Here is a 288,358-nt window from a genome sequence, read left to right on the forward strand (position 1 = left end):
AGTCATATCAAGCATCTTTTATTTTTACCACAATGGCATAAAACTAGACATCAATTATAAGAGTAAAACTGAAAAAATCACAAATGCATGGAGATTAAACAGCATGCTACTGAACAACCAATAGGTCAACAAAGGAATCAAAGGGAAAATTAAAAAAACAAAAATCTCAAGGCAAATGAAAATGGAAATACGATATTCCAAAATGGGATGCAGTGAAAGCAGTTCTATGAGGGAAGTTCATAGTGATACAAGACTACCTCAAGAAACAAGAAAAATCTCAAATGAACAATCTAACTTTACACTTAAGGGAACTGAAAAAAAGAATAAAAAACAAAGCCTAAAGTTAGAACAAAGGAAATAATAAAGAACAGAAATAATAAAGATTAGTGTGGAAATAAGAGAAATAGATAATTTTAAAAAACAGTGGAAAAGATAAATGAAACTAAGAGCTGGTTCTTTAAAAAGATAAACAAAATGGGCAAACCTTTAGCTACATTCATCAAGAAAAAAAGAGAAGACTCAAATAAAAAATGTTAGAAATGAAAAAGAAGTTACAGCTGTTACCACAGAAATACAAAGGATTATAAGAAACTACTATAAACAATTATAAGCCAACAAATCGGACAACTTAGAAGAAATGTATAAAACACTAGAAATATACAATCTTCCAAGACTGAATCATAAAGAAATACAAAATCTGAATAGACTAATTACTAATAAGGAGATGAAACAAGTAATCAAAAAAAAACCTCCCAACAAACAGAAGTCCAGGGTTAGATGGCTTCACTGGTGAATTATACCAAACATTCAAAGAAGATTTAAAATCTACACTTTTCAAACTCTTCCAAAAAATTGAAGACGATAAAGCACTTCTGAACTCATTTTGTGAGGCCAGCATTACCCTGATACCAAAACCAGACAAGGACACGAGACACACACACAAAAAAATTACAGGTCAATATTCTTGATGAACGTAGATGCAAACATCCTCAACAAAATATTAGCAAACCAAATTCAACAATGCATTGAAAGGATCATACAACATAATCAAGTGGGATTTATTCCAGGGATGCAAGCTTGGTTCAATATCTGTAAATCAATCAACATTATACACCACATTAGCAACATAAAGGATAAAAATCATGTGATCATCTCAACAGATGCAGAGTAAAAATTTGACAAAATTCAACTTCGATTTATTATAAAGTCTCTCAACAAAGTGGTTATAGGAAGAAAGTACTTCAACATAATAAAGGCCATATGTGACAAATCCGTAGCCAACATCATACTCAACAGTGAAGAGCTGAAACTTTCTCTCTAAGATCAAGAACAAGACAAGGATGTCCATTCTCACCACTTTCATTCAGCATAGTACTGAAAGTCCTACCCAGAGCAATTAGGCAAGAAAAATAAATAAAATGTATCCAAATTGGAAAGAAAGAAGTAAAATTTCATTTTCAGATGACATAATACTATATAGAGAAAACCCTAAATATTCTACCATAAAATTGCTATATATAATACATAAATTCAGTAAAGTTGCAGGATACAAAATTAATATACAGAAATCTGTTGCATTTCTACACAATGGTAACAAAATATCAGAAAGAGAAATTAAGAAAACAGTGTCATTTACAATTGCATCAAAGATAATAAAATACTTAGATATAAATTTAACCGAGGAGGTGAAAACTATAAGATGTTGATGAAAGAAACTAAAGAAGACACAGAGAAATGGAAAGACATTCCATGCTTATGGATTGGAATAATTAATATCATTAAAATGTCCATACTACCCAAAGTAATCTATAGATTTAATGCAATCCTCATCAAAATTCTAATTGCATTTTTCACAAAACTAGAACAAATAATTCTAAAACTTGTATGAAACCACAAAAAAGAAAAAACACAATTATCCAAACCCATCTTGAAAAAGAACAAAGCTGGAGGTATTGCTCTGATTTTAAACTATACTGCAAATCTATAGTGATAAAAACAGTATGGAACTGGTATAAAAACAGACACATAGATCAATGGAACAGAATAGAGATCCCAGAAATTAACCCACACATATATAGTAAATTAATTTACTATGAAGGAACTAAAAATATACAATGGGGAAAGGATGATCTCTTCAATAAATGGTACTGGGAAAACTGGACCGATGCAAGAAAAGGATTGAAGTTAGGCCATTATCTTATACCATACACAAAAATTAACTCAAAATGTGTTAAAGACTAGTCCTGAAATCATAAAACTCCTAGAAGAAAAGTTAGAAGATATCCTTGACATCAGTCTTGACATGAAATTTTTGGATCTGACACCAAAAGCAAAGGTAACAAAAGAAAAAATAAACCAGTGAGATTAAAGCAAACTAAAAAGCTTCTTCACAGAAAGGGAATTCATCAGCAAAATAAAAATGGAACCTACTAAATGGGACAAAATATTGCAAATCATGTATCTGATAAGAGATTAATATCAATATATATAAAGAACTCAACAGCAAAAAAAAAAAAAACTTGATTGAAAAATGGGCAGAGGATCTAAATAGACACTTTTTCAAAGACATACAGATGGGCAGCAGGCACATGAAAAGATGTCCAACATCACTAATTACTAAGGAAATGCAAATCAAAACCACAATGAGATATCATCGCACAACTGTTAGAATGGCTATTATCAAAAAGACAAGAACTAGTAAGTACTGTAAAGGATGTGGAGAAAAGGGAACTCTTGTACACTGTTGGTGCGAATGTAAATTCGTGCAGCCACTATGGAAAATAGTATGGATTCTCCTCAAGAAATTGAAAGTAGAACTACCATATGATCTAGCTATTCCACTTCTGGCTATTTATCTGAAGAATATGAAAACACTAATTTTAAAAGATATATGCAACCCCATGTTTATTACAGCATTATTTACAATAGCCAAAATATGTAAACAACCTAAATGTACATTGACGGATGAATGGATAAAGAAGATATGGTATATATATTCAATGGAATACTACTCAGCCATAAAAAGAAGAATATCTTGTCATTTGTGACAACATGGATAGACTTCAGGCACATTGTTCTAAGTGAAATAAGTCAGACAGAGAACGACAAATACCATGTGATTTCACTTATATGCCAAATATTAAAAACAAAACAATGAATAAACAAAAGAAAACTCAGAGAGAGAACAGATTGGTGGTTATCAGAGGGGAAGGGGATTGGGGTGAGGAAATAGATTAAGAGGGTCATTTACGTAATGATGAATGGTAACTAGACTTATTGTGGTTATCCCTTTGTAGTGTCTACAAAGATCAGATTGTTCCCCACCAAAACTAATATAAAGTTATATACCAATTTTCCCTCAATTTTAAAAAAGAGCATTCTGTTGGTTATATGGTACAAGGACTGTTGGAGAGTGGTAGTAGGGAGATTGATTACCAGGATCCTGCAGTTGGTTGGGAGAGAGAGAAGGGTGGCTTACTCTGGAGCTGAAGTTTCAGAGATACTAAGATGTGATCAAATTCAAAATATGTTTTAGAGCTACTACATGCTACCTAATTGAATGTAAAATATAAGAAAAATAGAAAAAAAATTACAGCTACTTTTTTCAGCTGAATTGATTGAAAACATGTAGGCTTTATTTATGAAGACGGAGAAGACTGAAGGATGGATTAGTTGGGAAGAGGAGTCTCTTTTGCTCATGTTGAGTTGCCCACTAGTCAATGAAGTATAGATACCAAGTAGACAGTCTGGTATCCAGAGGAAAGTCTAAAGCCCATGGAGAAGCATGGGTTTCCTTTATGAGAATTTCCATGATGCCTTCACCCCAAAATCTGATTTTTAAGTGATCCTCTTTGGGGTCTTTTAGAACTTTAAGCAGAGCTCTTATCCAACTCTGCCATGTTTCTCTTTATCTGCCTTTCTCACCTGTCTATAAACTTGTTGAGTTCAGAGACTACATTTTATTTATCTTTGCATTCCCATCACATGATCCAGCTTAGGAGAAGGGTGTCACATATATTTTTTGGTGGTAAAAGTATTTTGTTTAAAAATAAATGATCATCCCTTCTAAGTAGGAAAAGCATAGATGACTATAATCATCATCCTCATCATCTATATTTTACAGATTTGTATGTGAAATGTTAGGGACTCACAGCCCATCTTCTAATTTTAAATATCTTATTCTCGCCACTATATCTTGCAGAATCAAGTCCATAATAAATACAAAATTGACTAAATTTACTTGTTTCCATGGTGTCTAAAAAGAAATATCTCAATTATTTAATAGATTTTCAGATATAGCAATGAAATGCTCATCCTTTATTGCCAAAGCCAGCTGGTTACAGATATTATTAGGTAAGTTTTATTAATATTGTATTTAGTTAGATTGGACTATTGAAGAAAAATATGTCAGTACTGGAGAATATTACCAATGATAGTCCATATGTATTTCCATTTCAATTACCATTTTTATTTTCTTAATGTTTTAGAATAAAAGGGCCAATCTCTTGGACTAAGTCTTTGTGCATCATTTAAAAATGAAACTGGACTTTGGGCCACAACATTTGATATACATTTCCCCATAACTTTTCTGAAATAGAATATAAAAATCTCTGTTGAAAATCTTATGAGAGGGACTTCCCTGGTGGTCCAGTGGTAAAGATCCGCCTTCCAATGCACGGGACGGGGGTTCGATCCCTGATCAGGGAATTAAGATCCCACATGCTGCTGGGCAACTAAACCCACACGCCACAACTACTGAGCTCATGCACCTCAACGAGTGAGCCCGTGTGCCACAAACTACAGAGACCATGCGCTCTGTACCCCACACATCACAACTGCAGAGCCCACGCACCCTGGAGCCCACGCGCCACAACTAGAGAGAGAAAACCCACACGCCACAACTAGAGAGGAGCCCACGCTTCACAATGAAGAGCCCTCCCTGCAACGAATGATCCTGCACGCCTCAACGAAGATCCCACGTACCACAACTAAGACCTGACTCAGCCAAAAAGTAAATAAATAAATAAAAATTTTAAAAACTAAAAAAGAAAAAAAGAAAAAGAAAATCTTATATTATTTAATTTAGCAAACTTTATACAACATGGAGTCATGTGTTCAGATAACAAAGATTTTCAACATATAAATTGTTTATTTTGCTTTACTTTTTTCATATCATATGTTCTCTTAAAGATTTACTAATTATGAATGGATTATGATTATGACCACTAAATTATGTTATTTGCTTGGGATTTTCAAAGTTGTAACTTTACAGTCAACATCAGTCTGTAGGCTGTTCCAGTTACACTCATTTGCAGTGATTAATTAACCTTGTAGAAAAGTTGACACCACTGGGAATAATTTTTTTGTTATTTTTTACAATGCTTTCTTTTGTATTCAATTACTTATGTTTATATCTCCTGAGGCCATATAATTTAATACTCAGTGATTTCAGATAGATTTAATTGGTGTAAAACCTTATATATTATTGCTAATGTAAGAAGAAGGCTTAGGGAAAGCTAAAATAGTTTAGAAATTATCATACCATGGTGTTTAACAATACCTACTATAATAGTCCGAATTTTTTCAGATTATTTTTCCTGAAAATAAACTAAGTGAACTCCTTGAAAGAAAAGTGCTCTTGTACCCCATACCTAGAACAATGCCTGACACATAACACATGTGCAATACATTCATTTTTGAATGAATGACTGGCTTATTTAGTTAAAAGCTATCTTTACATTTGGGGTGATATTCTTTCTCTTGAAAGTAGCATCAGTTGATCTTTGTAATGAGATAATAAAAAAATTTTATAGCACTTTAAAATTAGCAATGTAATTTTCAATTCTCAAAGTGCTTTCGTTCATTTGAGATTCAGCAACCTCATGTAGCAAAGAGTATTCATGTCTTAATTGTAAGGTGATGCAAACCAAGACTCCAACAGAATGAGGACTCAGCACGTGTCAGAATTCAAATCCATGTTCTTTTGATTGCACCATATTTAGGGGCTAGAGGACATCATGACATTAGCTTCCAGAAGGAGTCTATGATCTCCTACATGGTATTAATAAAACCCCTTTTGTGTTTGGGTGGTGTCTTGTGGAGGGGAGTGTATTCACTACCTGAAAAAGGTAAAGCTCTCACAGAATGTTGAAGAATTAACAAAGCTGGGGAGTGTGGGTAGGGAGGAAGGGATTTCCAGACACAGTTCCAGGAACTATAACTCGTACTCCCTCTTTTCTGTTCTTCATCCCCCCACCCTGCTTTTTTCTCTTAGTAGCTCTTATCACTTACCCAATATTACAGTATATACTCATGTGCTTCTTGACCACCTCACCCACTAGAATGCAAAAAGGCAAGGAGTCCATTTGACTTGTTCACCACTGCCTCCCCAAGTCTTAGATTCTGACATGTTCTAGACACTTAATTCATATCTATTTGTGGGGTGAATGAATGCTGAAGGAACCACCTGTGCAGATGCAGGATACATGATTCAGCAATAGTCCACTTGGAAAACTGCAAGTTATTCTATCTCCTTAACGGATTGAACTGTATGAGACTGGACTGCTTTTGATGGATTTTCATGGAGATTTTGTGCAGTGCATCTGATAGAGTGTGGAAAGGAAATCAGGAAGGCAAGAGCACTTAAGGTTGAAAACAAAGGAATTGACCAAGTTTGGGATGGACTTACTTAGCATGTTAAGGTATTTGGATAAGTCCGATGAAAAATTAGTAGTCATTGATGGGTTTTAAGTAGGAGATTGACATGATCAGATAAATCCCTCTGATGATCTGTAGCAAGTGGATTCAAAAGGAGAAGAATGGAAGCCGGAGGACAACATAGAAGTCATTGTGTCATCAGGCAAGAAATAGTAAGAGCCAGAACCCGCTAGTTGGTAGAGGCCCTGACTCAGCCCCACTCAGGCGTGGTTTTCTCTGCAGCCTCTTTCTGAATTCCTTCTGCATGACTGGATCGATCTGGTCTCCTGGGTAGATACCAGTGTTTCTTTTTTAACTTTCTTCCCAAGCATGGAAGGACTCAAAATTTATTCCTTTTCTCATAGCTGAGACAGGTTGGATTTACATGAAAATTGAAGAGACATGAAATGGAAAGGAATAGACAAAACCACCTGAGTACTGATTTCTGATCTGACTGAAGCCACTTCACTCATTCAAGCTCTTCAAGCCACTTCACTTCCACAAGCTCTCTGAGATCCCACCTCCCTACCCTTTTGTATTCTTAGGCCACTCCCCATCCTCTTTCTTTATTAATCTGCTTTGCCTAAATTGTTTTTTTAATCAGACTTTTTTTCATGCAAAATTGATATAAACAAGTGTCTTTTTGTTTTGAACTTGATGTTACTTCAGTAGAAAAATGATTGCTGATATCTAATTATTATGAGAAACAATGGGTAAAAAAAACCCCTTCTGTTACTAGTAACATAATTTTCTGCAACATCTGTCATCTGGCTAGATGACCATATAATTTTTACTACAAATTAAGGCATTTTTTAAGAGGAGAAAGATGCACTATTTATTTATTTATTTTTATATTTTTATATTTTTTATTTTATTTATTTTTGGTTGCATTGTGTCTTCATTGCTGCATGCAGGCTTTCTCTAGTTGTGGCGAGCAGGGGCTACTCTTTGTTGTGGTGCACGGGCTTCTCATCGCAATGGCTTCTCTTGTTGTGGAGCATGGGCTTTAGGTGCACGGGCTTCAGTAGTTGTGGCGCACGGGCTTAGTTGCTCCGCGGCATGTGGGATTTTCCCGGACCAGGGATCGAACCCATGTTCCCTGCATTGGCAGGCAGATTCTTAACCACTGTGCCACCAGAGAAGTCCAAGATGCACTATTTATAGTTAGCTGGGCTGACAGCCATAGTCCAGGACGTCACCAGACGAACCAGACATAGGTCACCAGAGGTATAACTAAAAACTCAAAATACAGGCAGTTATTGTATTTCTTTCCCTTAGGAGTGTATTTTGCAACTAGTTTTTTTGGGCTACTTCACCAGGACAGTGTAATGTGCAAAGTCTAAGTGTTCTTTAGTAAGATTAGTTATGCTTACTTTAAACTTTTTCATGCTAAAATTGTTAGTGTTTTTTTCCTTACAGCTTTCAAATTTCTACTTTGGGTCTTCTGAAATTTGTAAGAATCCTATGAGGTAGACAGGGGCAAGGGTCAATATGTGCATTTAGTAGATAAGGAAATTGGAGCTCAGAGATATTAGATCAAAAAAGCAATGATGTAAAGTAGAAGGACCACTAATCCTAGTGCCACAAAACACATCTTTGAGCACTGGTCCACTGTCGCTTTGTTTATAGCAGTGCTACCCAAAGTGTGAGCCACAAATGCTTTAACTCACATGCAATGGAAGTAGACTTATGGAAACTTTTATAATAATTCAGTGGAATTTTTTTTGTCTATTGAAGCTAATTTTAAAAATCAAGCTTGCATTTTATAAGCCTTTCTTATTTTTTTAATTTTGTTTTTCTAGTAATTCATGTTTTTTTTAGTTTACAAACATTGGTCCATGACAAATTAAAAACTTTAAATATAAATCCTTTACTACAGCTCATTTGAGAAATACTGGGCTCCAGATGATTAGGCAATTAATTAAGTACTTAAAAACTGAAAACATCTCACTCTGTGCATCCATTCTTTTCCTGAGTTTTTGGATCATCTTTATGATCATTACTCTGAACTCTATCTCCAACAGCCAAGACATGGAAACAACCTAAATATCCATCGACAGATGGATAAAGAAGATGTGGTACATATATACAATGGAATATCACTCAGCCAGAAAAAAGAAGGAAATAATGCCATTTGCAGCAACATGGATGGACTTAGAGATTATCATCCTAAGTGAAGTAAGTCAGACAGAGAAAGACAAATATTATATGATATTGCTTCTATGTGGAATCTAAAAAAAAATGATACAAATGAACTTATATACAAAACAGAAATAGACCCACAGACATAGAAAACAAACTTATGGTTACCAAAGGGGAAAGGGAGGGGGTGGGAGGGATAAATTATGAGTTTGGTGTTAACATAACACACTACTATATATAAAATAGATAACCAACAAGGACCTACTGTATAGCACAGGGAACTATACTCAACATTTTGTAATAACCTATAAGGGAAAAGAATCTGAAAAAAAATAGATGTGTATGTATGTATAACTGAATCTCTTTGCTGTCCATCTGAAACTAACACAACATTGTAAAACAACTATACTTCAGTTAAAAAAACTGAAAACAATATGATATTCCACCTCACAGTGCTGCTGAAACAATTAAAAAAAATAACTAACATTTGTATATATTCTAAGAGTAGTGATTTTAAAATATGCTCACTAGTAGCCCCGTGAATTGGCAGAAGATAGGGCTTGGCAAGTGATTTCAGCACCACAGTCAAGCCTTAATTCCTCACTCCCGCTTCAAGCCAAGCAGATTTGCTTTCACCTTTTTAAAGTATTGGTTTGTGCTTTAAGATTGCTATTAAGGTAAGGTATCCATTAAAAAAAAATTCCAACTTTTCTCTAGAGTATACAAAGTGGTTTAGAATCCATTATCTCACTTAACACCCACAACAACCACGTGATGTTGGGATTACTATTTTATAGATGAGAGAAAAAGCTAGCATGGTGGTCAGGATCTCAGCTGGTAAGTGATGGATCCTGAAATCAGCCCAGCCCTTAGATTCCCCATACCGGTCTCTTCCTGGCAGCCTGGCAAGTATAAAAATGGCCTACAGTTGCTGGTATATTTTCTATTTCTTTCCACTTCTACTTTCCTTGCGAAGTCTTGGTTCATGAAAAGAACCCTCAAAAAATAAGTTCATAGATCACCAAAACTACATATTGTGCTCAGGAAAATCAAATTTATATTTCCTAAGCAATAAGCACAGAAATATCTCCCTATTGAGTTTTAACTGCGTGTGTTTGTGTGTGCGTGTGTGTGTATGTGTATGTGTATGTGTATGTGTATGTGTGTGATGGGGTAAATTGTGTCCTCTAAAAATTTATATGGTCGTATCTTAATACCCAGGGCCCCAGAATGTAACCATATTTGAAGAGAGGGTCTTCAATGAGATAATTAAGTTAAAATGAGGTCATTAGGGTAGGCCCTAATCCAATATGACTGAGTATCCTTACAAGAAGAGGAAATATAGGTACACACACCAAAAGAGGGAAAATTATGTAAAAACAGAGAGAAGACAACGATCTAAAGCCAAGGAGAAGGGCCTAGAACAGATTCCTCCCGCAGAGCCCACAGAAGGAACCAACACTGCCAACACCTTGATCTTGGACTTTTAGCCTCCAGAACTATGAGAATATAAATTTTTGTTGCTAAACCCCCTAGTCTGTGATACCTTGTTATGGCAGCCCTATCAGACTATTATAAGTGAGTGTATGATATTTGTAATAGCAGTGTATGGAATCACTTAAGTTAGTTTTTGTGTGTCAGGTAACAAAAACACATCATATTATCTTCTGTCGCATATTTTCAAGAAATACTCTGTTCACATTCCAAGGCAAGTGAGTTGCAATTTTGAGCCATTTCTTCTTTTTTCTTCTGTTCAAATTCTGCCTTTCCAGAGGAGTGCTGAAGCCCATAAACAAGTATTTTGTTAACAGAGACTGAACCTTTTTTTGAGGCTAGCCAGCCAAATGTCTCTGGAGGCAGTGTGCCTGCCACATGTGAGGCCATTAGAAAGACATTTTCTTCCCTGGATCTTCATATTTTATCTATAAAGTGGAGGATGCTCTCTAAGACAATGTGTTATGGTTATGAGAACACTGAGCTTGGAGGAGAAATTTTTGAATCCAAGTCCTGACTCTGTCACTGTCTAGCTATGTGATATCAGGCCAGTGCCTTAGCTTCCCTGAGCTTTTATTTACTACTGAAATCACAGTGTGGCTATGAGGACATGGTAGGATAATATGTGTGAAAATACCAGGCACATTTAAGAATCCAAATAAAAGTTGGTTTTATTTTCATTTTAGCTCAGAAATGATAGTCCTGTAACCATTTTGATTAGATCAGATAGTATCTCAAAACATAATTTGAACTAACTTCTAAAGGACAAGCAAGATTTCACATACATAGACAAATCACTTCAGTCACCCTGCATGTTTATTTCTTACCAAGATATTTTAAAAGGCAAGAATGATATCTTCTGGACATCACCATGACCTGCCAGAACATGATGTCCGTTGGTGTTAAAATTGTTTGTCGTCTCCTCTAATATCCCTTTGGTGGCTGGGATGTCTTGGATATGTCAGAAGTGATTTTACTAGTAACAAGCATCTCCTAATTCTTGGCCAATAACAATTCACTCTTAAGAAGGAGTTTAAAATGCTGCTTTGGTTGATTATAATATAAACTCAAAAACTCTCCCCAAATTTTCTGCTACTAGAGGAAAAGGCAGATGCCTTTAACTTCAGATGAGCCAGATTGAAGGCATTACAGATTCTCCAAGAAATGGTTAGATCCAAATGGATTCTTAATACTCACAGCCAAGCCATTTGGACTGTCTGATAGATGCTAAAGAGTGTACCTGCAGAGACCAGAGTTCTCCAGAATAGACTGGTTCCTGGAGCAGAGATGAAGGTAGATTTGGCAACTCAGAAAAAGTAAAAAGTTATGGAATAATCCAGCTATTTACTCATCAGATACTTTAAAGCATCTGTTAGATGCCCATCACTTTGCTCCTAAGGAGAGGGGGAGTTACTTAGCTCTTCTGCCCTTCATCAAATTCAACAAACATGTTGATGACCCAGTGTGTAATCTGCTAGAAATAAAGATGAATATAACAAGGGTTCTTTCTTTCAGGAATGGAAAAGTCACTTATTACAAACATAAGGGTCAATAGGAAAATAAATGTCAAGTTACTACTTTATTTTTTTTTTTTTCCATAACCTCCTGTGCCTCATATTTTTATTGCACATAAAAAGCACCTGGAAATCTTTTTTTTTTTTAAACATCTTTATTGAAGTATAATTGCTTTACAATGGTGTGTTAGCTTCTGCTTTATAACAAAGTGAATCAGTTATACATATACATATGTTCCCATATCTCTTCCCTCTTGCATCTCCCTCCCTCCCACCCTCCCTATCCCACCCCTCTAGGTGGTCACAAAGCACCGAGCTGATCTCCCTGTGCTATGCGGCTGCTTCCCACTAGCTATCTATTTTACATTTGGTAGTGTATATATGTCCATGACACTCTCTCACCCTGTCACATCTCACCCCTCCCCCTCCCCATATCCTCAAGTCCATTCTCTAGTAGGTCTGTGTCTTTATTCCCATCTTGCCACTAGGTTCTTCATGACCTTTTTTTTTTTTTTCCTTAGATTCCATATATATGTGTTAGCATACTGTATTTCTTTTTCTCTTTCTGACTTACTTCACTCTGTATGACAGACTCTAACTCCATCCACCTCATTACAAACACCTCCATTTCATTTCTTTTTATGGCTGAGTAATATCCCATTGTATATATGTGCCACATCTTCTTTATCCATTCATCCCATGATGGACACCTAGGTTGCTTCCATGTCCTGGCTATTGTAAACAGAGCTGCAATGAATATTTTGGTACATGACTCTTTTTGAACTATGGTTTTCTCAGGGTATATGCCCAGTAGTGGGATTGCTGGGTCGTATGGTAGTTCTATTTTTAGTTTTTTAAGGAACCTCCATACTGTTCTCCATAGCGGCTGTATCAATTTACATTCCCACCAACAGTGCAAGAGTGTTCCCTTTTCTCCACACCCTCTCCAGCATTTATTGTTTCTAGATTTTTTGATGATGGCCATTCTGACCGGTGTGAGATGATACCTCATTGTAGTTTTGATTTGCATTTCTCTAATGATTAATGATGTTGAGCATCCTTTCATGTGTCTGTTGGCAATCTGTATATCTTCTTTGGAGAAATGTCTATTTAGGTCTTCTGCCCATTTTTGGATTGGGTTGTTTGTTTTTTTGTTATTGAGCTGCATGAGCTGCTTGTAAATCTTGGAGATTAATCCTTTGTCAGTTGCTTCATTTGCAAATATTTTCTCCCATTCTGAGGGTTGTCTTTTGGTCTTGTTTATGGTTTCCTTTGCTGTGCAAAAGCTTTTAAGTTTCATTAGGTCCCATTTGTTTATTTGTGTTTTTGTTTCCATTTCTCTAGGACCTGGGTCAAAAAGGATCTTGCTGTGATTTATGTCATAGAGTGTTCTGCCTATGTTTTCCTCTAAGAGTTTGATAGTGTCTGGCCTTACACTTAGGTCTTTAATCCATTTTGAGTTTATTTTTGTGTATGGTGTCAGGGAGTGTTCTAATTTCATACTTTTACATGTACCTGTCCAATTCTCCCAGCACCACTTATTGAAGAGGCTGTCTTTTCTCCACTGTATATGCTTGCCTCCTTTATCAAAGATAAGGTGACCATATGTGCGTGGGCTTATCTCTGGGCTTTCTATCCTGTTCCATTGATCTATATTTCTGTTTTTGTGCCAGTACCAAACTGTCTTGATTACTGTAGCTTTGTAATATAGTCTGAAGTCAGGGAGCCTGATTCCTCCGGCTCCATTTTTCGTTCTCAAGATTGCTTTGGCTATTCGGGGTCTTTTGTGTTTCCATACAAATTGTGAAATTTTTTGTTCTAGTTCTGTGAAAAATGCCAGTGGTAGTTTGATAGGGATTGCATTGAATCTGTAGATTGCTTTGGGTAGCAGAGTCATTTTCACAATGTTGATTCTTCCAATCCAAGAACATGGTATATCTCTCCATCTATTTGTATCATCTTTAATTTCTTTCATCAGTGTCCTATAATTTTCTGCATACAGGTCTTTTGTCTCCTTAGGTAGGTTTATTCCTAGGTATTTTATTCTTTTTGTTGCAATGGTAAACGGGAGTGTTTTCTTAATTTCACTTTCAGATTTTTCATCATTAGTATACAGGAATGCAAGAGATTTCTGTGCATTAATTTTGTATCCTGCTACTTTACCAAATTCATTGATTAGCTCTAGTAGTTTTCTGGTAGCATCTTTTGGATTCTCTATGTATAGTATCATGTCATCTGCAAACAGTGACAGCTTTACTTCTTCTTTTCCGATTTGGATTCCTTTTATTTCTTTTTCTTCTCTGATTGCTGTGGCTAACACTTCCAAAACTATGTTGAATAATAGTGGTGAGAGTGGGCAACCTTGTCTTGTTCCTGATCTTAGTGGAAATGGTTTCAGTTTTTCACCATTGAGGACAATGTTGGCTGTGGGTTTGTCATATACGGCCTTTATTATGTTGAGGAAAGTTCCCTCTATGCCTACTTTCTGCAGGACTTTTATCATAAATGGGTGTTGAATTTTGTCGAAAGCTTTCTCTGCATCTATTGAGATGATCATATGGTTTTTCTCCTTCAATTTGTTAATATGATGTATCACGTTGATTGATTTGCGTATATTGAAGAATCCTTGCATTCCTGGAATAAACCCCACTTGATCATGGTGTATAATCCTTTTAATGTGCTGTTGGATTCTGTTTGCTAGTATTTTGTTGAGGATTTTTGCATCTATGTTCATCAGTGATATTGGCCTGTAGTTTTCTTTCTTTGTGACATCTTTGTCTGGTTTTGGTATCAGGGTGATGGTGGCCTCGTAGAATGAGTTGGGGAGTGTTCCTCCCTCTGCAATATTTTGGAAGAGTTTGAGAAGGATAGGTGTTAGCTCTTCTCTAAATGTTTGATAGAATTCGCCTGTGAAGCCATCTGGTCCTGGGCTTTTGTGTGTTGGAAGATTTTTAATCACAGTTTCAATTTCAGTGCTTGTGATTGGTCTGTTCATATTTTCTATTTCTTCCTGGTTCAGTCTTGGCAGGTTGTGCATTTCTAAGAATCTGTCCATTTCTTCCAGGTTGTCCATTTTATTGGCATAGAGTTGCTTGTAGTAATCTCTCATGATCGTTTGTATTTCTGCAGTGTCAGTGGTTACTTCTCCTTTTTCATTTCTAATTCTATTGATTTGAGTCTTCTCCCTTTTTCTCTTGATGAGTCTGGCTAATGGTTTATCAATTTTATCTTCTCAAAGAACCAGCTTTTAGTTTCATTGATTTTTGCTACTGTTTCCTTCATTTCTTTTTCATTTATTTCTGATCTGATCTTTATGATTTCTTTCCTTCTGCTAGCTTTGGGGTTTTTTTGTTCTTCTTTCTCTAATTGCTTTAGGTGCAGGGTTAGGTTGTTTATTCGAGATGTTTCCTGTTTCTTGATGTAGGCTTGTATTACTATAAACTTCCCTCTTAGAACTGCTTTTGCTGCATCCCATAGGTTTTGGATCGTCGTGTCTCCATTGTCATTTGTTTCTAGGTATTTTTTGATTTCCCCTTTGATTTCTTCAGTGATCACTTCGTTATTAAGTAGTGTATTGTGTAGCCTCCATGTGTTTGTATTTTTTACAGATCTTTTCCTGTAATTGATATCTAGTCTCATAGCGTTGTGGTCAGAAAAGATACTTGATACGATTTCAATTTTTTAAAATTTACCAAGGCTTGATTTGTGACCCAAGATATGATCTATCCTGGAGAGTGTTCCATGAGCACTTGAGAAAAATGTATATTCTGTTGTTTTTGGGTGGAATGTCCTATAAATATCAATTAAGTCCATCTTGTTTAATGTATCATTTAAAGCTTGTGTTTCCTTATTTATTTTCATTTTGGATGATCTGTCCATTGGTGAAAGTGGGGTGTTAAAGTCCCCTACTGTGATTGTGTTACTGTCGATTTCCCCTTTTATGGCTGTTAGTATTTGCCTTATGTATTGAGGTGCTCCTATGTTGGGTGCATAAATATTTACAATGGTTATACCTTCCTCTTGGATCGATCCCTTGATCATTATATAGTGTCCTTCTTTGTCTCTTGTAATAGTCTTTATTTTAAAGTCTATTTTGTCTGATACGAGAATTGCTACTCCAGCTTTCTTTTGATTTCCATTTGCATGGAATATCTTTTTCCATCCCCTCACTTTCAGTCTGTATGTGTCTCTAGGTCTGAAGTGGGTCTCTTGTAGACAGCATATATATGGGTCTTGTTTTTGTATCCATTCAGCCAGTCTGTGTCTTTTGGTGGGAGCATTTAATCCATTTACATTTAAGGTAATTATCGATATGTATGTTCCTATTCCCATTTTCTTAAATGTTTTGGGTTTGTTATTGTAGGTCTTTTCCTTCTCTTGTGTTTCTTGCCTAGAGAAGTTCCTTTAGCATTTGTTGTAAAGCTGGTTTGGTGGTGCTGAACTCTCTCAGCTTTTGCTTGTCTGTAAAGGTTTTAATTTCTCCATCAAATCTGAATGAGATCCTTGCTGGGTAGAGTAATCTTGGTTGTAGGTTTTTCTCCTTCATCACTTTAAGTATATCCTGCCACTCCCTTCTGGCTTGCAGAGTTTCTGCTGAAAGATCAGCTGTTAACCTTATGGGGATGCCCTTGTGTGTTATTTGTTGTTTTTCCCTTGCTGCTTTTAATATGTTTTCTTTATATTTAATTTTTGATAGTTTGATTAATATGTGTCTTGGTGTGTTTCTCCTTGGATTTATCCTGTATGGGACTCTCTGTGCTTCCAGGACTTGATTAACTATTTCCTTTCCCATATTAGGGAAGTTTTCAACTATAATCTCTTCAAATATTTTCTCAGTCCCTTTCTTTTTCTCTTCTTCTTCTGGGACCCCTATAATTCAAATGTTGGTGCGTTTAATGTTGTCCCAGAGGTCTCTGAGACTGTCCTCAGTTCTTTTCATTCTTTTTTCTTTATTCTGCTCTGCAGTAGTTATTTCCACCATTTTATCTTCCAGGTCACTTATCCGTTCTTCTGCCTCAGTTATTCTGCTATTGATCCCATCTAGAGTATTTTTAATTTCATTTATTGTGCTTTTCATCGTTGCTTGGTTCCTCTTTAGTTCTTCTACGTCCTTGTTAAATGTTTCTTGCATTTTGTCTATTCTAGTTCCAAGATTTTGGATCATCCTTACTATCATTATTCTGAATTCTTTTTCAGGTAGACTACCTATTTCCTCTTCATTTGTTAGGTCTGGTGTGTTTTGACCCTGCTCCTTCATCTGCTGTGTGTTTTTCTGTCTTCTCATTTTGCTTATCTTACTGTGTTTGGGGTCTCCTTTTCACAGGCTGCAGGTTCGTAGTTCCCGTTGTTTTTGGTATCTGTCCCCAGTGGCTAAGGTTGGTTCAGTGGGTTGTGTAGGTTTCCTGGTGGGGGGAACTAGTGCCTGTGTTCTGGTGGATGAGGCTGGATGTTGTCTTTCTGGTGGGCTCGTCCACGTCTGGTGGTGTGTTTTGGGGTGTCTGTGGCCTTATTATGATTTTAGGCAGCCTCTCTGTTAATGGATGGGGCTGTGTTCCTGTCTTGCTAGTTGTTTGGCATAGGGTGTCCAGCACTGTAGCTTGCTGGTCATTGAGTGAAGCTGGGTCTTGATGTTGAGATGGAGATCTCTGAGAGATTTTTGCCGTTTGGTATTACGTGGAGCTGGGAGGTCTCTTGTGGACCAGTGTCCTGAAGTTGGCTCTCCCACCTCAGAGACACAGCCCTGATGCCTGGCTGGAGCACCAAGAGCCTTTCATCCACACAGCTCAGAATAAAAGGGAGAAAAAAATGGAAAGAAAGAAAGAAAGAGGATAAAATAAAATAAAGTAAAGCAATTATAATAAAAAAAAGAAAAAAAATTATTAAGATTAAATTTATTAAGAAAAAATTTTTTTTTAATTTTTAAAAATAGATTTATTAATTTTTTATACTAAAAATAAGAAAAAAAGTATTAAGAAAAAATTTATTAAGAAAAAAATTTTTTAATTTTTTAAAATAAAAAATATGAAAAAACTTATTAAAAAATTTTTTTTTAATTTTTTAAAAATAGAAAATAAGGAAAATATTATTAAGAAAACATTTATTAGGGAAAAAAAATCTTTTAAGTAAAAAAAAAAAAAAATGGACGGACCTAACCCTAGGACTAACGGTGAGAGCAAAGCTATACAGACAAAATCTCACCCAGAAGCATACACATATACACTCACAAAAAAAGGAAAAAGGGAAAAGTTAATATATCCTGCTCCCAAAGTCCACCTCCTAAATTTGGGATGATTCGTTGTCTATTCAGGTATTCAACAGATGCAGGCACATCAAGTTGTTTGTGGAGCTTTAATCCGCTGCTTCTGAGGCTGCTGGGAGAGATTTCCCTTTCTCTTCTTTGTTCGTACAGCTCCCGGGGTTCAGCTTTGGATTTGGACCCGCCTCTGCATGTAGGTCGCCTGAGGGCGTCTGTTCCCCGCCCAGACAGAACGGGGTTAAAGGAGCAGCTGCTTCGGGGGCTCTGGCTCAGTCAGGCCGGGGGGAGGGAGCGGTACGGAGGAGGCGGGGCGAGCCTGCGGCGGCAGAAGCCGGCGTGACGTTGCAGCAGCCTGAGGCGCGCCGTGCGCTCTCCCGCGGAAGTTGTCCCCAGATTACAGGAGCCTGGCCGTGGCGGGCTGCACAGGCTCCCGGGAGGGGCGGTGTGGAGAGTGACCTGTGCTCGCACACAGGCTTTTTGGTGGCGGCAGCAGCAGCCTTAGCGTCTCATGCCCGTCTCTGGGGTCCGCGCCGATAGCCACGGCTCGCGCCCGTCTCTGGAGTTCGTTTAAGTGGCGCTCTGAATCCCCTCTCCTTGCACGCCGCGAAACAAAGAGGCAAGAAAAAGTCTCTTGCCTCTTCGGCAGCTGCAGACTTTTTCTCGGGCACCCTTCCGGCTAGTTGTGGTGCGCTAGCCCCTTCAGGCTGTGTTCACGCAGCCAACCCCAGTCCTCTCCCTGGGATCCAACCGAAGCCCGAGCCTCAGCTCCCAGCCCCCGCCCGCCCCGGCGGCTGAGCAGACAAGCCTCTCGGGCTGGTGAGTGCTGGTCGGCACCGGTCCTCTGTGCGGGAATCTCTCCGCTTTGCCCTCCGCACCACTGTGGCTGCGCTCTCCTCCGTGGCTCTGAAGCTTCCCCCCTCTGCCACCCGCAGTCTCTGCCCAAGAAGGGGCTTCCTAGTGTGTGGAAACCTTTCCTCCTTCACAGCTCCCTCCCACTGGTGCAGGTCCCGTCCCTATTCTTTTGTCTCTGTTATTTCTTTTTTCTTTTGCCCTACCCAAGTACGTGGGGATTTTCTTGCCTTTTGGGAGGTCTGACGTCTTCTGCCAGCGTTCAGTGGGTGTTCTGTAGGAGCAGTTCCACGTGTAGATGTATTTCTCATGTATCTGTGGGGAGGAAGGTGATCTCCGCGTCTTACTCTTCCGCCATCTTGCCCCTCCCCTTCTACTACTTTATTAATAGCAAAGTCAGCAACTGATAATTCATGACAGATCCCATTTGGAGCCTGCAGCTGAAGTGCAGCTCTCAGCCCCCATGAGATCTAAACCTTGGGATGTTACCACCTTTGGCCTACAGCAAGGGGAGAAGCATTTGTGGAAGTGCCAGAGTCCATTTACTCAGTTTCAGAAAAGCAGAGAGAGAGAGAGTGTGAAATTGAGACAGACAGAGAAACATAGTAAAAGAGAATGGCAGAGAAATTTGAGAGGTAATTGAGGAAGCCTAAAAGAGTATTTGCTAATTTGACCAATCAGATTAAGGACTTCTCCTCCTTTATCTGAGAACTGAAGGAGAGAAACAGTGATAGAAAGGAAAATTGAGACCATTCCTTTCCTTAGGTGTTAGAGGAAAGAGAATAGGAGACAGAAAAATGAATTAGAAAGCTATTGTTATTGGTCAGGCATGAGAGCCTCCAAGAAATGCTAATACTGTTAATGATGAGGGTATATCTTGGAGAGATAGCATGAGAAAAAAACATAAATATGGAGCTTCTGAACAACAGCAGCAAAGCCTCAAAAAGATGTCACATTTTTACAGCCTAATCAACTGAAGCAATGACTATTAATATATTCAACATTTTTAAGCATCTACTATGCAAATTCACTACACCAAGACATTGATTTATAGATACAGACACAATCCCTAAGTGCAAAAAATGTACACTTTCAGGCCAGGCTACATCCATAAAGACACAACTGAAATACAACATTGTAATTACCATAAGGGATGCTCAGGCCAGGAACCAGGCAAATGCAGAAGGAACATCTTGCTGTACCCCAGAATGTGAAGGAAAGCTTCACAAAGAGACAATGTGTGAGCTGAGTCTTTGAAGCAGGAGAAAGGGCTGACTGAGCAAGCTGATTAAGCAAAGCAAGAGACACTGACTTGGCCAAAGGAAAGGAAGCATGGCAGAACATACCATGTCCTGAGAACCATTTATTTATATCTACTGATCTCCTACCATAGTTGGGGACACAAGAGTGCATAATAGAGAAAAGTCACCACTGTTAGGAAGATTTCATTGTGGTTATGGAGGAGGGAGAGCACAGACAACAAACACATAAGTAAATGACCAAGATATTTTTATTTCCTTAAACAATAAAATGGGCTAGTGAGATAGTTCCAGGAGAACTATTGTATTTGAGGAAGGGGTCAGGAAAGTGTCTTTTTTAACTTATTTTTTTTTACAGTAGGTCCTTGTTGGTAATCTGTTTTAAATATAGCAGTGTGTACATGTTAATCCCAAGCTCCCAATCTATCCCTCCCCACTACCCTTCCCTCCTGCTAACCATAAATTCATTCTCTAAGTCTGTGAATCTGTTTCTGTTTTGTAAATTAGTTCACTTGTATAGCAATCCCATTCCTGGGCATATATCCAGAGAAAAACATGGTTCAAAAGGATACATGCACCCCAATGTTCATTGCAGTGCTGTTTACAATAGGAAAGAGTCTTTTGGTCATGACAGTTAAGAAAGATTCAGGCATGTGGAGGTTAGGGAAAGAACACTCCAGATGAAGGCAGTAAAAAGAGCAAATGAACAGAGATGAAATCAACTTGAAAGATTCAAGAAATAGGTGGAAGCCCCACAGGGCTGAAGCTTGTGAGTAGAAGGAAGCTTGGAAGGAGAGATGATGAAAGAAACAGGAGTGGCGAGACAATGTAAGACCTACAGATGTTTGACATGGTGGGAGCCTAGAGAAGGTGGGAGACGCTGAAGCAGTAGTCAGCAGGGCAGAACATCAAGGACCAAAATTGCCCCACTGTGGAATTAGGGCTTTCAGTTATTGTCCTAATCCAAGTGGGCTGTTATGACAGAATACAATAGACTGGGTGGTGTATAAGCAACAGAAGTGTGTTTTCACAGTTCTGGAGGCTGAGAAGTCTAAGGTCAAGGTGTCAGAGGGTTCAGTGTTTGGTGAGGAGCTGCTTCCTCACTGACGGCCGTCTTCTCACTGTGACTTCACACAGAGGAAGAGGTGAGGGATCTTTCTGGGGTCTCTTTTGTAAATATACTAATCTCATACACGAAGGCTCTGTTCTCATGACATGGGCCCCCACCTCCTAACACCATCACCTTGGGTTTTAGAACTTCAACATATGAATTTAAGGAGGACATAAACATTCAGTCCATTGTACTCACTTTAACTAGAAACTAGTGAAAAGGAACAAGACTGGGAAAAATTCTAACTTCAGTTTTGTTAACCAGTACTCTCACCCAGATACTATCTAGCCTTTCAATATCTTAACAATGGTCTATAAGGGATGTTCACAACAGACAAGATTTGGGGTTAAGTATCAATAAATTGTACATGTGAGCCTGGAATCCAGGCTCAACAATCATGCAGAAAGAGGCAAATTCACAGTTTTGTTTTGTTTTGTTTTTCTCTTTTCACAAGCCCCTGGACACAGAATGTCCTCTGTGAACTAGCCAGGAGAAAGAAATCTGGCTTTACATTGCATGTAATCTGGAAAGCAAGAAAAGAAACATTTAAGCTGTTATTCAAACAAGTTTCATTCCAATTACTACTTTCCTCTATGTCAAAATCAATTATTCTCACTTTTGATGCAGCCAATGCTTGTCAAGGCTATTGGGGAATCTGCCTCCATATTTTTCTCCTGATGTTTTCTTTTTGGGTTGCTTTTGGTTGTGGGTTGTTCTATAGTGTTGTTATTGATTTTCCCACTCCAGCCAGTGCCACAGAGTTGCTTTTACACGTCCATAAAATAAAATGAATGTACACTGGAAAGAGAGCCTTGCTCCAAGTCAAGTACTGGACAGCTTAGCTTAATATGCACTCAGTTTCACAAGTAGAGACCTGTTTATCCTTGTTGCTTAAAAATGCAATGACTGTTTGCTTTGTGACATCCCCCATGCCAGCACTGGGCCCCAGCCAAGCAAGGAATGACAGTTCAGGTCATTTTTGCCTTGTGACCCTAGAAGAAACGCTAGTCCCCAGACAACTTTAATGGGCTAATTGCAGCAGCACACGGAGTTAATCACACCACAGTGGGGCGCCTGTCAGCACCTCCATGACGCTATCAGCTGGGCTGTTGAGTCTTCATGACATGGAGAAAAGGGAAGTGAAAAGAGAGGGCTTAAGTATTTCCTAATCTGTGGGCTATTAGGCTGAATTTGATCAATGTCCTTGCAGTCAGGTCGGATCCCTTTTTGTTCTGTCGTCTTCAATTGCCTTCTGTTATTTTCTTGCCCCATCTTCTAAAAGTCAGGCATGAATTTCAAAATGATGGTCAACATGCATGTTTTCAATAATTAAAATTTTAAAAAATTCATTCAGCTGCAGTTTCAAAACCATTCTTAAATTATATGTTCTTTTGTATCCATACTCTGATGAACCCCAAGAAACTGAATTTAAAATTCTGTAGGGTGGTAGTTGGGAAGATGTGGGAAGGGTCAAGGGAACTTCTACTTTGTTTTTAGGCAACAACCAAATTGAATTAAACTCTGTCCTCTGTTTATTTCTTGCTTTTTATCATATCAAGCCTTTGTTCATAGTGTTTTCACACACTTCTCTTAGTCAGTTCTAGCTACTATAACAAATTATCAAAGACTGAGCGTCTTAAGCAACAAACATTTATTTCTCACAGTCCTGGAGGTTGGGAAGTTTAAGATCAAGGTACCAGCAAATTCACCATCTGATGAGATCCCACTTCCTGCCTTGTAGTTGGCCATCTCCAATTAGGTCCGTACTCATGACCTAATTAACTCCCAAGGCCCCACCTCCAAATACCTTCACATTGAGAGTTAGGACTTTAACATATGAATTTTGGAGGGACACAAACATTCAGTTGATAGCATTCTGTTCTTGGCCTCTCAAAATTTGTGTCCTTCTCATATGCAAAATGCACTCATTTCATCCCTAAATCCCAAAAGTCTTAACTCATTCTAGCACCAACTCTAAAGTCTAAAGTCCAAAGTCTCATCTAAATTCTAAATATGTAAATCAGATATGGGTGAGACACAAGGTGTGATTTATCCTGAGGCAAAATTCCTCTCCAGCTGTGGACCTGTGAAACTATACAGGTACTTTCAAAATACAATGATGAGACAGGCATAGGTTAGACATTCCCATTCCAAAAAGAGAGAAATTGGATAAAAGGAAAGTGTGTTGGGTCCCAAGTAAGTCCAAAACCTAGCAAGGAAAACTCTACGAGATATTAAGTCTTAAGAATAATCTTCTTTGGCTCAACACTATTCCTTCCAGACACACTGGGCTGGAGGTCCTACACCTGCAGCTCTGCCAGATGTAGGTGTCACCCTCATGGCTCCAGGTGGCCCTGTTCCGAAGCTTTGGGTAGAGGTGGTCTAGCCTGTTGAAACCAAGATGATGCCCCCACTTTTGAAAATGAGGAGGTAGCCCTGCTGGTCTCTGAATTGCCTTCAGGGCCATTCTTCCCTTGTCCTGAAGAATAGCTGTGTGGTCTTTCCTGTAAAATCCAGGAAGTTCAGCAGCTTTCCTTCATTCCATTCTGCCTCCATCCCCTTCAGTTTAAACTGTTCCTGCTGTGGTAGCTGATTAGATCTCTAGTTCATACCCACACTAGTCTCTTTATCAAATGGTCAGTCCACCATATCCTTAGTGTTCTCTTCCAAACATGCTTTCTTATTTTTTGTAATATGAACAGGCTGATAATTTCCTAACTCTTGAAGTTCTGGTTCCTTTTTGCTGGATGATTTCATTTTTAATTAATTTCTCTCTTCTCAAATTTTGCTATTAGAAGTCATTAGAAACCAAGACACTCCTTCAATGTTTTGTTTAGAAAGCTCCTCAGTTAAATATCCAATTTCATCACTTGCAGGTTTTATCTTACACTAAACACTAGAACACAAACACAATTCAGCCAAGATATTTGCCAATTTATAACAAGGATTACCTTTTCTCCATTGCCCAATAACATGATTATCATTTGCATCTGAGACTTCACCAGAATGGCCTTTACCAGCCATATGTCTACCAACATTCTGTTCATGATAATTTATTCATTCTCTAAGAAGATGTATGCTTTCTCTACAGCTCTCCTCTTTTTTTTTCTGAATCTTCATCAGAATCACCTTCATGACAATCTTGGCTTTCTCTAGCATGCATCTCAAAACTCTTCCAGCTTTTACCTATTACTCAGTTCCAAAGCCATTTCCACACTTTCAGATATTTGTTACAGCAGCAGCCCATTCTCCATATCCAATTATTGTCTTAGCTCAGGTTGCTATAAAAGATACCATAGACTAGGTAACTTAAACAATAGACATTTATTTCTCACAGTTCTGAAGACTAGAAAGTCCAAGATCAGGGTGCCAGCAGATTCAATGTCTGATGAGAGCTCTCTTCCTGATTTGCAGATGGTCACTTTCTTTCTATATTCTCACATGGCTGAGACAGAGATCATCTCTCTTGTGTCTCTTCTTATAAGGGCACTGACGCATTCATGAGGGCTCCACACTTATGACCTAATTAACTCTTAACACCATCACATTAGGGATTAGGTCTTGAATATATGAATTTGGGGGGAACATATTCAGTCCCTAACAGAGAACTTAAAAGCGTTGCCTGATGTCCACAGTTTAGTTAAGATTTTTTGTTCGCCACAGAGTTTTCTTCACACACACACAAACACTCACACTTACATATATGTTTATATATATATATATATAAACATATATACATATATATTTTTCTTTTTATTTATTGATTGATTTTAATTAAATGTCATCATTGACATTATAAGTTATGGTGGTTTTGACAAACTTGGAGATTTATGGAAAATTGAGTATTTATCCCACATCAACATCAAGATTTTACTGTATTAAATAAGCTATTTTCTGAAACTCTTCACTTTCCAGATTTGTTTGTACACCCATGAGTTGACTGTATTTGAAACAGACACTAGAAATGTCATTGCTGTACCCCACATTTAATATTTTTTAATTCTTCCAAAAGAATATCTGAGACTCACGGTAAGTCAAGGAGGGAAGAAATGGAGATCTTTTCTTATCTGTTTTATACACAAAGAAAGAAAATCGTTTAGAGACAGAATGACTTGGGGTCTTTTGAAGCAGAGATGTTGACAGTCTTGTTCACCTCTCATCCCTCCATCTACAACTTAGTATATAATAACTGCTTAATCATTGCTTAATGAGTTATTATATTTCAATCAACCAGTTAATTAATTGTAGAAAATATACCATCCCTTACTGTCAACACTGCTCCTATATTTTCAGTCTCCAAACTTACAAGCGTGTGCTAAGTGCACATAGGCATATAAGTACATAGGTACATCCAATAATGTGTTGCTTCAGGCACAAGCTAACACTGTATAAATATCATCATTTAAAGATTTTGAAAATTTTTTTTAAAAATCAGAATCATTATCGTTAGGAAAATGAGACTTTTCTTTGATGTTCTTAAAATTATAGTACGGCTTTAAGTTGTTCATAAGATACATATGGGAGAAAGGGAAAGGGGGCCCATAATGTTTTGGTAATTGTGGCCCCAGAAGTTCTTATTCTGGCTCCTTCTCCATGTTCTTTCTTCACTAGCTCGTGCTTCCTTTTCCTTTGAATTGGAGTGTTTGGGCTCTTTTTTGCTGTCAAGGCACCTAATCTAGACTCTTGTGATGCCTACTAAGAGCAGCTTTCATGTCCCGCGAAAATTTCTGTGCAAGCAGCACCACTAGCTACCTCTAAGATACCAACTGAGAAACCCAGAAGCTAGATGTAGTCTGGTCTCAAGTAAGAGGCAGACTTCTACCCCAGAGGTGTTTATTTTTCTTTAATCAATTAGTGAAGCAACACAGACATACAGAAATGCCGAGGGCCCTCTCCCAAAGCACCAGCGGAGTGAGTTTAGAGAAGCCAGGAGGATCCCCTGGTGAGTCCTGGCAAAGCCCTGGGCTTTCTCAGCTCTGAGCTCAACACTCAACAGCTCACCCAAAGGCCTTCCCAGTGAACTCTGTCCCGTTGATATTGGACATTACAGGAAATGATAATAATCAGTCTTCCCGGACCCTGTGGCCTGTAAAACATGGATAAGCATATGAGCTGCTGTCTAGCCAATATTGCAAGGATATAGAGGCCTTGCAATAAATGGACTCAGAATTAGACTCACAGAAGCAAAGGTAGAATGGAATGAGCCATCTCTATATTCCCATTCACTGATGGTTTTCTATCCACTGTTGAATGACTCCTGTAATGGGATCTTACCCCTTTATAAGGCTGCCACTTCACTTCTTCAATAATTTCAATTGCTTGCCATATCTACTAAAATATAATCCAAATTTCTTTTTCATTTATTTCTGATCTGATCTTTGTGATTTCTTTCCTTCTGCTAACTTTGGGGTTTTTTTGTTCTTCTTTCTCTAACTGCTTTAGGTGTAAGGTTAGGTTGTTTGTTTTCTATTCTTCTGTTTCTTGAGGTAGAATTGTATTGCTATAAACTTCCTAAAGATGCTACCAGAAAACTACTAGGACTAATCAATGAATTTGGTAAGGTAGCATGATACAAAATTAATGCACAGAACTCTCTTGCATTCCTATACACTAATGATGAAAAATCTGAAAGAGAAATTAAGATAACACTCCCATTTACCACTGCAACAAAAAGAATAAAATACCTAGAAATGAACCCACCTAAGGAGACAAAAGACTTGTATGCAGAAAACTATAAGACACTGATGAAAGAAATTAAAGATGATACAAACAGATGGAGAGATATACCATGTTCTTGGGTTGGAAGAATCAACATTGTGAAAATGACTATACTGCCCAAATCAATCTACAGATTCAATGCAATCCTTATCAAACTACCAAAGGCATTTTTCACAGAACTAGAACAAAAATTTTCACAATTTGTATGGAAACACAAAAGACCCCGAATAGCCAAAGCAATCTTGAGAAAGAAAAACGGAGCTGGAGGAATCAGGCTCCCTGACTTCAGACTATACTACAAAGCTACAGTAATCAAGGCAGTATGGTACTGGCACAAAAACAGATATATAGATCAATGGAACAGGATAGAAAGCCCAGAGATAAACCAATGCACACATGGTCACCTTATCTTTGATAAAGGAGGCAAAAATATACACTGGAGAAAAGACAGCCTCTTCAATAAGTGGTGCTGGGAAAACTGGACAGCTACATGTAAAAGAATGAAATTAGAACACTCCCTAACACCATACACAAAAATAAACTCAAAATGGATTAAAGACCTAAATGTAAGTCCAGACACTATAAAACTCTTAGAGGAAAACATAGGTAGAACACTCTATGACATAAATCACAGCAAGATCCTTTTCGACCCACCTCCTAGAGAAATGGAAATAAAAACACAAATAAAAAAATGGGACCTAATGAAACTTAAAAGCTTTTGCACAGCAAAGGAAACCATAAACAAGACCAAAAGACAACCCTCAGAATGGGAGAAAATATTTGCAAACAAAGCAACTGACAAAGGATTAATCTCCAAAATATACAAGCAGCTCATGAGGCTCAATATCAAAAAAACAAACAACCCAATCCAAAAATGTGCAGAAGACCTAAATAGACATTTCTCCAAAGAAGATATGATTGCCAACAAACACATGAAAGGATGCTCAGCATCACTAATCATTAGAGAAATGCAAATCAAAACTACAATGTGGTGTCACCTCACACCAGTCAGAATGGCCATCATCAAAAATTCTACAGACAATAAATGCTGGAGAGGGTGTGGAGAAAAGGGAACCCTCTGGCACTGTTGGTGGGAATGTAAATTGATACAGCCACTATGGAGAACTGTATGGAAGTTCCTTAAAAAACTAAAAATAGAACTACCATATGACCCAGGAATTCCACTACTGGGCATATACCCTGAGAAAACCATAATTCAAAAACAGTCATGTACACAATGTTCATTGTAGCTCTATTTACAATAGCCAGGACATGGAAGCAACTGAAGTGTCCATCAACAGATGAATGGATAAAGAAGATGTGGCACATATATACAATGGAATATTACTCAGCCATAAAAAGAAATGAAATTGAGTTATTTATGGTGAGGTGGATGGACCTAGGGTCTGTCATACAGAGTGAAGTAAGTCAGAAAGAGAAAAACCAATACCATATGCTAACACATATATATGGAATCTAAAAAAAAAAAAAAAAAAATGGTTCTGGAGAACCTAGGGGCAGGACAGGAATAAAGACGCAGATGTAGAGAATGGACTTGAGGACATGGGGAGGGGGAAGGGTAAGCTGGGACGAAGTGAGAGAGTGTCATGGACATATATACACTACCAAATGTAAAATAGATAGCTAGTGGGAAGCAGCTGCATAGCACAGGGAGATCAGCTTGGTGCTTTGTGACCACCTAGAGGTGTGGGATAGGCAGGGTGGGAGGGTGACACAACAGGGAGGAGATATGGGGTATATGTATACATATAGCTGATCCACTTTGTTATTCAGCAGCAACTGACACAGCAATGTAAAGCAATTATACTCCAATAAAGATGTTTAAAAAAAAAAACTTAAAAAAAAGAATAACCCAAAGTGACCTCACATTGTCCATTCTTTTGCCCCGTGAAGGCAAAACATATGGGAATTCATCTTTAGTTTTCATAATATCTCTTCAAATATTTGAAGATAGGAGTCCCACAGCTGTAATCCTTCTTCTCTCTGGGCTAAATAACTTTATTCCTCACCCTGATCCAGCGTGGTTTTCACCCTCCCTGCAACTGCTCCATGTGGCCACTAATGAACTTCCAAATAATGGACAGATTTTAGTTCTTGTTATACTGACCCCCCTGGATGCATCTGAAAGGCATAATTACTCTCTCCTTGGAATATATCTCTTGACACAAATTTTTCCCAGTTTTCAACTCACCATGGCAGATCACCCTCCTGCACTGGTCTTCCCTGCTTTAATCACCCAGTAACCGTTGACATTCCTCTGGGTTCTAATCTTAACTCTCTTTTCTTCTCACCTTCTGAACCTGCCCTCAATAAATGCATCTATGCTTATACCTCAACATTTTTTAAAATTTTTATTTTATATTAGAATATAGTTCATTAACAATGTTGTGTTAGTTTCAGGTGTACAGCAAAGTGATTCAGTTATACATTTATACATATACATGTATCTATTCTTTTTCAAATTATTTTCCCATTTAGGTTGTTATGTAATATCGAGCAGAGTTCCCTGTGCTATATAATAGGTCCTTGTTGGTTATCCATTTTAAATATAGCAGTGTGTACATGTCAATCCCAAACTTCCCAACAATCTTCCACCCCCCACCCTTCCCCCCTGGTAACCATAAGTTCGTTCTCTCAGTCTGTAAGTCTGTTTCTTATTTCTCTTTTACAAATAAGTTCATTTGTATCATTTTTTTTCAGCTTTCATCTAAACATGGATGGTACCCAAACTTCATTTCCTCTTTGAGCATCACATGACCATATTCAGCATCACATAGAAATACCTCACAGGAGTCTCAAACTCAATAAGTGCAAAGCTGAAATAATTGCCTTCCTCACAAAAATGACTTCCTCCTCTTCTGTGTTCTTGCTCTGCTCCTCCTGTGTTTCCCAACTTAATAAATGGCTCTACCGTCTATCTCCTCATTTACACAGTGAAAAAAAAAACCTAGACGTTATCCTGACCTAAGTCATTTATCCAAAATTTTCCAGCAAATAAGGAAGGAAAAGGAGAGTTTAGATCCAAGACTCCTGTTTCCGAACCAAATGGCTTTTCTTTGTATATTTACTCAGGTAAATATATGCTAATATAACTTTTCAAGGACTTTCAGAGACTGCTTACTATCGTATGTTGAGATTAACTTCAGTGACAGATACAATGTATATTTTCATTCCATTCCATGTCATATCTTCTTCATATAAATATAGAGCTTTGATCCATACCACAATTGGTTGCGAAGTCTATTTCTGTCAAGGAAAGGTGAGGCAACAAGGCAAAGTTCACAGCTGAGGCCAGGCACACTTTGCCAACAGTTAGCTTAAACAAGGAGAACTTTGACACTTGCAATAAAGGGAAACCTTTTCATGAATCGCTGCTTTATTGAAACCTTGCCCAGCAGATGCAGTTTAAGTAGAAAGGGAATTTCTGCTGCTTTTTATAGGATTGTAGGGTTCAGATGTCAACCAGGGTCTTCTTAAAATGGCCTGGAAGAGCTTGCCTCTTCGATGTCAGTCTCCATATTTTCACTTATGACAACTATTTAGGAATTAAGTAACTCTGCTAAGGAAGGCATGATGCCTTTACAGCCTGCAAGCCTGAAGGGTTGCCATGGATTTGAACTTCAGGGTTCCTACAACATTTCTAAATATTTGCAGAGAACCATTTCCTGCTTTGAGAATGACAAAAGTCTAACTTGGAGAGTGAACATTTTAGTGCTGGTCAATTATTTCAGAAGAGTTGTACTTTGTTGAAATCCACACTCAAATATGCTACAACAACATTTTGGGCTTGGCAAGCTTGCCCAATCTAGGAAGTTCAAAATAAAGGCTAAATATTCCAACCTTAGAGCTCTCGGCAATGTCGGACAGCACAGTGGGCCCATTACATAGGATGCCATTCTCTGGAAGCAAGTGGTGAAAATTGGGCATGAAATCCTCTATTCAGGAGAATACAACCTGGTATTATCCTAAAATGCACATGATTAGATGAATGCATTCAGATAGAATAACATTTCCTCCCCACTCCGGCCTCTTAACCTTCAGCTGCCTCGCAAATGATTTCATTATTCAGATTTATGAAATGTAACTTATTTGCCTCCTTTTGCTGCCAAAAGTTTGCAAACCATTGCTAGGATCTGCTAGATATTCCGAGAACGAATTGTCCACTGTCTCACTTTTGCATGAAATATCAAATACATTCAGTCCGCAGAAAGGAAATAGTAGCCATCATTTATTAAATGCTTTTACGGTATCACATTTCATACAAAGTTCTTTGCAGACCTTATCTCTTTTAATTTTCATGAGTATTCCTTGAGGCAGGAATTTTTTTAAATAAATGTTATACTCTGCTGTAGTCCAAAAAAGACTCAAGATAAAGATGTCCTTAAATTTATTCTCTGAAGGAGTAATTTAAAACTCAGAGTATATAGATAACTCTCTCAAGGGCATCCAACTAAGGAGTAGCAGAACTGGGGATTTTACTCCAATAGACCCAACTCCAAAGGTCATGCTATTTCCACCACACCATCAATAAGGACTGTAATCATCAGCAAAGTGACCAGTGGCCAATAATAGAACTGAGGGTAGAGGGGCAGAGCCTGAGTAGGGGAGAAGCAAGAAGCAGCTACCAGATGGAAAATGCAGAACAGAAGTGAGAAAAACCTGTTTCATATACACCACAGTGGGAGTACTACTGGCATTTTGGATGGGATAGTTCTTCATCGGGCAGGAGTGCCTCCATATTGCAGGATGTTGCCAATCACTCTCCTCATACACTTAATGCCAGTAACATCCTCTATCACTGATACAAAGAAAGACACCATATACATTTCCAAAGGTGCCCTAAGGGGGCAGCACTTCCCGCAGTTGAGAACACAGCTTAGAGGAAGGGGAAATATAATCCTAATAATTACAGATATAATTATCCTCATTTTACAGATGAGAAAACTTTAAGTTCAAGTTCATACTTTTGGAATGGAACCTATGAATGAATGACACTAACTGTTTTTCTCTTAACCCAATGACGCCATTGTTCGAATCAGTTTGATGTTTCTCTTCTTGCCAAGACCACCATTTCTTTTACCTAAAGAGTTATTTTGTGGACACACACGTAAATCATTTGCTTTCTAGAGTAGGATGTAAGTCTTCTGCATAGTGCAGAGCATTCTTCTCATGATAGGTACTCAAATAATCTGCCTAAGTTAATTTTCTATTTACTTGACTACAGACAAGATTCTAATTAAAGCAAAACAACCCTTGGTCAATTTCTCTTTGGGAGTCTGAATAGGAAAGACTTCATGAAGTAGGTGGTGATCTGGTGAATATTAATTTTATATTCAATATTAAATTAAGATTAAATTTAAAAAAAAAAAAAAAGATTAAATTTAAGATTTTATTTGAGAGGGGGTTGATAGTTTGGAAAGGGTATTGTGATGGAGAACAAAGCAAAGTCTTTGACATTGGAAAGCTCTCGAAGTGAACGCACTTAGCTGGACCAAAGGGTTATTTCGAAGTACCTTAAGAGAGTACCTTAAGATTTCTGTAGAGCCCTTGGGTTACACTAAAGAATTGCGGACATCTGTGGCCAATGGCTTTGCTCCACTTTTATCCATTTTGCCCTTGTACATGAGTGGCACAAAATGACCATGTTGCAGCTCCAAAACCTCCACTATAGTACATGTTTCTAGTGAGCACCCAAGAAAGCATGAGCTCCCAGTAAACATATTACAAAGACAGTAACTCAAAATTCAGAGTCCAAAATGTGAGCCAGATTTCACTAAGGCAAGGAAGGGAATATTCATGCCTTCTCTAGAACATTAGTATAAACTACAAACCATATTACCCGTCATCCAACTTTTAACTCAGTCCTAAATTATCAACCAGACTCTGATCCCAGACTCCTCCATCTGTCCCTTCTCTGACAAAGTCCTTGTTTTTTATTTCCTCTTTACTGGCTGGCCTATATTCGCCCACCCCCACCACCCTAAATGCGTGCCTTGCTCTTCTCTGCCCTACTTTTGCCCTGGAATGAAGCTGCTATGTATGACAGCTCCCAGGCTCCACTGCCCTCTGACTTTCTGTTCAGTATAGCCATTAGGAGGACCAAGCAGAAAATCAGAGGATATGTGGAGAGAGCAGTGGGAGCATTTATTCTCTCCTGCTGCCTCCCTGACTTGCTGATGTAGGTCTGGCAGTAGCTGCATCCCTCCTGGAGCACAGTTAACATAGGCATTTCTTCCTCTACGATCTGGCTTTGACTGGCTCTTTAATATTGCTTCTTTCCCTGGCTCCTTCAGACCGAGGGGTAATAATGGTCGCCCACTATTCCTAGTCTCTGGGTGCCTTAACGTCACTTGCTGGTTCCCTTAACCTTGCTTACACCTGGATAAATTGCCCCCCTTTGTTAAAGTCTCAAAAGTTGAACCATCTGAGAAGAATTCATTTTTTCTGTAAGGACTCTAACAAATATGTCCTCCCTCCTTTACTATCGATCATGCCCATCTAAACTCAGCAAGCTCCTCTTGATGCCTGGCATTTTCACAAAATATTCATACCATCTTGCCTAGAAACCTGGTTGACTCTTTCCAAATTCACTTTTCCAAAACCTTTTCAAGTGGAGGATGTTTTATCTCATGCCTCATGTGGCTTAGAAGCAGGACTAACTGTCATTATATCCTTCAAGCCATTATCCATCTGCATACACAACAAAAGCAAAGGAGCCTTTATAGCTTAAAAGAGTAATGCCATCCTGTTTTAACTCCATCTTTACCAATTTGTTGCTGTCATCTACTGACCTCCAAGTTACTTCTTCTCATTCATTTAAGCCTTTAGCTGTTAATTCAATCTTCTTCCACAGCTTTACTCTCGTCCTCGTTTTAAGTGACATTAGTATTTTATTCACTCATTCAGCAAACATTTATTGATCACCTACTGACACCCATGTTCCAGCTGCTAGGAATACAGTGTTGAGTAAGACAGGAAAAACTCCTATTCTTATATACTAGTGTGAATATGGATGAGGGAGTCTATGTGGATTAATTATTCAAACTTTAGCTTAACCATTGTCACAGATGACTATGTGAATGGGGCCCCTAAAATTGTGTAATACAGCAACCCTATAAACCTCTTCATCCCTCACTTTTCTAACCTCCAGTGACTTTTTTTCCACTTGACTTTACCTCCTACATTTTCATCACCAGAACCTGCACTGCCTTCAAAATCTCAAATTTAAATACAGAATTCTCTGATCTCCATCTTCCATTTTGGGGGTCACTTACTCTAATGACCCTCCTATACATCACTGTTCAGGTTCACTAGACCTCCAATCTATTGATCTTACTGTTTCTCACTATCCCTTAGCTTTTTCCTTTCTTCAGTACAAGTGGGAGAGCTGAATATGAGACTCCACATTAAACCAGAGATTATCAAGGGGACTAAAGTTGTCTCACGTCACTGGGACAATAACATGACTTCTTCCCTTTGTCCACCAGTGCAGGGGTAATAGTGCTTTGAGATATTGATAGTCTCTGTGTAACTCCTGTTTAGCGCTTGGCAACTCCATCACCTGTGTAACCAAAGCCTTGCAATATTCTTTCTCTGTTTAAATCCTTGAAGTTGTTTTTGTATTCTTCTCTAGACCCTTAGTAAAACACAAAAAGCCAATAAGACTGAAAAGATGTTCAACTTCAATAGTGTCAGGAAAAAATGAAAATTAAAACAACATGCCAACCAAATTAACGATAAATAAAAAGTAGTTGACATGATGATAGAATTAAACCCTCATATAATTCTGCTGAGAATTTAAATTGAAATAACAAGTTGAAACTTAAAAAAAATTAGCATTATCTTATATTTGTGGATGTTTGCATAACCAACACTCTACCTCCTAATTAAAGAAACTCTTGCCCCCATTGAGCAACAAATGATTGTACAAGAATTGGCATATTTAAAAGAAAGAGTAACAGAAAGAAAGAGAGAAGAAAAGGAAAGAAAATAAAGGAGATAATCTCAAATGACCATTAACAATAGTATAGATGATAAATTATTATATATATTATTTTGTCTCTAAGTGGATTATTATAGCAGATAAAATGACTGAGATACAACTTCCCATGGAAAACATGGATTAACCTTGGAAATATAATCTTGAGTTAAAAAGTCATGGAAGAATATATAGAATATATATAATTTATATAAAGCTTAAAAAACAAGCAAAATTAAACAACATATTTTTTATGGTAAACATATGTGTCATAATATTATTTATAAAAAAAGAAGGATAAATATAGTAAATAACATAGTACTGGGTTAGGACAGATACCCATAGGTGAAAGCAATGGTATTTCTAATGCCCTAGATCTTGAGCTGGATGGCGGATTAATGGGTATTCATTTAATTATTATGCTTCATAATTATACAAACATATACATATATACATATTTCATATAATTCTCATATATATCAGATCATTTGCCTTATTTTTATACTGCCAGTTCTCAGACTGGAATTCAGGAAACATTGACTCTCTAAAAGTAGGTCTTTTCTATCCCAGATAGCTTATCATCCTATAAAACAGGGGTCCCCAACCCCCAGGCCACAGACCGGTACCGGTCCATGGCCTGTTAGGAACTGGGCAGCACAGAATGAGGTGAGTGGTGGGCGAGCCAGAGAAGCTTCATCTGTATTTACAGCCGCTCCCCATCACTCGCATTAAAGCCTGACCTCTGCCTCCTGTCAGATCAGTGGCAGCATTAGATTCTCATAGGAGTGCAAACCCTGCGCGTGCGAGGGATCTAGGTTGCGCGGTCCTTATGAGAATCTAATGCCTGATGATCTGAGGTGGAGCTGAGGCAGTGATGCTAACACAGGGGAGCGGTTGCAAATACAGATTATCATTAGCAGAGAGGTTTGACTGCACAGAGACTGTAATAAATCAATTGCTTGCAGACTCATATCAAAACCCTATCTGTAAGTGGCAAGTGAAAAGAAGCTCAGGGCTCCCACTGATTCTGCCATATGGTGAGTTGTATAATTATTTCATTATATATTAAAACGTAATAATAATAGAAATAAAGAGCACAATAAATGTAATGCACTTGAATCATCCCAAAACCATACCCCCCCGGGTCTGTGGAAAAATTATCCTCCACAAAACCAGCCCTTGGGGCCAAAAAGGTTGGGGACTGCTGCTATAAAACTTGAATATTCTAAAGATGCATTATTTTTTATCATCTTTTATCCTTGGTTCATTTCAAATTCCATGCCACTGAATGTGAGAGACTGTTATCTCTCAGTGGTTAGTACTTACCTGCTCTATGCCTCAGTTTCCTCATCTAAAAACTGAGGAGCTGACATCATATACCTCAGGGCAGGGAGGGGTTTTGTGAAGATTAAATCAGGTGATTTAAGGAAAGCATTTAGCCATGTCTGGCATAGAGAAACATTCAAAATATAGTAGCTCTTCTTTATTATCTGATCAAATATAAATAATGATATTCTTATACAAAAATTAATTCAGAGAAAGCACAGCATGGAGATTGTTATGTACAGTGTGGATATGGCAGAGTTTTTTTCTGAGAGGGTCCCTTATATGAGCAGGAGCACTGGTTTACATGGTCGTGGGGTCAACATCTCTGGTAAGCTACCCAAAAGGCATTAGCAAGACTATTTATTGCATGACCATGAACTCTGACAAAGAACATCCAAAATGCAAGCAGAGAAGCCAGAAGAAATAATTTTGTGGTCATAATTACAGTTTAAACAAATAAATTATATGCCATTAATGAGGTTCCATCTCTACCTCCAAAAACATGGGCATTAGCTTTGCCTCACTGTATCTTCACTTCCCAGTCTATATAACAGCTTAAAAGACTGGGCTCTGCAAGCAAACTGCCAGAGATTGTGTCTGGGATCCACTGCCAACCAACTGTATGACTTAGTAAACTCTCTAAGTCTCAGTTTTCTTTTTTATAATATAGCAACACATAGAGTGGTTGAAAAGATTACATGGCATGATGTTTATAAAAGTCTTTGCCCAATAGCAGACATTCAAGTGTTCAACAAATGTTTTGGCTGTCACCATTTTTTATGTTCATCATGGCAGCTACTTGAAACCTGGGGGCCACTTCTCATTTGTCTTTATAACCCTAGGTCCCAGCACATCCAATACATAGTGCATTTGTTGACTTTCATTCTTGTTGATCACAGAGAACCTGGCTAAGTCTTTAGTGGTCATGTGAAGCTTATTAAGAAAACCCTTTGGAGTTCATTGGTGCTGTGCTCTTAGTAAAACATGGCTTCCTTGGTAGTAAAAGGGGAAAAGTCTAAATTTTTAAAGGTTTCATGGACTCCCAAGAACTGTTATAAAACAATATTTTGATGAGTTATACAGTAAATGAATCAGAAATATATGAGCTTAATTTCCCTGAAAATACATGTGGGTTTAAAAATGAAAGGAAAAGGATCTTGACACACTTTGCTATGCCAAACCCAAAATGTTAGAAAAATATTTTTTTTTTCCACTCATTTTGCGTTTTTTTTTTTTTTAATTATTTATTTATTTATTTTTTGGCTGTGTTGGGTCTTCATTTCTATGCAAGGGCTTTCTCTAGTTGCGGCAAGCGGGGGCTTCTCTTCATCGCGGTGCGCGGGCCTCTCACTATCGCGACCTCTCTTGTTGCGGAGCACAGGCTCCAGACGCGCAGGCTCAGTAGTTGTGGCTCACGGGCCCAGTCGCTCCGCGGCATGTGGGATCCTCCCAGGCCAGGGCTCGAACCCGTGTCCCCTGCATTAGCAGGCAGATTCTCAACCACTGCGCCACCAGGGAAGCCCCTAGAAAAATATTTTAAGATATTAAGAAGCACAAATCCTAAATGCAGCTTAATTGGCTCATCCTTCAATAACCTGCTCCCAATGTAACTGTTGAGTCTGATTTGCCATAGTAATATTGAGGAAAACCTATAAAAGAATAAAAGCATATTAGCATAGGACAGAGAGGCAGAAGTTCCAAGTCTAGGCCTGGCTCTGTCACTAGCTAGCTGTGGGACTCTGAATTAATCACTTAGTTCTTCCTGGACCTTGGCTCAGGAAAACGGTCCATGATTTACAGACCTCACAGAGTTGTTGGGAGCTGTTAAAATGGGAGTTCAGGAAACAGTGTTAAATCCAGGATGATAGGGACCAGACCAAAAAGTGATACAGTGCCCTCAGGATGGGACAAGTGTCCAGATGAGCCCAGATCCATGTGTCCGAGTAAAACAGGCATGCACAAGATGAACACATGGCCAGTTGCAGAGAAATCTTTAGCAATATTTAAGCAAGGATTCCATGGTGCATTATCTGAACTACCTTTGCTCACCAGTACCATCAGTTCCCTTAAATCTCCTGCCGTCTACAACACCTGGAGAGTAATACCCACCATCCAGGTGGCTGGACACCTCAGATGGATAGATTCCAACCTCAGCTGGACCCTAAGGGATCTTTTCAACTCTTCTGTTTCCCTGTTCTTTTCCATTACGCTAACTCAAAACTCATCAATGAATTCATACCCTTCTACTAAAACCACCATCCTCTTATTTGCAGTAAATTGGGGGCCAACAGGCATTAGCTAACAAGCATTATTCTCATCCCTATGCTTATTTTTGTCTATACTTACCTGTATTGGTTAACCATTGCTGTGTGACAAATTACCCCCAAACTTAGTAACTTAAAACAACATGTATTATATCACAGAATTTTAGAGAGTCAGGAATCCACAAATGTCTTAACTGAGTGGTACTAGTTCAGTGTCTATCATAATGTTGCAGCCAAGCTGTCAACTGAGACTGTAGTCAGGTTCATTTTGTGGGGATGTAGGGGGATCCACTTCCAGGCTGTATCACAGGGTGGTTGACAAGTCTCAGTTCTTGGCCAAAAGCCTCTGTTTTTTATTGCACAGGTCTCTCCATAGGTTTCTCAAGTGTTCTCAGGACATGGCATCTGGCTTTCCCCAAAACAAGTAATCAGAGAGAGAACACACTTAGGAGAGAAAAGACAGAAGCCACTGTCTTTTACAAACTAATCATGGAAGTGACATCCTATTAGTTCTGCCTCATGCCACACAGCTCAACCTTGGTGTCACATGGACAGAGACAACACTAGGGTGACATATCAGGAGGTGGAGATCATTGGATGTGGCATCCACACCATCTGCACTCTCATTAGATGTGTGCTCCAGCCACCCTGCTCATTGAGATCTTGGCTCCATCATTTCATGCCTCCCCTGGGCTGCTGTTCTCTCAGTCATCCCCCCTCTTTTGAAAGTATTCTCTCCCTCCATTGACTCTCCAACCTCAGCCTGAGAACATATGTGTACTTGACCAGCCACAGGAGGATCCTAGAGGGTCTCAGGAGACTACCATGCCCAAGGCTCCCATTTTTTTAAGAGAAAGCTTAACTAACGCTACTGCAAGTATTACGGCTTATGTCACTTGTTGAGGAAAACAACTCTGCCACTCTGTTCACAGGTGATTAAAGCAGTAAGAGAACTAAACATAACCAAGTAAGGACTAGACAAATATTCCATGCAGAAGAATTCCAAATAATTTACGTATATAACTGTCCTTAAACAGGTGAAAGATAACTTCTTACTCCTTAAGTGTAGGCTATGCATAGTGACTTCCTTTGAATGAGTATAGTATGGGAAGGGAGAACAAAAGAGTAAATTTATAGTAGAGGAATCTGATAAGCCCTACTTCAATCAGGTAATCGAGATCAACATCAGCATTTATAAGTCATGTTGATAACATGTACCTTGGATATAAGTGATAAAAATGGCACTTTCCTCTGTTATCTTCCACATAACCCTAGTATAATGATGAAAGAAACATCGGGCAAATCTCAATAAAGGCATATTCTACAAAAACCTGAGTAGGACCCTTCAAAACTGTCAAGGTCATCAAAAACAGAAAATATGAGAAATTGTCATAGCCAAGAGGAGGCTGTGGAGACATCACTGCTAAATGTAATGTGGTATGCTTGATAGGATCTTGGAAAGAAAAAAGCCATTAGGTAAAAACTAAGAAAGCCTAAATAAAGCATGGACTTCAGTAATATTAATGTATCGATAGTATTCACTAATCTTAACAAATGTACCATACTAATGCCATATGTTAATAATAGGGAAAAGGGGTGTATGGGAACCCTCCACTATCTTTGCAAACTTTCTGTAAATTTAAAACTGTTCTAAAATTTTAAAAGTATGTTTTATTTTTTAAAAAGTGTTCATTCTTATTGTAAGAAATGAATAATTTTTAAAAGGTATCCTTTTTTACATATTATACTGGCAAAGGTTTTTTTAAAATAGAGAAATTCAGTATTGATTAGAAAATGGGTATTTACATACTGGAAGTATAAATTCTGCAACTTTTCTAGAGAGCATTTTGTGTTATATAACAGTTAATAGAGGAAGGCACTTTGATTCAGCAATCTCATTTCTAGAATTTATTCTTATGATGCTTATCATATAAGTGAGAAAATGTACAAGGATGCTTCTTGTAGTTAAATGCTTATCAATACAGTATGGGATTAGTTAAATAAATAGTGCTGTACCCATACATCTAATATTATGCAGTCAGTAAAATTATGCTCTTGGAAATATTATGTCCATCTCACAGTTTTCATATAAAAATTTTAATATAGCCCTCCTTGGGTAAATGTAGTATGAGCCTATGTGCGTAAACACATACACACACACACACACATCTATATACATATATAGATGTTAAATAAAATATTAGCCGTAGTTAGTGGAGAATGGCGGGATAAAGGATTATTATTATTGTCTTTATAATTTCTTTTTAATTGATTATTTTAAAGTAAAATGAATCTATTTGATATGTTAAAGCCACATGGTTTTGGGGGTTTTGTTTTTAACTTTCAGACTCCTAAGGATTATCTCACCTTGGTAAATGAGTAGTATTTATGAGCCTGTTTTAGCCCGAAGTTCAATGCCCAGGGAGAGAGGCTCCCAAAGATCCAATCTTTGGATCTTAACCAGCTGGTGGGGGAAAAAATGCTTACAATGTAAACAGAAGGAAACTGAAGTCTTAAATTGATTAAACGACTTGATCAAGGTCACACTATTAGTAAGAAATCGCATCAGTATTCATATCCCGATCTGTTTGCTTCCTCAACTAGCTTTAAAATGACCCAATATTGTTCTGGAAACATATAGAAATTGCTCAAATCTTGACTCTGTCACATCTTTTGTGGCTATAGAGCAACATAAGTAATCTCTCAGAACTTCACTTCTATCATCTGTAAAACTGAGAGAACTACACCCAGTTTGCAACACCATGTGAGGAAAAGACAATAGTACCCAAGAGCATGACCCAGAATATGTGATTTATACATATTTCTTGGATGAATAGATGCATGTATATACAAATAATAAATGTTAGCTAAACAGAGTATTATGAGAAGTTTTACCAATATGCTACTGGAGTGAGAGTTTCCTCATTTTGAAACATCCTTTACAGGAATTATTCATCATAAGATATATACTGTATGCACTTTACTCATCACTAAGTGGTCCTTTTCTCTGTCAGTTTGATCTCTCTTGACAATGTTCATTCCTTCTCAAATGCATATTGTAAACTCTTTAAAAAGTTATTTTTTTTCTTGCAAAAAATAATACTACTTTCTCTACTTGCCAAAATAATGAATATATTATATAGGTAGTTAAAACTAACTTTTAAAATTGTATTAAAGGTATTCTAATGATTTAATAACTGAAATATAATACATTAACCATAAGGATGCTTTGACATTAAGAGTCTGTAAGTATAATACCTAGACAGAGACCTAAACCTAATCTAACATACCTGGAAAATCTAGAAAAGAAAATGAAAGCAAAACTACAGCCCAAATACCGATGCTTCTCATCAGCTGATTGAAATTGACACATATTAAGAAAATAACTAAGAATCAGAATTATTTTCCCATTTTTATGCCAGTATCTGTCAACTACATGAATACAGCAAAAATAAATGTATAAAAGTTGATCACCAATTTTTAAAAAATATGAAAAAATGTGATTTTTAATTCAATAATTGCCTCTAAAGATTTATTTGTTAAAAATAAATAAAATATTCTTTTGACAAGGAACACAAAGCTGAGAAACAAGAAAATGAATTAAAATTCCTTAGCATTTAAACTTTTCTACGTGAAAAATTTCCACAGGCCTGATAGGGATGAGCTGGAACTCAGTGGGAACAAATGCTGTGGGTTTATCTGCAACGACGATGGTTAAAATCCAGGACCTTTATGACCTGTTCAGTGGTAGGTTTACATTAAAACTGTTATAAATTATTGCAGAGGTGAAGCCAAGCCAAACAGTCCAACATAAATATATCTGCAGACACACTGGCTACTATATATTCTAAACACTGTCGGTAAATGAATAAACAGAACTTTCTAAATCATTTAAGAAAATATATTTATTCATAAAATCAATAATTTTTATTTTTTAGTTTGAGCCCCTCCATAAAGAAAAAAAAAAAAGACCGATTGTATCTAATTTTTGGAATTTGTAAATCCTAGGCAGCACCTTTCCTGCGATAATAGCCAGAATTTCACACTTTCCCTGAGTAGTGTGTGAATGTTTTTCAGTTTGGATACTTGACTAATCTCTACCTGTTGAAATTGTTGCACTGCATTACACAAATTAAATATTTGAGCCCCACAGTTTCTACAGACTGGCTCTGCATCTGTATAAAGGGACCAAAAAGTATAATATGACAGTCTGATTTTCCTAGGGTTTTGGGGAAAGCAGCAAGACTGCTGGCTTGCCCATATGGGTGAATCATAGCCAACCAGCGTAGACCAAATTTTGCGGTCTGGTTTTATTTGCCTAGTCATATAACTCGGGGCTTTAAGTCTGCACATTGTTGACCAAAACATTAATTGTGGCAAAATAGTTTGTGTCTGTCCCGAAGAGTAAAACCAGACTAACCCACATGTAGTGACCATGAATTAGTTAAACAAGGGAAAAAAAAGCCCCAAACATCTGAAGCTAAAGTCATTGGGAGGTCTGGTGTTGAAGACAGCTTCAACAGAAATGAGGCTTTGGGGGGAGCGGGGGTGGTCTGTAAAAGCAGTAGGAATGGGAAGTCAAAGCTTTCTGGTTAATATTTCTTTTTCCTTGTGCTCCAGTATTAATCAATATAATTGTCTTTCTCTGTCATCTGAATTTTCTTATCTATTAAACAGAGCCAATTTGTGATAATCTGCAGTCCACTTTTCCTAAGAGGAATTTGCCTTCACTTTTCCCTTTAGTGATAGGGAGTATCTATGAAATTTTGATGTAATCAATGGATGTTGGACAAAGGGGAAAAACCCCAAATGTCACTAGATATCACAGGATATGAAAGATTCCTAAAGAGAATAAGAAGGGAGATCTTTTAAGACAAACACATCTGAGTGCAGGATGAAGGACGCAATGTAAGGATGAAGATTAATATTAATTTTTCCTCTTTCTATTTTAAGCATTATTCAGAATGTCCACTTTGAAGCTAAGCTGGAGACTGAACATGCCCTAGTTTCACTGTCTTAATCACATATTATCCAGGCAGGCATGAGGACATCAATGCACTAGTTTAAGTTTCTGTGAGCAAGAGAAAGTTTTGTCTTTTTTAAACAGTCCTAGCACCCCAAAGGATGAAAATATTTACTGGAGCCCTAGCAATGGTGACATCTGATAGTGGTAGATTATGAAGAGCTCCTAATTGATGGGAATAAACTTTCAGATTTCTAAATGCCATCCATGCCAAAGAGGTTTTGAGTTTTTTTGGTTTTTGTTTTTTGTTTTAGCAGAAAGTTTTAAGTTATAGGAAAACTATTTTTCCTGGGTTTACAATAGAAATTAATGTTTATATCACAATGGCTCTTTAGAACAAGCTAGTTTCATTAATTTTCTAGGGCTGCTGTAACAAAGTACCACAAACTGGGTGGCTTAAAACAACAAAGTCTGTTGCAAGACTCTCTTTTAGCTTCTGGTGATGACAAGCAATCCTTGGCATTAGCTGGCTTACAGCTGAAGCACTCCAGTCTCTGCCTCCATTGTCACATGGCCAACTTCTCCCTGCGTGGCTCTCTCCTCTTTTTATAAGAATGCCAATCATACTGAATTCAGGGCGTACCCCACTCCAAAATTATCTCCTCTTAACTAATTCTATCTGCAATGACTACTTCCTAGTAAGATTACATTCTGTGGAACTAGGGGTGAGCACTTCAATGTATCTTTTTTTTTTTTTTTTGAGGGAGAAGGATACAGTTCAACTTATAGCACTAACCTATTCATGTATCATGCTTCCTTCAGTCTATAAAAAATACTTCAACCTTCAATGCTATAACCAGCAATTCTCATAGTGTGGCCCCACTTTCTATAAGACCCTTTCAAGGGACCCATAAATAAAAGCTATTTTCATAATAATATCAATAGTTATTTGCCTACTTTACTCTTATTTTTTCATGACTGTACAGTGGACATTTCCAGGTTCTTTCTGACACGTGATGATATCATACATTATTATTCTGATGGCTGGTAGAATGTTTGTTTGTGTATTATCATGTTTTTTCCAGAATTTTCTAATGTGTAGTTTTAGAGAATGAAAGTGCTCATTTTTAGAGATTAACACAGGTTTATTCTTAATACTTCTACTATACTCTTACCCGTTTTCTTTGGACACACCTGCTACAATATCCATAATTCATTTTCGACCAAAAATCATTTGCTTGAAATTCATAAATTTCCCTTGTATTTACATAAAAACACAGCAAGATATAAATACACTTTATTGTACTTACTTACACCTGTTCTTTAGGATAGACCCTTGACTTATAAAGAGAGATTAGAAGACTTGTTCTCTCAACCCACATCTGCACCATCCACATTTCCATATGCTGAAAAAAAATGAAGACATCTCAGAGAGTTTTCTGACTCATGCAAGAGAAGAATCTACAACAAAGAATCTGGGAAAAAAATGTAACATGAGAATATGTAGAAAACTCTAAATAAAAAATAAGACTGTGACAGAAAGTATTTTACTTGATTATGTCTTATGCAACACAGCATTCATTCTTTAATAGTATTATAGTGTCTTTTAAATTGAGATGCCATTCTGAAATTAAACACCCAGAGTTTGAGAAAATGAAATTGAATATTTTAAATAAAAGCACAATGAGCCCTTCAGGCCAACAATTTTTTACTACAGCTTTTCAAACTAAAATGAAAAAGTCACTGAGGCATCTTATCGGGTAAGTTATGCATTGCATTGGCTAAAGAGGGGCACTCAGTAGCTCAGAGCTTAATAAAACCTTGTGGAGTTGACATTGCTGAATGACGGCTGAATGAACTGTCAGCAAAAGAAATCACAGCATTGCCACTCTCCAATAACACAGTAACTTGACAAGTCAAAGATGTAGCTGCAAATATGAAGACTGAATTAATATCTCAACTGCAGAATTGAACTCAAGCTATTTTTCACCATTGTACACTTAAAAAAGGAACTTTTTAAAGTGGAGGGGTAAAAACCAGTTTTATTTAAGAATGACCTTCTTAAAGTATTAAAAGTTATTAATTTTAATAAATCTCAACACTTGATTACAAACCATGTTTTAATATTTAGTGCAGTGAAATGAAAAGTATCCATAAATTACTTCTGATGGGTGTGTCTAGGACAAACACTAGTGCAATTTTTTGAATTGCAAAAACTGAACTATTGCTTTTTTTTTCTTAAAATGCTATGTTTATTCAAACTTGGTTATTTGACAAACATTTTCTTGAAAGTTAATGAAATGAGGCTGTCTAGTCAAGTAAAACATATTGCAGTATTTGTAGCCAAAGATAAAATTCAAGCTTAAAAGTGAAAATTAGAATTTTGGAAACCTTGTATCCTCCACCATGAGATTGGCAGCTTCTCAATCCTTAGACTTTTCTGATAAGATTGGTGGTGATACTAACAAATGTAAATCTTAGTATTAATTTAGGTCTGAATAATTCAATGACCTAATGTTTTTTCAAAGAACAATTATGCAATGTTTCAAAATCATACATGGGTATAATATATATTCAAAGGTCAATGGATTTTAGTGTAATAGAAAACCAAATTTTATCAATATGATTTCAGATTACACATTTCAACTGACCTTTTAAAAACTACCACTTGGCAGTTTTATTGTGTGACAAAGAAGAATATCCACAATTATTTGAAAAGCTGAATACAATGCTCTTTCATTTTTCAACTATATACCTGTGTGAGACTGAATTTTCTTCATATATTTCAACCAAAATAATGTATTACAATGAATGAAAGAAGAAGCAGAGAGAAGGAAGCTGCCTTCTATTAAACCAAACATTAACATGGTCTGCAAAAATGTAAAACAATGACAGTCAACTTACTGAATAGATTTTGTTTTCAAATATAGTGATTTTTTCATAAAAGTATGCATGTTAGCATTTCATAATTTATTATTAAGTATGCATGTTAGCATTTCACAGTTTACTATTGTTATTTTTAAATGAATTAATAAATTTTTACTTTTTTAGTTTATATATATGGTAAATAAATGTAAATAGCATAAATAAATAATATCTCTTTGAGGTCCTCAATATTTGTGGTACTTAAAGAGATCCTGAGATCAAAAAGTTTGAGAACTGTTGATCTAAGCAATCATTGATAATTTTCTTTGCTATTAGAATCCAACTTGCTTTAATTGTTTCTTATCTTTTATTTCTAAAGCATAACTCTAAACCAATGCTAGTATAGTCCATGTGTGGGAGAATCACTCTCTCACTTTCCAGAATGCTTAATTAGAAGGAAAGGGGAGAGAAGGGAGAAGAGGAGAGGGGAGAAATGGGAAGGGATATGACTGGAGAAGTAAGCACCCTGTCCTTCCCCTTAGTTCTTCCCCACAATTCAGAAGCAAAAAATTTAATACTTAGGGAGGCAAGGCGCTTCCAGGACCCAGACCCAGCACTGAAGCAATATCTGTTCTCACCTACTGATGTTGTGCTCTACTTGCTGTTAAGTATTTTTAATCGTTCTGGCACATATGATTTTGGGAAGGATTAAGTAATATAGCATATGTAAAGGGCTACTACAGTGCCTGGTACATAAATATGCTCAATGAACGTCAGATATTATTATAATTATGATTTCCTCACACTACTCCTCACAGTCACTGTATTGCTTGACTTGCCTCTTGAGCAATGACTATATTTTGTCTTATCTTTTCAAAATAGAGTATCGTCAATCTTGAATTATGCAATGAGGGCAGAAAAAACCCACAGAATATTACAAAACAATGTTTGCTTTGGGATGCAACACAACACCTTTCAAAGGAGCCTGAGCAAAGTGTTCAGGGCACAAGCATACCTTCCAAGCATTGGCTTTGGGTGCCCTTTGCCAGTTGCAAAAGGAAAAAGAGCAAACTTGCAAAAATATCCCCGAGAGACTTCTTGGTATTTGAGCCCGGCTCAAGGCAGAAAATATGAAAAGCCCTGTGTGAAATCCTGTCTCTGGTTAGAGACCTCTGGCCAGCAAAGACTGACCCCAGTACTCTTCATAAAGCAAACAAGCCTCTGAAAACCTGGCCACTCACTCCCAAAGCAACTCAAATTCTAACACTGGGAATTTGCTTATTACTAATACAATTTCCTTCATGAGGAGATGTTGGACGTAGAGAATATCCCAACTAGGGCATTTTAGATTCCCAATCCTTCCTATTTTACTTAAGCTGTAGGTGTATTTACACAAAAGTTTGGGCAGCATTAAACCACAGCTAGTCAGAGAGGTCCTGGAAGCTCAGAACTAACACATCCTTCCCCACTTGAAAGACAGCTTTTGGCCCAAGACTCAGCCAAAGGAGTTTCCGGTTCATTTGGAATCCAGGTCTCTGGTACAACATCGCTTTTTGCTTTTTGGTTTTTTCCCCTACCTGTTCAACTAACAAGCAGACTAAGACATTAAGTATTTTTCCATGGCTCTCCACAAACGCAAAATGCTGCTTCTGCTCACATGTAAATAAGGCCTTACAGTTTACAAAGTACTCTCTTACCGGTTTCCTCATTCATCTTCTGAGAAGCCCTGAAAGTGAGGTAGATGGAGATATCAGTTGTTGTGAGGTAAAATAAAAACAAGTGTATTTGAAGTTAAAAGAACTGAGTGGTAGTAACTAGCAGTGTGATTTTATATCACTTAAGATTTATGTCAACTCTGAGAGACAAAAAGTCTAAAATAATAGACTCAGACAAAGCAGAAGTCTACTTATCTCTCATATAAGACAATCCAGAAGCAAGCAGTCCAAGGTTGGTAAGGTTGTGCCTTATGATTTATTGATGCACCATTCTCAACCTGTGGCTTCCACCTCATGGCTTCAGATAGCTGCTTGGACTTCATCCATCCTGTCCACATTCCAACCATCAGAAAGAGAGAGACAATGAAGAAGAAAGGGAGCAGGGGGTTTAGAACAGCTGTCCTCCATGCTGCCATGTCAGCATTCCACTTACAACCCATTGGCTAGAACTTGATCACGTGGCCACAAATAACTACAAGGTAAGCTGGGAAATGTAGTCTTATTTTAGGCCACGTGACCAGCTAAAAGTCACAAGTTCTATTGCTAAATAAAAATAGAAAAATGGATTTTGAGAGACAACGAGTAGGCTCTGCTACAACGTCAAGCAAGATACATGGACTCTCTGTGTCTGTTTTTTCATCTAAGAAATACATAAACCCTTATTCACAGACTGGTCCTTGAGCAGAGCTGAAGCATCTGACTGGTAATGGATCACTAGCTTTGAGGCAGATGATGCCTGGACCAGGGACTATTATTGTCATATATGAGCCTCCAAGACATAAAGGATGGATTAAACAAGAACCCAGGCAGGAGAGTGGAGGTCTCAATGCCAAGTACCAAGTCAGGAGAAGAGGCATTTTTGGATGGAATCGAGATGGAAATAGAATAGAGCACTAAGTAGGTGAAATAAAACCAAAGATAATGTGATGAACTGGGAGGGAGAAGGGAGGACCTATGTGACTGCCTGGAACTACAGCTTTTTAAGAATTGGATATTTGTTTATCTTGGATGTTTATTTATAGGGATATGTTTCTGGAAGAATCAACCTGGTTTAAAAGTCTAAGGTCACACTTCAGACCTAGGGACACATACAGATAGAAAGTGAGGGGATGGAAAAAGATATCCTATGCAAATGGAAATCAAAAGAAAGCTGGAGTAGCAATTCTCATACCAGGCAAAATGGATTTTAAAATAAAACTATTACAAGAGACAAAGGAGGACACTACATAATGATCAAGGGATCAATCCAAGAAGAAGATATAACAATTGTAAATATTTATGCACCCAACATAGGAGCATCTCAATATATAAGGCAAATGTTAACATCCATAAAGAGGGAAAACAACAATAACACAATAATAATAGGGGACTTTAACACCCCACTCTCACCAATGGACAGAAAATCCAAAATGAAAATAAGTAAGGAAACACAAGCTTTAAATGTGATATTAGGCCAGATGGACTTAATTGATATTTATAGGACATTCCTTCCAAAACAGCAGATTACACTTTCTTCTCAAGTGCTCATGGAACATTCTCCAGGATACATCATATCTTGGGTCACAAATCAAGCTTTGGTAAATGCAAGAAAATTGAAATCATACCAAGTATATTTTCTGACCACAACACTATGAGACTATATATCAATTACAGGAGAAAAACCTGTAAAAAACACAAACACATGGAGGCTAAACAACACACTACTAAATAACCAAAAGATCACTGAAGAAATCAAAGAAAAAATAAAAAAATACCTAGAAACAAATGACAATGAAAACACTGCAACCGCAAAACCTATGGGATGCAGCAAAAGCAGTACTAAGAGGGAAGTTTATAGCAATACAATCCTACCTCAAGAAACAAAAAACATCTCAAATAAACACCCTAACATTACACCAAAAGCAGTTAGAGAAAGAAGGGCAAAACACCCCCAAAGTTATCAGAAGGAAAGAAATCATAAAGATCAGATCAGAAATAAATGTAAAAGAAATGAAGGAAATAATAGCAAAGATCAATAAAACTAAAAGCTGGTTCTTTGAGAAGATAAACAAAATTGATAAACCATTAGCCAGACTCATTAAGAAAAAAAGGGAGAAGACTCAAATCAATAGAATTAGAAATGAAAAAGGAGAAGTAACAACTGACACTGCAGAAATACAAACGATCATGAGAGATTACTACAAGCAACTCTATGCCAATAAAATGGACAACCCGGAAGAAATGGACAAATTCTTAGAAATGCACAACCTGCCGAGACTGAACCAGGAAGAAATAGAAAACATAAATATACCAATCACAAGCACTGAAATTGAAACTGTGATTAAAAATCTTCCAACAAACAAAAGCCCAGGACCAGATGGCTTCACAGGCGAATTCTATCAAACATTTAGAGAAGAGCTAACACCTATCCTTCTCAAAGTCTTCCAAAATATGGCAGAGGGAGGAACACTCCCAAACTCATTCTACAAGGTCACCATCACCCTGATACCAAAACCAGACAAAGATGTCACAAAAAAGAAAACTATAGGCCAATAACTCTGATGAACATAGGTGCAAAAATACTGAAAAAAATGCTACCAAACAGAATCCAACAGCACATTAAAAGGATCATACACCATGATCAAGTGGGGTTTATTTCAGGAATGCAAGGATTCTTCAATTTACACAAATCAATCAGTGTGATAAACCATATTAACAAATTGAAGGAGAACAACCATATGATCATCTCAATAAATGCAGAAAAAGCTTTTGACAAAATTCCACACCCATTTATGATAAAAACCCTCCAGAAAGTAGGCATATAGGAAACTTACCTCAACATAATAAAGGCCATATATGACAAACCCACAGACAACATCGTTCTCAATGGTGAAAAACTGAAACCATTTCCACTAATTTCAGGAACAAGACAAGGTTGCCCACACTCACGACTCTTTTTCACGACTAGTTTTGGAAGTTTTAGCCACAGCAACCAGATAAGAAAAAGAAATAAAAGGAATGCAAATCGGAAAAGAAGTAAAACTGTCAGTGTTGGCAGATGACATGATACTATACATAGAAAATCCTAAAGATGCTACCAGAAAACTACTAGAGCTAATCAATGAATTTGGTAAAGTAGTAGGATACAAAATTAATGCACAGAAATCACTTGCATTGCTATACACAAATGATGAAAAACCCAAAAGGGAAATTGAGGAAAACTCCCATTTACCATTGCAACAAAAAGAATAAAATACCTAGGAATAAACCTACCTAAGGAGACAAAAGACTTGTATGCAGAAAACTATAAGACACTGATGAAAGAAATTAAAGATGATAACAATAGATGGAGAGATATACCATGTTCTTGGGTTGGAAGAATCAACATTGTGAAAATGACTATACTGCCAAAAGCAATCTACAGATTCAGTGCAATCCCTATCAAACAACCAATGGCATTTTTCACAGAAGTAGACCAAAAAATTTCACAATTTGTATGGAAACAGAAAAAAACCCAAATAGTAACAGCAATCTTGAGAAAGAAAAACAGCAGGAGGAATCAGGCTCCCTGACTTCAGACTATATGACAAAGCTACATTAATCAAAACAGTATGGTACTGGGACAAAAACAGATATATAGATCAATGGAACAGGATAGAAAGCACAGAGATAAACCCACACACATATGGTCACCTTATCTTTGGTAAAGGAGGCAAAAATATACAATGGAGAAAATACAGCCCCTTCAATAAGTGATGCTGGGAAAACTGGACAGCTACATGTAAAAGAATGAAATTAGAACACTCCCTAACACCATGCACAAAAATAAACTCAAAATGGATTAAAGACCTATATGTAAGTCCAGACCCTATAAAACTCTTAGAGGAAAACATAGGCAGAACACTCTTTGACATAAATCACAGCAAGATCCTCTTTGACCCACTTCCTAGAGAAATGGAAATAAAAACAAAAATAAACAAATGGGACCTAATGAAACGTAAAAGCTTTTGCACAACAAAGGAAACCATAAACAAGACCAAAAGACAACCCTCAGAATGGGAGAAAATATTTGCAAACAAAGAAACTGACAAAGGATTAATCTCCAAAATATACAAGCAGCTCATGAGGCTCAATATCAAAAAAACAAACAACCCAATACAAAAATGGGCAGAAGACCTAAATAGACATTTTTCCAAAGAAGATATACAGATTGCCAACAAACACATGAAAGGATGCTCAACATCACTAATCATTAGAGAAATGCAAATCAAAACTACAATGAAGTATCACCTCACACCAATCAGAATGGCCATCATCAAAAAATCTACAGACAATAGATGCTGGAGAGGGATTGGAGAAAAGGGAACCCTTTTGCACTGTTGGTGGGAATGTAAATTGATACAGCCACTGTGGAGAACTGTATGTAAGTTCTTTAAAAAACTAAAAATAGAACTACCATATGACCCAGCAATCCCACTACTGGGCATGTAACCTGAGAAAATCATAATTCAAAAAAAGTCATGTACCACAAAGTTCATTGCAGCTCTATTTATAATAGCCAGGACATGGAAGCAGCCGAAATGTCCATCAACAGATGAATGGATAAAGAAGATGTGGCACATATATACAATGGAATATTACTCAGCCATAAAAAGAAACAAAATTGAGTTATTTGTTGTGAGGTGGATGGACCTAGAGTCTGTCATACAGAGTGAAGTAAGTCAGAAAGAGAAAAACCAATACTGTATGCTAACACAAATATATGGACTCTAAAAAAAAAAAAAAAAAAAAAAAGGTTCTGAAGAACCTAGGGACAGGGCAGGAATAAAGACACAGACATAGAGAATGGACTTGAGGACGTGAGGAGGGGGAAGGGTAAGCTGGGATGAAGTGCGAGAGTGGCATGGACATATATACACTACCAAATGTAAAATAGATAGCTAGTGGGAAGCAGCTGCATAGCACAGGGAGATCAGCTCCGTGCTTTGTGTCCACCTAGATGGGTGGCATAGGGAGGATGGGAGGGAGACACAAAATGGAGGAGATATGGGGATATATGTATATGTATAGCTGATTCAGTTTGTTATACAGCAAAAACTAACACACCATTGTAAAACAATTATACTCCATTAAAGACGTTATAAAAAAAAAAAAAAGAAACCTCTAAGGTCAGTGTAGGCAATTACGATCATAGAATGTTTGCAAAATATTTTTGTGAACTATATAGGGCCACTCAGATGTAATAAATAATAGTAGCTATATGAGTAACTAATGCTATCTTATTACTTTTTTGTGTTTCTAAGTGGAGACGGTACTTAAAAATCTCAAGTGTTTAAAATAAATATTCCTGATGGTGAGAATTAGAAGCCACTACTGTCCAGTGACCAAAGACGCTTGCCCGCTTCATGGAGAACACAGTTCTCAGCTGCCCTTCCAGCTCTGGTTTGGAGTTAAAGAGACCTGGTCTCCTGAGCTGCCTCCACTATTTACAAACTTTGTGACCTTTGGAAGTCAGTTAGCCAAAATGGCCTCCGTGTGCTTGACTGTAAAATAAAGTGATAGGTGCTTATCCAAGAGATGAAGTTCAGTTTAGATCCTGGATCCACGTAAATAAAAATTAACAGAAAAATTTCTACTTGTCACATGGTTTGCTAGAAGCTGATCAGCTATAATGTTATGACCCAAATATAAAGCGGTGTAAGGCTGTGATTAGGAGTGTAAGTATGGATACAGACTGCCTAGAATCCTGGCTTTGCTACTTGCTGAGTACATGATTCTGGCCTAGTCACTTACCCTCTCTGTGCTGCTGTTCTTTCATCTGCAAAAAGAAGATGATAGGATTGTTTATGCATGTAAAGGGCTTCTGGAATAGTTTCTGCACATACCAAGTGTTCAGTATGTATTAGCTACTATTATTCTTTACGTTGTTGTGGTTGTCCCAGCAAAACAATTGCCCAATCTGCCCACATGTAGTTCTTACCCTTGGCTTCGCCATCCAGATCCTTCAATGGGTGCCATTTTGGGCAACTACTGCATGACAAGCAATAGACAAGGACTTGGGAATCCACTGCCTATTTTTTACAAACAACCCTGGAATTGCTATTGTTGTTTTTCTCAGAAGAAACTGATGCTTAGTCCAAGGTCACACTGTTGACAAGTAGTAGTCCTGAGATCTGAATGAGGCCTCTCTGGCTCTAACACCGTGTTTTTTCAATCTCAACCTATTTTATTTTTATACCCATACTTGATCTTTGCTGATTAGTTGTTTATCCCACCTCTCTGGTTAGAAGGAAAACTCCATGGAAAGGAAGGCTGCCTAGTTCACCACTAGTAGATGGTACCTGCAAGGTAGAGTCCAGGCTCTTTAGAATAACTTGCAAGGCCCCCAGGGTCTGATCTTTGCCCACCTCTCCAATCTTATCTCTTCTCACTCTCCTCCACTGCTCTGTCTTTGCTATACTCCCTTTCCCTTATTGAATTCTTCACTGTTCTTCAAAGGAGTAATCCCCTCCTACAACTACATATCTCTGACCTTGCCACCACTTCTGCTTTCCGTGCTCCTCTCTCCTCTGCTCATGCTATGTGAGAGCTCAGGCTTTTTCTTTAAGACTCACCTCTGAAAGGAATACCATGACTTATAGAGGGAAGGTACAGTAAGTGAAGGCTTCATTGAAACCCATTCCAACTGGATTTTTATTTATAGCATCTCTCTACTTTTATAGAATGCAGATAAGGTATGTATTTACTTCCTTTCTTACAAGGTATAAGCCTTCCCCCAAATTTCCAACTGAAGTCTCATTTTCCCAACATTTACTGACTTCAGACTCTCTGCCAAACTTACTTAGAGAGAGCTGACCCTCTGAAGATAGCTGACCACATCCCTAAATATGTACAATTATTCCTGCTCCCCAAATGCAGCCTGGGTATTTATCAAGATAATTTGAATTTGGAACCAGAGCCATAGATATGCTTGAATATAGCAATTTGAAGCATACTGAATAAATGCAGCCAAAGACCTTTTGTACATCCTAACTCCTAGTTTGAGCTCGGTTTTCTCCAACTGCTCTTGAAAGCATAAGTTCAGCTGCGTTGAGTCTCTTGGGGCTGAGCTGTATACGTGTGCACATAATTATTATGTTCTAGTTTATGACCCATTCACTCCAAATAACCACACATACCTGACCTCATGCCTGCTTTGGGAAACTGGGACAATCAACCTCAGCATACTTGCATTACGTGTCCTGGAAATGAAATAGACAAGAGAAGGCAGTTTTGTAAGTCCTTTGACAAAGGATGACTCTTTGAACTCTTAAAGAAAAATTTTAAAGAGTCCACATTAGAGTAATATTCTTATCAGAGCTGTGGAAATGATTTTGCAAAGGAGGGTTTGTATTTTAGTTTAAGGAATATTTGCACAGCTAGACATATTAACCAGCTCTCGGTAAAATATAAGCTTTGTTGGTGTTGCAGAAAGAACACACGGATAAAGATGGACCTAAGATAAATTCCAGTTCTGATACATGCTGTGTAACTTTGAGCAAGTATCTTAAACTTCATGAAACCTCAGTTATTTCAGCTGTAAGATGAGAATAGTAATAATTTTGAATGCCTGGAGGAGCTGTAATCATTAAAAGACATTATCTATGCTACTTGCCTTGGAAACTAGAGCCTTAGCGATGACAGAAGAAGTGAATATAAGGAATTATAACAGAGAGAAGAAAGTCTGTCCTGTGACTGGAAGACAGTCCAGCTAAAGTTGGGTAGGACCTCAACTCCTGGGTCTAGGTCCCTGCTCTGAAAGCCCAGTGGCCTAGTCATGACAATCCCAGAGGTGATCAATTTCAGAGAAACTAACCAAAATGAATGTGATGGTAGATAACAGAAAGTTACTGTAATTGGAAAGTTGAACTTGAACCCTATCTTGAAACTCGGTTGGGAAATTGCATAGCAATTTATCTAAGAATGTGAAGAGGTCCTTATTGGTAGTTACTTCAGAACTTCAACTGAATTGTGGGTAGGTAGTAGAGAAAGCTGAGAGCTCTTCAAAAGAAAATGGATTCTGTTTGCTAGTATTTTGTTGAGGATTTTTGCATCTATATTCATCAGTGATATTGGCCTGTAGTTTTCTTTCTTTGTGACATCTTTGTCTGGTTTTGGTATCAGGGTGATGGTGGCCTCATAGAATGAGTTTGGGAGTGTTCCTCCCTCTGCAATATTTTGGAAGAGTTTGAGAAGGATAGGTGTTAGCTCTTCTCTTAATGTTTGATATAATTCGCCTGTGAAGCCATCTGGTCCTGGGTTTTTGTTTGTTGGAAGATTTTTAATCACAGTTTCAATTTCAGTGCTTGTGATTGGTCTGTTCATATTTTCTATTTCTTCCTGGTTCAGTCTCGGCAGGTTGTGCATTTCTAAGAATTTGTCCATTTCTTCCGGGTTGTCCATTTTATTGGCATAGAGTTGCTTGTAGTAATCTCTCATGATCGTTTGTATTTCTGCAGTGTCAGTTGTTACTTCTCCTTTTTCATTTCTAATTCTATTGATTTGAGTCTTCTCCCTTTTTTTCTTAATGAGTCTGGCTAATGGTTTATCAATTTTGTTTATCTTCTCAAAGAAGTAGCTTTTAGTTTTATTGATCTTTGCTATTGTTTCCTTCATTTCTTTTTCATTTATTTCTGATCTGATTTTTATGATTTCTTTCCTTCTGCTAGCTTTGGGGTTTTTTTGTTCTTCTTTCTCTAATTGCTTTAGGTGCAAGGTTAGGTTGTTTATTTGAGAAGATATACAGATTGCCAACAAACACATGAAAGAATGCTCAACATCACTAATCATTAGAGAAATGCAAATCAAAACTACATTGAGGTATCACCTCACACTGGTCAGAATGGCCATCATCAGAAAATCTGCAAACAATAAATGCTGGAGAGGGTGTGGAGAAAAGGGAACACTCTTGCACTGTTGGTGGGAATGTAAATTGATACAGCCACTATGGAGAACAGTATGAAGGTTCCTTAAAAAACTAAAAATAGAACTACTATACGACCCAGCAATCCCACTACTGGGCATATACTCTGAGAAAACCATAATTCAAAAGGAGTCATTTACCAAAATGTTCATTGCAGCTCTATTTACAATAGCCAGGACATGGAAGCAACCGAAGTGTCCATCAACAGATGAATGGATAAAGAAGATGTGGCACATATGTACAATGGAATATTACTCAGCCATAAAAAGAAATGAAATTGAGTTATTTGTAGTGAGGTGGATGGAGTTAGAGTCTGTCATACAGGGTGAAATAAGTCAGAAAGAAAAACAAATACAGTATGCTAACACATATATATGGAATCTAAGGAAAAAAAAAAAAGTCAGAAGAACCTAGTGGTAAGATGGGAATAAAGACACAGACCTACTAGAGAATGGACTTGAGGATATGGGGAGGGGGAAGGGTAAGCCGTGAGAAAGTGAGAGAGTGGCATGGACATATATACACTAACAAACGTAAAATAGATAGCTACTGGGAAGCAACAACATAGCACAGGGAGATCAGCTCAGTGCTTTGTGACCACCTAGAGGGATGGGATAGGGAGGGCGGGAGGGAGGGAGATGCAAGAGGGAAGAGATATGGGAACATATGTATATGTATAACTGATTCACTTTGTTATAAAGCAGAAACTAACACACCATTGTAAAGAAATTATACTCCAATAAAGATGTCCAGAAGAAAAAAAAAAGAAAATGGAAAAGTGTGTGTGAGTGTTCATGCGTGTGTGTGTGTGTGTGTGTCCAGGTAGGTAGACAGGTAGTTCTGAAAGGGAAAGAGTATAGAATAAGGGAGAGAGATGGTAGAGAGAGAAATGACTATAATAGTGTAAGAAGATAAGGATATCTAAGGTTCAACTTAAAGTTACTTGCACTGAGCTAAAGTGCCATAATCTCAAAACTGCAGGGAAAGTCTCCATGCCTACTCTGGCCTTATGCATATTGTACATTTCTTGTGGTTATGAAGGAAAGAGATTGAGTTTCCTGAATCAATGGAAGACAAAGGTAAATGGAAGATAAAGGAACAGCCACAGGCACAAAATGAGGAAAGAGAGCAAAATGTGGGCCCAAGAATGTAAGTGCAGTGACTTTTCCCCACCATGAAGACTTCTCAGATATATTAGGAAGAGTATTAAACTTTCCATAAGGCATAGAATAGGGGATTGAGACAATCTTGTCTACAACTTTAGGGGTAGATAAAGATGTAATGTTTTTAATGATTTAAAAAATGTACTCCAGGAATGAGGTTACTTGAAATCATCATGATGAGTGGATGCTTTCTCTGTCATCACTCTCCTAAGAAACCTAAGTCTTAATCAGAAGTTTACTTAGATGAGCAAAAAGTCAAACTATAGGAATGTAATGATCTTGAGGAAAGTTCTCTAAGATAACTTCTGGATGTTCATAAAATAGGGATGACTTTGGCAAATAAAGAATGACCTAGCCAACATGTATTGACCAAGATACCCTGTCCTCCAGGCAGTGCTGGAATATATTGGCCTCATCTTTATCTGTTTCGTTCTCTTGGATGTACAATTCTGATTAACTTCAGTTTGCACTTTTCCCTCTCCTACTTTTATTAATACCACTGTCTATGACTCAACCTTATCATGCTGGTGTAGCCCAGACTTTGCTAAAGCACTCAGCTTAAAGCACCCCTTTCAATCCTTACCACCAGATTGCAATAACCTCTTGAGTCATTTCAACTCTGTTGCTTTAGGGCTGCTTCTTTTAAGGCTGGCTAATTTCCTTCACCATGTGCTGCTTTTTAGTTTAGCCTTCAGAGGGTAATCTTATTTTTTCTTGTTCCCAAATCTTGTTGTAGCTCTGAATATGGAACACTAGTGTAATGAACTTGGCACCTTGTTGATATTCAACAAATATGAATCCTTTCTTTTTTCTTTGGGGGATAAAAAAACATTGCAATCTATTAATGAACAAAGATTTAATAAGTGCTGGAAGAGAGTAGTGAGTTAATAACAGAACTGCCTTATAAAATATACTGGAAAAATAAGTTATGAACAGTTACATGTTTTATGTAGAAGACTAATAATATAGATTGCAACTTGGTTCCAGTGATATTGTTGAGACTGAATGAGAAGATTATGGACCACAATTGTAATATATCTAGGGAAATTTTTTTTATTCTAAAGTTGTCTGGAAGTTAACCTGAGTTAGTATGAACCCAAGGAAATAAAGAATTGTTAAAACTGCTCATACCGTTAATATAATACGTTCCTACCATATGTTTATTTTTGTACATCCGTCTCCTCTACTACTCTGTGAAATCCTTGAAGGCAGGATCTACTTCTAATTAATCTTCTATCCCTAATATGTACCAGTGTTTACTTCACAATGGTACCCAATAGATGCTTGTGGAATGTATGTTGAATACACAAATGAAATTTCCTTTTAAGAAATTAGCTTGTCAATGGAATAACTATATTCATTTTGTTCTATTACTATGTAAACATTCAGCCCTCTTGCTGCATTTCTCTCCAGGGACTAATATTTCTCTTCTTTGAGTTTAGACATTTTGTAAGGCATGAGGAAATAAGGTTTGGAAATTTGGGGTGGGGAAATAAAATTTTTTCTTCTAGGTTTGATTTTTTTTTTTTTTTAGTTTGTTTTATTTTGAGAGGATTACTCAGGATTTAAATACTGAAGTATTTACTACTTATCAAAAAGACCCCTCCAAAATGCGAGGAAACAACAAAATAAGCAAAGATCTTTGGCTGATACAGAATTCTAACAGACTCAGAGAATCTCCACTTCATTTATCACATATGCTGATGCTGCCCAAACCTCCATGTCCACGGGAAGAAAATAACATGGCCTTCCCGTGGGTTATGGGATGGCTCTAAGCAACCAGCAAAGGATTGGGTTCCTGGATGGGGAAGAATGGGTGGGAAATGAATGTGTATTGTGTGTCTACTTTGAGCCAGGTGTTATGGTCAGATGGTTTTCTATGTCTTGGTTCAATCCTATAAGAAAGACATTATTCTGATTCCCATTCTGGAAATATGGAAACTGATGTACTCACAGTCATTCAGCTAGTAAGTAAGCTTATGTATTTTCTATGGAGCACTTGATTAGACTATACATTTCCAGACCTCCACCTGGAACTCTTGACTAAGTGTGGGATAGGGATTAAGCATTTAAAGAATCACACCAGATGGTTTTTATGACCAAACAAGGTTTGAATCTCATGCTGCACCAATCTACCTTCCCAGAGATATCCAACACGTCAAAATATCCCGAGTGTCAAAATAGCTCAACAGATATGGGGCAAAAAGACTTTAAATACCTCCATCACAATCTCTATCATCTCCTTTCCCTTCCATTCTTTTATTCATCCACTTCATTTTATGAACAATAAAAATATGTTCATGTCATGTCAATTCAGCTTAAAGCACCCCTTTCTACAGATTAGCCCCGGCAAGACTCCCCTCTCCAAAAATTCTGAAGTACACCCTGGAGAGCATTTAGGTTGGTCAATCTCATTCTAGAAACTTTAGGCATAAAAAGACTGAATCAAATGACTATCCACATTAATGTGGCTTGAAGGGACCTGAAAGTTCTTTCTTAACTCTTCCTCTTCATCTCTGGCTTTTTGTGTCTCTGGATCAATTTTCACACCTCTATTTCTCTGAGATGTGTGTGGGTAATCTACGAATCCATCTCTTGCCACTAAGGTTTGGAGTGCTTATGAGTTCTCATTTATTAAGATGAGTCTTCTAAGACCCTCTCTATAGATAGATTACTCTGGAGGAGTCAACTCTTAAGCCAGTGTTTGTGAAACATTTCTCTTGAAGTTCCCCTAATGACAGGAAATTTCCTTGTGCCTCTGGTTGTTGTGCAAACAAAACTGTAAGATTCTACAAAAAGCATAGAATTCATTTAAAGTTTTCTATTTCATCTTAATATTTCATGTGGATTTGACTTTCTAATTAAAAATATATCCACATTTGCTTTAATACAAAAATTCTATTTTCTGGATATCTTTAAATACAATTGTATCTCCGTTTATTATATAATTATATACATACATGTATTTTTTTCTTATCTGAAGGTTTTGCCATCCCTGTGTACAGATGAAGATACATGGCATTCATATACCACCATGCATTAACCCCACAGCCTAAATACATTTTCTAGATCAGTTAACTTTCCAAGAAAATGTGACCCAAGATAGGAATTCTTTAAATAGGAAATGGGAAAGTCCTAAGCAAAAAAAGTTCCAGAGTTTGTGCGTACCCTGATGCTGAACATTAAATGAAAAGTACCCAATCTGTTGACCAGTCAATTGGAGTAGAGGTATCACTTAGGGTCAGACTCTGCTTCCCAAGTCTCTCTCTCTCTTTCTTTCTCTCTCTCTCTCAACTTCAGACTGAGAGACTGAGTCAAGCCTAAATTATTTTCCAGATTACATGTTGCTTCCAAAAACACTGTCACATCTGATCTTCATAATAGAAGTAACAAAACAAATTCTTACCCACACTGAACAGAGAAAAAATGAGGAACAGCAAGATTACAAAACTTTCCCAGAAACATAGATCTTTCTAGTCTCTCTCCACCCTCCCACATTTCTTCTGTACCCAGCAATACCTTAGATATTTTCAGAAGTATAAGTCATATTTAGTAAATTATGGCTGAACTGATTTTATTATTCCAATTTAACAAGATTGTGAGTGCAGTGCTTAGAACTGCTGCTCAATTCTTCTACCCTTCTGAGTCTGGTATTACAAAAACTCACGCTGTATTGCAAAAATGTTAATGATAATTTGACTAATAATATTTGTGTACCTCCCCACAAAGCAGTTTTCAGAGTATAAATATAGAACCGTGCACTGCCCAAATGAAACAGCTTCTCCTGAGTTATCGCTGAAAAATCAAGAGACTATATTTTTAAGTTCCAAAGGGCTAGACTGAAGTCAATATTTGTAAATATTAACTACCATATTTTTTCTTCTGAGTAGTCCAATCTGATAACGAGGAAACCAAATTGGATTGGGATCTGTGTTAAATAAAACTCTCCATTTACATGAAATGTGCTTTTTAGCCAGAATGGATGAGGGTATAAAAATGAGGCACAATCCAGCTCAAAGAAGCCTTGACTCTTTATCGTCCATCAGTCAAGGTGAAAAGCTCACTGAAACTCCAGTGAGATTGGATTTAACATAAACTTCCTGAGCTGAATTCCATTATTGCTAAAGTAACTAGAAGGAAACCATTTAAATATTTTCCAGAATGCCAATATTGGGGTTTATTCAGCTTTTAACTAATAGAATTTTGAGAAGTGTTCATCCTCAAAGTGTCAAGAATTGCTTAAGTTTTATATCTAGAAAGAACATTAAAGAGTGTTATTCAAACTTCCTCCTAATGAAAGACATCTTAATAGAACTGAACAAAATTCTTCTTCAGATGTCCAGTAATGGACATTATTACTTTCCAAGAAACTTCATTCCATTGTTGCTCATAAAGTTATGTTGGTAGATAAAAACCAAAGTGAAGTGAAGTAACTGTGAGGGGATACTGTAGCCCCCAGCCAGAGAAAGTCCAGATTGATGCATTTCTCACATACCTCTTACAGTATAGGTTTGATATGGTCATGGTGAGAGCAGTTAATAATTCAAACATCTGCTAGAAATCTCATTCAGTTAAAAGAAAAACATGTAATAAGTTCTTAACTCACCCACTGATAATTTCCACTTTCAGAATACAGAGGAAAAGAAATACTGTGGGGACATTATTCTTAAGAAGTAATTACTGGCTGTGTAATTTAAACTTGAAAGGATTTAAACTTGAAAAAAAGATTATTACATTGTATTAAATTTCATATAATTGAGAAAATCAACATGTTACAGAATTGGACATGAGGCAACTATCAAAAAGCCAAAAAAAAAATTTGAGTAATCTCAAGATATTCATTCACTTATCCAATTATCTTTTCACTCTTTGATATTTACTGAGCACCTACTGTGTGCCAAGCTCTGTGAAGTGCCAGAGAATAAAGATGATAATATAGTCTCTAACCAAAGGAGTTTGCAATCTATCTGACAAGACAAACAAATCAAGGATTCAGGCCTGTGATGATAACTTTAATAAAGAAAGTTGTGCCTTCTTGATTTTACTCTTCTCCTGTATACATTATAGGATTTGGGCAAGGAGTTATTTGAATCTCCTTATGGTTCCAAGTCAATGATTCCTAAGTACTTATGGGCAACTATATCATTAGTTTGAGGATTTATCTCAATCTTCATTTGAATTCAGCACAAACAGTTTTAAAACACCTCTCAGGGAGATTCAAGGTGGCAGAGGAGTAAGCGGACGTGGAGTTCATCTCTCTCCATGGATACCTCAGGAACATATCTATAGATGCAACAATTCTCACAGAACACTGGCTGAAAACTAGCAGAAGACCTGGGACACAAGAAGGGACTGTAAAGATCCCTGCCTAACTGAGTAGGATGTAAATAAAGAAGGGAGAAGAAGGAGGAGAGGAAGCAGGATGGGACCTGCACCCTGGGGCAGGGGAGCTGAAGCAGAAGAGAAATTCCCAAATTGGGGAAACCCCCTCTCCAATGGAGAAATCGATTGGGATAGAAGGGAAGCATTTGAGGCTGTCAGAAGAGGATGAAGCGGCCAATCTGTGGCAGATGGGACAGAGTAAGAATACACAGATGGTCCATACCATGGCCCTACGTGCCCCAGACTGGGACGTGTGTTCACAGCTGTGCGAGGGGTTTGGGAGCTGGTGCGTGGGGATTGGAGAATAGGCCCAGAGTAAGAACTGCTGTTAGCTGTGGGGAGAGAAACTGAGGGGACTTGAGGGAGGAAATCTGCAGCAGGGAATGCCGATGGAGAAGACCGGACTGCCATGGAAGCGGAGCGCTATTGCTGAGTCACAGGCAGGGGAAGGTACCCCTATTGTAGCCTCTCACTCCCCACACACGGGCGCCTGCCAACGACAATAAAAGAAGCCTGCTCGGGGCTGACTCTTGTGCGCGGCTGCTGAGGAATAAAAAAAGCCCACTCAGAGCTGGCCCTCACGCATGGCTGTAGGGCAATAAAAAAAAAAGCCCTCTAAGGGCTGGCTCTCACACACCTGCTGCCAGGTGCCAGAAAATCCCCAGCCAGGGCTGACCCTCACATGCCTTATGCCAGGTGCCAGAAAAGGCCCTCACTAGGGCCATATCCCTTGTTCCCGTGGCCGCTGGCTTCCCTGTACATTTGGCACCACCAGGGCTCCTGTGATCCAAGCAGTCATACCACCACTGCACCCGGTCCTCACAGGGCCAGACCCAAGAGCTCCAAGGCAGCCTCAGGACCATACTCCTGTGGGTGGACCACATGCAGAGGTGGGGATAAAACTAAAGGTGAACCCCAGTGATGGGGTGACTAAGGAAGAAGATCGAAAATCTTTCCATCAGCTGTACAAGCTGCAGATTAAATCCTCGCAATCAGCTAGGTAGACCCTGCATCTATGGAATATTTGAGTATACAATGAGTGTTCCCACAAATGAAAACAGTCTAGCTCTGGCAGCTGTGGACTTTGGGGGCAAGCACATGCAAGAATTGGGCCAGATCAGAGTCTGAGTGGTCCCCACAGGGCCCTCAGTAAGTCCAGACACCAGCCCAGAGGAAGAGGAGAGACTCTTGGGGAGGTGGAGGTGGGCTGTGGCTCACAGCATGTGCAAGGACAGTTACATCAGAGACCCCAAGGAAACATAATTATTACTATTAATTTTATTATGTTTGGATTCATTCTGTTGTTGGTTCTAGCTTTTTTGGGGGGGAATTCTTTTTCTTTCTCTTTTTGTTTGTTTGTTGTTGTTTTAGGTTTTTTTTTTTTTTCTCTTTTGGGAATCTCTGTGATTTATGACATATTTTTATTTTTTATTCTTATTTTTTACACATTTCTATTTTTACTTTGCTTTCTGTTGTTCTGTGTTCTTTCCCCTTTTTTTTTCTTCCTCTTTTTATTTAATGTATTTTTCTTTCTTTTTTTATACTTCCATTTATACTTTGCTTTTCTGTTGTCTTGTGTTTTTCCCTTTTTATTTTATTATTATTATTATTTTAATCATTTTTATCAGTTTGTTCTGTTTCCTTGCTTTATTCTTCAGCTGGCACACTGCTTTGGTTTTGTTTTTAGGTTATGTGTTTTTGTTAGTTTTAATCCTAATTGTCTGATTTCATTTTTGAGTTCTTCTATTTGTTTCATTGTTCTCTTGCTTTTGTTTTCTTTGGCTCTGTTTTTGTTTCTTTTACATGTGTGTGTTTCCTGATTTCTGTTTTTGCTTGTTTGATTTTGTTTTTACCATTTCCCAGGGGTTTTGTTTGTCTTTTTTTTTTTTTTCTCAATATATTTTCTCTTTTGTTTCTTTTATATTTCTGTTTCTACATTGCTTTTCTGTTGTTCTGTCTTCTTTCCCCTTTCTCTTTCTCTCTTTTTTTTATATCATTTTTGTCAGTTTCTTTTGTTTCTTTCCTTCATTCTTCAGTTGGCACTCTGCTTTGATTTTGTTTTTTGCTTTTGGGTTTTTGTCAGCTTTCTTCTTAATTGTTCAATTTCATTCTTAGGTTCTTTTGTTTGTCTGGTTGTTCTCTTGCTTTGATTTATTTGGTTCTGTTTTGTTTCTTTTGTGTGTGTGTGTTTCCTTGTTTCTGTTTCTCTTTGTTTGATTTAACTTTTTACCATTTGTCTGGGGTTTTGTTAGTCTTTTTTTTTTTTTTTAAATCTCATTTATTGCCAGGATGAGTGACTTGCAGGGTCTTGGTCCCTCAACCACAAGTCAGGCCTGAGGCTCTGGAGTGGGAGCACCAAATCCAGGATGCTGGACCACTAGAGAATTCCCAGCCCCAGGAAAGATTAATCACCAAGGGCTCTCATGGAGGCCTCTATCTGAATCCAAGACCCGGCTACACCCAACTGCCAGCAACTGCCCGTGCTGGACACCTCACACCAAACAACAAACAAGACAGGAAAACAAAACCAACCATCAGCACACAGACTACCTAAAGTCATATTAAGCTCACAGAGACCCCAAAACACACCACCAGACATGGCCCTACTCATCAGAGGGAAAAGTCTCAGCTCCACCAAACAGAATGCAGACACCAGTCCCTCACATCAGGAAGCCTACACAAGACACTGGACCAACCCCACCACGGGGGCAGAGGATAGAAACAAGAGGAACTACGACCCTGCAGCCTAAGGAAAGGAGACCTCAAATACTGTAAATTAGACAAAATGAGAAGACAGAGAAATATCTTAGAGGCAAAGGAGCAAGATAAAAGCCCACAAGACCAAATAAATGAAGAGAAAATAAACAAACAACCTGAGAAAGAATTCAGAGTAATGATAGTAAAGATGATCCAAAATCTTGGAAATAGAATAGAGAAAATAAAAGAAACTTTTAACAAGGACCTAGAAGAACTAAAGAGCAAACAAACAGTAATGAACAACATAATAACTGAAATAAAAAATACTCTAGAAGGAATCATTAGCAGAATAACTGAGTCAGAAGAATGGATAAGTGAGCTGGAGAATGGTAGAAATAACAACCACAGAACAGAATAAAGAAAAAAGAATGAAAAGAAGGGAGGACAGTCTCAGAGACCTCTGGGACAACATTAATCAAACCAACATTCGAATTATAGGCGTCCCAGAAGAAGAAGAAAAAAAGAAAGGGTCTGAGAAAATATTTGAAGAGATTATAGTTGAAAACTTCCCCAACATGGGAAAGGAAATAGTCCATAAAGTCCAGGAAGCGTAGAGAGTCCCATACAGGATAAAGCCAAGGAAAAACATGGTGAGACACATATTAATCAAACTAACAAAAATTAAACACAAAGAAAAAAATATTAAAAGCAACAAGGGAAAAACAACAAATAACATACAAGGGTCCCCCATAACGTTAACAGGAGCTCTACAGGCCAGAAGGGAGTGGCAAGATATATTTGAAGTGATAAAAGGGAAAAAACTACAACCAAAATTACTCTACCCAGCAAGGATCCCTTTCAGATTTGATGGGGAAATCAGAAGCTTTACAGACAAGAAAAATTAAGAGAATTCAGCACCACCAAAACCAGCTTTACAACAAATGCTAAAGGAACTTCTCTAGTCAGAAAACACAAGAGAAGGAAAAGACTTACAAAAACAAACCCAAAACAATTAAGAAAATGGTAATAGGAACATATATATCAATAATTACCTTAAAAGTAAATGGATTAAATGCCCCAACCAAAAGACACAGACTGGCTGAATGGATACAAAAACAAGACCCATATATATGCAGTCTACTATAGACCTACTTCAGACCTAGGGACACATAAAGACTGAAAGTGAGGGGATGGAAAAAGATATTCCATTCAGACAGAAATCAAAAGAAAGCTGTAGTAACAATACTCAGACAAAATAGATTTTAGAATAAAGACTATTATAAGAGACAAGGAAGGACACTATATAATGATCAAGTGATCAATCCAAGAAGAAGATATAACAATTGTGAATATCTACGCACTCAACATAGGAGCACCTCAATACATAGGCAAATGCTAACAGACATAAAAGGGGAAATCAACAGTAACACAATAATAGGTGACTTTAACACCCCACTTTTACCAATGGACAGATCATCCAAAATGAAAAATAAGGAAACACAAGCATTAAATGACATATTAGACCAGAGAGATTTAATTGATCTTTATAGGACATTCCATCCAAAAACAGCAGAATGTACTTTCTTCTCAAGTACAAATGGAACATTCTCCAGGATAGATCACATCTTGGGTCACAAATCAAGCCTTGATAAATTTAAGAAAATTGAAATCATATCAAGCATCTTTACCAACCACAACACTGTGAGACTAGATATCAATTACAGGACAAAAACTGTAATAAATACAAATGCCTGGAGGCTAAACAATACACTATGAAATAACCAAGAGGTCACTGAAGAAATCAAAGGAAAATCAAAAAATACCTAGGAAAATGTTCAGGAGGAACTTCAAAATGGTGGAAGAGTAAGACACGGAGATCACCTTCCTCCCCACCAATGCATCAGATATACATCTAAATGTGGAACAACTCCTACAGAACACCTACTGAATGCTGGCAGAAGACCTCAGACCTCCCAAAAGGCAAGAAACTCCCCCACGTACCTGGGTAGGGTAAAAGAAAAAAGAAAAAACAGAGACAAAGAATAGGGACAGGACCTGCACCAGTGGGAGGCAGCTGTGAAGGAGGAAAGGTTTCCACAAACTAGGAAGGCCCTTCATGGGTGGAGACTGCTGGTGGTGGAGGACAGGAGCTTCGAAGCCACAGAGGAGAGCACAGGAACAGGAGTGCGGAGGGCAAAGCGGAGAGATTCCTGCACAGAAGATTGGTGCGGGCCAGCACTCACCAGCCTGAGAGGCTTGTCTGCTCACCCTCCAGGGAGGGCGGGGGCTGGTAGCTGAGGCTCGGGCTTCGGTCGGATGCCAGGGAGAGGGCTGGGGTTGGCCGTGTGAACACAGCCTGAAAGGGGCTAGTGCACCACAGCTAGCTGGGAAGGAGTCCAGGAAAAGTCTGGAGCTGCTGAAGAGACAAGAGACTTTTTCTTGCCTCTTTGTTTCCTGGTGTGCGAGGATAGGGGATTAAGAGCACCGCTTAAAGGAGCTCCAGAGATGGGCGTGAGCCGAGGCTATCAGTGCAGACCCCAGAGACGGGCATGAGACGCTAAGGCTGTCGCTGCAGCCACCAAGAAGCCTGTGTGCAAGCACAGGTCACTATCCACACCTCCCCTCCCAGGAGCCTGTGCAGCCCGCCACTGCCAGCGTCCCGTGATCCAGGGAAAACTTCCCTGGGAGAATGCATGGCGCGCCTCAGGCTGGTGCAACGTCACACTGGCCTCTGCCACCTCAGGCTCACCCCGCATCCGTACCCCTCCCTCCCCCCCGGCCTGAGTGAGCCAGAGCCCCCGAAGCAGCTGCTCCTTTAACCCCGTCCGGTCTGAGCAAAGAAGAGATGCCCTCAGGCGACCTACATGCAGAGGCGGGTCCAAATCCAAAGCTGAACCCCGAGAGCTGTGGGAACAAAGAAGAGAAAGGGAAATCTCTCCCAGCAGCCTCAGGAGCAGCGGATTAAATCTCCACAATCAACTTGATGTACCCTGCATCTGTGGAATACCTGAATATACAATGAATCATCCCAAATGGAGGAGGCGGACTTTGGGACCAACGATATATATATTTTTTCCCCTTTATCTCTTTTTGTAAGTGTGTATGTGTATGCTTCTGTGTGTGATTTTGTCTGTATAGCTTTGCTTTTACCACTTGTCCTAGGGTTCTCTCTGCCCATTTTTTTTTTATTACTTAAAAATTTTTTTTCTTAATAATTATTTTTTACTTTTTATTTTAATGACTTTATTTTATTTTATTTTATTTTATTTTATTTTATTTTATTTTATTTTATTTTATTTTATCTTCTTCTTTCTTTTTTTTTTCTTCCTTTTATTCTGAGCCATCTGGAGGACAGGCTCTTGGTGCTCCAGCCAGGCATCAGGTCTGTGGCATTGAGGTGGGAGAGCCAAGTTCAGGAAACTGGTCCACAAGAGACCTCCCAGCTCCCTGTAATATCAAACGGCAAAAATCTCCCAGAGATCTCCATCTGAACACCAAGACCCAGCTCCATTCAAGGACCAGCAAGCTACAGTGCAGGATACCCTATGCCAAACAACTAGCAAGACAGGAACACAGCCCCATCCTTTAGCAGAGAGGCTGCCTAAAATCATAATAAGGCCACAGACACCCCAAAACACACCACCACACGTGGACCTGCCCACCAGAAACACAAGATCCAGCCTCATCCACCAGAACACAGGCACTAGTCCCCTCCACCAAGAAGCCTACACAATCCACTGAACCAAACTTAGCCACTGGGGACAGACACCAAAAACAACAGAAACTACGAACCAGCAGCCTGTGAAAAGGAGACCCCAAACACAGTAAGTTAAGCAAAATGAGAAAACAGAGAAACACACAGCAGATGAAGGAGCAAGGCAAAAACCCACCAGACCTAACAAATGAAGAGGAAATAAGCAGTCTACCTGAAAAAGAATTCAGAATAATGAGAGTAAAGATGATACAAAATCTTGGAAATAGAATGGAGAAAATACAAGAAACGTTTAACAAGGACCTAGAAGAACTAAAGAGCAAAGAAATAGACATGAACAACACAATAAATGAAATTAAAAATTCTCTAGAAGGGATCAATAGCAGAATAACTGAGGAAGAAGAATGGATAAGTGACCTGGAAGATAAAATAGTGGAAATTACTGCAGAGCAAAATAAAGAAAAAAAAATGAAAAGAATTGAGGACAGTCTCAGAGACCTCTGGAACAACATTAAATGCACCAACATTCGAATTATAGGGGTCCCAGAAGAAGAAGAGAAAAAGAAATGGACTGAGAAAGTATTTGAAGAGATCATACTTGAAAACTTCCCTAATATGGGAAAGGAAATAGTTAATCAAGTCCAGGAAGCACAGAGAGTCCAATACAGGATAAATCCAAGGAGAAACACGCCAAGACACATATTAATCAAACTATAAAAAATTAAATACAGAGAACAAATATTAAAAGCAGCAAGGGAAAAACAATAAGTAACACATAAGGGAATACCTATAAGGTAAACAACTGATCTTTCAGCAGAAACTCTGCAAGCCAGAAGGGAGTGGCAAGACATATTTAAAGTGATGAAAGAGAAAAACCTGCAACCAAGATGACTCTACCAAGCAAGGATCTCATTCAGATTTGAGGGAGAAATTAAAAGCTTTACAGACAAGAAAAGCTAACAGAATTCAACACCACCAAACCAGCTTTACACAAATGCTAAAGGAACTTCTCTAGGCAGGAAACACAAGAAAAGGAAAAGACCTACAATAAAAAACCCAAAACAATTAAGAAAATGGTAATAGAAACATATATATCAATAATTACCTTAAATGTAAATGGATTAAATGCGCCAACCAAATGACATAGACTGGCTAAATAGATACAAAAACAAGGCCCATATATACGCTGTCTACAGGAGACCCACTTCAGACCTAAGGGCACATACAGACTGAAAGTGAGGGGATGGAAAAAGATACACTATGCAAATGGATATCAAAAGAAAGCTGGAGTAGCAATTCTCATATCAGACAAAATAGTCTTTAAAACAAAGACTATTACAAGAGACAAAGAAGGACACTACATAATGATCAAGGGATCAATCCAAGAAGAAGGTAAAACAATTGTAAATATTTATGCACCCAACATAGGAGCATGTCAATACATAAGACAAATACTAACAGCCATAAACGGGGAAATTGACAGTAACACAATCATAGTAGGGGACTTTAACACCCCACTTTCACCAATGGGCAGATCATCCAAAATGAAAATAAATAAGGAAACACAAGCTTTAAATGATACATTAAACAAGATGGACTTAATTGATATTTATAGGACATTCCACCTAAAAACAACAGAATACACATTCTTCTCAAGTGCTCATGGAACATTCTCCAGGATAGATCATATCTTGGGCCACAAATTGAGCCTTGTAAATTTAAGAAAATTGAAATCGTATCAAGTATCATTTCCAACCACAACGCTATAAGGCTAGATATCAATTACAGGAAAAAATCTGTAAGAAATACAAACACATGGAGGCTAAATAACACACTACTTAATAACCAAGACATCACTGAAGAAATCAAAGAGGAAATCAAAAAATACTTAGAAACAAATGACAATTAAAACACAATGACCCAAAACATATGGGATGCAGCAAAAGCAGTTCTAAGAGGGAAGTTTACAGCAATATAAGCATACCTGAAGAAACAAGAAACGTCTCAAACAAACAACCTAAACTTCCACCTAAAGCAATTAGGGAAAGAAGAACAAAAAAAACCCAAGGTTAGCATAAGGAAGGAAATCATAAAGATCAGAACAGAAATAACTGAAAAAGAAATGAAGGAAACACTAGCAAAGGTCAATAAAACTAAAACCTGGTTCTTTGAGAAGATAAAAAAAATTGATGAACCATTAGCCAGACTTATAAAGAAAAAAAGGGAGAAGACTCAAATCAATAGAATTAGAAATGAAAAAGGAGAACTAACAACTGACACTGCAGAAATACAAAGGATCATGAGAGATTACTACAAGCAACTATATGCCAGTAAAATGGACAACCTGGAAGAAATGGACAAATTCTTAGAAATGCACAACCATCCGAGACTGAACCAGGAAGAAATAGAAAATATGAACAGACCAATCACAAGCACTGAATTTCAAACTGTGATTATAAATCTTCCAACACACAAAGGCTCAGGACCAGATGGCTTCACAGGTGAATTCTATCCAACATTTAGAGAAGAGCTAACACCTATCCTTCTCAAACTCTTCCAAAATATAGCAGAGGGAGGAACACTCCCAAACTCATTCTATGAGTCCACCATCACCCTGATACCAAAACCAGACAAACATGTCACAAAGAAAGAAAACTACAGGCCAATATCACTGATGAACATAGATGCAAAAATCCTTAATAAAATACAAGCAAACAGAATCCTACAGCACATTAAAAGCATCATACATTATGATCAAGTGGGGTTTCTCCCAAGAATGCAAGTATTCTTCAATATACGCAAATCAATCAATGTGATACACCATATTAACAAATTGAAGGAGAAAAACCATATGATCATCTCAATAGATGCAGAGAAAGCTTTCAACAAAGTTCAACACCCATTTATGATAAAAACCCTCCAGAAAGTAGGCATAGAGGAAACTTTCCTCAACATAATAAAGGCCATATATGACAAACCCACAGCCAGCATCATCCTCAATGGTGAAAAACTGAAACCATTTCCACTAAGATCAGAAACAAGACAAGGTTACCCACTCTCACCACTATTATTCAACACAGTTTTGGAAGTTTTACCACAGCAATCAGAGAAGAAAAAGAAATAAAAGGAATCCAAATTTGAAAGAAGAAGTGAAGCTGTCACTGTTTGCAGATGACATGATACTATACATAGAGAATCCTAAAGATGCTACCAGAAATCTATGAGAGCTAATCAATGAATTTGGTAAAGTAGCAGGATACAAAATTAATGCATAGAAATCTCTTGCATTCCTATACACTAATGATGAAAAATCTGAAAGTGAAATTAAGAAAATACTCCCATTTACCATTGCAACAAAAAGAATAAAATATCTAGGAATAAACCTACCTAGGGAGACAAAAGACCTGTATGCAGAAAAGTATAAGACACTGATGAAAGAAATTACAGATGATACAAATAGATGAAGAGATATACCATGTTCTTGGATTGGAAGAATCAACATTGTGAAAATGACTCTACTACCCAAAGTAATCTACCGATTCAATGCAATCCGTGTCAAACTACCATTGGCGTTTTTCACAGAACAAGAAGAAAATATTTCACAATTTGTATGGAAACACAAAAGACCCCGAATAGCCAAAGCAATCTTGAGAACGAAAAACGGAGCTGGAGGAATCAGGCTCCTGGACTTCAGATTATACTACAAAGCTACAGTAATCAAGACAGTATGGTACTGGCACCAGAGCAGATATATAGATCAATGGAAGAGGATAGAAAGCCCAGAGATAAACCCACGCACATATGGTCACCTTATCTTGGATAAAGGAAGCAAGAATATACAGTGGAGAAAAGACACCCTCTTTAATAAGTGGTGCTGGGAAAACTGGACAGCTACATGTAAAAGAATGAAATTAGAACACTCCCTAAAACCATACACAAAAATTAACTCAAAATACATTAAAGATCTAAATGTAAGGCCAGACACCATCAAACTCTTAGAGGAAAACATAGGCAGAACACTCTTTGACATAAATTACAGCAAGACCCTTTTTGACCCACCTCCTAGAGAAATGGAAATAAAAACAAAATAAACAAATGGGACCTAATGAAACTTAAAAGCTTTTGTACAACCAAGGAAACCAGAAACAAGACCAAAAGACAACCCTCAGAATGGGAGAAAATATTTGCAAATGAAGCAGCTGACAAAGGATTAATCTCCAAAACATACAAGCAACTTGTGAAGATCAATATCAAAAAAACAAACAAACCAATCCACAAATGGGCAGAAGACCTAAACAGACCTTTCTCCAAATAAGATATACAGATTGCCAACAAACACATGAAAGAATGCTCAACATCATTAATCATTAGAGAAATGCAATTCAAGACTACAATGAGATGTCGTCTCACACCGGTCAGAATGGCCATCATCAAAATCTACAAACAATAAATGCTGGAGAGGGTTTGGAGAAAGGGAACCCTCTTGCACTGTTGGGGGGAATGTAAATTGATACAACCACTATGGAGAACAGTGTGGAGGGTCCTTAAAAAACTAAAAATAGAACTACCATACAACCCAGCAATCCCACTACTGGGCATATACCCTGAGAAAACCATAATTCAAAAATAGTCATGTATCAAAATGTTCATTGCAGCTCTATTTACAATAGCCAGGACATGGAAGCAACCTAAGTGTCCATCAACAGATGAATGGATAAAGAAGATCTGGCACATATATACAATGGAATATTACTCAGCCATAAAAAGGAATGAAACTCAGTTATTTGTAGTGAGATGGATGGACCGAGAGACTGTCATACAGAGGAAGTAATTCAGAAAGAGAAAAACAAATACCACATACTAACACATATATATGGAATCTAAAAAAAAAAAAAAAGAAAATGGTCAGAAGAACCTAGGGGCAAGATGGGAATAAAGATGCAGCCCTACTAGAGAATGGACTTGCGGTTACGGGGAAGTGGAAGAGGAAGCTGGGACAAAGTGAGATAGTGGCATGGACATATACACACTACCAAACGTAAAATAGATAGCTAGTGGGAAGCAGCTGCATAGCATAGGGAGTTCAGCTTGGTGCTTTGTCACCACCTAGAGGGGTGGGATAAGGCGGGTGGGAGGGAGGAAGATGCAAGAGGGAAGAGATATGGGGATTTATGTATATGTATAACTGATTCACTTTGTTATAAAGCAGAAACTGACACACCATCGTAAAGCAATTATACTCTAATAAAGATGTTTAAAAAAAAAAACCTAGAAACAAATGACAATGAAAACACGACAAGGCAAAACCTATGAGTTGCAGCAAAAGCAGTAATAAAACGGAAGTTTATAGAAATACAATCCTACCTCAAGAAACAAGGAAATCTCAAATAAACCACCTAACCTTACACCTAAAGCAATTAGAGAAAGAAGAACAACAACAACCAAAAAAAACCCAGAGTTAGCAGAAGGAAAGAAATCATAAAGATCAGATCAGAAATAAATGAAAAAGAAATGAAGGAAACAATAGCAAAGGTCAATAAAACTAAAACCTGGTTCTTAAAAAAGATAAACAAAATTGAAAAACCATTAGACAGATTCATCAGGGAAAAAAGGGAGAAGACTCAAATCAACAGAATTATAAATGAAAAAGGAGAAGTAACAACTGACACCACAGAAATACAAAGGATCATGAGAGATTACTACAAGCAAGTACATACCAATAAAATGGACAACCTGGAAGAAATGGACAGATTCTTAGAAAAGTACACCTTCCAAGACTGAACCAGGAAGAAATAGAAAATATAAACAGACCAAGCACAAGCCCTGAAATTGAGACTGTGATTAAAAATTTTCCAACAAACAAAGCCTAGGACCAGATGGCTTCACAGGCAAATTCTGTCAAACAAGTAGAGAAGAGCTAACACCTATCCTTCTCAAACTCTTCCAAAATATAGCAGAGGGAGGAACACTCCCAAACTCATTATATGAGGCCATTGTCACCCTGAAACAAAAACCAGACAAAGATGTCACAAAGAAAGAAAACTACAGGCCAATATCACTGATGAACATAGATGCAGAAATCCTGAACACAATACCAGCAAACAGAATCCAACAGCACATTAAAAGGATCATATACCATGATCAAGTGGGGTTTATCCCAGGAATGCAAGGATTCTTCAATATACGCAAATCAATCAATGTGATACACCATATTAACAAATTGAAGATAAAAACCATATGATAATCTCAATAGACGCAGAAAAAGCTTTTGACAAAATTCAACACTCATTTATGAAAAAACTCTCCAGAAAGTGGGCATAGATGGAACCTACTTCAACATAATAAAAGCCATATATGACAAACCCACAGCCAACATCATTCTCAATGGTGCAAAACTGAAAGCATTTCAGCTAAGATCAGGAACAAGACAAGGGTGCCCACTCTCACCACTATTATTCAACATAGTTTTGGAAGTTTTAGCCATGGCAATCAGAGAAGAAAAAGAAATAAAAGGAATCCAAACTGGAAAAGAACTAAAATTGTCAGTGTTTGCAGATGACATGATACTATAAAGAGAAAATCCTGAAGGTGCCACCAGAAAAATTCTAGAGCTAATCAATGAATTTGGTAAAGTAGCAGGATACAAAATTAATGCACAGAAATCTCTTGCATTCTAATACACTAACAATCGAAAATCAAAAAGAGAAATCAAGGAAACACTCCCATTAATTACTGCAACAAAAAGAGTAAAATACCTAGGAATAAACCTACCTAAGGAGTCAAAAGACCTGTATGCAGAAAACTATAAGACACTGATGAAAGAAATCAAAAACAATACAAACAGATGGAAAGATATACATTTTCTTGGATTGGAAGAATCAACACTGTGAAAATGACTATACTACCCAAAGCAATCTACCGATTCAATGCAATCCCTATCAAATTACCAAAGGCATTTTTCACAGAACTAGAACAAAAAATTTTACTATTTGTATGGAAACACAAAAGGTCCCAAATAGCCAAAGCAATCTTGAGAAAGAAAAACAGAGCTGGAGGAATCAGGCTCCCTAACTTCAGACTATACTACAAAGCTACAGTAATCAAGACCATATGGTACTGGCACAAAAACTGAAATATAGATAATTGGGACAGGATAAAAAGCCCAGAGATAAACCCACACACATATGGTCACCTTATCTTTGAGAAAGGAAGCAAGAATATGCAATGGAGAAAAGACAGCCTCTTCAATAATTGGGGCTGGGAAAACTGGACAGCTACATGTAAAAGAATGAAATTAGAACACTTCCTAACACTGTACACAAAAATAAGCTAAATGTAAGGCCAGAAATTATAATATTCTTAGAGGAAAACATAGGCAAAACACTCTTTGACATAAATCACAGCAAGATCTTTTTTGACCCACCTCCTAGAGTAATAGAAATAAAATAAAAAAGAAACAAATGGGACCTAATGAAACTTAAAAGCTTTTGCACAACCAAGGAAACCACAAACAAGACAAAAAGACAACCCTCAGAATGGGAGAAAATATTTGCCAATGAAGCTACTGACAAAGGATTAATCTCCAAAATATACAAGCAGCTCATGCAGCTCAATATCAAAAAAAAAAAAAAAAACAACCCAATCCAAAAATGGGCAGAAGACCTGAATAGACATTTCTCCAAAGAAGATACACAGTTTGCTGACAAACACATGAAAGAATGCTCAACATCACTAATCATTAGAGAAATGCAAATCAAAACCACAATGATGTATCACCTCACACCAGTCAGAATGGCCATCATCAAAATCTACAAACAGTAAATGCTGGAGAGGGTGTGGAGAAACGGAACCCTCTTGTACTGTTGGTGGGAATGTAAATTGATACAGCCACTATGGATAACAGTATGGAGGTTCTTTAAAAAACTAAAAATAGAACTACCATATGACACAGCAATCCCACTACTCAGCTTATACCCTGAGAAAACCATAATTCAAAAAGAGTCATGTACCACAATGTTCATTACAGCACTATTTACAATTGTCAGGACATGGAAGCAATCTAAATATCCATGGACAGGTGAATGGTAAAGAAGATGTGGCACATATATATAATGGAATATTACTCAGCCATAAGAAGGACTGAAATTGAGTTATTTGTAGTGAGGTGGATGGACCTAGATTCTGTCATACAGAGTGAAGTAATTCAGAAAGTGAAAAACAAATACCATATGTTAATGCACATATATGGAATCTAAAAAAATGTACTGATGAACCTAGTAGCAGGGCAGGAGTAAAGACGCACAGGTAGAGAACAGACTTGAGGACACAGAGGAGGAAGGGGAACCTGGGACAAAGTGAGAGAGTAGCATTGACATATATACACTACCAAATGTAAAATAGATAGGTAGTGGGAAGCAGCTGCATAGCCCAGGGAGATCAGCTCGGTGCTTTATGACCACATAGAGTGGTGGGATAGGGAGGGTGAAGGGGGATGCAAGAGGGAGGAAATATGGGGATATATATATATGTATAGCTGATTCACTTTTTATAAAGCAGAAACTAACACACTGTTGTAAAGCAATTATACTCCAATAAAGATGTTAAAAAAAAAAAAACTATTGAGTTTTCTGTCTTTCCTGCTTGATTAAACTAGCTCTGTGAGGGCAGGAACAACCTTAATATCCAGGATTTAGGAGATGCATGACAAATGTTTTGAATAGATGGTAATGGCACTTAGCTTGTGTTTTGAAGGATGAATAGGAGTTCCCTAAAAGCAGGTAAGTTGAGTGGGAAACCTAGACAAATGGAAGAGTAGGCTAAAAACTTTGAAATGTGCTGGAAACCGTTAGTTTGGGAATGACAAATACTTTTAGGTTTTTTAAGCTAGCATTCAGGAAGAAATAGCAAGGCATAATGAGACTAGAAAAGATAACTTGAGGTTTGATTAAGAAAAACTTGACATGTTAGACAAAGGAATTTGGATTTTATCTTACATTCAATGGGGAGTCATTAGGCCCCAGAGCAAGAATATGGCCAGACTAGTAAGCACCGTGGGTTGCTTCTCAGTATGGGGGAAAAATAGGAAAGATCATTTGTGTCCTACCATAAGAGATGTCCAATGCTCAGCTGACACATTTCTTAGTATAAATGTCGTTATCTTTATAGCCAGCCTCCACATTAAGTTCATGGCAGTGTCCATGATGAGACACAGCACCATGTGTTGATGAACCCAAAAATGAGCTACAAAGAAATCCCTCAGCTCTTATACCAGTAGACTCCATCTTTTCCCAGTGTAGCATGTGTAGATGAAAAAGAAACCTACAGAAATATCAACTGTACATTTTTCTAAGTATATGTAATTCCTAATATATAATTGCTAAAGTCATAAAATATCTGGTCTCTACGCAAGTTATATTTATCTAATGACTATCAAACTATCTTTACATTACTGTTTAATAACTATCCTGTTCTCTTATTAAGGAAAAACCATACATGGTGTGATACTGTACTATGGTTTATTATTTTTCTTCAGACACAGACATGACACCATAACATTAAGAAGTCATGTCTTTGGCCATATTCAAATAAATAAAATACACTAAAAGCCATAATCTGTGAAGGATCACAGGGTTTCTGCAAGGAAATGAAAATGTAGATGCAGACATCTGATTTGCTCAGTTCCTTCAGGAACCCTTAGCAGCCTGCTCCGTGTGAGACACAAAAGGCTTTTGTGACGCACATTCTGTACATCACAAACGGAGAGCCCTGGCCAAAGAAAATATACAGTTACCAGAAGAATAAACCCAGGATGAAAAGCACAGAGGTAGCATCAATAGACGTCTAATATGCCATTGGCCCATCTGGTTAGAATCACATCATCAAAATTAGAGCTGGAGTAGACCTTCCAGGTCATCCCATCCATCCCCTTGCCAACACAACAATCATCTTTCTGAGGACCTGGTCCAGTTCAATTTCATATGTCTCAAGAGACAAGAATTCCACAGATTCTGTGGGCAAGATATTTACCATATTTAAAAAGGCAAATGTAGTCATGGTTGAGATTTCAGTCAGTAAAATAATTGCATTCAGCCTTAGAAACATAAGGGATTGGCTTTTTTTAAGTAGAAATTCTCCTAGTGGAAGACAAACAGCTTGGTGCCTGGAGAATCACAATTGAGCTGGACATAAGAATTGCTATGAGCCAGACAAAGATTTAAGGGAGCCTCAGAACTGTGTCAAGGGACTTTCTAGAATCAGTCCAAAGGAATTCTAAGCAGTGTTCAAACCCTTCTTCTGCGGTACAAATGGGACTGGAACAGTTGTGATCAGGAACAAGCTAAGGTGTTGGAAAAAGAGGTGGGATGGAAATCAGAGTTCTAGGTTCTCATCAGTGACAGAGAACACCTTTTCTATTGGGAGATGGTGGGGGAAAGGAGGACAATTGCATATTAAGAGAAATCCTATGTGAAGAACAAAGAGGTAGAGTCAGAATGCATGTGAAATGTACAAGTGTCTGAAGGTAGGATCAAAAATATAGCCAATGGAGTCAAGAGTTTGGAAGTAAGGAGATAAGATCTAGTATAAAAGTTTGACCTGGAGATTATCATATTAAGTGAAGTAAGTCAGACAGAGAAAGACAAATATCATACGATATCACTTATATGCAGAATCTAAAAAAAAAAAAAAAAAATACAAATGAACGTATTTACAAAACAGAAACAGATTCACAGACTTAAAGAATGAACTTATGGTTACCAGAGGGGAAGGGTTGGGGGGAAGGATAGACTGGGAGTTTGAGATTGACATGTACACACTGCTGTATTTAAAATAAATAACCAGCAAGGACCTACTGTAAAAAAATAAAAAATAAAAATAATAAAAATAATTTTAAAAAAATAAAAATAAATATTTTTTTAAAGTTTGAGGTCAAAAGAATGAGGAGGAGCTCTTCATTGCTTTTAAATCATTTTTAAATAGTGAGAAATTTTGCCCAAAAAAAGTGTTATATATTATTATGATACATATATAATAGATAGAAACACCAGCATTTCTGAGTGAAACATGAGATGGGATTAGGTGAGTAGGGAATTCTGGAACCCTCATGCCCAAACACACCTATTTCTGTGGAGGAACTTGCCTCACTTCTGTGGAAGCCCTGGCATTGATTTAAAATACCAATTTTTGAATGTAGAATTAACAGTTATGTTGAGTATTCTGTGGTGGAGTTGTCAAAAAGGAGATACAGTTCTTGAATTCTACCCATGGAACTCAGAACTTATTTTATTTAAGTTAATATCCTGTTACTTTGCACAAAAAATGTAGCTCAGGGGTCTTCACAAATCCCACAATCATATCTATCTCAGAAGAGCATGTGATGTGTTGCCTGTGGACATGGTCTGTGGCTTGCCTTTATGTATCTGCAAAGCAGGCCAGCCCAGCCTAAAAGGTTCAAGATGGGGAGTATAGCCAGAAGATAGAATAGTACATAGAGTTGAGAAAAGAGAAGAGAAAATAGCCAAACTAGAAAACAGGAAAGGAGTTAGAAAAATAAAAACAGTCAATAATAGGACCACCTGGGATGAAACCTGGGTACTGATTGTGTAGCCAACACTATTGTCTTCCTAAAAGAAATGCACACACCATCCTTCTTCCTTGCTAACAAAAATATGACTTTGTTTGGATAATACACCCTCCTCCACCCAGCCTTGCACTTAACTAGACAAGTCACAGTAATTCCATTTTCCTTGCCAATAATTGATTTAGGAAACGACATATGATGCTGTTGTGGGCAAAGGGGAGGTTTAATAGGGAGCTTCTGTTTCTGCTCCTACAATGGTGTAACTGGAGTAAGATGGTCCCTCTTCTTTTCCTAGATATGTCTTTTCTTAGATGGCTGAACAACTGGAACTACAGAAGTCATCTTATGACTGTGAAGGGACATACTGAGTAATAATGTTGACACAGACAGCTTGAGGTCTTGATGTCATGGCTGAATCACTAAATTACCAAATCTTGGAACTGCACTACCTTGGGGTTTCGGTTTAGAGCAAATAAATACCTACTTTTTTCTTACTGCTTAGGTTAGTTGAGGCAGGGGATTCTGTTAGTGGCAAGCTAAGCACCCCAACTGATAGGAGAGAAAGCAGGTTTTGTTTTGAATTATCATAATTGTTACCCCCTTAGGTGTTTCTTGTACACATTATTTGGTATCTATCACTGAACTGAAACTTTTCTTAAAGCAGCAAATATTCATTCCATAGAGAAAGACCAAGAATATGATGAAAGAGAAACATGAGCTGATTTTGTGAGATGAAGTCAAACTTTCATTACAGAGTTTAAGAAGCAGTTTAAATATTTATACATATTGGACTAACATAGACCAAGTAGGAGAAAGAAAAATCTTTAGAGAAACTGAGGAAAATAAATCAATACTGTGTGAGCTCCTTGAGGGAAGGCACTATGTTTTGTCTATTGTTAGGTATATCCAATATTCAGCAACATGAGTGGCACATGGCAGGTGCTCTATAAATGCAGAATTAAGTAACAGAAGGAAATTAGAGGTCTAGTAATTGATGTTTATTCTCAGTTTCATCCAAGCATTTCCCAGTTGCTTATGGCATATTTGAGTAGATGAGGCTGTGCTGGTACCTGGGCTGGTAACAGGAACTAAGTCCAAACACTAGAACTAGTGAAGCATTAGCTGTAAATGTGCCATAACCATGAGAATTTTGTGGCAGAGGCTATTGACTATTCATTAAAATTAAAATCCATGTTCAACTTCCCAGAATGGCAGTAAGAATCACAATGAATAAGTCTAAAACCCATGGGCATGAGCATCACATCTCACAATGATTTGACATGTCCTGCCTCTGATGATCTTTACAATAGTCCTAGGCCAACAATAACCAGACTGTCTTGCATGATTTGGTCATGTGACTGAGTTCTAGCCAACAGAGTGTGACGGGTGTCATGTCTGGGCATAACTTTTAAGAAGCAAGTCTGTTGTCTCCATATTCTCCTTTCAGTGTCCTACCAGCTAGTAAGGATGGCAATGAAACCCTAGGGAGGGCCAGAGCCATAAGCTGGAAGATGCCTGAGTCCATGAATTACTGCTGTTGATGAATAATCAACACCAACCAGAAATAATCTGCTATTGAGATTGACCTCTTATATATTCTGCCATTTTTTGTAACCATTGTTTAGCCTACTTTAAATAATGCAGCTTGTCCACACCTATTTGGCTTGTGAGCACAACACCAGTCTTGTCAAGATCTCAGAATGATAGGGAGAATCATGTTAAAAAAAAAAATCTGCAATGAAAATGAATATGCTTTGCAGTTTATAATGCTTTGACATACACTAGCTGGTATGGTCTTCACGACAACCCCATAAAATAACCAGGGTAGATATTATTATCCTCATTTCAGAGGCGAGAAATCAATGATCAAGGGATTAAACAAATTGTCTAAATCTACTGAGTGCTAGACTTAGAACTAAAGCATCAATCCTTTGATTTTAAATTCTTTGTTTTCCAATCGTAAATATGCTAAATATCTACCTCTGTCTGAAATATTTTCTTGATGGATAGCTTTACTGCAGAAATTCTTCCAAGGGATTAAGGATTATTTTAGAAGATTCAACTCACTTGAATTCTAAATATGGAATCTAAATATGGAAGGATTTATCATTCCAGAGGATTTAGCAATGAAGTTGACTCTATCACAGATCATTTTTCTTTGTAGAGTCTCTCAGTGTCTCAGACTAGGATGACTTCCACAGAGGTTATTGAGCTTATTCTCCTTCCCCAAAACAAAAGCTTCTCTGACACATCTCAGATTTTGTTGATCAGCCACTACTTGATCACCTCTAATGATGGAGCACTCACTACTTCAAAAGTTTTCTCAGTCTGTTGGTAGGGTGACCAACTCGTTCTGGTTTCCACAGAACTTTTTTCAATTTTATAACTGAAAGTCCCCTGGACTTGGAACCCCCTCAGTCCTGACCAAATCAGGAGGGTCAATGACCCTAAGATTGTTGAACAATGGAAATTATTAAAACACTCTTTTAAATGAAATGAAACTTGTCTTGCCATAACTTCTACCAGGTTTTCTTGTTTTTCCCTCTTCTTTGTCTATTATTCAACATAAATTTGTTTCTTGCTGATCCCTGGAGAGTCTCTGGTTCTCTATAGCTGCCAAAGCTTGCATAAAACTGCACTTTCAAGCATTGCTCTACCATAAACCACGGGATCAATAGATCATAGATCTAAACTTTTAATCTTTGGGTTTGATAGACAGGGCCTGATGACACACTAACAACAATTCATATCCCCTAAGTCAATTATTCTCCCTATAAGCCTATAATGTAAGCCTTTGAAATTGTTTCCCTGGTTCCCCAAGGTGAGTTTTGTGATAGAATTATTGACAATAAAAATAAATGTACTCCTATTATAATTTATCATGTGTAAACATAATTAATTAATTAAAAATAATTGATTCTTAAGCAGAAAATAGTTATTTTCTCACTGAAGGCTCTTGAGAAAAAAAGTAATTATCTTTTAAGGTTTCACCATTGAGCTTAATGTGCCTCTGAGAGTTGAATCCTTTTTTCTTTCTTTTCTTTCTTCTCTTTTCTTTTTTTTAATGTGAGTGCAGCACTTAACCTATGGGGAAAGGAACAGTCTCTACATTATTGGGTACTGAGGGACCACCAAAACCAGGAACTTTGTGTTTTATGAGTTTTCCCCAAATCAAAGCAACAGGGTTATGGTCAACATCATCCTTTCACTCCCACTGGGTTCTTTCAGAGAGTTGCTTTGGGGGCAAAAGAAATGTTTTGCACTGAAAAGCACATCTACTTCATTGCTTTCTTTCCTGCTGAAAGTCGACTGGGATCTGAACAGACCATCAGGCTCCTAATCTAAACCAGGTTTCTTTATGTTGTTTTGACTTTCTTGCCACTTATGATATCTGTTACCTGGTAGAATACTTCATAAACCTAGTTCTTGGATGTATATTTTCTGTACGCAACCAAAAATTTTTTTAAAAGGTGAGTAAAATCATGATGACCATCATGAATCTGAGTTTTTTGAGAAGCAAAAGTTTTAGGTTGACAGTACTTTTGGAAGCTTAACAATATTATCTTGTAAATGGAATAAGATTTTTAAGGCTAATTTTTTTAATTATAGGAGGTTAGAATGAAATGGAGCTTTCGAGATCAGTTAGGTTAATCATGCCCATTTTACAGATGGGAAATTTGAAGTCCAGAAGCACAGATCATCACTCTAATGATCAGTGGCAGAGTTTTGAAGACAGCCAGACTGACCTCTCTCTTCAACTCAACAAGTTAAACAGTGATTGTTTACCTTTAAGGAGTATGAAGCCTTTTGAGAACTGGATGAATATTATGGAACTTGGCAAAAATGCACATACACTCAATATTTCTCATGTAATTTCAGGAGAATTAAATTCCTTAAGAAGTTTATCTTTGAATCCAATTGGGCCATGCTCTTAGGCTGTGGGATGGCTTTCCAAGGGAACAACTTGGGTAATTCCTGAATGGGCTCTATATTTAATGGAGAAATCAAATTAGAATTTAATTATTTGAAATTTAATATGTTAAGAAATCAATTTACTGTTGTTGTTTTACATTCATATTACAGTTTTAAGCTAGTTCTGTATGAACAAATTACTTCTGTATGAAAAAATTATTTGGATAATAGGACAAAAATCTGAAATTTACCTCAAGGATTAATAGGGTGGGACCTGGGCAATGTCACTCGAATTAACACCCTAGAATATTTAGATCTGATTGCTCTAAATCTATCTGTGTTTCAAACTCCTACCCAAATTTAGGGAAAATAACAAACTTTTTATTTCAGTTTTCCCAATTTTAGCATAAGCTTCCTAATCTAACTATATTGCATTTGTTTGATAAACAATGATAAGTAACTGTTATAACTAATATTTATTGTGCTCTTACTCTATACCAAGTGTATGCTGATGAATTTATGTGTTATATCTCTTCACAACGGTATAAGTTGGGTTTTATTATATACATTTTTGTACAGTTAAAAGGAATTGAATCCCACAGAGGTTTAAACATTTCCCAAGGTCATCAGCTACTGCAGTGGTTCTCTGTCTAGGATAATCACCCCCTTTCTCACCCTACCTCAAGCATAGAGATATTTGGCAATGTCTGGAGACATTTTTAATCATCATAACTGGGAAGATGCTATTCACATCTAGTAGGTAGAGGCCATAAATGCCACTAAACATCCTACAGGGTACAGGACACCCCTTACACACACACACATACACACACGAACACACAAATAATTATTTGGCTCAAAATGTCAATAATGCTGAGGTTGAAAAACGCTAAACTAGTAAGTGACAGATTGAGAATTCAAGCCTAAATAATATGATTCCAGAGTGCACACTCAATATTTGCTCTCAAAATACGTGTTTAATATTACACATTTTATCAAAATATTGATAATAATAGTCTATCATTTTGCAAAAGGTTTTTGTGCTCACTTAACAGTTTATAACCCCCAGTTTGTAGGGTCTAAGATATGGGACTGAATCATTCTGGGTAGATATGACAAAATCATTTGCACGTATGTACCACAGGAGCTGGTGAGAAAAATGAAGCCTGGTTAAGAGAATCTCAGTGGCCAGGTCCATCCTAACTGGCTGTCAATACTTAAATGAGTATTTTGAAAATCATAGTTGGGTCACATTTTATTGGGAAGGTGCTTTGCAGAGATTGATGGAACTAAATTTAAGTAAACCAGTTTGTTTAATATTATTTTTTCCAAGCAAATGTAACTCTAAGTTGATTTTTTCTCATACATGGGAAGGCAGATCCTTTTTTTTTTTTACAATATGATTATAATTCTATTGATCTACCTGGATAGTGTAACACAACTTCCCTCCCTTCATTGTGCCCATCTCTGGGAAGAGCAGTGCCTTTTCTTGTCTCAACTTCTACATCCATTCACACACCAAATTCTGTCAATCCAACTTTTCTTAATATTTTTTAATCCTTCTCATTCTCCTCTATCCATTTATACTGCCTTAGTTCAAGCCTTCATCATCTATTATTTTCTAATTTTGGAAGCCTATTTTACTTATTTGAATAAAAAGAAAAGATTAAATATTAAGGTGGAAAAAGAAAAGAGAAAGTTGAGAGGTAGCATACAAAGCAACAACTACATAAAAACCTTGTGCTGGGATCTTCATACATTACTCAATTTTTATCCTTCCAACAATGTCATGAGTTCAGCTGTTACTTCAGGGTACTCTGTAGAGAAGTTGAGATGACCAGTGATTATTTCCAATGTCATACCGCTGATAAATAGCAAAGCACTTTCTTATTTCCAATGCCCTTCCTACAGCCAAAAGCATTTCAACGAGTCTCACAATCATTGCCAGTTTGTCCTTCTTAATGGCTGTTCCACATTCCAACAGCTTTACACAAATCTCTTTTCATTGTTTTCCTTGCCTGAATGGACACATGGACCAACTGTTCCCTGTCACTCATCTATTATATTTTCACACACTTGAATCCTGAGAACCTCTTCTAATTTTCTAATTAATCAATCACTCTTTCATACAGTGACTTCAATTTCCAATGATGGAGAAGCCACAGAATGCTGTCACCATCCTTGGCATTGGTGGGGAAGGGTCAGGAGAGAGGGAGATGACAAGCTCACTGCCATGGGAGTCCTTGAGTCCAATAGAAGCTTGACAAATAACAACCAGGCAAACCAGTTAAGTGCATTCTCTGAAGTCAAGTCCTGAAATAAATAGGAAGGCTGTGTGTGAAATGAGGCAATAGTCCAACAACCCTCTTACTCAGCTGGGCAACCTCTTAGAGAAATAAACAGCATCCTTTTAACCATCCAGACAGGCTCATGGTTGAGCCAATTTATCTGTATCATCTACAAACAATATTTAACTTAATCTAAGGCCGAACAGGAGCACAAACATTGAGGTCTTGGGTCTGTAACAATTTTTCCAGCACTGCAATGTTTATGAGAACATTCAAGGCCAAAAATGAATGTGTGAGTCTTCAGCAGACATTGCCATGCTTGCTGGTTGCCAGGTTCTCACTTGTTCATATAATATCGCACTCCAGAAGACCTACATTATCCAGCTGTCCTTCGGGGGAGGGTCAAGTCAAGAGTTTGTGGTTCTGGGCTGAGATGCACTTCTCACTAGTTTTGTGATGTTAGGAAAGCCACATCGGTCATTCAGTCCTAGCTTTGTCCAAAGTCCAAAAAGGGAGTTGGGTGAGATTTCTCTAAAGAGCTCTTCCAGCTTCCCAACTTGAGAGTTTCATTTGAATGTGGAGTTCTAAAAGAGAAAATGTGATCAATGGTTCTTACCTGGAGAGTTACAGAAGTGGTCTGAATGGGAAGAGAGCTTCACGCTCCCTCAATCTCTAAGTCACCTGTGTATGTGACTGCCATTACCCACCAATGTCAACTAGGAGTGTAACAGTGCTTGGCATTTCTCTTAATTCTATATGTCTGTCGTGTGTAGCTTACCACTAACCTGTCTACTAGGGATGTCTCTTACCCTCTGCACACCAACATTCCCAGGTATCATATTGTGTGTTAGAGGGGAGGTATCAGATGGCACTATGCCAAAACAGGAGCCATGGAGTCTACCTCTGAGATGCCAAGGGGAAATTTCAAAATAGAAGCCAAACAAGGAAGCAACTTGAATGACTTCCCCAAATAAGTCTGGGTCTTCATGAGCATAGAGGGTATCTGTTGTCTCTGCCTGCCCACCAGTGTACCCCTTTCCTCCAGTAACACCAGCCTGATTTATTTTTCAGCAACAATTTCTCCTTCATGCTCAGTACACATAGTTTTGGAAGGGACATGGGAGTCAAACCTCAATGAACACATGGTCTATTCTCTGAATATAGTAATCATCTCAGCAATGGGTGCATGACCGACCTGAGGCTGGTACAAATAAGATCAAGGTTGGAGAGAGAATTTGTCTCCTAAGACTACCACAACAAGCATGATGTAAGCCTGGTGCTGACATGAGCTCACATGGAACATGAAAAAAAGCCAAAACAAAAGAAAGTAGAGCTCAGAGATGAAGAAAACAAATCCTGATGATTCATTGGCTGAGTCCTTTGATACAGCTTACAGCTATGCCTGAAACTGCCTTTTCATTTATGCAAACCAGTGAATCCCTTTTCTGTTTAAACGAGCTTCCATTGGTTTTTTTACTACTTGACCAGAAGATCAATATAGTTTACAAATTTTGTTTTTACCTATTAGCTTATACCTCCTGATCCCCAATGCTCAGAAGTAGTAAAATTTGGTATAATAACCCCCACTTTAGAAAAGAAGAAACTAAGGTCTTACAGCCAGTAAGAAGTAGGGTCATGACCAAAGTCACAGCCTTTTGACCCCGAGCTCAGACCTCTAACTTCCCAACCATGCAGTCCACAGACCTGATGCCCAGAATATGTGTCATCGCTCAGAGTCTCCACTGATACTCCCTGAGTCGTGGGCATTATAGACTCATAGACTGATAAACCTTGAAAAGTCATTGTCAATCCCAACCTCCAACCTCCCAAAACTTCCACTAATATTGTAGTTAAAAATGAAGGATGAAAAGTAAGAAAGATCAGGGTTAGAATGCACCAATTTGGGGATTTCTGATGACAAGCCAGTAAAAAAGTCTTTCTGAGCTGCAGTTTTATCAACTGTAATATGAGTCCTATGATTGCCTACCTGTTCTGCTTGTAAAGAGAATTAAATGGGTATATGTTGTAAAGCAGTTAGTATAGTGCCTATCACGTGGAAACCTCTCTGTGACTGGCATAAGTATCAAATTACTTATTGTTGTAATTATTGTTATAAACCCAGATTCTGAATCACCAGTGCTTTCTCTACTCCTTACTATCTTTCTATGCTATAAGCTTTAAAATACATATATGCCACTGAGGCTAGAGACTGTGTCTCTCTTGTTCTTGTACCCCCCACCAATAAATTCATATTTCTTGAATGCCATGATTAAGGAATGATTGTCATGCTAAGGCATTTATTTGAAGTATTATCTTATGGGGATAATTACCTTTGAGTTCTTATGTGAGTTCCTCTCCCATCCCACCAGAAGGGACTCCAGAAGTTGATGGAGGTGAGAGAGACTGAATCAGACATTCCTGTTCCTTCAAGGGATGTTTCTTTTTGTGTTATTTCCCTCTCTGTTTACACACCTTATTCCTTCACACACCTGCTTCAGAGCCAGTTGAGAGTCAGGGATGGAAGTTCTGGGTGTGGGCCCCATTAGAGAAGATTTGGGCTTTATCCTTTGCTTGTATTCTCCACTTGTAATTTGAATTAAATTCACTTTTGGACACAGGCTACAAGGCACAAGAGGTCTTTTTGATTGAACAGTGAAAGGAGCCTATTAGAAATGTGAAATCATAATTTCTGGAGGTTTGGGGACTTAAAAAATGTGGACAGCTGTTGGCTAAAGAACTGAGAAATGTTTAAGTCAGGAAAATATCCTAGGTAATGAAGCCAGAGAGCCTAAATCAGTGGTAAATACTGCTAAGCCATCATTACACACTAAATAGTTATTAGTCATCTCTCTGTTTCTAACGGAAAGCTTAAGGGTCTGAAGTCCAAAGTTTAGACTCCATTCTCTCTAGCAAATCAAAAATCCCATCCCCTCCAATAACAGAAATCTGCCAAGAGAACATTAAAGGTCAAGCTAAACCCACAAAAGCAAAGCAATGCTGATTTCAAAGACGCTGAATGGAAAATACAATTAAAAGTCGCCAGTTCATTCTGAGTAGGAGAAAAGATTGAGAGTCTAATTTAAGGTCAGGAGCCCAGGGGGCAATGGCAAAGGGAAACAGGAACCCCAAGCCAAACCATAAGCAAAGTGGCCTGGAAACTCTCAAACTTGGCGGGAGCCTTTCCCTTTCCGGCCCCCTCTTGGGTGAGTGGGTCACAGTGTGGTTGGAACGTTGAGTTGCCCCCATGGGACCCATATTGGGAATTGAATGTGAGGACCTGGCCTCCAACAGATAGACCTGTGCTATGGACCTGGCTCTCTCCCAACTCCACAGTGATTTTCCTGTATTACCCTACACAAGTCATTCACCCTGCCCTGCCCTAGTTTTACTTAATTACAAAATAATTTCTTCTAGTGAGGCCAAGCTTATGAATAAGCCAGAATTTCGTGGTTTGAGGGATGCCAAGAAGGCACCACTGGGACTTCAGGCCCAGTTCTATAATATTCACATCTCCCCATTATACTTTCTCACCAAAGCCTGAAGTATCACCATTGACAAATCTGTTTAATCTAAAAACACTTTTGAGTGCCTACTTCATGCCAGATATTGTACTAGCCACTAGGTATACAGGCACGAGTAAAACAAACATGGATCCTAAGCACAGTCTAGTTGGAAGGAACAGACTGAATTAAACAGGTAAATACACGCATGCATACATGCAAAGGGAGAGTCCCCTGCAAAGTTATTGAACACATTACTCTGGGAAAAATTAGAAGCCTGAGTCTTAGTTAAGGTCATTACTGAAGCCACTGAGAAGGTGGTTTTCAAGCTGAGACTTGATATGTACTGTGAAGATCTAGGAACATGCTATTCTAAGTAGGAGACAACTGGCATGTGCTAACCTCTAAGGAGGAAAGGAACTTGGTGTGTTCTGGAATTGAAAAAGAAAGGAAGTCTTGGTGGATGGAGCACAGTGTGTGAGATGAAAAGGAACTGAGATGAGGGTAAGCAGTAGCTAAGGGGAGGTCAAACGGGGCTTGCTAGGTCACTGTGGGACAACGGCATATTGGTCCATAATATAAAGCCACGAACAGTCTAAGCAAGAGGTTACATCATCTCTCAGTATTGAATCTACTCTGGATTCACTGAAGTGGATAGAATGGTGGAAGGCACAAGAGGATACAGGGAAACTGGATAAAAAGTTTTGCTTCCCTCCCTAGATTGTAAGCTCCAAAGAGTTGTCTCTGTTTTATACAGTAATATTGCTCTGGTTCTTAGAGTAAGAGTTGTGCCATGAAGTTAGTGAATCAGTTCTGATGGGGAATAAAGGCAGAGCCTTACTTAGCATCAGTAAGAGAAGTCCTGTATGTGGCATTTAAGAGGAATTCTATCAACACATATATATACAATGAATGAAGGAATGAATAAAGATTGCTGTACTCCAGAAAAGAATATTACAGTAGCTTGGATATACTAGTAGAAGTGGAGGGTGAGAAGTAGGCACATTTGTGATATACTTGAAGGCAAAAAAATAAAGGACTTATAAATAGAATGGATGTGAAGGTGGAGAGAGAAGAACAAATAAAGATCAACATGTTCATTTATAGCTTGAGCAACAAATTATGTGGCAAAGGATGCCAGATGGGAAAACCTCTGAGAGGACAGACAGATTAGATTATTGGCCTGTAGCCTGAATAAGAACGAGTCCAGACACCCCAGAATGGTGTATGTCATAATAAAGGTATATTGTTACTAAGTTTTGGTGTGCCTTGTTATACAGTATTACTGTGGCCATAGCTGGGTGAGGCAGAAATCATGAGATTTAAGGGAAAATCATAATTTCAATTTTGAAATGTCAAACTTGAGAGAGCTGTGAAATATCCAAGTGGTGATATCAGGTAGGAAATTGATTACACAATTCCATAAAGGTACAGATAAACCTTTTGGAGTCACCAGCATAAAGATGATATTTAAAACCAAGGGTATGGGTGAGATCATCCAGAGGGAATGCATAGAAAGAAAGGTTAAAATGTGCCCATTTCCCAAACATAGAGTGCTTCAACAATTAGAGGTCAGGAGGAGACTTCAAAGAAGAAGAAAATAGGACTAGATTGGTGATAGAAAAACAGAAGGGCATTGGAGCAATCTCTCTTTCCAAGAGAGGAGATTTTTTAAAAGAAGTAGAGAATGGTCAACTCTGTCCAATATTTATATGAGATTTTATTAGTTTCCTATTGCTGCTATAACAAATTACCCCACTTAGTGACTTAAAATTTAAAAAAAATTATCATCTTACAGTTTTGGAGATCAAAAATCTGAAATGGGTCTGACTGAGCCAAAGTTAAAATGTCAGCAAAAATGTGTTCCCTCTGGAGGCTACAGTGTAAAATAAGTTTCTTTGCCTTTCTCAGCTTTGAGATGTACCCACATTCCTTGACTCATGACCTCTTCTATCATCAAATCACTGACTTTTCTGCTTCCCTCTTTTGCTAAGAAGGATCCTTGTGATTACATTGGGCTCACCTGGATATTCCAAGATAATATCCTCATCTGATTAACAACCTCAGATTCATCTGCAACCTTAATGTCCCCTTTGCCCCATACAACATAATATATACACAGGGGCCAGGAATTAGGAAACAGGAAGCTTTGGGAGACCATTATTCTGCATACAACAGACACCAAATAGGATGAGCTTTGCTTCTTGAGAAAATGGATAGATATTTCTGGAAAAGTTTAGGGCTTCTAGTGTGTTAGTTAGTTCCCCAGAATATTAAGAGGATATCTCCCTTCTATACATAATTATGAGACATTTGAGAAATCAGAAAAATAGAACTAACTATAAAGGAAACCCTCTTCAGTTATTTATTTTAAACAACTAAGGGTTTCCAACCATGTGAGGACCAAAAGATCACAGAATAGGAGAATTAATATGGAAAAAAGGATACTGGAATAAACAAAGATAATCCACAGAATATGAGAACTTTCAAAATAATTTTAATGGGTATTCCCAGAGATATTTGAGAAAAGATCACATCAATAAGATAAGTATAGGTTGATATAAAAGGATTAATCAGGGAACAAGAAAGTATTCACAGAAATTTAAAAATGATGGCTGAAATTAAAAAAAAAAAAAATTGAGTAGTATGGTGTAAGGAAAATACCCCAGAACACATAACAGAAAAAAAGAAAAAGAAAATAATATAAGACAAAAGTAAAGTCTTAAAAGATCAACCCAAAAGGGTCATCCTCCCTCCAAAAGACTTCTAGAAGAAGAGAAGAGAGAATATGAAGGAAAATTAAATTTTTTAATAATTTTTAAAATGTTTCAAGACAGGGCAATTGCTATCAAATATTAAGGACAAATGTTATTTTGAACTCAGAATTCCATACAGAGTCACAATACTAAGTGTAAGAGTAAAATAAAAATAATTTCTAGACATAAAAGGAATTAGAACATTTGGCTTCATGTAGCCTTCTGGTGGGAAAAAAGATCTTTATTATGTATTCCAAGAAAACAAAAGAAGATGCTATCAGAGGAGCCTGTGGGATTAACTCAGGAGTGATGGTAGAGGTTGTGTTCTCCACTCTTCCTAGGCAAACAGTGGATCCCTTTCCTGGCATTCCTTCATCTAGATAAGCCATATAACTGTTCTTGTCAATGATCAGAAGTCACATGTGCCACTTCTGGCCCAAAGAGATTAAAAGCACATGTGTGTTTTCCCTATTGCAACCTTTGCCTAGCCACTGGCTAACTGCAGAGGAGTCCAAAACCTAGAAGAGAGCTGAAACACCTCATGGAAAAGTCTGTTTCCACAGTGTCTGCAGGAAGTAGAGCTCCCTTTTAGACCAATTGAACTGGGATGTGAGAGCAGAATGCATTTCAATAAAATCAAGCCTTGAAATTTGGAGATATTACAGCATTAAACCTACCCTGATTAATACAAGAATATAATGGGAAAAAAATTCTGGAAAAATAACTGCACTTATAAATCACTAAGTCCCAATTTGAACACAATTCAGAGCACTTTAATAGTTTTATCTTTAAGAAGAAAGTAGACTTTATAAAACAAAGAATACGATTAAAAAGCCAGGAAATTCTATGGAAATGTAAAGAAAGTATATGGTTCTTTTGTCAGTAAGTGAAAGAAAACAATTAGAAACACCAAGAAAAATTAAAGGATGTATGAGAATATCATGGTTTAAGTATAAAGTGAACTAAAATGTGGCATGATATGGAGCAATCAAAATAGAAGAGAGTTTATTTAAACTTAACTTTGGAAGTATTCTCTGTTGATTCTCAATAACTTAGAATTACATTCCTTCACTCTGAATCCAACACTAACACTCGGTTCTTCGGAATGGTTACTGTTATTACGTTGACATTGTCATTATACTGTAAAGGCTAATTGTTTGTTTTCAAATTTTTAGAATCGATTTTAGAAAAAGCAAAAATACTCAGATGTAATCATAAAACAGGATGTGAATGTTAAAACTCTGATATTGGATAAGAATTACACAGTTGACACAATTTGAGAGATACAAGGAAGAAAGGAGGTCAAGCGTGTGTTAAGCTTTAATTTCCTCATTATAAATGGTGGAACATGAAGAAATACTCTCTCAATTTGGTGGAACAAGAAGCACAATTTTAATTACAACATTCAACAAAACTGGGGATAGTGCATGTGACCCAAAGTCCTAAATTTTCTCAGCAAAGAGTCAACAGAGAAATATGTAAAAATAAATTGTTCAATTTATTTTAGTAACAATTAGAAGAAATACAAACATAAACAATCCTGCTAAGGACTGGGACTCTGGAAAGAATAGGGAATGGTGTTAATTTTTTACTTACTAGTGACATTCAGTTTTTCAAAGAATGTACATATATTACTTTTATGATGCCATCAACCAAGACTGTAAGAAGAGGAGAAAAAACAGGTGCGTGTAAGGAGGGGGTGGATAAAGATTTCAGTTTAAACTTGTTGAGTCATTTATTTGAAATCTTTAGATCAAACACAAGAATTTACTATAAGCTCTCTGATAGTGGGATTATAGAAATACACTTAATACACAATGGAGGGCTTTAGTGTCCTCACTTTGAAATTTGCATTTTTCCTTTGGAAGGAATGTTGGGTTCAAAGTTTTTGTTTGTTCTTAAATGTATCCACTTCTTTGACTTAGAGTAATTGTTTAAGAAAACCAAAACACCAGCAAATTTTCCATTACTCATCATAAAAATCCCATTTAATTCATGTTTTCCTGTGTCTTCTCAAATACTTACATTACTGAAATATTTTATAAAAACAATGGAATTCTTGGATTGTTAATTTTCCTACAGTTTCTTAAAGTCATGTATCATGAACTTGGTTTGTCATTCAATTAGTAGTCTCCTTCCTAATCCCCTTCTTCATAAGGAGCACAGCATGTAGTAATTTGTTGGTCTTATTCAAGGAAAAATGCACAGCAGAGAGATGGAAATACAGGTCCAGACCTTGGCAAAGACAGAGGTCAGTATTAAAGGGGTGTATTTGGAGGTGACTAAAGGACTGATAATACAAGCCATGGAAGTGGAGTGAAATTGCCTAGGCAGAGAGCAGAGGGAAGAGATGAGAAATAATTACAAAAGTCAAGAGATGGAGGTCCGAGGCTTCTTGGTAACTGGTCCCAGTACTGTGAGTACAATCACCACCACTTTCCTGGCACTTAAGGTGTTTGAATAATCTGTGCCTGGAAATGGTGAACCTGCCTCTGCCTTCCCTGCCGTATAAGAGATCTCAGCTCTACTCTACAAGTGGTTTTATGATGGGACCAATCTGAATAAAAGACCTGCTTCTCTCTCCATCCTCTCTTTACTGGAAAAGAGATATAGGAGTCTAATCAGAGCTTTCAATTTGGAAAACTGTTCATAAAAATTGTACTTCTAAAAATAGGGCCTTGGAAAAGACAAGGAAAGGAATTCTCCCCTAAGGTTTCCAGAAGGAATAGAGTCCTGATAACAGCTTGATTTTTAGGACTTCTGACCTCCAGAATGGGAAAGAGACCTGCAGCTAAATTTGAAATGATGGACAACTTGTCCCTGAAAAGGCCTTGTGGTAATTTAAGATCCTGTTGGCTGTCCAAAGGGTGAGCTGTGTGGCTGACAGGGTCTTGGCACTTCTGCCAGGTGTCAGGCCTGTGCCTCTGAGGTGGGAAAGCCGAGTTCAGGAAACTGGTCTACAAGAGACCTCCTGGCTCCACATAATATCAAACAGCAAAAGCTCTCCCAGAGACCTCCATCTCAATGATAAGACCCAGCTCCACTCAACGACCAGCAAGCTACAGTGCAAGACACCCTATGCCAAACAACAAGTAAGACAGGAACACAACACCACCCATTAGCAGAGAGGCAGCCTAAAATAAAAATAGGTAACGGACACCCCAAAACACACCACTGGAAATGGTCCTGTCCATCAGAAAGAAAATATCCAGCCTCAACCACCAGAACACAGGCACCAGTCCCCTCCACCAGGAAGCCTAAACAAACCACTGAACCAATATTACCCACTGGGGGCAGAAAACAAAAACAAAAGGAACTATGAACCTGCAGCCTGTGAAAAGGAGAACCCAAACAGTAAGTTAAGCAAAATGAGAAGACAGAGAAACACACAGCAGATGAAGGAGGAAGGTAAAAACCCACCAGACCAAACAAATGAAGAGGAAATAGGGAGTCTACCTGAAAAAGAATTCAGAGTAATGATAGTAAAGATGATGCAAAATCGTGGAAATAGAATGCAGAAAATACAAGACACGTTTAACTAGGACCTAGAAGAACTAAAGAGCAAACAAACAATGATGAACAACACAATAAATGAAATTTAAAATTCTCTAGAAGAAATCAATAGCAGAATAACAGAGGCAGAAGAATGGATAAGCGACCTGGAAGATAAAATAGTGGAAATAACTGCCACAGAGCAGAATAAAGAAAAAAGAATGAAAAGAATTAAGGACAGTCTGAGACCTCCGGGACAACATGAAATGCACCAACATTCGAATTATAGAGGTCCCAGAACAAGAAGAGAAAAAGACAGGGACTGAGAAAATATTTGAAGAGATTATAGTGGAAAATTCCCTAACAAGGGAAAGGAAATAGTCAACCAATTCCAGGAACTGCAGAGAGTCTCATACAGGATAAATCCAAGGAGAAACACGCCAAGACACATTAATCAAACTATCAAAAATTAAATACAAAGAAAAAATATTAAAAGCAACAAGGGAAAAGCAACAAATGACATACAAGGGAATCCCCATAAGATTAAAAGCTGATCTTTCAGCAGAAACTCTGCAAGCCAGAAGGGAGTGGCAGGACGTATTTAAAGCGGTGAAAGGGAAAAACCTACAACCAAGATTATTCTACCCAGCAAGGATCTCATTCAGATTCAATGGAGAAATTAAAAGCTTTACAGACAAACACAGGCTAAGAGAATTCAGCACCACCAAACCAGCTTTACAACAAATGCTAAAGGAACTTCTTGAAGCAGAAAACACAAGAGAAGGAAAACACCTACAAAAACAAACCCAAAACAATTAAGAAAATGGTAATACGAATATACATACCGATAATTACCTTAAATGTAAATGGATTAAATGCTCCAACCAAAAGACACAGACTGGCTGAATGGATACAAAAACAAGACCCATATATATGCGGTCTACAGGAGACCCACTTCAGACCTAGGAACACATACAGACTGAAAGTGAGGGGATGGAAAAAGGTATTCCATGCAGATGGAAATCTAAAGAAGCTGGAGTAGCAATTCTCATATCAGAAAAAATAGACTTTAAAATTAAGACTATTACAAGAGACAAAGAAGGACACTACATAATGATCAAGGGATCAATCCAAGAAGAAGATATAACAATTGTAAATATTTATGCACCCAACATAGGAGCACCTCAATACATAAGGCAAATGCTAACAGCTATAAAAGGGGAAATTGACTGTAACACAGTCATAATAGGGGACTTTAACACCCCACTTTCATTAATGGACAGATCATCTAAAATGAAAATAAATAAGGAAAAACAATCTTTAAATGATACATTAAATAAGATGGACTTAATTGATATTTATAGGACATTCCATCCAAAAACAACAGAATAAATTTTCTTCTCAAGTGCTCATGGTACATTCTCCAGGAGAGATCATATCTTGGGCCACAAATCAAGCCTTGGTACATTTAAGAAAATAGAAATCATATCAAGTATCTTTTCCAACCACAAAGGTATGAGACTAGATATCAATTACAGGAAAAAAAAAAAACTAAAAAATACAAACACATGGAGGCTAAACAATACATGACTAAATAATCAAGAGATACCTGAAGAAATCAAAGAGGCAATCAAAAACTACCTAGAAACAAATGACAATGAAAACACGACGACCCAAAACCTATGGGATGCAGCAAAAGCAGTTCTAAGAGGGAAGTTTACAGCAATATAAGCCTACCTCAAAAAAAAAAAAAGAAACATCTCAAATAAACAACCTAACCTTACATCTTTAGCAATTAGAGAAAGAAGAACAAAAAAACCCCAAATTTAGCAGAAGGAAGGAAATCATAAAGATCAGATCAGAAATAAATGACAAAGCAATGAAAGAAACAATAGCAAAGATCAATAAAACTAAAAGCTGGTTCTTTGAGAAGATAAACAAAATTGATAAACTATTAGCCAGACTCATCAAGAAAAAAAGGAGAAGACTCAAATCAATAGAATTAGAAATGAAACAGGAGAAGTAACAACCAATTGCAGAAATACAAAGAATCATGAGAGATTACTACAAGCACCTATATGCCAATAAAATGGACACCTGGAAGAAATGGACAAATTCTTAGAAAAGCACAACCTTCCACGACTGAACCAGGAAGAAATAGAAAATATAAATAGACCAATCATGGGCACTGATATTGAGACTGTGATTAAAACTCTTCCAACAAACAAAAGCCCAGGACCAGATGGCTTCACAGGCGAATTCTATCAAACATTTAGAGAAAACCTAACACCTATCCTTCTCAAACTCTTCCAAAATATAGCAGAGGGAGGAACACTCCCAAACTCATTCTACGAGGCCACCATCACCCTGATACCAAAACCAAACAAAGACATCAAAAAGATTACAGGCCAATATCACTGATGAACATAGATGCAAAAATCCCCAACAAAATACTAGCAAACAGAATCCAACACCACATTAAAAGGATCATACTCCATGATCAAGTGGGGTTTATCCCAGGAATGCAAGGATTCTTCAATATACATAAATCAATCAATGTGATAAACCATATTAACAAATAGAAGGGAAAAAAAAACATAATCATCTCAATAGATGCAAAAAAGCTTTGACAATATTCAACACCCATTTATGATAAAAACCCTACAGATAGTAGGCATAGAGGGAACTTTCCTCAACATAATAAAGGCCATATATGACAAACCCACAGCCAACCTTGTCCTCAATGGTGAAAAACTGAAACCATTTCCACTAAGATCAGGAACAAGACAAGGTTGCCCACTCTCACCACTATTATTCAACATAGTTTTGGAAGTTTTAGCCACAGCAATCAGAGAAGAAAAAGAAATAAAAGGAATTCAAATCAGAAAGGAAGAAGTAAGGCTGTCACTCTTTGCAGATGACATGATACTATACATAGAGAATCCTAAAGATGCTACCAGAAAACTACTAGAGCTAATCAATGAATTTGGTAAAGTGGCAGGATACAAAATTAATGCACAGAAATCTCTTGCATTCCTATACACTAATGATGAAAAATCTGAAAGAGAAATTAAGAAAACACTCCCATTTACCACTGCAACAAAAAGAATAAAATACCTAGGAATAAACCTACCTAGGGAGACAAAAGATCTGTATGCAGAAAAGTATAAGACACTGAGGAAAGAAATTAAAGATGATACAAAGAGATAGAGAGATATACCATGTTCTTGGATTGGAAGAATCAACATTGTGAAAATGACTCTACTACCCAAAACAATCTACAGATTCAATGCAATCCCTATCAAACTACCAACAGAATTTTTCACAGAACTAGAGCAAATAATTTCACAATTTGTATAGAAACACAAAAGACCCTGAATAGCCAAAGCAATCTTGAGAAGAAAAACGGAGTTGGAGGAATCAGGCTCCCTGACTTCAGACTATACTACAAAGCTACAGTAATCAAGACATTATGGTACTGGCAGAAAAACAGAAATATAGATCAATGGAACAGGATAGAAAACCCAGAGAAAAATCCACGCACATATGGTCACCTTATATTTGATAAAGGAGGCAGAAATATACAATGGAGAAAAGACAGCCTCTTCAATAAGTGATGTTGGCAAAACTGGACAGCTACATATAAAAGAATGAAATTAGAACACTCCCTAACACCATACACAAAAAGAAACTCCAAATGGGTTAAAGACCTAAATGTAAGGTCAGACACTATAAAACTCTTGGAGGAAAACACAGGCAGAACACTCTATGACTTAAATCACAGCAAGATGCTTTTTGACCCACCCCTTAGAGAAATGGAAATAAAAAGAAAAAAAAACAAATGAAACCTAATGAAACTTAAAAGCTTTTGCACAACAAAGGAAAACATAAAAAAGACGAAAAGACAACCCTCAAAACTGGAGAAATTATTTGCCAATGAAGCAACTGACAAAAGATTAATCTCCAAAATTTACAAGCAGTTCACTCAGCTCAATATCAAAAAACAAAAAACCAATCCAAAAATGGGCAGAAGACCTAAATAGACATTTCTCCAAAGAATATAGACAGATTGCCAACAAACGTATGAACGGATGCTCAACATTACTGATCATTAGAGAAATGCAAATGAAAACTACAATGAGATATCACCTCACACGGGTCAGAATGGCCATCATCAAAATACCTATAAACAGGGCTTCCCTGGTGCTGCAGTGGTTGAGAATCTGCCTGCCAATGCAGGGGACATGAGTTTGAGCCCTGGTCTGGGAAGATCCCACATGCCGCGGAGCAACTAGGCCCGTGAGCCACAACTACTGAGCCTGCGCGTCTGGAGCCTGTGCTCCGTAACAAGAGAGGCCGTGATAGTGAGAGGCCCATGCACCGCGATGAAGAGTGGCCCCCTCTTGTTGCAACTAGAGAAAGCTCTCACACAGAAACGAAGACCCAACACAGCCAAAAATAAATAAAAATAAATAAATAAATTTTTTAAAAAAAGAATGCCTTATCCCTGCCCCACCTTTAAAAAAAAAAAATCTACAAACAATAAATGCTGGAGTGGGTGGAACCCTCTTGCACTGTTGGTGGGATTTTAAATTGACACAGTCATTATGGAGAACAGTATGGAGGTTCCTTAAGAAACTAAAAATAGAGCTACCATATGACTCAGCAGTCCCACTACTGGGCATATACCCTGAGAAAACCATAATTCAAAAAGAGTCATGTACCACAATGTTCATTGCAGCTCTATTTACAATAGCCATGACATGGAAGCTGCCTAAGTGTCCATCAACAGAAGAATGGATAAAGAAAATGTGTCACATATATTCAATGGAATATAACTCAGCCATAAAAAGAGACGTAACTGAGTTATTTGTAATGAGGCGGATGGACCTAGAGTCTGTCATACAGAGTGAAGTAAGTCAGAAAGAGTAAAACAAATACCGTATGCTAACACATATATATGAAATTAAAAATAAAAAAAAAAGTTTCTGAAGAACATAGGTGCAGGGCCGGAATAAAAATGCAGACGTAGAGAATGGACTTGAGGACATGGGGAGGGATAAGTGTAAGCTGGGATGAAGTGAGAGAGCGGCATGGACATATGTACACTACCAAATGTAAAATAGATAGCTGTGGGAAATAGCCGCATAGCACAGGGAGATCAGCTCGGTGCTTTGTTACCACCTAGAGGGCTGGGATACGGAGGGTGGGAGGGAGACGCAAGAGGGAGGAGATATGGGGATATATGTATATGTATAGCTGATTCACTTTGCTATAAAGCAGAAACTGACACATCATTGTAAAGCAATTATACTCCAATAAAGATGTTAAAAAAAAAAATCTAGAGATGCTCACACATGAAGATGCATAGTTAAGAAGAATAAAGTACAAAGACTAAGGTGTTATTTGAAGGAATAAGATGCAAATTCACTAGGCTGTGGATTACTGGAAGACAGAGACTGTCATTATTGACTGTTTAAAAAAAACTTTATTTTATATTGGAGTGTAGTTGATTAACAATTTGTGCTATTTTCAGGTGTACTGCAAAGTGTTTCAGTTATACATATACATGTATCTATTGTTTTTTAGATTCTTTTTCCATTTAGGCTATTACATAATACTGAGCAGAGTTCCCTGTTCTATCAGTAGGTCCTTGCTGGTTATCTGTTTTAAAAATAGCAGTGTGTACACGATTGACATTAAATTCTCTAATCCTACTCTCTCTCATTCCAAAATCACTTGACCAATAGTTACTAAATGAGGTAAGAGGGCAAGAATGCAGAATGGATGAAGACGTAGAGAAAACTTCTAGTAGACCTAAGATAAAATAACTATACTGAATAAAACTGTCTCTATACGGTAGGACTTTGTCCCCTCAGCACCAAGCTATTTAGAGCTCATTCTATATAATAAATGCTCAACAGAGGTAAGAGGGAATGAATAAGTGAAATACAGTCTGGGATGGGCACAAAGGGGAAGAGAGAAAATGGCTGGTGGGAGGGAATTGTGAACTAAGATCAATTTAGGAGCCTAACATTTGCATTTCTGTTGCTGGCCTCAAACCAAAAAATCACAATTATTTGCAATATATAAAATAGCATTAGCAACCAAGATGGCTCCAACTTGAGGGCCCAATATGGACATCCCCAAGCATTCTTAGTTTCTAGGGTCACATTTTCTTTTCAAGTCCCCAAGGCATTTTAGAGTCTGTTTCAGACAGTACAATCCTTAGACAGAAATTGCTAGAGCTTCACTAATGTCTTAAGAAAATGACCCTACATAATGATGTTGAGCAGAAACAACAAATAGGTCTGTTCTTTAGTTTAAGTGAAGGGACTTAGCAGAAACATGAAGTCATTGTCTTCCTTAGGTCATTCAACTGGACGGGATGAATAACTAGCATGAGTACAACCATTGCACCTCTCAGGTGCTAAAGCCAGTGTAAAAGTATGCAGGCAAAACTGCTTTCATTTCCGCCAATTTTTTAAAGTGACCTATGAGTATGGATCAGACTACACTTGTATCAGAAAGCAGCAGGACATCAGGGTCTGTATTAACTACAAACCGACTTGGTGCATTTACTTTCCAGGCGAAACGGGCTGATTCCTGACCAGAAGTGGGGGCCAGGAGAAACCGCTGCTGGTCAGAATTGATTACCCGTCTCACCAAGATAAAGATACTTTTCTTCATGTATGGACCATTCCCAGTCAGAGTGAATTTTCATAGTCTGCATCCTTCTGTGGGCTCCCATCAGTTCTTGGGATCTGCATCTATCTGTATTTTGAGAGAGAGACAGAGAGAGAGGGAGATCACTCTTACATCTTCCTCATTCCTGCAAACTCCAACTACTCAGTTCTTTTCTTGGGAGAATGGATATCAAAGTACTGTAGATGTTCATTATTTGTGGTAGTTATGTTTTATAAAATTACTACAAAGACTGATTTATTGAACTGAGCCATCACTCCTAGGGGAAATACAGGGTTATGTTCCTATAAGCCTCTGGTCACAAAATTTTCATCAACTGATCCATACATGGATTTCTTTTATATGTGTCTCTATTTAAAGACAGCTTATTTAATATATGTTGTTTTTTCATTAACATTGAACTCACAGCCAACAGCACTATAAACAAACCTGAATGAAGTTTATCTAACACATGTATTTTCTCTGTAAGCCACATAATTCTTCTTGCACTTAGAAACACTAGACAGCACTTGAGCACTAAGCTTGGGGGTCCATTTAAACAGCTAAAACCAAGAAAAACAAACACGGGAAAAGCATAGCACTGAATAGACTGTGGGAAGGACACTTGTCTACAGTACGATCTGGAACAAGAAAGCAGAGCTTTGTTCGACCTCACTTGGAAACATGCATGAGAGGTGACTCAAAGTTGTCACCATTCTGCATACCTTCACAAATGACTGTGAAAGCACAGTGAGTACAGTAAGTCCCCTACATACGAACCTTCAAGTGGCGAACTTTCAAAGATGCGAATGTGCGTTCGCATGTCCAATCATGTAAGTTAGTTCACATGTCTGGTGTACATTGTCACATGCGTGCATCCCCTACAAGTGATTGTGCTTTTGTGTACTTTACTGTACAATACTGTATAGAGTACAGTAGTACAGTATCTTTATTTCAAGCTAGGTCTGCAAGAGGACGACTTCATTGAACTTGCTGTGCAACACGAAGAGCTTACTAATGAAGATCTGATGGAATTGGAGGCCCAGAGAAAGGAGGAAGAGAGACGAGATGAAGAAGTAACTGAAGAAACAAAATGATTCACGACACAGGAAATGGCAAGGGGATTTTCTTTAGTTGAAGAGGTACTGTTAGTTTTTGAGGCACAGGACTGGAACGTAGAACAGCACACGAAAGTTTCAGCGGCTGTTCGGAATGCAATCCAGTGCCACCGTGCCATCTATGAGGAGAAAAAAATAGCTACTACCCAGATATCACTAGATCATTTTTTCAAGAGGGTAGATAGAATTGAATCCAGCAAGGAGACAGAACCAGTGTCATTAACGTCAGGCGTGAGTGAAATTGCAGCTTGCCCTCCGTCTCCTATTGCTGATGATCCTTCAGCTCTACCATCTCCCACCTCCTCTCCCTCCTCCAGTCAGTAACTCTTCTTGCCTGTTCACTTGGTGCCAGCCCCTGTATGCCAGCTGTTGTACTGTACTACTGTACTTTTCAAGGTACTGTACTGTAAAACTAAAAATGTTTTCTTTATTTTTTGTGTTTGTTCGTTTTTTACGTATTATTTGTGTGAAAAGTATGTAAGGTCAGACACTATTAAACTCTTAGAGGAAAACATAGGCAAAACACTCCATGACATAAATCACAGCAAGATCCTTTTTGACCCACCTCCTAGAGAAATGGAAATAAAAACAAAAATAAACAAATGGGACCTAATGAAACTTAAAAGCTTTTGCACAGCAAAGGAAACCATAAACAAGACCAAAAGACAACCCTCAGAATGGGAGAAAATATTTGCAAATGAAGCAACTGACAAAGGATTAATCTCCAAAATTTACAAGCAGCTTGTGCAGCTCAATATCAAAAAAACAGACAACCCAATCGAAAAATGGGCAGAAGACCTAAATCGACATTTCTTCAAAGAAGATATACAGATTGCCAACAAACACGTGAAAGGTTGCTCAACATCACTAATCATTAGAGAAACGCAAATCAACACTACAATGAGATATTATCTCACACGGGTCAGAATGGCCATCATCAAAAAATCTACAAACAATAAACGCTGGAGAGGGTGTGGAGAAAAGGGAACCCTCTTGCACTGTTGGTTGGAATGTAAATTGATACAGCCACTATGGAGAACAGTATGGAGCTTCCTTAAAAAACTAAAAGTAGAACTACCATACGACCCAGCTATCCCACTACTGGGCATATACCCTGAGAAAACCATAATTCAAAAAGAGTCATGTACCACAGTGTTCATTGCAGCTCTATTTACAATAGCCAGGACATGGAGGCTGCCTAAGTGCCCATCAACAGATGAATGGATAAAGAAGATGTGGCACATATATACAATGGAATATTACTCAGCCATAAAAAGAAACGAAATTGAATTATTTGTAGTGAGGTGGATGGACCTAGAGTCTGTCATAGAGAGTGAAGTAAGTCAGAAAGAGAAAAAACACATATATATGGAATCTAAGAAAAAAGAAATGGTCATGAAGAACCTAGGGGCAAGATGGGAGTAAAGACACAGACCTACTAGAGAATGGACTTGAGGATATGGGGAAAGGGAAGGGTAAGCTGAGACAAGGTGAGAGAGTAGCATGGACATATATACACTACCAAATGTAAAATAGATAGCTAGTGGGAAGCAGCCACATAGCACAGGGGGATCAGCTCGGTGCTTTGGGACAGGGAGGGTGGGAGGGAGGGAGATGCAAGAGGGAAGAGATATGGGGATGTATGTATATGTATAACTGATTCACCTTGTTATAAAGCAGAAACTAACACCCTTGTAAAGCAATTATACTCCAATAAAGATGTTAAAAAAAAATACAGTACAGTACTATATAGCTGATTGTATTAGTTGGGTACCTACGCTAACTTTGTTGAACTTACCTACAAATTGGACTTGTGAACGCACTCTCAGAATGGAACTCGTTTGTATGTAGGGTTCCTACTGTATTGATTTTGGTGTTACAGTACATTTTAGCAGGTAGGTTAATATGCAAATATGGAACGCATGAATAATGAGGATCGATTGTAATTACAAAAAAAACCCCAAAAAACTAATATCTATCGTTCAATCACTGCTTGCCAGGTACTGATCTAAACTCTTTAGGTATTTACCTCAGGTAATCCTCACAAGAATCCACTGAGGAAGGAACAATTCCCATCCCATATCCGAGACAATAAAACCATAAACTGAGAGCCTGAGGGCCTCGCCGCTGAGAAGTGGCCCCAACATTCAACCCCAGCCATATGACTCAGGATCCATGCTTTCAACCACATGCCTCAATGCAGAACAAGTCCACAGGTCTTTTTCTCAGCCTGACCCGCTCACCAATGTGCTTTCCTAAGTAAGATAATCATATTCCTGAGCTTGAATTAATTTGAACACTCCTTGAGGAGTGAATGAGGCTAAAATCAGTTTTTGTTTTAAATGGCAATTATTTCTTTCTTCTTGCCAAATACAGATGACAGTTACTATGTGCAAGGCACTGCCACCCAGGGTGGGGGGTGGTGGTGCTACCAGGCATGTGAGTAACCAGCAGCTGCAAAAGGGATGAAAACTGCTGACTCTGAGACTCCCCCAGTCCTCATATACTCTATTGAAGAAATTCAATTTGCATTTAATTAAGTGCATTTGCCAGTTCTACATCCCTGAATACATGGGGATACCTGTACCTTAGCAGTCATGTCAGTCCAATGATAGAAGGGGTGGCATAGAGCCTGGTGGTGAGGGTGTGGTACCCCTGTCCATGCTGACCATGTTCTCACCACCATCTTCCATCTGCCCCACTTCCCTTTCCCAGACTTCAGAGCTCTGGATGTGGGACAGATATGATCATTCCATATCTCAAGAGAGGAACCAAATGTTCAAAGAAATTATGACATAACTGGTAAAGAACAGTAAAAGTAAGTCTGACCTTGTATTTGTGAACATGCAATTAACCATTTAAAATGTGTTTTAAAAACCATTTAAAGATGTGAAGGGATTTTGCATTTAATCTTCACATCCCGGCAGGAAAGGCATTACTATCTCTATTTTACCAAGGCTTGGAGAGGGTCAGTGATTTCCCTTCGATCATGTGACTGATAAGCAGGAGAGAGAGAACTGGAATCACATTTTCTGTATCTTCACCCAGCGCTCCTCTTGCTGTCTTTGGACAGGTCCAAGAACAAAGCAGTGCATCCCAAGCAGGTAACTCAGCACAAGCAAAAGCACAAAGGACTGATGAACTGCCACCACCCAGCTGCTGATTACTCTTCATTCCCTTGGCAGATATTTATTGACCCTTGCAATGTGCCAGGGATATAATACAACAGTGGACAAAATAGACACAGCTTCTGATACCATAAGAAACACCCTGAGTTAGCCACTGAAGGTGAGATATGCAGGTGTTAGGAGAGCAGGTAACAGGAAGCCCTCACCCTGCCAGGGAGTCCAGGCAATTCTCACTGGGAAAGTGACATTGTGGCTGATATAGAAAAGGGATGGCAGGAGGCAGCTGCTAGGAAATAGGAGATATAGGTACAAAAGCCCAAAGGTAGGAAAGATTTTGCAAAATCTGAGAAGCTAAGAATCCAGACAGGGGAAAGAAACATAAAAAGAGGGGATGGGATGGTGGGACATGAAGTGGGACTGGAACGGTAGGGCCAGATCTTGTAGGACCTTCTACCACAAAGACCCAAATGCCTCAAACAGTGGACCAGCCACCAGGCCTCTCAACTGTCAGGGGTCCCTTGTTGAGGAGGAAGGCAAGCCCATTAAGCTCTTTAATCTCTCCCCCCTAGGTCATTTCCTTCAGCTACAAATGAATCATAGTTTCCTTCTCCCCATCCACATGGCCTGGGTACTGAGGCTTGGAGCAGGGACCTGTTTTCCAGGTGCAGTCTCACCAGTGCCATATAAAGGGGAATTATTCCCCTTCCTGCAGCTCGACTCCTAGCACAGACCGGCCCCACCGGTGTAGGCTTTCCTCATGGCCAGATCATACTACAAGCTAATATCTAATTTGTAAGTTCTGTATCACACCTCGGTTTCACTGCATTGTGGCTTCCAAATGAATGTTCACTTCTTCCTCCTTCAAAATTAGCTGAGGGCCCTATGGTGAGAGAAGGAACACAGAATGTACAACTGGTCAAATAAAATGGAGAGGCCCGGAATGGCTATCCAATCCCTGGGATGTAACTCTATCTCTTAGCTAACAATCTGTAAAATGGGGTCCTAATTCTTTCTGCCATCACAGAGCTGCATAGAGTCCAAAATCAAGTGGAATGTTTAATGGACTGGAATTCACATTCTAATACCAGCTCTCCCACTAATCATCCCTCCTGTCTTCAGTTTCCCCATCTGTAACATAAACCGATGGAAATCAATAGGCTCTAAGATCCCCTTTAAATATAACATTCTTTACTTTGCTCTGTGATTAGTGGCTAGAAGATTATTTTGAGAATTCTCAAACTCTAGGAATTAATATCATTGTAGTAACATTGCTATATTTTTTTAAGTGTCAAAATTACTAAGAGTTTTTGGAGATAGGGCAGAGGACAGGTAAGAGTAAACAACGTTTTGGTAGAGCAGCAGAATGGTCCCAATTCTTCCCAGCCCCATATCCATGCCATGTAGCCTCAGAGTATATCCCACGATGGCCTTGCTTTGGGGCAATGTGATGTTGATGAGTATGATACAAGCAAGCTCAAAAAAAGGCTTGTACAATTGAGGTTGCTTCTCCTGCTTTCTTCTCTAGCTGTGCAAAAGATATGCCCAGGCCAGTCCACCGGCCTCATGAGAAGATGAGGAACAAGTGAAGCAGAGCCAACCTACAGACACATGAGCAAGCCAAGCCAAACTGCAGACTCATGAGTGAGTCCAGTCAAGCCCTGCCAGGACCATCCTAGATAATCTGATCCCTGCCAATGAGCTAGAAATAAATATTTATTGTTGTATTCTACTGAGTTTTGGGGCAACTTGTTACACAGCATTATTTTAGCAGCTGACACAAATCTGAACCTAAGTACTTCACAATTACATTAGTCTACAGAAAAAAGTAATCTCCGACTTGTCTCTCTGCTTTGTATTTCTATGTCTTTGTCTGTCTTCCATCTTCCCTTCTGCCTCAGATAAAGACATGTCCTCTCTCTGAACCAATACTAATCCTACCTGCTCTGTCCCAGTTCCCTTCTTTCCAACCTCCATCCCTGACATCCCTTCATCCATCATCCCATCCCTCAGAAGGGTTAATGCATCTTGCCATCTTTAAGGGTGACTTTCTTAGAGAGGTGGATTTAAGAGAAGACGTCATTGTCTGAGAACAATTGGCTGTAACAACCCTTCTTGTTTTGGGGATTTAAAATAAAAGTGTCCATCCTCTGTTATCCCCTCCCCCACAAATAAAGAGGGATAAACATCCTAGAACTGATCTTGACCAACTCTACTGGAGGCCTCTCACACTCTGGGAAGTGGCCCAATAGGAGGACTGACTACAAAGAGCTGCATCTAGGGCAGGTCAGGGAGGGGGGGGGGTGTCAAAAGTGGAACCTCCTTAGTGAGGGGAGATCAGAGTCTTCCCTTAAAAATCATTGCAGCCTGTGCAAGAATATGTCCACCCTAATCAGTCTCACCTGTCACAGAGAAAAAAGCCTCAAATATGGTAGTGAAGCTGTCCAGAGATTTGAGCCTCCCACTGGCAATTATCACCTAGAGATTCAACTCAGTGGAAGGGATTTAACCCTTGGTAGCTCTTTTATGAAAATTATTATTGACTCCTAGTCTGAAACAATCTAAACAATAAAATTAAATGTATTTACTTATATCTTTTCTATTGAAATTTAATTTACTTTTCAGAAATGTTAAATATGTTTCTAGAATCTTGTCTAAATAATGTTTAACTTGGTTTTTCCTTGGTTTGGGTCTAGGACTAGAGGCTAGACCATCAGCATTCTGTGGTTATTCCTCCTCTTATATGTGAAACTCTACATCAAGGAATTGGAAATAAACATAATAATTTACAAGGGAGATATAAACATCCTATGGGAGGGGACAGTCACAGAAACATTAAGTGATATTTATAATATGTGACAATGTTGTATATAATTTATAACAGTAAGTATTCAGGAGTGTGCATTAAAATGTGAATTCATTTAAATAAAAAGATTTTTAGAAGTCTAGCATTAATAAACTCCATGAAACAAGATGCTCTGTCACTTTTATTTATAACTATATACTGAGCAATTTTCAGGGTCCACTCAGATACTTATGAAAAATATGGATGAATGGATGATGAATGGATGAAACAAAATATACATATCCTTTTATGTGTCAAGTATGCTCGTAAGGTAAAGGAAAATAATAATAATAATAAAACAAAATCCATCATCTTAAAGAGGCTTCCATCATTCTAGTTCTGATCATATTTTACAATTCAAGAATTAGGCTGTTCTGATTTATGGTAGGTTATGACATATATCTTTAGGCCAAATATACCTGCAACTGGAATAGAAGCACCTGTTACATAATTTTGACCAAACCATTTTTGATAGAATGTTCTCCATGTATCTATCTCTGAGCTTATAACCTTGGTATAATCATCACTTTGGGGTACTGTAACTCCCATTAGAATGGCAGACCTTTGAGGACCAGGACTACATTCTATGCTCAATCTATGGCATCTTGTAATTGCTTAATAAATGTTCATATTCATAGAATGACTAACTAGATTCATTAATGGGCCTCCCAAATTTATATTTTTATTAGAACAAGTGTCCAATTTAAATCCTGATTTTTAAAAGACAGAAATAAATGACAATGAACCAAAGGGTCACGACCACATACCTGTTAGACAGTTCTTCCGAAAATGTGCACATCATCCAATTTTGCAGAGTTTTGTGCCAGGAATGGACACTATGAGGTAAATGTGCTGAGAATAGAATAACAAGGTTAAAGACAAGAGGCAGATCAAGGTCCTCCAGGGCTCCTGACAAATAGCATGTCTCTTTCTTACCCGAGTTCTAAAGCAACTCTGCACAAAATTAGGACGTTGGAAGATGGGAGATAAAACACCAACTTTATTTTTAGTAAAGGCTAGCTCTATGAGAAACTAAAACTTCTCACAATAAACTCCAAAATTACATACAGCCTTGCACACCCCACTACAAGCTTTGCTGGACTACCACTCAGGAGGCAAATCTTTGCAAAAATGGTCCTGCTTGGAGCAGCAGAGACAGCAAGTTCTCCCAGTGGGAATCTGGTTTCCAAGAGAGAAAGGGAGAGAGAATGGGACCGGACTATGTGAGTCCAGTCTCTCTCTCATGACTCAAACATCAGAAAACCCTTCAGGAATAGCTGAGTGAGGCAACATGAGAGGCCAGAGGTGATACTCTCATGATGCTTCTCCACATTCCTACCAACAAAATCCTAGTCGTCAAGAGGAGTTCGGGATGGGCAGAGCACTTCTGAGAAAGAGTGAGCTTGAGAACATGGGTCAGTGGGTGAACCAAGATCAAAACCATCAATGAGTTGGTTAACAAGAAGGCTCAAAACAAGCCCAGAACTTCAAGATCTCCCAGACCGTTTATGTTGCTGCAGACACCTTTCCTACCCTCCCGTTCTTTCCCCAAGCCCTGACAACCATATATTTCCTCTGTTCTACCGTCAGAGCACTCCGAATGAAGTCATTATCCCTATTCTTTTCAAAATCAACGTCATCCTTTCATAGTATAGACCTGCCTTATTTTTTTAAATGACAGAATCTCCTTCCTTGTTTTTTGGATACGCATGCATTAAGTGCGGTTCTAACTTTTCAAGAATCTCTTCAGTGTTTAATTTTCCGTGGGGCATACAGTGAAGAAAGGAGTATATATGTTCTTAAAGAGTTAAATGCTGAAAGAAAAAAGATACTGGGCATTTCCAAAGCTTCTATTCTGAAAGTGCGGCAGGTTGACTCTGATTAAAATACCACACATTGTAAAATGTGTGAAAGAAGGTGAACTGGGGCCAGCAAAAATATTTTGGTCCTTCGGGTGAGTAAAATCTTGGATGACATGATTTTCATGTATTCTATACCGAGCTGGAAGTTATCCGAATTTGAACAAGGCATCATCTTTTCACACTGAAAATTGGGACGTTATTGCTTAGCTCATGTCAGAACTACCAGAAATGGTATTTCTATAATATAGATGGTCTTTTCTTAACTACAGCATTGGGCTTTCCAGGGTCATGTGTTTTAGGAAATAGCTTGCTTAAATTGTTTTCTTCTGTACCAATGAAAGAAACAAACATTGTTATATATTTAGGACATATTATATATATATATAATATATAAAATATATAGTTATATAAATATATATATATGTTCTGTTTCTCTGAAGAACCTTTACTAATATACCAGTCAAACAAAACATGGGTTACCTACTTTGTAAATACCTGCTTCCTTTATCTTTTTTCTTATCTTTATTGAGATATTATTCACATATTATAAAATTCACTCTTTGAAAGTGTACACTTCAGCAGTTTTTAGTATATTCACAGAGTTGTACAACTATCACCACAGTCTAACTTTAGAACGTTTTCAATAACCCCAAAGAAACCTCATACCCATTAGTAGTCATTCCCCACTTCCCACTCCTTATTGCCAGCCCCTGGAAACCATTAATATGCTTTTTGTCCCCGTAGATTTGCCTATTCTGGACATTTCATATAAATGAAAGCATACAGTGTGATCTAATGTGACTGGCTTCCTTCACTTAGTATATTGTTTTCAAGATTCATTTGTCCACTTATTGGCACTTAATTTCTTTTTATCACTGAATAATATCTCATTATGTATATATAACATTTTTATCCATTCATCAATTGATGTATATTTAGGTTGTTTCCACATTTTTGTTTTCATAAATAATGCTGTTATAAATATTTGTGTGCAAGTTTTGTGTAGACATATCTTCTCACATCTTTTTCCCATATGCCTAGCAGTAGAATTGCTGGCTTATTCTCTTTTACCTTTGAGCAAGGGAAAAACAAAAAAAAACAAAAAACTATGGGGATTGGGGGATAAAGAGGAAAATCCATACAGTCAGCACAAAATCCACTAATAGTGCCATATGGGGATATATTATTTTCCTTTTCTACTATAACAAATTACCACAAATTTAGGAGATTAAACAGTATAATTTTTTTAAATTATTTTCAATTCTGAAGTCCAAAATGGGTTAGCAGAATTGCATGCCTTCTGGAGGCTCCAACTTCTTGAGGCAGCTTGCTTTCTTTGGCTCATAGCCCCTTCCTCTATCTTCAAAGCTAGCAGCATAGCATCTTCAAATCTCTCTCTTTCTCTCTCATATCTGCTTCTATCCTCACATCTCCTCTCACTTATTACAACCCTATGATTATATTGTGAATACCCAGATAATCCAGAGTAATCTCCTCATCTCAAAATTTTTAACTTAATCCCATCTTCAAAGTCCCATTTTCCATGTAAAGTAACAGATTGTGGGGATGAGGATGTGGACATCTTTGGACATCCTTATTTTGCCTACTATGATTTGACTATCATAAATTGTGATTTTTTTTTTATACCAGATACTTTGGGGGTAGCATGTATAGTCCATTGGTATTATAAACTTGAATTATCCAAGCATAGAAATTAAAATTAATTTTGATTTTATAAAATGAGAGAAACCTGTTTGCTATTTTCATTTAGATAAATATGAACCTTAGTGCTATAGAAATAGTTAATCAAAGTGGTTATATGAATGGGTTCTTGAGTTAGATTTCTAAGGATCAAATCTTAGCTTTCTCATTTATCAGCCAAGTGACTTTGGCAAGTTATTTAAACCTTCTGTGTCTTAGTTCCTTCTTCCATACAATGGAGAATATAAGAATATTATTTTGTAGACTTGTTTTAAGAATTAAATATAATAATGCATTCAAAGTGCTTTCAAGAGTGTCTAGACTATAGTAAATCCTAATATATGTTTATTATTGTAAAATTATTTTTAAGGTGAATCGGTAAGCCTAAGACCACATGAAGCAATGAAAATTTGTTTCTATAGGAGAGCTTATGTGATTTATCAGGAAAATCCCCAGCTTTGTTTCTTTATAGAATTCTATTTTTTGTTACCAGTTTCTAAAATTTTGAGTCAAGCCAGCTGTCCCTATACTAAAATGTTTGGATCTCACTAGAGACTCTAAGCTTTATAATATAGAAAATGAGGCTAGAGGTCTTTATCTAGTGTCCCACTGTGACTTTAACCCTCTAAATAGCACAACAGTCACAATTAATATATGGTGGTTAACATTAATTGAGCACCTACTATGTGCCAGAAACTATTCTAAGCATTTAATAGGAATTAATTCACTTTAATTCTCACTCCATCCTTGTGAAGTAGATAGCAATCTCCATTTTAGAGAGGAGGAAACTGAGGCGCAGAGAGTTCAAGCATCTTGCTCAATACTGCACAAGCTGGTAAGAAACAAACCCAAGAATCTAAGCTTGATCGCTTGTTCTCAGGTGTGTGGATCTTTCTACTAGAGAGGCCATGAATATGGAAGGTGAGAGCCATCTGTACAGCCAGCCTGTCTGAATTCAAATTCTGGCTCTGTGACAGGTACAAGCTGGGCAACCAGAGGTAAATTGCTTAACTTCTCTGGGTCTCATCTGTAATTGGTCGTGGATGTAACATCTACTTTAAGGGGTCACTGTGGGGAGTAAATACAACCCCATTTACAACATTTAGCACATTGCTTCATCCACAGCAAATGGTCAATAAGTGTTACCATATTGGAACTGGTTTCTTTTGAAGTAGGTTCTGCCTTTTAAATATCTTCAAAAGTAAAAGAAAATTAATTTTAACACCTATGCTCAGTCACTGCCCCTGATATTTGCATATGAACTCATGCTTAGTCCTCAACAGATTTCCTATGCAATTTCTTACTCACTCATTCATTCGTTTGTTCATTGTCTTATTGCTTCAACAAAATGTTTTGAGCCTCCAGCATAAGCTAAATTCTACATCATAGGTTCTCATATCCAATCCTTGAAAAAAAAAATACAAATGTTATTAATTGTCTCCCTTTTTCTGATGAGGAAGTGGAGACTCAGAGACACTGATGACAGTGGCAGAAGGTGGAGTCCCAGAGAACAAGGATTCCTTCTCCCATCCAGCAAACATTTACACTATCCTTTCTATCAGATTGTGGAATGAGCGTGGACTGAGCAAACACAGCTGACCATGAGGCCTGCCTTGACCAGTTGCCAGCTATTGATCTGCAATAGTCTATTTAATCTACGTCTCAGTTTCTTCATCTATGGAATAGGAATGATAATATCTACCTCTTAGGGTATGAAATAACTTAGTATATTGTATGAATAACTTAGTATATTGGCATGCCTACATGAGATTAGGTGTCCAAGTGGTTAGTTTTGTTGTTATCATTTAAATCATTTAATATCATTTAAATATGATTTAATATCATTTAATATCATTTAAATCATTTAAATCATTTAATATCATTTAATATCATTTAATATCATTTAAATCATTTAAATCATTTAATATCATTTAATATCATTTAAATCATTTAATATCATTTAAATATGTTGTAATTTCTTTGTAAAACTTAGCCTGCTCTTTCTAAAGAAACACTAATATGCTCTTTGTATAGAATGCATTAAGGAAAACTTTTCATCTAAGTTTTTTTTAATATAAATGATGAAAAGGTAGCCTGGAACATTTTACACATCTGTTACAAAACCTCTGAGAGTTGTCTGGAAGAAAAGAGTTGAATCGAAAGCAGGTGGCTGGGCAGGACATATTGGTCTGTGTGAAGGGTTGGACTTCCCTCAAAAACTCACACATTAGGGACAAAGTCCTAGGGAACTGTGAGAAAACAGTAATTAATGACTATAAACACTGCTTCCGGTCCTCGTGATAAAGTTTCTGTACAGAGCCATAAAGAGATCAGTTCCATATTTTGTATTCACCTAACTCCAAAGCATCATTAACCAACAGGAGTGAAGTCCTACTAGCGCAGAGCACCAGCCACTAGGCATTTTATGTGCATTATCTCATTTTTATCCGTACAACAACTGACATGGGCTGAATTATTCCTCCCCCGCAAATTCATATGTTGCAGTCCTAACCCTCCATGATCTTATTTGTGTATAGGGTTCTTATAGATATAATTAGCTAAGATGATGTCATCAGAGTCGGCCCTAACCCAATATGACTTAGGTCCTTACAAAAAAAAAAAAAAAAAAAGGAAATTTGGACACAGACACGCACACAGGGAAAATATCATGTGCAGATGAAGACAGAGATTGGGGTGATGATTCTACAAGCCAAAGAATACCAAAGATTGCCAGCAAACCACCAGAAGCTAGAAGAAAGGAATGGAACAGATTTTTCCTTACAACTGTCAGAAGAAAGCAACCCAGCCAACGGCTTGATCTTGGACTTCCAGCTTCTAGAACTATGAGACAATAAATTTCTTTTTTCTAACCCACCCAGTTTATTGCACTTTGTTATGGCAGCCCTAGCAGTGTAGCAACAATCCACAAAGGGAGGTATTATTATTCTCACTTTTTGGAAACTTATGCCTAGAATATTTATTTGTCTTTCCCAAAGAACCATAGCGAGTGATTGACAAAGTTGGCGGGCTAGCCTTATTCCAAAGCCCATGCTTCTGGGCATTGTGGGTTCCATTTTCCACCTTCCTTCTAATCTTTATGAAGAAAAAGGGTATCCCTTGTTTAAATGTTGCACTGGAGAGCAAAACTTTCTTAGAAACCAAGTATATTTTGTAGAATAATCATTCACACCCATAAAGACTATTGACCTGCTCCAGTGAGAAACACATCACAACACAGTAATAATAGCAAACATTTAAACAGTACTTTGTAGTACTTACTGGGGTTGCCTTAGGTTTTCATAAGAATACCTGTGAGGAGATGTTGGCATCCCAGAGGAGGAGCAAAAAAAAGGAGGCTGTGGGATTTGCCAAAGCAACACAATGAACATGTGGACAAGCCAACAGTAGAACCACAGGTTCCTAATCCACCATGTAGTCTTCCTACCATGAATATAAGCTTTACTTGCTTCTTCTGCATCTATTTACTTCTTACCTGTAAGCAAGAAGAGTATCTTATTAGAAAGGATAGTCAGTCAGGATACCTTATTAGAAAAAGCATGGCCGTTGGTGCTGGACAGACGAGTTCAATTCTCAGTTATGTTCAGCAAGACCCTCAGTTATATTCTCAGTTATTCTCAGCTATGTTCAGCAAGGGCCTCAATTTCTTTAACTGTGAAGTGGACTGTTGTGAGGATCAATGAGATAAACTATAAAAAGTGTCCCACTAAGGAAGTTGCATTGCACTCTTCAAGAGAATACCTGGCTTAATCCCAGCTTCACCATTTATTCAGGGTTGTGTCTTGAGCTCACTTCAGCATCCTTTGCTTATCTGTTAACTCATACGTACCCAGGTTGTTGTGTTGCATGGATGCAATAACGCTTTCTACATTTTTTATTACTATGCATATGCAAGCAATTAATTATAAGGTATCTAAAGAGCTACTTTAAATGCCCAGAATATAGAAGGCATTAAATAAATATTTGTTTAATGAATGAAAACTACTACGCCCCACCCAACCCCAAGATTTAAAAGAACCTGTCATGATAAACATAAAAAGATAGATTTTACCTAAACAGTATCTACTTTGGTGAGAAAAAGGAAGAGAGAGCCCATTTACTCTAGAAAATTAGAACTTACTACTTTGACTCATAAGAGCATCTCATGTCTTAGTTTTAATTTTAACTAAAATCCAAAATTTCATTACAGAAAACTCTGGGCAGTTTCTTTTAACTGTGAATTTAATTTTAAATCTTCTCATCCCATAGTTCAATATTACTACAACTAAAACATGTTTTAAACCATGTTCCTATGCAAATATTTTTTAGAAACACGTATGGATTTTTCTCAGAGGAATTCTAATAAGAGTGTTGAAATCATGTCTAATCTGGGTTTGATATCTGATAACTGGAGATGCTAGGAAGACATATCTCATAGTTTTCCTTTGGAAACTAACCTCAAATGATACACTGAATGTTCAAAGTCAGTGCCTATTAATGCTTGTACATATGGTATTAATTCCACATTAATTCTGTCAAAAGTGATATCATAGTTAGAAGTTCCAAATGATGACATCACTAAAACAACTTGGTTTTCATGAGTGTGGGACCAGTCAGTGCCAAAATCCAGTTCAATCTATTCATCCTTCAATTCTGACAAGTTCAGTTTAATTAGTTCATGGCCTCATAATGAACAAGAGACTGGCTTTCTGTCCAATTTCCAGAGCCGTTTCTATTCTCTTCAACTTAAGTGCCAAATGCTTACACTGCTTTGCCCAATTTATACCTTTGCCTATAATTACTGGTCCCCAAGGTGTGATTGTCCTTTTTCATAAGAGTTTGTGCAGCTGCCAACATGAAGTTGTAAATAAATTGTAATACCGTTGCTATGAGGTGTAAAAATCCCACAGCTCATATCCAGAGCCTTGTATAATAAACTCAAGTAAACATTCCATTTCCTGCAAGTGATTGTGGTCTGTGACTAGATTTAGAAAACAGGGCACTAAGTCATCTTTCTTTAATGAGTCGTTGAAAACAAAGTTGTATCCCATGAAACCAAAACCTGTCCTTGACCAAAACAAACAGCTTATTTGTAAAAGGGGGACAGATTTTTCTGTAGCTCATGATCTGAGTTCCATTTTTGTCGTCACAGAGTGCTTGAACCATAGCAACCCCACCACCCCTCGCCAGCACCCACTACCAATGAAGTACAAGAGATGATCAATTTTCTAACAAGAGAGGCAATGTGCTATAGGAGGAAAGAAAGAGAAAATCAAATGTAGAGGGACCCAGTTTTATGGCTTATCCTTCTACTTCCTAGCTGTGTGGCTTTGGCCATCTAAAACTTCTGTGCCTTGGTTTCTTTGGCTATAACTTGGGGAAAATGATGCCTACAAAACAGGGCTCATGTGATCATGATAATGGGATAAACATAAAGCGCTTAGCAACAGCTCAGTCCAACAGTTAGTGACACAGAAATGGTCATTTCCTCCTCCTTTTTCTTTGGAGTAGACAAAATACCCTGCATTTCTCGGTTTCCACTGGACCAACTCTTAGCCTACTGTGTGGAATTGTGCTGTGGTCGAAGAACAAGCCATATTTTTTCTAGCATCACTGTTCTTAAAATCCCTAATAATGCTTTCCTTTAAAATTGTCTCATCTGTGAAAGGTTATCAACACTGCCAAAATGATACCCGAACTATGAACTCTAGTAATTTCTAAAATTCATTAAGACTATTGGAATTTTTCTCATTTTATTTTTTTAATCAAAAAAGTTTACTGATTATTTTTCTTGCTTAGTTATAAAAGAATTTAAGAAACTTAAACACTTCATATCAGAATTTTATCTTATGGAAATCAGAGAGATCATGTGTTCAACTTAAACATTAAAAATATATTACATTTGAACCAATTAGGAAAGAAATAATTACTAATTAAGGTCATTGGGTACCCAAAAATAGCCCAGGTCTTATAGTCAAAATTAAATTAATCAAGATTAACAATTCATTTCTTTGTGTGGCAAAGACCATTAATGCTACCAAGTATACATGGTTTTTCCAACCATGTATATTTCCCAGCCTCCCTTATAGTTAGTTTTCATTTGGGATCATTTGACTAGTTCTGGTCAATGGACCGTAATTGGAAGTGATGTGTATTTCTTTTGGTTAAAGGAAGTTGAGACTAAGTGTGCCTCCTCCATATCTCTCTCCTCCAGCTACAGAGGCCTGGAAAACATGTACCAGATGATATAGTACAAGATGAAGTAGAACCATATCATAGACTTTTGCACCAGTGAGAGATTAAATATTATAATATTAATATCAAGTATGTGGGGGTTCTTGTCTTTTGCATTAATTATCTGTACCTTTCTACTAGATCACAGTTCATAGTTCACCTTTCTTTGTTTTCTAGAGATGTTATGCCTGGTTTGTCAGCCTTTACCAGTCCCTGGGTATCCTTGGGGTCACATTCAGTCTTCCCTTAAAAAGTATACCTTCCCAAGTTACCATATGATCCTACAATCCCACTCCTGGGCATATATCCAGAGAAAACTCTAATTCAAAAAGATACATGCACTGCAATGTTCATAGCAGCACTATTTACAATAACCAAAACATGGAAGCAACCTAAATGTCCATTGATAGATGAATGGATAAAGAAGATGTGGTATATATATACAATGAAATATTATTCAGCCATAAAAAAGAATGAAATAATGCCATTTGCAGCAACATGGATGGACCTAGAGATAACCATATTAAGTGAAGTAAGTCAGAGAAAGACAAATATCATATGATATTACCTATATGTGGAATTAAAAAAAAATGATACAAATGAACTTATTTCTAAAATAGAAAGAGGCTCACAGACATAGAAAACAAACTTACAGTTACCAAAGTGGATAGGGGTTGGGGGAGTGATAAATTAGGAGTTTAGGATTAACATATACAAACTGCTATGTATAAAATAGGCAAACAACAAGGACCTATTGTATAGCCCAGGGAACACTACTCAATAGCTTGTAATAACCTATAATGGAAAAGAATCTGAAAAAGAATATGTATATATATATAAAACTGAATCATTTTGCTGTATACCTGAAACTAACACAACATTGTAAATTAACTATACTTCAATTTTTAAAAATGTGATTGTGATGGTGTAATATGAAAAATAAATAAAGGTACTTTAAAGATGAACTTAAAAAAAAAAAAAAAGGATACCTTCTCAACCTTCCCATTAAGTTGTGTTTGGGTTTCAAGGCATATTTCCTATTTACAGTTACCATGGGAAATTCACCAGACAAAGCATCATTGTGGTGACCACAGCCTTCTCAAGTGGGTACCACTTTCACTTCTACTTGGTCCCACCATGTCTGCTGGGCACCATGTCCCAAGATGCCAGTGTTCATATTGGTTTCCTGTAGCTGCTATAACAAATTACCATGAATTTCATGGCTTAAAAGAACAGACATTTATTCTATCACAGTTTTGGAGGGTAGACGTTAGAACAAAGGTCAGCAGGCTCTGGTGCCTATAGAGGTGAATCCTCCCTTGCTTCTTCCAACTTCTGGTGGTACTGGCATTCCTTGGTTTCCTTGCCTTGTACTCTGCTTCATCTTCACATCCACTTCTCCTCTGTATGTGTCTTCTCCTTTGTGTATCTCTTATAAGGACACTTGCCGTTGGATTGAGGACCCATCCAGATAAGCCAGGATGATCTCGTCATCTCAAGACCCTTAATTTAGCTACATCTGCAGAAACCCTTTTTCCAAATAAGGTAACATTCACAGGCTCTAGGAATTATTAGGATTTGGACATATCTTTTTGGAAAGCATTTTTAGGCCTACTAAAATGTCTTCTATGCTAAGGTGAGCAACACAGAACATCCTCCCATCTATGTTGCCTTCTAATATCAGGTTCTAACACACAGTTGCCTTGCTCCTCTGTGTCTTAGAGTTTTCATTACAGAAGGATAAAATGTTCTTTTAGCTTTTCACTAGTAGCTCCCATTTCCCTAAGACAAAGGCATAGGCCATGGGCAAACAGACCAACAGGACTTCCTTAGGCACTGATTGTCAAGGCTGTGTCCTCAAGCCAAAACTTTCTTTGGGAAGAACATTTCCTACCCTAAAAGATACCGGGCCAGCCCAATTATCAGGTCACTAGCCCTTCATCAGGATTTTGATTTCTAGGACTACTCAAAATACAGACTCAAACCTGGACCCCAGGTACACTTAGTTATTTTGTATCTTTCAGTCCCATGACACTCTGAGAGCCTTGTAATCATAATTACTCATCACTCTTTTCTTAGCTCTCAGTGTAGATGCCTTATTGACTTTAACTGAAGTGCACTGAAGTGACAAGCTAATAACATAACATTTCAAAATCACATATTGAATCACCAATATCCCCATCTTGAATAATTAGTACTTTAGGACTATAATTAAATATATCAGAACAGAAATACACCTTCAATCATGTCATAAGCCCCTCATGTTTATAGATGGGACAACTCAGATCCCGAAATGATGACTCACTCAAGATCACCCAGCTATTCAATGGTGAGTCACAATTACCAGTTTATGTGTAGGAGGTGTCCGAGACCATTAGTTCCAGGTTAGAAAACTTGAGTTTGAACCCAAATGCTGACACTTCCTAACTGCTGGAAACTGTTCCAAGGAAGTCACATGGCTTTTCTCAGCTTCAGCTTCTTCCTCTGAAACATTGAGAGGGTACTATCCTTCCGATCATCTGTGTAGCTCAAGTAAAACAGCACAGGTAAAATATGTCTTGTAAACTATCCCCAACTAGTATGAGCTCCTCAATAATAGAGAGCATGTAGTATCCTTGATTGACACTCTAGCACATGGCTCAGTGACTGAAACTTGAACAACATTTAGGGAAAGCTGAGCCAATGGTCAAGTGAATCAACTAGTTAATGAAAACTTGTGTTGTGAAAGTAGAAAGTGGTGTCACCCTCATATAAAATGAGACTGTAGAGAAATAGAGATTAACAGTCAGGCTCTGGAGCCTGACTGCCTGGATTCAAATCCAAGCACCAGCCCTACTACCTGTGTCACCTAGGGAAAATCACTTAACCTCTCTGTGCTTCAATTTCTCATCTGTCAAAGGGGAAGAGTCTTGGCACTCACTGCATGGAGTTAAGGTGAGAATCAAATGATACAAGGCCTGGCTCAGAGTGACTACCTATAAGTATTTTCATTATAAATTCATGTTTATATCCTTTCCTGGAATGCATTCTAATCCAGCTTCCCTTTGTTTGTGTTTTCAATCCAGTTTTGGCACTCTTTCATTATCATGAGTTTCCATATGCTTTATCTCATTTTGATTGATTAAAAAAAGCGAACATCATAGAAACCTTTGTATTAACGTACGAATATTCACTGTAACAAAAGGCACACAGACAGCCAAGGACAATATATCAAGATTACATCATGTTGCATCAAAACGGCCCTCTGATACTGTAAGAAAGCACAGTTTTGAAAGAAGATGCCAGAGTATTAGGCATATTACAAATGAGATTATCATAACCTCACCCAGGAGTGATATGATTTAACCTGTGGTTCTCACTTGGTCTCCTGGTGTTTCTTTAGAAATGCCATTGTCTATCTAATCTGTTCTGAGCATCAGTAATACTGTAATTTTACTGGCAACAAACAACTACATGTTTATAAACCAAAGTTACCACTGTGACTAAAGAGTGTGATCCACCCTCCTTACCTGCTCTTGCTTGGCACTTTTCCTGGGGTGCTCTGCATCCACCTCTGCATCCATTTAACAGATTTTACCTTCAAAATTCAATGCAAGTGCCCCTTGTCACTTCAAAAAAATTCCCTACTTGCTATTTCTCTACACATTTAGCTATAAGATCCAGTGAGGAAGGACCCAAGTCTGATGCATATTTGTATCTAAGTGACATAGAACAGTACTGCTGTGTTGTAGGTACTCAGAAGTGTCTTTTTGAATGAAACAAAAATCCATGAAAATGCCTTTTAGTTAACCTTGATGGGTTGTATTAACAAGCAGAAGTCCAAAATATTTTTAGGAAAAATATATAAAGTAAAAACTTGAAATTTAAAAAACATCTTATTTTCCTAATAATTGGGAAAAGATCAGTATTTTTTGACATTATCAATCTAGCTGTGGAATACTGATGTTCTATGGAAACATTAAGACAAACTGAATTACACTATTCAAAACCACAAAGAGCAGGTAAAAGGGTGAAGTATGAACAACTTAACAAAAATTAACAAATATGCTCTTACTACCACAACTCAAACCTAATCCCCACTGGTACCAAGGCATAACGATGAGAAAAATAATAACTACTATGTACTGGGACCTCCTATGCTACGATGTCTATAATTCATTTTTTCTAAGCATCACAAAAGCCTTGCAACTTAGACTCAATCATTACTATTTAATTTTTTTAAAAAACTGACATTAACAAATGCTAAATAAATTACCCAGAGGCACAGCGTCAGCGAGTGAAGAAGCTATAATTTGAATTTGTATGCATTTGATGCAAAGCCCATGTGTTTTCTCCACGACCTAGGTTGAAATAAGTAGGAGAGTAGAAAACTAACATAGAATTTGAGATTATCAACTACTTGAAAATATCTTTACAGATAATCAAAAGTTAAATATTCAATAAAATATGTTTTACAATAAGTCCATTTTACAGATGTAAAACCCAAGGCTAGAAAGGTTAAGGAGCTACTGCAAAGTCATATTACCCTCAATTTTTTATGTGTGCTTTTCTTTTTTTCTTTTTTTCTTCAAGTATAGTTGATTTATAATATTCTGTTAGTTTCAGTTGTACAACAAAGTGATTCAGATATATATTTTTCCTCAGATTACTTTCCTTTATAGGTTATTACAAGATATTGAATATAGTTCCCTGTGTTATACAGTAACTCCTTGTTGTTTATCTATTTTATGTACAGCAATTTGTATCTGTTAATCCCATACTCCTAATTCCCTCCCCCCCACCCCACCCTTTCCTGTCTGGTAACCAGAATACATGGTTTTTCTTAATGTATTTATTCCATAGTTAACTCATCAAGAATTTTTGAGCAGGTATTTTTCTAGTCACTAGAAACACAGGGATAAGTAAGAAATTATCCCAACCTTCAGCATTCCTTTTTATGTTTCCCTAGGCTGCCTTTATCTCCTTTTAGATTTCTGTTCTCCCATTCCCCACATCCAAGTGTTCCTGGGAATACCTAAGATACTGGAAATGTAGATCCACCACAAGGTTAGTTTCATATATTTAATTAACCTAGCCCTATTAGAGTTAAATTTTATGTTTTTATCTGTCCTCCTCCTTCCCCTCCTCTTGGTAGTTGCCCCTTTCCAAAAGCCATATCACTCTCATAAAAGCTACAAGCTATTCCATGACCCTATCTATACCTACTTTCTAATAGAATCATTCTTAAAAAGTTTGGGCTCCTGACTGGCAGAAACCAGGACAAAGAGAAACTTTCCTAGGACTTTTTGTCTTGGGATCAGAAACATCCAGATTAGCTCTCTGTTGGGCAAATAATATAAGATGTAAATCTCAGGGGCTCACTTTTGGAAGAGAGCCAATCTACATCTAGAGCCCCCTATATCTAACTGCCTAATTGCCATCACCTCTTAGATATCTCAAAGCTAGTACAACACAATATGTCCAAAGCCAGACTCATACTCTTTGCCCCAAACCTGATTGTTTGTCAGAGTTCATTGTTGCAATGAGTAACACACTAACCCACTTTTAATCATGCAAGCCAGAAACAGGATTTATCTTAGGTCCCTTCCTTCCCATACCCCTCAAACCCCACTATCACTTGCTCCTTTTATAATCACTCCTAAATAGTTCTTTACTCTCTCCATTTTTCTCCATATTTATCACCTTATTTATCATTTTCTCCTTATTTATCTCCATTTTTCTCCCTATTTATCATGTAGCTTAGGCTACAAAAAATTCCCAGCTGATCTACCTGCATTCACTGTTGCTCTCCTACAGTTCACTCTCATAGCTAAAATCCTCCAATCTTTTCCCATAATTCTTTGAATAAAGCAAAAGTCCTACAGTGCTTTGGGCTTCATTTCATGTCACCCTCTTTTTCATGCTCATGAGCATCTGCCATAGTCAGAACAAGACCTTTGCAAAAGATGTTAATTCCTACTTCTCATTTCAGCCATCTCTACATCAGGGGAAATACATCTCACCTCTATGACCATGTCAAATCCCACATCATCAGCTCTTATAGCACCTTGTACCTTTCAGAGACCCAGAGCAACCTGAATTCTGCTTGGGGAATGCACTATGATTGCAATGTTCCATTCACTTGTGTGATTATCTGAATGAAATTAATCTCCCCCCCTAAAATCCATGAGGTAAGGACCAGGTGGGTAGGGATCAGGTTTGCTTTCTCTCTCCATTGTGTCTAGACCCTATCACAGTGGCCCATACAATGCATTCCAGAATATCTGTTGTGCAAATAAATGCAAATGTATTACATTGTGACCCTTATGGTGTATAATTTGTTCTGATGACAGAAGAAAATTGCAAGTATTTCAAAAAGATTAAAACAAAACCAAATATTTTATAGGCAATTTCTCTAAACTTTCCTTAAAAAATATCAGGCATTTTTAATCATGCGTGAGCTAAGTGTTAAATCCAAAAAACCAACCTTGAGATTCATAGACAAAATAAGCAGTTCCAATGACTCCTTATAACAAGCTGGTTGGCAAGGGGCAAAATGTTTACTATACATTTTACTATACATTTAAAGTGTCTATGAATTGACCCGAACACTACATCTGACTCATAGCCATCATTAAATATATCTTCATTGAATAAATATGTGGATGAATGAATGGGTAAACGCATTTAGATTTTATTAGAAGACAGTGCCACATCTACGGAGGAAGTGCATTAGGAAGAAGTGGGAGGGACTTGGCCTGCAGGGTGCTTGGTGTGGTGGGGATGATGATTCTTGATGAAAGTCTGGATGATTTCACTTTGTACTGGCTTTGCTACTAATGTGATGTGTGTGACCTTAGGATAGCAATCAACTTCTCCAGGCTCAATTTCCTCTTCTCAAAAAGGAAGGAGTTGGACTTTGATCTCTAAAACCCTTACCAGCTCTTACTTTCCAAGACTTCCAAATCTCTTTGATATTGGCTACATTCTGATTATTTCATTATATATATAACATGTAATATGTTATATATATAATTGTATATATGTAATTTTCAATTTCAAGTTATCCAAAAGATATTCTAAACTATTTTTGAAGTAGTAGGTCTTATAATACCACACAAAAAATTATGAAGAAAAAAAGCCAAAATCATGTCTCCACCAGAAAATGCTCATAATTACTACACTCTCACCCCAATATTGAAAATGAAAGTGACCAGGCAAAGTGTGCCAGAGACTTGGGTACTTTGCCAGAGCTTCCCTTCAATATCATGGGGAGGTTGGCTGGTAAACCATGGCAAAGATTGCTGCTGATACTCTCAAGAATAATAAGCACCATTACCTGATAGTAGTAAATAGTTTCTTCCAGTTGGCTGCAAGTGTTTCCTTTTCTACATAGCTCAAAACCTAATATGATACACAGTTTGTAGATTTTTGGAGCAATTCTTGAAGCCTAAGAGGATGTTGTCTCTGAGAGTTGAAACGCACTGCAGTGAAAAGATCCAGTCTCCTTTCCTCTAGAAGAGGGAACACCCTAATGCTATTTTGAGTGGCCTTGTTTTTTAGGAAACGGTCCTGTCATTCAGGTTGAAGGACGGGGTTGTGTGACTAATTATGTTTTCCTTTGCAAACTACTCCACCTTCCATTATGCAAAAACCTTAATGAGCTATTTCTAGGAGGGCATACCACATTACAGTCTTTTCTAGGAAAACATTCAATGAATGAATTTAGAGCAAGAATGCCAACTCCAATGCCATCTTCTGCCGTGGACCTCTCATTGGTAGAATTAATCTCTCTGGTTTTTTTCAAGTGTTATCAGGATTCATTGATTGTTCTTGTATTCATAATTTTACATAAAAAAAATAGTTGAAGGGAGACCACAGGTCACTCTGATGTGGTGTGACAAGTATTTACTCTTTATATTAAGAGGAAATGTGAATATTATCCCACCACAGACAAAGTAGAAACAGGATAACTGAGTCACAATTTCTTAAGCTGATTTCAGGTACTACTGATAGTTACATGAATTGACAGACCGTTCTGTAATTTTTTAAATTCTAGAATAGTTACCATAGACTTGGATACCATTTTTATTTTTTAAACAGATTCTTGGGGACTTCCCTGGTGGTCCAGTGGGTAAGACTCCACACTTCCAATGCAGGCGTCCCAGGTTCGATCCCTAGTCGGGAAACTAGATCCTGCATGCATGCCGCAACTAAGAGCTCACAGGTCACAACTAAAAAAAAGATTGCGTGTGCTGCAACTAAGACCCAGTGCAGCCAAAATAAATAAATAAATAAATAAATAAATATTAAACAGGTTCTTGAGGAATTTTTTTTGTTTTTGTTTTTTTTTTTATAGTCTAGTCTCACCCCTCAGATATGTGGGCGCAAGTTATGGTCTTTTTACCATTTTTATTTATTTATTTATTTTTTGGCTGTGTTGGGTCTTCGTTTCTGTGCCAGAGCTTTCTCCAGTTGTGACGAGCGGGGGCCACTCTTCATCACGGTGTGCGGGTCTCTCACTGTTGCGGCCCCTCTTTTTGTAGAGCACAGGCTCCAGACGCGCAGGCTCAGTAGTTGTGGCTCACGGGCCCAGTTGCCCCGTGGCATATGGGATCTTCCCAGACCAGGGCTCGAACCCATGTCCCCTGCATTGGCAGGCAGACTCTCAACCACTGCGCCACCAGGGAAGCCCTTGAGGTATATTTTACGTATCATAAAATCCCTTCCCTTCACATGTACAATTCAATAATCTGTAGTTAATTTACTGAGTGATACATCCATTACCATAAGTCAGTTTTAGAAAATGGTCATCCCCCAGTAAGATCCCTTGTGCCATTTATAGTAATCTCTATTCCTACCCCTTGCTCCATACAACCACTGATCTACTTTATGTCTCTATAAATTTTCTTTTTCTGGACACTTCATATAAATGGAGTCATAATATGTGGCTTCTTGTGTCTGGCTTCTTTCACTTAGCATGTTTTTGAGGTTCATTCATAACATAGCATACATCAGTGGCCTATTCCTTCTTATTCCATTGCATGAATACACCAAATTTTGTCTATCCATTTTCCAGTCGATGGGCATGAAAAAGTTACTTCTAGTTTGGGAGCCATCTTGAATAAAGATGTTGTGAACATTTGCATGCAAGTCTGTGTGTGAACACTTTTTTGGGGTAGATACCTAGAAGTGAAATTTCTGGTCGATTTAATCCTTTTATTCAATCCTTCCACACAAATTAATTCATTGTCTATATATATATATATATATATATAAAGTAGGCCATACCCTGTGGAAGGATATTAAGGGAATGAAATTTATTCTCTTGTGGGGGAAATAAGACATGCACACAGAAACATATAAAGTGGTGTCCTAGAGAGGTGGATTTGGAGGTGGAGAGATTGGGTTCAGTAGAAAAATAGGAAGACTTTCTGGATGAAGTAGCACTTGTGTAGAGACCGTGAAGAATAAACAGGATTTCAATAGCTGGACATTTCCAATGCAGATCTTTTTATGCTAAATCCCCAGTGGTGTGCTTATTTATGCACAGTGTGAGGAAGGATAATCATACTGATTTGAGGGTCAGGATTTATGTGCTCCAGGCCTGACTCAGTCTCTAAGCTATGTTTAAATTCTCAGAGACTTTGTTTTCTCATTTGAAATAGGAATCATCCTTTTCCTCTTTAATCTTTGCTTCCCTTACCTCCAACCTACCACAGGATTTGGGAAAGAAGTCCCTGAGGTATTGAATATAAAGGTGCTTCAAAAATGTGTAAGATTTTCTTCAAATCTAAACCTAGTATTTTGTAGAAATGTGTTGATTTGAGAACCATCCTATAAGAAGAGACCTTCCATATGTTAGCTGATACCAGTGAGTTAAGCTATATTTTAGTACAGCAGAGCAAGCCCTACTGATTTGAGCAGGTTTATCTCTGATATCTCTGGTGTCAGTTTCCTCTTCAGTAATTTTAATCTAACCACACTAGCCTTCCTGTTTCTTTAATATGCTGAGTTACATATCCTGCCAAAGTCTTTGAATTTACTATTCCCTTTCTAAGACTATTCTTCTCTTCACAATTTCAAAAGTTATCTCCTTTTTATTTTCTATCCTCTAAAGCCACCCCCGATAGAGATCTTCACTTACTACCCTAGGTAATAGTGACATTACTATATATGTAGGAGACCTGAAATGTAGTAGGCACTCAACATTTATTAGCTAGAACTAACCATTACTATTAATTATATCACTATTAACACTGTGTTAGTTTGCAAGGGCTGCTGTAGCAAAGTACCACAAACTTGGCGGCTTAAAAAACAGAAATTCATTGTCTCACAATTCTGGAGGCTAGAAGTCCAAAATCAAGATGTCATCAGGATTGGTTCATTATGAGGGCTATGAGGGAGAATCTTTTCCAGGCCTCTCTCCTTGGTTTGTAGATGGCGTCTTCTCCCTATGTCCCTTATAGCCTTCCCTCTACTTGGATATCTGTATCCAAATTTTCCCTTTTTATAAGGATACCAGTCATAGTAGATTATGACCCACCACCCTAATGACCTCATTTTAACATTTACCTCTGTAAAGAGCCTATCTCCTAAAAAGGGCACATTCTGAAGTCCTGGGGGTTACACTTGAACATATGAATTTGGAGAAGACACATTCAACCCATAACAAACACTACTATTCAAATTGGTACCAAATGGGGGTTGCTCCAAAAGGAAATAGTTCTTAGAAGAACACCAATGCAGGTTGTAGTTTGACGACTCTAAGCAAAAAGCAGACAATTGCATTAGAAATCTCACCCATTGGAAGATACATTGCACTCACACGCATCTGACTGACTTAGAAATTTCTCTAGTGAGGCGTGTCACTACCTCAATGAAGCAACCATCCTCCCAGTCAATGAGAGGAGCCAAATCAAACTGGTACTCAGTAGGGAAAAATATCCTGCCCAGGTCACTCTCTCATGCACTATGTAAAGTCAAGAACACATTTAAGTCTGTGAACATAGACTATTCAAATGCTAAACTAATCAAAAAGAATGAGGGCAAAAGGTTAACTGAAAGAAAAGGCAAACTAAAATGTTTCTCTGTTTTATTGTTTACTCAGCACTCTCTGGTTTATGTATTGTACTTCTTGATAAATGACAGTCATTGTATACAAACAGCCTGAGTTTGCTGCACCACCTAAAAGAATTTGTTTTTTTCTGGCCAGCGTACAGAACACAATTAAGAAAGGAGAGATGAGAATTTCAATTTCTGATAAGCAGCAAAATCTCTGATGTTTAAATGATTACTTGCTCATGGTGAGATAAAAATGTGTTAATGTGTAATATTTGACATATCCCAAGAGAATTGACATTTTAATGCGACATCTTTGAAACAGGTAAAACAAGGACTGTTTGAAAGTTGAAGGAACTGGTAGGAAGATCAAGAGACTTCACCAAGGTCCACAGAGCACTTTAGGCAGCAATGCACAGGCTGAGTTGGGGACTCTGTCTTCCAGACGCCTCATGCAGCATACTTTTCTATAGTATAGCCCTATGGCAATATAGTATAGCCCTATAGCCCTATGGCTACATGGAGAGACTTGGAGGAAAGGGTAGGTACACTTTGTTTCAATATCGGTCTTTGGGTTTTACTTTTGATTAATTTTTATTGGATTATAGTTGATTTACAATGTTGTGTTACTTTCTGCTGTACAGCAAAGTGAATCAGTTATACATATACATATATCCATTCTCTTTTAGAGTCTTTTCCCATATAGGCCATTACAGAGTCTTGAGTAGAGTTCCCTGTGTTATGCAGTAGGTTCATATTAGTCATCTATTTTATATATAGTAGTGTATGTCAATCCCAATCTCCAAATTTATCCCTCTCCCCCTTTCCCCCTTGGTAGCCATAAGTTTGTTTTCTACATCTATGACTATTTCTGTTTTGTAAATAGGTTCATTTGTACCATTTTTTTAAATTCCACATATAAGTGATATCATATATTTGTCTTTCCCTGTCTGACTTACTCCACTCAGTATGACAATCTCTAGGTCCACCCATGTCACTGCAAATGCCATTATTTTGTTCTTTTTTATGGCTGAGTAATATTCCATTGTACACATGTACCACTTCTTCTTTATCTATTCCTCCATCAATTCCATTTATGTTGTTTCCATGTCCTGGCTATTGTAAATAGTGCTGCAATGAACACTGGGGTACATGTATCTTTTCGAATTATGGTTTTCTCTGGGTATATGCTCAGGAGTGGGATTGCTGGATCATATGGTAGCACTATTTTTAGATTTTTAAGGAACCTCCATACTGTTCTCCATAGTGGCTGTACCAATTTACATTCCTACCAACAGTGTAGGAGGGTTCCCTTTTCTCCACACCCTCTCCAGCATTTATTGTTTGTAGATTTTTTTTGATGATGGCCATTCTGACCAGTGTGAGGTGATACCTCATTGAAGTTTTGACTTGCATTTCTCTAATAATTAGTGATGTTGAGCATCTTTTAGTGTGCCTCTTGATCATTTTTTGATTGAGTTGTTGTTTTTTTTTAATATATTGAGCTGCATGAGCTATTTGTATATTTTGGAGAGTAATCCCTTGTTGGTCATTTCATTTGCAAAGATTTTCTCCCATTCTGTGGGTTGTCTTTTCGTTTTATTTACGGTTTACTTTGCTGTGCAAAACATTTTAAATTTAATTAGGTCCCATTTGTTTATTTTTGGTTTTATTTTCATCAACCGAGGATGTCGGTCAAAAAAGATCTTGCTGTGATTTATGTCAGAGAGTGTTCTGCCTATGTTTTCCTCTAAGAGTTTTATAGTATCTGACCCTACATTTAGGTCTTTAATCCATTTTGAGTTTCTTTTTGTGTATGGTGTTAGAGAATGTTCTACTTTCATTCTTTTACATGTAGCTGTCCTGTTTTCCTAGCACCACTTATTGAAGACACTGCCTTTTCTTTATTGTATATTCTTGTCTCCTTCGTCATTGATCAGGTGACCATAGGTACATGGGTTTATCTCTGGGGTTTTTATCCTGTTCCATTGATCTATATTTCTGTTTTTGTGCCAGTAACATACTGTCTTGATTACTGCAGCTTTGTAGTATAGTCTGAAGTCAGTGAGCCTGATTCCTCCAGCTCCGTTTTTCTTTCTCAAGATTGCTTTGGCTATTTGGGGTCTTTTGTGTTTCTGTACAAATTGTAAAATTTTTTGTTCAAGTTCTGTGAAAAATGCTATTGATAATTTGATAGGGATTGCATTGAATCTGTAGATTACTTTGAGTAGTATAGTCATTTTGACAATATTGATTCTTCCAATCCAAGAACATATTATAGCTCTCCATCTATTTGTGTCATCTTTATTTCTCTCATCACTATCTTATAGTTTTCTGAGTCCAGGTCTTTACCTCCTTAAGTAGGTTTATTCCTAGGTATTTTATTCTTTTTGATGTGATGGTAAATGGGATTGTTTCCTTAATTTCTCTTTTTGATTTTCGTTATTAGTGTTTAGGAATGCAAGAGATTTCTGTGTATTCATTTTGTATCCTCCAACTTTACCAAATTCATCACTGAGCTCTAGTAGTTTTCTGGTAGCATCCTTAGGATTTTCTATTTATAGTATCATGTCATCTGCAAACAGTGACAGTTTTACTTCTTCTTTTCCAATTTGAATTCCTTTTATTTCTTTTTGCTCTCTGATCGTCATGGTTAGGACCTCCAAAACTATGTTGAATAACAGTGACGAGAGTGGACATTCTTGTCTTGTTCCTGATCTTAGAGGAAATGCTTTCAGTTTTTCACCATTGAGAATGATGTTTGCTGTGCATTTGTCATATATGGCCTTTATTATGTTGAGGTAGGCGCCCTCTATGCCCACTTTTTGGAGAGTTTTTATCATAAATGTGTGTTGAATTTTGTCAAAGCTTTTTCTGCATCGATTGAGATGATCATATGGGTTTTATTCTTCAATTTGTTAATGTGGTGTATCACACTGATTGATTTGTGGATATTAAAAAATCCTTGCATCCCTGGGATAAACCTCATTTGATCATGGTGTATGATCCTTTTAATGTGTTGTTGGATTTAGTTTGCTAGTATTTTTTTGGGATTTTTGCATCTATGTTCATCAGTGATATTGGCTTATATTTTTCTTTTTTTGTGATATCTTTTCCTGGTTTTGGTATCAGGGTGATGGTGACCTCATAGAATGAGCTCGGGAGTGTTCCTTCCTCTGCAGGTGTTTGGAAGAGTTTGAGAAGGATGGGTGTTAACTCTTGTCAAAATGTTTGAATTCACCTGTGAAGCCATTTGGCCTTGGACTTCTGTTTGTTGGAAGTTCTTTAACCACAGTTTCAACTTCAGTATTTATGATTGGTCTGTTCATATTTTCTATTTCTTCCTGGTTCAGTCTTGGAAGGCTGTACCTTTCTAAAAATTTGTCCATTTCTTCTAGGTTGTCCATTTTATTGGTGTATAGTTCGTTGTAGTAGTCTCTTCTGATACTTTGCATTTCTGTGGGGTCCATTGTATCTTCTTTTTCATTTCTAATTTTATTGGTTTGAGTCCTCTCCCTTTCTTTCTTGATGAGTCTGGCTAACAGTTTATCAATTTTGTTTATCTTCTCAAAGAACTGGCTTTTAGTTCCATTCATCTTTGCTATTGTTTTCTTCATCTCTATTTCATTTATTTCTGCTTTAATCTTTATGATGTCTTTCTTTCTACTAACATTAGGTTTTGTTTGTTCTTCTTTCTCTAGTTGCTTTAGGTGTAAGATTAGGTTGTTTATTTGAGATTTTTCTTATTTCTGGAGGTAAGATTGTATTGCTCTAAACTTTCCTCTTAGAACTACTTTTGCTGCATCTCATAGGTTTTGGATTGTCATGTTTTCATTGAAATTTGTCTCTAGGTATTTTTTGATTTCCTCTTTGATTTCTTCAGTGATCCATTCGTTGTTAATAACATATTGTTTAGCCTCCATGTGTTTGTGTTTTTTTACAGTTTTTTTTTCCTGTAATTGTTTTCTAATCTCATAGCATTGTGGTCAGAAAAAATGCTTGATATGATTTCAATTTTCTTTAATTTACCAAGGCTTGATTTGTGGCCCAAGATATGACCTATCCTGGAGAACGTTCCACATGCACTTGAGAAGAAAATATATTCTGCTGTTTTCGGATGGAATGTCCTATAGATATCAATTAAGTCTAATGTGTCATTTAAGGCTTGTGTTTCCTTATTAATTTTCTGTCTGCATGATCTGTCCATTGGTGTAAGTGGGGGGGTTAGTCCCCCACTATTATTGCAGTACTGTTAATTTCCCTTTTTATGGCTGTTAGCGTTTGCCTTATATATGGACATGCTCCTATGTTGAGTGCATATATATTTACAATTGTTATATCTTTTTCTTGGATTGATCCCATGATCATTATGTAATGTCCTTCCTTGTCTCTTGTAACAGTCTTTATTTTAAAGTCTATTTTGTCAGATATGAGTATTGTTACTCAGCTTTCTTTTGATTTCCATTTGCATGGAATACTTTTTTCCATCCCCTCACTTTCAGTCTGTATGTGTCCTTAAGTCTGAAATGGGTCTCTTGTAGACAGCATGTATATGGGTCTTGTTTTTATATCCATTCAGCCAGTCTATGTCTTTTGGTTAGAGCATTTAATCCATTTACATTTAAGGTAATTATTGATATGTATATTTCTATTGCCATTTTCTTAATTGTGTTGGGTTTGTTTTTGTAGGTCTTTTTTCTTCCTTTCCTCTTTTGTTCTCTTCTCTTGTGGTTTGATGACCATCTTTAGTGTTGTGTTTGGGTTGCTTTTTCTTTTTTGTGTGTGTATTTATTGTAGTTTTTGGGTTTGCTGTTCCCAGGAGGTTTTCATATAGCAGTCTATATATGTAAAAAGTTTTTTTAAGTTGCTGGTCTCTTTCCCACCTGGAGAAGTTCCTTTAACATTTGTTGTAAAGCTGGTTTTGTGGTGCTGAATTCTCTTAGCTTTTGCTTGTCTGTAAAGCTTTTGATTTCTCCATCAAATCTGAATGAGAGCCTTGCTGGGTAGAGTATCCTTGGTTGTAGGTTTTTCCCTTTCATCACTTGAAATATATCACACTACTCCCTTCTGGCCTGCAGAGTTTCTCCTGAAAAATCAGCTGATGACCTTACAGGGATTCCCTTGTATGTTATTTGTTGCTTTTAGTACTTTTTCTTTGTTTTTAATTTTTGTCAGTTTGATTAATATGTGTCTCAGCATGTTTCTCCTCGAGTTCATCCTGTATCGGATTCTCTATGCTTCCTGGACTTGAGTGAGTGTTTCCGTTCTCATGTTAGGGAAGTTTTTGGCTATAATATCTTCAAATATTTTCTCAGGCCCTTTCTCTCTCTCTTCTCCTTCTGGGACCCCTTTAATGTGAATGTTGGTACATTTAATATTGTGCCAGAGGTCTCTGAGACTGTCCTCATCTCTTTTCATTCTTTTTTCTTTATTCTGTTCTGTGGCACTGATTTCCACCACTCTGTGTTCCAGCTCACTTATTCATTCTTATGTCTCAGTTATTCTGCTATTGATTCCTTCTAGTGTATTTTTCATTTCTGTTATTGTGTTATTCATCTCTGTTTGTTCTTTAAATCTTCTAGCTCCTTGTTAAACATTTCTTGTATCTTCTCGATCTGTGCCTCCATTCTTTTTCTGAGATTTTTGGATCATCTTTACTATTATTACTCTGAACCTTTTCATGCAGATTGCCTATCTCGTCTTCATTTAGTTGTTCATGTGGGTTTTTATCTTGTTCCTTCATTTGCAACATAATTCTCTGTCATCTCATTTTGTCTAAACGTCTGTGTTTATGGTCTCCTTTCCATAGGCTGCAGGATCATAGTTCCTCTTGCTTCTGGTGTCTGCTCCCTGGTGGATGAGGTTGGTCCAGTGTTTGTACAGGCTTCCTGGTGGGAGGGACTGGTGCCTGCCCTCTGGTGGGTGGGGCTGGGTCTTATCCTTCTGATGGGCAGGGCCATGCCAAGGGGTGCATTTAGAGGTGACTGTGAGCTCAGTATGACTTTAGGCAGCCTGTCTTCTGATGGATGGGGTTGTGTTCCTATCTTGGTGGTTGTTTGGCCTGAGGCTTTCCAGCGCTAGAGCCTGCAAGTTGTTGGGTGGGGCCAGGACTTGGTGCCAAAATGTGGACCTCCAAGAGAGTTCACTGTGATCAATATTCCTTGGGGCTTCTGCTACGAGTGTCCTTACCCTCACAGTGAGCTATAGTCAACTTTTGCCTCCCCTCAACCCTCCAAGACCCCTAGGTAGGTGCAGCCCAGGTTCCTATGGACGTATAGCTTTATACTGAGTCCCAGTGCACATGAGGCCTGTGTGCGCCCTTCAAGAGTGGAATCTCTGTTTCCCCCAGCCCTGTGGAGCTCCTGCACTCAAATCCTGCTGGTCTTCAAGGCTAAATGCTCTGGGAGTTCTTCCACCTGATGCCAGACCCTCAGACTCTCTTGGAGGGCTATTTTATGTGGAAATATCCCTGTATAGCCTGCATGGGTTTAATATTATTTGGTGCAAGGGTTGTTTTTAGTGTAGATATCTGCCACCTCTTTCCTCAGTGTATGCTGGCTGTTATACCCTTTATAGAGGTGTGACTGATGTTGTGGTGACCAGATATTGACCAGGGCCTCCTCCTTGCTCTGTGGTTGTCACTGCCCTTTCAGGGGTAGGGTCTGCTCCCTAGTTGTTGGAGTAGAGGCCCCCAGATCTGTTTCTTACCTGTGTTTCTGATCTGCAGTGAAAGGTAGGTGGGATTGGAGCACTCCCACTGGGACGGAAGCCACTGAGTATTCCTCCTCTGGAAGTGTTCACCAGTGGGTATGCTCTGTTCTGTCACCTTTCACCCACTGTGTGAGCTCTCAGACTACATTGTTTTTGGCACTGCTCTCAGCCCTACCTTAACCTACCTTAACCTACCTAGGTATGCCAGCAATTGACCCTGGTGTCTCTCAGGTGTTTTCACCATTCACCAGGCCACCAGCATAGATCCACTGAAGTCAGGTCACAGGATTGCAGTAATCATGGATCTGGACCTGCTGTGGGCGCTATGGAGGCAGCTCAGACTCTGACCTAGCCCTATCCTTGTGGAGGCCATGATGGCCAGGGTCATAGGAACCCCACTGGGGATGGAGTGTATGGGGTAGCTGACAGCCACAGGCATAAGAGAGCTGGCCCTGGTGGAAGCACTTCCTAGTGTCCTACCATGGGTGCAAGAGAGCCAGTCCAGGTGACGACAGGGCGTGAGGGGGAGCCTAGCCCTCGTGAGGGCCCTTCCTAGTGCCCAGGGAGGCAGGGGCCAGTGCATGGGCAAGGGCAAGGGTAGTGGCAGCCCCACTCCTTGCACATAACTCAGCAGTAGCTCTTCACTTCTATGGCATTCTGGATTTTCCTCCACAAGCATTCTCAGTTGCAGATTTCCTCACTCCCATCCCCTCAGGCGATCGTCTCATAGCCAACAACAGTCTTCTCCCTGGGTCTGCTCTCCAAACCCCACATTCCAGCACCCAGCCCCCATCCACACCATCGGACACATGTCTCAAGCTGGGGCACTCAGGGCTGTGGCATGGACCATCTGTGCATGTCTCACTCTGTCTTGCCTGCCACAGACTGGTTGCTGCTCTCTCCTCTGATACCTGAAGCTCCCTTTCTGTCCCAACTGATCTCTCTGCTGGTGAGAAGGCTTCCCTGGATACAGGAACCTCTCCCCTCCTTCAGCTCCCCCCCCCCAGAGGCACAGGTCCCATTCCATTTCCTGTCTTCTTCCTTTTCCCTTCTTCTTTCTTTTGTCCTACCCAGTTATGCTGGGATCTTTCTTGTCCTTTTAGGTGTCCAAGGTCCTCTGCTAGTGTTCAACCAGTGCTCTTTGAGAATTGTTCCATTTGTAGATGTATTCTTGATGCATTTGTGGGGAGAGATGAACTCCACATCCTCCTACTCCTCCACCATCTTGACTCCTCCTCAACATTGGTCTTTGTTACACTGAATATTTATGGGTAAAGTCTCTTCCCAGGTCATCCAGTGGGTGGGGTAGATAAGCGTCATCTGATGCTCAAGGACATTTTATTACCACTGTACGAATCTGGGCATTGAACTTGACTCCCTTTACAACTTTCTAAGCTCACTACGTGTGTGTGTGTGTGTGTGTGTGTGTGTGTGTGTGTGTGTGTGCACGCTTTAAATATCAAACAACTACCAGAAAAAAGGGCCATGGGTAAAGCAGTTCAGGTAGAAGCCAAGGATAATGAGAAGGTAATGAACCCAATGATGATGGCAGTACCAACTTCTCAGGTAAAAACGCTAATCTAGGTTTTTAACTTGGACTTCTTTGGCCCAAGATGATATGGAACATGTGAAAAATCCATATAGAAGATGTAGAAACATTTTTCAGAAAATTAGCGTCTGTGCTCAAGAGGGATGAAAATTTCTTCAGAGGCCCTTGCCAAAGCACCTCATCGAGGACACATGAAAATAGACCAAAACATCTTGTCAGGCTGCCTCTACCAGGAAACATACTTATTTAACATAAGTTTGTCATTTATCTTGGTAATTACAATCCAAGACTGTAGGACATTATGAACATTAGAAACCTAAAACGTTGGAGAGGAATAGAGAATATGTTTCTTTTTTTTGTTATAAAACTTAGAGTTGAGATTCTTGATGTCCAACTTGACATGACCTCAAAGGAGGTCAGCATGGAAAATGTAGAATCCATTCCCAACTTGCTCTAGGCTAAAGCTCAGCTGCCATGCAATGCCCTCGGTCACTTATTTCTTTTCTTGTTTGGTTACACTTTCTAGATTATGTGTCAGGTAAGATCGGCATAGCATAGCAATTTATACTAGAGAAGAGAAGTATTACAAATCATCATAGCCCAACATTTGGTCAAGGAAGTCAACTTATTTTTCTGAATATCCGTGTCCTCAATTAAGCAATCTAATTAGTGGAAAACTACAATTACTAGACTACAGATCATTAGATTTAATAGAGGTAAGATATTTCAGATGGTAACCTCAAATAGAAAAATATGTCACCATCTGCAGTGCTAATCATTAAAATTGGACCCCAAATTTTCACAACTGACAGCAGCCATGCCAGGTCTAGCCCAGCCTGGAGAAGGTCCCTGTGATGACAGTCACATGGGCCTTAGTGCCACCACTGCCCCAGAATTTCACATCCTCTTCTCTCTGCTTTGGAAACCAGGCCTCTATCGTCTCTGGATGTGAGCCTTGTACAGACTTCCTTAGTTCAGACCCACCCAACAAATATTTATGCCTGAAATAAATAAATAAATATATAAATATAAATATATTATATATATATATATATTTGGCTTAATATTGGCTGAAATTTGGCCAAATATCAATCAAGATTTAGGCTTCAAATATGGAGAATCTATCTTAATTCAGAATTTAGGACATGTAAGTCTATAACTGCTCTAAGACCAGTTTTTACAAGGTTGAAAATAATTAAACAAGCAATTATGAAAAGTCTGACAAATACGAGGCAGTACTCTTGGTGCAGCAAATACTGAAAGGGCAGGGCTGCTTCTTTTGAGGAATTATCCCTATGACCTAGATAGACAAAAACATCCTGTTAAAGAGAAAAAAAAAAATTAAAACCATGGGGTAAGATTCATAGTAAACGTGGGTGTGAGGTACAATGAAAGAGAAAATACTTAACTCTGTCTTGAGCCTGAGGGCATGGGGGCTCAAATATAGATTTCTCTCTGCACTTCAGTTTCTTATTACTTTATTGAAGCACAGTTGGTATTGATTTACAATGTCATGTTAGTTCCAGGTGTACAGCACAGTGATTCATATATATATATATGTATATATATATATGTATATATATATACACACACATATACACACACACACACACACACACACACACACACACATATATATATATATATATATATACTTTTCCAGATTCTTTTCCCTTACAAGTTATTAAAAAATATTGATAAAATTCCCTGTGCTATACAGTAGGTCCTTATTGGTTATCTATTTTATATACAGTAGTTTGTATATGTTAATCCCAAATCCTAATTTATCCCTCTCCCTCCTTTTCCCTTTGGTAACCATGAGTAAAATGTGCAATACCAACAGTACCTAGTGGTGAGGTTGCTGTAAGGATTAAATGTACAAACACACATAAAGGGCCTCCCTCAGTATATATGTATGATATCATTATTACTAAAGACAGTAACTCTTTTTTTTAGATTTTTAAAAATATTTTTTATTAGGGTATAGTTGCTTTACAATGTTGTGTTAGTTTCTGCTGTACAATGAAGTGAATCAGCTATTACACAATTTTAAAAGGTTACTTTCCATGTACAGTTATTACAAAATATTGGCTATGTTCCCTATGTTGTACAATACATCCTTGAGCCTATCTTACACCCAATACTTTGTACCTCTCAACCGCCACCATTATGGTGCCCCTTCCTCCTCCCCACTGGTAACCACTGGTTTGTCCTCTATATCTGTGAGTTGAGACAATAACTCTTATTCATCCCCCCTATTCATCATCTCAGCTCAGTCGTGGTGCCAACCCCAATGCCTTCCCCCAGCCATCCCTACCCAGCTATGACACGCTTCCTGCTCTCCCTTCATCCCCATGTCTGCTATGTGCCAGCACCTGCTGTAGTTTGTTGACATCACCACCATTGTGTTGGGCTCCCCACTTTGTGTAAACCCCGAGAGGGCAGAAACTGCATTTTATTCATCCATGTATCTCAAGACCCCAGAGCAAAGCCTAGTACAAAGTAGCTATTTAGCTGTTGAGTAAAGTGATCCTCATTGAACATTTATTGAAAAAATATTGAGTTGAAATGATAGTGAATCAAATTGGACTGTACTGAGAAAACTGGGTGATCCAAAAACATCGGTACTATGCACCTTGGTTCTAGAAGACCAGAAAATGCCACATCTGTGACTGTGTTCTCAGCAGACCCATCCTCCCTGCATCCTTACCCAAAGAAATATTAAAGGTAGGGGGTGGTATCTCTGGTCAAATTAATTTAGAAAATTCTGAGTGTGAAACATTTTGTTCTCATTTGATTTGATTTGTATTTACCTTGGGATTACCCAGCACCAGAGTCTGCAGAGCTCGGGATTTCCCAAGGACATTTGGCCTGGATGCCATTTTGTTGGGAAACCAGCCCTTCAGGATTTGTGTTCTCATGCAGGGCCACACACCTGGGAAGATGAGCACTTCAGTAAGGCAAGGGCTCCAGCAGGAACACAGCGCTGACACTGAGCACAGAGTCCCTGCTCCCACAAGGCATAATGGACTAAGAATCGATAGTGATACAAGCAACCCTCTCTGACACTGGGAAGGAAAGCATGCCTATTCATTTGAGAGGAACACAAATTTTTTTTGTTGAAGGGAAGAAAAAGGTGAAGGAGCTAATATTTATTGGCAGTTCTTTGTAAGAAATAGAAATAAATTATGTATAATTTAAGAAAAGAAAAATGACTGGAAATACAGGGAGTAGCTCATCAAATTGAAGGAAAAACTGAAGAACTAGGTTTAGCAAAGAGCAGGACCCAGGGTGTTTTCTAGAGATCCAGGTAGGGCCTACGAATGACTTAAAGGCACAGTCATCCACAGGAAAAGCTCCAAGTGTTTTCCGTCTTAGTGTCCCACCCCTTAAGGCTCAAATTCCAGGGAGAGAACCTCTGATAGGCTTCACTTTTGTCACACGGCCACCTCTTGGCCAGGAGAGGGAGGTCACCTTGATGGACGGTCTCATCATGGAGATATCCAAAGTACAATTGTAGTGCTATTCCCAAAGGAGGAGTAGATGCTGGGCCGCAATAACAAGAGCTGACCGTTACATTTGTTCTCCTCTCAGCAATCCTATGAAGTACCATGGAAGGAAAGAGTGATGCTCGGCAAGTTTAAGCAAGTAGCCCAAGGAACTTGAACGAAGAACTTGCCTGAGTTTGGAGCCTGAGAGCATCACTATTACAATTGTCCCTGTAGCGGCAAACTCTAGGCTCTTTCCACTACAAGCAAATTGAGCTGGGCCTTGAAAGGTGGCTGGGATTCCAAATGGCAGAGACATAAAGGAGAAAAAAGTGGGAAATGACCAAACCATTTGCTATGGCATGCATTTGATATTTGCAGCATTCCCTTCAACTAGAGAAGCCAGTATTCTTTGTAAACGTTACAGCAAGAAAAAAGCATGCTTGGAGTTTCCTCCGAGACCCACAAACGTTCTACTAAAGGGAAAGCAATCCAAGGCAACATTTGTTTAAATTAAAAATAACAATAAAAAGGAAAACTTGACATCTATTCCCGGCCAAAAGGTTGAGCATTAAATAACATTTAAATTTGGCTTTGATAAAAAATGTATGTTGTTTTGGATAGCTATATTTAAGCAATTTTTGCAAGCCTCAGAGGGAACTAAAAATGCCTTAATTGCTTCCTCGCTTTTACATACTCTATTATATGGAATTTCAGCAGCATCTGTCACCAAATTGCCAGTATTACACAAAGATTGTATATTTTATACGTGGAAGAAACTCAAATACCTGAAAATATCTCCAAGTGTTTGAGGAGCCAACTGAGCTTTTTTTTTTTTTAATGTATTTAATTTCTAGTTATGCCTGCATGTCTGGGACACACTTAAGGACTTTGTTGTTTTATTTTTTTCATTCAAAATCTGGAATTTTCCATTGAAATCCTCCCTAATTGAGTACTCATGAGGCACATAGCTATCATCTTCTAAAAAAAGAGAATAGTTTATTCCCTTGATGTTTTAAAATATGAAACCTTACATCAGGGTTAACAAAGCAAGTGGTGAATGAAAATTAACATTTTGGGAACACCTACAATGTACCAGGCAGGTAATCAGGCCCTTTTCATTTCAATATCCCAGTGAACCATACCTCAGCTCTTGGACAGTGTTGTTATTACTCATCTTATCCAGGAACATCATCCTTTGGAGGTGAAGAAACTGGGGCTGAGAAGCAATTTGCTCAAAGCCATGTAATAGTTAAGTGATGAAAGTAGGTTTTAACCCCCACAAGGTAAGACACAAAACCCTTGCCCTTTCAAAACAGAATATGCATTTTCACAAGCACCTATGGCCTTGAGTCTCCATCCCTTTCTCATCCCCCAATAATCTGTAAAACGAAAACAAAGCAACTAGCTATCAGTGCTCTGCCTCTTGGTGTGAATTCTAGCCTTTCCTCAGTCGCTCAATGACCACCACACCTGTCAGCCCCAGGGTTCACTCATCTCCCTGATCCATACCTGTCATAGGATTGCCACGTGCCACTACCTACCCAGCCTGTGGCAATCCTGAAGCTCTGAAAACTTATTCCTGATTCTCCACTCTCCATCAATACCAAACTTGTTACCAAGTTTTGGCAGTTTTGTCTGCATACCTCTCAAAACTTCCCAGCCCTCTTTCCGCAGCACACGATGCCCGCATTTCATTCCCCGTCACCTTCCTTCCTCCAACACGAGGCTCTGAGTGCTGTGAGGGCTAGGCTGAGTCTCCTTGGTCACTATGTGCCCACGCCTAGCACAGAGCCTGATGTAGGGCCTGGGCTCAGTGGATGTCAGCTAAATGAAAGAATAAATGAAGGAATAAACACATTACATAAGCTGGCAGATGGGTAAACTCTCCAAAGTAATAACAAAGCATCACAAACAGTATTATTGATTCTGGTCTTTGAAAGTCTTTTATACTTCTGCATCTTTTCTGTTTCTGGCTGTTCCTTTTGCTCCAATCAGCAAAATTTATTTATTGTCCCGTGAGGTCACCTTTCCCTGCTTCCCTGGTATGTTGGTTCTCTCATTGTACCTAGAGTACATCCAAACTATAATTGGACAGGTATCATATGCATGGACGCTCACAGCCTGGCCCCAGCTTTTCTATATAAAAAATTTTACCCAATGAACCTCAGAGTCAAGGTAAAATACAGTTACTATTAGTTTGTCTCTTTTTTCTTTGTGTGCTCAATGTCTATGATTTCTCAAAAGCCAGTTCATAGTCACCTTCACTACGATGAATTTTCTGATCTGCCCCCCTTTCTGGTTTCTTCTATTAGAATTCCTAGCTCATTCAGATGATGTATCAATCTGAGCCCAGTCAGAGAAAAAGCAAGCCATGCCAGAGATCACAATGGGGCATTTAATATAAGGAACTAGTTACCATGTCATTGGAAGGGCTAGAAGAGCAAACAGGACACAGTGAGACCATGCAGAGGTTAACAATGCCAGAAGCCATTATCCATGCTGAGCCAGAGGAGCAAATGCTGGAGGCTGTGTCACCAGAACTCAGAATCTACAATCCACCCTGAAGTGGGCAGCTGCCCACAAGAGTTGGAACACCAGGGAAGCCACAAATACTGCCAGCAGAGAGGAGAGCAGACAGACTGCCATTCTCACTTTCCCTGCTGTCCAATCTCCTGAAAGGGTCTTTGCTGGCCAGTTGATGAGGGAGGCTGGCCATGCAGTTTATAGAGGTCACTCCCTGTGATACAGAGCAGATTAGGGGAAAGGTGTGGAATGGATCTGAATGCAACAAGCAGAAAATACCACACCATCGTGCAGTTGTATAGTTTTTGTTATTTTTACATATGAACAGCGAGCCTCCTTCAGGCAGAGACCATGCCTTACACATCTGTATGTCCTCAACACCAAGGACAGTTTCTTCACCTGGATCTTTGTGAATAAGTAAAACAAGAAGGAGGAAGAGGATGAGAAGGAGAGGGAGAGGAAGAAGACTACAACAGTTATGAATAAATATATGTGATAATACTTTTGAATAATACAAGGATTTTTCAGTCTGTCGGAGGAAATGCAATCTGCTCCTGTTAAATCTTTAGAACCTCACTGATGGCTTACTAACTGCTTTCTCTCCCCGTCCCACTTACACTTTACTGTTATCGTTCTATGTCCCTCTTTCATTTTTGTTTTTGTTGTCGTTGTTGTTGTTGTTATTACTTCTTCCATGCAAGCAAAACTGATGTATTTCCTTTAAATAATTCAGATAGATAGATAGGTAGATAGATAGATAGATAGAGATATATTTTGTTTGATTACATGGTATTCATTTTGATTCCATTGTATTACTTTGTTATTTATGTAATGGAAATTCTGAGTAAAGTAGCTTAAAACATTAAGGGGATTCCATGGAAGGATGTCAGGTGTCTTATGGGATTCCAGACCTGGGAATTATTGCAATGGAAGAGAACAGAGTTGGGGCTGGTGCTCTGCAGAGGGCTGGAGACTATTCCTGCCTCACCGCCCACTTTCCCTGGTGCATCTGCTTCATCCTTGTCTCTCACTTTCTAGCCAGTGAGATCCAAGGGGAGTTGCTTCTTTTCCAGGCACCCAGAGAGATACTAAGCTCAGTTTCTGTTGTAAAACTCCTGAAGAAACATCCTGAATGGCTCAAATTTGGTCAGGTGTTAACTTTTGAAACAATTGATGTTGCAAAGGTTCAGGACCATATGACATGAACTTGGCGTGTGTCATGGAAACTATGTGGAGGGATTAAGAGATGGAGACAGTGCCCAGGGAGGAGCATGGAGTCCTGGGCAGCTGTTTTGACAAGTTCCCACTGTAAGTCTCAGCCAGGGACTATAATGCAATATATGTTTTGTGAACAAGTAGTCTCAAGAGATGGATGGAAAGGGGCTAGAGTAAGATAAATTTGAGAATCTCTGCAGGCTGCACCTCCTTTTAAGAGAGCAACGGTACAGGTTAGCATGTTAAAGGCTCTGAGAAGCCCTGCAGATAACCTAGCACATACCAAGTCTTGACCACAGGTTACCTCTTCTTAGAACACTAATGTCCACCCCAAATACTGGAGACCTGCAGTTAAACCAGGTTGACTCTAATAGTCATCACTCATAGCCCTCAACTCTGGACCCAGTTTTCTCAAACAGGCTCCTTGAAATCAGCAAGGACACTTAGCATCTCCTACCTGCCTTTCAGGCTCACATGCCTATTTAAATAATTTATGTCCTGTCTGTTTAATCAGGACATTGACTAGCAGTTGGGTTCAAACTCCATGGCAGTGGGAAAAATATCTGTGACCCACGCACTAGCCCTCTGGTCACTCACCCTCCCTGAGCCACCATGTGTTCACCTCTAAGAGGATGTCATAATACTTATATCAGAAAAGAGAAACTGAGTAAGGCAATAGATGTAGAACACCTAGCAAAGTACTTAGCAAGCAGGAAGTCTTCAAGAAGTGGGAGTTTCTTTCTTTTCATTGTCCATATACAATAGATGTACACACATCATTCAGAACTTCATTTCATTGAATTCAGAATCAGCATCTTTATTCCTTTCCTCTCTATCCCTTTCCTTATCTTTTTCGTTTCTTTCTCTCCTGGTGACCTCTTTCCTTCCCTTCCCTTCCCTTCACCTACTTTACTCTTTCTTTTTTGCTTGCTTTCTTCTTCCTAAGACAGCACCTCTTTAAACTACAGAGCATCTGTGACATGAGAAAAAACATCTGCCCATAAAGATTGGTCTTCAAGAACTCTCAGCAGAAGATAGGATGGAGAATTCAGGAAATAGAGCATGAGTCCAGTAGTAGACAGGATTTGCAGTACTGAGCATCCTGAAGACTTCTGGAATGATTCTCCAGGTGTCAAAGAACGAGGAAGATGGACTTCTTGGTCCCTCTCTTTTCATATTCATAGTCACTCAGATGCTCAGAACATGCTTGATATCAACAATCCATTTCAGTGATCAGTTAATTACTAAAATTTTCAGGCTTCTTCCATGTAATATTTTCCTTCTGTTTCCTCCTACTCCTCTTCCTTCTGATACTTCTTCTTTTTTTCATTTTTAAGAGGAATTAGCCTCAGAAATGCTCATTGTATCTTAGCTCCTCCTGCCAAGAGATATCAGAATATAGTAATAGACTCATTAGTAAAGGTCCTGCTTCTCTCCTTTTTAAAATCATATGTAAATTAGCTTATAGAAATCTATGAAGGACCTACTATGTTCAAAGCAGCATGGTTAGTACTTTGGGGTGATTTTTCTCTGGGTACCTCAGGGTATTTAGATACTAACTTGACATGACAGAAATATATGTGAAGAAGTTTCGGCTTCTGCAGTGCTTGTGTTTCTAGTAAAAGGGGAATTACAAGAAGACAGTCACACAGGAAACCATTTCTTAGTACAGAGAATTAAAACTATGGATATTAGTTTTTAAAATTGCCTGTAAACATCATCTCTATTCCCTACAACCACAGTATGCTTACTTTTAAGCCTTTTCTGAATTACAAACTTTCCACCATACTCTATACAACACCCATTTCTGAGGAACCCACATTATATTTGAGACAATGTTAAGCTCTTAGGAAACAAAATGAGTAGAAAACAAGAGAACATGACAAATTTCACAAGAGGTCTGGATCCCTAGCATCCTGAGGAGTGAGAGGCTAATCCTGCCTCCTCAAATGACTGTATTTTTTATAAAGGAGTCCACTGTGTAGCAAAGAAGCTGAAGCTATTCAGGGCAGGGAAAAAGCAAGAGGGCCCAAAATGACAGCACTCCACCTCAAAAACATTCTATTCCTCTGAGGTGGATTTTACTGTCATTCCTAAACATCTTCTCTCCATTCCTGCAAGTGGATTGCACACATGGATGCTGAGTTTGGGCATGTCATTTGCAAGTTGACCTGATGCACGCCCTCTCTATGCAGAAGATTCCAAATCCATTGCATGCATTTCTACAGGCTCTCTCTTACTCATTCTCTCTGCCAGGAAGACAGCATGTCCCCAAGAAGAGCTGCTCCTTCATCCTGCTTCCTGGATTTCTACTGACCCACAGTCGCCAACATGTGAGAAATAAACGTGTGTTGTTATAGCCTTTGAGATTTGAGGGGTGGGGGAGGTGTTGTTGTTTTTAATGCAGCAAAACTGAATCACACAAATCTTCCTTTCTTTATTCTCTCTACCTCATAGAAAAATATTCTATAATTCTAAAACTTCTATACAGTATTATGCAGTAAGCTTAATACTAAGAGCTATCACTTCTATAATTACTTTAATTTTTTCTTAATTTAAGGCTAAGTCAATGCTTCTGTATCAATGGATTTGATTTTCCTGGTTTCTAAAAGAAGAAAATTGGCCCAAAAACTCTTCCCAAAAGAGGCCTGTTGTTTCATCTGTTCCATGATATTTGCATAGTTTTTATAAATGTTGTTATACAATTAAAAGATAGTAAGTAGAGATTGCATGGTTTGGGGGAAACACAATGAAAAAGAACTAGGTCTAATCAGTTCTGACACTAAAAATAAGACACACTCTGACTCAGGTCGAAGTCTCCTTGTTATACAGTGAAGGAGCTGAAGAACAAATCTCCAAGGTCCTTCCTTTTATAGAATTATTTTATTTTACTCACCTAAACATATAAAAACATAGTGAACACCCAGATCCAGTGGATCCTTTTGTATCTGGTTCATCATAGCTCTCCAGTGTCAGGCCCAGTACCAAGCATGGAATAGATATTTTCTGAATGAATGAATAAGTGTAAGTATAAAACATATATTGAACATTACTCTTTTCCAGGTAAAGTGCTAGCCATTAAGATCACAAGGATGAAGGAGATATAGTCCCAAATATGTAGGAAGCAGAGATATACTAAAAACTACCTTCAATTAATTACAGTGAATACAGTGAGAGGCACGAAGTGATATGAATCCCCACAGAATAGCCACCTAACTCAGCCTGGTGTCCAAAAAAGCTTTTTGCTTCTTGAAATGTTTGCCCTCTATTAAGAATATTTTCAGAGTCATATTTGAGAAGTAGCTATTTAAGGATTACAAAATATCAGTCAGGTGAGATGTGTCCTCTTAAGCACCATATAAAAATGGTTCAAGAAACTTAAGAGGAGCAGGAGGATAATAAAACCCAAGCTTCCATAAATCGGAAATAATGGAGAAAACAGAACTCTCCAAACAACTTCTCAGGAGACATCCCAAGAGATAGACATTTAAGACAAGAAAAGATTTTTTTTTTAAGTCTGGGTGTGAGGTTTGATCACCATTACTAAATAAGGAGTAAGTAATACTATATTTATAAACTATGTATGCAGTTCTTTTAACGAGGGCTGTGGAAAGGTCGCATTCCAGTTGAGAAATTTCAAATAAGAGATGAACTCCTATTTGCCAGTGGTTTCAAGTACCATTATTTGACCATTTCTCTATTTAGAACTCCTCCAAACTTATACAGCATATTACATTTAATTAATTGAGTGTTTATGCCTTAAAGAGTTATTTGCTTGTGACCATAGTGAAATTTCCAGGATTTATGACAAGAACATTTTAGAACAGCGACATGTGTTTCCCCCTGATTTGTGTAGCTTCATTCATTATAATTTTTCCTGATGTTTTGCCTACCATATTATTAACTTCCCCAAAGCAATGAAATACCAGCTTGTCTTCTCACAGCAGAGAAATGAGAGGAATAATTATGAACGTGGAAATCCCAGTGAAAACATGCTTCTATTGAAAGAGGCTAGTGGTCCAAGAAGGAGTTCCCTGGATTTATGGACACCATTAAAAAAAAAAAAAAAAAGCAAACATGCAAGAAAACTGATGCATTTTTTCTTCCAGTTTCTTGGACATTCCATATGCAGGGAAAAGAAATCTTTTATATAATACACACACACACACACACACACACACACACACACACACACACATGCATATATCACTGAACAGTAATTTATATTTTACTCTAAGTTATAAAACCTGAATAAATCATCAAAGTTCCAAGTGCATGCCATGCATAAATATTTAATCACTGTAAAGTGTTCTTTTCAAAATGTAAGAGTTTGTAAGCATAGTATTTGATTTGTAACTGACTCTGGGGGGAGCGCTAAGATGTGTTTCTCATGACTCCAGGCTACTTAAGATCTGACAATGATGTGGGGAAGGACAGTGCAAGGTAGACTCCAACGCACGTCCCTGCAAAGATGTGGGGTAGTATGGGAAAACAATTCCATCCTGTGCTATAGATCAGCGGTTATTTTACAAAAAGCTGGGGCTGACAGGACCACCACAGTCATTTGTGTTTATCATTCAACCAGGTGTCAGGGGCCATCCAGGACCAACCAGGATCATGTGAAGAAACTGTCAGAGGAGGGGTATGGGGTGGGGAGAGGACAGTGAGGACCCGGGGCAGGGGGAGAGGCTGCCTCCCCTCCCTCCTATTCAAGATGATGTGTGCGTTATGACATCCTGCCACCTCCATTGTTATTTCTCACAACATCATGGCCTGCTTGGCACCCTGACCATCCGGGTGGCCTCTCATAAAAGGAAAAAAGAAACCCTTGATTTATACTTTTCCTTCAGAAATGCTCCCTGCCTTTCTACTCCGTGTGGCTGTGTTTTCCTTGCCTACCTTAATATTTCTCCTTCGTTTACATGACCCTTCTATTGGTCACTGGTTCCAAATGTGTATTCGCTAAAAGGAAGATTAGGTTGGAAAATAATTCCCAATCGCAAGTCCTCCTCCCAAAATCTGTACCTCAAAACTGCTCCACAATTTGAAGTTATTTCTATCTGGGTAAACTTGGGAAAAGAAGGATAATTTCCAAAGGAAATGTCGCTTGGGTGATGAGATTGGGATAGTGTATATTTTTTAGCAACTTTATTGATAATATGACATTCATCATTAAACCTTTGTAAGTCTTAAAACAAGATTTTGGGGTTTCAGGAACCCCTGATTTTCAGTGGTTTATCTTTCAATCTCTAGCTTTTACTATCATTTTCATTATAAATAAGACCTCTGTAGAAATGACCCAAATTCACCTTTTTACAACCACCAAATACCTGGAACCAATACCAATGTGATGCTTAAGCCCACACCAAGTTAATTATCAAAACTAACAATCCAGAAAGTACAGAATGGAGCACCAGCTGACCACATTGTAATGCTTGGACAGGAGATCCCTAGGAGGAATGGCAATTTTCATCAAGAAAGAATCCAGTTCTATTCTAAACTTGATTATTCTCTTACTTTGAGAAGTAGCAGCCAGTAAAGCCTACACTACAATGTTTACCAAAAGAACATAAGATTTTTTAAATTTTATATTAAGTAATCAACTTTGCATACTCCAATGCAAAGGCCTAGCTGTATGACAAACATTACATTTTAGAGAATGAAATAGGTTTCCTGAAGTCAAGTATTATTATAAGATTGAGTTGAATTGGGATAACTTGTCTTGAAACTTCTGTGCAATAATCAGTCCAGTAATTATGCTGGAGATAACTGAATATCAAGTCCCCATTTCTCAGAAAACAAGGATCTAGTAAATTCTCTAGTATTTAGAATATAAACAAAATATCATTGTGTAAGTAGTCTATAAAATGGTCCCCAGTGATGCCTGTCTCCTGGTATTCATCCTCTTGCGTTATCCTTTGTTTATAGGCTGCACCTAGAGACTTGCTTCTATCGAATAGCATATGGCAAAAGTGATGAGATGTCACTTCCCAGATGAGGATACAAAAAGACTGTAACTTGCTCCCCTCTCTTGTGACTCTCTCTCTCTGTCTCTCTCCTGCCCAGGGCCCTTACTCTGGGGGCTATAAGCTGCCATGTTGTGAGAGGCCCTATAGATAGAGCCATGTAACAAGGAACTGCTGTCTACATCAAGCAGGCATCTGAGTGAGCCTGGAAGCGAATCCTCCAATCTTCTCCCAGTCCAGCCTTGAAATGTCTGCAGCTCTGGCCAATCTCTAGACTGAAGCCTGTGAGAAACCCCGAGCCAGAGAAACCTCACCCACAAAACTCCAAGGTAATAAGTGTTATTTTAAGTTGTTCTTTTAAATTTTCTTTACATTTGGGAATAATTTGTTATACAACAACACATAAATAATACAATAACCCTCTTCCCAACTTTAAGACAGTGTCTCTAAGTCACTGCTAAGGTCTACTCTAAAACTCTAGCTGTTGAAATAAGATCACTGATAAAAAACACAGATGAATGGATAAAGAAGATGTGGTATATATACATAATGGAATACTACTCAGCCATAAAAAGGAATGAAATAATGCCATTTGCAGCAACATGGATGGACCTAGAGATTATCATACTAAGTAAAGTAAGCCAGAGAGAGAAAGACAAATTCCATATGATATCATTTATATGTGGAATCTGAAAAAATGATACAAAAGAACTCATTTACAAAACAGAAACAGATTCACAGACGTAGAAAACAAACTTATGGTTACCAAAGGGGAAATGTGGGAGAGGGATAAATTAGGAGTTTGGGATTAAAATATACACAGTACTGTAGGTGGAGTAGATAACCAACAAGGACCTACTGCATAGCACAGGGAACTATATTCAATATCTTGTAATAACCTATAATGAAAAAGAATCTAAAATAAAACATATATATATGTATCTGAATCTCTTTACTATACACCTGAAACTAACGCAACAGTGTAAATCAACTATATTTCAATAAATATTTTTTTTAAAAATTGAAAACCCAAGATCACAAATCATCTCCCTATGACTTATTAACAAAATCTTCCCCCAAATTATTTGAAATCAATAAACCTCCGTATTCTTTATACAACTCTTATCCTCTAAAACACTGCATATAAAATTGACTTACTTATCATATTTATTCTTTATTTTCTTTTTCTCCCATCAGACTATAAGCTCTACCAGGTCACAGCCTTCATCTTTTTTTTTTTTTTCACTTATATATCCCAAGGACTAAAACCAGTGCTAAGTTCATAGAAAATGCCCAAAAAATATTTCATGAATGAGTGAATTTGACATGGTTTAATGTCAAATTCACATTTTCCAGTCACAAGCCGTAAACCACGCTCTCCCTCACTCATACTTTCCACCTTCCTAAAATTGCAGTCTCCCCAAGGCCATCAATTCCACCTGAAATGTCCTGTGTCTTAGGTTGCATTCTCCAGAAACACACTGTGAGACAAGAATTTGTATGCAAGCAATTTATGAAGAATGTGTGCCCAAGAGAAACCAGTAAGAGCAGGGGAAGCACTACAGAAAAGGAGAAGAGGCCAGGCAAGGGTGTGATTTCAGGCAGAGTCCCAGAGAGGGTAACTTCAGTTATTCCCACTGGGGAGCTCTTAAGTATAAGTTATGCCTCCAACTTAGTCCCAATCCTAGGCAAAAGAGTCAAGCTTTCATACTCCCATGCTAATTCATCATCAACTAGGGCTGCCCCAGGGATGTAAACTCCCAGGTACTTGTAGCTGTCTGCAAGTGTGGGGAGAGCCAAAGGCAGGTCTCCAATGAAGAGACACAGGTACAGGCTTTGGAGGCAAAGGAGCTCAGAAACTGGGAGAGGGGAGCAAAGAGCGAGTTATGGAATCCTACACCCGTATTTTCCCCAGTTTATTTTATTGAAATCCTACTCATGCCCCAAATAATTCTTTCTCTATGTACCTTAGCACTACACTAGAACCACACATACTGCCTTATTATTTTTCCTCAACTTTCCCTCCTCTTCCCTAGATCATAAAATCCATAAAAACAAGGATGGGGGCTTCCCTGGTGGCGCAGTGGTTGAGAATCTGCCTGCCAATGCAGGGGACACGGGTTCGAGCCCTGGTCTGGGAGGATCCCACATGCCACGGAGCAACTAGGCCCGTGAGCCACAACTACTGAGCCTGCGCGTCTGGAGCCTGAGCTCCACAACAAGAGAGGCCACGATAGTGAGAGGCCCGCGCACCGCGATGAAGAGTGGCCCCCGCTTGCCACAACTAGAGAAAGCCCTCGCACAGAAACGAAGACCCAACACAGCCAAAAATAATAATAATAATAATAATAAAATAATAATAATCAGTTTAAAAAAAAAAAAACAGGGATGGTATGCTGTATGTATTTGTGCCTCCTACACTGTGTTGTGAATAGTCACAATGTCAATGAGTATCTCTAGACTGTGAATTTCATGAAAGTGAGGATCAGAGTTTTTTTTATCACCTTGTATCCAGCAACTATCACAGTGCCTGGTACATAGCAGGCAATGAGATAATGTTTGCAGAATAAATACAAATATTAAGTGCATTACAGGTTACAAAGTGCTCTCTTAGCTCTTAGGCCATGAATCCCTCACAGAATACAAACAGTTACATACTAGGTATGACTACCTTATTTTTCAGAAAGAAAAGCTTAGTGATATGGATTTCCCAATGACTTGCTGACTAAATAGGTACTGAGTGATGCCTCAGAACTAAATTTCATTTCGAGTCCAGTTTGCTTCCCCCTAAGCAATACTGATTGATCGATTGATGGATTGATGGATGGATTGATTGATTGATTGATTAGCAGGGTAGGAACATATTTGGAGATTGAGAATAGTAAACAGACACAAGATGCCCCATTCATTTAACAAAGCTACTGTGAGGTGATTTACTCAAAGAAAAATCTTAAAAACACATTTATAAAGCACACAAAAGGTAATCAATAAATGAATTGAATTGAATTGAATTACATAAAATAAAATAGAATGGAAATGTTTGGCTTGAACTAAAATAGACTGAGATAATTTAAGTTAAAGTGAGTTTTATGGTATCTTTTACTCCCTGGTTCCCCGTGTTTTGTCTAAAATTGGTGCTGGGAGTAGAAGTGGGGAGGAAGGTTGTAGGCAGGCTGGTGATTATAAATCACTGGCTTTAATTCATTAAAATGTGTCAAGTAACCTATAAACAGTTCAGACCCCCAGAACCCTGTGTTGTAAACTCATCTGAAACCATATGAGCCTACTATTTTCTGGGCACTGCTCTTTTTACCCAAAGTCTTTGTCACAATTCTTCCCACCCCCAACAAATCTACCATTTTCCTCACTGTTCTATCTTTAGATATCATGGGGGCAAGCAATCAGTATAGTTGATGCTAAGCTGAGGACTGATAGGTAACTCAGCACAGTTATTGTCAGTGCCTTCCTTGTATTCCCTGTCCAGGATGTGTCCACGGGAACCTACCGCAAACACTGGTAGCTCTGCCTTAGAGCCTGGCTCAAGCATGACAGACAAGACGTGGGAGTCTATGGTCCCTGGGAGTGGCTGTCAACCAATGACAGATAAGAGTGGGAAGATAACTGCCCTAACTTCCTCACCCTTCTGATGGAACAACTTTGGAGGAAATGTTGAATATACTTCAGAATTCCCCAAAGGGCTTGAGCTTTGGTTGCCTATAGCAGTCACCTTTTCAACAGCAAACCTCTCTTGGTTTCCTTTTAACTGTCTCCTCCCCTTTCCCACACTAGTGCTCCCCAGAATCATCTCCAAAATAAACTGCTTCTAGGAGAATACAAGACTGAGTTCTGTTACTCCATTCAGGGGCATTTATAGTTTTAAAGCAAAAAGCCAGACTGATAGCCCAAAAGGATACCAGGAATTTTAATAAATAATATAGTCTTATAGCGGAATAATTTGCCACATGGGGTCTTCCCAGCAGCATCCTTGGGGGTGGTCACATCATCTGTTGACCTAACAGGTAGGCTGGCATGGTGGAAAGAACACTGGACCAGGTGTCGGAAACCTGGATTCTCATGTTGTCATTGCCACCAACTCTCTGCTCGGCCTTGTTATTCTCTCTGATCTCTCTGATCTTCAGTTTTTCTCTTCTGGAAACTTATAAGATTGGATTATTTGATCCCTACGGCCCTTTTGGGCTCCCAATTCCCATGAATCCATGGAAGGAGATGAAGTACATGGCACCTCTTTAAAGGTATGTTCCACAAGTCATTAATAAACAAGCAAACTTTTCACACAGCACGGGCTCTAAGAGGGACTGTTTAATTAGGCACATGAGACATTCCAATCTGTCTAGACAGGCTTCTTTTTTTCCCCAAGATGCCTTCAGCCAGACTTGCTCTGACTGTGACAAGGTGTCCTTTGGCTGCAGACAGTGATTTTGTTGGGTGATAATTCTAATGCCATAGAGTGAGCTGTGAAACTTTCTTTAGTTTTAATGTTGTTTGTCTTTCCAAGGGGAACTAACTGGGGGCAGTTACCCCAAAAATAGCAAAGAGAGGCAGTTTGTGTACAGGAGTCACCAAAAAGTAGCTGCTGGTATAGCCCTCATGACTACCTGTCCATCATCACAAGTGGGCTTATTAGTTTCTGCCCCCTTTCCGTCCATCCCTGCCCTTGGGGGATAAAATGTCTCAACATTGAAAGGGAACTTCCAAGTCATTTAATCAACATTGCTTTTCTCTCACCAAACACAGCAATCCCTCCCAAGATCGCTGACAAAAGTCTTTGAGACGAGAAAGGGATTCATGGACACCTAGTTTCTTTAACACTCAAACTTGAGTCTTGTGACAACACTGGCAAGCATATTATAAAATCCTTGATTTTTCAAGTGAAATGTGCTTTAAATCTGTGTGGACAGTATTGACAGAACTCACCTGGTATGAGGATTACAGAAGAGATGTCAGAAATCATTGTCAGTAGTTGAAAAGAACTTTCAAAGTGCAGCCAGTTGATTAGACAAGCACACACTGGATGTGACCAAAAACATTGATTTTTTTTTTTTTTTCTCTTAGGACCTTTTTCAAATTTATTCAGAGGAGGGAGATGAAATATTGTCTGGAACAATAAATTTTTTTAGGTATTAGGAATTTAATGTATACATTTTTAAATAGGGTTTTAAAAAATATTTTAAAGGAATATATACTTATTCTAGAAAAATTTGGTAAACATAGATATAAATAAAGCAACATCTTACCAGCCGGAGACAACCACTGTCCAATTTCAGTGGATTCGTTTCCATTTTCGCCCGTCAATCTAGAGTAGTGTTGTCCAATATGGTAGCCACTAGTCACATGTAACTTGGCTTCCCTCAATGCCATTATCTGTCTCTGTTCTTTATCGAGATGTCCAGGGTCTATTTGGATTCCCTCTTCCTGCTCCTACAGTCTAGAAATCATCTTTAGGGAGAAAATAGTGGCAGTTTTAGGGCTCACTTCATTTGCTTCCTTTTTCTCAGGGATCATGGTCCTGCACTGCATGATGTTGTCCGATATCTGAAAACAGTTGTGGAATCATCTTTTTATTTCACTCTTGTAGTTCTTCTGCCTTATTAAGTCACAAAACACAATCTCAATTCAGTTACTGAAGGTATCTGCCCAAGGCACTATTCCCATGTCAATCTTCATTCAAGATTAGACTCCTTCTCCCACCCCACCCCCCACTAAGGCGAGGTGGGTAACTGTCCTTAGAGAAGGTATATTTGGCTTCTATCCTCTATCTTCCATTTCTTCCCCCACTCACTAGCTGCTGCTCCACATTTCATAAAAGTCAAAGAGAATGGGCTGCCAAGGAGAAGAGAAGGAGGAAGGGCAGTTTTGTGGGTGTGAATGTCTTACACTCTCTGGACTTGGCAAACACCCAGCAGTAACTTTGCTCATGGATACTTTGAAAGTTGTTTAGAAGTTTCTCTGCTGGAGCCTCCAACTATAACTTCTCTGACATGGACAATGTCTCTCCTTCAGTTGGCTTCCCCCACCGCTAAATTTCTTGGGGATGAAGTTCACATCCACTGTGGCATTTGAGCCTAAATGCACTCCCAGGAAGCCCTCTTGGGTGCGACATGAAATGGCTCCAGGCTGGCTCTGTCACCATCTGGTCCATGAAACATTCTCTTGTTCTTTTTCCATTGGTTAACTCCCAAGCACTGTACTCTTCCTCTGGCCTGTCACAGGTTGGTATACCTTTTCTGAGGTGATAGTATGTCTCCATTCTTGGTGTCTACCAACTGCAGGGAACACAACTGAAACTTTGTGACTGGTCCCGTTGTAGCCTTCTGAGCATGAGAAAGATGTACACCCTCAACCCATCACTCTCAGCAGGAGAAAGGATTGGAATTCATATGCAGGAGAAACTCTCCACAAAGAAAACCCACCATCATTCTTTCTTTTCCTTTTTCTTGAACCTTTTATATTCTCAAAGTAGATGACAGAATACAAGAATCATGGAACTGGCTCCTGATTATCTCCTTGGAAGATTCCCCCAGGGCAGTCTGTCTCATAATCATTTTATCAAAATCTATCATATTTATTACATTTTTATGCCTAAAATTCTGTTCCCAAATAATATCAGTGATAGATCATGTTTATCAATTGCTTTAGAGAATATGTAAGATTTTTAGAACCGTACTTGCAACATAGTAGGCACTTAACCAATGTCTATGTAATGAATGTATTAATAAGGTATTTTGCATCTATGAATTTGTTTAAGAAACATTTTGGGCTCTCTTGTTTGAAGCTGTTTCCTGTATTCTTGAAACAGAGCTTATCACATAGTAGGTACTGAGTAAACATTTGTTAAATAAATAAACTAATGAAGTACTTTTGAAATCTCATAGAACAAAGTAAGGCATTTGGATTTAATTTAACAAGCTCTTGTTGAATATTTGCTCTGTACCAAGTGGTTGTGGTAAGCACTTCTAACCAGGGTTCCTATAATGTCCTGTCCTACCCTCTCAAGACACTTATTAAACTGTATTATAATAGTAAGTTTACTTCTCTGCACTCCCCACCTGAAAAGACATGGTAAATATAAAATATTTTTGTTCTTGTTCCTTAATTTATTTTAAAAAATAATTGACTCTTTTTTGGTTAAATTAATGTGCTATTTAATAAAATAAAATTTAAAACCCCTTTGAGTCAAGCCTGAGTTATGTGTGACCTGCTTTACCACCTTACTAAAGATTACTGCCACTAAGCTTAATGACCCAAAAGCATGTAATACCTCAGGCTGCACCCAAACAAACACCCATTCCTTCTCAGAGCTGCGAAGGTAATGGTACTGAGCTGAATGTGTAGGAAACCAGGTCACACATAATATGCAAAAGTAAACTGTATAGAAAAAATAGCATAGGAAGGACAAATGGAAATATACTTTTGCAAGGATCTTATGTGAAGGACAGTATTAATTCATAGTAAACAAAAATAAAACAAATATTCAAAATGATAAACAAAGTAAAACAATACCAGTAATCATGTAAATGAATTAAAAACACTAAACAATGGCAGAAATTTTCAGATTGAATTAAAAACAGAAAGCAAGGTGCAACCATATGCTGTATAGTTTTAGATGCACTTTAAATTGAAAAACAATACATCAAAGATAACAAATAGAAAAGCATATATCATGCCAATACTAATAAGAAAGATGAATGTCTATATTACTCTTAGACAAAATAGATGTCAGGACATGGAATATTATCTGAAATAAAGAGAGATATTTTAAAATGATAGCATGGTCAATTCATCTAGAAAAAATGGCAATACTAACTAAATATATATTTACCAAATAAGAAAGCTTTATAACACAGAAAGCAAGAACTAAAGAACTAAATGGACAAGTAGATAAACATAAAATAGTATCTGGAGATCTCAACACTATTGTGCCAGTATTTGGTGCAAAAAGCATATAAAAATTTAAAAATTATCTGGAAAATCAGAACAGTGCTATCTATCAACCAAATTGAACTTATTCTTTATTTACAGAACCCTACAACAATCAACTCCAGAATACACATTCTTTTCACTTGTCAATGGAATATTCACCAAGATAGAACATTTATTAGGCCATAAAAGTTTCAACAGATTCTAAGGGATTGAAATCATACAGAGCATATTCTATAAATATAGCAGAATAAGAATAGAAATCAATACCAAAAATAGACCTGGAAAATCTTCTAATACTTAAAAATTAAGCAACACACTGCAAATTAACCAAAGTCAAAGAAGAAATAGCAAGCGAAATTAGAAAATAATTTGAATTAAATGATAATTAAGACATACCTAAAAGTGCACTAGGGTACAACTAGATCACCTCTTAAGGGAAATTTTATAGTTCTGTATGCTAATACTAGAAAAGAATAAAGGTTTAAGGAGTTCCCTGGTGACCTAGTGATTAGGACTCTGGGCTTTCACTGCCAGTGCCATGGTCTGGGTTCAATCTCTGGTCAGGGAACATCCTGCAAGTCACATGGCACAACCAAGAAAAAAAAAGGAACAAAAGTTGAAAATCAGTGATCTAAGCTTCCACTATAGAAGCTAGAAAAAAAGAGGAAATTAAATCTGAAGTTAGTAGAAGGAATAAATAAAATAAATGTAATAGAAACCAATAAAATAGAAAATAAAAAGTATAGAGGAAATCAATAAACCCAAATTTTGGTTCTTTGAAAGGATCAATAATATTGATAAATCTTTACCTAAACTAATCAAGAAATAAACAGAGAAAACACAAATTATCAGTTTCTGGAATGAAAGAGGGAATAACAGCATAATCTCATAGACCTAAGAAAAAATAGAAAATCTAAGTAGTCTTATATTTATCAATGAAATTGAATTAGTAAATAAAAAGGATATCATGAAGAAAACTCCAGAGCCAGATAGTGTCACTAGCAGATTCTATCAAATAAGTAAGTAAAAAACAATAGCAATCTTGCACACTTATTTTATAAGCTCAGCAAAACCATGATCCCAAAACTGCTCAAAGACATTATAAGAAAACTAATGACCAATATTACACATGAATATAGATAGAAAACATATTTTGAAATTTTAGCCATTCAAATATTGCAATATATTAAAAGGACAATGTATCATGATTAAGAGAAGTTCATCTGAGAAATGCAAGATTAACAGCCCAATTAATGTAAAGCTTTTCCCCAAGAATGGGACCAACTCAAAGTGGTATAGTAACTTATATAGTCAATTAAGTTTTGAAAAAATGTTGATAGCAATTCAATGAGATAAGAATATTTTTCAATAAATTGTGCTGGAATAACTAGATATGCGGGAAAATATGTAAACCCTTACCTCACACCATACACACACACACACACACACACACACAAACTCAAAATAAATTACAGGCCTAAAGGTAAAAGGCAAAATATGATGTATAGGAGACTATCTTTGTAGCCTTGGTGTAGACAAAGATTTCTGGGCCGAACTCTGAAGTACTAACCATAAAAGAAGAAAAAAAATAAGATAAATTAGACTTCATCAAAATTGGATTTCTATTGGAGATGTTCAAGATGGCAGAGGGGTAAGTGGACATGGAGTTCATCTCTCTCCACAGATACATCAGGAATACATCTATAGATGCAACAATTCTCACAGAACACCATCTGAAAACTAGGAGAAGAACTTAGACACCAGAAAGGACTATAAAGATCCCTTCATAACTGGCGAGGCCTGTGTTTTTCACGCATCGCCTAAGGGAGTGCTTGCCTCGTGAAGAAGCTCAGGGTAAAGGCATGGCCGCCAAAGCAGGAGTGAGAGCAGCTTGACGCCGGGAGGGACACCCCAAAGAGGCTAATGCAGCAGGAAGCCAGAGTCCTGGCCACTGTCAGCCTTACAAAAGGGCTTCGACTGGACGCATCAGGCTGCACACTAGCTGATTGATGCCCACCTCATGGACCCCATCCTGCTTCGTGTCACTGACACAGTCGGCCTGTTGCCGGAATGAGCTGAAGTCTGAAAATTGTTCAACAGGACAAGACATAGCACGGTCTTCTTCTCTTGTGGTTTCACTTATCAATGAGCACTATCTTGATAATTCCATGTGGCTCACAGTGTTTTGGTGCTCCAGCTGGGTGTCAGGCCTGAGCCTCTGAAGTGGGAGGGCCAAGTTCAGGATACTGGACAAGCAGAGAGGTCCTGGCCCCACGTAATATCAATCAGCAAGACCTCTCCCAGAGATCTCTGACTCAATGCTAAGACCCAGCTCCAATCAATGACAAGCAAGCTCCAGTGCTGGACACCCCATGTTAAACAACTAGCAAGACAGGAACACAACCCCACCCATTAGTAGAGAGGCTGCCTAAGATAATAATAAGTTCACAGACACTCAAAAACACACCACCAGATGCAGTTGTGCCCACAAGGAAGACAAGATCCAGCCTCATCCACCAGAACACAGGCTCCAGTTCCCTCCAACAGGAAGCCTACACAACCCACTGAACCAACCTTACCCACAGGGGGCAGCCAACAAAAACAACAGGAACTACAAACCTGCAGCCTGTGAAAAGGAAACCCCAAAGAGAGTAAGTCAAGCAAAATGAGAAGACAGAGAAATACCCAGCAGATGAACGAGCAAGGCAAAAACACACCAGACCTAACAAATGAAGAAGAAATAGGCAGCCTACCTGAAAGACAATTCAGAGTAATGATAGTAAAGATGATGCAAAATCGTGGAAAGAGAATACAGAAAATACAAGACACGTTTAACTAGGACCTAGAAGAACTAAAGAGCAAACAAACAATGATGAACAACACAATAAATGAAATTAAAAATTCTCTAGAAGGAATCAATAGCAGAATAACTGAGGCAAAAGAACGGATAAGTGACGGGGAAGATAAAATAGTGAAAATAACTACCACAGAGTAGAATAAAGAAAAAAGAATGAAAAGAATGGAGGACAGTCTCACACACCTCTAGAACAACATTAAATGCAACAACATTCGCATTATAGGGGTCCCAGAAGAAGAACAGAAAAAGAAAGGGACTGAGAAAATATTTGAAGAGAGTATAGTTGAAAACTCCCCTAACATGGGAAAGGAAATAGTCAGTCAAGTCCAGGAAGCACAGAGAGTCTCACACAGCATAAATCCAAGGAGAAACATGCCAAGACACACATTAATCAAACTATCAAAAATTAAATACAGAGAAAAAATATTAAACACAACAAGAGAAAAGCAACAAATAACATACAAGGGAATCCCCATAATGTCAACAACTGATCTTTCAGCAGAAACTCTGCAAGCCAGAAGGGAGTGGAAGGACATATTTAAAACGATGAGAGGGAGAAACCTAAAACAAAGATTACTCTACCCAGCAAGGATCTCATTCAGATTTGATGGAGAAATTAAAACTTTACAGACAAGCAAAAGCTAAGAGTATTCAGCACCACAAAACCAGCTTTACAACAAATGCTATGGGAACTTCTCTAGGCAGGAAATACAAGAGAAGGAAAACACCTACAAAAACAAAACAGAAACAATTAAGAAAATGGTAAAAGGAACATACATATTGATAACTACCTTAAATGTAAATGGATTAAATGCTCCAACCAAAAAACACAGACTGGCTGAGTGGATACAAAAACAAGACACATATATATGCTGTCTACAAGAGACCCACTTCAGACCTAGGAACACATACAGACTGAAAGTGAGAAGATGGAAAAAGATATTCCATGCAAACGGAAATCAAAAGAAAGCTGGAGTAGCAAATCTCATATCAGACAAAATAGAATTTAAAATAAAGACTATTACAAGAGACAAAGAAAGACACTACATAATAATCAAGGGATCAATCCAAGAAGAAGATACAACAATTGTAAATATTTATGCACCCAACATAGGAGCACATCAATACATAAGGCAAATACTAACAGCCATAAAAGGGGAAATTGACAGTAACATATTAACAGTAGGGAACGTTAACACCCCAATTTCACCAATGGACAGATCATCCAAAATGAAGATAAATAAGGAAACACGAGCTTTAAATGACATATTAAAAAGTTGGACTTAATAGATAATTATAAGACATTCCATCTGAAAACAGCAGATTACACATTCTTCTCAAATGCACATGGAACATTCTCCAGGATAGATGACATCTTGGATCACAAATCAAGCCTTGGTAAATTTAAGAAAATTGAAATCGTATCAAGTATCTTTTCCAACCACAACGCTAAGAGACTACATATCAGTTACAGGGGAAAAAAAACTGTAAAAAATACAAACACATGGAGGCTAAACAATACACTACTAAATAACCAAGAGATCACTGAAGAAATCAAAGAGGAAATTAAAAAATACCTAGAAACAAAGACAATGAAAACACTATGACCCAATACTTATGGGATGCAGTAAAAGCAATTCTAAGAGGGAAGTTTATAGCAATACAATCATACGTCAAGAAACAAGAAACATCTCAATTAAACAACCTAACATTACACCTTAAGACATTAGAGAAAGAAGGACAAAAGTCCCCAAAGTTTGCAGAAGGAAAAAGTCATAAACATCATATCAGAAATAAATGAAAGAGAAATGAAGGAAGCAATAGCAAAGATCAATAAAACTAAAAGCTGGTTCTTTGAGAAGATAAACAAAATTGATAAACCATTAGCCAGACTCATCAAGAAAAAAAGGGAGAAGACTCAAATCAACAGAATTAGAAATGAAACAGGAGAAGTAACAACTGACACTGCAGAAATACAAAGGATCATGAGAGATTACCACAAGCAACTCTATGCCAATAAAATGGACAACCTGGAAGAAATGGACAAATTCTTAGAAAAGCACAACCTTCTGAGACTGAACCAGGAAGAAATAGAAAATATAAACAGATCAATCCCAAGCACTGCAACTGAAGCTAGGATTAAAAATCTTCCAACAAAAGCCCAGGTCCTGATGTCTTCACAGGTGAATTCTATCTAACATTTAGAGAAGAGCTAACACCTATCCTTCTCAAACTCTTCCAAAGTATAGCAGAGGGAGGAACACTCCCAAACTCATTCTACAAGGCCACCATCACCTGATACCAAAACCAGAAAAAGATGTCATAAAAAAAGAAAATGAAAGGCCAATATCACTGATGAACATAGATGCAAAAATGCTCAACAAAATACTAGCAAACAGAATCCAACAGCACATTAAAAAGATCATACACCTTGATCAAGTGGGGTTTATCCCAGGAATGCAAGGATTCTTCAATACACAGAAATCAATCAATGTGATAAGCCATATTAGCAAATTGAAGGAGTAAAACCATATGATCATCTCAGTAGATGCATAAAAAGCTTTTGACAAAATTCAACACTCATTTATGATAATAACTCTCCAGAAAGTAGGTATAGAGGGGACTTACCTGAACATAATAAAAGGCATATATGACAAACCCACAGCCAACATTGTTCTCAAAGGTGAAAAACTAAAACCATTTCCACTAAGATCAGGAAAAAGACAAGGTTCCCCAGTCTCACCATTACTATTCAACATAGTTTTGGAATTCGTATCCACGTCAGTCAGAGAAGAAAAAGAAATAAAAGGAATCCAAATTGGAAAAGAAGAAGTAAAACTGTCACTGTCGGCAGATGACATGATACTATACATAGAGAATCCTAAAGATGTTACCAGAAAACTACTAGAGCTAATCAATTAATTTTGGTAAAGTAGCAGGATACAAAATTAATGCACAGAAATGTCTTACATTCCTATACACTAATGATGAAAAATCTGAAAGAGAAATTAAGGAAACATTCCCATTTACCACTGCAACAAAAAGAATAAAATGCCTAGGAATAAACCTACCTTAAGCAGACAAAAGATCTGTATGCAGAAAACTATAAGACACTGATGAAAGAAATTAAAGATGATACCAACAGATGGAGAGATATACCATATTCTTGGATTGGAAGAATCAACATTGTGAAAATGACTATACTACCCAGGGCAATCTACAGAATCAATGCAATCCCTATCAAACAACCAATGGCATTTTTCGCAGAACTAGAAGAAAAAATTTCACAATTTGTATGGAAACACAAAAGACCCTGAAGAGCCAAAGCAATCTTGAGAAAGAAAAACGGAGCTGGAGGAATCAGGCTCCCAGACTTCAGACTATACTACAAAGCTACGGTAATCAAGACAGTATGGTACTGGCAGAAAAACAGATATATAGATCAATGGAACAGGATAAAAAGCCCAGAGATAAACCCATGCACATATGGTCACCTTATCTTTGACAAAGGATGCAAGAATATACAATGGAGAAAAGACTGCCTCTTAATAAGTGGTGCTGGGAAAACTGGACAGCTACATATAAAAGAATGAAATTAGAACACTTCCTAACATCACACACAAAAATAAACTCAAAATGGATTAAAGATCTAAATGTAAGGCCAGACACTATAAAACTCTCAGAGGAAAGCATAGGCAGAACACTCCATGACATAAATCACAGCAAGATCCTTTTTGACCCACCTCCTAGAGAAATGGAAATATGAACAAAAATAAACAAATGGGACCTAATGAAACTTAAAAGCTTTTGCACAACAAAGGAAACCATGAGCAAGATGAAAAGATAACCCTCAGAATTGGAGAAAATATTCACAAACGAAGCAACCGACAAAGGATTAGTATCCAAAAAATACAAGCAGCTCATACAACTCAATATCAAAAAACAAACAACCCCAATCCAGAAATGGGCAGAATACCAAAGTAGACATTTCTCCAAAGAAGATATACGGATTACCAACAAACACATGAAAGGATGCTCAATGTCACTAATCATTAGAGAAATGCAAATCAAAACTACAATGAGGTATCACCTCACACCAGTCAGAATGGCCATATCAAAAAATCTACAAACGATAAATGCTGCAGAGGGTGTGGAGAAAAGGGAACCCTCTTGCACTGTTGGTGGGAATGTAAACTGGTACAGCCACTATGGAAAACAGTATGGAGGTTCCTTAAAGAACTAAAAATAGAACTACTATATGACACAGCAATCCTGCTACTGGGCATATACCCTGAGAAAACCATAATTCAAAAACAGTCATGTATCAAAATGCTCATTGCAGCAGTATTTACTATAGCCAGGACATGGAAACAACCTAAATATCCATCAACAGATGAATGGATAAAGAAGATGTGGCACATATATACAATGGAATCTTACTCAGCCATAAAAAGAAACGAAATTGAGTTATTTGTAGTGAGGTGGATGAACCTAGAGTCTGTCATACAGAGTGAAATAAGTCAGAAAGAGAAAAACAAATACCATATGCTGACACATATATATGGAATCTAAAAAAAGAAAAAATGGTTCTGAAGAACCTAGGGGCAGGACACGAATAAAGACATAGACATTGAGAATGGACTTGAGGACACAGGGAAAGAGAAGGTTAAGCTGGGATGAAATGAGAGAGTGGTATTGACGTATATACTACCAAATATAAAATAGCTGGTGGGAAGCAGCTGCATAGCACAGGGAGATCAGCTTGGTGCTGTGTGACCACCTAGAGGGGTGGGATGAAGAGGGTGGGAGGGAGATGCAAGAAGGAGGGGATATGGTGATATATATATATACATATAGCTCATTCACTTTGTTATACAGCAGAAACTAACCAACAATGTAAAGCAATTATATTCCAATAAAGATTTTTTTAGAAATTTGGACTTTTATTAATCAAAAGACACAATCAACAAAATGACTAAAGTCACACAATGGAAGAAAATATTTGCAGTATAAATTGGATAAAGGATTGTATCCAGAATATATAAAGAACATCTAAAACTCAAAAATAAAAAGTCAAGAAACCTATAGAGAAATGGCAGGGGTGGGTGGAAAGTAAAATACTTGAACAGACATCTCACAAAGAAAGATAGGCAAATGATCATAAAGTGCATGACAAAGTGCTCAACATCATTAGTCATCAGAAAAATAGAACTTAATGTCACGTGGAGATACTGCTACACACTAAAATGGCTACAATTTTAAAGACCAAACATACCAAGTGTTGAGTTTAAAGAGCAATCAGAACTCTCATACACTGTGGTGAGTGTGTCAAATGGTACAAACTCTTTTGGAAATGTAACAAACTCTTGATACATGCAACAATTTGGAATGAATCTCAAAACATTGTGCTGAGTGAAATAAAAACAAGCACAAAAAGGTATATACTGTATGGTTCCATTTATATGAAGTTCTAGGCAAAGCTAAACCAACAGTGAGATAGATCAAAACAGTGGCTGGTTTAGGGGAAAAGGATGTGCAGGATTTTCTTCTCTTCCTTTTTAATCTGTGAAAATAATAATATCACACACACTGCTTGTTAAGTGCAGTGTAATATATAAACTATGTTCTGTATTGCATGTTCTAATTAATTAATCCTCATGACACTCTATGAGGTAGGTACTGCTATTATCTCCATTTTATGCCTTATTTAAGAAACTCAGTCACAGAATTACATATTTGCCTATGGTCACAAAGCTGGCAAATGGTGGAGCTCAGTTACAAACTCAGATAATCAGGATGTGGATTTGTGCCTGAGTCTGAGGATATGAGTGGTATCTAGAACACATTAGGTTGTAGTGAGGACCACTTTGGATCATTTAAACAATGTGTGGGACACGTGGTAGGTGCTTAATGCTGGGATGGGATTAAGAGAGGATGCTTCTGTCTTGCAATCCAGCATTGTTTATGATTAAGTCAATTAGGCAGTGTGTTTAGCTGTCTCCCTAAGCCATGTCCACCAATCTTGCCACTATCAATCAACAGGTGATATTTAGACCTTATTTGCCTTACCCTTTTATCATATTTTTCAACCCAGATAGTGAAACCAGGGTGGGGGAGGGGAAAAGTAGTATTTACTGCTCCTATCCCATCTCTTGAACCCTAGTACTCCTCAGCTTTTGTTTTTCTGTTATGGACTATGACATTTCTTCTGCACTGCAGACCTCAGTCCAAACTTCTTAGTTGTTTAGAAGCCAAAAGATGGCTTCTAGGTAAAATGAAGGTAATTTCATTTGAAAGTAACTTGTTTGAAGGCATCATCTTGTTTTTCTGAGTCACTTCTTTCAAACTTTCTTACCCAATTAATTATAACATTCCTCCAGGAATAGCTAAGCCAGGATTGCCCTTGCCTTACCTACCCTGGCCAACATACCCACTTCATTCCAGAAAGAGAAAACTCTCCAAGTCACCCTGAGTTTGGAGGAGCTGGTACCAAGATGATTCAAGCAGAGAGATATTTAAAACAGACTCAACCTCACAGGGCCTTTCTGAACTCATGCCATTCAAACCTGAGCAAGACCATTTCTCATTAATGTTGCCACTGAGATTCTCACATAAAATTATTACACTGTATCCTTCCCATCCTGAGAACATATCTAGTTCTTGGATTGGAAATCAAGACTCCAGCTCCCTCAGTGAGCTGCTAATGTTTGATGTGTTCTCCAATCTCATTCTTCTTGCTCTGCCAAATTGAGTGAAATGTTTTCAACACTGTCCCTAAGGCCTATAGCAAATAGGGTGGGTCAGACTGACACATACACATACACATGTATTTATATATATTTTAGTGGAGCCGGATTTGGAAATGAACAAAACAATTGCAATGCAACCAGATGAATTCCACCCATAGAAAGATCCAGACTGGGAAAAAAAAAAAATTTATCCCTGTTCGGTGTGGTCTCTGGACATAAGTTCATTTATTCATTCATTCATTCCACAAATACTTACTGTGTGCCAAGGAGGGCATTTAGTACCAAGAATACAGAATCCTTTCTCCCAAAGAGTTTATAGTATAGAGGGGTTGATACCCAAGTAAATCATTGAGTATATGATCATATGTGATAAATCGTTATACAGTTGATCCTTGAACAATGCCAGGGTTAGGGGCACTGACCCATCACATGGTCGAACATCTGAAAATCTGCGTATAACTTATAGTTGGCCCTCCATATACACGGTGTCTCTGATAGCCTCGGTTCCACATCTGTGGGTTCAACCAACCGTGGATCGTGTAATACTGTAGTATCTACTATTGAAAAATAGCTGCATATAAATGGACCCATGCAGTTTAAACCCATGTTGTTCAAGGCTCTACTGTATTTCATGCATTGAACATGTAATACAGGATATAAAAGAGGGAACACAGAACGTGCAGGAAATGGAAAGTTGGCATCTAACCCACACCTCAAGCTAAGGAAATGATTTCAGGTGAGAAGGCCTTTGAACTGAACATTAGAATGCCCAGGGGTTGACGAGTCAGAAGAGAAAAGGAGGTTCCCATTTGAGAGAAGAACATGTGCAAGACACTGAGGTATCAAATGGCAGGTCATTAGATTACATTTGAGGAACTAGAAGAAAATTTCATGACTAGAGAGAACTGTACATAAATAGTTTATCCTCCAGCAGATAATTGGCATGATTTAGTATGCAAAATACTGTATAGTAGTTTGGAAAGATACAAAGAAAAGATTTAGTTATTGACCCAAAAAAGACTACCATTTTGCTGGGACAGATGATTGTCATGAATAAAATAATATTTACCAAGAAACATAAAGAAAGGAGAAACAGGACAACCACTCATAATTTGAACTGGAATTGTTAGAATTCTCTGGAAAATGGAATAATTTTGTTGACTGAGTTTTTCTACTGAATTGATCATTTTTTTCATCAGTACTCTTGAAACTCCTCCTTAAAAACTGATACAATCTCTTATATTAAATATACAAAAACTTAAAATGATGCCTGGTAAAAATAGTAGTAGTAGTAGTAGTAGCAGTAATAGTAGTAATAGAAAGTATTTCTAAAAATAGTAATAGTAGCAATGGTAGAAGTAGTTGCAGTAGCAGTATTTATTGCAGTATAGTAGTAGTTACAGTAATATTAGTATTATAGTAAGTGTAACATACCAAGCAAAATATAATTTTGCTTTGTTGGCCCTGAACCATGCAAAATCTTAGAGTCCTTACTAAAAGTAGTAATGCTCTTTTTACAGGTGTGTAACTGAATGCTATGGGAGATTTTAACCTAATCAGAGAAGTTGAGGTAAAGAAACCTCAGAGATAAGGTACCTGAAGTGTAGTTGTAAAAAATCTCTGCTATCAACTCAATTGTCATCTCCTTCAAGCCTCATTTCCAAATTCCCTAAATCTCTACTCTGGCAAAATCATCACTTCCTCCCTCTGCTCACAAAACACTTTTGATATGAGCACAGTTCTCTGTCATAACTGTAGAGATTTCTGTCTTTCCTCTGGACAGTTGCCTTTTGAAGACTGTGATTCATGTCCTATTCATGTGGGTGTTTCAGGCATTCAACAGAGTACCTAGATCATATTAATAGTAAAAGTTCAAATAAAAACCATTGCACTTAACTGACTCTCCTTGTTATTTGTCTCCTTCTACAGAATATAAGGAACGGTAAAACTCTGGTCAAATGTAATTTCAAATGCCTAGGCTCTGATATTTGAAGTTTTACTCTTCTCAAGGAATAGGTAGGTATTATAGGTAGAGTCCATCTATAATAAACATAGAAAACATTATGTCTCAGTGCATAATCACATAGTTCACATTACACGGTCATTCAAGCAGGACCTACAAAGTTCAGAGGACATCTTAGTGTTTTAAAAAGTATCATAAATCAATTGAAAAAAGAGAAAAATCTCAGCTTCAGTAAGGAGTGCCCTTAAGATGTTGAGGGGAATGAACATGGGGGTACAGGGTCCTTCACAGAGGGAACTCACAGAGGAGATACATATCAAATAAACTAACAGTTATAGTATAACATGGTAAATTCTCCAATAAAATGAAATAACTGAAATGTGTTGAATGCTTACTGTGTGCCATTAACTACCTAAAGAGCTTTATACATATATATGAATCCACTGTAGTCTCAAAAAACTGTATATCAGGGAAGAACTTAGGGCTCATTCTATTGATAGGTAGTCCAATGGAAAGAATTTAATACAGAAATCTAGTTACAAATGTACTGGGAAATCTGAATAATCAAATAGAGAATGAGAAGGCAACCCATAGATTAGCAGAAATATGAGGACACAACCACACCTAGGGTGTTGTAGGGTGGGAGACACAGGACCAGGGTGTATGTTATCAGAGCTGAGGAGCCAGAACAACAGAAGAAACTGGATCCACAATGGAGGCTACCCATCAGGGGCTGGGACCCTGGAAGAATGACTCCAACCACATGATTTCTCCCTTCTGTGGCACTCCAATCTCTTCCCAGTGCCTACCGTTGACTGAACACAGCAAGAGCAAGAGAGCCTAGGAATTAAATTTTGAGAGGAAAGGTGAGTAATGGATCTGAGACCAAACTGGTAAGTGACCAGCACAAAACCAATGACATGGGTGCTATTATAAGGCTCATTATACAGATAGGAAAACTATATGTCACAGGGGAATGAAATTACCTGCCCAAAATCACAGAGTTGAATTCCAGAACCCATGGAGAAATAGTGCTGTGCCATGGGAACATTAACTCAGTTGAGGAGAGTTGGGGGATAGAGAGGGCAATGGGCAGGGACAGCTTCCCAGGGACCAAAGTAAATGGACCTTGTTCCAAGAACAGAATCATGGACCAGATTCAAGCCCAGAAAATGTGTAGCCTTAGGAACTAGCAAATAGCACAGCACCTGGTACATATAAAGTGTTTAATACATTAATCTATTGAACTAATAGATGAATGGGCTCTTTAAGTTGAACACTGTCTGGGGTGGAGAAAAATGTTCAACCCCAAAACTAAAAGGGATGACTCTCCTTCATCAAAGGGCTCTGTGCCCCTGTCAGCCTAAGAAGGAAAAGAAGATGATGGGTAGAAGACGATGACTAATGTTTATTGAGCCATTGCAGCATCATGCAAGTGCATTATGGGAATTATCTCATTTATTCCACAGCAACCTAATGATATGGGGACTATTATTATATCCATCTGATAGATGAGGAAACTAAGGCTCCCAGAGTCATGTAACTTACTCAGTAATTAGGTCAAACACTAATTAGGAAAGCCAAAATTCAAACCCAAAGCCTTCTAATTTAGCTTAAGTCCTTCCTACCTCAGTTTGGATTGGCCAAGAAACTAGGGTGGAGAGAAACTGCAAAAGGGAAGGGGAGGATGCCTAATTAACCCATTTACAGAGAACTAAGGCAAAAAGGGGCAGGGGAATGGGGTTGCAGGCTGTCAGGAACCTAATAACAAAACATGAAATTATAGAGAAGCTGACGAAAGTCCTTTTCAAATTCTCCCTTCACAAAGGCAACTCCACTGTACTTTAATCTTTGACCTGGACCCATGCAATTAATTCCACCTCATATTTCTGCATATTGCTCTCCAAGGAGAATCGAGTTTACACTTCCCCCCCCGATCCAAATCATAACAGTACTTAATTAGGTGATAATTTATGTATTACTTAGCATGAACTTTTGGCACTTGCTGGAGAAGGCTGTACAAGTGTACACATGTTATCACCTGACTACATCAAGTAATTGGGCCTGGTCATTGGTGAGGTGTCTTGGGCTTTACAAGGTATCAAATGACTTTTATAACCCTGTAGTACCTGGCTTTCTAGTAGGCAGAATTGTCTCTAGTGTGTATTAATATACTGAATATTATGCCCAGATGCACTTAAAACACTGATTCTGAGCACTTCAAAAAAACAAGGAGCCTAGAAGATCGGAGAAACAGATGTTAGACGAATAGTAGGCCTTCTCAGGGTCCATCATTCAACTTTAGGGAAATGGTGCAACAGCAGAAGAGAATCGCTCAGACCTACCCTGGGGAAAATAAACAGAACATTCCCTGCTAGCAGACATGGTCTGTGGTGATAATGAGGCTCTGAACACTTGGCTCCAACCCTCACGTCCCAGCCTTGTCGACGAGCCTGACCCAGAAATGATTCTTTTCTAGGCGCCCTGTGAGGGCTGAGCAGTCATGACTGTATGGCCCCCAAATGCTGGAGATGCTCATTTAAATAACGCATGCTTGTCAAGAGAAGGGAAATCCTGAAAGATGTCAGATGCCTGGACTTCAGTGAGTGGGCAAGGTGGAGTTCAAGCCCCTGGCAGGATAGAACCAAGAAGACCGTCTTCCAGTAGTTCTTGATTCTCATTATGCTCAAAAAGAAGAAAGAAACAAGAAGGGACATGATTTTGGATGCTGCATTGCATCTGTCGTCTCTCTAAACTAGAATCAATTCATAGGGAAAGTACAGTCACAGACTTGGTCCTCTTTTGTTAACTCCGGGAAGAAACAAGACAGAGAGAACACAGAACAAGACCTGTGTTCCATTATGAGCACCACCAGTTCGCTCCAGGCCCGTGGTCCTCAGGGGACTAAACAAAGTAGCTGGTATCTGAGAACCTAAGACGGAAGGAAATCCACAAAGATGACTCATACCATAAGTTGTGATCCCCATACACCACTGACAGCTGTTCCCAGCAACTGCAGGTCCCTCCTTAAGTCTGTTCCCTTTCTGAGTCAGGTCCATCTGGCACATCAACCTTAGGCCCATCTAGCTCGGGCCTTGCTCCAGCTTCATGGGTTGAGACTTTGACTTGTTTCCTGCAGTTCTGACTCTCTACAAGCCCTAAGGACTGCAACGTGAGTGCTGTTCCTGGCTCCCCCCACTCCTGCCTGCCTCACTGAGACCACCACATACTTGCACTGTCTCCTCAGCTCATCTGGCTCTCTGCTTGGGGAACACTCTTCAGAAGCAGAGCTGTGTTCAAAAGGAAAGCAGGTAGAGGCTTAAAAAAATTCCACTACAAGATTAAAATTAAAAATGAACCATTTTCCCCCTTCCTGGTATGTTTCAGTCAAAAATAAAGGTAATATGTTCCTAGATACTACGCTTACACAAATATTAGAAATCTAGTGAGTTTGAAATCATGTTGAAATCAAGTCTACAATAGTTTTACAAACCGTATGCTTATTCTCTCTCCAAAGTGAATCACTTATACATATACATATATTCACTCTGTTTTAGATTCTTTTCCCATGTAGGTCATTACAATAATTATTTTAACATTGAAAATAACTAAAACATTGTTCTGGGTGCTGTGAGGAAAACAAAGATTAGTAATGTGTACTGTCTTTATAGAATTTACAACCCAGCTGAGGAATTAAGATACTAGTACTTTGGCCCCAGCAAATCCAGAATCATAGCTGACTGGGATCTCTGGGCTGGAAGATTTCTCAATGATCACCCAGTCTAACAGTCTAAACTGCCTCTGCTTGAGCATCTCAAGTGACAGAGAACTCGTGACATTTTTTTTTAATTTTGATTGGAGAATAATTGATTTACAATGTTGTGTTACTTTCTGCTGTACAGCAAAGTGAATCAGTTATACATATACATATATCCACTCTGTTTTAGATTCTTTTCCCATATAGGTCATTACAAGGTACTGAGTAGAGTTCCCTGTGCTATTCAATAGGTCCTTATTAGTTATCTATTTTATACATAGTAGTGTGTATACGTCAATCCAAATCTTCCAATTTATCCCTCCCCACCCTTTCCCCTGGTAACCATAAGATTGTTTCCTACATTGTTTCTACATTGTTTCTATCTCTGTTTTGTAAATAAGTTCATTTGTACCATTTTTTTAGGTTCCACATACAAGCGAATATCATATGGAGAACAGTATAGAGGTTCCTTAAATAACTAAAAATAGAGATACCATATGATCCAGCAATCCCACTCCTGGGCATATACCCAGAGAAAACCATAATTCGAAAAGAGACATGCACCCAGTGTTCATTGCAGCACTACTTACAATAGCCAGGACATGGAAGCAACCCAAATGTCCATCAACAGAGGAATGGATAAAGAAGATGTGGTACATATATACAATGGAATATTACTCAGCCATTAAAAAGAACGAAATAATGTCATTTGAAGCAACATGGATGGACCTAGATATTGTCATACTGAGTGAAGCAAGTCGTGACATTTTAGTTCAAATCATTTCATCTTTGAACAACTCTGAACACATTTTACATAAAATTGTAATGTGTCCATTTGGGCCATCTGCCAATAGGTTTACTTTAGAATCTCTTAGGAAAATCTAAGTATTCTCTATTAGTCATGCTGAACATCAATTACTTAAAACTATTTGTCACCTGTACTCCTATAAAATTCTTCTCTTTTTCAGTCATGATCTCTCTAATTCCTTGAATCATTTTTATGTTACATAGTTTTATGTCTCTTCATAATTATTCTGTTCACTTTTCTCTTAATTATTTTCAAATTGCCTACTCTTTTGAGAATATGAAAAAAATGTCAATATATGAGATGTGGTTTAATTAAAGTAGAGAGGAATTGACTCACACCTCTTTTTTCCTAAGTACTGCATTTTAGTGAAACAACATTCAATGTTTTGAGAGCCACATCATACATATGGAGCTTACAGCAAAGTAAATCTTTAAGAGTGCCCATGTGATGACAAGATTCATTTATCTCTATGGTTGGTTTGGAGAAGCCAACCATTTGCCACAGAATAATTTATATTGAGCCCACCTATCCAGTTTGTCTTACTAATCCTGTATCCCCATTCTGTCACCTAACCTTCCAGCCTAGTCCATTTCCTCCATCTAGGTCTTGTGAACCAATATGTCTAGCAGATTTGCTACAGTTGATGTGTTAGTGAAGACAGGGCTAAGGACAAGCTCTAAAACACACTGCAAGAACAGTCCTTCTGCCCTGGAAAAAGTCTTCCCAGAATCCACCTCCTTCATACCAACTGTACCTCTACTACCCTCTTCCAAGCTATCATCATATTTCAACAGGACTAGTATAAACACAAAGTTTAACCCTCCTCCCTGCCTCTGCCCTTGCTCCCCCCATAGTCCATACCCAACACTACAGCCAGAGAGATTCTGTTAGCACTGAGCCAGATCATCTCTCTTCTGCTATCAATCCCCTAATAGCTTCCCTTCTCAATCTCAGTAAGAGCTGAAGTCCTTTCAATGGCTGGCAAAGTCCACCGTTCAGCCTCCACCTCACCTACTGCCATGCTCACCTTCAATCACTCAGCTCAGCCCAACTGGCCCCCGTGCTGATCCCCAGACACACTGGGCAAGCTCTGTCCGTTCGGCCTTTGCACTTGCTCTTCCTTCTGGTCCTTCCGTCAGATCCTCCATGACTCATCCTTCACCACGTCAAGTCATTTCAATGCCACCTGCTCATTATGGACTACCTTGGCCAACCTATGTAAAGCTACACTCTCCTGGCACACCCATCCCTGTGCCCTGCTTTGCTTCTCTCCATAGCCCATATCAATATCACCTTCTGACATAAAATCAAGTTCACTTTAAATTTTCATTTCAGTCAAGTTATTGACTGTCTTGACTAGAATGTGAAACATTGAGGTATGCTGTTTACATCATGATGCCTCTCTAGTGCCCTGTGGCACCTGATCCAAGGTAGGTATTCAACACATATTTGTTGAGTGAATGAATGACTCACTAGTGACATAACCTAGTAGCTTATTTGTATTGATAGTTTTCCTTAGGCATTAGTTTAAGGAGCAGGAGCATTCCTGGGCTGTGTGGGTCTGACCAGAAGTGAGTACTAAATTAAAAAATTTTTAAACCTTGGTGCACTGAATGACTCCTATACAAACTTTCTTTTTTGCTTTCAATTTTTATTTTTCTCACTTTGATGAAACTATCACTGGTTTTGTGTAACCACAGAAAATGGAACTATGACTTTTATTTTATGTAGCTGATATTATGTGATTTTCCCATGCCCTAATATGTTTCTGGCAATTCAGGTTTTTCTTCTCTAAGAAGATGGCAGAAGAGCTTCTCTCCCTCCTTACCCCTCCCTCCTCCCTCCTTCTTTTCTTCCCTTCCCTTTCCTCCCTCTCCCTGCCCCCATCCCTCCCACCATCTCTCGCTCTCTCACACACACACACACACACACACACACTTCTAGACAAGCCAAGCAGCACTTCTGAATGTAGTCACTCTCCAACAGTTTTTCTGCATGTCTGTATCAGCATCTGATTCTTGACTGTAGCTCCACCTCAGATGAGAGGATAACACGAAAGACCCAAAGCAGATGTTCTGTTTCAGAACACCTGCTATGTTCCCTTCAAAACAGTCAAGTGATCCCATTAAACAGGGAAGTGAGATGAATTCAGTGTGATTTCTTTTGTAAAACAATTCTGTTTCCCAGAGTTGGTGTGGGTGCTTTATAGCAGATGTACCTGGATTCCATCCTATTTTAACATCTGTTAATTCTGTGAAGGCTGGACAAGACCCTGCATCTCTCTAAGTCTCAGGTATCTCATCTGTAAGATTAGGTTAATATTAATTTTTTATGCCAGGCTCTGTGCTAAATGCTAGTGATAAAAAAAAAAAAAATCCTAGTCCTTTCTCTCATAGGATCCAAGTCTGGAACAGAGAAGGCAGGGCAGGGCATAGATATACAGAGTGATAACAGTTCTAATTGGGGTATTTAGAGGGAGTTAGGGAGATAGGAAGGAGGGGATCACCTAGATCTGGTTGAGCTTGGAATCAGGAGTGGGCAGATATTGAGAGAGCCTTTGCAGGAAATGATGTGAGCAGAGTTATGACTTAGAGAGCTCATTCTAGCACTAAAGTGAAGGGTACACTTAAGATCAGCATGGAGAGGGCGAGTCTCAAAGCAGGGTCTCAAAGCATTTTCTCAGACTCTAAGTTGCATCTCTATCCCTAAGCCACACAGGTAGCCCTCTTCTCATTAGCTTTCCCATCTTGACTGAAATGACCACCTTCCACCCTTAGCCCCAAACCATGAAAGCTGCATACTCAGACTTTCATTATGGGCTATCGCCTATATCCCCAAATCCCACCGACAGACTTAGAGGCTTTCCTTCTCTCAATGGCCTCATTAACCAGGCAGCACCTTGGAGAAGGCAAAGGAAAGGCCTCAGGCTAAATGTGTCCTGTGCTTTCACTGAAATTTCATTTGTACATCAATTAAACCATAGACCTAAAACCCCACAAGAAACAAAGATGGCCTTATTTTCCATGTTTTCTGAGTAATTGTCAATATAAGTCTTTGTGCTGTCTACCCAAAAGATCTCAGAAGTCTGGAAATGTCGCCATAACATTTTAACCTCCTTTTAAAAGCTAGCAACTGATATAGGATAGGAGTTACAAGCAGGAGACTCATAATCAGGCATTTGGGGTTCAAGTCCCAGGTCCACCACTTTCTAGCTAGAGGATGCAAGACAGATAGCTCAGCCTTCCTGGACCTCATTATCATCAAATGAAATTGGAGGGCAATGATGGTACCTACCTCACAGATGGTTCAAATTGTATATCATGTTGCATAGTGTCTGCAACATAGAAAGCACTCAGTGAATGTTAGCTAGTATTATTATTTATTTTATTATTTATTAATTTCATATTATTTATTTTATTATTTATTAATTTTATGTTAATAGCTTCTTTTAAAAAAATGGAATATATCCCCTACCTTGGACTTTGTGATGGGTTTGAGAATTATAAAGTGAAATGAGTAGCTGCCCTTCACCCCCAAGTAGTTCAGAGTCCAGATGGATAAAGTATCAGCAAGGATCAGGAGCAGAAAGCAGACAATATTCCCAGTATGATTTGTGAGTAGACTTTGTAAAAGAGACTATTTACAGAGGTATGGTCAGGTCTGAAGAAACCACCTGGGATGTTGAATCACCCAGAGACCAGCAAAGCAGGAAAGTATAACCACACATAGGCTTGAAGGGGCAAGAAAGGAAACAGTGGTACTAGAGGGATCCCAGCTAAGATGAGAACCCTTGAAAAGGGATCATCTGACACAGCCAGAAGCATCCTGAATCAGGAAGGGAGGGAAAGAAATAAACGCATCATCCTCCATCTTTTCCCTCTCTCCTGTATCCTCTCTGTGTTTCCCACTGGCTGGACTCAACCAGAAGGCGGAAAGCAAAGGAGCCTGTGTGGAGCAGCTCTCAGAGCCAACTTTCTGGGGCAGGGAAGAGGGAAAGAAGGGAGAGTGTATACAGGTAAGGGGAAATGGAGGTTAACTGGCACAAGAAACAAACCATGGTCATTTTACTATACATCAGTGCTTGTGCTGATTGCTTTGCATAAATCATCTCTCACAGTCAAAACAAAACTGAGAATAAGGTATGTGTATTTCCCCACACTTCTCAAAAGAAGAAGCTGAGACTTCAGGACATAAAGTGGCTTTTCCAAATCTATACTGTCCAGTCTCATCTTGCTATTTGACACATGACAGGTACAGTTTCCATGGGGCCACAATGCCTCTTTCACATATTAAACAAATATTTATTGAGTTCTATAGGAGAGACTGTCATATTCACCGAATATTGAATCTCCTCCCTATATTTTCCATCCTCCTTGCACAGTTAGGTGTAGCCATGAGGTTGATTATCTCCAATAAATCATGAGTGGAAGTTACATGTATCAGTTCCAGGTTGGGACCATGAAAAGTCTATGCATAAATCTTGAGTCTCTCTCCCTTTCTTCCACTGACATAGCACTGAGGAGGTTACGAATTCCAGATCATACAGCTAGGAGATATGCACAAGCCTCCTTCAGCCTGGGCCCCTTAAGTGACTGTGTGGAGAAGTGCCTACTGCTGTTACTCATGATACATTAACAAAAGTAAGAAATAAACTAGTGTGTTAAGTCACTGAAATTTGGGTTGTTTGTTACTCAGCATATCCTAGTCTCTCCTGACTAATACATGTGCTAACTTTATGACAACCTTTTTATTCATGCAGAGAGTGCAATGGTAAACAATTGTCCCACTCTTCTTGGAGTTTCAGTCAATGACATATAAAAACTTCCTACAAAAAAAGGTGAGACTTGAGGACACAGGGAGAGAAGGAGAAGCTGGGACGAAGTGAGAGAGTAGCATTGACGTATATACACTACCAAATGTAAAATGGATGGCTAGTGGGAAGCTGCTGCATAGCACAGGGAGATCAGCTCGATGCTTTGTGATGACCTAGATGGGTGGGATAGGGAGAGTGGGAGGGAGGCTCAAGAGGGAGGGGATATGGAGATATATGTATACATATAGCTGATTCATTTCATTGTACAGCAGAAACTAACACAACATTGTAAAGCAATTATACTCCAATAAAGATATTAAAAAATTTTTTTAAATTTTTGAAAAGGTGGATACGGGAGGAATTATTCTGCAAGGAGTGAAAAGGATAATTACAAGATGGCTTAGCTGTCTTGAGGAACAAGTGAACTTTGTTAGTAGACAAGGGGCAGAGGTGACTTTTCTGGAAGAGAAATGGCATTGAAAATGCATGGAGATTTAGAATGTCAGGTGGTGAGAAATTGAAACACCCCACCATTGAATAGAATCTGAAAGTATGCTAAGTTTCTTATATGACTGAGTCTAGATTACCCAATTGGGTCCAGACGGGAAAAGGCTAAAATAGAAGGAAAACCCACGAAAACATAAAATGAAACTATTAAAGAGCTGAATCAATTTTACTAATACAGGAGAACCAAACACGTATATGTTATCACATGGAAACCCAGAAATTTAAAGTGGGATTTGAGTGTGTTGAACTACACAAGCTGGTTCAAGGGTTTGCCATTAACAGTAGCAGTAATAGTGGTGGCAGCTTTCCCCATAGAAGAAGCAACAGGAACTGAGCACTGACTGTGTGCCTGCATGCCATAAATGACTTCTGTGCATTATTATTATTTATTCATTTAACAAGCTACGTTTCAAGCACCATTCTAATTACTTTAAAAAACATTGTGATTCAATTTTCATAAAAACCCTAAAAGGTAGGTATTATCTTTTTTTTTAATTCCTCTTTTACAGATAAAAGAAACTATGACACAGAGAAGTTAAGTAATTTACCCAAGGTCACACAGCTAGAAAGTAGCAGAGCTGGTCCCAGGCAGTTTAACTTCAGACCTCATGTTGTCTTGAGAAAGCTGTCTTGAGAACGTTTTCATTAAATCCTCACCATCAACCTGCGATAGGCATATTATAGTTGTTGTTATTATTATTCTCTGATTTTACAGGTGAGCAAATGGGTTCAAAGAGCAGTGCCTTTGCTAGCATCCCATAGCTTGTTTATGTCAGAACCCAGCTGCTACAAGACAGGCCTACAGATTCCAGGGCCTATGCTCTTATATGGTCCTCTAAGTGGGTTTTTGGCCTTGTGGGGTTTTAACCAAGTCACACAAACCCCTGTGTGCCTAAATCTACCTCCAAAACACTTTGCTTACTGAGGTGAGAATTTCAGTTCATGAAAATCCATGAATCAACAAATAGCCATTGAATACCTACTATGCATTAAACATAAACGTGAAGAATATCAGGCCATATAATAAACTGTCCCTGATTCAAAGATCTCACACTCAGCTGGAGGCAAGGCACACTCTGCAATGCAAAACAAGCCCAGTAGTATGGAGCAGTGAGGAATATATGGCAAAGAGTTACAGAAACTTCAGAAAGGGCTCCAGGATCAGAGCAAGGAGAATGCACGAGGCAGTGTTTAATGGGATGGATTTTAATGGATGGAAAAGAGACGGTCACTCAGGCTCTGAATCTAGGGCAGAAGAGGAAATGGCCAGGCTTGGTTGAAGCAGTGGGACACAGGAGATAGGATGGGTGAGGTTTGGTGTGGATACCCCAGATTTCCTAGCTAATGGCACTCTGTTCTGTGATAAGTGAGTCTGTTAAAGAGATAGAGCCTTGATCCAAAGGGAGTTGGTGTAAACGCCAGTGTGAGGTCACCAGCCTGGTCTACAGCCTCTTGGAAACACAGCCTAGATGGAGAATCTCTACAGCTTCAGTTATTCTGCCATTAGAGTGACTTATTTGTGAATCAGTAACACTTGGGCCTTAAGGAGGGAGAGAGAAACAGTCAGACATCGGAGGAAAGGCATTGTGGGGAGAGAAGTGAGCAAAGAGGAAGAGAGAGCTTAGAGCTGAGATAAAGCCCAGGTTATAGCTGCTCATGATCAACCCAACCAAAATTTAACCTTAAAAGAAAGTTGCTCTGGAAATGCAAGTTAGTATTATTGAATCACTCCATTACCATCAGGACTGTTTTCATTTTTAAGCATGTGTGTGATCACCTCCACGTTGAAGAACTATTCACGGCCAGGGAAAACACCCCCAAAATCATTTTCCAGGGCATCTGTGCCCTCATGGAGGCTGACACGATGTTTTAATTGAGTTGGGTTGAATTTCTATAGAAGGAGCAGAAGTAGTACATTTTCAAGGACTAATAATTCTGTAATTTTGTAGGCGGGGCATACATTTTTGGCACAAATAGGCAGAAGGCATCGTTATTTCTCTGCAGCAGGTGCTCTTATTTGGAACAAGACCAGGACTATCAAAAATGCATGCTGTTTTCTCTGAGTCCCTTGGAGGACCTTGGAGGAAATGTGTCTAGAGAGGTCCTGCTGGATGGGAAGCATCCAGGGAGGTTTGCCAGATGGGGGACCTGTGGGAGAAGCCACAGGCTTCTAGATGCTGGTCCAGCCTCACTGAGTGCTTGGATTCCTGGTCAGCTTCTCAGTGGTATCTACACACTTCACTCCAGGGTCATTTGTTTCTGCTGAATTCACCCATTCTTCAGGAGCTGGCCACATGGAAGAGTGATTGCAGGGAGAATCAAAGAATAGTGGGCTTCGGACAGGTACACAAAGGCTCATAGAGACCTTTGCTAGGAGATCCCAACAAAGAATCTTATAGCAAAAAGAGCTGTGCTGTGAGGTGAGAAGAATTCTCATTTGGCTTCTGCATTCCTGGCTTATGGGTCCTGAAGTAAGTTATTTCACCTCTTTGCACCTCAGTTGAAGGACCTTCACAGCTCTGAAATCCTGTTCTATGAGCCTTTTGTGGGCATTCAGGTCTCCCCACAATAAGACCACAATTTACCTGCCCCTGATCTAACATCGTATGGATGGTCCTCCCCTCCCCAATCCCATACCTTTATTTATTTCCCAGACTCTTTTGTCACAAACTCCCACTGGACTTTCTAACCTGGGGGCAAATTCCCTTCTGTCTCCCTAAAGCCAACTTTCTCCTCAAGTCTCCTGCTGATCAGGCATAAGTAGCAGGGGGTCAGCAGGGAGGGGGAAATCCCACCAGGCCCAGGTCCCTTAGTGTTGTCTTACACATCCTTAGCACCCAGGAACAAAATTGACACACAGTACTTATGGATTCATGTGGAGATCTACTCTCTAGGGCAGTGTTTTTAAAACATGTCAGGTCCTGAACATGCTTCAGGATCTAATGAAAGCCATGGAAGGGCCTCTTCCCATGCAAAGATACCCATGCAAAACTGGTAAGACCAGCCAGGCAGGCTCAAACCATGATATCCAAAAAGCACAGCTATTATAGGATTCAAATCATTCTCATCACCAGAAATCCAAACACTTAAAACTCCAAATCAGTGCAAAAGCTAGATAAGGTGGTATCTGTATCATGAACACCTGCTATTTTTCTGTCCTGCTCCCCTTTCTTTGGGGAATTGTCCTTTCCCTGCTCAGTGTGATCCTGATGGGGCTGTCAATTATGTGACTTCATCTTCCCAGCTGTAGGAGGCACAGCCATGATTGGCCAAAACTGGGAATAATGATAAATCTGGGGGGACCCAAGTTGGGCCAATTAGAGTAATTTTAGGGAATTGATATAGATGACGGCAAAGAGAGATCTGCGTTCTATTCTCTGGGATTGCTATTAGTTGAAATGTTATAAGCTTAGAGCTATCAGAAATGATCTTTGCTACCTTGGGGGAAAGAGTAAATCTAAACATGAGGTTAAAACAGAAAAGAAGCAGAGCCAAAAATTGGAGGGAAAGAGTCTTTCTGATCTAATTTGCATCCCTCAATGCAGCCATGATTTCTCAGTTCTATATCTTCAATTTCCTAACATCATCACAATCATTATCATCGTCATCATCATTATTACTATGATTACTATTTACTTAAGCCAGTTTGAGTGGTTTCTGTCACTTACAACCAAAAGAACCCTGCCTGATATGAGTACTAACCCACATTTGGCAGAGAACTCTGGTCTGGAGGGGCTGGGATCCTAACAAGATAACCACAGAGAAACTAAAGCAAGAAGAAACAAGCAGAAGTCTAGTTTGACAAAATGACCCAATCAGAAAGGGAAGGGGGCTGTGACTCAGAGGTGCCAGCTTTCAGACTCCTGCTCTGTCACACCAGGTGACCTGGAGAGGAGACTGGGCACAGGGGAGCCCAGCAGCCATGGTGGAGCCTGCAGGTCTAACCCCATAGTAAAAGCAGTTGCCACTCACAGACAGGCACTGGACTTGGGGCTTTTCATGCACTATCTCATTTAATCATTGCCATGAAATTTTATTTCATATATATATATATACTGATTATTTATATCATGTGTATATGTATATATTATATATATAGTGATGTGTATACGTCATGTGTGTATATATATATAATATAATATATACATCACAATAAATATATACAATTTATATGCAATATCATATATATCATGTGATAGATGATAAATAGATAGATAGATAGATAGATAGATAGATAGATAGATAGATAGATAGATAGATAGATTGATAATCACAATGGAAGAAAGAGAGGTTTAAGAAGGGTAAAGTAGCCTTTAGCTTGACCTGGCATATTCCCTTCATTAGAGTGACAGGGAAACTGGAGACGATGTGGGATAGATAGAGCAACACACACAGCCTTTGGAATTAAATGACCTAACACTGGATTCCAACTCTACCATGTAGGAGCTACCATATGATGTAGGCAAATAAAAGAGTCCTCTTTCAAAAAGAATTGTTTGAGCACTTACTAAGTGCCAGGCACTGTTCTGATCACTTGGGATATATCAGCAGACATACAAGGGCCAAAATAATCCCTAACATAAAATAGGGATGCAAATACAAATGCAAATCTTAGAGTTAAAATGAGGCTTCTATGGGTAGTTTTTTAACGTATTTTATGGAAATATAGTTTATTTGCAATGTTTTGTTAGTTTCTGCTGTAGAGCAAAGTGATTCTGTTTTATATATGTATTCTCTTTCATATTCTTTTCCATTATGGTTTATCACAGGATATTGAATATAGTTCCCTGTTTTATACAGTAAGACCTTGTTGTTTATCCATCCTATATATAATAGTTTGCATCTGCTAATCCCAAACTCCCAATCTATCCCTCTCCCACTGCCCCTCCCCCTGGGCAACCACAAGTCTGTTCTCTATGTCTGTGAGTTTGTTTCTGTTTCATAGATAAGTTCATTTGTGTCGTATTTTATTTTTTTTAACTAGTGTTTTTATTTATGTATTTTTTTTGGCCATGCAGCACAGCTTGCAGGATCTTAGTTCCCTGACCAGGCATCAAACCCAGGCCCTTGGCAGTGAAAGCTTGGAGTCCTAACCACTGGACTGCCAGGGATTCTCATTTGTGTCTTATTTTAGATTCCACATATAAGTGATATCATATGGCATTCGTCTTTCTCTTTCTGATTTACTTCATTTAGTGTGATAATCTCTAGGTCCATCCATGTTGCTGCAAATGGCATTATTTCATTCTTTTTCTGGCTGAGTAGTATTCCATTTATATATATATATAAATGGAATATATATATATAATATATATATATAAATGGAATATATATATATATATATATATATATATATATACACACCACAGGGGAGATAGTTTTGAAACACCTGTTCTGTTGTTAGCTCTTAATAACAGCAAACAAACCAACCAAACAAAAAGTCATTGATTTTTTTAAAAGCTCCAGACTTTCATGGTGCCATGGTATCTCCCTGGTTTATTGTCCTGTCCCCGACTTTTCCTACCAAAAGCTGCAAATCACTGTACTTGTACTCAGTTATTAAGGGAAAAAAAAGGCTTATTACAATTCTTAATGAGCCAAGAGGAAGGCATATTGAAAGAATGACCTTCAACAAGGAAGACTCTCCAGGAAAAGGTGTGAGAGGCAAAAGGAAAGATTTTGGAAAAGCAAATGTGACTATAAGAAAGATGTAGAAGATACTGACTCTCTCCACACTGGACTATTTTTCTGAACTCCAATACTGAATTTTCAACTGACTCCTAACCGTCTCCACCTGAAGCTCCCCAAGGCTCCACTATGACTCCCAAGTCTGACACCAGTTCTGTTTTCCACCTATGAATGAAACAAAACCACTATAAAACCATTTGCTCCAGCAAACTCAGTCACTCTGCATTCTTTCTCTTTCACCCCTTGCTTGCACCAATAATTAAGCAAAGGAGAATTAAAATCTGTGGCGTGTGAGCCACTTTCGAAAACAGTTTGGTAGTTCCTCAAAATGGTAAACAGATAGTTAACATATATGGAAATAAAGACCAACGAAATGGGAAAAGCAAAGGCTGTTCATTCCGAGGTTGGTATAGCAAGGGAGTCAGCCAACATCACTCGTGTTTTGGCAGAGACTCAAAGGCAGGCAGAGGAGTGGGAAAGCTTTATAGTGGAAAAATGGTGTGCCCTGATCGGAAGTTGTTTACATGGGGAAGCTGGAGGAAGGATAACTAGAAGCCTAGCAGTCTGTGTGATTTGTTGGCAGGGTCATAATACGGCTTTCTCTGGTTGGTCCTACGTTGTAAGGCAGGAAAACAATTGGGTAGTTGTTAGCTATTAATCAAGTCCTGGTTGTTTGGTGTTGATTACTACAGAAGTTATTATTTAGCTTCCTAGATTGTTGCTACAGTTAGCCATCTTAGATCAAGCTGGCTTTCTGAGCTGTTTATTGTTGTTGAAGAGATTGGTTTCCTGGGCAGATCGCTAAAGGTTATGGGTCTGAGTTCTGTTTTTATATATGTTCTGGCCACTTTCTGTTTGTATATTCAGTCTCCCACATCTGACTCAGCATCCTATTCCTAGGTATTTACCCAAGAGAAATAAAAATGTAAGTCCACAGAAAAAAATTGTATATAAATGCTTACAATAGCATCATTCACAATAGCCAAAAAAAAGAAAGAAAACAATTTGAATGCCATCAACTGATGAATAAACAAAATGTGGTATATCCATCAAACAGAATATTACTCAGCAATGAAAATCAGGATTGAGTTACTGAGACATCTATACTGTGGATCAACTTAGACAACATGCTAGGTGAAAAAGTCAGACACAAAAGGCTACATATTGTACGATATCATTTATATTAAATGTCAAGAATAAGGCAAGTCCAGAGAAATGGAAAATAGATTAGTGATTGCCAAGAGCTCGGAGAGAGGGGCCTGGGGAGTGACTGCCAATGTTTATGGGGTTTCTGTTGTGTGTGACGAAGTTGCTCTGAAATTAGATAATGATGATGGTTGCACATCTCTGTGGATAGAGTGAAAACCACTGGATTGTACACCTCAAAAGGGTGAATTTTATGGTATATGATTATATATCAATAAAACCGTTATTTAAAAAAAATCTGTGACGTGTATATGCTCCATAGTTCCCAAAGATCTTTCATTAATTGCATCAAGTGTGTATTAGGTAAAGTGCTTAAAATTAAGCCCACAGCCTTCCCTATATTTTCCTTAAAAGCAGACAAGTTGGAGCAATTATTAGTTGGATTTCAGAAACTGTTTGACTTTTTGCCCACAGTCCTAGAAATCACTCACATGTTTAGGATAAAGAAATAAAGGCACAGAAAATCTTCTTAAATTAAACAACAACAACACAGGAATTTGAGGAAAGAAGGGGTTCAGTTATAAACTGTGATCATTTATCAAAAATGAGGGTAAATCCTGAAATTTTCTAAATAAAATAATGGACCTATTAGTGATGCAGAGATAAAAGGATGAGGTCAGAGGCAATGACAACAATCTCCAAATTTGAGATTAGTGTTAAAAGCACTCGTGTACGAAATTGCTGTAAACTTCAAATTCCACACAATTTCCAAGTGCTCTGAGCCACAGTTACTCTGAGAGACAGACTTTTGTTGGCAGCTGAGCCAGCTGGACTCAATTACCTGTTTCATTTTTAATTTTTCTAAGCCACCAATATTTTCCTTCAAAAAAAGGGAGGGAGAATTTTCATCAGTTATATTAAGAAGATTTTTTCATCTAAGAAGATGACATTCTGGCTTTTCACTCCGTGGCAGTATTTGTCCAGGGGGTGGAGGAGTCAGGGGAACGTAGCCACCTTTCAAGAAGCTATGCTGATCAGAATTGTGGGGACGGACTGTGGAGAGTTATCAGTGAGACTAAAGTACACAGTCCCTCTCCTTCCAGGAGCGTATGGACAAAGACAGAAATGGAAAACAAGTATGAAAATATACAGGAGCAAAACCAAGACAGAGTATCTTCAGTATGCTAAACAATAGTAAGGGCACTATGGAGTAATGCATTTAATATATTATACTGATAATTACTACTTACAGAATTATAAGTAATTATAATGATTATTTTAATAACATTACCCTACATTGGTTGAGCACCTACTACATGGCAGGCACCATTTTAAGCACTTGCTACACGTTAATTCATTTAGCCTGTATACTAGATACTTTATTACTCTCACAGTGCAGATAAAGAAATGAAGGCACAGTGGATTTACATAACTGCCCAGAGTCACAGGACAAGGAAGTAATTTCCCAATATCTGCATCAGTTGCCAAAACTCATTTCAGTGTGCCTTGCTTGAGACATCAATTTATGGACACATTAATTACATTGGGTTTTTTGTTCAAAAGGCAGGCCTTTTGCAATTTAGAAGTGGTTTCTCTAATTAATGGTGTTTAATCAGGAATCTCTGATTTAAAAAATCAGGAATCTCTGAAGCTCTAGAAACTGTAAAAAAAAAGGAAGCTAGTCAGATTGTTTAGGTAAATACGTATCTAGTGGGGTGTCTACATTTATTCATTCATTCACTTATCTTTTCAGTACACAGTAATTGAGCCCCTACATCTTACTACCAACAGAAATACAGGAAGAAAATATCATGATGAAAATGACATTCTACTGGGGGAGATGCACTGAAATTTTAACCAGATAATCTCAAAACTGTTTAAAAAAAACCAAACACTTAACATGTACATTAAAAAGTATTTTAACATGTTATATGCTTATTGTACATTAAATAATTTAAAATGAGGGGAATGCCAAATATTTCTTAACTGTTTGCTTCCTGTAACCAGAACACACTGCAAATTTTAGAATGAAGAGTACATGTTAAGTACTGAACTAACACTTTGTGCTGGAACATGTTCTAAGCCCATTTCAATTCATTTCATCCTCACAACCCAGTGAACGAGGTCCTATGATCATCTCCAATTTACAAGAGAAGAAACTGAGGCACAGAGAGGTTAAGTAACTTGCCCAAGGTCACACAACTAGCAACAATAGAGTTAGCACTCTCTGTCCAACTTAATGTGATAAAAATGTGTTACCATATAACGTCGCACAGATTGGCACAAGGTACAGAAAAGATGTGCCTAACCTCTCCTGAAAGCAGTCAGGAATGGCAACAAGAGGAGGCAACATCCTGACAGAAAAGCAATGTTTCAGATGATTGTAAACGAGTCCCTCAGAGGAGAAATGGATCAAGGCAAAATCAGCCCAAGATATTCACAAGTTCAGGACTTGTAGCCAGCCAACCAAGTGTCTCTCCATAGTTTCACCTTAATTAGAGAAAATTTGGGGTGACACTGTAATCTGTTGCCTCACATGACATTTTTATCACCTGCTTAACATCTCAAATGAAACATTTTATTGCATTTGATGTTAGTTAAACACTTAACACGTACCCTTCACGGTTACAATTCTCAATGTGTTCTGACTATATTAAGCAAATATTTAAGAAACATTTGGGCTGTTTCTCCATTTTTGAGTATTTAACCTGTAATAAACATATAGCATGTTAAAAACACACTTCATGTATGGTATGTGTTAAGTGTTAAGAATATATTTTTGAACTGCCTTATTTAAGCCTGTCAGACTTTCCATTACGACCCCCTAATTTAAAGGGTTTTTAAACCAGCCATAAAAATCTCTTCATACTGATATTTTGGGTAAAATATCTCTCCTTCCAGAAGGCTTTTTTAGTTGTTGGTGGTTTGTTTTTTAATATTAATGCATTTAAAAAGTTGAATTTATAAAATTGGGCATAAAACAAAGATTTTTCTCATAGGATTTTAGTGTGATCTTCTCTGTGCTTTTCAAATAATCCACATATTAGAGGCATCTCATTAAAAGTCATAGACTTTACCTCAAAATTTAGGAGAGAAATGAAACTTGGCTGAGATGAGTACTATCTATGTATTTGCAGACTGTATCACAATTCAGAATCAAGGATATTAAATAGGCTGTAGATACTCCCCCCCCCCAGTCCCAGAAAATTTCATAAGCGTATAATAATATATCTACTTTAGCATATTACAGTTAATGGCTAAATTTCACATCCCTTTCCTACCTGCCTTTCAGGATGCTGGAAGGTAAGAAGGCTCTTGTCTTAATTACCACTATCTTACAGATAAGCAAGCAAAGTTTGGGGAGAGGTTGAGTGATTTGTCCCAAGTCACATAACCAGTTATTCGTGAGGCTCGAATTTGAACTCAGATTCCTTTGTTTATTCTACATTAGTTTGGCTCACATATTACAAGAGTTGGAGCCCATGTGTGACTTGGTGTTTCCATCTGATTATTTTTTCAGTCTGGTAAGAATCTTAAATAAGTAAAATTCAACTCACTGGTACAGCTAAATAAGTGGATATTTTCCAATGTTACTTTCCATTTTTAGAGTCAAGATCATACCAAGAAACAAACTCAAGAAAATTTTCTCCCCTTGGTTCAAGTCATCTAGCCCATGACCTAAAGTCGGAGGCATCCTTCACATCGCATGGTAATATCTTTTCTAACTATGTCCAAGGTGGTCTTACGAGTTTATGTATCCACCTCACCCACTTAAATTAGAGATTCTTTGAAAGCCAGGGCTTGTCTTATTTGTCTTTGTGACTTCCTCTCTCCTATCCTTACCTGATCAATGCCTAGCACAGTGCCTGGCATATTACGGGGTTCATTAAATGTTTGCCAATAGGAAGAATCAATAGAACGTCACAAAGAGAACTAAACTGACACCCCTGCTATTTCATGTGATATTTAGAGATATAGCCACCACAATTGCCCATACCAGCATTTCTCAAAGTGCATTCCTTGCTTTACCAGCTCCACGAGATTCTACATGATAAAAAGATCCCATGAACAGATAAGTTTGGGAAATGCTCCCTCCACAGGAAAGAAATATCCTGAGAGCTCCTTGAGTGTAGTAGCCTTGGCTTTCCTTATTTCTCCTCTGGAGCAGGCTGACTGTGGGGAGACAGTGGCCTTGGCCGTCACCAGGGGAGCACACCCGCCCCCCTCTGCAGGAGGAGCCCAGCTCTGCCCACTGTAGTGGTAGTGTGCTAAGGTCTAGCTCATCCTGTGCAGAGACCCCTTTGACCCTCACACTAACCTATCCCCTCAACTTTTAACAGTAATTAAGGTAATATTTTGACCCACATATGTCATATTCCTTATTTTTTATTTCTCCATTTGTTCAGAACCTAAATGGGGATGCAAAAATGCTATTTATTTTCAGTACCTATAAGTTCCAACAGAGAAAAAATACCTAAAGTCCTCTGCTGTCAATTACTTTTCCTTCAAACCCATCTTCCTTCCAAGTGTACCAAAAATATCCTCAGGCCTTCAGAGTAATTATATTTATGATCATTCATTTTTTCATTAGTCTAGAGCAAATATTGTGGGAACTCAAGAAAGATGATGTTCCAAAGTCAACCTCAGGTTTGGAATTGCAAGAAAGAACCACAGATGAAAATGGAATTGGAATCAACTGAACCCTGGATACTCTCTCTAATGAGAGCTCTGTACAAGAACCACATATTATACTGTCTCAATATACAGCCTTAAGAAGTTAGGAGGTCTGGACCTCAAATCATACCTAGGAGACTTTAGCCGCAGAGGCAAGGAACGCTTCAGGACCCAAGAAGAGAAACCAAAATTCAACAGAGACATTGACAACAGTGTGGAATGTTTGAATGTTAATTTCCAATTCAGACATAATGTCAAATAGTAAAAATGTCCTGACTTCATTCATTGGCTCAGCAAATATTTACTGAGTGCCTGTGATATGCCAAGCACTGTTGGAGATATTAGAGATGTAGCAACATGCTAAAGACCAAAACTCCTGCCTTCACGAAGCTTATAATCTAATGGGAAGAGATGGTCAATTAAAATGAAATTAGTAAGGTATACAGAATATTAGGAAGTTTACATGCTATGAGAAGAAGGTAAGGGAGATAGCAGATACAGAGATATCCTATAGGGAGGAGACTGCAATTCTAAATAGATAACTAGGGAAAACCCAACTGAAAACATTACATTTGAGCACACACTTGAAGGAGATGCAGATGACTGAATTAGAAAGCATTCCCAGCAAAGGAGCAAGAAAAAACAGATGTCCTGAGAAGGAGTATACTTGGCATGTTTGGTAAATAGGAGAGGGCTGCTGTAGCAAAATACCATAGACTGAGTGCCTTAAACAATAGAAATTTATTTTCTCACAGTTCTGGAGGCTAGAAGTCCAAGATCAAGGTGCCAGCAGATTTGGTTTCTGGTGAGAGTTTTCTTCCTGGCTTGCGGACAGCCCCTTCTCACTATATCCACACGTGGCAAACTCTCTGGTGTTTCTTCTGAAAATGGCACTAATCCCATCACCGGGGACCCACCCTCATGACCTCAGCTAAATCTAGTTACTACCCAAAGGCCCCATCTCCAAATACCATCACATTGAGAGGTTAGGGCTTCAACACATAAATTTCGGGGAATGCAATTCAGTCCATAGCAGGAGACTAGTACAGTTGGAGCTGTAGAAGCCAGTCAGTCATTAAAATCACCCACTTGAAGTCACCCTCAACTTCTCGCACATCTCACTGTATGCTGTACTCACCTGGCAAAGCCTCAACCCAGGTTCTACCCAGCTCTCACCTTTCTCAGTGGCTAGAGAAAATCACAGAATCGTGTCCCCTGGACTCACTTTAACTCCTAGCTCCAATGTCCCGGGGATCACAGTACATTTTCCTACCATCCATTTCCCACCCTCCAAGACAACCACTTCCTATCTTCTCCTTTCTCCTCAAAACCCCAAAACCTTCTCCCTTCCTCACTCTCTGGCATCCTATTTCATTGAGAAAATAAAAGCAGTTAGAAGAGACTTTGTACATGCCCCCTGCCTCCCACCACGTCTACCCAATCCCAGCATTCGTTTCAGGCCAGCTTCCGTTCCTCCAGAGTCTGGACCTTATCCTTCTAGCTTCCTCAAGGACATCACTTTAGCAAGCCTCCCTTCTCTCCCCCACATCATCAATGTCCTGTCTTTATTGGATTATTCCCATCGACTTCAAATTCCTCCAGGGCCTTCCTTTGTCTAATTGAAAGAAAACATGCCTTGAATTTACTTTCTTTTCAAGCTTTGACTTCAATTCTCTGCTCATCTTTAGAGCAAAACTCCTTAAAAGAGTGTCTGTGCTCACTGTTTCTGGATTCTCTACTTGTTATTTTTTTGATCATTCACAGTATCTCTTATTTATAATTCACAGACAGTAAAATTCACTCTTTTGGGGGTACCTTTCTGTGAGTTTTGACATGTGGGCATAACCGTATAACCATTACCACAACAAGATGTAGAATAGCTCCATCATCCCCCAAATCCTTTCATGCCCCTTTGTAGTCATCTCTCCCCCTGCCCCTAGGCTGGCAACCAGTGATCTGTCCCAGTAGATTTACCTTTTCTAGAACAGCCTATAAATAGAATCAAAGCATTTGTACTCTTCTGAGTATGTCTTCATAGTCTCACTTCAATTTACTTTCACCCCCACACCTTCTCCAAAACTAACTTGTTAAAGTGCCATCAGTCCTCCCAGCTGTTAGATCTTATGTTTAAATGTCAGTCCTCGTCTTCCTTGGCCTATCAACAGCAGTGGGTGCTCACATCTTCTGGAACCATCTTCCCTCCCTGTCTTCCCTCCTCCCTCACCAACTGCTGCTCCTTGGTCTCATTGGCTGTCGCCTCTCCATCTTCCCAGTTTCTTCACGTTGGAAAGCACTGGGGCTCATTCAAAATTGTTTTTCCCTTCTCCACTTCCATCCAGATCCATAGCTTTAATCTATATTTGATGACGTCAAAATTTGTATCTCTAGTTTAGACCAATTCCCTTAACTCTAGATTACCTATCCAACTGTCCACTCAACATATATCTTTATCTATCCAGCTATCTATCTACCCATCCATCTATCTATGTCTGAGACCTAATGCTTCCATAAATGAGGCCCTATATCACCTCCCTGTCCGCACTCCCCCTGCTCCTTTTATACCTTTCTTCATCTCACTTAAGGTCAACTCCATTCTTTCAGTATGCAAGTCTTGGATCCATCCTTAACTCCTCTCTTTCTTTCACACATCAGCAAACATGAAGGGTAATTCTGACTAGAGACTGCTGGTTGAGTAAATGTTGAGCTTGTCTTTGCCTGAAATGTAATGTGGCAATATCACTACTTATAACACATTTACTTAGTTTATTTTTAAGTAAAAAAGCTATAAAGTTTTTAAAAAGGAGACATGTTAAAAAATGGGATTCTAGATCACGAGCTTTTACAGTGAAAAGTCATAAACTGAATATTCATGCTATGAGGTGAAACTGAATATCCAGAATCTGACCCCTTCTCATCACCTCCTCCACTGATGCCATTGTCTCTCACCCGAATTATTGCAATGGCCTCTGAATCCATCTCTACCGTCTCTTCTCAACACTGTAACTACATCGTGTCCGTCTCTGCTCAGAAACCTCTGGGGGCCACAGGTCACTCAGTACCTGCCAAAGGCCTTACAGTGAGCTTCAAGGCCTACAGGTCCTGGCCTCTGTCATTTCTGTGACTTGCTCCGACTCTGCCCCCCTTGCTCATACCACCTGGCCCCACTGGCCTCCTTGTAGCCTCTCAAACACACCAGGTGCACCGGCACCACATACTGTTCACTCTTGTTGATAAGTTCGTTGCCCAGATGTCCTTCTCCTTCTTCCAGTCTTTTTTTCAAATAATACCCTCTTAGTGAGGACATCTGCTATGGTTTGAATGTTTGTGTTCCCCCAAAATATGTGTTGAAATCCTAACCATGTGATGGTATTGAGAGGTGGGGCCTTCGGGAGGAGCTTAGGTCATGAGAGTGCAGCCTTATGAATGGGATCGGTGCTCTTGAAAAAGAGGGATATAAGAAGTCTGTGACCTAGAAGAAGGCCCTCACCCAACCCTGCTGACACCCTGATCTTGAACTTCCAACCTCCAGAACTGTGAGAAATAAGTTTCTCTTGTTTATAAGCAACCCAGTTCCTAGTAATTTGTTATAGTAGCCCAAATGGACTAAGACAACTTCATTAATTATTCCATGTACAATTCTGGTAACTCGTTCACCCTTAATACTCTCTATCTTCCTTCTTTGCTTTATTTTCTTCATTGCATTTCTCGTTTTCTAATATCCTATGTTATTTACTCATTTCGTTTCCTGTCTCTCTCTTCCAATTAAGTTAAGAGCTCCTTGGCTTTTGCTTGTTTTATTCCCTGCTGTTGCATTAGTGTCTGCAGGGACCTCCTCCATCCACAGCCCTACAACTTATATAGCACCAATGGGAAGTTCACTGATTGGACTTTCTAAGACCTTGACACTGACCTCTAGAGAAACCTGTGTCCTGCTCAAAGTATGAGAGTGAATGCATCTCTCTTAGCTCAGTACCCTTCCTTGACCCCATCCACATTTCCCGGTAGTTAGCATATATGCTTCCACTTAAGCTTCCAGTTTTTTCTCTGTTTTACCTTCTTTTATGGTTTCCAGTAGGTTTTGAGGAAAAGACTAGAAAAAGAAATGCTTTTTTCATATACCAAGTTTAACAGGCAGCTATATCTCTGTTTTAAAAGTATCTAAATGAATCTTCTTTATGACCTTAATAAGAAAATAGATAAATTTCTGGATACATTGCTGACTATAACATAATATAGTGGATTGTTCAGAATCACCTGGAAGGCTTGTTAAAATGCAGATATCAGGGCCCACCCCTGCCCCAGGGTTGCTGACTCAGTGGGTCTGGGATGGGGCCTGAGAATTTTAACCCATGCCCAGCTGATGCTGATACTGGTGGTCTGGGGACCACATGTTAAAAAGCACTGTGATAATCAAAGGCTTTCATTTTAGTTATGTCTAGAATCTTCTAAGGATTGAAAATGGAGGTAGACATGATAAAACATTCTAAGAATTCATAAAATCTTTTAAAAATGATAGCAGACCTGCCATAACCAAAATGAACATGTACAATATTTCAGAGAAGTCAATGTCTTGGAACGATTCCCAGTCCAATCCTGACTTCCTCAGGATCTGGATATAGTCTTGGCCTTGCTGTGAACTAGCTCTGTCACCTAGAGCAAGTCATGCCTATAGTTTTCATGCCTGTAGAATGATGCTCTTGGACCAAATGACTTCATTACAATTATATGTATAGATGTGTATTTTCACGTGCTCTTTCAGACCCTTTTGTCTTTCACTAAATACAAGATTTTTTAAAAAAGCATTTATGCTACAAGTGATAGACAACTAATGAATATAAGACAAGTATCATGTAGGTAAACTTGAACTCTTTGGGGTAAATGCTGAATTTTTAGTGTTACTCCCCCAGAGCTGTTCTGCTTCTCACCTCTCCATATAGATGGATGCTCGAGGAAGCTGAAAATATGAAAACAGGAGAGGAGTGTCTGGGCTGTGTGTTACCACTCTTCACTGGCTCCTGCTAACCTCTGGTTTAAGGAGAGTTCATACTTCCCAGTTCAAGGTTATTTTAAATTCTAACCCTTGACTTCTGCCCTCAGAGCTTCTGCAGAGGAGATACCTGCTGTTCCTTCAGAGTGACTGCCGTGGGAAGCTCAGCCACCTTTCCTTGATGGCAGGCTCTCCATCTCTGTTCTTGCCAGCATGATGGACCCTCTTACACCCCTGCCTTATCCATCTAGCTGGGTTATTTGGGCCTTTTCACCCTGCAGACTCTCTACAGAGCCCCGTGCCCATGCCTACATCAACCCTCTAGTCTCTTTCACTTCTCCCCACTTTCCTTGTCCCACATAGGGTCACCTTGGAATGTCTAGAGTCCTTCCATGTCACCTGAAGTCGGAAGTGTCCTTGTAGATTCCCTTCTCCGCCCTCGGCCAACCCCTACTGTTGCTTGACTGCTATCACCATTTGTGCATGTTGGACACTTAAATATTCTCCTTCCAGAATTTCAAATAGAAATTGAAGGACACCCTCTCCCTTTATAGCTTCTCCCTCAGCCTATCAGTGATATGTCCAGTGCGTTCCCCAAAGTGAGTGGAGATTCAGAGAGCACAGACTCTGAATCTATATTTGGCTAAGGGCAAATATAGCTCAGATACTCAGCCTTGCTTTTTATATGTAAATGGAAGTTTGGGGAATTTAAAGTAAAGAAAAAAATCTCCATGAAAGGTAGGCTGTCAAGACTATTATCTCTCTGTGTACTTTAAAAAAATATCTAGTATGAAACTCAAAATCGAGCAATGAATTCTTTGTTCTAGTTGGTAGCCACAATCTCCCCAAAGCAATGAATGGCATTGATTCATTGAGCAGAGGGAATTGCTAGGCAACATAGTTTATGGGGAAGGAAAAATACCTTGTTTTAATATTTTTTGAAAATATTATCCCTGCTAGAGGCATCGGAAAGTATACCTGAAAAGGGGGAACAGCAAAATCCCAGTGAGACAGCAATAGAAAGTTTTAACTGTGGTGAGTGCCAGTGGGGAGGCCACAGAAGATAAAGAAAACATAAAATCAGGAGGAGATGAATGCAACGGATGAAAACTCTGAAAAGTGGAATTCAGAATGGAATTTGTCCTCTTCTTGCCAAAAAAAAAAAAAAAAAAAAAACCTCAGAAACCAGAAATCCCAGAAAATCTCCTCAAATACAGTGTTGAAAGAACATATGATAATTTGTGGAAGCAATAGGTGGAAGGTACTACCAGTATGAAAAACATCTCCCCAAGGAAACTGAAGTGCTTGAGCAATGAGTGCTGTTATGGAGATTCAATCATTAAGAACCTCCAAAATCATATTGAAGCTTAGCAAAATGGAAACCTCTGTGGCCAAATGATGTCTTTTACCTCTTATTTGACTATGCAGCTTAGGAATGTTTGCACACATGCAATGGAAAAAGGAAGCTGAGGGCATTTCCTCATCATATCTAGTCTATATATTCTAGGCTAATTCTGTTTTTTCTCAGCTGATGTTTAATCTTTTAACATGTGTGTTTTCCAGTACCTCTGGGGCATAGCAGTACTTCTCAGGAGAACCAGCAGGCATGTGTCTTGAAACTCTACAGGTATCCCCAAGATGTGAAAGTAGCATGATGCATTTGAAAGTAGGATTTTTATCTTATCCATCTTTGGATGCCTAGTGCCCAACTTGGTGCTAATCAAATGGCAGCTACTCAGTAAATGTTCCATGAAGAAACCACATCATTTGCAAGTCTGTGTAATAAACAGCCTCTCACATGTTAAAGGAATAAATTCATAGAATTTGAGCATTTAAAGAGACTTCAGGATGCATCTGGAGAATCCAGGTACCTCATTTTAGAGGCAAGAAAACTGAGGCCCAGAGCAATTAGGAGACTTGCTCAAGATCTCCCAGGAGAGTAGTTACAGAATCAGGACTGGAATACAAGTCCTTCATTCTTATTTTTATGCTCTTCCACCTCATTGTTTTATAATGTAGGTTTTATTATGATTTAGGTATGACGAGACCAACAGATATGGAAACAACTGCCATTGTAAAGACAGTTTATTATAGTCACAGATCTGAAAAGAAGGGGGCATGCCATGGCATGGGCGGTCTCAAGGGGAGCACCAGGGTTGGTCAGGAAGCAGAGGCTGAGTAACATGTGAGAGAGCCTTTACTGTGGTTTCCACAGAAAAGAACAGGTAAGGCAGAATAAGCAGGCTTAGGATTGGCTAGTTTGAATAATTTCAGTGGGCTGGGGCATGGGTGCTGTCCCTAGGCATCTGGTACCTGGCTCTGGAGTGATTAGGCAGATGGATAGTGTCCCAGAGTGTGAAACCCTATAGAGGAGGTGACTGGGGATAGAAACTTTGCATATATTGAAGAATCCTTGCATTCCTGGGATAAACCCCACTTGATCATGGCATATGATCCTTTTAATGTGCTGTTGGATTCTGTTTGTTAGTATTTTGTTGAGGATTTGGGGATATAAGCTTTGAATTGGTCAGTTTGCATACAAAAGTTGCCCTCTCAGGTGAGTTGTTTTCTATCTCTAGGAATTAATCAATCCTGGGAGGGGCAGTCCCTCCACGGTCAGCAAGGCCCCAATGTCAAAGCATCAAAATACAGACAGAAAAAAACATGCTTAACATACTCACCACACTGATATCATAAGTCCTTACTGCATTAAAAATTTAGCTTGGACTTGGTGGATTTATCTACCATCTCTTTAATACTGTGTGATAAAGTAATTAGAAAAAGGGGCTTCCACATGAAGTTTTTGAGGATTCTGGGTCCTCAGAGCTATGAAAAATGGCTTTTGGATCATAATCTAGACAATCTTTTCTGATTATTTATCTAAAACTAAAAGCAGGAAATGATTCATTTGATTTCTGCCAATCCTGGAGTGTTGCCACTTTCGACTCAGGAAGAGCCGGCTTCCCTTGGCAGTCGCACTTGTAGGATGATGAATGAAGTTCTATGTTTGGTGCGAGCTAAAATTTTATAGGGTCTAAAAAAGCAATTTATACATGCTTCAGGAGGTGGCTATATTTTTTTCTTTTTTAGATAGCTCTCAGTCACAGCAGGGCACTCAATATACATATATCACATCAAGAGGTCATTTTACAGGAGGAACGAAACTTTGCCCCGTGTGTTGATAAACACGTTCTCAGCTTCCACAAGCCTTATGTATGCTCAGAATGCAGCAAATAGATATTAGCTGAATTCTGAATTTTTCCAGTTATTTTCACACCTCAAGAACCCATGACCCTCAGTGGGATATTGTGAGAAAGAGAAATAGTCAGCCTAACAAAACATTTTCTTGGTTCCAAGAGTCAATGTTGTCATTCACAAACAAGCGAGGCCAATTCTCTTTTCTTGGAAATCTCAGGCATGAGTTGAATGGTCTTGCATGCTGCCAATAAGTCATCTAAGTTGTCAAGGGTCAACGCTAACTCAAAGAACAGTGGCCATGGGCCAAACCAACCACTTACTGTAAGTGATGAACACTCTGAACACTTGCAACCACCAAGCCTCCTCCATACTGCATCTTTGCTGAGAGTTTTTTGGTTTACTTTTTTCTCTCTTTATATATATATATATATATATATATGTATGTATCTGGTTTGAAATATCTGATCAGTGGTCTCTCTTACTCAGCCAACCTTTAAGATATTCTGTAGATTATCTTCTTGGTTTGTATCATAGCAATCAATTTATCATCCTCTTTCACTTTGCAGTTCTGAAGGCATATAATTACAAAGCACTGCAAGAGAAGTATGGAGATAAAGAGCTGAGGACCAATTCTGCCACACATTGAGTGAGGGGACTCAGGCAAGTTACTTCACCCCTCACATTATTTATCTGTAACATTAGGAACATATTTATCCTGTTTTAGAAGGATTATGTAATAAAATGAGAAAAGGCTTATGATTACTTTTACTAAAAATATAACCTATAAAATATGTACTCAGAGAAGAAGTATTTGAATTTGACGAAACGTTGCTAAAAGTTCATCAAATGCATGTCTTTTTCCTTCTGGGTTCTCAAACATACAACACGGCTTAGACTTTCTTGAGTTAGCTGTGACCATATTACGAGCTCATTACTTAACATAATACTAACTTATAACTAAGTTCTAGACAATGGACTATAAGGGAAAGTGTCATGGCTACTTCCAGGTCTTCCAAAGAGAAGTTCCCTTGAAGATCCTTCAGCCCTTTTCCCCCAAGCCAACACTCTTGGAAACCCTGGATCAAAGATTGCAGAGCCACAAGATGGCAGGAGCCTGGGCGTCTGGATCATCACTGGGAGGAGAGACAACCTCCAATCAGAAACACCCATTTGCACTTTACACAAAAGAGAAATAAAATTTTATCATGCTAACATATTGATATTTGGAGATTTCTCTATTATGTCACATACAATACATTAATTAATACACAATAGTTTTTAAAATCCATGTATAAAAAATATTTTAAAATATAGCCAGAAAGATATGTTTTCAGTGTGTTTAGGTGGTGGGAATTGCAAGTATATTTTCATTTCCTTAATCCTCTCTTTATTTTGGATTTTTCAAATCTTCTCGAAGGAACATATGTTGATTTTATAATTTCAGAAATTACTTAAAGAGGAAAAGCTTTTTAAAAAGTGGGATGCCATAAGGATAAAAGAAAATAACCTTCCTAATCTGGTCATTATCTGGGTAGGTATGTTCTCATTTTACATTTAATCAACAAATGCAATGTGTACATCTACCTGATGCCAAGCATTGTTGCTAGCTGCTGAGACACTAAGGTTAATACAATACCATCCCAATGGACCTCAAAGAATCCACAGCATATCAAGAATCATAGCACACAGTGGTAAAGCCAGGTACTTTGGGAACACACAGAAAAGGGACTAAACCCAAACCAGTGTAATTTAGATAACACTTTCTAGATGGAGGGACACTTGCACTAAGCTGTAAACAGAATAAGGTGGGAAAAAAGCATAAAAAGAGGCACTGGAATGAGAAAGAGCATTATGTGTGCTGGGCAGTTAGCTATAGCCCCAGCCTAAAATTCCAGCCAAATTTTAGATCTACGAGTTTCATTTGTTTTTGTTTCTGCAGTGCTCAATACAATGCCTGGTATATAGTGAGTGTACAGTAAATATTAGTCAAATAAATAATTTAAAATGGACATTTCTGCCAAGTGGTTATCCAGGCTCATGCTAACACATCCTTATAATAATAGGCATCTTGTGAGACATTCAACTCCATCTCTAAGCAGCTCTGGCCTCAGAAAAGTTTTCCTTTTATTAAGCCAACCAAAAACCCAGTTGTAAGGAGACCTTCAAGATGGCAGAGGAGTAAGAAATGGAGATCGCCTTGCTCCTCACAAATACATCAGAAATACATCTACATGTGGAACAACTCCTACAGAACACATACTGAACACTGGCAGAAGACCTCAGAATTCCCAAAAGGCAAGAAACTCCCCACATACCTGGGTAAAGCAAAAAAGAAAAAAGAAAAAACAGAGACAAAAGAATAAGGACAAGACCTGCACCTCTGGGAGGGAGCTGTGAAGGAGGAAAAGTTTCCACACACTAGGAAGCCCTTTCACTGGTGGAGATGGGAGGTGGCAGGGGGGAAGCTTTGGAGCCACGGAGGAGAGCACAGCAACAGGGGTGCAGGGAGCAAAGTGGAGAGATTCCTGTACACAGGATCGCTGCCGACCAGCACTCACCAGCCTGAGAGGCTTGTCTGCTCACCGGATGGGGTGGGTGGGGGCTGGGAGCTGAGGCTCGGGCTTTGGAGGTCAGATCCCAGGGAGAGGACTGGGGTTGGCTGTGTGAACACAGCCTGAAGGGGGCTAGTGAGCCACAGCTAGCCAGGAGGGAGTCCAGGAAAAAGTCTGGGCCTGCCTAAGAGGCAAGAGACCATTATTTTGGGGTGTGTGAGGAGAGGGGATTCAGACCACCACCTAAACGAGCTCCAGAGATGGTCGTGAGCCGCGGCTATCAGTGTGGACAACAGAGACGGGCATGAAACACTAAGGCTGCTACTGCAGCCACCAAGAAGCCTGTGTGCAAGCACAGGTCACTATCCACACCTCCCCTTCCAGGAGCCTGTGCAGCCCACCACTGCCAGGGTCCCGTGATCCAGGGACAACTTCCCTGGGAGAATACACGGCACACCTCACACTGTTGCAACGTCATGCCGGCCTCTGCCGCCACAAGCTAGCCCTGCATTCTGTACCCCTCCGTCCCCTCAGCCTGAGTGAGCCAGAGCCCCCTAATCAACTGCTCCTTTAACCCCGTCCTGTCTGGGCAGGGAACAGACGCCCTCAGGTGATCTACACACAGAGGCGGGGCCAGATCCAAAGCTGAACCTCAGGACCTGTGAGAACAAAGAAGAGAAATGGAAATTTCTCCCAGCAGCCTCAGGAGCAGCGATTAAATCTCCACAATCAACTTGATGTACGCTGCATCACTGGAATACTTAAATAGACAACGGATCATCCCAAAATTGAAGCCGTGGACTTTGCAGCAACTATAGACTTCAGGTTTGCTTTCTGCATCTAGTTTGTTTCTGGTTTTATGTTTATCTTACTTTACTATTTAGAGTTTATTATCATTGGTAGAGTTGTTTATTGATTTGGTTGCTCTCTTCCTTTTTTTTATATATAAGATATATATTTTCTTTTCCTTTTTCTCTTTTGGTGAGTGTGTATGTGCATGCTTCTCTGTGTGATTTTGTCTGTATAGCTTTGCTTTTACCATTTGTCCTAGAGTTCTGTCTGTCCTTTTTTTGTTTTTGTTTTTGTTTTTTATAGTATAGTTTTTTGTGCTTGTTATCATTGGTGGATTTGTTTTTTGGTTTGGTTGCTCTCTTCTTTCTTTCTTTCTCTCTTTCTTTCTTCTTTTTTATTTTTTTATTACTTTTTAATTGCTTTTATTTTTCATAATCTTTATTTTTATTTAAATAACTTTATTTTATTTTTCTTTCTTTCTTTCTTTCTTTTCACCATTAACTTCTTTTTATTTTTAAATTTTCTTTTATTTTTTTTTATACAGCAGGTTCTTATTAGACATCCATTTTATACACATCAGTGTATACATGTCAATCCCAATCTCCCAATTCATCACACCACCACCCCCACCACCCACTGCTTTCCCGCCTTGGTGTCCATACTTTAGTTCTCTACATCTGTGTCTCTATTTCAGCCCTGCAAACCGGTTCATCTGTACCATTTTTCTAGGTTCCACATATATGTGTTAATATGTGATATTTGTTTTTCTCTTTCTGACTTACTCTACACTGTATGACAATCTCTAGTTTCATCCACGTCTCCACAAATGACCCAATTTCGATCCTTTTTATGGCTGAGTAATATTTCATTGTATATATGTACCACATCTTTATCCATTCGCCTGCTGATGGACTTTTAGGTTGCTTCCATGATCTGGCTATTGTAAATAGTGCTGCAATGAACATTGGGATGCATGTGTCTTTTGAATTAGGGTTTTCTCTGGGTATTTGTGCAGTAGTGGGATTGCTGGGTAATATGGTAATTTTATTTTTAGTTTTTTAAGGAACCTCCATACTGTTCTCCATAGTGGCTGTATCAATTTACATTCTCACCAACAGTGCAAGAGGGTTCCCTTTTCTCCACACCCTCTCCAGCATTTGTTGTTTGTAGATTTTCTGATGATGCCGATTCTAACTGGTGTGAGGTGATACCTCATTGTAGTTCTGATTTGCATTTCTCTAATAATTAGTGACGTTGAGCAGCTTTTCATGTGCTTCTTGGCCATCTGTATGTCTTCCTTGGAGAAATGTCTATTTAGGTCTTCTGCCCATTTTTTTATGGGGTTGTTTGTTTGTTTTTAATATTGAGCTGCATGAGCTGTTTATATATTTTGGAGATTTATCCTTTGTCCATTGATTCGTTTGAAAACATTTTTTCCCATTCTGAGGGTTGTCTTTTCGTCTTGTTTGCAGTTTCCTTTCTTTGCAAAAGCTTTTAACTTTCATTAGGTCCCATTTGTTTATTTTTGTTTTTATTTCCATTACTCTAGGTGGTGGATCAAAAAAGGTCTTGCTGTGACTTAAGTCAAAGAGTGTTCTTCCTATGTTTTCCTCTAAGGGTTTTATTGTGTCCGATATTACATTTAGGTCTCTAATTCATTTTGAGTTTATTTTTCTGTATGGTGTTAGGGAGTCTTCTAATTTCATTCTTTTACATGTAGCTGTCCAGTTTTCCCAGCACCACTTATTGAAGAGACTGTCTTTTCTCCATTGTGTATCCTTGCCTCCTTTGTCATAGATTAGTTGCCCATAGGTGCGTGGGTTTATCTCTAGGCTTTCAATCCTGTTCTATTGATCTATATTTCTGTTTTTGTGCCAGTACCATATTGTCTTGATTACTGTAGCTTTGTAGTATAGTCTGAAGTAAGGGAGTCTGATTCCTTTAGCTCCGTTTTTTTCCCTCAAGACTGCTTTGGCTACTCAGGGTCTTTTGTCTCTCTGCACAAATTTTAAGATTTTTCTGTTATAGTTCTGTAAAAACTGTCATTGGTAATTTGATAGGGATTGCAGTGAATCTGTAGATGGCTTTGGGTAGTATAGTCATTTTCACAATATTGATTCTTCCAATCCAAGTGCATACAGGTCTTTTGCCTCCCTAGGTAGGTTTATTCTTAGGTAGTTTTTTCTTTTTGTTGTAATGATAAATGGGAGTGTTTCCTTAATTTCTCTTTCAGATTTTTCATCATTAGTGTATAGAAATGCAAGAGATATCTGTGCATTAATTTTGTATCCTGCAACGTTACCAAATTCATTGATTAGGTCTAGTAGTTTTCTGGTGGTATCTTTAGGATTCTCTATGTATAGTATCATGTCATCTGCAAACAGTGACAGTTTTACTTCTTTTCCAATTTGTATTCCTTTTATTTCTTTTTCTTCTCTGATTGTCATGGTTAGGACTTCCAAAACAATGTTCAATAATAATGATGAGAGTGGACATCCTTGTTTTGCTCCTGATCTTAGGGGAAATCCTTTCAGTTTTTCACCATTCAGAATGATGTTTGCTGTGGGTTTGTCGTATATGGCCTTTATTATGTTGAGGTAGGTTCCATCTATGCCCACTTTCTGGAGAGCTTCTATCATAAATGAGTGTTGAATTTTGTCAAAAGCTTCTCCTGCATCTATTGAGATGATCATATGGTGTTTATTCTTCAGTTTGTTAATATAGTGTATGAAATTGTTTGCATATATTGAAGAATCCTTGCATCCCTGGGATAAATCCCACTTGATCATGGTGTGTGATCTTTTTAATATGTTGTTGGATTCTGTTTGCTAGTATTTTTTTGAGAATTTTTGCATCCATATTCATCAGTGATATTGGTCTGTAGTTTTCTTTTTTTGTAGTATCTTTGCCTGCTTTTGGTATCAGGGTGATGGTGGCCTCATAGAATGAGTTTGGGAGTGTTCCTTTTTCTGTAATTTTTTGGAAGAGTTTGAGAAGGATGGGTTTTAGGTCTTCTCTAAATGTTTGATAGAATTCACCTTTTAAATGATCTGGTCCTGGACTTTTGTTTGTTGGAAGATTTTTAATCACAGTTTCAATTTCATGACTTGTGATTGGTCTGTTCATACTTTCTATTTCTTCCTGGTTCAGTCTTGGAAGGTTATACCTTTCTCAGAATTTGTCCATTTCTTCCAGGTTGTCCATTTTATTGGCATAGAGTTGCTTGTAGTAGTCTCTTAGGATGCTTTGTATTTCTGTGGTGTCTGTTGTAACTTCTCCTTTTTCATTTTTAATTTTATTGACTTGAGTCCTCTCCCTCTTTTTCTTCATGAATCTGGCTAATGGTTTATCAATTTTGTTTATCTTCTCAAAGAGCTGGCTTTTAGTTTTATTGATCTTTGCAATTGTTTTCTTTGTTTCTATTTCATTTATTTCTGCTCTGATCTTTATGATTTCTTTCCTTCTGCTAACTTTGGATTTTGTTTGCTCTTCTTTCTCTAGTTACTTTTGGTGTAAGGTTAGATAGTTTATCTGAGATTTTTCTTGTTTCTTGAGGTAGGCTTGTATAGCTATAAACTTCCCTCTTAGAACTGCTTTTGCTGCATCCCATAGGTTTTGGATCATCATGTTTTCATTATCATTTGTCTCTAGGTATTCTTTGATTTCCTCTTTATTTCTTCAGTGATCTCTTGGTTATTTAGTAACGTATTGTTTAGCCTCCATGTGTTTGGTTTTTTACGTTTTTTTCCCTGTAATTGATTTCTAATCTCATAGCATTGTGGTCAGAAAAGATGCTTGATATGATTTCAATTTTCTTAAATTTACTGAGCCTTGATTTGTGACCCAACATGTGATCTATCCTGGAGAATGTTCCATGTGCACTTGAGAATAAAGTGTAATCTGTTGTTTTGGGATGGAATGTCCTATAAATATCAATTAAATCTATCTGGTCTATTGTGTCATTTAAAGCTTGTGTTTCCTTATTAATTTTCTGTTTGGATGATCTCTCCATTGGTGTAAGTGAGGTGTTAAAGTCCCCTACTATTTTTGTGTTACTGTTGATTTCCTCTTTTATAGCTGTTAGTATTTGCTTTATGTATTGTGGTGTTCTTATGTTGGGTGCATATATATTTATAATTGTTATATCTTCTTCTTGGATTGATCCCTTGATCATTATGTAGTGTTCTTCTTTGTCTCTAGTAACATTCTTTATTTTAAAGTCTATTTTATCTGATATGAGTATTGCTACTTCAGCTTTCTTTTGATTTCCATTTGCATGGAATATCTTTTTCCATCCCCTCACTTTCATTGTGAATGTGTCCCTAGGTCTGATGTGGTTCTCTTGTAGACAGCATGTATATGGGTCTTGTCTTTATATCCATTCAGCAAGCCTGTGTTTTTTGGTTAGAGCATTTAATCCATTCACGTTTAAGGTAGTTATCGATATGTATGTTCCTATGACCATTTTCTTAATTGTTTTGGGTTTGTTTTTGTCGGTCCTTTTCTTCTCTTGTGTTTCCCACTTAGAAAAGTTCCTTTAGTGTTTTTTGTAGAGCTGGTTTGGTGGTGCTGAACTCTCTTAGCTTTTGCTTGTCTGTAAAGCTTTTGATTTCTCTGTCAAATCTGAATGAGATCCTTGCCGGGAAGAGTAATCTTGGTTGTAGGTCTTCCCATCACTTTAAGTATATCATGCCACTCCCTTCTGGCTCATAGAGTTTCTGCTGAGAAATCAGCTGTTAACCTTATGCGAGTTCCCTTGTATATTATTTGTCATTTTTCCCTTGCTGCTTTCAATAATTTTTCTTTGCCTTTAATTTTTGCCAATTTGATTACTATGTGTCTCGGTATGTTTCTCCTTGGGTTTATCCTGTATGGAACTCTCTGCACTTCCTGGACTTGGGTGGCTATTTCCTTTCCCATGTTAGGGAAGTTTTCAACTATAATCTCTTCAAGTATTTTCTCGGGTCTTTTCTCTCTCTCTTCTCCTTCTGGAACCCATATAATGTGAATGTTGTTGTGTTTAATGTAGTCCCAGAGGTCTCTTAAGCTGTTTTCATTTCCTTTCATTCTTTTTTCTTTATTCTGTTCCGCAGCAGTGAATTCCACCATTCTGTCTTCCAGGTCATTTATCCGTTCTGCCTCAGTTATTCTGCTATTGATTCCTTCTAGTGTATTTTTCATTTCAGTTATTGTGTTGTTCATCTCTGTTTGTTTGTTTTTTAATTCTTCTCAATCTTTGTTAAACATTTCTTGCATCTTCTCGATCTTTGCCTCCATTCTATTTCCGAGGTCTTGGATCATCTTCACTATCATTATTCTGAATTCCTTCTCTGGGAGTTTGCCTACCTCCACTTCATTTAGTTGTTTTTCTGGGGTTTTATCTTGTTCTTTCATCTGGTACATAGCCCTCTGCCTTTTCATCTTGTGTATCTTTCTGTGAATGTGGGTTTTGTTCCACAGGCTGCAGGATTGTAGTTCTTCTTTCTTCTGCTGTCTGCCCTGTGGTGCATGAGGCTATCTAAGACACTTGTGCAAGTTTCCTGATGGGAGCGACTCGTGGTGGGTAGAGCTGGCTATTGCTTTGGTGGGCAGAGCTCCTCACCATTTACTTCTGAGCCGTGTGGCTGACAGGTTCTTGGTGCTCTGGCCAGGGGTTAGGCCAGTGCCTCTGAGATGGGACAGCAGAGTTCAGGACATTGGTCCACCAGAGACCTCCCAGCTCTGCAAAATATCAAATAGCAAATGCTCTCCCAGAGATCTCCATCTCAATGCTACGACCCAGCTCCACTTAATGACCAGCGAGCTACAGTGTTGGACACCCTATGCCAAAAACATAGCAAGACAGGAATACAACACCACCCATCAGCAGAGACACTGCCTAAAATCATAATACGGTCACAGAAACCCCAAAACACAACACTGGACACAGTCCTGCCCACCAGAAAGACAATATTCATCCACCAGAACACAGGCACCAGTCCCCTCCACCAGGAAACCTACAAAAGCCACTTAACCAACCTTACCTAATGGAGGCAGACACCAAAAACAACAGGAACTATGAAACTGCAGCCAGTGAAAATGAGACCCCAAACACAGTAAGTTAAGCAAAATGAGAAGACAGAGAAACACATACCATACGAAGGAGCAAGACAAAATCCCACCAGACCAAACAAATGAAGAGGAAATAAGCAATCTACCTGAAAAACAGTTCAGGGTAATGATAGTAAAGATGATGCAAAATCTTTGAAATAGAATGGAGAAAATACAAGAAACGTTTAACAAGGACCTGGAAGAACTAAAGCGCAAACAAAAAATGATGAACACACAATAAATGAAATTAAAAATTCTCTAGAAGGAATCAGTAGCAGAATAAATGAGGCAGAATAACGGATAAGTGACAAGGAAGATAAAATACTGGAAATAATTACCGCAGAGCAGAATAAAAAAAAAAGTGAAAAGAATGGAGGACAGTCTCAGAGACTTCTGGAACAACATTAAATACACCAACATTCGAATTATAGGGGTCCCAGAAGAAGAAGGGAAAAAGAAAGGGACTCAGAAAATACTTGAAGAGATTATAGTTGAAAACTTCCCTAATATGGGAAAGGAAATAATCAACTCCAGGAAGTGCAGAGAGTCCCATACAGGATAAATCCAAGGAGGAACACGTCAAGACACATATTAATCAAACTATCAAAAATTAAACACAAAGAAAAAACATTAAAAGCAGCAAGGGAAAAACAACAAATAACATACAAGGGAACCCCCATAAGGTTAACAGCTGATCTTTCAGCAGAAACTCTGCCAGCCAGAAGGGAGTGCAGGACATATTTAAAGTGATGAAATGGAAAAACTTATGAACGGAAATTACCCTATTCTGCAAGGATCTCATTCAGCTTGGACGGAGAAATTAAAAGCTTTAGAGACAAGCAAAAGCTAAGAGAATTCAGCACCACAAAACCACCTTTACAACAAATGCTAAAGGAACTTCTTTAGGCAGGAAACACAAGAGAAGGAAAACACCTACAATAACAAACCCAAAACAACTAAGAAAATGGTAATAGGAACTTACATATTGATAACTACCTTAAATGAAAATGGATTAAATGCTCCAACCAAAAGACATAGACTGGTTGAATGGATACAAAAATAAGACCCATATATATGCTGTCTAAAAGAGACCCACTTCAGACCTAGGGACACATACAGACTGAAAGTGAGGGGATGGAATAAGATATTCCATGCAAATGGAAATCAAAAGAAAGCTGGAGTAGCAATTCTCATATCAGACAAAATAGACTTTAAAATAAAGTCTATTACAAGAGACAAAGAAGGACACTACATAATGATCAAGGGATCAATCCAACAAGAAGATATAACAATTGTAAATATTTATGCACCCAACATAGGAGCACCTCAATACATAAGGCAAATGCTAACAGCCATAAAAGGGGAAATTGACAGTAACACAAGCAAAGTAGGGGACTTTAACACACCACTTTCACCAATGCACAGATCATACAAAATAAATAAAATAAGGAAACACAAGCTTTAAATATTACCTTAAACAAGATGGACTTAATTGATATTTATAAGACATGCCATCCAAAAACAACAGAATACATTTTCTTCTCAAGTGCTCATAGAACATTCTCCAGGATACATCATATCTTGGGTCACAAATCAAGCCTTGGTATATTTAAGAAAATTGAAATTATATCAAGTATCTTTTCCGACCATAACGCTATGAGACTAGATATCAATTACAGGAAAAAATCTGTAAAAAATATAAACTCATGGACTCTAAACAATACACTACTGAATAACGAAGAGATCACTGAAGAAATCAAAGAGGAAATTAAAAATTACCTAGAAACAAATGACAATGAAAACACGATGATCCAAAACCTATGGGATGCAACAAAAGCAGTTCTAAGAGGGAAGTTTATAGCAATAAAATCCTACCTCAAGAAACAAGAAACATCTCAAATAAACAACCTAACATTACACCTTAAGAAATTAGAGAAAAAAGAACAAAAAAACCCCAAAGTTAGCAGAAGGAATGAAATCATAAAGATTAGATCAGAAATAAATGAAAACAAAATGAAGGAAACAAGAGCAAACAACAATAAATCTAAAAGCTGGTTCTTTGAAAAGATAAACAAAATTGATAAACCATTATCCAGACTCATCAAGAAAAAAAGGAAGAAGACTCAAATCTACAGAATTAGAAATGAAAAAGTAGAAGTAACAACTGTTACTGACGAAATACAAAGGATCATGAGAGATGACTACAAGCAACTATATGCCAATAAAATAGACAACCTGGAAGAAATGGACAAATTCTTAGAAAAGCACAACCTTCTGAGACAAAACCAGGAAGAAATAGAAAATACAAACAGACCCTCACAAGCACTGAATTTGAGACTGCGATTAAAACTCTTCCAACAAACCTAAGCCCAGGACCAGATGGCTACACAGGTGAATTTTATCAAACATTTAGAGAAGAGCTAAAGCCTATCCTTCTCAAACTCTTCCAACATATAGCAGAGGGAGGAACACTCCCAAACTCATTCTACGAGGCCACAATTACCCTGATACCAGAACCAGACAAAGATGTCACAAAGAAAGAAAACTACAGGCCAATATCACTGATGAACATAGATGGAAAAATCCTCAACAAAACACTAGCAAACAGAATCCAACAGCACATTAAAAGGATCATACACCATGATCAAGTGGGGTTTACCCCAGGAATGCAAGGATTCTTCAATATACACAAATCAATCAGTGTGATAAGCCATATTAACAAATTGACAGAGAAAAACCATATGATCATCTCAATAGATGCAGAAAAAACTTTTGACAAAATTCAACACACATTTATGATAAAGACTCTTCAGAAAGTAGGTATAGAGGGAACTTACCTCAACATAATACAGGCCATATATTACAAACCCACAGCCAACATGTTCTCAATGGTGAAAAACTGAAACAATTTCCTCTAAGATCAGGAAAAAGACAGGGTTGTCCACTCTCACCACTATTTTTCAACATAGTTTTGGAAGTTTTAGCCACAGCAATCAGAGAAGAAAAAGAAGTAAAAGGAATCCAAATTGGAAAAGAAGTTAAGATATCACTGTCTGCAGATGACATTATACTATACACAGAGAGTCCTAAAGATGCTACCAGAAAACTGCTATAGCTAATCAATGAATTTGGTAAAGTAGCAGGATACAAAATTAATGCACAGAAATCTCTTGCATTCCTATATACTAATGATGAGAAATCTGTCACAGAAATTAAGGAAACACTCCCATTTACCATTGCAACAAAAAGAATAGAATACCTGGGAATAAACCTACTTAAGGAGACAAAAGACTTGTATGCAGAAAACTATAAGACACTGATGAAAGAATTTAAAGATGATACAAACAGATGGAGAGATATACCATGTTGTTGGATTGAAAGAATGAACTTTGTGAAAATGACTACACTACACAAAGCAATCTACAGATTCAATGCAATCCCTATCAAACAACCAATGGCATTTTTCACAGAACTAGAACAAAATACTTCACAATTTGTATGGAAACACAAAAGACCCTGAAGAGCCAAATCAATCCTGAGAAAGAAAAACGGAGCTGGAGGAATGAGGCTCCCAGACTTCACACTATACTACAAAGCTACAGTAATCAAGACCGTATGGTACTGGTACAAAAACAGAAATATAGATCAATGGAACAGGGTAGAAAGCCCAGAGATAAACCCACTCACATATGGTCACCTTATTTTTGATAAAGGTGGCTAGAATATACAATGGAGAAAAGACAGTCTCTTCAATAAGTGGTGCTGGGAAACCTGGACAGCTACATGTAAAAGAATGAATTTAGAACACTTCCTAACCCCATACACAAAATAAATTCAAAGTGGATTAAAAACCTAAATGTAAGGCCAGACACTATAAAACTCTTAGAGGAAAACATAGGAAGAACACTCTATGACATAAATCACAGCAAAATCCTTTTTGACCCAGCTCCTAGAGAAATGGAAATAAAAACAAGAAGAAACAAATGGGACCTAATGAAACTTAAAAGCTTTTGCACAGCAATGGAAAACATAAACAAGACAACAAGAAAACCCTCACAATGGGAGAAAATATTTGCAAATGCAGCAACTGACAAAGGATTAATCTCCAAAATTTACAAGCAGCTCATGTAGCTCAATATCAAGAAAAGAAACAACCCAATCCAAAAATGGGCAGAAGACCTAAATAGACATTTCTCCAAAGAAGATATACAGATTGCCAACAAACACATGAAAGAATGCTCAACATCTCTAATCATTAGAGAAATGCAAATCAAAACTTCAATGAGGTATCACCTCACAACTGTCACAATGGCCATCATCAAAATATCTACCAAAAATAAATGCTGGAGAGAGTGTGGAGAAAAGGGAACCCTCTTGCTCTATTGGTGGGAATGTAAATTGATACAGCCACTATGGTGAACAGTATGGAAGTTCCTTAAAAAACTAAAAATAGAACTACCATACGACCCAGCAAGTGCACTACTGGGCATATACCCTGAGAAAACCATAATTCAAAAAGTCATGTACCACAATGCTCATTGCAGCTCTATTTACAGTAACCAGGACATGGTAGCAACCTAAGTGTCCATCGACAGATGAATGTATAAAGAAGATGTGGTACATATGTACAATGGAATATTACTCAGCCATAAAAAGAAACGAAATTGAGTTATTTGTAGTGAGGTGGATAGACCTAGAGTCTGTCATAGAGAGTGAAGTAAGTCAGAAAGAGAAAATGCTAACACATATATATGGAATCTAAAAAAAATAAAAATTGTTCTGATGAACTTAGGGGCAGGACGGGAATAAAGATGCAAACGTAGAGAATGGACTTGAGGACTCGGTGTTGGGGAACGGTAAGTTGGGACGAAGTGAGAGAGTGGCATGGACATATATACACTACCAAATGTAAAATTGATAGCTAGTTGGAAGCAGCCGCATAGCACAGGGAGATCAGCTCCGTGCTTTGTGACCACCTAGAGGGGTGGGATAGGGAGGGTGGGAGGGAGAGGCAAGGGAGAGGAGATTTGGGGATATATGTGTATGTATAGCTGATTCACTTTGTTATAAAGCAGAAACTAACACACCATTGTAAAGCAATTATACTCCAATAAAGATGTTAATAAATAAATAAACAAATAAATAAATAATAACCAATTGTATTAGAGAACTTATTTACATAAGGGAACAGGTCAGCAGCAGAGAGGGATTAGACATGGGGAGAAGAATGCAGAACAAGAGGCTATACTTTCACTTTGTTCTTTTAAAAGTGATGAATATATTGCTTTCCATGTGCACGTCCACACACTCTTGAACTTGTGTGTGGGCACTCACACCCGTGCATGCTACACACTCTACAGGTACCTTGTGTCCTTGATCTCATTTGTTCCTCATCACCTCTCACTGAGCTCTGCTCAAGTCAGAAAATCTCTGTTTTACAGATAAGGAACCAAGATTAAGCCCAAGATGACTCAGTTAGTAAGTGATACAAGCCAGGACCTGAAGCTGTGTTCTCACACCCTATTCCATGTGCTACCAGAGAGCCATTTCCCCCCAGATCATCTTAGATTATTGCTCCATGGGAAACTTTGGACAGACATTACTGCAATACATAGACTCTGCTTGATCAGGAGCTGAAGTGAGCAAGCTGTGGGCTCTGTGGTTGATAAAGCTTTTCTTCCTCTGTCTTGCTGTTTAACAAGGCAGTTCAGTGCCTTAACTCAAGTGTGAGTAATGGTAGAATTCAGGCACCACAACAAGGCCAACAGGAGAGGGACTTTTGGAAAGGAATACAGTGAAAGGGCTCTGGGTGCAAGAGGCTGATTACTGAGAGCTTAGAAAGTAATCTTATTATTGGGTTGGCCAAAAAGTTCTTTCAGGATTTTACGTAAGATGTTACAACAGCCATGAGGCAGGGATTATTCCTGGCAAAATCAGGAAGGCCAACTTGATGTGGGCTCTTAAAGTATCTCAAATTTGACTGTCCAAGGGCCTGACACTTCCAAGGACCAGAGCCAGGGCTGGCTGGTCAAGTGCCTTGAGCTGTGAGGGCAGGAGGTAGTGGGGGCAGGGAGCCTCTGGCCCTTGTACTCCCTAAACTCCTGCAGCCCTGGTCCCTCTGCACACCTTCCTCGCTGCTCCTCCAATGTGTCCTTCCATGTGGCATAAAATGTCACCCCGTTTCACAGTCCTTCAGTACCTGTGGCTGAGAAAACATAGTCAGAGTTAAGAAACATGGGGTTGGGCTTCCCTGGTGGCGCAGTGGTTGAGGGTATGCCTGTCAATGCGGGGGGCACGGGTTCGAGCCCTGGTCTGGGAAGATCCCACATGCCGCGGAGCAACTGGGCCCGTGCGCCACAACTACTGAGCCTGCGCATCTGGAGCCTGTGCTCCGCAACAAGAGGGGCCGCGACAGTGAAAGGCCCGCGCATCGCGATGAAGAGTGGCCCTCGCTCGCCGCAACTAGAGAAAGCCCTCGCACAGAAACGAAGACCCAACACAGCCAAAAATAAATAATTAATTAATTAATTTAAACAAACAAACAAACAAAAGAAACAAAACAAAAACATTAAAAAAAAAAAGAAACATGCGGTTGCCAATACATTCTGGAAGAAGCAAAGCCCCGGGTGTGCTACCATCCCTAAGCAATATCTTTCTGAGAATGCACAGACCATCGATCACAAAACAATGAAAGAGGATCAGATTCATAATCATGATAAGCCCTCATACTTACAAAGCGTGCTTGAGTTCCTACTGGTTTCTATATTCACTATTAATAGGATCTTTAAGACATGTGGTAAGCAGAACAAGTGTTATTCTAGCCATTATATAAATGAAGAAACTGAGGCTGGAGAAATTAAATGAAATGCATTTTTTTATCAATATTACTTTACTTTTACGATATGTTATGGCTTGAATTGTATCCTCGAAAAAAGATGTATTGAAGACCTAACCACCAATATTTCAAAATGTGACATTATTGGGAAATAGGGTCATTATAGATGTAATCAGTTAAAGTAAGATGAGGTCATACTAAAGTAGGATGGGTGTCTAATCCAAGATGATTGGAGTCCTCATGAAAAGAATGCCATCAAAGAGACAGGGACACACAGGGAGAAGATGGCCATGTGAAGACAGAGGCAGAGATTGGCATGATGCTGCCACAGCCAATGAATGCCTGGGGCCACTAGAAGCTGGAAGAGACAAGGTATGATCTTATGCTAGAGGCTTCACAGGGTGCATAGTCCTGCCAACATCTTGATTTCAGACTTCTGGCCTCCAGAACTCAGGAGAAAGAGCCAGAAGAGAGATGGCCATGGATACCAAGAGGAGGCATTCTCAATCTTGCTAAGTAATAGCATATCTTTAGTCAGTGAAGGTGAAAAACTGAAAATCTGACCTTTGCGCTCACTGAGTGGTTAGGAGTTTGATGATGACCTTTGCAAGGGGAGTTTTCACAGAATGAGAAAACAGCTTGCCTCGTTGGAAGCAGTAGAGACACTCAATAAATGTTGACTCCTCTTTCAAGAAGTCTGCCTGTGAAGAGAGAGAGAGAGACAGAGCGATCAGAAGCAAGATGGAGAGAAAAGGTGAGAAGCATCTAAAAAATAGGTGGAATTTGAATGTATATTTTAAGGGTGTAGAATCAGTGAGAAGAGATGGAATGAGATTCAGGAGAAGAGAGCACAGCACCTTCCAGGAGAATAAGAGACAGAGGGTGGTTTCCAGAAGAAAGGCAGTGTCAGGACAGACTTTGTGAGAATGTGACCCGTACAGTTCAGAAGAGTCCTGTGCTTTGTTTAAAGTGCTGAGGTTGCCGTCTTTAAATTCTTAATAATTTTATCTTTGGTTTTCTGTTTTGCAAGTGGAGCATATGCTGGAGGCAAACACGCTGTTCCACATCCCTGGGATGGATTCTCAGCTGCCTGCTGGGGTCCTGAGTGCTTCCTGGCATCCCCCTGCCCATCCCACAAGGCAGGGTTGGGGTTGTGTTGGCAAGAGAAAGCCCTGTCTTCCGTCATTCTCTTGTCCCAGCGGGGGCCTACCCCACAGCCTCATTGGGCAGGGCAAAGTAGTGGCCAGCTCTGACCCAGGCTGGCAGCATGAGAGGTTTCTCAGTGCACAGTGCTGTGAAGGACTCTCTCCCACTGCCAACCCAGGTGCTGGGTGTGTTCCATTGTAGAGGTTACAATCACGAAGGTGTCGCCAGTCCATTATGGATTGAGGCAGTGGGCCAGAGGAGAGAGACAGACTTATCTCCTTGGGATTTTCATTTTGCCCTGAGCCCAGCAAACTCTGTTGCCAGTCCTGAGTGAAGGATTTAGCCTTGGTCAGGAGACAGAACATTTTTATTCTACGATGGGAAGGACAAAGGGATTGGTGCAATAATTTGCAAGGTAAGAAATGCACACCTGTCAGCCTCTAGCTTGTCTCACAGGTACAGCAGGTACAAAGCCAGGACAAAGGCTGAAGTGGGGGGTTAGGTGGAAGTAGGGCCCCAAAATTTAGTGGGGTCTCTTTTTTATTGAAATATAGTTGATATGTAATATTATATAAGTTACAGGTGTACAATATAGTAATTCACAATTTTTGAAAGTTATATTCCATTCACAGTTATTTTAAAATATTTGCTATATTCACCATGTTGTTCAATATATTCCTGTAGCTTATTTTATACCTAATAGTTTGTACCTCTTAATCTCCTATCCTTATGTTGTCCCTTCCCCTTCCCTCTCCCCACTGGTAACCATTAGTTTGCTCTCTATATCTCTGAGTCTGCTTCTTTTTGTTATATTCACTAGTTTGTCATATTTTTTAGATTCCACATATAAGTGATATCACACAGTATTTGTCTTTCTCTGTCTGACTTATTTCACTTAGCATAATGCCCTCCAAGCCCATCCATGTTGCTGCAAATGGCAAAATCTCATTCTTTTTTATGACTGAGTAGTATTTCATTGTATGTGTATACCATATCTTCTTTATCAATTCATCTGTTGATGGACACTTAGGTTGTTTCCATGATTTGACAATTGTAAATAATGTTGCTATGAACATTGGTGTGCACGTATCTTTTCGAATTAGTGTTTTGGGGGTTTTTTGGATATATATCCAGGAGTGGAATTACTGAGTCATATAGTAGTTCTATTTTTAGTTTTTTTGAGAAACCTCCATACTGTTTTCCACAGTGGCTGCACCAATTTACATTCGCACAAACAGTGTATGAGGGTTCCTTTTTCTCCACATCCTCGCCAATATTTGTTGTTTGTGTTCTTTTTGATGATAGCAACTCTAACAAGCGTTAGAGGATATCTCGTGGTTTTGATTTGCATTTTGGGTGGGATCTTGAGGTGAGAGGTCAGAGCAGTGCAGATGAAGCTGCTACATCTAGCTCAGTTGTGACTCATAGTATAAATACCTGAATGAATGCATGGAAAGTCTACTTCCGGAAAACAACATCTCTTAAGTTTTTTCTTTGCCACACTACTCAGGGGTAGCTTTCCAGCCAATGTCACATTCTCAACAATTCCAGAAACTTACTTTCAATGTTTATTTTTATTTTTTTAATTTAATTTAATTTAATTTTTTTATACAGCAGGTTCTTATTAGTTACCTATTTTATACATATTAGTGTACATATGTCAATCCCAATCTCCCAGTTCATCCCACCACCACCACCACCCCCCACCCCGGCTATCCCCCCTTGGTGTCTATATGTTTGTTCTCTACATCTGTGCCTCTATTTCTGCTTTGCAAACTGGTTCATCTGTACCACTTTTCTAGATTCCATATATATGCGTTAATATACGATATTTGTTTTTCTCTTTCTGACTTACCTCACCCTGTATGACAGTCTCTAAGTCCATCCATGTCTTTACAAATGACCCAATTTCATTCCTTTTTATGGCTGAGTAATATTCCATTGTATATATGTACCACATCTTCTTTATCCATTTGTCTGTTGATGGACGTTTAGGTTGCTTCCATGACCTGGCTATTCTAAATAGTGCTGCAGTGAACATTGGGGTGCATGTGTCTTTTTGAATTATCGTTTTCTCTGGGTATATGCCAGGTAGTGGGATTTCTGGATCATATAGTAGTTCTATTTTTAGTTTTTTAAGGAACCTCCATACTGTTCTCCATAGTAGCTGGATCAATTTACATTCCCACCAACGGTGCAAGAGGGTTCCCTTTTCTCCACACCCTCTCCAGCATTTGTTGTTTGTAGATTTTCTGATGATGCCCATTCTAACCAGTGTGAGGTGATACCTCACTGTAGTTTTGATTTGCATTTCTCTAATAATTAATGATGTTGAGCAGCTTTTCATGTGCCTCTTGGCCATCTGTATGTCTTCTTTGGAGAAATGTCTATTTAGGTCTTCTGCCCATTTTTTGATTGGGTTATTTGTTTTTTTAATATTGAGCTGCCTGAGCTGTTTATATATTTTGGAGGTTAATCCTTTGTCCGTTGATTCATTTGCAAATATTTTCTCCCATTCTGAGGGCTGTCTTTTCATCTTGTTTACAGTTTCCTTTGCTGTGCAAAAGCTTTTACGTTTCATTAGGTCCCATTTGTTTATTTTTATTTCCCTTACTATAGGAGGTGGGTCAAAAAAGATCTTGCTGTGATTTATGTCAAAGCGTGTTCTTCCTATGTTTTCCTCTAAGAGTTTTATAGTGTCTAGCTTTACATTTAGGTCTTTAATCAATTTTGAGTTTATTTTTGTGTATGGTGTTAGGAAGTGTTCTAATTTCATTCTTTTACATATAGCTGTCCAGTTTCCCCAGCACAACTTTTTGAAGACACTGTCATTTCTCCATTGTATATCCTTGCCTCCTTTGTCATAGATTAGTTGACCATAAGTGCATGGGTTTATCTCTGAACTTTCTATCCTGTTCCATTGATCTGTATTTCTGTCTTTGTGCCAGTACCATATTGTCTTGATTAATGTAGCTTTGTAGTATAGTCTGAAATCAGGGAGTCTGATTCCTCCAGCTCTGTTTTTTTCTCTCAAGATTGCTTTGGCTATTCTGGGTCTTTTGTATTTCCATACATATTTTAGATTTTTCTGTTCTAGTTCTGTGAAAATTGCCATTGATAATTTGATAGGGATTGCATTGAATCTGTAGATTGCTTTGGGTAGAATAGTCATTTTCACAATATTGGTTCTTCCAATCAAAGAACATGGTATTTCTCTCCATCTTTTTTTGTCATTTTTGTTTTCTTTCATCAGTGTCTTATAGTTTTCTGCATACAGGTCTTTTGTTTCCCTAGGTAGGTTTATTCCTAGGTATTTTATTCGTTTTGTTGCAGTGATGAATGGGATTGTTTCCTTGATTTCTCTTTCTAATCTTTCATTGTTAGTGTATAGAATGCAAGAGATATCTGTGCATTAATTCTGTATCCTGAAACTTTACCAAATTCATTGATTAGCTCTAGTAGTTTTCTGGTGACATATTTAGATTATCTAAAGATATCTAAATTTAGATACCTAATTATCTAAATATCTATTATTAGATATCTAATTATCTAAAGATAATTATCATTATCTACATATAGTATCATGTCATCTGCAAACGGTGACAATTTTACTTCTTCTTTTCCATTTTGTATTCCTTTTATTTCTTTTTGTTCTCTGATAGCCTTGGCTAGGACTTCCAAAACTATGTTGAACAATAGCAGTGAGAGTGGACATCCTTGTCTTGTTCCTGGTCTTAGAGGAAATACTTTCAGTTTTTCACCATTGAGAATGATGTTTGATGTGGGTTTGTCATATATGGCCTTTATTATGTTGAGGTATGTTCCCTCTATGCCCACTTTCTGGAGAGTTTTTATCATAAATGGGTGCTGAATTTTGTTGAAAGCTTTTTCTGCATCTATTGAGATGATCATATGGTTTTTATTCTTCCATTTGTTAATATGGTGTATCACATTGACTGATTTGTGTATATTGAAGAATCCTTGCATCCCTGGGATAAATCCCACTTGATCATGGTGTATAATCCTTTTAATGTGTTTTTGGATTCTGTTTGCTAGTATTCTGTTGAGGATTTTTGCATTTGTATTCATCAGTGATATTGGTCTGTAATTTTCTTTTTTTGTAGTATTTTTGTCTGGTTTTGCTATCAGGATGATATTGGCTTCATAGAATGAGTTTGAGAGTGTTCCTTCCTCTGCAATTTTTTTGGAAGAGTTTGAGGATAGGTGTTAGCTCTTCTCTAAATGTTCGATAGAATTCACTTGTGAAGCCATATGGTCCTGGACTTTTGTTTGTTGGAAGATTTTTAATCACAGTTTCAATTTTATTACTTGTGATTGGTCTGTTCATATCTTCTATTTCTTCCTGGTTCAGCCTTGGAAGATTATAACTTTCTAAGAATTTGTCCATTTCTTTCAGTTTGGCCATTTTATTGGCATAGAGTTGCTTGTAGTAGTCTCCCAGGATGCTTTGTATTTCTGTGGTGTCCATTGTAACTTCTTCTTTTAAATTTCTAATTTAATGATTTCAGTCCTCTCCCTCTTTTTTTGATGAGTCTGGCTAAAGTTTTATCAATTTTGTTTATCTTCTCAAAAAACCAGGTTTTGGTTTTATTGATCTTTGCTATTGTTTTCTTGTTTCTATTTTATTCATTTCTGTGCTGATCTTTATGATTTCTTTCTTTCTACTAATTTTGGGTTTTGTTTGTTCTTCTTTCTCTAGTTCCTTTAGGGGTAAGTTTAGATTGTTTATTTGAGATTTTTCTTGTTTCTTGAAGTAGGATTATATTGCTATAAACTTCCCTTTTAGAACTGCTTTTGCTGCATTCCATAGGTTTTGGATCATCGTGTTTTTGTTGTCATTTGTCTCTAGGTATTTTTTGATTTCCTCTTTGATTTCTTCAATGATCTCTTGGTTATTTAGCAACGTATTGTTTAGTCTCCATGTGTTTGGTTTTTTTACGTTTCTTTCCCTGTGATTGATTTCTAATCTCATAGCGTTGTGATCGGAAAAGATGCTTGATGTGATTTCAATTTTCTCATATTTACCGAGGCTTGATTTGTGACCCAAGATGTGATCTATCCTGGAGAATGTCCCATGTGCACTTGAGAAGAAAGTGTAATCTGCTGTTTTTGGATGGAATATCCTATAAATATCAATTAAATCTATCTGGTCTATTGTGTCATTTAAAGCTTGTGTTTCCTTATTAATATTCTGTCTGGATGATCTCTCCATTGGTGTAAGTGAGGTGTTAAAGTCCCCACTATTATTGTGTTACTGTTGATTTCCTCTTTTATAGCTGTTAGCATTTGCCTTATGTATTGAGGTGCTCCTATGTTGGGTGCATATATATTTATAAGTGTTATATGTTCTTCTTGGATTGATCCCTTGATCATTATGTAGTGTCCTTCCTTGTCTCTTGTAACATTCTTTATTTTAAAGTCTATTTTATCTGATATGAGTATTGCTACTCCAGCTTTCTTTTGATTTCCATTTGCATGGAATATCTTTTTCCATCCCCTCACTTTCAGTCTGTATGTGTCCCTAGGTCTGAAGTGGGTCTCTTGTAGACAGCATGTATATGGGTCTTGTTTTTGTATCCATTCAGTGAGCCTGTGTCTTTTGGTTGGAGCATTTAATCCATTCACATTTAAGGTAATTATCGATATGTATGTTCCTAGTACCATTTTCTTAATTGTTTTTGGTTTTTTTTTTAAATTAATTAATTTATTTATTTATTTTTGGCTGTGTTGGGTCTTCGTTTCTGTGCAAGGGCTTTCTTTAGTTGCGGCAAGTGGGGGTCACTCTTCATCGCAGTGTGTGGGCCTCTCACTATCACGGCCTCTCTTGTTGCGGAGCACAGGCTCCCGACGCGCAGGCTCAGTAGTTGTGGCTCACAGGCCTAGTTGCTCCGCAACATGTGGGATCTTCCCAGACCAGGGCTCAAACCTGTGTCCCCTGCATTGGCAGGCAGATTCTCAACCACTGCACCATCAGGGAAGCCCTGGGGTTTTTTTGTAGGTCCTTTTCTTCTCTTATGTTTCCCACTTAGAGAAGTTCCTTTAGCGTTTTTTGTAGAGCTGGTTTGGTGGTGCTGAACTCTCTTAGCTTTTGCTTGTCTGTAAAGCTTTTGATTTCTCTGTCATATCTGAATGAGATCCTTGCTGGGTAGAGTAATCTTGGTTGTAGGTTCTTTCCTTTCATCACTTTAAATATATCATGCCACTTTCTTCTGGCTTGTAGAGTTTCTGCTGAGAAATCAGCTGTTAACCTTACAGGAGCTCCCTTGTATGTTATTTTTCATTTTCCCCTTGTTGCTTTCAATAATTTTTCTTTGTCTTTAATTTTGTCAGTTTGATTACTATGTGTCTATCTTTAATTTTTGTCAGTTTGATTACTATGTATCTCAACGTGTTTTTCCTTGGGTTTAGCCTGCCTAGGACTCTCTGCACTTCCTGGGCTTGGGTGGGTATTTCCTTTCCCATGTTAGGGAAGTTTTCAACTATAATCTCTTCAAATATTTTCTCAGGTCTTTTCTCTCTCTCTTCTCCTTCTGGGACCCCTATAATGCAAATGTTGGTGTGTTTAGTGTTGTCCCAGAGATCTCCTAAGCTGTCTTCATTTCTTTTCATTATTTTTTCTTTATTCTGTTCCGTGGCAGTGAATTCCACCATTCTGTCTTCCAGGTCACTTATCCATTCTTCTGCCTCAGTTATTCTGCTATTGATTCCTTCTAGTGTATTTTTCATTTTGGTTATTGTATTGTTCATCTCTGTTTGTTTGTTCTTTAATTCTTCTAGGTCTTTGTTAAACATTTGTTGCATCTTCTCAATCTTTGTCTCCATTCTTTTTGTGAGATCCTGGATCATCTTCACTATCATTTTTCTGAATTCTTTTTCTGGAAGGTTGCTTATCTCCACTTCTTTTAGTTGCTTTTCTGGGGTTTTATCTTGTTCCTTCCTCTGGTACGTAGTCCTCTGTCTTTTCATTTTGTCTGTCTTTCTGTGAATATGGTTTTTGTTCCACAGGCTTCAGGATTGTAGTTCTTCTTGCTTCTGCTCACTCTCAGTGTTTAAAGGGATCAAATTCTTTTTTTTTTTTCCTCTGAATGTTTCAAAGAATATTTGAAAATAATGAATCCTAATATATGTTGGGTTTCCCTCACTCATATATTTGATGTTCCGTAAATACCCCGTGGGTTTGTTGACAGATTGATTGATCCTGGATTTCCATGGACTGAGCTCCCCCTTCATATCTCCCATGGCAAGCGCCTGACCCACAGCCCCAGGAGGTGGAGAGTACAGGCTCTGCTCCTGCCTGCTTGGAGCAAGGAGGAGAAAGCTTATGTAGCTCAGATTCCGTGCTCTGCAGCCAAGTTCTCATAATACTCTGCCCCCCACTTTGCCCAGTGGACCCCTCTATGAGATCACTAAACTGCCTTCTGTCGGCCCTCCTTGAGTTATGATTCCCTCTGTGGTAATTTGCAGGAGTGGAGGACCTTCATGGACACAGGGCAATTCTCACTTCAAATAAAGCATATCTTCCCTCAATTAGAAATGCAAAGAAATAAAGGGGAACATACATGTGAGGGGACTTGATGGCAGTGACTCAAGTCTTAAAGTGCCAGGCCCCAGCTCGGGGGATAAGTCATGCTTACTGAGCTCAGAAGCTGAACAGACTCCAGCACCTTCCCCGTGAGCTGTCCCTCCGTCTCAATTAAAGTCACCTATGTTCTCACGTTGATGGAGCAAAGGGGCCACTCATTGGAGATGGCCAGGAGGGTGTGCGCAGGACAAATGACAAGCCAATTACAGGAACCCTGGGCTTGAAATGGGAGCTGGACCCAGGCTCTGAAGCTGTACCTCCTGTTGCTGGCACATGCCTTTTCCCTTCTCTGTCTTTCCCTTGATCCCTTGTGCCAAAGAATTAAGTCTTTCCTAAGTCAGGCTTGGCTAGGGAGGCCCTGACATGAAGTCACGTTCAACAACCTTCCCAGGGCATTCCTGGTGTGAGACTTGCCTCACAAAGGAACCTTCGATAATAAGTTACTCCTATTGACAGACGGCCAGGAAATTAGTCAGACCTACAGCACTTCTTAGGCTCACTGCACTGGAAGCACTGGCTGTTTTCTCTTATAAACAGGGAACTCTCAAGAGACCAAAGAGACCTTGGAAGAAGTGCTGTGTTTTGTTTAGAAAAATTGAAGCACAGAGAGGTCATATGACTTGCCAAAATCACACAGCGAGCAACTAACTGTCTGGGTTCGATTTCAGGTACATCTGATTCCAAAAGTGGGCTCTTTTTGTTAGACCTGAGTCTCAGAGCTGCCTCTTAAAAGATGCTTCAGGGATTCCAAAACCAATAAAGTGTTTTCCACCAAAAAATAAAAGATTTGTCATTAAAAAATATTTGTAATATATTTTTAAAATTTAGTCACAAATAGCGTATCTCCCATATCTATTTTTTAAATTGAGATTCCTTACCAGATTTCTTTTCAAAGAAGTTTGAATGATATTACACTGAACCCAGACATCCAGTGTGCGTGATGAAAATGAAGTGAACCATTATTTTAGAATCACTAGATTGATTTAGAATTGGCCAACAACCCAGCAAAATATAAGAAGTCCACGATTGGTCAAGGTACAAGAACTGGGAATGTGCCCCACCCGGAAGTGGAGGGGGCGGTTTGCCCCCTAGCTCCACACACCCAGCTCTAAGGTCCCACAACCTTAAGTAGAACAGAGGCCCTTCCTCCAAGGTCACACTCCTTCCTCAGAAGCAGTTCCCATCCAATCACTAGCCTGTGCAAGACCACAGCAGCCTCAAGGGGACAACTCTGGAGACATCCCAGCTCCAGAGCCCTTGTGGGACTAGCTCAGACCTTTGCTGCAACTGCATCTCAGCCCAATCTCTCCTTCTGCTCAATTTCCCCTCCCCCACTCTCTCACACTCCCTGGGAAACAACCTGCATGCAAACCATGGGGTTTCAGAGTATGTGTGTTTGAGATATTTTACAATTAAAATATGTAATTTTTAAGAATATTCATTTACTTCCAAGCTGGATCCCAGCATAGCATCAATAGCCATAAAATAGATATCTGATTTTTGGTCCTGCCATTGATACAATGTCCATCACTTCTGTCACTTGTCACCACCTCTTGTCATCCCAGTATTTTCTATATTGTGAAATGTGTGGAATCACAAGTTGGATATATGTAAGTATGCCTGTGAAAGAGATTGCTCTTTCCCTCCTATATCTGTCCTACCTTTTTCCTTTCTTCCTTAGAAATAGAAACCCTGGTAGTTACTGGATACAAGGCTGCCTGGAATAGATGTATTTTCCACCACTCCTCACAGCTAACTGTGGCGATGTGACCAACTTTTGGCTGTTGGGACGTGTGTAGCTTCCTGGAAGTGTTTCCAGGGTGAAGTAATAACCCCTTCTTTGTTCTTCCTCTTTCCTGTTGGTTGGAATGAGGAAATGGAGGCTGAAGCTGATGTTGCCATCTTGGACAATAAGACGGCATCCTAAGTCTTATGAAGTGGCAAGACAGAGAATCCTGGTACCAGGTAATTATGGTGCTGGAGCCTGGACAAAATTATCTGTTTACCTAAACAAGAAACACTGGTCTATCTTCATAAAATCACCATGTTTAGGGAATATGAGATCAGCTCTCACATGTAGATGAACCTAGTCATAAAAAAAAAATCACTAAAAATACCATCGTTTCCAGATTGGGCCGCACTTAACTTATTTCTGACAGATGACACAGCTTTAATTTTAAAACCTCCAAAGAGGTAAGAATACAAATACACCTAAGTAAGCCACTTACATAAAGTATACTTCCTTCATGGTTATCAATGAATCAGAGTTGGAGGAGGTTATCACACAGTCACTTGAATGATGATTTGTTTGCATCTGAGTATATGGAATGTAGAAATGTAGAAATTAATAAAACTGCTTGTATTATTATCTTGCTTCATTACTTATTTTTACTTTACAGACAAATTTTTCACACCACATCATTAAATTCTTGAGAATATAGCAAGATAACAAGGTTTTGTACATGATGATGTTTAGGAAATACTTTTAGATTACTCACAAAAGTTCTAGTTATATTGCAGAGTTCAATATTTAATAAGTAAACCTGGAAATTTTTTTCATAAATGTCTGTCTCAAAGAATGGAGCAATTTAGTCAAGTGATTCAAATCAAAAATTATTCGTTTGGGTTAGGAGAAAGACAATGACTCTGAATTTTTAAAATGTCACACTACTTTGTAATTTCTCCTCACATCCCCATCACCTTTGGCCAGAGAGTAAGAAAAGAAGCAAGATCTAGCTTTCAAGTGGAGATTGCAGAGTGAACAAACATTTAGCATCACTTCATCTGAAAACCTCACTAAAAGAACAATAAAGGAATGTTTAAAGGCATAGAACACAAGGACAAAGAGAATTGGAAAGGAAACAATAGCCACAGAATTTGGGGAGCTAGGAAACAGAAGGTTGAGTAATAATTGACCTAGAAGATGCCATAGAGATGGGAGCTAGTCAACTAACACCGTGGTACCTCTATAAGGGTCCGGAGTTAACATCCTCAGGACTCCATGGAGATGAGCATAAATGTGGAGATGAAATGGGTACCTAGATTGAAAATCTTTTTACAAAACCATTGGCTCTCCTTATCCTCTTCACTACTCCAACTCTGTGAGTAAATGCAGGTTTATTGTCTAGGAAAGATAAGACAGATGGTATATGGACCAGGGACACCACAAAAAGTTTAGGTATTGTGCTCTGAAAAAAAGATTACATGAAAATTTACATTCTAATCATTCTCTTAGGCTCTCAGGTCTCTAGAAGCCAGGACTTTATGTCCCAGGCAGGACCCTAAAAGCTTACTCTCAAGGAAATCTTACCATCCCAGGAAAAATTATCTCAAGATACTCATGTCAGAGATTCCCCCTATAAAAAGTCCAGCTATGGCACCTAATAATGAGGACCAGGGTCAAATACCCAGCCACATGTCTCAGACAAATCAAAAAATGAATCAGCTGTCAGACTTCTCAAGCAGGATTCTTGAAGCTGGAAGACAATGAAGAAATCCCTGCAAATTACTCAGAGAAAGTGATTTCCAACTATGATGTTAAATTTATGTGTCAAGTGGACTGGACTATGGGGTGTCCAGATAATTGGCCAAACATTTTTCTGAGTGTTTCTGTGAGGGTGTTTTTAGATAAAATTAACATTTAAATTGGTAGACTGAGTAAAGCAGATTGCTCTTATTCATGTGGATGGACCTCATCCTATCAGTTGAAGGCCTGAATAGAACAAAAATGCTGCCCTCCTCTGAGTAAGAGAGAATAATTCCTGCTTGACTGCCTTTGAACTGGGACATTGGCTCTTTTGCTACCTTTAGACTTAGACTGAAACATAGACTCTTCCTGAGTTTTGAGCCTGCTGGCCTTCAGACAGTAACCATATCACTGGCTCTTCTGCTTCTCAGGTTTTTTACTCAGACTGGAACTAAACCGTTGGTTTTCCTGGGTCTTCATCTTGCCGAATCGTTCTGCAGATCTTGTAACTTGCCAACCTCCATAATTGCATGAGCCAATTTCTTATAATAAATCTATCATCTATCTATCTATCTATCATCTATCTCTCTATCTGTCAATCTATCTGTCTATCTATCTATCTACCTATCTGTGTATCCTATTGGTTCTCTTTCTCTAGAAAACTCTAATACTTCAACTTAGGCAGTGAAATATTAATTCAATGTGAACAGAGAATAATGACTTGTCAGATCCCCAAAAAAGTTACCTCCTTTTCTCCCTTTCTCAAAAACCTAGAAAAGCAAGGTCTCCACCAAGGAGACTGGGCCAAAAATGTGGTAGTCATGAATATTGTAAGCAGAGACTCCAACACAAGAGACAAGGGTATCCCTAGGATCAAGATTTAAGAGGGCCCAGATTGCAGTACTAGAAAGTAACTAGTCCACTAGAGTAAATCAAAAGACTCCAACAAAGATGTCTCCCAGGTGATAAAAACTGAATGATACATTGGTTTTATTATGTTGAGGGAAGATTCAACAAATTGGGAGAGATTTGAGGAACATTAGTAATAAGTGTATTTTAAAAATCAACCAACCAATCAAACAAACAGATAAAACAAAAGTTCTGCAATAGAAGAAAAGTATTTATAATATGCCAAATGACTCAACTATTACAAACATTTAATTTTGTTTTAACTAAAATTATGGTATAACTTTAGATCATGATATTGCGAACATTCAAACATTTTTGACTGAGAATAGTAGCAACTTCATAGAGTTCAACCTAATATGATGGAAAGTTGTGGGTGGAGGATGATGACAGTATCTACGTTACCAAGGGGAGGCATGGAAGAGAGCTATGTCCCATCTTCCATTGTAGGAAATCAGTCAGTAAGGCCTGAAACTGACAAATCCAGAAACAGTAGGGTAAGCATGTTATCTAGATAGATGGAGGCAAATATCAAAAGGAATAACAAAAATGGTGACAGGTATTTCAAGAGTGAGGTCCAGTGGACATGCAGTGGGGGAACTACTCTATTCCTGTCTTAGTGACCTATGTGCATCTTCAAACTACATTGCCATATAACTATAATCAAAATTAAAATTAGGGCTTCCCTCGTGGCACAGTGGTTGAGAATCTGCCTGCTAATGCAGGGGACACGGGTTTGAGCCCTGGTCTGGGAAGATCCCACATGCCGCAGAGCAACTGGGCCCGTGAGCCACAACTACTGAGCCTGCGCGTCTGGAGCCTGTGCTCCGCAACAAGAGAGGCCACGATAGTGAGAGGCCCGCGCACCGCGATGAAGAGTGGCCCTTGCTTGCCACAACTAGAGAAAGCCCTCGCACAGAAACGAAGACCCAACACAGCCAAAAATAAATAAATAAATAAATAAAAATTTAAAAATAAAATTAAATTTAAAGCCAAAACAATGACTAAAACCTGGAATCAGTCGAAAATAAGACCCCTGTTTCTAATGCTATAACAAAGCAGTTAGAGCTATTACTCTTGGTAGATCCAAGGAGAGTTAAAGTCAACAGATCTCAGATTAGTTAGAGAATCAACTAGATGGATTCACATCCATTTCTTCTCATGACCCTTTGTTGTACACTCAAAACAATCTTGCTTATAACGGGGCACATGTTTATATATCCAAGCAGAAGTTTCACCAAGAAGTGTAAATAGTTTGTGATGGTTGAAGGAAATATTCATAGTTAATAATTAAGTCAAAATGAAAACCTGAGCTAGACTAAACAATGATGGAGAATGCTAAAGGATCAGTGAAAACAAATCGTAATTCTACAAATGCATGTTTTTCTTTGTATTTTGTTTTAAATTGGTTGTCCTACTTAAATATATTGTTTGTGCTAATGTTCTAATGTTTGTGCTCAGTTCCCTTAATAAGTTTTTTTTCTTTAAGTAAAAAGCACAGTTGAGTGTGGAAGCAGTTTATTTCCTCATTGACCAAGATTCTGATATTCCCATGGGTTCATATTACAGAACGATAACTAGTGACCCGTCTAAGACAAGAGATTTAACCCAAATTACATGCAAAATATCCAGCAAAAAATAAGTTTCATCCTGAATGAACTAGCAAATACAAACCTATAAAGAATGGAAAATGCTATCAACGCAAATGTGCCTTGGTAATTGCAACGTGATGGTTAACTTATGTACAAGAAATAGTTTCACTTTGAGGAGACCATTTTCAGTGGAACAGAAGAGGTTGGAGCCAGGCTGTAGAAGGTTAAAGAATATGTAGGATATGAGGAGTTATACATCCCAAGTGTAGATAACTCTTTAAGAAATTTTACTATAACGAGATAAGCAAAATAAGATAGTAGAAGGAAGATATGGGTCAAGAAAATTTGTTTTGTTTTTCTGTTTTTATTTTAAGGTGAATTTTCTTTTGGTTGCATTTGAAAGCACATAAAGATCTGTTTTTATTTTAAGATGAATTTTCTTCTGAATGCATTTGAAAGCTGATAAAGATGATCCAAAAGAAAAAGAATGATTCAACATATATTGGAAAGAATAAAGGGAGAGAGATAAGGAAGGGAGAGAGAGAGCAAAAGGGGGAGGATGGGTGGAGTTATGAGCATTTACACCAGATAATGGTAGTTACCCATGTTTCAGATGAGGAAACTGAGGTTGAGAGAGAACAGAGAGTATCAGAAACATAATTTAAAATCCAGTCTGTCTGATTTCAAGTGGATCATGCTATGAATCCCATGCCTTTGTACCTCACAGGTAGTAATTAGCCAGAACTGGTATTCAGTTCTTTTGGGAATAAAGGAAAATTTGAAAAATATTTGTACCATTTGTCAATTATCCAACTAAACCATTCCTAAAAAGCTGGATTTGAATAAGAGAGGAGTTAGGTCAGAACTGACCATCTGTGCATACAAAAGGATATAAAAACAAGACGAGTATGTAGGAAAATGCTCCCGCCAGCCCTTCAAGTATCTCACATTTTCACAGTGAGAATGCACACATTTACTTAACATAGCAGAGCCCCTTGGTATAGGTTACATTCTTACAACAAAAGGGAAGTCAGCACAGACAAAAACTATTAATGCATCCGGCAGACTCATTTACTTCTGCATTTCTGAGCCATTCCTTGGCCCCTGCTAAGGTGCCCCTGAGACATCTCAACCAACACAATGAAAGGTGAAACTACTCACAGCAGATTTGTTAAACCAGGCTAGCACATTCAGAAGGAAATATCACTCCCAAATAACATTGCCATTAGCAAACAATATAATATTTATTAAGCACTCTACTGCCTGGAATACCCTCTTGTAACCAGTAAAGATTAGGAGTTAAAGGCCACAGGAAACATGAATTTTCCTTTTGTAGATGCAGACAGGGGGTCCTTTAAAGTCTTGCATAAGCTGAAGTTGTGCATGCTGTCTTAGAGAACAATCATTTTCCATACCACCTCAACACCCAGTCATCCAAGTTCCAAGAGCCCTTGGGAGATGTCATTCTGACACTCCTATCCCTCAGGTCTTCCTCCAAGTCTAAGTACCACTCCTCTTTCAGGAAGTGAAAACAGTTGGAAGTGAGTGAAGTTGAGGTTCTTCATGGATGCATATGTGGAAGGTTCTATTCCCAGTACCTTCTGAGATAGCAGTTAGCCCAGCCTGGCACATGGGAGGTGCCTAATAAATGCTTGCTGAAGTCATGGGCAGTGACTGCATGAACGAATGGATGGAGAGTGTACCATTGATAATGGAGTGGTGATGAATGCAGAGGAAAACTGAAATAGAAATCAGAAGACCTGGGTTCTAGCCACAACAACTCAGTAAAATCAAGACATTTACCCTTAATTCCTTGTTGAGATCTAAATATAAAGCAGGCCAGATGTATGCAGCACAGACACATAGCACATATGTGTAACAATGTATGAAGCACACTCCACTCCCCAGAAGCCTTCAACCAATGACTGGTGAGAGATGATATAAAAATGTTCCAACTCCCTCATCCCTCAGATGGGATAAATCATAAGTACCACATCCACTTATGTGTGTCTAACCAGCATCCCCCTAGATGTCCAAAGTCTTCTCTTGAACTTCCAATGTATGTCCACCACACTGTGGACACCTCCACTTGGATGTCTCCCAGGCACTTTAAAATTACCTCCAAAATTAAATTCATTATCTTCCTCTCTCTCTTAATATTTTCAATCTTAATTATTGGATGCGCCATTCACTCACCAATCCGAGTCAGAGAATCAGGATTCATTGTTAACCTTTCCCTTTCACTGACCTTGTGCTCATTCATTTCATTCTTTAAATTCTCCTGATTTTACCTCTTGCACCTTCTCTAAATTAGTCCCTCTTTCTCCATATTTACTACCACCTACCCAAGCTTGTCTTCCCTGGATTACTGCAGCACATTCCTAACTTCTTTTCCTGCTTGCTGTGTTGCCCATTCCTACTACCCTCCACCCATCCTTTACGCTGTATTTCTAACTGCTTCAGTGGTTCCTCCCTCCATACAGGGTAAAGTTCCTACCCTCTTTGCCATTTTTCAAGCCCTCCATGAGCCCGCTTACTGGCCTCATCACTACCCACTCAGCCCACAATTTATGCTCCAGTAAATACTAAATAGCTTGTTGTTTCTCTATCCCACTGGGTTCTTTTGCCTGAATATTTTGTTTTCTTTGCTGGAATACTTTCCCATCCTTCTTCACCTGAATATGTCTTCAGGATTCAGAGCATCCATTTTTCCCCTGGGTAAGACCTTCTTAACCCAGACCTGAAGCTATACTGGGTTGCCTTTCCTCTGTGTTCATAACATTTTAAGCATCATATTGAAATTATGTTTCCTCAACCTGACTGTAAATTCTTCAAGGCTAGAGATCATGATGTGCTTATTCTAATATTCACAGCACCTAATCCCTGCACCCAGCGCATCATAGGGAGGCAATAAATATTTCTAGAGTAATAATGAGCTTTCTCTAGCCATATCATAAAAATACTGCAGTTGTCCAGCTAGGGGTAGGCTTTATCCCACAAGCTATGGGAAGTCAATGGCAGATCCAAGCAGAGTTTCAAAAAATCATTTTGATAACAAGGTGGTGGATTTAAGAGAAAGAAACTGCCTTGGAGATGGCATTTTATTCTACCTGTTTTCCATTTTATGATTATGATCACAGTGTAAAATTTTATATTTCTTTGTCTTCATTTTCTTTTAACTTCTGCCTTGCTGTGGCAAATAAATTCCACATCTGTGCACAGACTGTCCAGTGCCCAGCACAATGCCTGCTATGATCGCTGGGGCAGGCCTTGGAGTAAAGGAAAATGTATCTAAAATAACGGACATTTTTATCTTGGATGACAGTGGACCATAAAAGCATTCATGACTGACTGCAACATATTGTAAAATGCATCAAAAATAATAATATGAATGGACTGAGATCTATCAAGGAAGGAAGAAACAGATGAATAGAAACATAATAAAGCAAGCAGAGCAAATTGTTAATGACAGAATCTACCTACCACAGATATATTAGTATTCACTGTAAAATTCTTTGAACTCTAATATGTCCACAAATTTTCATAATAGATGTTGGGGATAAAAAAGCATTCATGATAAATATTAACTGTGCCCAAATGGAAATGAATGATGATGAGGAACAAGATCCAGAATGATTCATTTTCTCTTCTAATACTAGAAACTATGTCTACTCCTGCCTCACTTCACAACCCCAGCTGCCACTTCACTATGGATGACCAATGAACCATGTGTATCTACATGCCATTGGTGACCTCACCTTTCTCAGCTTCAGATCCAAAAGCTCAATGAACCAAGGCAGTCTATTTCCTATCACATCACTAATCCATAGTTTATTGTATGTGCAAAGCAGGACAGAAAGCTTGTCTCTGTTGAATCTTCTTGTTATTCTTGAAACAGGAAGTTGAACTTCCCACCTGCAAATGAAACTAGAAACCTCTTTTCCCCACCCCCAAAAGGAATGGTTTAAAAAAAAAAAAAAAAAAAGGCTTTCAAATGGAAGAACACTTTTTCAAACACACAAAATACTTTTCTTCTTTCTTAGTACTTGGCAAGAGCATCAACTTTCTCCAAAAACGCTGAAAAGCTACCTGGGAAAATTTCACAATGGCTCATGAAGAGAAAAATCACATCAATTGTCAAAAGAAGTTATGTTTTGTTTTCTAATCTTCTTGATAGTTTGGACTTTTAAGAGTTTTCTTCCAAAACCACAACCTAAGCCAATGTACCTATTCTCCAGGCTCTGAAACATGGGGGCTTCTCTTAACTTTGCAAAGAGAAGGCAGTTGTTTGCCTGGCCCAAGGTGTACACTGAGTCTTTCATGCAAATACATCTTTCTACTCCTGTGGCCAAGTACCTTTCTGTTATTGCCGCATGTTTGTTCAAGTGGTGAGGAAATATTAAATATCACACGTTCTCTGCAGAGACCGGACAGTAATTATCAACAGATGGCAACAGTAGGGGACTGAGAGAGCAAAAGAGTCCTCCCTGCAGGAGGGCTTGTGCCGATCCCCAGGTGACTCATTGGTCACAGCCCTGGTTAGAAAAGATGAAGTTAACTACCAATCCCTCTCCCCACTTTTTACATTATCTTAACCTTTCCTAGGCATCCATCTTAATGACTATTTTAGGCTCCCTCAGAAGTGGCAGAAGATTTAACTATGTGCTGGGATCACTTAGCCATTCTCTGGAGAAGGGAAGCACCGTCAGGAGGGTTTTGAGTGTTTCAAAAAATGCACAGAACACAACTTACCAACGGATTTAAGTCAATTCAGCAAGTCCCTATTGAAAGGCTGCTCTGTTCCACATGCTTGCCAGAAAAGTAATTAGGAACTTAGAGATAAAAAGATATAAATCTGGTCCTTGAAGAATTAATATCTAATGAGGGAAACAATTACTTACAATACAATATACTAATCGCAACTATTGAAATATATGTACTAGGTATCGTGTCATGAAAAAAAAAAATTTCGTGATTATCTCTGTCTGGAATAGAAGTTGTGAGGCGTATGAGAGCTATGTCAGGAAAGGCTTCAAGGAGAAGTAACACCTGGGCTCATAAATAGAATACATATACTCTACAAATGCGACAGGTGATGGGCATTCAGCACTGAAAAAGACAGGATCTCTGACCTAATAAAGCTTCTATCTTCTTCCAGGAAGTAGGAAGATTAGAAGGGGAATTTTTACAGCCAATTAGGAGGCAAGGCCATTCCTAAAGGGCACGGGAGGGATGACTAGTGCAAAGACACAGAGTCATGGAAGAGTCAGGCATATGGAAGAGTGGTGAATTGGTTTTTGGGTAAATCTAGCTGCCCTTCCTTTACTTATGCACTTATTAACCCAATATTTATGCCAAGGCACAGGCATTGGAAATGCAGTGTTGAACAATCCTGGTGAAATCTTGGTCTTCATGGAGTTTCTGACCATAAGAACAGTGAATATTGAGGACCATAATAAATTCCATAGGAACTGAGGCCCCTTTAAGAAGTTGGTTGATTCAATCATGAAAAGAACAATTTTGATTGTTCTCTTTTAGGTAACTACAACCTAGACAGATAGATGAGGAAGAGTGGCAGAGATGAAGGATTCTACAGAAATCCCCCCATGGCTTAAAATCACTGCCAGGGAAGAGTGAAAACAAAGAGACACTTCCCACATGGTCCTCCCATCAAGGTCTGCATGAAATATTTAAACCAACAGCAAAATACAGAGAATAGTGATACTTTCGTACCCATCACCCAGATTGAACACACCTTAAACTATGCTTCATTTGCTATTATAAAGGAAAATATTACAGATAGAATTGAAGCCCCCTTTGTACTCCTTCCTTATCCTATTATCCTCCATCCTATTCCAGATGTAATCACTATCCTGATGTTGATCTTGGTCTTTCCTGTCCATTTTTAACAAAGTTTATACATATAGGATATAAATTTATTTGTTTTAAAATAACAATGTTTTGCACAGTTTGTAAAATTTTAAATAATATTATTATACTCTATATTTCATTCTACAACTGACTTTTTATATTTAAACTTTCAGGAATTTTCCATCTTATTCAACACATCATCTCCTCTATTTTTTATGTTTTCTTTTATTATTGTACTAGCATTCTCCAGAGAAACAGAACCAATAATATATATATATATATATAATATATATATATTATATATATATATATATATTATATATATATATATATATATAAGAGGAGATTTATTATAGGGATCGTCTCACACGATTATGGAGGCCAAGAAATCCCATGATCTGCCATCTGCAAGCTGGAGACCCAGGAAGGTTGGTGGTGTAATTTAGCCCAGGTCTGAAGGCTTGAGAATTGGGGAGTTGATGGTGAAAGTCCCAATCTGAGTCTGAAAACCCAAGAGTCAAGAACACCAGTACCTGAGAACAGGATTAGATGGATGTCTCAGCTTAAGCAGAAAGAGTGAATTTGCACTTTCTCCACTTTTTTGTTTTATTCAAGCTCTTGGTGGATTGGATGATACCCACACACACTGCGGAGGGCCATCTGCTTTACTCAGTTTACCAGTTCAAATGCTAATTGCTTCTGGAAACACCCTCACAGACACACTCAGAAATAATGTTTTACCACCTCTCTGGGCATCCCTTAGCCAGTCAAACTGATACATAAAATTAACCATCATACCATTCTATTTCTTGACTTCTTTTGCTCTCATTTTTTGCATTCTCTATATCTACATTTCTTTCTTTTTCACTGTTGGTTTGCAATATATAAATTGTGTTTATATTTTAGTATTTAACATTAAACTTTTATAGTTTTCTAACAAGTCTAAGATTATTCACTAATTTTGTCCTCCTATAAATAAGTCAAGGACTTTGTAATGTTTTAACTATCCTTTTAAAATCTAGTATCTATCTTCTTTTCTATATTATATAGACATTCAGTTTTATATTTTTCTAAGTTGTTTTTACCTTCATTAAGTACACTAACATATTAATTTCTGTGCTCACTGTTTTTACTTGCAGCTATTCATCCTTCTGGGTTTACTTTTCTTCACTTTTTATGCACATCATTTATTGGTTCCTCTAGTAAGAGATGGTAAATTCTCTTAATCTTTGAAATTTTATTTAAGCCTCCCTCTTAAATGATCATTTACTTGGGTCTAAAATTATAAATTGACAGTTATTTTCTCTCCTCACCTTGAGGATATTGTACCATTGCCTCTAACATCTATTCTGATAAAGAGAAATCACTGCCAGTGTATGCCATTATTTTGTTGTTAATTTACCTCTTCTCTCTGTTAACTTTAAAATTGGTCACTTTGTAATATTTTTTATTAAAGAATAGTTGGTTTACTATATTATATTAGTTTCAGGTGTACAACACAGCAATTCAATATTTTTATAGATTCTATTCCATTTAAATTTATTATAAAATAATGGCTATATTTCCCTGTGCTATATCCTTGCAGCTTATTTATTTTATACATAGTAGTTTGTAATCCCCTATCCCTATCCTTGCCGCTCCCTACTTTTCTCTCCTCACTGGTAACCACTAATTTGTTCTCAGTATTTGTGAGTCTGTTTCTGTTTTGCAATCAATATATGTTCATTTGTATTATTTTTTAGATTCCACATATAAGTGATATCATATAGTATTTGTCATTCTTTGTCTAACTTATTTCACTAAGCATAAAACATCTCAGGTCCATCCCCATTGCTGAAGATGGTAGAATTTCATATTTTTATGGCTGAGTAATATTCCATTGTGTGTGTGTGTCTGTGTATACCCATCTTCTTTATCTATTTATCTGCTGATGGACACATAGGTTGCTTGCATACCTTGGCTATTGAAGATAATGCTGCTATGAATATTGAGGTGCATGTATCTTTTCAAATTAGTTTTTTCATTTTCTTTGTATGTATACCCAGGAGTAGAATTGCTGGATCGTATGGTAGTTCTATTTTTAGCACCTCCATACTCTTTTCCATGGTAGATACGCCAATTTACATTCCCACCAACAGTGTACAAGGGTTTCCTTTTCTCCACATCCTCACTAACATTTGTTATTTGTGGTCATTTTGATAATAGCCATTCTGACAGGTGTGAGGTAATATCTTTTGATAAATCAAAATATATTTTGATATGCATTTCTCTGGTGATTAGCGCCATTGAGCATCTTTTCATGTGCCTGTTGGCCATCTGGATATCTTCTTTGGAAAAATGTCCATTCAGTTCTTCTGCTTATTTTTAAATTGGATTGTTCTTTGTTTGTTTGTTTTTGATATTGAGTTGTGTGAGCTGTTTCTATATTTTGGGTATTAACTCCTAATCAGTCATATCATTTGCAAATATTTTCTCCCATTCAGTATGTTGTCTTTTCCTTTTGTCAATGGTTTCCCTTGCTGTGCAAAAGATTTTAAGTTTAATTAGGTCCCATTTGTTTATTTTTGCTTTTGTTTCTTTTACTTTAAGATATAGATCCCAAAAAATATTGATTTATGTCAAAGAGTGGTCTGCCTATGTTCTCTTCTAGGAATGTTATGGTTTCAGGTCTTACATTTAGGTTTTTAATCCATTTTGAGTTTATTTTTGTATATGATGTGAGAAAATGTTCTAATTTTATTCCTTTACATGTAGCTGTCCAGTTTTCCCAGCACCACTTATTGAAAATACTGTCTTTTCTCCATTGTATATTCTTGCCTCTTTTGTCATAAATTTAATTGATCATAAGTGTGTGGGTTCATTTCTGGGCTCTCTATTCTGTTCCATTGAACTATGTGTCTGTTTCTGTGCCAGTACCATGTTGTTTTGGTTACTATAACTTGGTAGTATAGTCTGAAGTCAAGGAGCATGCTACCTCCAGCTATGTTCTTTTTTCCCACGATTGCTTTAGCAATTCAGGGTCTTTTGTGGTTCCATATAAATTTTAGGATTATTTGTTCTAGTTCTGTAAAAAAATGTCATGGGTATTTTGATAAAGATTGCATTAAATCTGTAGATTGCTTTGGTTAGTATGGACATTTTAACAATATTAATTCTTCCAATTCAAGAACATGAGATATCTTTCCATTTCTTTATATTGTCTTCAATTTCCTTCATCAATGTATTATAGTTTTCAGAGTATGGGTTTTTCACCTCCTTGGTTAAGTTTATTCCTAGGTATATTATTCTTTTTTGATGCAATTTTTTTAACATCTTTATTGGAGTGTAATTGCTTTACAATAGTGTGTTAGTTTCTGCTTTATAACAAAGTGAATCAGCTATACATACACATATATCCCCATATCTCCTCCCTCTTGCATCTCCCTCCCACCCTCCCTATCCCACCCCTCTATGTGGTCACAAACCACTGAGCTGTTGATGCGATTTTAAATGGGATTGTTTCCTTGTTTTCTCTTTCTGATAGTTCATTATTAGTGTACAGAAAAGCAACTGATTTCTGTGCATTAATCTTGTATCTTTCAACTTTACTGAATTCATTTATTAATAGTTTTTTGGTGGGATCTTTAGTGTTTTCTATATAAAATAGCATGTCATCTGCAAATAGTGACAGTTTTACATCTTCTCTTCCAAACTAGATGCATTTTTACTTTTTCTTGTCTGATTGCTGTGGCTAGGACTTCTAATACTATGTTAAATAGAACTTGTGAGAGTAAGCATCCTTGTCTTGTTTCTGATTTTAGAGGAAAGTCTTTTAGCTTTTCACCATTGAATATGATGTTAGCCTGGGTTTGTCATAAATGGCCTTTTTTACGTTGACATATATTCCCTCTATACCAACTTTGATGAGAGTTTTTATCATGAATAGATGTTGAATTTTGTTAAAAGCTTTTTCTACATCTATTGAGATGATCAAGTGATTTTTATCTTTTCCTTTGTTAATATAATGCATCACATTGATTCATTTGCAAATATTAAACCATCCTTGCATCCCTGGAATAAAACCCACTTGATCATGGTGTATGATCTTTTATATATATAGTTGAATTCAGATTGCTAATATTTTTTGAGGATTTTTACATCTATATTCATCAAAGATACTGGTCCGTAATTTTATTTTTTTTTATAGTGTTTTTGTCTGGTTTTAGTATCAGGGTAATGGTTGCCTCATAAAATAAATTTGAGAGTGTTCCATCTGCTTCAATTTTTTAAGCAGTTTGAGAAGAATAGGTATAAGCTCTTCTTTATATGTTTGGTAGAATTCTCCTGTGAAGCCATCCAATCCTGAACTTTTGTTTGCTGGGAGTTTTTTTTTATATATAAATTTATTTTATTTACTTATTTTTGGTTGCATTGGGTCTTTGTTGCTGCGTGCGAGCTTTCTCTAGTTGCGGCAAGCAAAGGCTACTCTTCATTGTGGTGTGCAGGCTTCTCCTTGCGGTGGCTTCTCTTGTTGTGGAGCATGGGTTCTAGGCACACGGGCTTCAGTAGTTGTGGATCGTGGGCTCTAGAGTGCAGGCTCAGTAGTTGTGGCGCACAGGTTTAGTTGCTCCACGGCATGTGGGATCTTCCCTTACGAGGGCTCGAACCTGTGTCCCCTGTATTGGCAGGTGGATTCTCAACCACTGCGCCACCAGGGAAGTCCCTGAGAGTTTTTTTTAATTACAAATTTGATTTCACTACTAGTGATTGGTCTGTTCAGATTGCTTATTTCTTCCTGACTCAGTCTTGGGATTGGTCTTTTTAAACTTAATGTTCTACAATTTTACTGTGATGGTTTAGGTTTAGATTTATTTTTATTTATCGTAGCCAGTTCTCCTGTCTTTTCTTCATCTCTGGGAAATTCACAGACATTAGATCTTCAAAAATCTCTTCTCTACCATTTCAATAATTTTTATTTCTTTATAGATCCTTCTATATCTTAGATAATGTACTTAGTACTATCTTCCAATTTATTAATTGTTTTTCAGCCTTGTCCAGTCTGGAGTTTATTCTATCTATTGACTGTTTTATTTCTATGATTATGTTTTTAATTTTCAATTTATTTTTTGAAATGTTTAAACATACACATGTTCTTGGTCCACTAATAGCCTGGTTTTGTTCATGATATATATTCCTTTATGTATCCCTGATCATCCCTCACATATTTTTTGCAGTTCTTTTTCAGACTGTTTTATTAATTTATTTTATGTGCCATGACACATCCAATCATGGATTTTATTGACCACCTTTTAATATTTTCATGTGTTTTATAACTTTTGTTTGTGGGCACATTTTGAATGGAAGTGTTATTGTTTTTCTCTCTGAGGTGGGGGTGACCATGTTTGTCTTTATGTACTCCTCCATATCTAGCCTTTTCTGCCTCCACCTGGCCCCTGGAACTCCTGGCCAGAAATAGGTCTAATATTAGGATCAAGGAGCTCTTGCCCTCAGAGGCATTCACAGATACAATCACTGAGCCAGGAGATTCTCTTAGCCCATAATTGAAAGGTACACACCTCCATATAAACTAAAAAGTAGCAACTTTTCACACCAACTGGTAGAACCACATTCCAGCACTTTTGAGAAGCAGTGATCCTGGCACCATTAAGGCAGTTTAGTCCTAATTACACCGTAGGGTCTATACTTCAAGCTTTCCCTGACTCCTTGGGAATCCAGAGCCCATTAGGTTTCCACCACAGCTGTCAGTCCCATATGTCTTTTTATTTTCTGAACCACAAAGATGTGTATCCTATTTTTGAACTATTGTGGAGGGCTTTTTTCCCCTTTTATTGTATTTTATCTATCGATTCTATGCGTGTGAGCAGTAGAATTGAGTGGCCTCAAAACAACTTCAAGTCTCATTCTGACATGTTACCCATCCTTCAAAAATCAGATGATTGCTCAGTCTCACCTCCCTGTCGTGGTCCATAATTATTCCTCTGCTTAAAACACACAGATCTGCTTCTGTCATACTAGTTCTTGAAGACTTCACTTATGCTTCTTCTTTTTCAATATTTTTTCCATAATAAAATCCACCATTCCCCCCCCAACCCCCTTTGTTTGTCCCCCACCCTCAATTGACTGTGAACTTCTTAAGAGTAGAGGTTGAATTGGTTTTCTCACATCTCCTTTGATATTTCATTATGAGTGCTTTATCAATATTTAGTGAATGAGCAGTTAATGAATGCATATTTGTTTGAGTTTTAGAAAATCCAAATACACAGGGTCTTATTTTGACATTCCTAAAATCTACCAGTAAGTCTAAAAATAAAAAGTGAAACTAAAACAATTTTTCTCTTCAAGACATTCCAAACTCCTAAACCTATACTCAGACGTCCCAAAAACGTGCAGAGATTTTGCAGTCTTCCAGTTCTGTGAAACCCAAAACAGTTTGTTCTCCTTGCCATTCTGAAAGATAAATAGGATTTGTGGAGAAATTATGCAAGTTTTCCTGGAAAATAAAAGATTTCTAAAAAAACCACAGGCAAACTTCTGAAAAGCCAAAATCAACTAGCTTCATTTTATATGCAGAACTTTCTACAATTCTCTATAAAATAATGTGGATTAAATCTCACTAAAATGTAAGAAAATCAAGGTAGCACACTTCACCAAGGAATATTAATATATCCATATATGTGTGCATGGATATTTACTTGTGTATATGTATATGTTAACACACATGTAAACAAGAATAGCATCTTTGCAACTGAATGAATAAATGGATGAATGAGAGAATTTAAGCAGTAGTTATTTTTTAGATAACTGGTACTCACACTCTAAAACTGGAAACAACATAATTCTCCCCAACACAACTTGCTCCCAAGACCCCATGAATTTGTAATACTATATCCTTGGACTGGCCTTCCCTACCTTGATTAATTGGATAAATCTCAGCTTAAATCCTGCCTCCTCTGGGCAGCCCCTGACTCCTGGCCTATCCTTACTGCCCTTTCCTCATCTCTATCAGGACAAGTATTGGGATCCTTTCTTCCCATGTCTTCCCTCCATCAAACTGTGGGTCATCTAAAGGTAAGATCAAGTGTTTCCATCTCTGAATCCCAGTGTTGCCCTGTGTTGACACATGATAGGTATGCAATATATTTTTGATGAATGAATGAATGAATAAAACCCATGAGTAGAATTACTCTGCAATTTATTTCCATCAAAGAATGAAACAATTAACAGCTTCTGCTTTATCAGAAGAGTCCTCTGCTAAACAGAACCTAAAAGGGCTTCTGCAAAATATTGCTAACTTTCAGTATGAATACCATGATCCTTCTAAAATTTAAAAAATGCACCCTTCCCCTTAAAAAAGTCTCGGCCATTTTACACCAGAAAATAAACACTCAAATGATATGTTTTTCTATTAAAAACTCATGGGCCTTAAATTTCTTTTTAATCACAGGCTTTAGTATTATTACACGTGTTCCATTAACAAGCATATCCAATGAATTCCTTTTCATAAACACTAGTAAGTTCAGTGCAAACCAGCCAGGTGATTAATTTATAATTCTTGACATATTAGGGAGGTGGGTTGGAGATAAGAAGTAGCCAGCAAGTCCTAGGATGGACTGCCTTTTATGCCAACACCATGGACACACACAGAGATGGGCCCATGCAAACACCTGAGCACACGTACACATACACACATGCATACACATGCCACCCATGAACACTCATTGTGCTGAACTGGCATTGGATCCAAATTTGACAAACCATGCCTGAAGGCAAATAGCTGAGCCTAAACTTTTGCAGGTTCCTTTTCACATAAAAATAATAATGATGAACAAAAATCACTGGAGTTTGGCCAGAGCCTAATGCAGCACAATTTCTAAATTCAGACTCCTTCTCCCCTACACATGCTCCCCACTTGCTCCACTGCCTCCTTCTTGCTTTTCTAGGCAGGTTACTCTACCTCAAAAAGTCATTCAGTATCTGTTTCAATCCCTGTTGCTTAGTGCATTAGTCTCTCTCAAACCTCAGGGAGAGAGATTCACTGTGCAAGTAGGAAAAGAACTTCAGATTGGAATTCAGCAGGCACTAACGTGCTGTGTGATTTTAGGAGAGTCAATTCCCCTCTGAACTACATGCAAAAATTTCCACATGTATAAATGAGAAGGTTGGCTGTGATGTTTCCTTTCCCTTCTAATTTTTTATGTAGCAGTTTAGAATATGGACTCTGGAGCCAGACTGCTGGGGTTCCAATTCCAGCCTTTTGTTTGATGTTAAATAGAGATGATGAAGATGGTGTTGTTAGATAGATGATAGGTAAGTAGATAGATAGATAGATAGATAGATAGATAGATAGATAGATAGATAGATGATAGATAGATAGATAAGTAGATAAATGCTGCCTCTATAGGGCTAGAGTGAGAGTTAAATAGCATATTTTATATGAAATATTTAAAAGAAGGCCTGACCCATTGTAAGCCCTATATACAGGTTAGTGGCTATTACATTATAAAAATTAAAAAATGATTTCTGAAGGTCATACTATTAACTCTTTCTGTCTCATTTATATTTCAGAATAAGGGTGTGATAAACAAAAGCAAAAAAATTAACATTCACTTCTGGAACAACAAAGGGACAGCTGTTCTACCTAATCCCTAAGATCCATGACTCTTAGACCTTGCAAATCAATTAGGCATGTTGAACATTTTGCTGGTGCTTCTGGGAAGATGAGGACAGGAACAGGAGAGCGGCCATCAGGAATGAAGGGCGCTGGCAAAGCAGGGGGACTCACACGGAGCCCTGGCCACACAGCTTTTGGCAGCATCCAGGCCTCTTCATCTCTCAATTTCATGGTCACAAAAAAATCCACACATAAAAAGCCCAGTAACTAAATGAATATGGAAACTGAACAGCTTCAACACCCTGGAGATGTGGTCAGTCTGGGTCACTTTCAAGTCACACTGCAGCATCCCAGGATGACGGAAGGTAAGGGCTCTGCGACCCTTCCAGGGACACAGAAAGAGTATGAAAATGATATTTCAACCTCCTGAGATATTGATACAGAAACTTCGCAGAATCTAAGTCCAGGACAGAAAAACAAACAGTTCAAAATGTTCAATCTTTCATTCCTGTTCCTATGGAGATTTTCTCCTTAATGAGTCTCTGGAAAGTGCTCTTTAAAAAGCAGGTATTTATTTTCCTTTTATAAAAGTTTGAATATATTGCTTAGTAATAATAACAAGGGAAAAAATAACAGTGGTGTAAACCAAGGAGAGAGGATTGGACAGCAGGGTGATTATCCTTGATCTGTGCTCTCAGTTGGAGCCCAACGACAGCGAGCTCTCTCTTTCTTTATTCCCCACCCTAAAAGAGAACTGTACTGGGAGCCCGAGGTTGAGGATCTCATCTCCAGAACATCCACTGAAGAGTTGTGTGTCCCTGGAGAAATCTTTTAGCCTCTCTGGCCCTGTTATGTGATCAACAAGAACATTAGATCCATCTCAGCCCTTGTGGTCAATGGTTTTAGGCTGCCATACACCAGTTCCCACCCTCCACTGATGGAAGGTGTCCCTGTGAGATGCTTAACACCCTTGCACATCCAGGCTTGCACGTGCCTTCATCAGAACGGTGGAGTGGTCCAGCAGGTGTCTCTGGAAGTAGGTAGAAGAGCTGCAACTCAGTCAAGGTGGAAGAAGAAGGGGAGTTGAGAGGATGCCACGCAGGCATAAGAGGTGTCTGTTACACTACCTTTTGTAAAACTACAGCTCACCCATGGAACTGTACAACACAGTGAACCCTAACTTAATTATGGACTTAAGTGAATAATAACATATCAATATTGGTTCAGCAATTGTAACACATGCACCACACTAATATAAGACATTAAAAATAGAGGAAACTGTATACAGGGGAAGAAGGGGTATATGGGAACTCCATACTTTCTGCTCAGTTTATCTGTAAACCTAAAACTGCCCTAAAAATATTCCACTAATTAAAAAAAAAAAAACTTCAACTCTCCCTGTCTCTAACACACCTAACATATCCTTCTGTCTTAGTTTGAGCTGCTCTAACAAATTACCATAGACTGTGTGGTTTAAACAACAAACATTTATCTCTCACAGTTCTAGAGGCTGAGAGTCCAAGATCAGCATGGTAGGCAGCTGGTCCATGTCCTCTTCCAGGTTGCAGACTGCCCACTTCTCTTTGTTTCACATGGCAAAAAAAGGGGGAACTAGCTCTCTGGTCCCTTCTTTTAAGGGCACTAAACCCATTCACGACAGTTCCACCCTGATGACCTTATTACCTCCCAAAGGTAATGTGTTCATTACCTAATAGCATCATATTGGGAGCTAGATTTCAACATATGAATGTTGGGGGACACACAAACATTCAGCCCATAACACATCTTGCCCACAATGTTTTTTTTGTGTGTGTGACAATCATAGCTATCTGATATAACATTATTATACTTAGGTTTATGTTTATTGTTGGTCCCCACCTCATTCCTGACACAGACACAATATTGGGATGCAGGATTCATGAGGATAGAGATGTTTGTAACTTTTGTTCACTGATGTATTCCCCACCAATGCCTATTGCATAACAGATACTCAATAAATACTTTTTGAATCTAGGAATGATGAATGAATGAGGAGCGTGTGTAGCCTAAAACTCTTTGGCAGACTAATTGGAGAACAGAGAACACAATGAAGATGGGAAATGACCCTTAGGGAAAGGAGAGGCATGGGGAAGGTTTAAATTGGTGACCACTCTTCCCCAAAAGCTAATCAAGTTTCCCTCCTCACTCTCCATACCCATGAAATCAGTAAGAAATTAACCTGGAACTACCAGTCAACTAAAGCCAACTGAGCAGCCCAAGTTAATGGCAAGAGGCATAAATTATCAACAGAGGCCAATTTGGGCATATTTTAACTGTGTCCCTAGTTGAGGATCTGGCAGTAGCCCTGAGACTGTGGTTCCAAGAAGAGTAATCCCTACCTCCCTTGGATTCCCTGAAACCAACGTGCAATGTGGGAGGACCATGAAACAAACTGATGGTCATGCTGATGATGAGAGGAAGCGTAGAGTAAGATATTACATATGGAGGGCTTACTATGAGGAAGGCAGTGCTCTAAGTGCTCAATGTGGATTCACACATGTAATCGTCACAGCATCCCTAGGAGATAGAAGGACTGTTATCCTCGTTGTAGCAGAGACAATGTCAGGCATTCACTTCACACTGCATTTCCCCCACCACACAGCAAGGCCACTTTTCCGACCACCACTCCCTTTGATTCAAAAAATGACCCTCTGCCTGGAATCTGGCTAATGGAACGTAGGTAAAAGGGATGCACCTATTTCTGGGTGTGGCTCCTCATCAATCTTCCACACTCTCCTTCATTAGACAGTAAAGTGAGAAAGAGAGAGTAAGTGCGTCAAGCCACTAAGAGTTCCCGTTACAGCAACTGGCATTAATTACCTTGGGTAATGCAACCCATTTTACAGAGGAGAAACTTGGGCACAGTTCCAGGGACTTGATCTACTCGGTATTGGAGCTGGCATTTGAACTCGGGCAGTCAGCCTGAGCCCAAGAGCTTAATTCCCTATGAGTGTGGGCTCTGGGGAGACCAAAGTCCCTTCATTCAGCCATGTCCACTGATACCAGAGAAGCCAGGAAGCCAACATGAGGAAATGCCTCACACTTCCAAGAATTGTTGGCAGGCAGAGCAAACAGGTTTCACAGAATGAGGTGGCTCAGGAATTCTGTGTCTATACATAAGCTACATACTTAATTTTGATGCAGATGGTATATAGCATTTTCTGTTCATTAAATTCCTCAATATAACTTTATGGTAAGAATTTTCATCTTGTATTTCATACAGTCCCAGGAGTGCTAGGGAAGGGGATTAAGCCACCCAGCAACACTGCATGAAACTAATTAACTGGCAGAATTTACAAATGCTTACAATGTTACGGTACTACATGCAGGGGGAAAAGAAGGTGGTGGGTATGGACGAGGAAGATGTCTATAGGAAGACAGAAGGACACATCAGTTCATAGCCTGTGGCAAGCACTTGGGAAGGAGTGTCTGTATAATTTACTTCATTCCATCATTCTGACAATGCTGTGAAAGAGGCATTATTTTTCCTACTGTATAGATGAGGAAACTGAGTGTCAGGGAGGCAAGTAACTTTCTAAGACTTCTCAACTCACATGGGGGAGAAAAGAAAATCAAAAGCAGCTCAAAGGAGAAAGGTGGGGGAAGGATAAATTAGGAGTATGGGATTAATAGATACACACTACTATATATAAAAGAGATAAAAAACAAGGATTTACCGTATAGCACAGGGAACTATACTCAATATCCTATAGTAACCTATAATGGAAAAGGAATCTGAAAAAGAATATATATATATATATATATATATATATATATATATATAAACTGAATCACTTTGCTGTACACCTGAAACTAACAAAATATTGTAAATCAACTATATTTCAAAAAACAAACAAACAAACAAAAACAGCTCTGCATAGTCCAAGCTTTTTTACTACTATCCATGACCACTCAACAAGATTGTTTTAACTGAAACACCTAGTGATAGAAAAAAGAGCTATGTGAAATGGACTGGGGCATCTCCTTTTCTAGAGTAGACATGTTAAAACTGATTCTAGAGCAAATCTCTGTAAAGCAAATTCAAATTTCCTATTGACTCTCCAAATTGGGAAAATAAGCTAAAATCTTTTATGGAACAAGGAGGAAAGACAATAACAGATGATCTCCACTGAGGGCTTACTATGTGCTAAACACATTGTATGCATGATTTTTTCACATTCACAGCAAACCCATGGGATATGCTCTTATTGTTCCCATTTTTACAGGTGAGGAAACTGCAAGCATCAAACGATAACTTACTTGCCAATAGATACACAGTTGGCCTCAGCCAAAATTTAAATACAAGTAGTCTGACGGTAAGAATAATAACATCAATGATGCTTATTTAAATTTTACTATAAGCCAAGCACCAAGCTAAGCATGTTTCATATATTATTTTTTTTAATCCTCAGAATAATTCTATTGTTATCCCATTTTATGGTTGAGCAAAGTGAGGCACGGAGAGATTAAGTAAGATGAACTAATCTGTACAAGTCTCCACAGCTTGTTAGTGGCAGAGCCAGAATTCAGATGTAGGCAGTGCGACCCCAGTGCCTGCACTTGTAACTGCCACGCTCTACTGTCCTCTCTTAGTTGGAGGCCAGAATTGCACAAAGTGTTTCTGCTGTATTTAGGGGCAGCGTGATTCCTTACCCTCCACCCCCAGTCACCTGCCTACAATCTCTGATTCTGTACTGTTATGGACTGAAAGGATGTGTGTCTCCCCCCAAATTCCTGGGTTGACGCCCTAACCCCAAATGTGATGGCATTAATGTCTTTATAAGAAAAGACACCAGAGAGTCTGAACTCTCTTTCTCTCCCTCTCTCTGTCTCTCTCTTTTTCCACCATGGTCATGTGAGGACACAGCATGAAGGCAGACATCTGCAAGCCAGGAAGAGGGGTCTCATCAAAAATTGAATCAACCAGCATCATGATCTTGGACTTCCCAGCCTCCAGAGCTGTGAGAAACAAATGGTTGTTGTTTAAGCCTTTCAGTCTACGGTATGTTGTTATGGCAGCCCGAGCTGACTAAAACATGATTAGTATTTCTCCTGTCCCTGACAACTTCAGTTCCATCAGAACTGCATCTCTCAGTATCCTAGGACTTAGTTCCATTCTGTCTTTTACTTGACTATTTCTGGGGGCATGAGAATGAAACAGGTTTCTGCTGCTAGTACTTCCCCAGATGCTGTCTCTCCCCTGCAGAGGCACCTGAGCAGAAAGTGATCCATGTCTAGAATTCACAACGGATAAAACTAAAGGCATTCCTTGCTCCTTCTTTATATCAGTTATCTACTGCTGCATACAAAATTAATGTACAATTTAACTGCTTACAGCAATGACATTTATTATCTCATCTTCTACTGATCTAGAATCTAGGTACAGCTTAGTTGGGTCCCCTTGTTCAGGGTCTCACAGGTGTTGGCCAGGGCAGCCTGAGTCATTCTGGCTCAAAACGGGGGTAGGGATGGTGAGGGAGAACAGGGAGAATTTGCTTCCAAACTCACTCACATGGCCTCCAGAGACATCAGTTCCTTGACACGAGGGTTTATTCTCAACACACAGCTCTCACCCTCCAGACTAAGAACTGTGAAAGAGAGAGAGACAGAGCAGGCACCCAAAACAAAGCTACAGTCTCATTGTAACCTGATCTTGGAGGTGACATCCCATCATTTCTACTATATTCTATTCATTAGAAGTGAGTCACCAGGTCCAGCCCAGCCTGGAGGAGAGGGGATTATACAAGAGTGTGAATACCCGGAAGCTGGGATCACTGCGAGTCACTCTATAAGCTGCCTACTCCATTCCCTACACTGAAATTTCCTTGAAATTAGAGCTACTGGTAGTAATCTGACAGTTTACTATAGCAGATTATGATGAGTTTATCTATCAGATGAAAATCTTAACTCAAATAACAGGCACTCAAATGGAAACAGGACTTAACAATGTGGGAATGTAGTCTCTCCAATAACTGCCAAACTGCTGAAATGCCAAACTCTCTCTTGCAAAACATGGGCAAGTTTCAGTGTTGGGTGATTTAGTGGCTCAGCCCTATCAGCAGGACACTCAGAATCTTTCTCTCTCTCCTCTCTGCCATCCACTACATTCACTATACACTAGGGCTAGTTTCCCTCTTGGTCGTTATGTAGCTGCCAGCAGCACCTGGCACAACATGGTTCCTTGGAATACAAGCATGGAATATAAACAAGATGGCCGTTTAAAATGCTTTCAGCGTGAACAGGGCCACTAATTAATAGTTGAAACAGTGCACAAGGCTTAAAGCAGAACTTCCGCAAGGAAAATCAGGACACCCTATATGTAAGTTTTTCTCTGCAAAGCGATAGGGTCAACTTAGGTCACTGATGCATCTGTGCACCAATAACGTTCTCCAGCAGAATGATGTCATGGGCTTATTCATTCATCCATTTATCCAATGCCTACTTATTGAATGTTTTCTCCATCCTAGAACTGTGAGCACTGAAGATAGAGCAGTGAACAAAACAGACAAAAGTTCCTGACACATACAGCTTATATTCTAGTTATGATCACAGAAAATAAACCAAATAAGCCTGCTGGAGAATGATGAGTGGTGCTAAAGAAAGCAAGGAATGGGATTGGAGAGTGCAGGACAGGAGAGAAGTGCAACTTTAAGTGGCTGGGGAATATCTCACTGAGAAGGGGATGTTTGAGCAAGGTTTTAAACAAGGTCAGAGAGAAGCTATGGATTGCTGGTAGAGCGGTCTTCTAGGACTGGGGGTGAGGGTTACGGGGTAGGGAGCAGTGGCAGTGAGAACCAGAGGTCCTGGGTGGAATTTAGGACCAGTGAACTGGCCAGAGGCTGAAAGAGAGTGAGCAAGGGGAAGAGGAGAAGATGAGGTCCCAGAGGGAATGGGAGCCAGATCATGGAGGGAAACAGAAGCCATTGTAAAGAGCCTTATTTTACCTTGAAAGAAATAGGAGTCATTGGAGGGTTTAGAGCAGAGAAGTTCCATGCTCTGACTTGTGTTTTAACATGATTCTCGACGGCTGCTGTGTTGAGAATAGAATAGGGACAAGTGAGTGTAGGCAATAAGTTATTCAGGAGGTTGTTGTGATAATCCAAGAACGAGGTGATGGTGGATGCAAGAGAAATGGTCAGATCCTGATATGCTTTGAGAGCAGAGTCTATAGCACTGGCTAATGAATTATTTGAGAAGAGAGAGAACTGTAAACTGTGGCTTCAAAGTATACTTGGTTTTCTAAACTGAAATAATGGAATTTCTACCAATTACAGTGGGAAAACCACTGAAGGAGCAGGTTTGGGAAAGGATGGGAGAAAAGGAAGGAGATCAGGAGTCTGATTTTGGATATGCTGTGTTTGAGATACCTGTTAGACAACCAAGTGAAGATGTCAATTAGGCAATAGAGACATGAGTCTGTGGTTAAGAGAGAGGTCTGGGCTGCAGATATAAACTTATAATTCATCAGCCAGCTGATCACCCGGGGAATGGTGCCATAATGGGGACTCAGTGCTGGTCTCTGCTGCTGGCAGATCAGGCACTCAGTGGTGATCATAGCCAGGTCAGTCTTGGTGAGTGGAAGTCCATGTGGCTCAGCCCATGTGTACCTCTACTCCTGCCACAATGGCCACTTTTTTCATGAGCCCGTTGGGAGATGGCAGGGGTGGCTGGGGAAAGAAACTGACTGGTATCCAGTGAGCATTCACATGGGACACAAATACCTTCACATTTTTTGCCTATTCAGAGAGGTCTATCCACATACCTCCCCAAATTTCCTGCTTACCAATTCTTCAGTCACATTCCTTCCATGTCCCTGACCATCCATCCAAACCATTGGCCACAACCTATGAATCCGTATATAATTGGCCATCTGGCCATTTCTCTTTCCGAGAAAGGGAATAACCAGGAGCTTTGCTCAAAGTTCTGTCCACTGGGAGAATTTCCCTTCACCACCGTCCTTCGGTGATGTCCCAGAGAGGGGCTGTCGTGCTGCAGCTGTCCATTTTGGGGTATTGTCTGCATATCATGCAGAATCATCTTCTCTTCCTCTGTCAGCTGACCATAGGGAACTCCTCATGAGGCCACTTGTGAAGACTGGGAGAGAGGAGGCAGTTTGGCAGGAGTGGGGACCATGGGCATTTGGGTCACTTCTTGAAGCTGACTCTGCCTTGAGAGGGACTGCTGAGGTCCAGTTGTACATATACTGCTTCCATTTGATTGTGGAGTATTGGCTGTGCATGCACAATTTTATGGTTTGGTGGATCAGATAACACCCAGTTTATGATGGGCAGCTCAGGTCACATGGTAACTTGGTGGCCCAGGGTTAAGAATTCAGTCTCTACTAAGGCCCAGTATCAGGCCAAGAGCTGTTTCTCAAAAGGAGGGTGGTTATCTGTGGAAGATGGCAGAGCTTTGCTTTAAAAGCCTAAGCATCTGTGCTGTGATTCACCTACAGGGGCTGCCAAAGACTCCAAACAGCATCCCAATCTGCCATTATCAGAACTTCTGGATCATATGACCCAAACAGCAGAGCCTAGCAGCCTGGACCTGTTGCAGAATCTTCTCTTGTTCTGGGCCCCACTCAAAACTAGCAGCTGTTCAGGTCACTCAGTAAATGGGCCAGAGCAACACACCCAAATGAGGTATATGTTGCCTCCAAAATCCAAAGAGACTCACAAGGCATTGTGCCTCCTTTTGGTTGTAGCAGGAGCCAGATGCAACAACTTTCCTTCACCTTAGAAGGGATATCTTGACGCCACACCACTAGACCTTAGAAATTTCACTGAGGTAGAAGGCCCCTGAATTTTTGCTGGATTTATCTCTCACCCTCTGACATGCGAATGTCTTACCAATAAGTGTAGAGTAGTTGCTGCTTCCTGCTCACAAGGTCCAATCAGTACAATGTCATCAATTTAATGGACCACTGTGATATCTTGTGGAAAGGCAAGGTGATTAAGATCCCTGAAAACTAAATTATGACACAGGGCTGAAGAGTTGATATGCCCCTGAGGTAGAACAGTGATGGTATATTGCCGGGCTTGCCAGCTGAAAGCAAACTGCTTTTGACGGTCTGTACTAACAGGTATCAAAAAATAAAAATGCATTTGCCAGATCAATAACTACATACCAGACACCAGGGGACATGTTAATTTGCTCAAGCAAAGAAACACATCTAGTACAGCAGCTGCAATTGGAGTTTCCACCTGGCTGAGCTTCCCATAATCCACTGTCATTCTCCAAGATCCACCTGTCTTCTGTGCAGGCCAAATAGATGGGTTGAATAAGGATTTGGTGGAAATGACTATACCTGCATCTTTCTAATCTTTGATGGTAGCACTAATCTCCATAATACCACCAGGAATTTCGTCTTGTTTTTGGTTTAGTATTCTCCTAGGTACCTGCAATTCTAATAGCCCCACATCCCACATCCCTCATTCCACAGGTCAGGAAATCATTGTGGGGATTCTGCTAATTGCTGAGTGTATCTATTCTAATTATGCATTCAGCACAGAGAAAATAATGCAGGGTGGGTTCAGGGCCCACTGTGAAATGGACCTGAGCTAAAACTCCATTCATCACCTGATCCTCATAAGCCCTTACTCTGACTGGTGGACCACAGTGACTGTTCAAAGTCAGTGTCCAGTAGTCCTTGAAAGTTCTGGTTATTTCCTTTTCCCCAATGCAGTTACCCTGGTAAAAGGCCATAGGTCCATTCAGGGGAAACATGGAGAAAGATTATAAATTTTTGGCAGTGTACTGGGGCCCTTCCTCAAGGGGAACAAGCCTCCCCTTCGTTCAAGGGGTTCTGGGTCTGTAAACTGGCTCAAGTATGGAAATTGACTGACTTTATGTTTTTATGATTTGAGTTAGACTTTTGTTCATCTGGCCTAGAACTTTTCTGCTTATACAGATCAAGTAAGAATTTGATAAGCTTCCTAACTATTTCACTTGTAGTAACACTATGATCAACCAGCCAATGCCATAAGTCTCTGTGAGTCAGTGTATTCTGATTACTGCTTTGACCCTGTTGTCCATTACAGCAACCATGTCCACCTTGCCTTTGGTGGTTGAACACTGCCACTTGGTCCCCGTCACCCCAGGATCCAATTACAGTTGACCTTTGAACAACGCAGGTTTGAACTACATGGGTTCACTTACATGAAGGTTTTTTTCAATAAATACAATACTACGTGATCTGTGGTTGTTTGAATCCATGGATGAGTAACTGCTGACACAGAGGGCCAACTATAGGTCTTGAGCATCCTTGAATTTTGGTATCCTCAGTGGGTCCTCGAACCAATCCCCTGGATACTGAGAGACAACTGTATTCCCACTGCGTTTACATTTCCCAATTCAGTGACTGTAGCTCCCACTGTGAGGTCTGGTGCACAGAGAAGAGCAATCACGAAGCTCTTCAAGGATACCAGGGCCCCCCTCACAATTCATTTTTCAAAGTATTGGTCAAAGTTATGTCTTCTGGACCCTCAAAGTATGGGTGAGGAGGTCTTAAATGACAAATCCACTCTAACATGCCAATCTCCCTAAGCCTAAGAATCCTTTCATATACATTAAACAAAGGCAGGTCCAGCATTTGTAATTTTCCCACCATGGGCCACCTTTTTGTGTCCTGTGTTTCAGTCAACCAATGAAACTAACTATTTGAGCCCTTCCTAACTCCGTGAGCTACAATATTAAGTGCAGAATATCTGCTTATTGTGAGCCCATATCAGTAAGTTCAGCCTAATCCAACTTTGTGGTCCTCCCACCATTATCCTACACCTTTAATATCCATCCCTACACTGTTCCCCATATTTATGTCTGTATAAATTAGAAAATTCAAATAGTTCTTTAGGCGTGTAAGACACCTCCTTATGGGTCACACTTTGTATCTCACCTTTAGGGGTTTTCTGGGACTTCAGGAGTAGTGGGGGTGGTTCCTGAGGAAAATCAGCATTGTCTTGTCTGGCTGCCTCAGGGGCAGTGCAAGGTTAGTCACCTCAGGTGAAAGTGGAGTGACCTCTTCCACAAGGGAGAAGGAGGGTGCTTCCACTGAGGGTGGGGAAGACTCTCCCACTGGCACAAAAGACTTATCAGAATTTAGGAGCTCAATGACCCCAGCTTCATCAGGGTCTCCTCACACGTCCCCATTCCAACTTATAGGATCACATTCTTTCCCAATCAGTGCCTTCAATTTAAAAGTAGACATTTTGGGAGGCTGGGAATTCAACTTGCGTTTTAATTGAGCCTAGTACAACATGAGATTTTGCATTTAATTTTTATAAATCTCAGCCCTGTGGCTATAGGAGAAAAGATGTCCTTCATGGCATACATAGAAACTTTTGGGTTACTTATGTTGGCACTTGAGCTGGGAATCTGAATCCCTGAGCTCATCCTATTCTTTCACCACTTTGTCCAGCAATATTAGAAACAACCAGCCAACTTTATTATACTTGTTAGTGTTCTCAAAATGTTTGAAAATATCATATACACAGTCACCCAGATCCTTTCTTCTTATAAGTAGTTGATTAAGAGTATCCACTGGTGATATTTTCTGTATCTCCATTGCCAGATCATGCCATGGACTATTAGTGCTCTCTTTACTACTGGAGACAGAGTCATTAGCATCTTTCAATCTAATCAGATTAGAGCACCAATTCCAAAAACCCCAAAGCCAATTCAGAAAATTAATTCTCAACATTCTATTCCTTGAGTCACTCTTGACACCAAAATCTGTATTAATCAGGGTTCTCCAGAGATTTATGATAAAGGAATTGGTTCACATGATTATGGAGGTTGGAAGTCTAGATTCAGGAGAGATAATGGTATAGTTTCAGTCCAAGTCCAGAAGTTTGGTAGGCAGGGGAGCCAATGGTGTTAGTTCCAGTTCAAGTCCAAGTTCAAGGGCTGGAGAAAACTGACATCCCACCTTAAAGACAGTCAGGCAGAGATAGAAAATTCTTTCTCACTCAACTTTTTATTCAATTCAGTCCTTCAATGGATTGAGCGAGGCCCATCCACATTGAGGAGGGCAATCTGCTTTACTCAGTCTGTCAATTCAAATACTAATCTCATCCAAAAACACCCTTACAGACATACCTAGAATGTTAACCAATTATCTAGACACCCTGTGGCCCAGTCAAGTTGAGACATAAAATCAACCATGACAATACATGACATTGTATTGACAATACAATGTAGAGTGTCAAAATATGAATAAATTTAGCAAAAGCATCTGTCCTACTTATAGCCAATCCCTTGCTCTCATATTCAATATCCACTCACTAGACCCTCTGGTTCCCAATGTCACCTCCCCAAGGTTTCAAATTTCCTTCCTTTCCTTTCAAATTTTCCTTCAAATCTCCTTGAGTCCTCATCAGAAATTATTGTGACTGAATGGGAACAATGTAACTATAACAATAGCTACCAATTTAGTGAGTGTTTTACATACCACATACTGTATTAAAAAGTTCACTAATGCATTGTCTAATTTATTGTCATAACTAGGGCAATAAAATAATTAGCGCCTATTTAACATGTAAGGAAATTGAATCTCAAGCATGTGGAATAGGACAGGTAATACTCTAACCTCAAGAGTTAAGCTCAGAGCCAGGATGGTAACCACTCTATTATGATGTCTTCTCATAGGTCTAGGTTCTGTTTGCTAAGATCCACCAGGTTAAGGAAGGGTAAAGGTGGGTGCAGAAAGAGAGGCACAGCTTATGACCAGAGGTTTGTATTATCAGACTGAGATTATTAGCATAGAAGTGAAGGTCTAGAGTGAAGAATAATAGGAATAGAGCTTATTCTCCAAATAGAGAGATAAGGTAGGACTTTACTGCTCTAATAAGAGAGGGAGATGTCGAGGCCCAGATGATGGGGGAGGAAAGGAAGAATCCTAGAAGACCCTAAAGAAGAAGCAATGGCATTTTCTTTAGAGATAAGATGAGCAGAAGCAGCTAAACCTCGGTGGATGGCTTCGTATCACCAGCAATGCTTTTTGAGCTTTTGATAACTGCTCACCTCCTTCACACAACAGGTTTTCACACCCACCTGTGGCCTCTGCATGTGCTATTATCTCCATTTTATATGAAGAAACGTGATTCTTAGAGAAGTTAAGAAATTGTCACCCCAATGTTCATTGCAGCACTATTTACAATAGCCAGGGCATGGAAGCAACCTAAATGTCCATCAACAGAGGAATGGATAAAGAAGATGTGGTACATATATACAATGGAATATTACTCAGCCATAAAGAAGAACAAAATAATGCCATTTGCAGCAATATGGATGGACCTAGAGATTGTCATACTGAGGGAAGAAAGTCAGACACAGAAAGCCAAGTACCATATGATATCGCTTATATGTGGAATCTAAAAAATGGGTACTAATGAATTATTTACAAAACAGAAGTAGAGTCACAGATGTAGAAAACAAACTTATGGTTACCAGGGGTTAAGTGGGGGAGGGATGAATTGAGAGATTGGGATTGACATATAAACACTATTATATATAAAATAGATAACTGATTAGAACCTACTGTATAGCACAGGGAACTCTACTGAATATTCTGTAATGGCCTATACGAGAAAAGAATCTAAAAAAAGAGTGGATATATGTATTTGTATAACTGATTCACTTTGCTGTACACCTGAAACTAACACAACATTGTAAATTAACTATACTCCAATAAAAATTTTTTAAAAATTTAAAAATTAAAATAAAAGAAATTGTTTGAGATTGAATGAGTAATAAGTTAATTTCAAGAAAAAAGAATGACATGAAATCTTGTAAGGTGCTATTCTGAATCGTGTGGTATGAAATTTGCCTTTCAACACCCAAACCTGATGCTCTTATTATCTGGCAATTTGGAGATGCAGAGTCCATCAGTACTGACCCACATCTCTGATTACTCAGCCCCTGTGCAGCAGCAAGCTGAATATTGGTGGCCAGGGGTGGAGAATACCAGCAGAATCCTGGAGGGGCCTGGAGTACCTGGGGGCCCCTGATGGCTTGGGTGTCATTAACAGGGGTAGGACAGTGTTGACAACAAACCAGGAATGCATTGTGATGTGATGCCCTGAGAAGGTCAGCTTTGAAGTCAGACAGAACTGTGTCCAAATCCTGGCTCCTCCTTTAACCAGCTGTATAACCCAGGGAGGTCACTTAGACTTTTCATGAGTCTCAGCATCCTCACCTGTAACATGTGGCTTGTGATGCCTCCCTCATAGGATTACTGTGAGGACCATCCATCCTGTGTGTAACGTTTCAGGCACACAGTGTTGCTTCCAAGCAGTAAATTTGATTGTTGTCTACTTCACCGCAGAGCCCAGAGCCACCTTTGTGGGTGTCTTAATCCACTGAGCTGCTGTAACAGAATACCATAGACTGGCGTGCTTATGAACAACAGAAGTTCATTTCTCACAGTTCTGGGAGGTAGGCATCCAAGATCAAGCAGCCAGCAGATTCAGTGTTTGGTGAGAGCCCCCTACTTCCTTTTTGCAGTCTGCCAACTTCTCTTTTTACTGAATCCGCATGTGGTGGAGAGCAGAGCAAGGCAGCAAGCTCTCTGATGACTCTTAGAAGGGTATTAATCCCATCATGGGGACCCCACCCTCATGACCTCATCTAACCCTAATCACTTCCCAAAGGCCCCACATCGCAATACCATTTCATTGGAGGACAGGGCTTCAACATATGAATTTGGGGAGACAAAACATTCAGTCCATTACAGTGGGGAAACTAGAGAGGTCAGAATTTTGGAAACAATAGCCCAGACCCTCATGTGTACCTGTGTGTGTACACACATGTGCAGTACTGCCCAGTAAGAAACATCCACCTCCAATACTTGACTGGACCTCAAGCCTGGCAGCCTGAGAGGGGCCAGGACAGGGATTATTATCACAATGTCAGGAAAGAGTAAACAGAGGCTGACTTAGGTGGAGGAAGCTGTCCAAAGTCTCCCAGATACAGGTGATACTTCAGATATGGCTCCTCCCCTTTCTCAGTGAAGACAAATTGGCAAGGTGAGTGAGCCTTGCTGTCCTAACCTGGAAAGTGGGGAGGAGGGAAAGAGGTGGAAATAAATAAGTCAACATGTTTTATCACATATTTGCTGTAGCGCAGGGCACAACCCCAGGTTCCAAGAACACAGTGGTGAATAGGACAGATGGCAGCCTTACCCACCTGGAGCTTACACTCCAGTGGAAAATGCATGTAAACTGCTTGTACTGTGAGCATATAATTAATTTCCAATAAATGTTACCTATTGAAGGAAGGTCATGGGGTCAACAAAAGCACAACTTAATTGTTTCCTCTCATTATATTCCCTCCCCCAGTCTTGATTTCTTCTTCCTATTAATGAGCTAGAATCACATTAGATTTACATTTAGGGCAATGACAGGAATATAAAGTAATGGCAGAGGCTAATACAGTCAGCATATGAATATCTTTGTATTTGAGTTTATTGAAGGGCCATGCAAGAAGACCGGTGACTTGTGCCCGCCCCCCCCAAAAAAACCCCCAAACTCCCTGAAGGGTTTCAGCAAAGCATTTTTAAAGGCAAGGTAAGGGAGGGGTGAGGTTGGTTGTTGCAAACTTCTTGGTGCAGAAATCCTTTCTCCACTAGGTCAGGTCACAATGTTCCTGTAAACCTAACAAAACAAATGCTATTCTCTGTTCTGCAACTTTTTACTTCTATATGAATGGAAAAGTGTTACACTCTGAAAGGCCGGAGCCTGGAGAATAGGCTATTCTGTATATTTCAGGCTCTAGGCAACATTCTTAACTCTAAGCAAAAGCGATAGCATACAAAGGTTAAAAGTATAAGAAACAGATCTACTATGGAGTCAGATTTGTTCTTGCCTGTTACAAGAGAGATTAAGTGGTTGGCCTCAAGTCACAGAGCAAATGAGTGGCAGAGATCAGCTCCCCACCCAGACAAGATTAACTCAGAAGCTCTGGGACCATTTCACCTTTGCCTGCTTCCTTGGAAACAGTCAAACCTACAACCCCAAATGTGAGTCTTGTTTGTTTGTTTGTTTTGGAGATTTACATAGATAAGCCCATTTCTATAGAGGCCACATATGGGCTCATCCAAAATTTCCTGGAAAACTAGGAGAAAAAAATCATTTTTAAGTTCAAGCAGCATCCTGGCACTGGGAAGTGTTTGCAAAGAAAGGGCTCTTTGTCCCTGGTGTTGCACCATGGCCATAATCTCATTTTCAGCTAATCAATTCATATACAGTAAAAAGCCTAATGTGATCTCTCATTAGCAGAGGGCCATAAAGAAGCCAGTTCCGAGGCTACACTAAATCCCAAAATGGCTGGCACCTCTCAAACGGTGATTATCAAATTGGCTGACATTAATCATTTTTAATGACCAATTTGTGTTTTTTTTTACTTTAAAAAAAATGAGTGGGAGGGGAGCCTTGTCTGATTACTGGTATAAAAGAAAACAGGCAGGTTTAGTAAAATCTCATTTAAAAAAAAAAGTGGGAGAGAACTAAGGAGGGGGAAGGGGTAGGAAAAAAAGAGAAGCCTGAATCACCTTTGTCAGGTATTTAGCTGTGACCAGCAAAACAGACCATCAAGAGGAGGCCTTTCAGCAGAGGCCTTCAGTGGGGGCCATCAATGGCCCCTTTATTTGTGAACGATGGATTATTTTAAATAAATTACAGAGCACTTTCGCTGAATAAACAGCGTCTCAGTGGCTGTGGTGTGCTGTACATGCTTAATTGCGCCACAGAAAATCCTAAAAGACTCTTGAGCCTGGGGCTGGGTTTTGAGTTTGCTGATAGGACCTGAGTCCTCAGGTGGGGCCCAGATGGTTTGGGGCTGAAAGGCAGTGCCCTAGAGAAGAAAACAGTGAGCCTAATCGGGAATATATACTTATAATATTTCGGAAAACCACAGGGATGGAGGGTGCCCAAAACTGCACAAGGAGGCCTCAGAAGTGAGCCATCTGCGTGTCATTTTTATTTGCCTTTGATATGTTAAATGCCCCCGATGTTTATGGCGTGGAAGCCCACTCAAACATTGCAAAGATTCCTTGGCCGAAGCAAGAGGTCTCTCTTCCTCCTTTGCTCCCCTCCCCCAACACACACAACACCCCCCCTCCCTCCATAAACCCTGTTACTGTCCTTTATTTGACCAAAAGGTCTACCATGAGAATTGCACCTAAAGAGAGATTTTTAGATCCTTTTTAAGAATCGCAGCACAATCTGAGCTTGTTTTAGAAACAGGTTAAAGTGATTTATTATGTGAGGACCCAGAGCGACTACAGGCAGGAGTCAGGCTAATGCTGGAAGCAGGAAAGGGCATTGAGCCCTTCCCAAGGAACCCAGTCTCAGGCAGGGAGCCTGAATAAAAGAGATGGTGAAGAGCTCAGGGCACAAGCAAATCAAGTCAGGAGAACACGTACCGCTATGTTTTGTGGGAGGCATGGGGTATTAATTTTGACAGCCGGTAGTACAGAAAGTAAAATTACTGTCATTTGCTAATAGCCCCCAAATTGAATTGCAACAAGCAAGCAGCTGCCAGTCACCTTGATGAACTGCAATCAAGGAAAAAAAAAAAAAGAAGAAGAAAAAGGATATAGTCAAGCCTCACAAAATTCATAGAATCAGGCTTTCTCTTGAGAATTGCAACACATACAACTTTAATAAGGGGCTTACCACCCTCCCCCAAATGTAGCTGTGAAATTCTTCCCCAAAGGTGACACAATTAATTGCATTTGCAGTTAACAAAATTAAAGGGTAGCTGAAACACTGGCCTGCACCTAATAAATCTCAAACCTTAAGAGGGATAATCAGGTTGATACATCATTGGGTTGCACCACATGAGAAAGGATATAAAAGCCCAAGATCTTGGGAAAGGATGAGGCATTAATGAGGGATAAAAAGGGAGCCCAGTAACCTTAATTTAGATATCACAATTACTTTGAGACCTCTCCTTATCATTTAATTTTACATAGAACTGTACAGACTGCTTAAAGATGTTCATTTTGAACTTGTTAACTCACTCCCCCAGAAGATGGTCTGCCTCAAACTCAGTATGTCAGTTGTGAGCCCCTAATCTTTGTTCCATAAATCAGTAAGATTGAGTTAGTTAGTAATGATGCCTATTCTCAAAGAACTTATAATAAGGTGGAGAAGTAGGCCATATACAAAAGAAAAATCAATTCTTCCAAAAAGGTGCCAGGTAGAAACTGTAAAATCTATAAAGTGGTTATAATCTTGGACAAGTTACTTAAATTCTCTGAGAATTAGGTTCCTCATATACAAATGAAGAGAACACTACCCAATTCAACATTCAAAATGTTGTCTTGAGGATTAAGAACAGAACAAAACAGTGTGTTTGGTGACTGAGACACAAGTCTTTATTCAGAGTTGAGGGGACTGAGAGATGATGTGGCAACAACAGCCTACTTCCAGATCACAGAAGACCTTAAAGGCTGAACCGTGGACTCTTTTCTGAGAGCAAAGAGGAGACAGGCATGGATTTTGAATTTGACAGTGAGTGGTATTACCAAAGCTGGTATTATTACAGGAATTGGTCCCTTAATGAAAAGAAAAAAAGAATGTGAAGCAGGAGTAGAGATATAGTTGTTTTATTGCAATTGTGTAGGCATGAATGCAGAACTGGACAGGGCATTTACAATTTGATTAAAAATGAGAGAACAGGAAGCAAGAGAAGGCAATGGACAGGGGAAAGTCAAATCTGAATTTGAAATGTGATGCCTGGGGCATTAGGAAAACTCATTCATTCACTCATTTACTGATCAAACTAAATTTAATGAGCAGCTGTTATTGCCAGATACTGTGCTAGAGAAAAACAAAGAATAGCCTGACAGTCATGCAAATCAATAAATGCAACATGTGTCTTATAATTTGTATATATAACTGCACACAAAGAGAATATGAATGTGGCCATATTGAACTCTGGAAAGTCAGGAAAAGCCCCCCAGAGGTAAGGTGATATTGGAGCTGAATCTAAAAGATTCCCTAGATAGAAAAGAAAGGAACAGCATCCAGGCAGAAGGAATAGCATATACAAGAACATGGAGACATGAACTTGAATGTCATATTTGAGAAATGTGGAGAAGTTCAGTGTAGTTGGATTTTAAGTTGTATGAACAGGAAAATGAAGCTGGAGAGGTCGGTGGAGGTCAAATCATGAAGGTTTTTATGCACCATGACAAAGAGTTTAAATTTTATCCCTTAGACCACAAGAAAGCCAATAAAGGCTTTCAGTGTTCTAAGCAGAAACAGGGCCTTCAGACTGAGAACTAATATCAAAAGAAAGATGTTAATTTTGATTTCAAGCATGTTGAACTGGAGGAGACATCCAAGTCATCCACATGGAAATGTTCGGTATGTAGTTATGGAAATAACTCTAGTCTGTGGGGAAGTAGCCAGGTTGAAAGATGAATTTTGAAGTTGCTGCATGAAGGTGACTGGTAAAGATTTTAAAATGGCTAAGCTATCTGGGGGAAGGTACAGAGAGAGAAAAGAAGAGGATCCTGAGCTGAATTGTGTAAACTGCATACTCAAGAAGAAGGAAGGCAAGCCAGACAACAAAGGTAGAAGGAAAACGGGCACACTGGAGTGGGAAAAAAGCCCAGGAGGAGAGGAAATCGGCAGGTTTACGATAATCAAAGGAGAAAGACAAGGACTAATAAAGGAGCTGAAACAACCTAAAGTTGGACAGAGTCTGCAGGATGCTGAGCTTGGCAAAGGGCCCAAGACAGCAAGAAACACAGCCCACCAAGTAGAGAAAACACTCCTTCCTTTAAGAAACTTAATATTTCACCTGGAAAAGCAAGGTTAATCCTCTTTTTAAAATAGCAAATAATAAAAGACAAGATATAACTCACTCTATAGTGTGTAGTGCCTTGCTAAGAGCTGCAGAAAATCTGAGAAGGGCAGGTTTTCATATCAGAAAAGTTCAGGGATGAGTTTGTCTTGCCTTGGCCTTAAAGGACAGGAAAGCACTGGCTGGGGAAACAAGATTACAATAGGCCATTCTAGCAGAAGGAAATTCCTGAACCAAGGCCAAGAATCAGGAATGACTGTGGTGTTTTGACAGGACAGCTAGGAGCCCAAACTGTCAGGTAGAGAATCTGAATTTGGAAAGAGTAGGAAATAAGATAGGATAGGTTGGAATGGGCTAGAATATAAAGAGCCTTGAAAGTCAGGTAGTGACATTTGTGTTTGTTAACCCAACCTTCAGTGGGAGCAGACAGATGAGCACCATCTTTCGTTCCATTCAGTTCTGAGCCAGCTCATAGGCATCCATCCATTCATTTATTAACTCATCCTTTCAGTAAGTGAGGAGCTGGATGCCACAGCTAAGAAGGCCAGGAAGGCTCAAGAAATCAAAACAGTCACCCCATAATTTGAGTGCCGGTCCAGGATGCTTTCTCTACATCTCTCCTCTTTCTTTTCTGAGTTCTCAACAGACTGTCCTTTAACAATCCCTTCATGGCAATCTTGGCTTTTTGTAGCATGCACTTCAAAACTCTCCCAGCCTCTATCCATTACCCACTTCCACATTTTTAGGTATTTGTTACAGCAACACCCACTTCTTGGTACCAGTTACTGTCTTAGTCAGCTCAGGTGTAACAAACACTACGGACTGTGTGGCTTAAAAAAAAGAAAGAAAGAAAAAAAAAAGCATTCATTTCTCATAGTTCTGGAGGCTGAGAAGTCCAAGATCAAGGTGCTGACAGATTTAGTGCTTGGTGAGGGCTCTCTTCCTGGCTTGTGCACAGCCACCTTCCTGTTGTGTGTTCACATGGCCTTTTCTTGGTGTGTGTACATAGAGAGAATCTCTCTGTCTTCCCTTTCATTTGAGGCAATAATCCCATCGAGAGGGTCCTATTCTCATAACCTCATCTAAACCTAATCAGCCCCTAAAAACCCCACCTCCAAATGCTGTCACATTGGCAGTTAGGGCTTCAACATAGAAATTTGAAAGGGACACAAACATTTAGTCCATTACATCTTATGTCTTGTTTCACTGAGAAAATAGAAATAAAAAAGAGCTTCCACACACCCTGACCAGATCCACCAATCTGCTGGCATAGATACCCAAATATTTTGTGTCCTCCACTGTTTGTAAGAAGGACCTGATCATGCTCCTGGCTAGAGTTAAGCTAAACTTAGGACAACCCCACAGGGCTCTGGTGGTCCTGGAACATTTCCTCCAGGAGGTAAGATGGGAAGGATGGGAGGATTTGTCAGTAGAGGGGAGAGAGTACACAGGCATTTAGACATGCTGATCTTGTTTGGGGAGCTGTTTGGGATCCTTTTGACTGGAGTGTGCCTGGGTAGACAAGCAAGTCTTTGTTGTGGAGGGTGGAAGTATTTCCTTGCAAAATGGCAAATGTACCAGCATTGTAGTCAAACTCCCTTTGTTTTAAACCTCAGCTCTGCTACTTACCAGCTGGCTACTTTAGCAGAGTTTTTTTCACGTTGGAGAATGAGAGCCTTGTTTACTCTGATTCCTTTATTCCCAGTGCTCAGCGCAAATAGCACCTGGAAGTATAACAATAGTGTTTAAAACACAGAATCTAAAGTCACACTCCAGGTTGGACTCCTAATGCCACCCTTTAACTAGCAGTGTGACGTAAGGCCAACTATTAGCTTGTCTAAGCTTTGATTTCCTCATCCGCAATATCAGGCTAATAATAGTACATCCCTTATCTAATTGAAGGATAAAATTAGAGAATACATATAAGACATTACACAGCACCTAACTCATAGTAGGTACTCAACAAATGCTAGTTATTGATATGATATTTTATTTTAGGGCACTATAATTGTATTTTTTCACCAAGCGATCATCAATTTCTTTCCTGTAACACAGTTTCCATAAGCCCTACCTCTATGAATTTTGAGGACAAATATTTTCTATGTAGATAAGCTGAGTTTGTCACATAATAGGTTCTTTTTTGTCCTGTTTCTCCTACCATGTTCTGCAACTTAGCCAAAGAGCAGCAGCTAAAATCAGCCAGGTGTGGGTGGCAGGCCCTTGTTTTTAGCCCCTCCATGAAAAACAAATTTCTCCATCTCTCCTTTAGGAGGGTTCCTGCTGTTCTTGCCCTTGCTTTCTTCCTTTCCTTTACTGCCTTGTCTGAGCTCTAGGCCTCGGGTGGGAGGCTTGCCTTCAACTCCACTCCAAGCTCTAATATTACTGTTTTCATTTCCCCGACTGCTTGGTGACCGCGATGTGGCCCTCGGGGTGAGGGAGCCCGGGAGAGGGTGTGACCAGCGGGGATTCCATTAAAATACAGAGCAGTCATGCAGGCCAGGCTGTTTGGCTCCTTCCCGCCTGCTCTCGCCACCCCACCCCCAAATATGATCATAAGAGCACAGAGCTATAAAGTTGCTTTTCATAGCATGCATTGCCCGGCTCCCTAACAAAGTTCTGACTGTCAAGAAGAAAAGGAGGACATTGTAAGGAGGGAATTAAGGGCAGGAGTGGTGAAGAGAGGGAGTGTGGTATGGTGGAAAGATCCCCCAATCCATGAAGCAACACCCCATGATTCTTGCTGAATTCTGCAGCCAGCTGACTCTCTAATTTGAAGCAAGTCTCTCCTTCTTGGATCTCAGTCTCTCCATTTGTAAAATGAGGGTCTAGGTTGAGATTGTTTTAGTGTCCTTTCCAGCCTCTGAATGCTGGAAAAATGTTGCTTGACACCAAGCAGAACAGGAGGATGTGATGTCTGCTTGTGTCACGACCTGCTACTCGGAAGTACTTTAGCTTTTAACAAGCCCTGGGGTTTGGGGTCTAGAATGGGAACACCAAGCTATGGATTTTGAGCCACAGACATCTGGGTCATTTTGATCTGCCTTAGTTGTCACTGAAACACTCAGATTGTTTGGAGGTTTATTCATGGCACAGCACCAGCCCCCTGAAGATATTAGTAAGCATCTTCTAACATGTACTAAATGCTTAATGACTGTTTATTGAATTAATGAATGAGGACATGGAGCGGGCTGGAAATAGGTTCTTTTTCTTCAATCATTATTCATTCATTCATTAATCATTATTTATTGAGTGATTATTGTGTGCCAGAACCTGGACATACATACTAGACAACAAACAAGACCAAGACCCTGCCCTCATGGAGTCCACATTCTAATAGGAAGACTATATATGAAAATATATGAATGAAAAAATAATTGCTTGTTGGATGGTGGTAAGTGCCTGAGGAAAAATAAAGGAGGGTAAGGGTAGAAGTGTAATTAGGGGAGGACTCCAGGTAGAAATAGTATCAAGTACAAAGTCCCTGAGGCAGGAGTCGGCTTGGTGCATTTAAGAAACAGCATGGAGGTCTGTGTGGTTGGAGCTCAGTGAGCAAGGTAGAGATGCATAGGTGATGATGTCAGAGGGTTGGTGGCGGGTAGAGATCATGGTGAGGACTTGAACTTTAATGAAGGCTGGCATCCAGGGGGTGGGTTTGGAGCCAAGAAGAGAAAGGATGTGGTATATTTTAAAAGGCAAATCTTGGCTATAAGAATTGACCAAAGTGAGAGAAGAGTATCAGTGGGGAAATCAACTAGGAGGCTACTGAAATAATCCAGGAAAGAAATGATATTGAGTTAGACCATCGTAGTGAGGTAGAAGTAGTAAGAAGGGTTCAGATTTAGAGCATATTTTGAAGACTGAGCCAGTTCAATTGGCATCTATCCTGTACTACCACCTCTTCAATGATCGGTAACTTCATTCTCCAACTAGATCATAAGTTTCTTGAAGGCAAGTGTTCTGTGTCATATTTCCGTGTCGCTATCAAATTCTTGACATATTTGTTAAACAACATGTAGATGCCCAATAAACCTCTGTTCATTCAACTCAGTTTAATCAATATTTATTAAGCATCAAGCTCCAACCTCATCTCCCAGCCCCACAAGCCAGCATCACAGTTACTCAAGCCAAGTGGTTTCTATTTCCATACGTTTGGAAGAAGGAACTGGGGTGGTTGATAGAGTGAAACATAGGGTTAAAGAAAGATTTGTTCCCTTTTTTAATGATGGGGAAGAAATAAATATGTTTAAATACCAATAGGAAATAGCTGTTAAAAAGAGGAGATGTTGAAGAGAAGGAAAAAGTGAAAGAGAAAAGTCCTGAGAGAGCCAGAAAAGCTGGATGATAAAACTTTAAGGAGGAGGAAGGGCAAGGATGCATGCTGATTTAGAGGTTTCATGATAGAAAATGAAGAAAGTTCTCTGATGATTGTTTTTTATGTGCTGGGCATGAGCGTAGAGATTGAGGTTTGAGAAGAGAGGAGAATATTTGAACTATCTCCTGGAGAAAAGACAAGAAATTTGAAAAGTGAAGCAGCATCTAGTCTCTGGGTGTCATTAAGGCATCTGTTGAAGTCAATGTGCATTCATTTATAGTCGCCTTGATCTATAGGATAGAATTGATTTGACCTTGACAGAGTGTCAGCAGCCAGGCTAGGAGCAGAGACAGAGCAGATGATTGGAATCACCCAGGGTTAGTTTGTGATGTGTGTGTGACAAAACTAGACTCGAGTCATGACGTAAAGTTAAAAGAGTTGTTGAAGTGATGAAAAGTGGAGTCTGTGTACATAGGGAGGAGAGCAAAGACAAGAGCAGCAGATTGTACAGGGCAAAGAAGAGGGTCGATGAATTGGAGGGCCCAACTGAAGAACCGGAAAGTTGAGGGTAAGCGAGTGAGGAAATTGGAAGCAGGGGAGGGCTGTGGTCAGAGAGTGGGAAGTGTGAATTTTATGACTTCCAAGGTGGAGCTGTTCCAGAAAATGACCAAGTCTGGGGTGTAACCACAAAATTGGGAGAATGAAGAGACTTGGAAATGAGAAGGACAAGGAACAGAAGAAAAAGGCGTTGAACTGTTCACATGTGAATTCAGAAGAGCTCCCAAAAATGCTTGGGAAGTGGAGGATATGGAGACAGATGCCAACACGCGCGATGAGTGGAGGGGTCTGTCCAGGAAGTGAGCCCATGGCCCTTAGGTGGGAGGACCAAAGAGAGTACCAGTGAATCAGAGGGGCACCAAGGGAGCAGACATCATGTTTACAAATGCCTGGTTCAGCCTGCCTGGTAGAAAGGGGATTGTGTAACCCTGGACCCTGTGAGGAGTCGCAGTTTGGAGGAAGGGTTAGTGGAGACCTATGAGGACCTGATTCATGCGTGGACTCATAGGCATCCTTTAATCAGGATCAGGACATGGGAAATAAGACTCTTGTGAGTCACCTACATCACCAACCAAAATCTTTTACTGGTCTCCAGACCACAAGGGTCTAGTGGGGGAAAGTTTAAGTGTCAAGTGTAGGTATAAAGCCGCCAGTTTATAATCTGAATACAACTTTGACAGTTGGGCTAACTGGAGAGACATTGTCAGATTTTGTGGCTCATGCATGAAATGATCAGGGGCCAGTGAGCTGGTAAACATCACTGTAGTCACTATACGGGGAATTCAACAAGAAAGGCCTCAAGAGACATGAGGGTGACCTGGAGAAGATGGGAAGGATTCTGGAGAGGATGGGGTCAATCTGAGTCTTGAAGGACCTCCAGGCTGAGCAGAGATGAAGGGAAAGAAGGAGAGATTCTGGGCAGAGGAAATGCTTAAACATACGTGGCTGGGCAGGAGCTACCACTTGAGAACAGTATTTCTTAGAGGATGTAATGGAGTTCCCAGACATTCTGCTTGGCTTTGAGTCTCATATAATCTCATAGAAATCTCAAGGTTGAGCTGAGAGCTTTGAGGACTAATCTGTGGAAGGAGTTTGGAGTAGGTTGTAAGGAATGGGAAGTCATAGGGGGTTTTTGAGCAGATGTGTGATAGGATCAGAGTTGTGCTTCTGGGAGACATTGCCTGGCAGAAGTGAGTGAGAGGGACACAGGGAAAGAATTGCAACAAGCAGACCATTTACAAGGCCACTGTGGTTGTCCCAGAGAGAGGCACAGAAGCCTAAGTGGGAAAGGGACTGATGGGAATGAGGAGAAGAGAGCAGACACCAGGGATTTTTACAGAGGTAGACACAACAGGTTTTGAAAGCCAAGATAAATATGAGTGATGACTGCGAAGCCTGCTTACTGCATTATTGGTCAAATATCAGAGCCGTGTTCAGAGGCTCAAAGAGATTTGGGTCAACACAGAGATTTCTGACCCCAGCTCAAACCGAGTCAGCTGTTTACATCATAAAAGAAGAAAATCAGACACCAAAAAGGGAAATTAACCTTTCACTTACAGAAGCCATAAACAGAATCCAAATGTGGCAGAGAATGAAACCACTGGCCATGTGTTAGAAAGAAACATGATATCATTGGCTAACAAAGACAAGACCCAACCAGGAAACAGACTCCGGTATTAAAATTCTAGCACACGGGACTTTTGGAAAATAAAAAATAGACACAGAGGGATAAAAAGACTCTATCTCAAGAGATGAGAGCTGGAGAGAGACAATCTATCAAGCCACAGTTGACAAGGCAGATGGGATAGAAGTGACCGACACTGGGAAACAGCCAACAGAAGAAAGGTTATTGGCCACCGATGAGCAATGACACAAAAGAGATTCAAAATTGCTGCTTCAGATAGAAGCAGGAAAAACAAGAATACGATTAGTCAGGGAGTATCATTTTCTTGATGTGAGGCCAGGCTCCCAGACAGCGCCTGGGGTGCTGCTGCCTCGACACTGCTCTGCCCAGGGAGCTCTGAGCCACGCCAGGCACACGTGGGGCAAGTGATAGAAATTGCCTGTGAACTTCAGATTCCTCATCTGTATAATGAGGACTGTCGCTTCCATTTCATGGAACTGGAAATGAAGGCAGACAAGACATGTGGGGACTAAAGGGCCTGTCCAAATTGAGTCCATTTTCTAACTGATTGAAAACAATGAGAATGAGAGCGATACCCATTTGATATTTCTGACATCACAGCAGTCAAGTGACCTTTTTATCCATGAAGGACCACTTTGTGGGTCATATAAATGTAGAGCCAGAGGAACATGAAGGAGGAAGATACTCAGTGGGCTGCTGGCAGGGGTGTGTCTGTTGCCTCTACAAATTGCTCCTCCTCTTGGCAAGGCACAGGTTTCTTGAGGGCAAGGATTGTGTCTTCTTTTTCTTTACATCTCAAATAACACCTAGAACAATGCCAGACACAAAATAGACACTAAGTATTTGTTAAATGGATGAATGTCTATTCCATTTTTCCAGTAAACTCCACTGAGTTAGGAACCCGTGCCCATCCTCAGCATCTAGGAGGATGCCTAACCTGGGATGGAGACCCTCAATGGGTGTTCTTTCAATACATAAACGAGCAGAACTTGACATTAGTTAGGACTGCATGTGTTCATATCTGAAAGGCTCTTCTGATCTCTTTGGCATGGTTAGAATAGACACAACACCATGTGGCCCAAATTTAGGTTTATATTTATATATCTATCCAATATCTAAGCATATTGTACATGCATCAACACATGTGCACACATAGATGGCCATTATCCCCCAAACATGAAGATCAGTGGCATCTTTATCCATTAACTTTACTTTACCATCATTTGAATTATAGAAATAGTGAAGTTCCGGACAATCAGATGATAAATGAATGAATAGCTGTTTTTCTACATGGCAGGCTCCATGCTAAGTGTCAAACTCTACCACGGGAAATTTACAACAAGCTTGTGGAGTATAGATATATATAATTATTATCCCCATTTTATAGATGAAGAATCTGAGGCTCAGAGGAGTTAAGTAATTTGCCTAGAGTCACACAGCCCAACCATTGACCTATATGGTGTAATACTTCTTCACATGGTATTAGAAAACCACTTTAGAATAGCATTTTCTACCCTTCTCCTGTCAGAGAGGGAAGACACAACAGACATCTTTCTTTGGCTCCATCCTTTTTTATTTGTTTCCCTGAGGCTCCACCCCACCCCCCTGATTTGTAGTTGTCCCAGCAATTCTGTGCACAGAGACCTAGAAGCTTTTGAGACACAACAGACTGTGCCTGAACTGGCTTGTAGCCAGAGGAGAGGAAGCTACAGGTAGGATCCTATTTCAACCATCAGCCATGCAAATAAGCTGATCCTGGCCGCAGATCACGAACTGCTCACCAGTCGTTTCCTTAATGACTTGCTAAATTTCCTTGCATCCTCCCAGAAAGTCACACTCTTTCAAGGTCTTGTGGCTCCATCCTGCCGCCCACACTGATAGCACCAGGATTCCTGAGCTGAAGCCAAATCCCAGTTCTCAGCCCTTGGTGAGCAGACTTACATGTCTCCAAAGTAACTGAGGCACCCAGGGTCACACAGAGGCCTTAGCCAGACCTAGAGTTGGTGGCCAGGACCCCTCTGGAAGGGGCCTTGGAGGGGCTGCAGTGACTGGAGCCCAGTGTATCTCTTTCAAAGCAGATGTCAACTGAAAAACCTAAAAGCTGAGAATTGTGTTTTGTTCGGCGGACAAAACTGAGGGTTTAAGCCTGGAAGACAGCCTCTCAGATAGCTCTGAGGGACTGCTCCAAAGAGGTAAGGGAGGAGCCAGGATATATAGGAGTTTGCAACAAAAATCAGGTAGTGAAACATCAAAAGGTGACTGTTAATTAAAGAAATCTAGACATCTCAGGTTAATGAATTTAGTGCTTTTCTGTGTGTGTATGGAGAGATGCAAGAGGCTGGGTTCATTGAAATCATTCCTTTGTTATGTACCTTAACGATCTAGGGCCAGTATACTGTATTCTCCATCCTGAATCCCCTCAGGGCACATAGATGGGGGTGACTGCAGTGGCTGATGGCTTGATGGCCACAACATCTTTGTTTACTGATATGGAAGGCAACATTTTTCATCCACACAGAGGAAATTGATTTCAAATGAAATCTCCAAATGGAGAAGGCAAATAAGAGCAGAAATGTTGAGGTCGAAGCAGGAGTGAGGGGCCCAGATCTTCTCCTACTCAGTGTGCCCCTATGACCCCACATTACTCCCCAAGGCATTTGACCAAAATCTCTGTAGCTCCTTAGAGTGTAGGTGAAATATTCTGATCTGGTTCACCCATCCCATTTCTTTTAGGGATAAGGAACAAAGTTATAGCAAGGTCAGGGAACATGGCCAAGGTCTCACTGCCAGCAAGTGCCAGAACCAGAACTCAGAGCTCTTTACACTCAACCCATGCTCAGACCATCACACAACAGTGTTTTGGCTTCAGAGATGAAAAATTTCTCTCATTGCTGGCTAATTCTGTTTGTCCTGTTTCCAATCACCATGGGTAACAGTTGTCTAAATGCATTTTACTCACTTCTAAAGAGATCTTGTTTTGCAGCCAGGGGGAATATCATCATTCAATCCTGCACCAAAGGGGAAATGAGGAAGGATATGGTGGACTTTCACTAGAGCATCCTCTGAAAGTAGCAAACATATGACCCCTTCTCTTTTACATAAAAAGTAAAAATTCATGCGTGAGATTTTTCTGACAAATAAAATATTGCCTGTCATATAGGTAAACAAAAGGTGTCACAGTCATCAGTGACTGTAGCCATTGCCGATGGTGGGCTGGTGAGCCCTGAGGGAACTCAGGCAGGAAAATACCTGTCATCTAGCAGCCATCAGACTGCAGCCACTCCTGATGGTGAGCCCTAGGAAACACAGGATATGAAAACACAGGATACTGGCCCCTGATAGCTGAGGTGCATATCAAAGGAATGATTTCAGTGAGCCCAGACTCTTGCAACTTCCCATACATAGAAAAGCGCTAAATTCCTTAACTTGAGATATCTGGTTTTCTTTTATTAACAATAATCTTTTGATGTTCCGACTACCTGCCCATTGTTGCAAAACTCCCATATATCCTAGCTACCCCTCCTCCTCCTTGGAGGGTTACTTGAGATGCTGCCTCCCAGGCTTGATATCCTCACTATGTCTGCAGAATAAAACATAACTCTCAACTTTTAAGTTGTGCATTTACTGGGTTGGCCAAAAAGTGCCTTCCGTTTTTAAGTAAAAATAAAAGACACATTTTTCATTTTCACCAAGAACTTTATTGAGCAACGTATTCACCCTTTTATTCCACTACTTTCTCCCATTTTTCAGGCAACTTCATAATTCCAACTTCCCAAAACTTTTTATCTTTTTGAGCAAATAACTGTTCCAGCTGCCTTTTACAGTCTTCCAAGGAATTGAAATTTTTTCCATTAAAAGAATTTTGTAAAGACTTAAATAAATGGAAATCTGAAGGTGCAATGTCTGGTGAATACGACAAATGAATCAGAACTTCCCAGCCAAGCTGTAACAGTTTTTGCCTGGTCATAAAAGAAACATGTGGTCTTGCGTTATCCCGATGGAAGATTATGTATTTTCTGCTAACTCTGGATACTTTTCGTCAAGTGCTGCTTTCAGTTGGTCTACTTGTTGGAATTAATTGTTTGGTTTTCCAGAAGGAGCTGTTAGTAGAGGATCCCCTTCCAATCCCACCATATATACAACATCGCCTTCTTTGAATGAAGACTGGCCTTTGGTGTGGTTGGTGGTGGTTCATTTTTCTTGCCCCATGATCTCTTCCGTTCCACGTTATTGTACAGTATCCACTTTTCATTGCCCATCACAATTTGTTTTAAAAATGGAACGTTTTTATTATGTTTAAGTAGAGAATCGCATGCGGAAATACAGTCAAGAAAGTTCTTTTTGCTTAACTTATGTGGAACCCAGATATCAAAGTGATTCACATAACCAAGCTGGTACAAATGATTTTCAATGCTTGATTTGGATATTTTGAGTATGTCAGCTATCTCCCACGTGGTATAACGTTGATTGTTCTCAATTAATGTCTCAATTTGATCACTAGCAGCTTCAACTGGTCTACCCGACCGTGGAGCATCGTCCAGCAAGAAATCTCCAGCACAAAACTTCACAAACCACTTTTGACCCGTTCGCTCAGTCACAGCACTTTCTCCATACACTGCACAAATATTTTTTTTTTGCATTTCGGCTGCATTTTTACCTTTTTTGAAATAATAAAACACAATATGCTGAAAATGTTGCTTTTCTTTCTTCCATCTTCAATATTAAAATGGCTACACAAAAATTCACCAATTTTGATGTCTGTTTTTAAATGCACACTGATATGACAGCTGTCACATACAATCTAACAAAATTGTTTTGAATGAAGTTAAAGATAACTAAGTGCTACTAGAGCCATCTCACAGAAAAAAATGAACGAACCTTTTGGCCAACCCAATATTTTTTAATCGACAGTTCTTTGTCTGGAATGCTCTCCTTCCTGAATCCCAATGCATCTGTGGGGCTCCGGTTTCCTTTCAGGCTATCTTCATGCTACCTCTCCCGTGAAGCCACCTGAGGGATGCATCCCAGTGACAGCTGTCCTTTCAACCCCCTATGTGGTTGCCTACACGGGTCCCCTTCCACACGGTGACCTCCTCAAGTGGAGAGTGAGGGTTCTGTGCACCAGTGCAGAGCATTAAAAAACAAATTTTGCACAAATGACTGAACGCATTTCTTTAACAATGCGCAAAGTTTCACAAATATGCTGCCCACTCTGCTGTTACATGTTATTTTATCTCATGGAATAGAATTCTAGAACCTTATCAGCCCTGAGCTCGAGTCCTAGCTCTGCCACCTCCTAGCTGCGTGGCCTTAGCCAGGCCACTTCCCCTCCCTGAGCCTGTTTCCTCCTTCACAACATAATTATAATAATAACCTGCAGAGTCATAGTGAAGACTAGAGATAATCTGCATATATACTATCTGATTTGTGAGAGGTACTCAGCATTTTTCTCTACTAGGCGATAAGCTCTTGTTCACAATTTTGTCACCAGCAACTAGCACAGTGCTCAGTAAATGTTTGTGGCAGTAATGATGGCTTAGTGACTGAATGAACGAAGGAACGGACTAATAATAAATGTTGTAAGGGACCTTAACAGTTACCAAACATAACTTCTATCCAGTTCAGAGTGGATCTTGCAGAGCCCTGATGCAGGATGGTCATTTGGTGCTCAATAAAGCATGCTACCTAGCTCGCTACTGCCCACAGCTGGAGAAGTATAGAATTAGAAAGACAGACCCGGCATTGAATATAAATATTACCATGGTTCACCACCTACCCATCTTTCCTGATTCTGGCCTCCGCCACCGTAGGTCACATCGTAGGTGCTCATTCTTTCATCCTTTTAACAAACACTTCTTATTGGCCATCTTCATTAGGTGAGGTGAACGTTGGATTCACATTGAATACGTAGAGGCAGCCCTGTCATTGCAGGGCTTACATTTTAGCCAGAGACATACATTAAACAACGAAATGAGTAAGTGATTATTTAACAGCAATTTATAACAAGCACATCAAAAGACAAATACAGGGTACCATGGAGGGAGGATAACCAAGGAACATTACCGCTCCAGCTTTATAAGGTAGGCCAGAGATTTGACTGAAGAAGCCTTGGGAGGCAGGCAGGGGAGGAACGATGGATGGAGGGACGAATGTACTTTTTAATATACTAGGAAAGTCGCCTCTTAATCCTTCCTAAAAAAAAAAAAAAAAAATCATGTTAACACTCTTTGTCACAAAGCAACAACTATTCATAGATTTGTGAAATATAAACAAGCCAAGGCTCAACTGCTGAGCTTGCTATTTACACCTTTGGCAAATGACTCCACTGCCCTAAGCTCAGATTCCTTACCTGTAACACAAAGGGGGTAAAAGTGGCTACTGTTCAGGGTTGCTATGGAAATTAAATGAGAGGATGCTTCTAAAGCACTTAGCACAGCATCATCACATGGTAAACCATCAGTCAAAAGTGGCACCCTTGTTATCATCATCATTAATGTCCAACTGCTTCATATTCAGGTGAGGAAGTAGAAGTTCAGAGCAGTTAAAGACGTGACTCAGTCACTCACTCAGCCACAGGGCTCCCTTAAGCCAATCGTCTCTACAGAAAAAGGTGTTTGTGCATATTTTTTCAAATCTCATAATCAGAAATAAAATGCTGACATAAACCAACACTAATACTTTCTTTCGGGTCCAGACATGATCATGTGGAAATTCAGAGTGTGTGAAGTCTAGGTTGGGAAGAAAAAAATTTTCCCTTTTTTTATATTAACCTACAGGTCTTTCATGGGCAATGCTGTGGACCCAGCACTGCTCTGGAAGCTGAATTGGTTACAAAGAAAATGACAAGGGTCTTTCCTCAAAGGTTTTGCCATCTAGTTGAATTTCCCCATAAAAGGCCAGCTACATGGATTCTTTTAGGGTGGAAGAATTAAGACTTGACATTCTCAGATATTTCTGGTCACTGCTTTACATAAAAACCTCTACTTTTGACAAACTACTCATCTTAGAACTCATCCATACTACTAAAACCGACAAAATAATTTCTGCTTGGATTCTAGAAGCATCGGTAGAATTTAACCTTTAGGATTTCAGGACATTGACCATCACAGGAAAGTAATTCCTCTCAACTTAATAATAACCTAGTAATAGAAACTAATTATAGGTAGGTCAAGAAACAGGCATTCTGAACCAAATAAACACCTTCATGTTAGCCAGACTTCCTGAGAGTATCACACACTAACGTCTATTCATTGGTCTTTCAAAAAACAGTTCTTGAGCACCTACTAATAATAGCCAACCTTAATGAGGGTTTACTGTAGCCAGACTCTTATGTAAATGTCATAACATCTCTATGAGGCAGGAACTATTATTATCCCCACCTGTCAGATGATAAAACCGAGTCACAGAGACCTCAAATAATTTCCCCAAGTCTGCACAGCTGCGAAGTGGTAGCATCAGGCTTCTCTTGGGGAGTTTGGTGCCAGAATCCCTGCTTTTGGTCGCCATGCTGTATTGCTTCTGAGAAGCAGGCACTCTCTGGATGTTGTGAGAGATGCATACATGAGTAATCAGTAGTCCCTGACCTTGAGGTACTCACAGTGTCCGGACAGAGTCTGACTCACCAAGCACGACAATAGGGGACACAAGTGAGCAAATATGGAGCTCTTACCAAGTGCAAGTCATGGGACCAACTCCTCTCCTCACAATGCCTCAATAATCCCCTCATCAACTCAGTGAGGGGTTATTTTTCCAATAAGGCAAATAATGAGAGTGTCAGAATGGCAGGAATTTAGACATGTCAGATAACCAAACCAAGGTCAAGCAGTTTGTGAATGTTGTGAGGGATGGAGCCAGAATTCATGGTCAACCATCTGTCTTGGAATCACGCATGCTTTCTTTCCACTGCACCCTGGTACCTACTATTTTACAAACCTCACAATGGTCTCAGGCATCTCTAAAGTGCTCTTAGACACAAATGAGACAGTGGCTTGCTCTACCTAGGGAAGACCAGGAATTCCTGTCACATGGAGCAACGTATTTCATTCTCTAGTAAAGAATAAGACTGAAAGTGCTTCAGAGAGAAAATGGTATAAGAATGGGGCTAGGAAGGAATATTAGGACAGTGAGAGACTGAAGAGGAATATTCCAGACTGAATATAGCATGTTCACAAAAGCACAGAGATGTGAAAAAGTTTGGCATGCTCAAGAGCAAGAGCTGGTGCAGGAGAGCTGCAGTGTGGGTTAGAGAGTGGTGGGGAGGGGTAGGAGGTGAGGAGGGAATGGTTGGGGGGGGCCAAATATTGATGGGCTTTTCAGGACACCCCACTTGGAGTTTATACTGGAGGCCTATGAGAGCTGATTCGCAGCTGCCCACTGTGTTCAAAGTCTCTGGACAAGAGATATGCATATTTTTATTATTTTGCCATCTTTCATCTAGCTAACTAATTCTACACAGAAAACATTTTGCAGAATATTTGAAGAGGGCTTTTGTTCAAGCATAAACTTCCAAGGTCCTCAAGGACCTGAACTATGTCATATTACTTTTATAATCCCAATGCCTGCCATTCTGCCTGCACACGATACATGCTTGATGAAAGATTGCTAAAAAAAGTGGTTAGAAGGATAGATGGACGGATGGATGGTGGATAGAGGATAGATGGAAGGTGGATGGATGGATGGATGGACCAATAATTGAATTAATTAATGAGCAAATAAGCAAAGTGATAAATTTATGGTAGGAGTGGCATTATGTGTAGACAGAGTTACTGACAATTTACACATTCAATGTCAGCACTAAATATGTGCCTCTCTCCAGAGTCCCCAGTGACTGGAATTCCTGTCACATGGAGCAACGTATTTCATTCTCTAGTAAAGAATAAGACTGAAAGTGCAAATACTTTGAAGAATTCTCCAATGAATTTTGATTGATTGTTGAAAATAAGGACAAGTAGGCATGAATTCACACTAACTCGTAAATGATTTTTCCTGGGTCATTTCTTGACAGGGTGTTGGGATAGGAATGGAAGGCAGAGGATGAAGTCTGAGTTTGTTAACTCTTTCCATTCCGTCAGAAGCTTCAGTTTTCCACCAAGACTTACCTTACCATTCGAATATTCGCTTTCTTTAAAAAATAGACACCGGCAAAGACCACAAAGAATCTTGTCCTCGTCATACATCCACCTCTCGCTAACATAAACACCCCTCTTTACTAATCAGGCCAGTCTCTGCCTTTCCCCATAATCCATGCACATTGCCTCCTCACTGCCCCATCTTGGTTTTCTCACCCTCCTACCGTGTTCCCCCAACTCCATCTGCCCATCCTTCAAAATCCTGCCTCATCTTCTCAGCAATCTATCCCTCCTAAAATTCCTACTGTAGTAGGAGCAACACCAAAGCCGGTTTGTTACCTGTTCATTCTTAACTATTTGTCATAGTCTTGGTTCCTCACTCTAGATTATGGTGCAGAATTTTTTTCTAATAATAATAATATCTACATTCATTGAGCATGCCCTTTATTCTCAGACCCTGAATTTAGCACACATTATGTCTCATGGTAAGAGGTAAACATTTCCATGCCCATTTTGTAGACAGCGAATCCAAGGATCAGGAAGGGTAAAATATAAACCAAATAAATGTCCCCTCCCTTGAATTCCAGCTCTTCTAATTCTTGCTCATCCCTTCTTCCCCTACTCAGTAAAGCTGCTGAATGATGACAATATTTTGCTTTATCTTTAGATATTATATTTAAAGTGGTAGCTCAATTTGTATAAAACCTCCATAAGTGCTTTATATAATGGCTGTAGAATATTCCACAGAATACCTATGTATCAGATTTTATTTAACCCTTAATACTGGATATGGAGTTTGCAGCTTTGTTTTTTAAATTATAAGGAGCAGAGCCATGAAAAAATTGTAGTTTTTTTTTTTATCTTAGATTCTTTTCTTTTTTTTTTTTAACATCTTTATTGGAGAATAATTGCTTAACAATGGTGTGTTAGTTTCTGCTTTATAACAAAGTGAATCAGTTATACATATACATATGTCCCATATCTCTTCCCTCTTGCATCTCCCTCCCTCCCACCCTCCCTATCCCACCCCTCTATGTGGTCACAAAGCACCAAGCTGATCTCCCTGTGCTATGCGGCTGCTTCCCACTAGCTAGCTATTTTACGTTTGGTAGTGTATATATGGCCATGCCACCCTCTCACTTTGTCCCAGCTTACCCTTCCCCCTCCCCGTATCCTCAAGTCCATTCTCTAGTAGATCTGCATCTTTATTCCCATCTTGCCCCTAGGTTCTTCATGACCATTTTTTTTTTTTTTTTTTTTTTAGATTCCATATATATGTGTTAGCATACGGTATTTGTTTTTCTCTTTCTGACTTACTTCACTCTGAATGACAGTCTCTAGGTCCATCCACCTCATTACAAATAACTCAGTTCCGTTCCTTTTTATGGCTGAGTGATATTCCATTGTATATATGTGCCACATCTTCTTTATCCATTCATCTGTTGATGGACACTTAGGTTGCTTCCATGTCCTGGCTATTGTAAATAGAGCTGCAATGAACATTTTGGTACATGACTCTTTTAGAATTATGGTTTTCTCAGGGTATATGCCCAGTAGTGGGATTGCTGGGTCGTATGGTAGTTCTATTTTTAGTTTTTTAAGGAACCTCCATACTGTTCTCCATAGTGGCTGTATCAATTTACATTCCCACCAACAGTGCAAGAGGGATCCCTTTTCTCCACACCCTCTCCAGCATTTATTGTTTGTAGATTTTTTGATGATGGCCATTCTGACTGGTTTTAATCTATCTGCTATGAATTATTCCATCTAGTCTTTTATACATGCACCTCTTGGTTTTCTGATTGTTTTTTTGTTTATTTGCACTAGTTCTTCATAATATAGTGTATATCCTGTGCTGGGCATACTCTCTGTGCTGACCTAAATTCATTCACCTAATTATACTGATTTTGGCAACAAATACTTGATGATCACCCATGATGTGTCACCATGCTGGCAATGGGGACATGCAAATGAAAAATATACGGCTTCAAGAAACCCAGAGACTACAAAAAGTCTGATGCTTGGCCCTGGAGGATAAACTCTGAATACCAACTATAAGATACTTCTACCCAAAATGCAGAGATGGAGCATGAAAAGGATTGTGATTTAGAGGTAGTGGGGGCAGTCAGGGAGTGCCCTAGGGCTTCAGAAGAGGCAGAGAATGTGGAGATTCTGGGCATCTTCATGGAAGATACAAGGTTTGAGCTGGGCCTGAGGAACTGTGGGATTTGGGGAGAAGCAGAGAAGTGGGATTTCTGGCTAAGAAGCTTTGTGAATCAATGTCCAAAGCTAACCTCACAGCTGCAAAAGCAAGCTCCTTGAGCAGAAGGGTGGCAGGTGCATCTGTGAAACATCTTCTGCATGAGGACCCAAGAGACATTTGTTTGTCCACGGAGCAATCTGGCCACTATGATGGGGTCCATGAGAACAAGACCACTTGGGTGAAAGTGAACATCTCTTTTCCAGGATTTTCTCCTTGTGAAGGCTACTAAGCTGACAGTATCTTTAACCAGCCAATGAGGGGTCTATTAATTCTGATCCTTAATGTTCTTAGTGTGACAAATGTACTCTTTCCCCAAAGTCTGGTTGCTTTAGCCCAGGAACTAAAAGGGATTTTTTTGCTGAGTCAGAGAAGTGTCTTACAAAGATATGAAGATAAACTGCCACACCCTCAAAGTCCTTGTGAAGTAGGGTAAGTCATGGAGCTCTTCAGCTTACTTCCCTGTATAACAAGCACCAGTGGGTTATCCATGATCTGAAGCCAGCAAAGTTTCCTTACAAGATTGGATCAGTTCAGTTAAATGGTCTTGACTTGCATTTCTCAGTAGATTTGAGCATGTAAATGACTACTTGAGCATTCCTTACATCCAACCTGAGAGTCCTCTCTGAGTGCCAGGAGGGAACCTGTCTTCCTTTTTTTTTTTTTTTGCATTTTTTTTTCTTTTTTTGTATTGAAGTATAGTTAGTTTACAATGTTGTGTTAGTTTCAAGTGTATGGCAAAGTGATGCAGTTATACATATATATATTCTTATTATATATTATATATAATATATATTCTTTTTCAGATTCTTTCTCATTATAGGTTATTACAAAATATTCAGTATAGTTCCCTGTGCTAAACAGTAGGGCCTTGCTGTTTACCTATTTTATATACAGTAGTGTATACCTGTTAATCCCAGACTCCTAATTTATCTCTCCCCCTCCCCCTGTCTATCCTCTTTGGTAACCACAAGATTGTATTCTATGTCTGTAAGTCTATTTCTGTTTTGTAAATAAGTTCATTTTTAGATTCCACAAATAAGTGATATCATATATTTATCTTTCTCTGTCTAACTTACTTCACTTAATAAGATAGTCTCTAGGTCCATCCATGTTGCCGCAAATGGCATTATTTCATTCTTTTTTGTGAGGAGGGACCCTGTCTTCATTGTCCTGCATCACTAGTGCTGATCAGAAAAGATCTTACTCCCAAGACATAGCCCAGGGTCTGTAAAAGGATCATCCAAGAGAGATGATGGTGAATTCTCTGGAATCAAGGGGAAGATTGTTCCCAAGCTACCAAAGCCAGGCTCCACAGAGGCTACCACAGACTATTAAGATCATATATGACCAATCTCCAATATGATGATCATTAACTGGACAAAAGGACTCAGGATCCAGAGCTGGAAGATACCTCACCCACCTCCTGATCACCAGGCAAACCTTGGGGCATCTGCTTATCATCGGACTCTAGCTCAACTCCAAGCCTGCGGATGAGGTGATGGACCTGATGGCAGTGCCCAGGAATCCCCACCCCCTCAGCACCAGCCACACTAGCCTCCTTTGCTGTTCCTCAAACACACCTCCTACCTCCAGGCCTCTGCACTAACTGTCCCCTACCCCCAACCTGGGATGCTCTTTCCCTAGACAGCCACAAGGTTCTCTCCTTTACTTCATTCTCTGCTTCAATGCTATCTCCTCCAAGCAGGCTTCCCTAACCACCTTGCATAAAACAGCAGCTTTTTATCCTTCTCTTAGCATGTGAGACTTTCTTTCTAGCCCTTATAACCACCTGAGATGCTAACCAAGGTTAAGCTCCATGACATCAGGTATCTGTCTGGTCTGTCTGCTGCTGTGTGCCCAGCACCTAGAACAGAGCCTGGCACATGTAAGCCTTCCATAATTATTTATTAAGTTAATCAATTTTCACAAAGCTCCAAGGAGTCCCAGTAGGCTAGTCCTTGAACCACACTTTGTAAGCCGCCAGCCTTAGTTCCTCAAGACAAATTTTACCCCTTTAAGTCTCTCAGGTCCACTTTATCAAGACAGTGTGTTCAGCTTGGTTCCTTTCTTGCTGCCTGCCTCTATTGTGCCTGGAGAGCCCCAGAGGAGAATTGAGCTACATTGTGGATCCCAGGAGAAGATGACTCACAATCTTATCCAAACCTCTCAGAAAACTGAACATCAGAGAGTTTAGTGGCCGCCCAATGTCTCACAGGCACTGTGTCAGTGGCAGCTGGGTCAAAGGACCCAGGTTTCCTGACTCCACTGCATTGCTCCCTCCAATACACCATCCTTTCTCCCTTAGCTGCAAAGCTGACCTAATTTAAAAAGGAAGGAGTGTGTACTGCTAATAGGAAAGGAAACTTTGTTAAAGGAGGCAGGCAAAATTAAGAGGAGGGCCGTTGAACAGGGAAGAAATGCAAGGCCTTGCCATCACAATCAATTGTAGAACGGAT

Source organism: Eubalaena glacialis, chromosome 5, assembly GCF_028564815.1.
Source record: "Eubalaena glacialis isolate mEubGla1 chromosome 5, mEubGla1.1.hap2.+ XY, whole genome shotgun sequence".
NCBI classification, from domain to species: domain Eukaryota; kingdom Metazoa; phylum Chordata; class Mammalia; order Artiodactyla; family Balaenidae; genus Eubalaena; species Eubalaena glacialis.